Source organism: Peromyscus leucopus, chromosome 20, assembly GCF_004664715.2.
Source record: "Peromyscus leucopus breed LL Stock chromosome 20, UCI_PerLeu_2.1, whole genome shotgun sequence".
In the NCBI taxonomy this organism is placed as follows: domain Eukaryota; kingdom Metazoa; phylum Chordata; class Mammalia; order Rodentia; family Cricetidae; genus Peromyscus; species Peromyscus leucopus.
Window position 1 is genome coordinate 25,449,721 of NC_051080.1, and position 288,358 is coordinate 25,738,078.

Genomic DNA, 288,358 nt, shown 5'->3' on the forward strand with positions numbered 1-288,358 from the left:
TCTCAAATAACATAAAAAGAGTTGGTTTTAAGTGAATAGCCTCAAGAAGGCATCCTAGCTAGAATGAACTATGAACCCAATACTGACAGGCTCACAGGACAGGCATTGGTCTTAGTGCTCAGAGTGACATGGTATCTGAGAGGAGAAAGGCACCAGCATGGGGACCCTAGATCTGGTTCCATGAACCCTCCCACCAAGATCTGCACTATCCGTCCACCAATCAGACCCAGTGAAAGAGCGAAGGCATTATCCAGCTGGTGTGAGTTGATGCTGAGGCCCAGCCTGGATTTACGGTGACACACATTGATTTTGGCTCTTGGAGGGTGTCAGCTCACTGTAAATTAGAAGAGTTATCTGCAGGAGCTGCAGAGATAAGTGGCTTTTCACATAAATACCTTTCTTTTCTTTTTTTAAACAAAGAGTGCTAATGTGCTGAGAATATTCCCCGGGAGAGAATTTGGGGAACTCCTTGTGACCTACTCTGGACAGCATATAGGGACAGCCAAGTGTAGCCTGAATGTATCCAGCTCTGGGGCTTCCAGCTCTTGGAACTTTGCTCTCCTCCCTATTCCTTGCCTACTATAATCTAAGGAATGGTATATTAGTCCTATGTATGTTTCTTTGTTTTAAAGGAACCACTCATTAACTTATCATATCTGGACTGAAGGTCTGGGACTCTGATCTCAGGAATAAGGACTGTAGAAAGACAGAGGTGAACGCATGGAGCTCAATACCAGAGAACCTAGCCAAAATTAATGGTATGTCATCAGGGATAATCCATGCTCTGATGAAAGTAAACTGGCTGATGTGAAAGATACTGTCAGGCTCAAAGCTACTCAAACAAGGCAATCAGGGGAGACTTCTTGGACAGTAACAGCTAAGTAGAGTGCTACCTGAAGATGACAGTGACATACTGTCACAAGGAAGTGGGAAGAGGACATTCTAAGAATTCAGGGAAGAAGCTGAATCCATACAGAAACAGGAGTAAGACAAAGGTGGCTGATACGAAATGAGATAGGAAGAGAGAGTGGGGTTGGATCCCCTGTGTGGTGATATATCGTGTACCCTAATGAAATTTGCCTGAAGATCAGAAGACAGAACAAGCCACTAGATGCCAGGGAGTGGTGGCACACACCTTTAATTCTAGCACTCTGGAGGCAGAGATCCATCTGGATCTATGTGAGTTCAAAGCCACCCTGAACCACATGAGATTGACTCAGTCTAGGAGAAAAAAACAGAGCCAGGCAGTGGTGGCACACACCTTTAATCCCAATACTTGGAAGCACACACGTCTTTAATCCCAGGAAGTGATGGCTAGGGGGAGAAAGGTATTTAAGGCATGAGGAGACAGGAACCAAAGGCTATTCAGCAGAAGCGTCCCTTTCAATTAGAGGCTTTTCAGGCTGAGGAATCCTAGAGTTAAGAGGTAGCTGTGGCTTGTTCCTTTGTCTCTCTGATCTTTCAGCAATTACCCAATGTCAGGCAACTGTTTTTTTGTTTTTTTTTTTAATAAAAAATATCATTTAGGAATTTGAGTTACACCCCTGAGTCAGTGGAGAAGCTTAGATTTGGTCATAAGCTTTGGGGAAAGCCGTCAAGTGGTTTTAAGGAGAGAAGTAACTTCTCTAAAAATCACAGATGGCTCTGGTGCTCCTGGGCATTGGATTGGAAGGGCCCACAGCAGAAGAGGAAGAAGAATCTGGAGAGCTACCATAATCATCAAGGAAGAAGCAAGGGTAGCATGCTGAGAGGAAGTGGAGGTGGCAGGAAGTAGATATAAATTGAGCTTCAATCTGAAGGACTGTCAGTCCTAAGTGCTGAGATACCCAGGCAGCCATGCTTCCCCGGGCTACTTCTCAAGTCATCGACAGACACTTAGAAGGAATTCAGCAGCAGGCCACTCCACCACCTAGAGGCCTTGTCCTCAGACTTCTGGGCTCCTTGCCACTTCTGGGTGGAGTTTTCTGGAACCTGAGCTGCAGCAGCCCTGGAGCACCTTGGCTCAGGCACTGGATCTGCATTCACACAGAATCCAAAATGCTTCGTAGAAAAGACCAGCTCACAGTCCCATGTGTCAAATGAATGCCTTGTTTGAAATTCTTCCCCTCGGGGCCTTGTCCTTTTGTCTGGATATCTTCTTATTCTACCTCTTTTTTTTTTTTTTTTTTTTTTTTTTTTCGAAGACAGGGTTTCTCTGTGTAGCTTTGCGCCTTTCCTGGAGCTCACTTGGTAGCCCAGGCTGGCCTCGAACTCACAGAGATTCACCTGGCTCTGCCTCCCGAGTGCTGGGATTAAAGGCGTGCGCCGCCACCGCCCGGCTTATTCTACCTTCTTTTAAAATTTTGAAAGGAAAATGCTTCTTATGTTCTATGTGACATCCTTATTTAAAAGCTAACATGTTTTGGATCCATGTGGGTTTGCTATTACTCTCACTATTTGGCAAAATGATGTTAGACTTTAGACTGATTGGTCCCAACTGAACTGATTGGCTTGAACACTGGAAAGACTGCTATCGCTCTGAGCTGAGGATGGGCTGAATCATGGTTTGGATACAAAACGCTCCCCACAGGTTCATGTGCTTGAACAAGTTGGTCCCCAGATGGCAGTCCCATTTTTAGACATTGTGGAACCTTTAAGAGGTGCCTAGATAGAAGAAGGGTGCCAGGATACAGACATTACGAGATATAGCCAAATCTCTCATTCAGCCCAGTTTCTCTCTCTCTGTTTCTTAACCCCCCCGGATATGAGCAAGCAGTCTGAGCCTCCTATAGCTGTGGACCAAGCCAGTTCAGCAGTAATGCCTTCCAGTGTGAAATCATGAACCAACCGCCCCACCCCACCCCAAAAAACTACTTCCTCCCTCAAGTTTCTTTTTATTGGGCATTTCAGCACAGCAATGAGATAAGGAACTGACACAGATTCAGAGTAGAATATCATAGCCATCACACGTGGTCTTCAAATGCAGGCTCATTCCTACCTCATTTGTGCCCCCATTCCCTTCTCCCAGAAGTGACAATCCCATCACATCCTTTCTGATTAGTTCTACTGAGGACTCCCAAGCATATCTTGTACAACACTGTGGCAAACACTGTTGGTTATTTCCATGGTATCTGACTGGTTTGATTATTGGAGAAGGTTGTTCTCTCTTAGCTCCTGAGGTGAGTGATGATGGCCTTAAGCCTTACACAGCAACACATCCCCTTCACAGTGATTGGGTGAGCAAAGCCAACTAAAGAGGAACAGAAGTCATCCAAGGGTCTTCCGGAAAGATTTTCTTCATCCATAAAAAGAGATGTCAATTAGGAGGTACTCCCTTTTTTTCTCTATTGGATTTCTTGTCATGGGTGCCTGGATTAGGGTGTTCTTGCAAGATAATTGATCAAAACAAAGTGAGATATCAAGGACAAAATAAAGGAGCCAAATTAACTGACACTGGGCAATTGTAGGTCCATGCTTCTTTACTTATATGAAATAAGAATGTTCTCTTTCCTGTAGTAGATTTTGGACTCTGTCTTTTGTATCTCCACATCTCCCGACAGACCCTGTTCAGAGCTGCACCCACCAACAAACAGCCTATTCCCAAGCCAGACAGTCTCCACCATGCCAGGCCAAACAGGTCTGCTGCTACCAGGCAGGACCAGGAGAGTTAATTCAAAGTTGCCAAAGGAAACACACTTTGATGAAACCTGGGCAAGAGGGGATGATGATGGGGCTGGATGATGAGCACTGTAGATGGAATCAGGGAAGAAAGGAGTTCTACCTGAGTTGTGGAGCCTGTATGAAGGAGCCATGGGAGGAGAGGAGGGTGCGAACTCTATAAATCAGCATGGGGGTGGGGAAGGCATCCCCACCAGTGTTAGGCTAACAGGAAGATACAAATGGAATTATCAACAAAGAGAATTGTAGGGCATGGAGAAATCCCCAAGAAAGTGTGATAGATGGAGACTGGCAACAGGATGGATAGTTACTACTCTAAAACCTAACAAAGTACAAGGAAGGGTTGGCTGATGGCATTGGGAGTCTTTTAGTCTGGGAAGACATAAAGAAGTAGCAATTCATACCAAATGAGAGGGCATCCACAGACCAAGAGAGGATTCCACCCAAGTCCAGCCTGCTGAACCAATGAGTTTTGGGGGATTACCTATGGCAGCAGGAGTGACCAAAAGGCAGCTATATCACAAGGATTCCCTTGGGTAAACTCATCACATGCCACCACATGCTATGCGTTGCCATGTGGCATCATGAGTTCACGATGCTGCCATACCCTGCAGGGAACATTCTGGGGTTGTAGGTTTCTGGGTTCAGCATAAACTCTTATTCACTCTGGGGAAGCCAAGCCTCTACTTATCAGGAATCACATGGGCCAGAACTACGTTGTCTATCATTTATCATTTCATATGTTTTCCATCAAGCCTGTCATCCAATTACATGTCACAGTCACCCATCAGGCCATATCCCTTTGTCCAACTTCAGATAAGGAAATATGATCCCAAACTAACTATGGTAAGTCACTTGAAGCTTTCATTCTGTGCCAGGCCCTTACCATGCACACTGAACTTCATGTTCACTACTGCCTTACAGTTTCCTGAGTGCTTCCAGGTAAGGCCATGAGCGACAGATCTATCAGTTCACGATGGTCAGGACTGTGTGCCTGCAAGGAGGGACATTTTAGAGACCTTCAATGGATGGATGAGTGGAGGGCTACACTTGAGCCCAGGATAGCCAGCTACAGAACACATGTTCTGGTTCCACTATAGCGACAGCATCAGGGACTCACACCCGTGTTCTCAGACCCTAGGAAATGTGTCTACTCTCCCTGCAGCCCGGATAAAGAACCTGACCAAAGTAATTCATCCTGTAGAGGAGGAAGCAAAAGGGAAGCTCTTCTCTCTGGTCAGCAGTAATGGAAGGATGTCAGAGAGTAAGGTTAGAGGCAGGCAGAGGTCAAAATAGAGTCCTCTCCTTTCTCATCCCCATGCATGTCATGGTTCCTGAAGGGGAATGGTGAAAATCTAGAGAGGCATGGGAAACGCTCAGAACAATGAGGTAAGTGGTCACCTCTCCAAAAGAAGCTCAGAGCCATGAAGCTCATGGCAAACTTCATCAGAATGGGACAGGAATCCACGATCAGCACTCTATATAGATTCCCCAACTGCCTTGTCATCATAGGCCCAAAAGACATTATACACTGGAAGCTGGCCCAGGAAAGGAGAGGCTAGAATGGGAGGAGATTGAGTCTCACACATGTTACACTAGACGGGGCAGAATAAATAATGAAGAAATGTATTTAAACCATAAAGCAAGATACTCTGTTAACTGACAACTCAGAAGTCTGATGCCTTGTACCTCATAGGGTGTGGGCTAGAGAGGAGGAGGTTAGAAGTAGTCACAGAGGGCATGTTCCCTTACATATCTAATTCTAGTCTCATTTGTCTGCTTGTGATGCTATCTCAGCAGCTAAGTGCTCTCCATGATTATACTACAAAAGCCACAAAGTGGGAAAGAGTGCTGAGGTCAGGTGGGGTCTAAGACATGGTTCCCTTCAAGTGCAGGATCTGCCGCTGAAGAAGGAAGACCCCTGTTCAGAAGGTAAGCATCAGTAGGAGGGAAGGGCTGGATCCACCTAGACCTTATGAATAAGGCGGGGTTTTGAAGAGAAAATAGAGTTCTAAGTGGAGAGAACCTGGAGGCCAGGAAAGCTGGACAGCCTTGGTGACCAGAGTGTCCATCTCTTGGAAAGGTGGTATCAGCATATTGAAGACAGAGGGAGAGCAGGTATGTATGAGACCCAACCTCAAATTGGAAATTTTCAGTTTCTGGTCTTCCGTCAACAGGGACATCCCTGCATTCATGAGAACTTTCTATAATGTTCATCTGTAGAAGAGACTGTTGCTTCCATTTTGGTTGATTTGGTTGAGGATGGGGGCTGTCTGAGAAACAAAAACAGAAACAAAACCAATCTGTTTTTCTCTTCCTGTTCTGTTTTACCAACAGCACCGCACATCAAGAAATCAGAGTTGTGGATGTAATTCTTGGCACAGAGGCAGTGAGATTAAAGGCTACGTTTCAAGCTCTGGAAAACTTTAATGCCAGACAGCTCGAGGTACAGGGACCGGCAAGAGGCAGGCAGACATTAGCCAAGGGGCAAAGCTTGTCTTCAGGCATTGAGAACAGCTGGAAGGAAGATGCATGGCGCAGAAATGATGACGAGGTGGGAAGGAGCCATTCTATCCCATCGGAGTGCAGGGCAGCTGAGAACCCAGTACAGACAGGGCCTGTCTTATCCCTGGAGATGATTAAGAGGAAATGCAAGTCATCTTGGTGCCACTCCCGTCTTCAGCCAAATGCAGCTTTTATTATCACAGTGCAAAGAAGAGTCAGGAGCTGAATGGTGCTGAACTCAATGGCTGGGCTCCATGTGTGCTTTGCAGCCATCCATTAATATTCATGTTGTGACTAAATGACCCGAGTTCAGCATCCTCCCACACTCCCTGCTTCCAGCACCTGGTCCCTACTGTGACCTCTTGGAAGGCTGCCAGTCTGTCCTTCTCTCTGCCTGGAACCAGAAGTGCCTGCCTACCTCGTCATGCAGCGCCTGACAGGCTCCGACACCCGGCATCAAGCCTTTCCTTCCATCCATCCATCCAAAATCAAATGAGCTACAATGTGGCAATTTATCCTCCCTCCCATTGTCCTCCCGGGGCTGGTCCTGCCTCAGGGGAGGAGGGACGGCTGGAGCCATCCCCTGGGATACAGAGAGATTGGCTCCTGCCCTGCCTAGAGCAGCCTTGTCATCTCTGTAAGATAGCTTTCAGTGGAGTCCAGGTGCTGTGATGTGCAGGGTGTGCCGTAAGAACAATGGGTACATGTGTGTCGTTCCCATCCTCCAACCCCTATTCTTAGGACAGTTTGTCCCACTAAACTCTGGGCAGACTTCCCACCCCTTGGGTGAAAAGAGGTACAGCACATATACCCTGTCTCTGTTGCATTCTTCTCGAATGGCAACTGGCACACTGGCACTCTGGCACTCTGGCATGGTGGTGGCCATGGGGTCCCCATGGGACAGAGTATAGAGACCTGATCTCTGACCCCACTGTCCAGTGGATAAGATGACTCGGCCTAAGGGAAGCCTGTCTTGTCCACACTCCTTTCATGATAGGACTTAAAAACTCAGAGCAGCATGCAACTTATAAAGCTCAGCCCCCAAGGTGGTGAGATGGGTGTGCTACAGAAGATCTCATGAAAAGGTCAGGGAATACAGTGGGCAGCACATTTCAGACCAGGTCTCGTAAATTATTTTAATGCCTTCATCTTTTCTCTATTTACCTACATTGGGAAATGTAGGTTACACGCGTACACACACACACACACACACACACACACACACACACACACACACACATCAAGCTAGGTGCTGTGCTAGCTTTAGTAGTGAGCAAAACAGAGCCCTCTTGGTCTATACAGTCTATTCATGTGACAATTAGACTACAGAGGGGCAGGGGAAAAGGCAAGGGCAGGCAGAGGTCAAGGTTGATGGAAACAGAGGCAGCAAAAGGTGGTCAGCATTGTTATTCTGCTACAGAGTGATCAGAGATAACCTGTGGTCAAAGAGTGTCTCCAGGAGCAAGACAGCTTCAGGATTCTGTGCTCCTCAGGAAGAGGGGAACCATGGGACAATGTTGGATGGAGAAGCCATCTGACCTGGTTGGACGTTCACAGGCCCCTTTGACTGCTGCATTGAGATGACTGGCAAAGGACGAGGCAAAAACAGAGAAGCCTAACAGCTAAGGGAATAGAGCTAAGGGATAGGGCTAAGGGAATAGCAAGGTGATGTTAGCAGCTGTGAAGATGTAGTGATACCTCTGCAGGATTTGCAAAGGACTGAGTGGTGGAGACGACAGACTGTCTCTCTGGACAGAACCACACTCTTCTATATTATGGACGAATAGTACTATATTATGGAAGAACAGTACTCCAGCTCACCACCTGTGGCTCACTCCCACTGAAGAAGTAAGGGGGGCAAGCCCTTGGTCCTAGTGAAGGTGACAAACTTGGGCATGGGTGAGATGTCATTTCATTCTTCCTGGAGGAGAATGTGAAGAAGACAAGGATATTAAACCTTCCTATCCTGGCAGCAGTCAGCCATCCCTGGAGGATGACACTCTAGGAGGTCTCACCTTGACCCTGTGAGTGGAACTGCCAGACTTGCTCCACAGACCAGGCATATGGACAAGTTAGAAAACTCCAGTGGGCAGGCGCCCCAGCTCCAGAGTCCTGGCAGTAGTGAAGGCACACCTATACCAGGACTGTTGGACTCCTAACCACTTCCTTTCCCACCAAGACATTTCTAAGTTTCCCTTTCTTGGCCTTGTGTAGAAGGGCCTGTCCACCACCAGTCAGCAGCCTCAGCTTTCCCAGGGGAATGGACAGTCCCCTCTGCTCTTCCTTCCTGGCTTCTTCTTCCCTCAGGTTTGAGTCTTGAGCAGGAATGACTGAATGAAAAGTCATATTGATAAGTAAACCCATTTATAAACTGTTTGTACTTAATACATTGAAAATAAACCCACCCAACTTACAAAAGATAGAATTCTCAAGAACTTTGTGTGTCCTTTTTTATTCTTTACTTTCTGAGTTGCCTACAACTGCCAGGACAAAGGATCTGTCCTTAAGCTGCATGGTGATGAGTTCAGATGGACCACAGATTCACATGCCAGGACAGCGAACAGAGTGAACAACAGCTCTCCCACCAAGCTGTACTACTCCCAAGAGTCACAGGGAACAGAACATTCATGAGGGATAATTAAAACATAATCCAGCGTTGCGAGGAGAATTAAAATGTGTTCCAATCTTCAAAGTGTGCAGATCTCAGGCTTCTGCATTTGGAACGTTTCAAAGCATCCTGGAATCTATCTTCATTTGGTGCCCAAGCTCTGGAGAAAGATGATAAACAGGCCTGCAGCGAGACAGCCAATTAACAAGCCAGGGTTTGTAGAAAAACAGGCAGTCTTCTGCCTCTCTCATGTGTATGTGTCAAACTATGTGGGTGTATGGTGTGCATTTGGTATATGATGTGATGTGTGTATACATTTTGTGTGATGTGTGATGGTCTATGTGCATGGTGTGTCATGTGTTCTGGGAGAGGAGTGCATGGGTGTTGTGTACATAGTGTGCGTTTAACTGTGATATTCAGGCCTGACATGGAACCCACCCTCTTGAAATCAGAGCGAGTACGATTGCTTGAATGAGGTTGTAACAAGATTGTGCCCATGACGATTCTGTCTGGATGGGCAGGGGAAGTGTCATGAGGTGCCATGGGCTGCACAGGAGGCACACATGGCTCCTCTTCTCCTCAAGGATATAGACAGTCCAGAGTCAGTGGAGGAAGAGAGACTGTCAAGTGCTGCAGCTCCCCACACGCCTCCCCATTGCTTCTGTAACCCAGTAAACCCACGGAGTCACGGTGTTAGACTTGGCTGGAACTGTTCCTTTGTTCCAGCCTCACTGCCTCATTCGGGGTGAATAGAAATTTAAGTCTCCCTAGGAAAAACCACACAGCCTGACGTGACGTGGCTTTGTGCGGTGTGGGCATATCTGTGGGGTGTATGACATCAGTGGACATAACTAGATTATAATGTTTTGTATTTTTGATGTATGGAGCATGGTGTTTGTGATGAGGTGTGTGTTTTCTGGGTAGCGTGCATAGTGGGCAGGGCAGGTCATATAGAAGGGGATGAGGTATTTTATATGTGAAGTGCATATGGGTGTTTTATATGTGTGGTACACAGCATGTGTACAAGTGCTGTGTGTAGTGTTTGTGAGGATGGAGTAAAGTTGTGGGGGTGCACTGTGACGTTTATTTTTGTGTATGTGAATGCGGACTATACTCATTATTTAATTGGATGTGTGTTCAGTGTGGGGATAGGTCATGGTGCGGTATATATGGTGTGAAGATAGAGTGTGTATGTGCAGTATTGGTGTAGTATGACTGTGGTATGGAATCCTGACCACTCTGAGAGCTCTCCTTCCCAGTTGCTTTCCTCTCTTTCTATTTTTCTGCTCCAGAGCACTCATCATCCAACATGTTTTTTTTTTTCCATTGCTTGCTTGCAGCTCCAGTGTGTGAGCTCTATGAGGCTTATGAATGGTCTTATGCACAGCTGACTGGGAATATTTCTCGTACCAGTGGGTCCTCCATAATTACTTATGAATTGATTGGATGAATGATGAACACCAAGCCATACTCAGCAGATGGCTCTTGAGAATGGGATAGGGCTGTCCTGGAAGGTAGCCCAGGGAACCCAGAGCTTATCTACATGGTTTTGGTGCTCACCATGTGAGGTCTTTGTGAACGGCTTGTGAAGTTATACATCAACAAGCATTTAGAGAGAAACCATCACAGTTCATCGGGATGGGCTCCATGTGGTTGTGCTGTGGAACTCATGACAATCAAATTGAGGTGGTGGAGAATGTGAGATGGGGGAAGAACAGTAAGATTGTTTCCAGCAGAGGGAATAACACAATTAGAGGCCATGTCAAAGTTAAACCCCTAAGAGCCTCACAAAGGGACCCAGGGACCACTAAGCTAGAAGTCAGGCTATGTGGAACCCTCTCACATGCTTCATGGCAGTGATATCCAGACAACCAGTCTATGCAGACCTAAGGAACTCGTGACAAAAGCACACTCACACTTTCCTATTTCCTTCATCAGGGAACTCAGATCATGAAACAAACCCCACTGTGCCCAGAGAGAAAGGCAGTGCTTACATTCTAGCCTAGAACAAGTTCCTCTCACTATGAGGAAACTGTTTTATTCTCCAGGACAAGGAACCTTGCTCAGCTCCTCTCCAAGTCCACTTTAAGGCATGGGGCAAGGAAGAAGAGGTCTGTGAAGGATGGTGTCTAGTGGTGAAGGGAGGGAAGAGACAGACTTGGACTTTCTGCATGTAGGGCCAGTACAGTACTTCTTGACATGCCAGGAGACACCAGGTCCTAAATTTCCTAGGCATTCTACTCTCCCCTTCTCTCCCATCTCCTTCCTCCTTCCTTCTTTTCCCCTTGGGCATGGGGTGGTTCTTTTCTTATGTTCTTCTACACTGCACCCTTGCTGACCTCAGGTCTCTGTGCATGTCATGTCCTTCATCTAGCTCAATCATCGAATGCCACTTCAAGGGGGTACCTTTGGACTACTCAGCATTCTGAGAATGTTTCAACTCACTTTCCAGGACAAGTTGGGCTCCTTGTTTGCATCCCTATAGCCCTTGATACCTTGTATGTAGCACTTGGCTTTGCCATTTCCCAGCAATCCATCTGCCCTGAAAATCTAGTTAGGTGGAGGCTTATCTCCTGTGCATGCTGAAGCTTTTGGAGAGAAGGGGTTCTTGGTAAATCTGCAAGGGGCTGTATATGCTTGTCTGGATAGGAGGGTATGCCACCCACAGACTCAGAGAGCAGGCAGAGCCTTCTCTTTGGAAAACCACTACTGCACAGCTAGGAGAAGACAAGGTCAGGGTCCTTTGTGCTGAGTTTGTGGTGCCAGAGAGAGGAAAGAGATAGCCCCAGCAGACCAGAGTCAGGGAAGGTTTCCAGGAGAAAGGCTTTGGAGTGGTGCAGGACACCTGATGTGGGAACACACCCGTGGTTAGAGTTGAATCTGAAGCCTGAGTCATGATTCATCCTCCACTCCAATGGGACCAGAGGTTGAATGGATCTATTGGTGAGCATCAGACATGGGCTCAGGGCAGCAACACAGGGACTGGAATTTAGCATATTTCTCCACTTTCTTCAAGAGGGACAGCTGAGCCAAACAGAGCCCCCATCCCCGGCTGGGGCTGAAAGAATTAATTGCATTTTGAATGCTCAAGGAAGATCATCCAACTTAATTAAGATTGGCCCATCAAGGGAACATCCATCAGCAACTGGTGAAGCAGGGAGGGAGGGAAGCTTAGCAGGGAGAGAGGAAGGAAACAGTGGGGAGAAGCAGCCGTATGGAGGAAGAATCCTCCATGGCAGGGTGTCCTAGAGGGGCACGGACCCTGAAATCTGTGATCACGAGAAGCAGGGAACAGGGGTGCCTCTTCATCCACAGACAGTGCCTCCACCTCACCTTGTTTCAATCACTCAGTCCTTCTCATGTTCCAGCACTTTAATTAAAAGATATTCCCCTTTCAATGCTGTCTTATTTTTCTCAGAGCATCATTAAAGGAATTAGAAGCCACTAAAGCAGATATGACCAACTCTTCCAACAAAAAGGAGTCATCAGGGTGACTGTCTACCCTGCTTTCCTGTACCTCAAGCAGGAAATGGAGACCTAAGGGGGAACCCTCAGGGGTCTAGGCAGCTCCAGATTACAGGGCTTCCCTCCCCTCCATCAAGCGGGAAGGGCTGTCATCTTCAACCAATGGCACCAGTGTGTTCCACTCGAAAACAACACGTGTGCGAAAACCGGGTTAGGTTTTGACAGTAAACGTGCTTGGTTGTTGGAAATAACAATGAAACATAAATATAACCCTGTAGACCCAAGTGCCTAGGAACAGGGTCAGTCAACTATGGTCTGTGGGTCAAAACTGAGCCATCTCATATTTTTATGAATAAAGTTTTATTGGAATGCAATTGCACTTACTCCTGCATTCGGCCATTTTCACAATGGAATTGCACAGGGGAGGAGTTGCAGCAAAGACTGTGTTGCTTACAGAATTTAACATTCATCTGGCTCCTTACAGAAAAGCATTTGTTGACCTCTATAGGTTTCCAGTAACTGATGACTCCACCAGGATTCCTGCCAGGTCTAGAAGACCCAAAATACTATCTTAGAGCAGACCAGATGAACACACCAACTAGCAAGCATACATGGATATATAGCAATAGTATGTATACTAGTTGGTAAGTTTTATAATACTGCTATACTTTATCATTGCCTTGGCCCAACAGAATGAGAAAAATCATCATTTGCGAGCAAGCTAACTAAGGTCTATGCGGTAAAGTAACACACCTCAGGCTACAAAGTTGTGACCCGTGAAGAGGATCCTCACTCTGCCTCAGCCTCCATGCCAGCCATGCTCTCTGACCCAAACTGTTGCCTTTCTCTAGACACAATCCAAAGCAAATGTCTTCCTGCAGTGTTGAAAGCTATGTGCAGAGACCCTGTGGTACCACTTCTTACTGGGCAGGGAAACTGAGGCCCAACGAGATGAGACTTTCAGGATCACTTAGAGACCACGGAATAGTTGGAGTAAAGATTCAAGCCTTCTGGCTTGAATTCTTTTCTTTTCTTTTCTTTTTCTTTTTTTTTGGTTTTTCGAGACAGGGTTTCTCTGTGTAGCTTTGCGCCTTTCCTGGAGCTCACTTGTAGCCAGGCTGCCTCGAACTCAGAGATCCACCTGGCTCTGCCTCCCGAGTGCTGGATGGATTAAAGGCGTGCGCCACCAACGCCCGGCTCTGGCTTGAATTCTTAGTCCATCCCAGTAGGGTGGCTTCAGTATTCACAGTGGGATTCATTAAGCATGCTCTCTGAGTCATATGAGGCCATAGAAAGAGGTGGGATCTTATCTCCATCTATATGACAGCCACAGATGCCCGAGTGCTTCCATTTTCCAGAGGAAGACACTGAAGCCTAGCAATCCAAAGGCACGTGTCCCAGGGCACACTGCCAGGGAAGCTAAGGCAGGAATGAAAGACATCTTGGATCGCAAGTGGCTTTCTTCCACACCAGGCTGCAGGGTAAAATGGAGTTGCCATGGAGGCAAAGAAGGGCCCCATCTCCCTCACTCTGCAGCACACTCCAGAGGTCCTCCACACTAGCTGCCTGCAGACACCAGCTTGGGGTCAGCTTGGACCAAACAGGGGGATCCTAACTCCCCCTAGTGGTGGTTCATTGCCTCAGCTGATAGCATGCCTCCTTTTTCATTCTATCTCCCTCCGACAACATTCCCCTTCAGATTGCACCTGCAGATAGATGCCAGAGGAGTGTGGAAGGGGAGCTGGAACTGGACACACAAGTGTGAAAATCATCGCTTGGTTCTACACTGCCACAGCTCATGCATTCTGCAACTGGGAAGCCATGACTAGGAGGTAACATATGCAGACTCGACAAATATTCTCACTGTCAGCCTTATGGTATGGGAAGAAAACTGAGGCACAGACAACTTAAAACTTGCCTAAAGCTATACAGCTTTAGATCAAAGATCCTTAACTTAGGGACCATGATGATGCCCTGCAAGTACAGTACCATTTGTGTGTATGCACTTTCCTGGCAGCAGGTCTGTGCCTTTCATCAGGACTCCCAAAGCACTGGCTCACCGCTCAGGTGTGTGAGGGGACTTCTTGGCAGAGGTGCCAGCACACTGGCTTCCACAAGTGGGCAGTTCTTCCCTTCCTTCAGCCTGTAACACCCCTCATGGATAAAGTAGCATGATGGTGGATACAAATTTTACCTTCTGCTCATCCAGAATCCTTTCCTCTGGAGAGCAGCTTAAGACATTGTCTAGGTGAACTGAATGTGGATAGCAGAGTACACACTGTGTTCTGATCATCTTTCTGGCCAGCCTCCCATAGATAAGGTCCCTGCTAAGTGGGCTGGGTGCAAGTACAAGACACTTAACTCTCTTCCCACCCAAGGGTTTCTGATTCACAGCCTCCTACTCACACAAGTTCACCTACCTGAAATTACTTTCACTAAATATGTACAGTTCGAGAGTGTAGAAACAGTCACTGAGGGAGCCAGATTATTTGGAGTGTTCCCTTCTGTAGACAGCAGTCCCTCTGGGTAACACATGATCAGCTCCTATGAGAAGGTAAGTCTGGCACTGGAGAATATAAAAGCATGGAGGGAACAAGAGCCTTAGGTTTGCAAATATTCCAATAAAACTGTTGCTCACTGCAAAGAAACAAGGCACTTTAGGGTTAGTAGTGACATCTTGGAGGGTCAGGAACAGACATCCAGATCAACAGTGTCGACGGCTCTGGATGTTTTCCTTCTGGAGGCTCCTGATACCCAATGCATACCAAAGAAAGAACAGCTGTACCTCTGTGGAGCCCCACAGTGGGAAGGGCTGATTCTCGCAGTGGGGCTTGGGGGTGGCTTTCTAAAGCCCTCCTCCAGGTCTCCCTTGTCCTGTTCTGACAAAAGGTGGTAAGGTCAGCAGCAGCAAGAACTAACGGCAGCATGAGAATGAAATGGCCAGGGCAAGGCTTCCCCAGACCCTCAGTGGGATGCACAGCTCCTCAGTGGGTCCAAAGAGGGGACATCTGCATGCTCGCTGCTCTTGTGTCTGCCGTCCTCTGAGCCTGCTTGCACACATAGAACACTGATAGCCCCAACACTCCGCACATGGATATGGTATGTTCATTCACATTCCCTTCACATGGTCTCTCCTCTCTATATATGGGGGGTGGGGGGTGGGGGTCGGGGGAAGATGTGACGTGATGAACTTTCCATGTACTCTCATCTCTGGAACTGGTTTGGTAGTGAAATAACTCACTGCTGTGATTGAATTCCAGTTTGAAATCCTGACTCTTAAAGTGATGCTATTAGGAAGTGGTGATGAGGCCATAAAGCCTGTGCCCACATGGACAGCGAGGGTCAGTGCTCTCTAGAAAAGACGTGAAAGGAGCCTATTCATCCTCCTGCCATGAAGGACACAATTTTAAGGCACTTCCTATGAAAATGCGGCTTTATGTTATCAAATGAGTTAGCTTTCTGTCACTATAGCACAATACTTGAGATAAGAATTCGGACAGTTTATTTGGCTCCCAGCTTTGTGTGTGTGTGTGTGGGGGGGGGGTGTTCCAGCACCTGATGAATTGGCCCATGGCTTTGTGCCTGTGGTGAGACAGTACATCATGGTAAGAGCACAGAGCACAGGAAAATTGCATATGTCATGGCTGGGGAGAAAAACAAAGCAAAGAGTGGGTTGGGTAGTTTCCTCACTAGGGGCCCCTTGAGAGGTGGCTCACCCTTACCAGCCCCCTTAGGGCAGGGCTACTGTCCAAGTGTCTGTGCCTCTCAGATATGACTGGAAACACTTAGGAGGTGTGGGCACAAGAATCAAGACCAAGAGCTGTGTGACAAGCACTACTGTCCTGGACCCAGTTCCCCCAGGCAACTCTGGCCTGTCACAGCCTCCTCTGTCCCCATAGACCTTACTTTTCTCTTTTGTCTGTTTTGTGGTAGTTTAATATACCAAGCTGTCGTTGCCTTCTTAGCCCGCAGGAAGTGTAACAACTGTTATCTACTACTACAAGTCACCGAAGCTTTAAATTAGGGCCGGAATGGTGAAAGTGATAGACGAGAATTTTTTAAATCAAACCCAAACATGTCCTTTTCATGGCTAAGAAGGGGGCTGGGTTTACTCCAAAACAATTTACTTAGAAAATTTTGTGGTACATGGTAAGTTAAGTTCCCTCAGAAGAGCCCCCTCCTTTTTTTCTTTTCCAGCAAAGTATTAGTTGATTGATTCCCAAAGGCATCCCTGTAGGACTTAAAATTATTACCATTTGGGAAAGATTGATGTAGCACTAGGGTGCTTCCAGGGACAGCATAGACAATTCACTGGGAACCTTTCAAAGGGACACGGCAGGAAGAGGGCTTAGCACCACATGGTCTTTTTGCTCCAGCCTTTTTTGAAAGACAGATCCGAATAGCAAGGAGAAAGTCGTCAGCCACAAAAGCTAATGAATTTTAAATAGCTGGTACAAGAGAAATTAATTTGCTAAATTAGTCTTGTAGATACAGGTTAAAAAATGAGTCACTGTCACCTCCAAGCATGAAATGCAGATCAATGCAGCTCAGGGTCCTCAGCCAGGTGGGAGACCATGTCCACAACTAAGCAGGGTTGCCCTCTGCCCAACGCTTGCTGAGCTCATCAAGCATTACTCAGTGGGTTTCCTCGGCTCTTTTTCTTAAAAATTATTTTTTGAAATTAAAATATAATAATTATGTCATTTTCCCCTTTCCCTTCCTCTCTCCAACCTTTCCCAGGTATGCCCCATTTGTTCTCTCTGAAATTCATGGTCCCTGTTTCCTTAATTGTGTCCATGTTGTTACTGTGTTTCTAAATATACACATGTACCCGGCTCAGTTCATATAATGCTGCTTGTATGTATATGATTTTAGGGCTGACCACTCATTAACAGAGAAGCAATTTGGAAGCTCTTCCCTGGAGACTATTCCCCATACTCTCATTCTATGAACATCTTTGTACGCACACCATGTAAGGAAGCACACTCACCCTTCCCAGTGCCATTGAGAGGACTGACCTCAGGATGGTGAGCATCTCACAGGCTGGCATGCAACAGGAGCTGTGTGTACCTCAGGACACTCTCTAGTTCATCACCCCCAAGCACCAGTGAGGGAGTGAAAGCGCTCGCCCAACCAAAGTCATATGCCTGTAGAGAAGGGAAATTGGGCTGTTCCCGTCTGGCCAAATGCCAGCTTAGGTGAGCCTGGCGAACAAGTCCTAGCTGCAGAGTGACAGGCATCGTAGATGACATCAGAAGAGTTTCAGGGGCATTGGAGAACAGAGCTAGTAGCTTCCAGGCTTGCTCTACACTACACTGTTCCTGTAGCCCAGTCCCAGGTACCACAGATACTCTTGACTGATTTATCTGTGTCTGGTCTCAGACTGGTCATGGGCTTCTCTCTTCTTCCACTGGCTCTTGTTCAAACTCATTATTAGCACCATGTAGCAGATTCAGACTCAAGTGATTTCTCGGTTCTAGCATTCCCCATCACGAAAATTCTACTGCTGGCCCCAATTCCCTGGGCTGCTGCTGAGACAAAGCCCAGCTGTGCCACTGGCACTGGTGAGCACCATGGAAGCACCTGTGGTCTGACCTTACAGAGTCACAGGAAGTGGGCAGACAAAATGCCGTAACACATCAAGATCTGGTCAAGCACACACCTAACAAAAAAAGAAGCCTGAAGGCAGGGTCCAGTCAGCCTTCCAAAGTTATTTATTTTTATTTAATATCCATTGGTGTTTTGCCTACATGTATGTGTGTGTGAGGGTGTCAGACGCCCTGGAACAAGTTACATACAGGTGTGAGTTGCCATGTGGGTGCTGGGGAATTGAAACCAGGTCCTCTAGAAGAGCAGTCTGTGTGCTTAACTGTTAAGCCATCTCTCCAGCCCCCATAGTTGTATCTTAAACAGACATAAAATACAAGTTGGCCCAAAAAACTATCTAACACAGCCATGGTGGTGAGGAGGTCCAAAGAGAGAGGTAGGAAAAAGCTGTATTTTATTACCACTGCCATGTTCCACCTGTCTTACAAAATCAGTCCAGGAAGGAAGTTGTGAGGCATCCACCCTTCTGCCCATCCTGGATGTCCACAAAGATATAGACAGCCAGGAACCACCACGCCCTCAGCTTCCTCCTACAGCGTGGAATGCCCCAGAGCCTCCTGTTACATCCACATATCTCTCTCTCTCTCTCTCTCTCTCTCTCTCTCTCTCTCTCTCTCTCTCTCTCTCTCTCTCTCTCTCTCTCATCAAACCCTTCTCAGGGAAGAGCTGAAGGATGTCTGATATTCCTCCTATCCCTAGGAATATAAGCAAGGGATGCTTCCTGTGTGAGCCAAGGTCTCTGCCTTGGTCAAAGCCTCTCAAGGTTCAGCACCCACTTGAGTCTGTCCATAAGCAATCATCCTCATTCAGAGGTAACTGAACCTGGAGGAGAACTCTAGCAACTTGCTGAGGACACTTGGGTGAGGGTGAGGATGGCAGGACCAGACTGGGGACAGATTCTCTGCCTCCACTTTGGTCGCTGGCCATATCTAGAGACATTTGTTTGGACAGGTGGCTCCTCAAACACTGGCTGACCCTCCCACCTCAGTCTATCAAATGGCTACCCCCAGTCAGGAGCCCTCCCCCCCTTTGTGGAGCTGGTTTATGGATAATCTTTCCCACCTTCCCTTTGCAGCTACCCCCACTCTGGATCAAAGTGGAAATTTTCTTTGTCCACTGTCCAGTGTAAGCGGGTGACAGGGGCCAGCCCAGCTGCTCTCCCACCATAAGCCCACAGCAAGGCCTACGGCCCTTTCATAGGCTACTGCTTCTAACTAACGCATGCAACAGAGGGTCCTTTGTTCCTCTGAGGCCAGGCCAACCTACTCTCTCATCTCCCCGTGACAAGACATTGCTTGACCTCCTGCTGAAGTGCTAGAGGGTCCTGCGGGGTGAGGTGAGGGGTACCAGGATGCCAGCAGAAAGTGCCACTGTCTGTTCACCTGTCTCTGCACCCCTGTACACAGCTCCACTGGGAAGAGGGGACTTGGGTAGAGGGAGTGTAAACCACCCCCTAAGGAGGATGAGGAATAGGCACAAAATGCTTTTATTTCCCCCACCTCCCTGAATGAGAGGTGAAGAGAGAAAATGCATTTATTTTAAAAGCATACAGAATTCCAAGCTGGGCCCTTGTGATAGAGGAGTGGGGGGTCAGTCATTTGTTCCCAGCGCTCCTGCACTGAGAGAGGGGTGGGGCTCAGTGGAGAGCACTTGGATGGTCCTACCCACCCTACCCAGTGGTTAACTTCAAATACGTAAGGCCACTTGCTGTGTGGTGTCTGTCTCTCTTTCACAGACAGCACAGAGGGCCCAGAGGAGGAGGAGCAGCACCTGGGGTGAGGCTGGGGAGCAAAGGGCTGGGGCTGTAACCAAAGAAGATGCTGATGGGGATGGGAGTCTCTGGATCCTGAAGCAAGGGAGGGCCAGGGCAGGACAGTTGATGTAAAAGTCTTCCGGAAACAGAGGATGCTGGGACAGGGGTGTGATTTGTGCTGAGGATTGGGGTTCTGTATTGCTGGTGATGCACTGGCCTTGCTCACACAAGGACAGTGTAGAGAACACCATCTGGGCCAGTAGGCAAGGTTAGGTGGTCCCCAGTGCCCACAAAGCCAAGGCTGCTGAAGGAGACGAGGGTCCTCTAGAGTTCTGGGGCCGGCTGCTCCCCAACCTGCTCCTCCATGGGCTGAACAGCCTCTTGTACATACACGATGAACTCTGAGGCCTCCCCGCCTTGTGTGTACACGGTCACTGTCTCAATGCCCTCCACGTCATCAGAGGACACCACCAGATGGTGTTGCTCGGCTAACTCCACGGAGGCCTGCTGCAGAGTCTCCTGGATCATGACAGTGTGGTTGGAACTGGGCTCCTCATCGGTGACCTAGGAGGGAAAGAGAAAGGTGACACAGGTCCAACAGTAATGTCAGGATCACGAAGGTGGCATTGGAAGCTGCACACAATCCTCTCATCAATGCAGCATTGACTTGGGCCCTTTCCATGGAAGAGGAGAATGAGACTCCGTGACAGGTAGTGACATGGTCAGGGTCTTTTCCATGCTGCAAATGGGAGAATCCACACCCCAAATCCAAACTCCCACCCTGATGTCAAGCTGCCTCCTCTGACCTCCACAAGGTGTGGAGCCACTAAAGCATGGTGGTTAGAAGGCACCGTGGGGTTCCTGAGTGCACAAACACTCAATATAGGGTAAAAGGCTCCTAAAAATATATAGCTGGCTCATTGATATTGACAAAGTGGCTAGGTTCTTCCTGGACTCTCCATTTTTACCACTCTGGGAATCCTACTTTGACTGCTACAGTTCCAGGGGCTGTCTATCAGTGTGGATGCCTGCCCATTCTTTGGAGGCCTGTCAATAGATACATGCTGCTACAGAGCTGAGCAAGGGTGGCCAGGGAGCACGGACAGAGGCGAGAACCAGCTGACTCTGACAGCCAGGACTTTCTTGGTAGCTCTAAGACGGCATAGTCCAGGTAAGGCCAAGTTCTTACCAATGCTAAGGTAACATGTCCCTGACTATCATCTCTGGGCTATTTGAAATTTAATACTAACCATCTTTAACCTAAGAAGAGGAATAGGAGACAAATTTAGGAAGAATTGAGAGCCTGGATTGTAACTAAGGGAAGGACTGCAAAATAGGCCAGGGGCTGGTGGGTACACCCACTGGCCCATGGGGGATGGTGGAGTAGCTATCCTTTCTGGGGTCTGAGTGGCAAGGGGGTGTGCCCTGCACTGCACTGAGCAGGTGTGACTGTCAGCTCCAGGACTTCTGGGAAGCTCGGGCAAGACCCTCTACAACCCTTGGCCTACCTTTCAGTGAAAGAGGAACCAGCATGCCCACCTCAGGACACCATCGAGGGAATCATATGCGGTAGAAAATTATAACTATGTAAAGATGTGTTACATTTGTTTATGCTGAGAAATATTACTTTAACTGTGTAAAGGTATGCTACTTTTGTCTATACTGCATTTGTTTAATGATGTAAGGATGTGATTAATTATGTGAAGATGTGTTGCATCTGTATCACCTTGCCTGCCTAAGCCACCTGATTGACCTAATAAAAAGCTGAATGGCTAATAGCAGGGCAGAGAAAGGCTAGGCAGGGCTGGCAGGCAGAGAGAATAAGTAGGAGGGGAAATGTAAGCCCGAGAGGAAGGAAAGAAGAATGAGAGGAGAATGAGTGGCACACCCCAGGGCAAGAGGCCAGGCAGCCACTAGCGAGCCAGCAGATGCCAGAAGCCATGAAGGAAAAATATAAAGAAGAGATGGGAATGGGGGACAGGCTGAGGGGAAGGGGAGGGGACGGGAGGGGGGAGAACAAGGGAATCCATGGCTAATATGTAGAATTGAATTGTATTGTAAAATAAAATAAAAATAAATTCAACAATAAAAAAAATACACAGAAGAAAGAAAAGCAAAAAGCCCCACGGCAAAAGGTAGATAAAGAGAAACAGGTTCATTTCAGTTAAAAGAGCTAGGCCAAGCACTCAAAACTAATAAGTCTCTGTGTTATGATTCAGGAGCTGGTTGGTGGCTCAATAGAAAAGGCTTAGTACATTTTTGCATTCCATTGTGGGGCCCACATTTCCACATAGGACCTGAGAAAGCTGAGGGGGAAAAAAGGAAAAGAAAAGAAAAAACAAAAAATGGATAGGGCTCCTTTCAGAGTCTCTGCCATACAGCAAGCCCTTGGGCAGCCAGGACACTAAGTAGAAACAAAAGGCTAAGTAAAAAAGCCAACTTCTTAGAGCTGGTGTGGTTGAATGCAGTTCCTGGTTAGACACACCTTGGGACTGGGCCAGGAGCTTAAGGCTCAGCTCTCACGGACCCAAGGAGGCGGCAGAACCAGCTGCCAAAGCCACAACAGTTTAAGATTTCGCTCATGCAGACAGGAAATGCAACTGTTTACAAAGCAGGCACTACCTAGCACCACTGTCTTCTGAATAATTCATTTCTTCATCCATTTAAGAAAACAGTTTCTTAAATACCTTCTGATGGCCTGTACTGACGTCATTTGACAAAACTGCTACTTTTCCTGATAGACATAAACCATGGGAGGGTAGGGACAGTGTCTGTCTTGTCACAGTGATTTCCCAAGATCCAAGGTCAATGCACGGCACAGAGCAAGTGTCCAATATTTGTTAGAGGATGGTCTACTGGATCCCAGGTGCTGTGATGTGTGGTAAGATAGCACCACAAGGAGATGATGATGGATGGGGGCGGCACAAAACAAGTCATGACCACATCACAGATGACTTTGGGTCCCATGCAGGTGTGGGGTGGGTTTCCAGGAGGGTGGGGGAAGGGAAAAGGACACCCAGGAGATGAGGAAAACTTGCTAAGGCAGTCACACAAGCTCCCACTCATAACACCTCAGACTCTTCTCCTGGCTTGTGACTGACAGCACGATAGTGGCCTCCTGCCCATTCATGACTCTCCAGCTTGGAGGGTCTCAGTTCAGCCGCTTAATTACTGAAGCTGCCTGAGCAGGAACAAGTAGGGCAGGTTCAGTTCCTAGAGACTCAGGGGAAAAGAAATCTGTGCGGGGAGTCTGGGCATTCTGATCACAGATATTAAAAGGAGACTGGGAGAATTCAGAAGCTGCAAAGCTATTCTGAGGGAAAACTATCTAGCCCGTTTTTCAAATAAACCAAAACACTTATTCCCTTTCTTTAACTGTTTATATCCATTTTGTTTATCTTGGAAGATGCAGCAGGAACCAAGACTGTAATGGTAAATACAGACTTCTGTCACTTTGAAAGACAATACCTGACAGGAGATTGGGAAGGGGGAAGGATCATGCTACACATCTCTTCCCTTACCTGTAGGTTAAACTACAGAGGAAAGAAGGGACGGGTGATGAACACTAAGGTCCTCAGGACTGCACTTATGTAAAAAAGAGAGCATGCTCCAGGTAAGTGTGACAGGATCATATATCACGACATGGTGAGATCACGTGATACACAGGGCTGTGCACAGGACGGCAGTGTGAAACCTGGGGAAAAGGGCAGCTGAGGTCTAAAGCAATGTTTGCAATGAGCTCTTAAGACCTAAGAGCCTTAGCCATCAACACATAGATGGAGCCTCTATTTCACAGGGCAAGGCAGAGGTTTCTGAGAAGGCCAGGCCTCACCCCATCTAAACTTCCCCTCTTACCACCTTGTTGAACATTTACATCTATTTATCTGCCACCTTTTGTAAGTGTTAAAGTCTTCTTAAGAGCTCTCTCTCTCTCCATCTGTTTATCTTCTTCAGTTTCCAGCCCCAGGTTGGTTATGTCCAGCAAAACCAGTACTATATCTCATGCACGGTATATCACATTTGGTTGGATTAAGTCACCAGACAAGGTGGTGGATGATGCTGACTGTGCATTTCCCTGAAGTCCTAGCACAGACATGTGTTTGGTTAGCACAGGTCAAGCTAACTTGGGGCTCCCTGAGTTCACCTGCTGTCTGTTGGTGTACCTGCCCCACACACTCAGCTCCATAATGAGCCAGGGGAAATGAAATGCTTATAAAAGGGGCTCGTGAGCCTTTCTTGGCATGTGCTCCTCAAGCATTCTAAGAGTCACCTGATCTATAGGCTTTTCTGCCATTGCTGTAAGCCATGCACTTCCTGCCCTGCTCCCGGAGAAGTTAACAGCTGCCAGTGTCTGCAGTTTACTGCATATTTCCCAAGCCTCACCCCAATGCTCATACATACTATCTGTTCCCTCTTCACAAATGGGATCATGAAGCTCCTGGGGGTCCAGTGACCCATCTAAGGTTGAGCAGTTCACAAGTAGCAAAAGCTGGACCTGGTCTGTATGAATGAGTCTAGAGCTCTTCCTCGGCTGGTACAGCGTGGCAGTGACTAATGGTATCACATGTCACAGATTGATAGGATAGAATTATTGCTCCTTAGCCATCCGAGGCAGACAAAGGTTGGCTGTACAGCTCTAACCATTCTCTTTGTTCAAAATGATCACTCTAGCAGCTTAATCTATTAGCAGAGGCTTAAAATTGTGCTCTGCAGCAGAAATAATATAGGTTTTACAATGTCATTACCCCCTGAGATGGATACTCCATTTTCCTCAAATGCTGTATCTAACATGTCTTTCAGCTAAATTATTAGCAGCACAGATAGCTTAATAGAAAACCATAACCCACAGGACTATACAGATTATTCACTAAATCAGGTCCTGCGTTCTGTCTCAAGTGTTCTAGGATCAGGACTGAAGCCTGCTAATGTCCCACAGTTGGCAGCTCTATTGATGCTGGAGAGCAGCTTCCTGTGGGGATCCTGTCTGTTCACCTTCATCTCATGGTCCACTCTGCAGCATGGATGGGAATTCTGCAGGATGTCATGTCATCCAGGGCCTTCTAATCACCTCATGGTCTATTTCCATATTCCTTACCTGTCTTTCCTTCTCCCCCTTCTTCAGCTCCTTTCTATATTTTCTTTTTTCTTTTTTTGGTTTTTCGAGACAGGTGTAGCTTTGCACCTTTCCTGGAACACACCCAGGCTGGCCTCGAACTCACATAAATCTACCTGGCTCTGCCTCCCGAGTGCTGGGATAAAGGGGTGTACCACCACTGTCTGGCTCTTTCTATATTTTCAATCCATTCCCACAAGTTTAAATATTCTCCTTCCCAACTTCCAAGAAAGTCCTAGAAATCCCTCCTCCTCACAGATCCTCAAGGAAGAAGCACCGCGTCACTCCCTCAGGGCCCCATGGACCTGAATGGGTTTTGTGTTACAATCCACCTCCAAGTTCTCCTTGTAGACCTGTAGCATCTGGTGAGAACAGCAATACTTGCTGTGCAGATGCTAGCTTAAATAGCAATGTTTGTCCTGATGATCTAGCAGTCACTCCTGCAGCACCCAAAGGAACTTAGCACCAAGCCTCAGAGGGTGTGGGGATCAGGGAAGATGAAAATCAGGGCCCTACCTACCACAGCCATGGATGGTCTAGTGCATGATAAGGCTACATCCAGGTCCCTGGGCTTCTGGTACTTAAAATAACACAGGATTGAGCCAAGTGGGCAACAGAGTGTTGGGACCACTGCACAGCCTCTTCCTGAGTCTCCTATCAGTTTCTTGGGCTGGACTGAAGCACAATCTCATTACTGTCTCTTAATAAGAATACACTGAGAGGTTCCTCTGCCAGAGTGTTTCATGCTCAAGGTCATAAACGGAGCAGAACCATCCTTCAGAGCATGGTCCTATGGACTGGGCACACTCCACCTTGCATCCTCAGCACCCAACACTGGCCAGGAGAAAAATGTAAGGAGGCACCTTGTCCAACAAAATACCACAGAAAAGCGGCAGTCCACAGGAAGCCTGCAGAGTACTTCCTCCTCAAGGCAGCTCTTGACCTTCAGCTCACAGCCCCTGACACTTTCTGAGTCTCAACCTGAGCACATGTCCTTCTGTTTGAGACTGCAGCAACCACAACCTCCTGGGACATCAAAACAACCCAGAGACTCAGCCAAGGTCACGGAAATATGATAAACAAAGATAATTAAGGGAAGACAAAGCTGTAGCTCATGGCTGAATCTCGCAGAGGCGGCAATGAGGAAAGGAGGAAATGTTCTTACTAGCTGCCACTGAAAGGAGTACTCTCTAAAGCTACCAGGGAACAGAATGAAAAGGACACAGCTGCAGCACACCTTCACCCAGAGATCTCCAAATCGTCTGCAAACAACTCCCTGGCACCAGATGCCCACACACCTGTGCCGGGGCTCCTGGCCACATCCTCCTCAACCATCTACTAAAACAAGTTTGAGCTCAGTTCCAATGGGCATTGGAACTGCCAGTTTTCGGACATGGAAAGCTGGATCCAGCGTGGTACATAAATAAATGATGGTTAAAGGAAGATGAACATCGTTCAGTTGCCCACAATGAAAAGAGACCAGAAGGACAGAGTGGGAAGGCCTTAAGTGTGTGACAATCGCCTTGTCACGTATTTTGTTTACCACTGAATGAACACAACCAGCAGCACCCTACCATTACATGCTGCCCATGTGCCCAACCCCTGGGCCCTTGCAGGCTTGCAAGCAGACAAGTGGTTTCACTTTAAGGGTCATCATTGGAGGGTCTTGTCAGGATAGGGACTCTCATGTATGCCTTTCAAGAGACATAAAGTCAAGTCCACCATCATGTCTGCCATTGTTGCTACCATTACCAGGAAATCACAACTTCAGGCATCCTTCACACTGCAAATCCATTTTAAATAACCTGAGCCAGGTTCCTTTTTGTTAAACCATGCCTTGGAGAACAGTTCTCTCTAGATATCATTAGTGTCCATGATAAGGAAGGCACCTCGGGCTGCAGCTCATCAAATGAACAAAGCCACTACTTACTCTCTCCTCTCTAGCACTCCTGGTGCTCAGGACTGGTGCTCAAAACCTGCTGGGAACTCTGTGATAGGGAGACGGTCACAGGGCTTAGAATGTCGGCAGGAGGACTAACCATGCTCAAGACAATTCACAGAGCATCATGAATGACACCAGGCACAAATGACACAAGAATCCAAGAGTCAAACGCTCGTGTGTGGGGTGGTGGTGGGGTGACTCTATGTGAGAAAATATGGGAAGATGGATTTGCACACATGTACATGCATATATATATATATATATATATATATATATATATATATACACACACACATATGGAATTGTGTATATGTCTGTCTGTGCTAGCTCATTTTATGTCAGCCTGACACAAACTATAGTCATCTGAGAGGGGGAAACCTCAATTAAGAAAATGCCTTCAGATTTGGCTGTAAGCAGACAAGCCTGATGGGCGTTTCCTTAATTAGGGATTGATGGCAAAGGGCCCAGCCCATTGTGGGCATGGCCACCCCAGGCTGGTGGTCCTGGATTCTATAAGAAAGCAGGCTGAAGCAAGCATGGAGGAACAAGTCAGTAAGCAGCATTCTTCCATGGCCTCTGCATCAGCTCCTGTTTCGAGATTCCTGCCCTGCTTGAGTTCTTATCCTGCTGTCCTTCAATGAGTCCCCTCACACTTTGTGGACAGGGGTGGCTCACCTGAGCTGATGAGGTCCTCAGATAGATAGAGGTCATCCATCATTTAAAGCCAAGAACTGAACCTCCAGTGCCATGGTCACTCTAGTGAATATTCTTTACTAGTCACAGCAACCACATCACAGAGCCTAGGTTCCCCTTTGGAACTGGCAAGGTCCTTTCTGTCCTGGCCCTTTCCCCTCCCCTGCCTCCACACTCATCTCTGGTACACACACACACACACACACACACACACACACACACACACACACAACACACACACAATTGCCTCCGAATGTCCACCTATACTGTTCTTCCAGCCTCCCTTACCCTTTCTCCAAAGATTCTATTTTGACCTTGGGAGCTCCAATCTGTGTCCTCTCTTCTAAGAAGTCTCCAGGCTTCTTGAATTTATGTTTCCATATAATCTTGTATGGGGTCACAGCACTGACTGAACTATCTCTGAGAAACACAGCATATGTTGCTACCCCTGTCTGCCAGAGCCCAGGCTCACCTAGCAAATGGTGAACAGCAACTCAGTTTCTTGAACGGGTCATGGAACATGCTGCCTAGGGAATGTGCTCAGAGCACCAAGTAAGGCCCAGTTTATTATCAGAGATAAAGGAAGGGGCCTTGGCCAAGAGAGCATCTCTGCACTGAGATCTCAGAGGAATCAAAGAGCAGTACTTTAGACAGTCCATGTACCAAGCTCCTCAGTTGGAGATGGGATTTCTAGGGACGACTATGGCTCTCATTTCCACAGCACAGAATGCTGTTAATAGAACCTAAGCGTTTTCTTGGCTACTCTCCTAGCAACATCAACAGATGGGCAAGCTGTCAAGTCTGCCGAGTTCTGAAGTGACCAAGGAGCCAGAGAGCAAGAAAAGCTTCCAAGTCAGAGCCGTGTCTAGAGGGACAAGCTAGCACTGGGCTGCTGGGGGGGGGGGTCACTCTCTGAACCTGGGCCCGTAACATACTAACAATTGTTTGTAAGACAAATAAAGAATGACCTTGGTGCTGACCTACCTGTAAATGGTGAAGCAGATAATGAATGCACCGTTTATGACAAGCCATCTATTTTCCACATTTCTCCCGGGTGGAATTCCCATATGCCACAGATGGCTTATAGGCCTCTTTCTGTTGGAGTATTAGCACACGCCAACTACTCTCCTGACAGAGCCGCAAGTCCAGACTAGTCCCTGCTGGTACTAGACTTGTCCTACATCAGGACACTGGGAGGTTCGATCTTGGATGGTCAGGGTGGAGTAAAGCAGAAGAGAAGCAGCGTGTGGTCAGGAATCCCGGAAATGATGACCCTGGTCTGGAGTACTAGGGAGGGCAGGGGTCTGAAGAACGGTGAGAAGTACAGAGTGGTGGGAAAATAAGCAGGCAGGGGAACACAGCCCCCTGGCAGGCCTGTCACAATCCCACGTAGTTCAGTACAAACGGAGCGGAGTGCCAGGGAAAGAAATGGACAAAGGGGGAAATGACCAGATGGCACAGCAGGACACCAGAGCATTAAGAAGACCCTTACAGGGATCTTCACCGTATTAAAATCAATGGGTGCCTCTCTCCGACAGACAGAAGAGACACTTGATCAGATTAGGATCTACCCCTGCTATGTTCAGAGTGTGATGAAGAACAGGAGACAGGAAAAGGCTAGAGGCTAGCGACAGGCTAGAATTCATGGGAGGCAAGTGGGGCCGCAATGCACAAATGGGTGGAGAGGAGGAGAGGAGAGGAGGAAGGAGGCCACAGTGGATGTTTCTCCATTGTCCAACTCCATTTCTGTCCCACCCACTCCAGGCAGGCTCCCATGGCCTGCCCGGGACCTCCACCCTGTTCCCCTCAGTCTGCATCCTATCCAGATGCTGGCAGAACCAGGCCTCCCTGGTCTCTTGTCTCTGACCCCTTCCTCACTAGGTCCTCTATTGGCTCTCATTTCCTTCTACCAATGTCCCTCTCGGTCTTTACTGTTCCTTTCTCGCCCTCTGGAAATGGTGGTGTGGTGCCCAGCACCCAGCTTGTGAATGGGCTCTGTCCCCATCTATCCTATATCTCTCTGGTCTCATGACTTCAGATACTGTCTTCAGGCTCAGGAACCTCCCCTGTATACGTCTAATCCAGACCCCTCTCACATGAAATCCAAATATGATGGCTTATTCCTTACTATGGATATCAACTAGTCACTTGGAAGCTAACAGAGTAGAAACTGTCCTATGCACTTCCCAAATATAGGGGCTTTTCCTCTCATTAGCACAGTGCTCAGGGTGTGTACATTGGCCCCAGACCTCACCTTTTCCCAGTCTTGCTGGTAGCTGGTGTACCCATGGTGGACTCTGCTCCAATGGCAAGAGAGCAACTTAAAACAACTCAAATCCATCATCCCTCTACGCTGGAGCTCAGAGGTCTGGAGTTGGTCTCAGTGAGCTGACAACCACATATCAATACTTCCTTGGGTTCTCAAGGCCATCTAGCCTGTTTGGCTCGAAGTTTCAGATTTAGGATTGTGGGGGAGGGGGTGTCTTTCTCATGATATCATTCATCTCTCAGGCTCTGGCCTCATTCTCCATCCCTCTTACACAGGTTAAGGACAAGATAGCCAGCTGCCCATCTTAAATTTAGTCACGTTAGCATTGTTTTTAAGTAGAAACACACACATACAGGTTCTGTATCTATGGGGAAATTATCATTCTGTTGACTTCTGTATCTCAGTTATGGCTGAGAACTTCTCACTGTTTTATGATAAATGAGTCAATTTACTTTGCCTTGGTATAGTTAGAACACTAGACTGTTTTTGTTTCTTTTTGTCATGTATGTATGGGTATCTGGGGTAGTAAAATCGATGTGTCAAAGCATCTACTATTCAATGAGAGTTCTAGGTCCATGGGCTAGTGAGCCTGTGAGCTGTCAATCACCTGCCCTCTTAGCAGCCAGCTAGATCTGCTAGTCACTAGGTAGCTCTGCTTGTCACCAGGAGAACAAACAGCCTGGGGCTGATGTCCTCAGAGCCACTCTCTTATCATCACCTCACTCCTGCCTGACTTGTGTCCTGGTACCTAGTTGTTCCTATATACTCTTCAAGACAGAAGGAAAAGATGGGATGAATGATTTCATCCAAAGAGCTAGCAAGCATCTTCTAAGGTCCTTCATCTCCAAAATGCCCTGACTACCCGGACAGTCAGAACTATTTCCCAGACAGAACCCAACAGAACCAAATGGCAAGAGTGAGAAAGAAGCCTGCAGTTACCCTTGTATGTGGTATACCCATGCACATTTCAGCTGTAGAAAGGAGCACACTCCTCCAGCAGCTAGGTTTTTCCCACTGCTTGTATTATCACCATGCCATTTCTTCCCCTGTACTCTCAGAAGAGAGGCAGATCTGTTTCCAGGGAGTCACAGCAGGCACATTCCCAGTCACAACCTGGCTTAGGAGTGAAGTCCCATGCATTGGAAACAGAGAAATTATAAATGCAATCCCAAATTTATTGAGGTAAGAGAAAGGATAAATGCATGGGCTCTGTGGAAAAATATCATAAATTTCTAACTCTAGAACTATATATTTATATACAAGAACTAAATGGGGTGATGCTATCTGCAAGAAACTTGTAGAAATACCAAAAATATTCACAGGCAGGAAGAAGTCATACCAGACGTCACTGAAGATTGAAAGCCTTTTAAAAGGGAAAGAATGCAAGGATCGGGGAAGGTCATGACTCACCCTACACCAGGCAACCATCTTTCATGGGGGAGATGGCACATCACCTCCACTGCTTGCCATTTTTCTCTTGATTGTATGCAGGCAGCTGATAGCTCTCTTTTCTGAGAACACATAGCTCAGCTCTAGTCCCAAGGCAAGTTGGCGCAGCCGCTCACTAACATCTGTTCCCAGTCCCTATAGCAATCTCCAGGGTCTGAGATGCTGGACCTCATGGTGAGTATCTAACCACAATTGTATCCTGTCTGTGAAGCACAGGGCTGGCAGCTCTGATGCAGAGGATGTCATTTCTTACACAAGTTTGTCAACTCAGGTTTCCTGACCCAATCTGAATGGGAAGGGCCAATTGTCTTTTGAGAAAGAGTTTGCTGAAAGGAAGAGGAAAATGGTAGGCAGGCTTCTTGGCCTCTGAGTCATAAGGTAAAGACCAATGGTTTCCATATGAACAGACCAACTTACTGCATAGTGAACAGAAGTTTCATTAACTGGACATCTCACCCTTCTCTATGCCTTGGGACTCTAAGTCCCATTTAGTCTGCCCTGAACAATCATTTGCTTGAGAGGGAAAAAAAGGAGACCCATGTTTTGTAAACTATAAGCAATAGGGAGAGCAGCATGGTGTCTCAGAGAGAGTTAAGTGAAGAACAGGACTCACAGTTGAGTGCCATTCCTTTAGGAGAAAGAGCACACATCTGGTCCCATCCCCAAAAGTTAGGCTTCCAACCCATGACTCAACCATGTACACCTGGCACATGCCTCTCTACAGGATGAGTACATGGTACCTGCTTCACAGTGGGTGCCCAATAAATACTGAAATGTGCTAGCACAGTGCACCCGGCGATACTTAAAGGCCCCACTGAAACAGATGATAGAGTGGTCACAGTCAGCGGGAGAGGCTTGTGGTTTTTTGCTAACTGACCATCTTTTCATACGTAGACAACCTTATCAAACCTGTCATGTTGCTCTCCTTTCTGCTCAGTACATTCAAGAGTGCACATGACAGCCAGGCTCCTCCCATAGGGCCTCTCCAAGTTAAAGATTCCATACATACAGTCCAGGAAGTCTCTGTCTGTAATAGCAACCTTTAGCAATGGTTTCATACATCTCTGCACATTCCTCAAGAGAAAAGATCTCTACCCTACCCACCTAAACTTCCAGGTCTTCCGAACTCTGTCCTTTCTCATTGCCCACCATTTTCTCAACCTAGTGGCTAGGGGCTGGAAGAAAGTCTTGGCCAAGACTGTCCCTAACTTTTGTTTGACATCCTGAGGATGCTGCTCTATCAGCAGGTGTATCAGTTACTTTTCTGTTGTTGTGATAATACACCATGGTGAAGAGCCACTCAAGGAAGAGTTTCTTTTGGCTCCCATTCACCAAATGCACAGTCTCACCTCTCGGCTATTTCTACTAGAGAAGAGTGCTCTAGCTCTTAGATCAATGTGCCCTCTTGCTCACATTCCCCTACCCACTTCTTTTTACTTTGGTTTATGCCACTCAGCATTGGTCACATCAAATCATCCTCCTCTTATCTTGGGCTGCCCTAAAAAAACATATTAGACCAAGTGGCTTATGAACAGTAGGAATATAGTTTTCTCAGTTCTAAGAAATCTGATTATTATCAAAGTCCCAATATGGCTGGGGTCTAGGGAGGACTCTGTTTACTACACAGCGCTGACTTCATGTAATCTTATGGGTGAAGGAGTGTGAACTAGTTTTGGGGCCTCATTGAATGACATTTGTCTCATTCGTGAGTATTCCATCTCTATGAACCGGTCTCTTCCCAAAGCCCAACTTTCTAATGTCATGATCACATTTGGGGCAAAAATGTAACATATGCATTCTGAGAGATACAAATATTCATTCTATAATGGCCTCTCTCAGGGAGGGCTGACTTTGTGGAAATAACTCAAATTGACTCAGCATGAGATTGTACAGGGGCCCACAGGCATGTGTTAATTTAGGTAATGTAATTGTTTATCTTCCAGAATGAGCCACACAACAAGCTCTCCTAAGAAAAAGGGGACTTGAGAGGTAGCTCTGGGATAGCACACTTGCCTAGCCTGGGCTAGGCTCTCAGATCAACACCTAACACAACAAAAGATAAAAAGGAAAAAGTGTCCCTTTTACCATTTTACCTTTCTGGAATCCCAGTATGAAGCCTGGATAATGCTTGCTGCCTGCTGAACAGAATCATCTAAAGAGAAGCATTCACTGTTGAACTCCACACGAATCGTAAGGAGTTAAGGAGCTATGCTGTGTCTGTAGTGCCAAGAGCGAAGATACTGCAGTCTTAACATACACTAGCACAGGGCCAACTGTTTCATTTACATAATATATTCAATGGCCCCACTGGGGAGATTCTATTATTTTAACATATTACAGAGAAGGAAACTGAACTTCAATGAGAAGTACTTTGTCCAAGGTCATGGGCTATGAAGTGACAGATCTGAGGTTCAAATCAGGCAGTTTAGACCTCCCATCTAGGCTGCACTGATGGTTATGCTGAGGGAGACCTATCCACTGTGCCACCCCCTAGGTTGACACCCATGTCATGGACTTTGTGGGAGGCATGCCTTTGTACTTTGCATAGAGCAAGGCACCACTGCCTGCCTGGAGATAAGGTTGCTCAGTGACGGCACTCCAGCCCGGTTAGCTCAGTACCCTTGGGTCTGAGCTCACATTCATGACTACAAATACTTCGATGTCTGGGAAACATACTAGGCCCTGAGTCGCCTGCTTGACAACCCAGGGACACCTAGGAGACCAAACCTCCACCTACCCTCATAAATCTTCAGTGTGGTAAGAACTAGCAGGCACACAACCATACTAGGTTATGGTGTGGACAAAGTCTCTAAGAACTGGGTAGGGGAGAGGATCCTGCTGCCTTCCTACACTTCACTACTGCCCAGAAAGGGAGGATGGCTCTTGCAGGGTGGGTCTTCTTGTAGGGAGACTGCCACTCTCCTTCTCTCTTGTTAATTATGGGACAGGGACAGAGAAAAAAACAAAGGCTCTTCTATCCTGAAGCTCTTCCCTGGAGAAGAAGGAAGTCCACAAGCACCTGCAGACTATTCTCTGACCTAACCCTATATGGCAGAGTACTGCAGAGGTCTGATGTTAGCATGGGGTATTTGGTTCTCATTTGACTATTCAGTGACTGTATCCATCATCCATATTGCCTAAGAAATTAACAGAAAGGTGGTAACTTAAAACAATCCCAGCCCCTCTGATTTAAATTGTACAGATGACTGTCACTAAGTGGAGATGTTCTGTGCTTTATGGATCATGGATCTGATTAGGCCTCATGGACCGAACTTCCTTCTTTAGAATCTACAATGTCACCTAATAAAAAGAAGTAGGATCACTCACATTCTCAGGCTCTAGAGGACAGCACCTTGTGGATCAGGAGGCCTACTAAGGGCTTACTGAAAGCTCACTGCCAAGAGGAGGCCAGGATATGCCTATACCCAGGGGCCATGCCTACATCTGATGCACAAGCCTCAAGGTGGGAATCAGTTCTACAGAAGAGGAAGAGAAGACACCCAAATAGGATGGTGCACACTAAGCAAGGAATGGGGGATGGGGACATGAGGGCGGTGGCCATGGGGTCAGCAGGAACACACTGAGGGTCCGCTCTAAGTTGATGGGCAATCCTAGGTTATTACAAGAGTTATAAGAGTTGGAGAGGTGCCGAGTCTAACTCAGGAGGTCTGTGGCAAGACCAGTGACTACAAATCTAATAATGCCAATGCTACTAGCCCTGGAGAGCACATTTTGAAGAGTGAGGACAGATAAAGACAGCAGCTATAGACAAGGAGTTTTTAAGGTGTCTTGTACAGGTGGAACTTGAGGAACATGCTGGTAGGTGACATACAGAGAGTAAGAGAAGCAAGGTGGTTCCCAGGCTCCAAAACAAAAGCCCGAGAGACATGTTTACTGGCTAGAGAAATAGAGAAGAGAAGGAAGGGGTAAGAAGTGGATGGTTTCCACTGAGGAGAATTCCTATGGCCAGGAGGGAAGCTACCGACTCAGTGGGAATGTGGAGCAAGGGCTAACTCAAAGTTGTACCATGCGGGGACAAATCCAAGGAAGGCCACACCACATCTTATCTCCTGTTTCCTCCTTTCAGGGTAGAACAGCTCTGGCCTTAGTCCTACACCTGAAATAGACTGAGCGACTTCAACCACCCACTTACTTTCCCAGAGTGAAGTTGCAGAGAGGAAAGTTGGAACTGAACAAAACTCATCAGCAGGACTGAGGATGAGGAGCAGGAATAGTATCACACAAACTGGAATGAATGGCAGTATCAAAACTTGAGGGGGACTCTGTAGCTTGTAGGGGACAACAGTAGGAAAATTGGGGCTGAGATAAAGGAAGAAAGAGGCGATTCTCAGTGGACGGGCATCCTCAGCTCTAAAGGTAGGATATGTGGGGGACTGGCACCATAATGAAAAAAAACTGAAGCCTTTATTTGATTTCTGCAGACCGTGTCTCATATGTCCAGAAATGTATCACAGGACTTATTTTTACTTCTAAGATTCACAAAGAAATGGACTTTTCAGCATCAACCAAGGCATGAGAGAGCTCAGCAAGCAATAAAAGAGCTTTGAGAGGAAGTCATTTGGAATATCAGCCATCCGACATTATGCCAGGGGCAGAACGCTCTGAAAGAAATTTCATTTAAAGAAAAAGTTGAAAAGGCTGGGGGAGAGCTAAGGAGGGTCTGCAGAGGACAGAGGCGGTACTAAGTGACAAGGGCGGGTAAGATGCAGAGTGCTCTTCTGTCCCTCCATCTCCATGCTGAAGGCCACGGGTCAGCAACAGGAGAACAAATGCTCTGTAAAGAAGGTGCAGCAGGAGTGTGCCCTGGGAGGCCACCTGCTGGAACACTAGGAACGGGACAGAATCGAAGTTGGCAGGGGCTTGCGATCAAGTCCATTTTATGGCAAAGTTTCTGAGGCAGGGTCCAAAGCCGATCAACCAACACAAACCAAAACCTGAGGTGAGAAGTCTGTCACAGAGAGGGCTATGAGGGCCTGAGGTGAGAAGTCTGTCACAGAGAGAAACGCCCCCCCCACATACACACACACAAATAAGAAATATGCATGTTTCCTTAACCTACTATGAAGAATCCCTTAGACGAACCACAGCAATGACAGAAGCCATGATGGACTGAAAGTCACACAACTGAGACATCATGGTTCTGGTAGCTGTGGTACACACGGCAGACCAACATGAAGTCAACCCAGCCTAGGAAGGGGGAAAGGAAAAGACAGCAGGGGCCAGGCCTGCTGGGACCTTATCTTCCATCTCTAGGTCTTGAACCTCAGAGGACACTGTTTCCAATATACATCAAAAAGTGACCCGCACAAACAAAACCATGAAATTATTTCATGGTATTTTCACTTAAAGGGACAACAGACAAAAGGAAAGTGGGTGGGCCTTGCTTAGCTTGTTCTCAGGTCAAGAGGAGAGGCCTCACCTTGAGCCACCTTAAGGCACTTCAGTTGGCAGATAGCCTCTATACTGTGTAGGGTTCTCGGGTCAGGCTGCAGGACACGTAATTATAATAAAATAGAAGAGAATGCTTTCTTTAAAATGGTCATGGGAATAGGCTTTGAAGCTTCATCTAAATCCTTTCCCATATGCCTCACGCCTCATTTGGCTACAGTCTCAGGTCATGCTCAGCTTGATGAGCCAGGGCAGAAGCCAGGCTGGCTCTCTTTGCAAGAGCCTTCCGGAGCACCAGGCTCTCAGGCCAGGGGCTGCACTTGGAAGGGCCTCTTCAGGGCAGCTTCTCGTAGCACACACAGGCCAGACAGATGGTGACAGCAGGCTCAGCAAGCTTGGAAAGTGGGGATTCATCACTTTTAATTATCGCTATTCTGTGGAAGGTCTCCAAAGGCTCATGCCGTGAAGACTTGGTTCACGGAAGAGGCACTGGTGGAAGACAGGGGAACCTTTAGGAAGTGAGATCATGCAGGCAGGTCCTGAAATGGACTATGTGGATCCCCAGTCCCTCCCTCTCTCATGTTGTGTCTCAAGTGCCACGAGGTGAGCAGCTTTGCTTCATCATGCACTTTTGGCCCAAGTGGTGTGTCTAAAACTGCACAGTCGAACCTTTGAAACCATGAGCCACAATAAATATCACCTTATAAGTACCACATAGAAAGCGGGAAATGGCGGGGCATGCTTGGAATCCCAATGCTGGGGGGTGGATACAAGAGGATCCCAGGGCCTGGCTGTCAACAAGTTAAGCCAATCACAGAATTTAGAATTGGTGAGAGACCTAGTCTCAAAAAGTTGGAGAGTGATGGAGGAGGACATTCAGTATCTACCTCTAGCCTCCATAGGTACACACATGGGCACACCCACCCACACAAACACACATGCATGGACATACATATACCATACACACATATAAAAAATGAATCCATAAAAAAAACTAGAATCCACTTGGGCCCCATATAATATGCACATAAAACATGACAATTCTGTTTTAACATGCAGCCAATCAATATTCTTCATAAAAAGAATATATAGATGATAATAAGCTACAACTTCTGAATTCTCCAACATTTACATGTATGAACTAAGCAAAGTCCTCCCAATACTGCCCTAGTTAGACCCTGTACCAGTTAGTACCAGACCTTCTTCAAGATTCCACATATCAGAATACAAGTGAGGAGTTCCCGAAGATATACAGAAACAATCTGGAGTCTGCAACCTAGCAAACACCAAGTAAAAAGCTGGAATGTATATTTTCAATCAGGACAATGCAGACATAAGCATCTATCTTTCTGGTATCCGACTTCTGTCTAAGACCTGGAGGGAAACTTCACTGTGGAGTAAGAGTTTCAGGACACACACTCCACTACACGGCACGTCTTGACGATGGATCAAGAAATCTGTGTTAAACCAGAAGTTCCTATTGCCCCAGAGAGTTCCATGGCATGAAATTTCCATGCTTTGTATCATATACTTGAGTACCCACTGAGTACAGTCATAGAGACAAGAGTGAGATCTCCACTCTTAACTTCAAAGGCGGGTAGCCTGGACACATGACTCAGTAGAGTATACATGAGAGCCATTCCAAGAACTGTCTTGGTTAGTGCAAAGAAAACTTACTTTTCCCCCTTGAAGTCACAAGGCTCATGGTTTGCTCTTATTTTCAGTACTAACTTCACAATAATGTTTGGGTATCACTAGTAGCCCACACCTCTTCCAAGTTTCTCCACAAATTTCAGAGACATCTTCCCCCAACAACCCTTCGTCACCACAGCCTTCAGCCCATGATGTCAACGTTGGCTCTGTGTTCATTCACCATTTTCTTCATGGCATACCACTTTATTCCTGTTTGATTCCTTTCTACAGACAATAGCCACCCTTGAGGGCAGGCATTGGTTCCTTCCTGGAACTCCAGCACCACAAAACTGACTGACAACAGCAAGTGCTCACTAAATACCCAGTGACTCATAAAAGAGCACATAGCCATGCCAACTTCTATTATCTATATTTAAACTGCCTTCATGAACTTGAAGTAGATAGTTTTCTGGTTCTGGTGTGCTTACTGGCTTTGTTTTCTGCCTTTAAAAGTAGCTGTGTAAACTAGTTCCAGTCTTTCAAACCCTGAAGCAGGTACTAAAGAGGCAGGTATGAGTAAACAGATGAAACTCTGATGATCACATGTGTTATACTCTAACAGACTGGCGAAGTCTCTACTGAGGACAGGGGAGGAAGGGAGTCAAGCACCATGAACTTGGTAGAAAAACCTTTCTTTCCAAACTCATCATTTTCTTCCTTTCCTGTATGGGTTTAAAGCGATGATGTTTCTTTTAAAAGGACAGTCCATGAAGAAATGCTCCTGGGCATCTCTGGCTATTCCCACACTTCTTCCTAGTTTACTTCCTGCTAGGTTCTCATTATGTTTATTTGCATTCTATGATTCTCTGAAAGGAAATTAAGAGTCTCCTGGGTGTTTCTAAAATATCCTAACCTTTCTCCAACACATCTGCACAAACAGCCACTGAAGATACAATCCCTTAATAATCCAAGGAGACAAGACCAATTTCATTTCAAATTCTACCCTAGGCAAGCTAAAGTTCTGAAAACAAAAGGGGGAAGATGGGCAATGGTTTGAAGAGAGAAATACTTCTGAGCAGAGGGACCTCACCTGTTTCACAACAGTTACTGTTCCAGGAGCCATAGCAACCACTGAGGCCACAGCAGTGGTGGCATCGTGGGTCTCTGAACCCAACTCAATGATCTGCTGTAGGATGTTCACAGCTGTGGGGTCAAGTCGATCACCTACAGGAAAGGAGCGAAAGAACACCATTAAGCTCTGCACTGAATGGCACCTAATGTCAACTGGCCCCTAGATGGAAAGACTATGGGGTGATACCTATTCCAGATAGTTCATGGGTTGGGTTCTCAGAAATCACTTATTCAGGCAGAGAAATAACTTGTTTGGTACTTTATAGTTTACTAAACATTTCCTACAAGAAGTTTTCAAGGCCTGACTGGAACCATAAGGGATGGCATGATGATATGATCCCCATTTTTTTTTTTGGATGTGTCAGTCACTTGGGTACAAAAAGCAGGGATTTGCCTCAGGTCACTGGGGCGATGGCATCCCAAACATTTAACTAAAACCCAGATGAACTGAATCTTGATGTTATACAAACTGCCCTCCAGTGTCACAACTGAGGATTACCAGATGACATGTTCAAATGCAGAACTGGTTCCTCCTGAGGGTAGAGGGGCGGGAAAAGCATGCCAAGTGGCAGGCAGAACACCCAAGAATGTCTTACTTATCTAGCCAGTGGGCTTGTGAACTACAAACCAATTTAAGCCTGCTTTCGTTTTAATCTTGTCAAAAGACAGGGGCCCACACCATCAGGGCAGCAGCTTGGCATACCCTTCTTGCTCTCTCTCACCATCTGCTGCCCATCTGTAATCCTCCTGAGCACACCCTTACCCAGATCACTAATTCACTACAATGGAAATTACTGTTTGGTCTCTGTGCTTCATCATGTCATGAAGTCTTTGCCAATGTTTACACCCTCACAGGCAAGCTTTTTGCAGGCCTCGAGCCAACATGAATCAACCAGTAAGAGACTGGAGAAAGAGACTTTGACATAATTAGTGTAGTAGGTAGAGCATGGCCTAAGACGGAGGGGGTGACCTATATATATATACTCACAATATACCAACAGCATTCCCCGTTTCCCACAATACACCTGTACCTGGGAGATGACTCAGATGTGCCTTGCTGCTAACCACTCTAAATTCCAAAAACTAAAATGTTTACTTTGGTGAGTCACTGAGGTTAGATTTTAATTCCTCCTCCACTCCCTCCCTGATCATTACCCAGTCCAACCATTAGTCAGCCAGGAGCTATGGGAATACCAATGAAATATAACCCCACCCCCAGTCCTTCCTGGGCTGACAGGCTGCTGAGACTCACGTGTAAGCAAATCATCATAACACATGGTATTGGAGGGCAGTTAGGAGACAGTATAGGAAAGTCTAGTGGGATCCCAGTAGATGGCATGCAATCTAAGTGCTGAAGGTGGGGGTAAGCTGGGCAGAGAGGTTCCATGATGGGGGCCGCACCATATCTCTGGGCATACTGGAGTATACAGATGAGAAACACAACCTATGCTGATACCTGCAGAATCTGGCCTGGACAACACAGCCTAGAGGCAAGAAGCAAGAAAAGTGGGCAGCCAGGAAGGAAAGTAGAAGGTCTGGTCTGCTGAGCTATAAAGGTGAAACAGTATCTGAAGTTCCATGGGAAGACACTGATGGGCACATGGGCTTGTGCTTGTGGACTCTCTAAGGAGAGAGACACTAGTGGAAAATGGGCATACCCTCATGGATTCTCCAAGGAAAGACACTGGTAGGCAAGCAGGCATGTGCGCATGGATGCTCCGTGGGAAGACACTGGTAGGCACATGGACATATGCTCATGGGAGACGAAGACGTCACTGACCACTGAGACAGAAACCCAAATTCAAATAAGGACTCAGCTGGGAGTCTTGCCTCACAGCTTGGCCTTGACTCTGCAGAAGTGGAGGTGCTGTGGCCTCCAGTTCTCTCTAGCCTGGCAGGAAGCAGTAGTTAACTGCTTGGAAATGGATGCCCACAGGAGTTGGAGCTTTCTTAAGACTGGAAATTAAGGATTTCACGTCAGGAGAGGAGCGGTTCCCTCCGCTTATCCCTCAGTACCATTTGTTCTCACCTAATGCTTCCCCATTAATCCTGCTTACTTGTTTCAGTGTCCGATAATGCATGTGCTCCGGCATTTCCAGAGCTGTGGGAAAATGGCTTCCAAGTACAGTGCCCAGTTTGTAAACTGACCAGAAATACAAGATCGTCACATTTGATTTAAAAATACGATCTGGCTTTCTGGAAGCAATGGAGACAGATGAGTGAGCCTGAGCACACAGATATATATATCTATGTATCTTGGGGTGACCTACCAGTATATCACATCCTAGTCACCGTTATCACCTACCTGGACACTCTGGACCCGGGAATAAGCCCTATAAAATAGATGGCCATGAGGAAGTATGAGGAAGTGGTAGGGACGGCCCGAGGAAAGACAGGAGAACCAGACTCCAACTCTGCTACCTAAGTGGAGGACTCTCACCAGCTACGTGCAGTGGACAGCCACCTTCACATCAGTTAAGAGAGAATGTCAAGGCTACCCCCGAAGAAAGCTGCTCTGCAACTAAGTGTGATCCACGTAGGCCCCACTCTGGCTGGGTTCATTCTGAAGCATTTGTGGAGACAGACATCCTGATTTGTTCGTTACGTAAAGAGCAGCAGCGCTGAAGTGAGAAAGGAAGCCAGGTGAGCCCTCACCATTGTCGGAGGTGTATCTCAGGTCCTGAAGGGCAGCCACCGCGGCTTGTGTCCCCTGAACATCTTCTTCGGCTTCGGTGATGTAGAGGTACTGGGTGAGGGCTCCTCTGGAGTCTCTGTTGCCGGCTAAAGAAAAATATCATGTCTCAGCATCCTTCCAAGAGATTAACAGCAACCTCTGAATTCCAGAATGAGATAAACACATACAGAAGAATAGAACTTTACAACCCACTGGCAGAGCTCTCCTGAAAAGCCATCAGCTCCAATGCATGCATTTCCAAAGAGAACATTTTCTCTGGAGGGTCAAGACTTTTTATCAAGCCGCTCTGAGTGGAAGCCTGCTGCTCCTCATGCTCTCGGGACAAAGTGAAGCATACTGTTCAGAATGAACACATTTGAGCGTGTACTTCTACAGGCTTCTGTCTCCTCCCACTGCTACCAACACTGTCGTTAACCTGCCCCTGACATGGAGACCTCTGGCCATGCTGCTAACAGAGGCAAAGGAACAGCCACGGGAGAAAGTAGAAAACACTGCATTGTTACTTAGCATGTAAAGCACGCACAGGTCCTAACACAGAGTAAAAGCCCACTGAACCATAGCTATCAACACCCATCAAATTATTACACAGACAATGGAAGGACATTCTGCAATATCAGGTGATGGTTGAAGGTAGAAGCGGCTGAAGTGATCTTCAAAGGTATCTCCTACCTCAAGGGGAGAAGCAGAGAGAGCACATAGTCACAGGATGAGTGTTAATAAAGATCTCTTTCTGAGAAGGAACACAACCAATACTGTAAGGTGTGGGCCATGAATCTCATCAATAAAGAACAAAAGGAAGACTTTGGCCAAAGTTTATAGGAGTCAACGTTATGCTCTATCAACATCCATCAGTCACTGACAGTTTCAGAGGAGCATGTACTTGTCCTTTCACAGACAACTAGCCAAACTCAGTTAGGTTATGCCTGCCTGACATAAAGGAGACACCTAATAAATATCCAATGAATGCAAAAATTAATAATAAAAAAAGACCATTTCTCCTTTAGAGTAGAGTAGTATAGTTAAGCAGTGTACCAGCCAACTATGGATCCATGTGCCTTAACTTGTGAGAGAGCTGCTCTTCTGGGGGACCTAGGCATTAGTGACATTTAGTAATGTTTCTTCTGTGCATTCCTAGGAGATAAGTGACAACTCGAACTGCCAGGAAGCCAGTGTGCTTTTCTCCTGGTGGCCACCCTGTGCCCAGCTCCCTCGCTGCTTAACTGCCTAACACAGAGAAGAAGGGCCTATTTTTTTGTGTACTATTTCAAGAGGTTCACAGCTCTGCTAATAGTTCTAGAATCTGCTGGAGGTAACTGACTGAGATGGATGGTTTTCCATTATGAACATTATGAATTAGTATTGCAATGACTGTTTCTTTTTCTTTGTTTCTTTTTTTTTTGTTTGTTTTTGTTTTTCGAGACAGGGTTTCTCTGTAGCTTTGGAGCCTGTCCTGGATCTTGCTCTGTAGACCAGGCTGGCCTCAAATTCACAGAGATCCACCTGCCTCTGCCTCCTGAGTGCTGGGATTACAGGCGTGCGCCACCAGCACCCGGCCAATGACTGTTTCTTTAGACAGCAAATTCTCTAGTGCAAACTTGACAGTTCAGGAGAATAATCATGTCACCATCTATGGTGATGAAACACTGAGGCTGCCATTACCACCACCACCGCAAAGGGCTTCTCTGTCACACACAAACTCCAGCATTTTAACAGTATTCTTCCTCTCAGCTTTCCAATCTACCAGCCTACTGTGTGGCTGAAAACACTAAGGCTACAGTGAGTCAATAGTAGCTCAAGGTCTAACAGCTTATAGAAGCAGAGCCAAGTTCAAAACCTGTCACTCCAAACCTCACTCTTTTTCCAGTCTTAATTTATAAAACGTTTCAAATACATACATAAGTAAAGAGAGAAGTATTATAAAGTCCCACATACTTGTCACTCAACTGCTCAATTTAAACAATTTTCAACTCATGATCAGTTGTTTCACATATGGCCCCACATCCTCCACAACTTGCTCTTGGATGTGTGTGTGTGTGTGTGTGTGTGTGTGTGTGTGTGTGTGTGTGTGTGCATGCCATAGTGCACCTTTTGAGGTCAGAGGACAATTTTGCAAAGTTAGTTCTTTCCTTCCCCTTTATATGGGTTCCAGGGATCAAACTACAGAAAATGAATTACACGTTGTGCCATCTTGCTGTGACTCTAACCCTGACGGCCTTGAAGCAAGTCAGAACCATTGTTTTCTCCACAAGTATTACAAACGATGTCAGCTGTGGACTTTTCCATGTGTAGGTAGTACACTGATATTCAAAAGCTTTTGGAATTGCCAGTATTGTGGATTCTGAATTTTTTGTTTTAATTAGGGATTTTCATCATATAGATGATAATGATAATGCTGCTGCTGCTGCTGCTGCTGCTGAAGATGATGATAACAACAGCAAACCACAGAAATTCCTAGTGATTTTTGACTCCAAGTTGGCACTAAGGCTCCATCTAGCTTTGGCCTCTACTTACTGTAACATCTTCTTCCAACAGTAAAAGCACAGTTCCCTCTATAAACACTTGCTCAATTATAATACACACAGGAAATAGTTTCAGAGCTTAAGCACAGTACTGTGACAAGCACTTTGACCAGACTACAGCACTCATCAGCTCTTTGTCTTTGGCCTTAAAATATCCAGCAACATACTGTTTCCATAGTTACTTGTTTCTGAGTTTAGTTGAAACCCTCTAGTATTTCCAAATGAAACTAGACACTGGCTTATGGCCAAGATACATACATTTTTGTCATCTTAAGGAGCACCCACTAAACTCTCCTAAAGGTGTATAATAGGTGAGCAATGCTTCCTGTCAAAAGCCTTTTTGCATCCATGACAATGATTCCATTCTCCCCCTAGTTCATGGTGAGCTATATAAGGATATGTTCTAATATGGAGTCATGATTTCCTTACATTCCAAAGTAGTTTCCACACTGCCATGGTGTTTCATTGTTTTTATTTGCTATGAATTGTTTCAAAGACCTTATTCCTGCCCGATTATAAGGAGGTAGCTTGTGAGTCCACATGTCAGCTGGAGGTGACTGTGACTGCCGGAGAGTGATGAACCTGGGCAGTATCTAGAAACAGCTGACTGTCTCAGTGAGGTGCAGAGAGGCGGAGTGATGCTACTGCTTGGCACCTGGTAGGAAAATGCCAGAAATGTAGCTAAACTTCCTATAAGGTCCAGGATAGCCCTCCACAACAAAGAATTATGCAGATCAAAACATCAACAGTGCTGAGCTTTCGAAGCTCTGCTTTGAGTGACTGCAATCTGTCCATGATAGTGGCATCTGGTATTTGAAAGGATGGGTGGCTGTTGGCTCTCGTAATGGTGACAGATTCAAATTTCTAAGGGAAGCAGACAGTGGGTAGGAGCAGGGGCATTTGGTAGAGGAAAAGAAGGACCAGGAGCCATGATATGGGGCCTTTCCAGTTCTCTCAGTGATGACAGCAACAGGCTATTTGCCTTCCACTGTGTGGGGTACAACATCTAAAAAAAGGGGTTTGTGAGCTGCAAAAGCCAAGACAACGTTCACAGAAAAGCCCAAATTCAACCCGGAATAAGCTTCACATAGGTGGCTCACTCAGAGGGACCCAGAGCCATGATCTGAAGTGGTTGCAGATTTCCATGGAACACATCCAGTGCTCTCCAGGGCAGACTGTGCCCAGCACCTGGGCTCACCTGACTTGTCACCTGTGTTTCAATGTGTCGAGATCATACCACACTTAAAGTGTTACCTCCAATTTGGGGTCTCCATCAATCTCCACTACCTTCAAGCCATGCTTGTTCTTCAAGTGCCTGTTGTACTCCCATTTGGTGCCGTAGACAAAGCTGCAAACAGGACACTTCAGGCCACCTGCAAGCACAGAACAGACAGGTAAAAAGAAGTGTTTAGAGCAAGTAAGCATAAAGGGTCTCCTTCTGTCCAAATGTGTGGGATCTGCAAAGTGCCTCATTTTGTCTCCAGCACATACAGTCACTCACGCTTACCACAGCACTGAAATAAAACAGCAACGGTAAAGCAGCTTTTAGGGTAGAGATTCGGGAACTTAATATACTCTTCTTATTTATTGAATAGGCTTTGCAGAGAGTTTAATACCTGCTTGATATTTTAAATGCCAGGGAGAAACGAGGAACATAATCCCCTTGACCAACTGGATTGTGGCTAAAATCAATCTTTCATGTTGTTATCTGTAAATAACATTTTTTAAAGTCACTGAAGAGCAGTGGTTGATTTGTCAATCTCCTTCACCTCCAAATGCTTCAAATCAGATGCTCAGTTCTCAAGCGCCTTCCCAGAGAAGCTAAGTCACGAGTATAAATTCTCCTGTGGGTTTCCCAGGAGAGAATAAATTAAAAGGCTGGTCACATCCTGAAGTGTCACTGTTTACTGAACCAATTACATTTTGCACATGTTCCAGGAAGGGTTTAGATGCCTTAATTGGGATAATGTAAAACTCAAGGTAGAGAAAAACAAAACACTAAGGTCACAGAAGAGACTCTTTCTAAAATTCTATCAGAAGCAGCACTACATTGGAGACTGGACACTAATCTCTTAGCAAAAGATGCCAGCTCTAGCCAGAGGAGGCCGAAAGCAGTCCTGTGTTAGGTGACCAGCTCTCCAGGCCAGAGTTGGGCCTCCACATAGGGCTGGGCCCAGACAGTGGGTGTCTTCACCAAAGTTCCCCTGCTTGAGTTTTTGTAGCCTGCTGACTGTGCAGTTCCAGCAGCTCATGCCCCAGTGAGGAGCTGCTGGATCTCACTTTCTCTTGCTCCAAGTTTTCCCTCTGGATGGCCTTTCCTCCCTAATATCATCTATAGACTGTATCCTGAGAGCAATGAAACTCAACATTAACTTCACAAGGAAGGCTTGCTCCTCCCCTCCTCTTTAATTAGTTCCGTGTCAAACAGAATGCAGAGAGAACTAGTTAAAGAGTTTGAAAGTCACAGTGTTCACTTAATACTATCTTCCTTGCTCTTTGAATCCTGCCTCCTGCCGTGGCAAGCTGCTCCCCTGCCCAGTGCCATGGCTACCACAGCACTGTCCAAATCAGTCACTAAGCAAAAGAACACTGTCTGTTTTCCTCCTATAACAATACCAATAGCCAAAATAGTCACATATATCTACTCTCTGAGTGTACATGTCAAATACCACAGGCATAAGCTACGCTCACTCCTCAACAATACTGGCATGATTTCCTCATTTTAAACAGAGGCTTTGGACTATAAAGTAGTATTTGCCTTAAGCAAATACTATAACCAGCTTGAGTTCGGTGCAACAATAGTGATCACAATTTCAATCAAATTCTTCCTGGGCAGTATGATGCACTCACTTTCAAGATCTCTCTGACTCAAACACCCGGGCCAGTTCCTTACCTTTTTTCTCAATCCTGAAGCCTCACAAACAATCATTTTCACATCCCTGACATGAACATCAAGTGATACCCAAAGCAGCCCATTTCTCCAGTGCCTCTGTGAGCTGAGCGAATCACAGGGATACTTATGTTTAGGCAGCCAGAAGCTGAACTGAAGAGTATGTTTTAGGCTATTATCTTCATTTATTTATTGCTCATTCTGAGGAATTCTGTCCAGATGTTGAATTTGACTGAAAAACTTTTGTTAGAGCCAGGCAATCTCAGGGACGTGCACTACTCAATTCCATCCTCGTTTCACATGCAGCTCCAATGCATGCCCTCTCCTGAACCAACTCCATGTCAGTGGACTCTGCACAGAACATTGCCTACAGCTGGAGTTTCTTGTCTACTGCAGAACTGGAAGCTAATAGTACTTCCCTTCCCACCTTCCACTCATTGCTCCTCAGTCTCCTGATCCTGGGTATGTTTAAGAGCATACAGCAGAAGCAAGATGGAGGAGAGACAAAGCCAGGTGACACTAGTCACCATCAGAAAGACCAGAAAGAAATGGACATTAAATTCTTAAGTTATAAAACATCCTACAAAAGAAAAAAGGCAAAGTGAATGGTTATTTTCGGAATCTCAAAGACACTATTCTTTTTATAGACAAGATCAAATGCATTGTTCTTTCTTAGTCAGGAACATAAGTAAACTTCCTTTTAACCTCCCATGGTGGTTTGATTGAGAAATGTTCCCATAAACTTGGGTATTGGAATACCTCATCCTCCAGATGGTGGTGCTGTTTGGGGAGGTTACAGAACTTTTAGGATGTGAAGCCTTGCTGGAGGAAGCACATCATTGGAGGCAAGCCTTGCAATTGTACGGCCCTGTCCCACTTCCACTTCTCAGCTTCCTGCCTGTAGTTGAAGATGTGATTTCTTAGTTTCCTGCTCCAGCCACCTGCTGCCATGCCTCTCCCACCATTATGGATGCTCCCTCTAAAACTGTAAGCCAAAATAAACTCTTTCTTCTGTAAGTTGCTCTTGGTTGTGGTGTCTTATCACAGCAACAGAAAGGGAACTAATATACATTCCTCTTATCATGTACTAGTCATTTACCCTGCTGTCTTTCCTCATGAGCATCTTTGCAAAACCTCTCTTAGTCATGTCTTCCACCTTTGCTCATGGCTAGACCAATCCTGCTTCTCCATGAAAGAGTTAAACACAGAAACAACCAACAGCAAACTTCCTGAGGTCAAATGGAGGCTTCACAGTGAAACTAGAATACTGTTTTAGGGAAACTAATTCAGGGAGAAAAAACAACCTCATATTATGTTCAAATTGTACTTAATATGATAATGCCTGGCATTAATTAAAACTTCAATCTTTGCCATAGCAACTTTAATTAAAGAACAACAAATAGAAATATGTAATCTCACCTGAATGTGTAACTATGCCATTTAATTGACATCAGAGCAGAGAGAAATAATTTCTCCTTCAATTAATTAATTTCTTAGTGTGCACAGTAAAGGTCAACAGAAGGCCTGGTGAGCTACTCACAACCCTGGCATTAAGTGCTCGGTAAAGTTGCAAATGGCCAGCCACAATTTCCTCACGTGGACTACTTAACCAAAAGAAAGTTCAAGAACAACTTTAAAAGCTCACCATGGCAGCCTTGCTCTTTACAGACCTTAACCTATTGGAAACCTAGAGTATTTCCAGGCATTAAAACATCTGCCCTTCTTTGTGGTGCCTGATGTTATAGAAGACTCCATTTCATGTTCAATAACATCAGTCTGGGAACAGCACAGAACACGAGGCAGATAGGCAGTCGGGCAGGTAGATAGATCATACTTGTGTGAGTCTGGTGAACATCCTTACACTCTTAAGTCTGAGCTTTCTCTTCTACTAAGGTAAAGACAGCAGTCCTCATATCCTCATAGTAGCTACAGCATAAGCTACAGCAGAATATAGGGTCTCCCAGATGGATATACTAACCCTCGGAACACGTGAACACATAGCTTGCATGGGAAAGGGACTTGGTAGATGTGATTCAGCTAAGAACTCTGTGATGAAGATCATTTCGGAACATGGAATGTATGTAATATAATCAAAGGGAAGACTGTCATCATAATGGCATAATAGGAGAAAAACTCCTCTGACCATTTTTGCCTTCAATGGTAGAAGAAGGGTCCACAAGCCAAGGCATGGGGTAGCTTCTAGAAGCTGGACAAGGTCAGAAAGTAGATATTTCCCTCACATCTGTAGATTTGTTAACATCCCTATTTTAGCTTAGCGTCAGTGTAAGGTAACAGATCTGCATAGGTTTAAGTCATTTGCTATAGTGGCTTTGGGAAACTAGTACAGGCACTCAGGGACTGGAGCAGAAGCATTAAGGAACTTGGATACTGAATAGTTTAAATTCACAAGATGAGTAGGTGAAATGTGAACACCAGTTCTTGTGGATATTCTCATTTCCTGTTGAGTAAGAAAGTGTTACCCCTAGTGACCTAAAGTGCTGTTGGATCACACCTGGCCATAGGGCTCAGGGATATCTGAATCCTGTGTCAAACCCTAGCCTCTCTTCCCATAGGATCCTTGAGAATAACAGCATAGGAGAACTACAGCAGAGGAAAACAAGCCTATTTTATCATTAGCCGGCTGATATCCTGGACTCTAATGAGGAGTCCCTGGTATACACATCTCAAGTAAGGTCTTCTTCACTTCTCTCTGGGCCCTGAGACCATTGGGAAGAACTGACTGAGCAAAAGAAACAGGTCACATAGTCAACCTTGAGCCAAATTAGTGACTAGCCTTAGGAATGAAGATAAGAGGGAAAAAAAAGAGCACCTCCCATGAGACTTTGAAAGTGCAACCTAATCAATATCCCAGTGTGACGCCACGCCCGCTCCTCGCCCTCATCCCCCTCTTCTGCTTCACCAAATACCGAATCGAATCAGGAGACTGGATTAGCCTGGTCATATCGTCATTGCGCTCTGTCAGCTTCTAATTTGAAAACAGGTGAATAAGGATACCAACCTTTAGGACTATATCATAGGAAAAAATAACCCATTCAATAATAATCAATAATAAGGCATACCATCACACCACTAGAAGCCTCTACCAACAACTCAATGAATCTTGATTTTAGATGTTTTAAACATGTCCATAAATTAAATTGATAACTTATGAGCGACTTCACAGTTTCTGGATTTTCTGCTACGCTATTTCCTGAGATTAGCATGAATAATACGATATGCATGTGCTCCCATGGATACAGATTTACATTTTTCTAATTCAGTAGTTCAAAATAACAAAGACTTCAGCAGAAGCCAAAAATGAAGCCTTCGTGACATACCTCCTGTCATTTCTCCTCTGGTCGTGACTATCTATTGTCACTTCAGTGACTCTCAAACAGGGCCTCCACAGAGGGCTCAGCCACTGTGGAAGCAGCTGATGGTACTCCCAGGCAGGACCTCCTCTCATGTGGAAGGGAAGAATCCTTTAGCCGCACCATCAGAACATGAGGTCCTGAAAGGAGCTGCCTAGTCCCAGTGCTACTGAACAAAAGAGACAAGCAGGTTCCAACTCAGGAAGGAATGCCAATGAGTGCCACCATAAAGCCACCTAGTTTAGTACTGAGTTTCAGTGGCTAGCACTGGGCTGGCTGCACAGAAGAGGCTGAAAAGACATGTGCATGAGGAAACATGGAGACAAACGTAATAGCTTAGGGTTTTCATCAAGCATTTACTTCATGTCAGGAAATAGCTGCAAGTATTAGAGAACAAGATCTAATTTTGGCAACTACTGTTGAGGGCAGGTATTAGCTTCCCCTGTGATGATTCTGAATGCAAGATCAAGTCCAGGGAAGATAAGTACCTGGTCCAAAGGCCACGCTGTGCAGAGACCCCAGTTAGGTCTGTGTAGCTCCCAACCCTGTGCGTGTTCCAGAGAATCTAGAGAAATCTGACAGGGTACTTTGTGGTACTGGGAAACTGACCTTTGCTAAGACCCATCTTCATCATATCACACACCACTTAGAAAGGAGTTATGACTTCTTGAAGCCTGGCACCAAAGCACCTTACACACCTCAGTGCCTATGACTGCTAACCTAACTCTCGAGCAAGCTTTAATCAGGCTTTGGTGAAGGGGCAGGAGTTGGGGGAGGGGGACTGTCAAGTATGTCTTCCTTAAACAGCACAATATATACATTTATATAGGAGAATGCTTCAAATCCGTATTGATGATCAAGTGATGACTTAGAGAATCTACCCTCAGAATATGAGATGCACATACATTACAAGCCAGGAATAAACTGCTTCATGTAATGCTTAGAAGTCTAATGTCTAAATAGTACCAGAGTGGTGAAGACACATTTAGGTATCTGCTTCTTCAACAAGCCCCTAAAATGGGACTGGGAGATGGGGATGGAGACACATGAAAGAAAATGATCAAGCACCGATCTTCAAAGCTTAAATATGAAACCCAGGTCCTGTTAGAAAATGCCAATTGATTGGAAAGCCTTAGAAAGTGAACAGAAAACTTGGGGCATAAAACAGTTCAAGTTCAGCACAGTTTTGGCAAGGCAGTGATGAAAGTCTAAAAGCAGTGATAGTGTCATCAATCAGATCCATGGGCCTGTCCCACCAGCCACACTGAACATCTATTTTCTGCCAATCAAATCCAAGAGTGTGAAGGATGTGAAAACTAAGCCCTAGCTTCCCACTCATTATTTACGGCAACTCTAACTCAAATCCATTCTCCCGAATGATTCCTGGACATGACGACTGTCGTAAAAAAAAATAATAATAATGCAACGGTGGCTAGTGGTGCAACTCAATGGGAAGGCGCTTGCCTAGCATGTGCAGGGCCTTGAGTTCCATCCTTAGCACAGAAAAGGAAGACTCTAAGCAATGGTCCCCAAAGTTTTAAATATTTTCAGAAAAAAAAAAAAAGCAAATCTAGGAATGAAATGGTCTTTTGTGCCAGATGCCCCTGAACAGCATCTTCTCTACCCTCATGGAAGATGGTGCTCTGTAGTCAAGGAGTCCAACAAGGACAGGCTAGGTGACTGCCTAAGACAGTGCAACTCAAGGAGAGGAAACCCAGATCTGAGCCAAGATCCGCCCCTCTGCTGCACCATCCTGCTCCTAGCATCATAAAACTTCTCCTGAAGAAAACGAAAGGCCCGTTTTCTCTCTTGCACTCTGACAAATTTCTGATGGATAGCTCGAAAAGGATCCTGAGAGTCTTAGCTGCTCATCTATTCCTGTTCTGCTCTGTCACTGAATGCTGCTGGATATAGACAATCCATTTGTGTTACATGGAGATGCATCTCTAGGCAACTCAGCAAGGGATGCTTTGTGCTGAATCGGAAAAATAAGTATCCCTGGCTGTGACACAGCTCTCAGTCCTCCATCTGGTAGCCAGACAGGTTTGTAAAACCTCCCTCAGCTCCACAGAGTCACCAGCTAATAAGAAGCGGTGACTAAAGCTATTCACTGCAGTCAGTCCTAGCTGAATTATTGGAATGGAGACATAAAGACAGCCATATTTCTCTGTGTGGTGACAGCACGTGTGTTATGCCCTCTTCGGTGGTAATGTGTGGTTATTTATTTTCAATAAAACCTCAAAAAGAAAAACTATGAAATTTTTCAATATTTACAGGGGTTTTCATTAATTCTCAATAAATGTTCAAAATATTTTTCAGGATAGCTAAAGTACCTGTGTACTCAAAATGTGTTTTTCTATAAATCCCCCCTGCAAAGTTCAACTACTAAATATATCTTAGTAGCACTGGTTACAATTTTATTTTTAAATCTAATTAAAATATAATTACATCATTTTCCCTTCCCACTCTTTCCCTCCTACCTGCCCCATGTCTAGCCCCCTCTCTGGAGTTGATGGGGTCTTCTTTAACATCAAGGAAGGGATGGCATAAAGACTGTAAGAGCCAAAGGACCATCAAATGTTCTGTGAGATCATACCTTCTAGCTATGCTACAGAAGCTACACCCATGAAATCTCAACAACATGGCTTCCGACCCAAGACCTAAACAATTCCACCACCAGCTGACATCCCAAGATAGATGGGGGGAAATCTCACAGGGCCCAACACATGGATGAAGAGCTAAAAGCAATTAACAAGTCCTGAGAGAGGGAAAATTAGACTTCCATGGAGAAGATCCCCCTAATTGATTATCCAATACCAAGTAGTCAAACCTAGAAACATACCCTAGAAACAATACCAAGTAGTCAACCCTAATAACACTGAATGACTTTGCAGGTTATATTTATGCTTATTCTTTTATATGTATATGTACCAGTAATAGTTAAAAAGAGAAAAAAACCTTAGAAACTATATTTTTCAGCCACAGAAGTTTTCATCTCTTACATGCAATGCTGTATTACCAACAGTCCTCAGGAGTTATAATTACGAAGTCAAAGACTGTAGCAAAGGACAACAAAAAAATGTTCTTGTCAATAACACTGAATGAAGAAAATAAGGCCTAAAATTTCTACCCTGCAAACAGTATGTGCAAACCAAGAGCAGACAACAGTATTGGTAAATATTGTGGCGAGTATCAGAGACTGAAACTTTTGCCACTACCCTTTTAGATTACGACATTACAGTCGCAATTCTGACTCGTGCCTTCTGGCGAATAATGAGGGTGGCGATGACATACCAACAGAGGGGAAGAACTAACGTGATGCCAAGTCCATGGGTTAGACCTGAGCTCTTGGCGTCTAGCAGTGCTTCTCAGCAGGCCTGGGCCCCTCACCTACCTTGCTGGATGAGTGCTTCAGCTGCAAGCTCCCCGCTGCCCACGTTGGCGTACTCCTCGTTGGGATGCTTCCTGTTGTAATGTCGCTTCAGAGATCCAGAGATGTTACATGAGTAATGACAATGGGCACAGCGGAAAGGCTAGGGGGACAAGGAACAGAAATGGTGAGCCTCTGCCAGCTTCCCCAAGTGTGCCTCCGGGGAGAGTATGACACCAGCATATCTACAAATGAGCGGGCCCAGTAGACCCTGTCACCGGGGAATGGCTCGTCCCAGTTAGGGTTCCTAGTGCTGTGATAAACTACCATGACCAAAAGCAACTCAGGGAGGAAAGGACTTATTGTAGCTCACATGCCCTGGTCACAGTACATCTGGAAGGAAAGTCAGGCAGGAACTCAAAGTAGGAACCTGGAGGCAGGAGCTGAAGCAGAGGCCATACAGGAGTGCTGCTTACTAGTTTATTCCCTATGGCTTGCTCAGCCTGCTTTCTTATACTATTCACGACCATCACCCAGGATGACACTGCCTCCTGTGGGATGAGTTCACCTACATCAGTCATTAATCAAGAAAATGTACCATAAGCTTGCCCACAGGCCAATCTGGCGCAGGCATTTTCTCAATTGAGGTTCCCTCTTCCCACATGACTCTAGCTTACGTCAAGCTGACATCAAAACCAACCAACACATCCTGCTTCCATGCAGCCCCAAGTGGCCAGGGTAAGGTAGGTCCCAGGGATGCCACTAAACAAAACTGCAGTCTGTATTTCATGATTGCTCTTCTTGTCGAGCCCTGGCACCAAAGAAGATAAATAAAACAGTAATATGCCAACCAATCACTATTTTAAATGGATGGCATTAAAAGCAGTTTCTGTTACAATCTAATCCTGGATACTCTTGTTCCTTCCTCCAAACAACTTCCTTAGCGACAGTTCCCTGTCAGAATCTGTAACAACGCACAGTGCCAGGCTGTGGGGACATGTAGCTGGCAAAAGCCAGTGCAGCCTGACCTAGGCCAAAGGAAGCACTTACAGAATAAAGTCACAAATGGATCCACAGCCCTGTCTGACCCCCTCGCATACTGCCTCTGGGAACTCAATGCAAGGAAGGGAAGGAGTACCCATCAGGTACCCTTAGGAAGACCTTGGCTTCAGCCTCAAAAAAGATATGTACCTGAATCACTGCCATATGCTAGGCTCTTTCTCATACCAAAGTGTCCTCCTGTGTCACGGTGCCATGTAGCTCAGACAGAGTGGCAGGAATCCTGTTTGGCATTTGGGCCCATCTATCAACACCAGCTTTCTGTCAAGGCAGTAAGAAGCAGCTCATGGGCTGTGGTGTTGTGTTCCCCAAAATATTGTGCACCCTAATAAACATATCTGGTTTCAGAGAACAGAACAGTCACTAGATATAGAGGCCAGAAAATGGTGGCACACACGCCTTTAATCCTAGTGGTAACAAGAACCTTTAATCCCAGGGAGTAATGGGAGAAAGCAGAAAGGTACATAAGGTGTGAAAACCAGGACCTAGAGCTGGTTAAGCTTTTAGGCTTTTAGCAGCAGTTCAGCTGAGATTCATTCTGGATGAAGACTCGGAGACTTCCAGTCTGAGGAAACAGGATCAGCTGAGGAATTGGCAAGGTGAGGTAGCTGTGGCTTGTTCTGCTTCTCTGATCTTCCAGCATTTACCCCACTACCTGGCCCCAGATTTGTTTTATTAATAAGTCCTTCTAAGATTCGTGCTACAATGGGCCCCTAAGATGGCTTCAGTACTCTGGATGCTGCAGGAGGTGCTCAGATGAAGCATGTTTAACCTCACAGGTGGAAATCACCTTGCAGTGGAACCTCAGACAAGTAGCAAAACGTCTCCGAGCTCTTTCTTCATCTGAAACCTAAGGATAATAGCTACCTTCTTAGGCCATGCTCTGGATGAAAGGGTGGAACACAACCAACAGCTGAGACACCGTGCTGAGAGCTCCCCATGGTGTCCATCAGCAATTTTACAACAACTCTTGCACTCACAGAGGCTGACGCGTCACTGTGTCTATTATGTCCACCTAGACTCCGCGACTGACAAATGCATCCATCTTTTCACCATTACTATGCACAGGCACTAAAGCAGTAACAGCAATGACTGGCTGTGGAGAGAACCAACCAGCAGGGGGGATGCCCTCCCTGACCCGAAGCGTCCACGGCCTCCAGCAATGGCTTCTAGTCTTCCCACAGAGAGGCAGTGAGGAGAGACGGATGGGTAAACACAAGGAAGCCCTTTGCCTAAGTCTTCTCTCTCCTTACTGTATACCCAACACTCCTTCGAAGCAGCTTCTGCCCATGCCTTCCACTCCTCCCCTTCCCACTTAGCGCTCTGTCATCTCCCGGGAAAACAGTTCCCAAAGGTTTGGCCAACACCGTCTTGTCAGACCCCATGTCCCACATCTGTCAGATGGTGCCACCTCCCAGTATAAAAGGACATGGCAGCACTGCTATTGCCAGCTTCTGCTGATGGCCTCGGCACTGCCTGACAAGATCGGCTTTTCAGCCCTGATTTTCAGGCTTGACTCTCTCTAAAGCACTGCCTTGAGGCCTGTTATGTCTGTCTGCTCCAGTTTCCATTGTCATTTTTACACCACTGACGGCTGGATGTGAATGTTCGGTATGACCCCTCCTCTCTTCCATAGGTAGGACTATCTAACTGTCTTCTAGTTTTCTCCACAGGGAAATGCTGCAAGCATAACTCCAAGCAACTTCAGATTCATATCGTGCTACATAATCTGCTGATCATTCAGACAAAAAAGCTGGCGCTTACCACAGCCACTTTTACACTCAATCACTTCTGTTGCCTAGAATCCACCCCTGCCCCTCTCCGCATGTCACGCCAGTGGAGAGAAGGATGCCATTTCAACTGTATTGATTTTAGCACTAGAGATTGACACCTAGGTTTAACTGCACTGTTGCCTTGCACTGTTAGGTAAGCACTCTGTCACTGGACAATATCTCCAGCCCAAATCCTCTTAAGAGAAAGGTTGGGAGCTGGAGAGATGGCTCAGAGGTTAAGAGCACTGGTTGTTCTTTCAGAGGTCCTGAGTTCAATTCCCAGCAACCACATGGTGGTTCACAACCCTCTATAACTGAGATCTTGCGCCCTCTTCTGGCCTGCAGGCATACATGCAGGCAGATCACTGTATACATAATAAATAAATAAATCTTAAAAAAAAAAAGAAAGAAATGTCATACCTCAGGAAGGCCCAGGAATTTATTATTTTTCTACAAAAGAAAGACAAAGAAGCTGCAGGAGGTCCCCAGAGAATATCTACATCAAAAGCATCCTGGGACACAAAATATTTAATGCTGTCCTATGCAGAGCTATATTTTGCCATCAGTTCCTTTGCGGAACCCTTGTGGTTTGGACCACAGGCCTGGAACAAAGGCAAAACTTGTAGGGGTTTCTCATCTACCAACCACACAGGGCCAAAAGGACTACACTTCCAATAAAGGACTATTACAAAGTTAAAAGCCACGCACAGTCTAGTGCTTTCCTCTCTAAATAAGCAAACATTATGAATTTATTGTTTTTGGAACTCTAGCATTTACACAGACATCAAAAAAAGAAACTGAGAATGTTATACTGCCCACTTGGGGTGGTCAGCAAGTAACAGCCGAGAAGGAGAGGGGCGATCAAAGTAAGAAATGGTCCTACGAGCCAAATTCAGACGGTGGAGCCAAGTCCATCCTTCATGTGGCAAAGCAGATAAATTGCCACATGAGGGTTTCAAGGCCTTTTAGTTCCCATGCAGACTCCTAGGAGAATTTCTAATGAGAAGAAAACATGGCAAACAGGTATGCCACGAGGAAAGAGAAGGTGCAGATGAGGCCAAACGAGAGCTCGGTCCCCAAGCGACAGATTTTTAGCCACATGTCAGTTCTTGCCACTGGAAGGCTCGGGGCAGCACTCTGACACACCCTCCCATGTAGACTGCAGTATCAGGCCAATGGATACGGTAAGCTCAGCACTAGCCTGAGCAGATGTCTTTCTGGTGAACTGTTCTGGGGCTTGAAAGATAATGACTCCTTTCCCTGGGCTCAACTCTGTTCCCTAAACCTTTTCCATCATTCCATGAAATCTCCTGCTGGGGTCCTCTGTCCTAAACTACATTCACTGAGCCACACCTGGACCTTTCTGGCAAACCAAGTTTGAAGTTGAGAAGCCTTGGTAGTGTCAATCGGAGAACTCTCCAGCAGCTACGGCAAGTGAGAAGGCAGGCAAACCCTAGCTAACCCACTCTGGTTGTGTTACTGATTCAGATCTTAAAATTCATATCTGAGGCATCGATTTGCTGACCTCCTACTGTGAGTGAGACACTGTTCTCTGACCTGGAGATCCCATGATGAATGAAGGCAGGCTTGCAATTCCCTGAATATATATGAGTTTCCAAAGATTAAATGCTACCTAGGCAAACTAAATCATAAAACTTAGTTCATACACGAGATACTCTCAAATAGCAAATGGCACCGGACCTCATAAGGGAAGTTATTTATTCTGAAACTTCAGAACAGAATCCAGCCAAGAGTTAGGGAGACATAACTCATGGCATCCACATAGTTCACTTGGAAGAAAGCCTAAAGTTCTTACTGAGGCTCAAGAGAAAGGGACCAGAAAAAAGACAGGGAGCTGTCAGCCATAGCTTCTGTTCAGGTGCACTGGGGTTATCTAACCAGCTTTCTGAGCTCTACCACCATAACTAAGCTGTTTCATCTAATATTTCCTGACCTACCGTCTGTTGGGTAGCCATGCTCTTCATGGACTCATTCTTCTAAGTCTCACCATTTTATATGGGTACAATTATTGTTCCCATTTTACTGATAAGAAAATGGAGGCACAGAGTGATTTAGGAAGTTGTCCAAAGCCTCATAGTCTCCTAGTCTGCACTGTTTTGGAGCCCCAGGCAGAGCTTTTTTCACTGGTCATCTGGGCATCTATCTTCCTCACAGCTCTTCTCAGGGGGATTACAGGCTGGCCTTGTAAGATATCATAGATATGAGCCAGCCCAGAGATAACCATTAACTAATAACAACCATCAACTAACAGCCATGGTAGACTTGGAAAGACTAAGGTCACTGCTGGTTTTCACTGTGGTGCACAAGTATGAGCATGTGCCTGCACGCACACATACTCACACACCAACTGATAATGTGTGCTCTGTGGAAACACTAATGTTAAGTTTTAGGAGCGAACATTAGGTGTCAAGCAAGGGAGTGACAGCCCTATGTGGGCAGTAAAGCATATCAGTGTCTTTTTTGATGTCTGTGCAAATGCTAGCATTCCAAAAATAATAACTTCATATTTGCTTAGAGAGGAAAGCACTAGAGTATGATGTGGTTTTTAATTCCATCAAACTCCTGTATTTGAACTGTAGACATCTTGTTCACATTTTATTGCTCTGGAAACTAAAAAGAGGATGGACTGAAAGAAACAAGAGTGAGGCACAAACCAATCATCCTTTGCTTCAGTGGTACAGGCAACAGGCACTGGGGGCCACAGTGAGTCAGGGGAACAAACACCCATGCAAGAATGTGAGCAGCTAGAGAGAAGAAGAAGGGACGTCAGATGGACCCAATTGTTGAGATGATGTGTGGGAAGAAAGAGGCTAAAAGCCTCAAGTAAAGGGGTCATCTAGATCACAAAAGAGAAAGAAATGATACCAGTCTTATGGGTGTAAAAGTAGAAGTCTAGACCACCAGCCCCCCCAGACCAGAGAATGAGTAGAGACATAAATCTTAAACACAAAAAAACTCCTGTGGTATAGATGTCTTCTGGGCAGGAACTTGGAAGATGCTCTATGACTGAATGTGGCTGTAGCAAGAGACCTGGCAGTTCTGTATTACACTGGTGGCCCAGAGTGGTGGACGGGAAGGAGGGCTGCAGAGAGCGTACTCAGGCAGAGGAATCAGAAGCTTCTGGAGTTGTGAGGTCCAAGGCCGCTGTCCACAGAGTGCGAGAGATGGTAGAGTCAAATACACCAAGAATCCCAATTAGAAATGGCCTTACCAGTGTCCACAGGACAGACACAGAGAGAACAGCTCTGGTGAGCTCACTGAAGAGTTCACTAACAGGGTGAAAACAAAAAGCTGAGTTCAGCAAGCTGCTGGGGTGACATGAGGCAGGAGTGAGTTCTGGGTCATGGGCCAATTCTCAGAAGGTATCTACTCTTGACTCAGTGCAGGCTGAAAAAAAGGTGCAATTGAATTTGTAAGGCAGTGGCTCCCTAAGTTCATGGATTTTTATCAGAAAAAGTCTCATCAGTGCAAACAAGTGCTTCATTCCAGTTTCGGGTGTGTCACCAATGGCTCAGAGACCAAAATGTGAACCTCCCCTATGAGATGGACCTTTCCATGCAGAGGATGACAGTATCACATGACTCTAGTGTGGGAAATCTGGGGATGTGGAGCACAATTTTATAAGCCTAAGTTTGACATCCTGGGTAGATAGACCTAGAAAATTAAAACAGAAGATAAACCACTTACTTGATTGACATTCTGGTAAATGCAGGAAAAGAAAATGTTGCTGTAGCAACCTGTACCAAGTGGACTAGTTGGTGCAAGATATGTATTAGATGCAGCATTATTAGACCACAAGTACCTTCACACTCTAGTGGGCCCAGAATGATGACATGATTACTGTTACATCAAGCAAGATTAAGTAAATGCAGTAAAACCATGAATAAACCAGAAACTAAGAGGTGGGCTCAGATATGGGATCCATCACTAGTCAACCATGACAATTCCGGTTGTTTTTTGGGGGAGGGGAGTGCATGTGCCCACTCTCAAGTGTGTTCATATTCATTTGTACGGTGTGCGGGTGGAGGTCAGAGGTCAACCTCAGGTGTTGCTCCTCAGGAGCCACCATCTTGTTTTGTTTCTCATTGGCCTGGAGGTCACCACTTGGGCTAGAGATCCACAGATTTCCACCTCCCCACTACTGGGATTACAAACTCACACCTCCACACCCTGCCTATCTTTACTCTCCTCCCCAACACTTTCAATTCCCTAATAAACCTCTGCTCACCTGCCAAGGTTGCAAAGAGGTCACAAAACAGAACAGGACTGTAATTTGAGAAGTACAAAATGCAACAGGTCTCAGGACATTTGTGCTTAATCAGTTGCACAACACTGTCAGGCCTTTGTAGTCACAAGTTCCATTTCTGGGGATTCAATCAAGGATCCAAAGTTCTTTTAAATTCTCAAAATTCTTTTAGGTTCTCAAAATGTGTCTGTTTTGGGCATGCCCAGATGTCTATAACAACTATTTAAATTGTAACATTGCTTTAGATATGGAAAGTTAATCTGGAGACAAAGTATTTGTAATGTGCCTCAGTCATGTGCATATCCTGGGCCATCTTAGAGAAAGGACTTGAGCAAATGCTGGTGTCTGTGGGGAATTGTGGAAGCAAGCTCCTCACATGCTGAGGCTGAACTATGCCTACATTTACCAACTTGGTCATCTGAGACTTGAAAAACCTCCCCGTAGAAAGCCCTACCAACTTTCCATGAGAACATCCCTTTCCTTTCCACCCTAGAGAAGACCTCCTCTTCCTATAGCAGAGAGGCCTGTCGGCAGCCTGAGGTGTGCAAAGCAAGGTCCACCCCCTCACCAAGCACCATGATCCTCCCACCATCCACAAAGGCTTCAAAGTATCCCTCCCACATCACCACAACGCACCATCTCTGTACACACCAACGATGACTCATGCCTGTGACACAATCCTATAAACAGGAGTAAAAAGAGTTTGCTATTTCCCTGGTGCTGAGGGTCGAACCAATGAGGTACACCGCAAGCCACTGAAGACACTTCCTTAGTGCTGCCCTTTAAGTGAGTTAGCAGAGTGAGCGGCAGTCAGAGAACAGCTGGTATGCTTCTTTTTGATGGTGCGATAATCAGACCACAGAAGTTGTTTTCAAAGGTCACAGCACCTTCACAGTCTATTTAGCCATCAACTAAGTTCGGCTTTGTCATGTAGACACCCAATTAAACATCCATTCATCTTTTGTCTACAATCATACTTTTACGTTGATGAAAATATGCCTAGTATTAAATGATGCCAGAGAAGAGAGGGCCTGGCTCTTACAGGCTCCAGATTATTCTCAAGCTGACCAGGAGAAGCCACTCTGCCAGGCCCTCTGCACAGTGCCCAGAGAGGAATCTCAGAGCTCAGATTTACATACAGCCAGTCACTAGGTAGTCTCCATCTCCCCCACAGCCAGCGGAGGCAAGAGAACAGTAGGAAGTAGGAAGAAAATAGGGAGATGCGAAGGGAAAAGAATGGATAAATTACTTTAGTGTGTGTGGGAGAGAGAGAGAATGGTAATATATCAGGCTCAGGGCAGATCCGCTGTAAAATATATAACCAACTGAGGCAAAATATCCTTTCTAATAAAATGCTTATATATGTGCATAAACAAGCTATCACTTGCCAAGTGTTATGTTAGGAGGCAGAGGTAAGATTACAGCAGAGTTAGATCCATCAGGTCATCGCCACACCTACAGAGGGCTTTTGCTCCCATACCTAGTTCTCTCAGTGTCTGAGCTACCTCTCCCACAGACTCTAGAATTGGATTTATGAGATGTTTTGTCACTGTGGTGACCTCAGGAGGTAATCCCTACTGCTACAGCAACATGCTCCTTGAGTAAGCTTGAAGACCTGCACACATAAAGGACCACTCATACACAGACACCGTGTACACAATCCACGGTAAGAGATACTTTCCATGTACTTGGTTGGCCTCACAACAATCTTATAAACTGGAAATGCTTCCTCCCTTCCTCCCTTCCTTCCTTCTATCCTTCCTTCCTTCTTCCCTCCCTCCCTCCCTCCATTGCTTTCTTTTCATTTAGATAGTTAACTGAATTTAACGGTGATTATGTGACCTGCCTAAAGTCACACAGGAGGAAACATATGCAAGAGCAAATGCTGACATAGACACATGTTGAGTTAACTCCAAAACCTTTGACCAAGTTCAAGTACAGCAATGAATTCAACTAAACATGCCCAAGGAATTTAGAGCACATATTCCTTTATACAGCCAAAACTACCTACAGGCAACAAAAAAGAATGATGCTAGATTAATGTAAGAATTTAAAAGATACTAAGAACAAAAAGACATTTGAAGCCAGGTATGATGGGGTATAGCTTTAATACCAGCAATCAGGAAGCTGAGGCATAAGCATCATGATTTTGGGGCAAAACTGGGCTACACAGCAAGTCTCTTAAAACAACAATAACACACACACACACACACACACACACACACACACACACGAGAGAGAGAGAGAGAGAGAGAGAGAGAGAGAGAGAGAGAGAGAGAGAGATCTGTATCTCTTAGAGATACAGAGACCTAAGAAAAGCCTCTGAAGCCAATGCAGGCCCAAGTCTAAGCTGGACCATTTCATCACCAGGGAAAGCCTCTTGACCTTTTTTATGCCTCTCTTTTCTCATCTATCAAATGGATATAACATTGGCTCCTGTAGGGATGGAGTAAGATACTATAAATACAGCATATGACACATGGTAAGTACTTCCTGTGTGAGCTGTCACCACCGTTATTTTCGAAGTCAACATGTTATAGAAGAAAATGACAGAAAAGAAATAGGAAATTAACAGCCGCAATAAGAGAACAGTTTCACAGCAGTTACACAGATAGAACGGAGCCTCGTTTTTGTTGCATCAGGAAACACTGAAATGTCAAGAAGACAGCCACATTTCCACCTATTCTAGCAAGATTGTGCACAGCAAAATTCATGACATCCTACTGATTTCTTTCAACTGCCTGCACCCAATCAGAAATGACAAGCCCACAGCTACCAGGAAAGAAGCCCTGCAGAAATAGCGATGGGAGCAGAGAATGTAGCAGAAGGCACAGAGCAGAAGAGGAAAGAAGCTAGGATGGAGATGAATATACTGCTCAAGGATCTCAAACTCCCTGCTAAAGACCCAACAAGGCCTTGGCCAAGGTGGACTCCCCACCAACACTGAGCAAGTAGTTATGGTAAACAAGAGCTGGTGGTAGGACCATGGAGTACCTGACCTTCTGTGTCTTCCTGCCTCCTTAGAGCAATGGATCAGGAGATGGTTCCCACCATCTCCTGAGCCATAGAACTTGGGCATTTTCCTCTAACCCCTGATGTGTTAGTTTCCTCCTCTGAAATCTGGAGGTTAAAAAATACTGTCAGACTGACTGAAGTGCCAGGACCCAGAGGCTGGATAGCCCAAAGACCTAAGATAGAGCCAAACACAAGAGAAAAAAAAATGTCAATGTAATGATGCCTACCGATACTCTGCTATACTCATAGATTAGTGCCTACCCCAATTGTCATCAGAGAAGCTTCATCCAACAACTGATAGAAACAGACGCAGACCCACAGCCAAACATTAGGCCAGGTCCAGGGAATCCTACTGAAGAGAGGGAAGAAGGATTGTACGAGCAGAGGGGTCAAGGAAATCAGAAGAAAACCCTCAGAATCAACTAACCTGGGCTGATAGGAACTCAAGAGTCTGAATTGACAACCAAGGAGCCTGCGTGGGATAGGACAGACCTGGGCCTTCTACATGTATGTGACAGTTGTGTAGCTTGGTTTACTTGTGGGATTCCTGACAGTGGGAGCAGGGGATGTCTCTGACTCTCTTGCTGACGTTTGGGGCCCTAGTCCTCATACTGGGCTGCCTTGCCCAGCCTTAATACAAGGGGAGTACTTAGTCTTATCGTATTTTGATATGTCATGCTTTGTTGATATCCATGGGAGGCCTGCCCCTTTCTGAATAGAAATGGAGGAGTGGATTGGAGAGGGTGGGCAGAAAGGAGGTAGGAGAGGGATGGGAGGAGAGGAGGGAGGAGCAACTATGGTCAAGATGTAAAATAAATAAATTTAATTAATTAAAAAAACTTAATGAAAAAAGAACAAAAAACTGTCAAAACACAGTTACTGTAAGAGGCCAGGGAGTTTATTTGCCTGACAGTGCTGCTAAGTACTCCAGGACCCCCTCCATCACCACTGCCAGGCTGAGATGGCAGTGTACTCTAGGACCCCCTCCATCACCACTGCCAGGCTGAGATGGCAGTGTGCTCTAGGACCCCCTCCATCACCACTGCCAGGCTGAGATGGCAGTGTGCTCTAGGACCCCCTCCATCACCACTGCCAGGCTGAGATGGCAGTGTGCTCTAGGACCCCTCTCCATCACCACTGCCAGGCTGAGATGGCAGTGTACTCTAGGACCCCTCTCCATCACCACTGCCAGGCTGAGATGGCTGTGTGCTCCAGGACCCCTCTCCATCACCACTGCCAGGCTGAGATGGCAGTGTACTCTAGGGCCCCTCTCCATCACCACTGCCAGCCTGAGATGGCAGTGGACTCTAGGACCCCCTCCATCACCAATGCCAGGCTGAGATGGCAGTGTGCTCTAGGACCCCCTCCATCACCACTGCCGGGCTGAGATGGCAGTGTGCTCCAGGATTCTTCTCAATCACCAATGTCAGGCTGAGATGGCAGTGTACTCTAGGACCCCCTCCATCACCACTGCCAGGCTGAGATGGCAGTGTACTCCAGGACCCCTCTCCATCACCACTGCCAGGCTGAGATGGCAGTGTGCTCCAGGACACCCTCCATCACCACTGCCAGGCTGAGATGACAGTGTTCAAATCCATGACTGTTTATGCTCTTGTCCCATCCCAAGTTTTGATGGCAAGTGATGACTGCAGAAACTGGCATGTCCTCCCTGGACCCCAGCTCTCCCAGACACACTTCTTTTAGAGTCTTGCTCCATGAGCTCAGCGATCATCCCCTCCTACCTCCCAACTGCTTTACTGAAATGTTCCCTGCCGTGGCTTTCACCATCCTGTACTATGACACACACTTTGCCTCTTACTCTCCCCATGAGAACACGCACTCCAAGGAGCTGAGTTCCTTTTGGCTGTTTTCCAGTGTACCGACCTGACAGCCCCGAGCACAGCACCCAAGGAAAGGAGGGAAGGCGCTGACTGTACCTGTGACACATGAGCGCTCCCTCCAGCCCACGTCTGCACTCTGAAGATACGTTAGTCACCCAGGATTCTTGTAGGCATACAAGAAAAAAATGGAATATAATATACCAAAAGATTAAGTAAGCACAACTCGGGTTATATTTACTTTAATTATTTCTTCTTACATTGCCACGTTTCCCTGCTTTCTACAACTGAATGCATTGTCAAGTAATCAGAAATATGTAGACATTATGTTAAATAGATTAACCAATCAAGATGGAAAACAGCCCCAGACCCAGAGCTGAACTTCTGTAGCAGAGTGTCCAGAAGGGAGGAGGAGTTTAGACAGTCAGTGAGGGCCAGGTAAGAAATCTGACCCTCACCTGCATGTACAGCACAAACCACCCTATTGCCCAGACTCCTTGCTCCTTCTGCATTGGACCTCCTGAGAATAATCTTTTCACACATGAAAGAAGACCATATATACCTCTGCTCAAGCTGTGGCTTCCTCTGCCCTCTGGGGGGGTGGGGAATGTGCTTTCTTTGCAGGCCTGTCTGTTCCATGTCTGTCCACAGCTCTGCCTGTACTACTCTCCATGGTCACCCCGGTCCCTGGGGTGGTTCAGTCACACCCCATCCTTCCTTACTGCTGTCACTTTGACCTGATTCTCATGTACCATGTCCTGGGCTACACCCCTAACTGCTTCTCACCCATCATTCTCTTTACAAGTTCCCCACTTCCTCCTGCTCAGAGGCTCCTGAGTCTGAGGAAGCCTACAGAGAGGTGGGCAGGCTCTCCTCAGAGTCTCCTGTGATAAAGCAGTCACTGCATCTGGTGGGAAAGGCATGTATAAAGCCCCACGTGACCTTGAGGCATGTGCTGTGAGAGCCGGGTGTATAAGAGACAGGTGCACAATAGCTCGCTCCATGCATTATCACCCTGAAGCTCCACTCACATCTTTGAGCTGTTCCTTCTTTTCTAAAGACACTCCACCTCACCCTGCTCTACCTTGTTAAACTCTAGGACAACTTAATGGGCCTGGGCAGATAGAACTGTCCCTCTGAGGGTACCTCATGATCTATTTTGTAAGTATCTCTGTCATTCTGACCTTGCTCCTTTCTGCTTGAGCTGTCTAAGCCATATTGTGTCTTTTTTCTTAATATCCTCATTAATCAATTGATCCTAACACCACGTGACATGGAAGAAAAGAAAGGGATGTGATATCTTATATGCTATGTCTCTATGACAAAAAGCTGAAGCCATGTGAATAAAGAAGCCCAAAATGAATTCAGTGCTGAACCACTCACTACAGGCAAAGCATCAAACATCATCCACAAAGCATGGTTCATAGGATCACGTTCTCTAAAGGCATTTCCCATCCCTACCGAAGTGAATGATTTCACTTATGCTGTGAAGGATTATGCTGTCACACTTCACAGATGTAAGCCAAAAATGATTGTTCCAGTATTTTTTCATCCGTAAGTTACTAATAGTACACATGCTATCTTGTGCCTGATATTGGACAGATTCATCACATATATTCACACTCACTCCTTGAGCATGTTAACTCACCATACGACATGTCAAGAAACCTCCCAACTTTTCTCAGAAGAACCAGTTTCCTTCTCACTAGGAACCCTTGCAATCAGCATGTCCACCTGCCCCTACCCTAGGCCTCCAACTCTCTGCTAGCAGAGTCCACATCAGGACACCTATGTTTCTCTGCCACCAGGGTTGGAGGGACTCAGCAGCCAGGCACCTGTCACAGCCTATTAATGATTCATGTGATGCCCCGCCAACCAGCCTAAAATCAGTACCCTAAAACCTAAGAACCCATTTTAAATGTCTTCTTGCAAGTCATTAAAGACCTGTAAAGACATTGTAAAGTGGAAGTCATAGAATGAGAGACTGAATTTACAACATATAGCCAAAAACTGACGCACGGTTTTAAAATAAACAAGACAAATGAAGAAACAGTTGAGCTGTTATTTACTAGGGAAGATGTAAGGAAGGCAGGGAGGGAGAGGAGGAAGAAAACTCATGGCCATGACAGCCATGGAAATGAAAATGTACAGAGATCACAGCATGCCTAGCAGGGCAATGAAAAACTCTTCACACCAAACTATGGGCTGACATGGGCATCTATGCGTTGCTGCTGCTGCTGCTGCTGCTGCTGCTGCTGCTGCTGCCGCTGCACACTTCTGCAACCACTCTGGAGTGCAACCAGGGATCACCTAATGAAGCTTGCAGATCCCACAGCCAGCACACCCTGTGCATGTGCCACCCAGAGAAGCTGGAGGACACAGGCATCAGAGCACATGTGCTGACAGCTCATAAGAGCAGAGCTCATTACAGTCACAAAGAGAGGAACCTGATCACTTCTGGGATACCCAACCAATAGAAACACACACCCTGGGTTCACATACCAGAGTATAATGACATACAAGGAATGTTCGGCTAGGCTTCAGAAACCTTTCCAACTTTCTAGAAAGAGCAAGTTCTCCTTCTCACTGGGGTCTGGCACCTGGGAAAGCGGGAACAAACCCTGCATAGCTGTAGAGCAACTTCGATCAACATGTCCACCTTCACCCCCCGACCCCCAGGCCTGCAACCCTTCCCCAGAGTCCACATCAGAGCTTAATCATTTAGGCTTCTGTAGTGGCCAGGGCTGAACTCGGCAGCCAAAGGACTTGGAAACTGCAAAGAAATGAGAGGATTAGAACCAGGAGCAAGAACCCTGCTCTGTCTCATCAATACGCAGCTGAATAAAGAAGCGAAGCTCAGAACAGACATTCCAAACGTGATGGATATTTATGTGGCATAAAAGCTGAACTGAAACTGTCTAGGGTGACGGAGGAGAATAACGGGGGGGGGGGGATAAGATAAAGGAGGCAGGGTGTGGAGGGAATAGGCTCCATGTACAATGTATACCTCTGTGAAATTTTTGAAAAAATGAGTTATGCAACTGACTCTCACTGATGGCCCAGATGATGATCTTTGGTGCAAAAGGCCTCATCTAAAGCAAAAGAACACATGGCATTCCTTTTACCTGAAAACCTGCACTTAGAATTTGAGGACCTCCCTGTTTATATTTAAGTGACAGAAGAAGAGATGAAGAGGACTCAAATCCACTGATGGTAACAAAGTCCCTGTTGCCTGCCTGCCACCTAGGGTGAAAAAAATAATATGCACATTTTACAGATGAGGAAAGTAGAGGCTGCTGCAGAGGGTTCTCAGACAGTCAGTCACCATCAAACCAGGCTTTGACCTAGGGCCAGAGTCCAAACCCGAGGTACCCCCCTCTCCTGTTTCCTCTCCCCCCGGGCAACTGATACACAGATCAATCAAGGCTACTGCAAATAACTGTGACTTCAGCAACAATCTCTCCTGCTGCTGCATCAGCTGGGTGACTTCGGCAACCTTCCCACTCTAGTAGTGTGCTTCATTTTACAGATGATTCTGGGTTTCAAAGGACAGCATCAATGTGATATCATTCTACAATGGCATTTCTAACACCTGACATGCTGGTGGCACAATCAGTCATTTCTTCTTTCCCTTTCCTTCCCATTCCCACCTTGGTGACCTGGCTCTGTACAGCCCCTGTCTGGACTGCCTGTTAACCACCAGCATGCTCCCACTGACTCCAGACTGCAGATCAGACAGGACTAATACTGCTGCAAAACTGAAGACTGACAAGGAACTACATTTTCCTTGATTTCCAAAGAATACACCAGAATGGATTAGACATGTGCCTTCCACGGGAATCTCCTTTAATATTCCTTAATGCAATACAATGATGAAACAAGGCTTACAGGGCCCAACCAAAGGAAACAACTTTACAGACATCTATTCCCTCTCTGCTGAAAAGCAGGTCCTTGTCACATGCTACACTCCCTCTCTGGGCCTTGGCACTAACCAGGGCCTGACTCACTGAAGCTAGGATTAAGGCAAGTGCACAGCATCTCCCCTCCAGAGCACTCCCATAGGATTCGTCCACTTTTAATCTTGCAGGTCTCACTACTGTGAGAAGGACAAACTTAGGACTCAAGGTTACACAGGAAATGAGAATGAACCCAGCAATGCCCCACATAGAAGGTGCGTGGGATCCTGGCCCTTTGTGGTTCTGAGCTCTTAAAGCAGCTCAAAATCCCACACTCCAACTAGAAGCCTGCCAGGAAGAATCTATCAGCCTACAGACCTGTAGACTAGGGTTAGGAATGTAGCTTATCTGGTAGAGTGCTTGCCTACCATGCACAGAACCCTGGCTTCCATGCCGAGCACCACATAAAGTGGGCATGATGCCCAGTACCTGTAATTCCATTACTCAGATGGTAGATGCAGGAGGATTAGGAGTTCAAGGTCATCCTCATCTACATAACAAGTTTGAGACCAGCCAGGCCTAGGTGAGACCCTATGTAAATAATAATAATAAAAATAATAATAATAATAATAATATTAAAAGATGGGCAGACAGTATACCCATCATTCCCTATAAAGTGCTGCCTGAGTGTAGCAAGCAGAACAAAAAGTAAACCCAACACCTCACAGAACTTATGTCTTAGCATCAAAAGAAGTGACCATAGTATTTACCAGATGTCATTAAACCTACAGAAACACAGCATGAAGGTTGAGGCCTGAAGGAGATGAGACCAATGTGGCCATCTGGAAGTAGAGTAGAGCAAGCGTGAGGCGCAGGGACAAACAAGTGAGCATGGGGGTGGGGACAGGTCATGTGGCTGCCCTGGGTCTGCCTAGAGCAGTGGAGGCTGAGGTTGAGGGGCTGGTAGCTGGTTGGCTGGTATTTGCAGGCATGGGGGGGATCCACGTTTCCCTGTGAATACTGCCAAAAGTGAGGCTTGACTGTGCCAACCACACACCACACGTATACAGCTGTAGCACACAGGGCTTCAGAGCAGACAGACAAGAAAAGAGCAGAAGCGGGGCAGAAGCAGACAGACAGAGAGACATGCACATTACAGCGAGAAGCACGGGAAGGCCACAGGCTTCCCGGGACTCTTGTTCCTGGTGACTAGCCTTCAGAGATATTTGTCCAAAGATGTCTAAGTAGCCCTGAGGCTCACAGGATACAGGCATGAATGAAAATGCCACTCACAGCTTACAATGCAGGTAGCTTTGGCATGGCAGTTTTGTTGTTGTTGTTTTGTTTTCTGTCCCAGCCATTCTGAAAGTTGGGAGTCTCAAAGACAAGTTTACCAAGCCAGGGATGAAAAGTTTTTCTAATTCTCCTGTCTCTTTTAAGAATGTCATCATTCCAAGGTGGGACTCAGCTCTACCTAGGGTCAATCGTGGCAGGAACGAAACCAGAGTAAAGATCCAAAGAGCAAGAGTCAGATCTTCATATCAATTAAAAAGCACAGAGCTAGCTCAGTTTTCAAATAAGGCCAGAGACAAATTACACAATTTAAAAGAATAAATATTTTAAGGCCATGGGTACCACAAGTTCAAAGACAGCTTATCTTGAGGCAATTAACTCATCACGATAAGTAACAGTAAATCAATTCACACTAATTGCATTTGGTGCAAGAGCTTAGAAGAATCTTTAGCGTTGGCTGGTTATTGATTTGGCTCTATTATTATTACTGTTATTATTTTGGTAATCACTTGTGAGGTCAAAAATGCAATGTTTCCAGAGAATGTACCACATACTCATAGATGGATAGGACTTTAACCTAAGACTATCCAGTTTCCATTTTTCCAGAGATGCTTTAAAGATCTAAAGCACAACAGAACTGAAGATGACACAGATGGTCTTTAGCACAGGCTCTGTAGCTGGAAGCCAGTTAACAAGGGGCCCATGTGCCACCCAGGTCCACACCTTCCTTCTTCCTCCCACACCCTTCTCAAACTCATAAGAAATAAAGAAACGAATGCAGTACCAGAGTCCTGACTGTCCTTCAAATTCAGAACAGAAATGCAAAATAGAAACTGCCACACAACCCCACATTAGTCCTACCTGATGCCGATGAGTTCTGTGGTTTCCACTTTGGTAAGAGTTCTGGCTGCTAACTTGTACTCAGTCAGCATTCTGTGCTTGAGCCTTGATAACTAAACACACACCTGTGGGTGTACATCATCAAGGCAGCGAGTGGGAAAAGGACAAAGGGGTAAAAAGTCACCGAGATCTGAAGGCATAGGCTAACGGATGGAGTCATTATGTCACAAAGACATTGATCAAAAGCCATGTACCATCCCTTAAAAACTGCAGTCCTCCTAACTCATGCCCTTTTACTCAATTATGGGCCTTAGTCTTCTGATGTATAACATGGAGATATTAATATTTGCCTAGAAGGGTTATCAGGGCAGAGTAAAGTATGCATATAAAACACTTTACATAGCAATGCCCAACAACTGGCATTGTGAGATCACTTGGGGGTACTAGTAACTGGAATTGCTTACAAATGTTTGTCTTCCATTCTAGTGACTGGAGATTATCTTCAATTCCAATCCCTTTTTCACAGGGGTTAGAAGGAAAGAGAGGAATAAACTATTTACACAGCAACCTCCATGGCTGACTTCATCCTAAATACTATCTCTGCCCAATTTTGAGTATCTGTTCTCCTGTGTTCTGTGTGCTCACACGCCCTTTACCTTCTCCATGCATACCTCACTGCAGCTTGCTGTGATCATATTACAAAGGCCTTTGGCATTTACTTCACTATCAGAATACAAGAAGAGATTATGATACAGGTGCTTAGCAACTGCTTTTGATAAAGGGAGTTAGTTGGCTCTGCAACTTGGACCTACAAGTAATTGTTTGTAAATGCAGGATGAAAGCCTGACATTTCTGCCTTTGTTGTTCCTGTCTGTCTCCTTTACTTTGGATGAAGACAGGTAAGTCATTATCCTTAAACTTTCTTCTTGAGTCATCTTAGATTCCTAAATGAGGAACTTCATAGGGCAGACCCTTTCCCAGTAAGGGCAACTGTCCATGAGGGTGAGGTCACACCACAGAGCCAAGTAACCCTCTCCTGAGAGGCAGCTGACCTCTCAAGCAATAAGGGCTTCTTTGACCATCTTGTCTTTCAGTACATCCAGAACACCCAGAGACAAGGATTAGCAGGACCACATCTTGACCAAGATTGCTTAATTATGCAAATTACATATGCCCCAATTCTCCCCACATATAAACATATAATTTACATCACTATACCACTGATGGGCTTGTGGACACTGAACCCTTTTTGTTCCTCTACTGAGTACTGCTCAAATTCCCTCTGACTTGTGGTTACCATCATGCTCCAGGTTTCTAAAAATATGAATTTTAATCAAATAGGATAATATAATCTTAACTCAGCTGAAATAAAACTTTAAAAAATGCAGCTGGAATAATTGTTGTGCTGGTCTTCTGAGTTCCCATCACTCCTAGGCATAACTTTTCCCTAATATTCCATACAATGGCTATTATTTTTAATGCATATTTGGCTCTGCGGGGACCTATGGAACTGGCAGACAGAGGCCTGACTTCAGCCTAGAAGCCTGTGCACCCTGCACAGTGCCTGACAGAGAAGTGCTTGGTACCCAGATCATCTCACATACTTTGCATCAAAAGATCCAATAAAAACTGAATTCTTTAGCTGTTCCTACTTTGTCTCTGAAAATTCTGGTTGTTGAGCTGTGGCATGATATACTCCATATGGAAGAATTGGAAAATGCTTGTCAATGACAATGAGTTTAGAGATCAAGGTCTCCTTTACCTCTATTCAGTTTTGCGACAATGCTGTGTGGCCAGGCAAATTTCAACTGCAATAACGCAAAAGACTCATGGCACTGGCTGTCAAGGATTCAACCTCATTTAACACATATCAAATATAAATTTGACAGTGTGTTGTCGAGGTGATGGGTCAATTCCCAACCTCAGCTATATCTAAGAGCTCTCTAGCCACAAAAAGGGAAGGGCCAATGGCCAAGGTCACACGCTGTATCAGAAACAAAGGAAGCTAAATAAAGATGGCTCAGCATTCAGCCACCCTGAACAGTTTCCAAAAGGTACATATTTCAAAACTGCTGATTTCAGACTGAATTTTTCTTTGCAAACTTGCACAACTCACACACCACCTTTTTTTTTTTAAACTTATGCTCCAGAGGCCAGGAGATTCTTGATGTCCTTGAAGCTCTATAGAGGATGGAGCTAATGTGCAAAGTCTCTCCGGTGCTGAGCTCTTGTGACATGTATCAGTGTGATGAAAGGCACTCATGGGCAGAGAATGGTAGCCAAATACAGGGCATGATGATCCTTGCCAGGAAGCAGATTTGGAAAGCATGCCCAGTGGGTCTAGCAGGAAGGGGTGGGGCTGATGAGAAGGGCATGACTAGATGTTCACAAGAATGCCATATGGAAGACCCACCTGGTAAAAGATTCTCTCTGCCAAGTGGTATATTTATACATTTATGTTAGAGGACACCATTAGGGAAACTCACATCTGTGGAACATGTGACTATAACTCTAAGAACAGACAGAGCCCGCCTCAGATACTGAGAACCATGATAGGAGAGAGTGTGCACAGTCAAGGTAAATTCACTGTGACAAGGATGATGGCAGAGAAAGGATGGAAACCAACATCTGAGAACCACGTGGTAAGTCCTTGACACTTATTTTCTTACTAGTGTCAATGGGTACCAAGGTAGCCAAGGTACTGCTTCTATTCCTAAGCAACAGGTAACTTAGAAAGGTTAAGGGACTTGCCCAAGATCACCCAGCAGTGACAGGCCTGGATTCTAAGACAGTTTAAAGCACATGAGGGCAGGCCTTGCTGTAAGACACAGGGCTTTCCTCCAACTGCACACTAGTGCTTCTTCCATGGGTGCATGTGAGGGGATATGACTCTAGGTCCTCCCTGCCCTACCTGTGGGTAATGCTGTGTAGACAAAATCTTTTCCAAAAAAAGCCACTAGAGCACTCTGTGGGTGACCTTGCATCTGTCACTTCTGCCTGCAGCTGGCATTGTCTCAATCGCCCTCCTTTCAGGGGAAATTACTGTGTGTCTAGCATGAGTGGGGGAGGGCCAACATGAACATGCGGAGGGCAGCCACTCTGTGGAGACCTGTCAAGCTGACAGCCTCATGCTCAGAGATCCAGCAGCTCAGTGATGTCCAGGAGTGTTGGTGCTCAAGAGTTTTGCCTTACTGGAAGCAAAGTCCTGACTGTGCTCCCAGAACATGTGAAGATGCTGATCTTAGCATTCCAGCATGTTGGCAGTTGCACTAACTATAAAGGACTGGGCACTCTAGTTAAGACATAGTGATTGTCCGACTGGTTACACACAGACTCCCATGGCTAGCACACATGCCACGCAGGTGGACGCACACAGAAACAAATGTAGTGTAGGAGGTCTACAGGAAAGTGCTCCAAATGGAATGGCTTTTCCTCCTAAAGCTCCAAACCCACTGCAGTGGCTTCGGAGCCCTGCAAGCTTCTACATCGCAACCATGTGGGAAAGCGTCGAGGTCAAGGTTAATGGCTGGGCTCTGGTTCACTGAGAGCACCCCTAGGGCTAGAAATTCACTCTCTCCACATTGCCAAGATCCAATAATGATTACAGTGCTGACTGACAGAGAAGCCAAATTGGTGTGGAAAGTGGGAATGGGCCTTAGAGAGAGCTCCTGGTGCCTCTTGTGGGGAGAGAAAGCTGGTGCTCTCCCCAGCCATAGGCACAGCTATGGTCAGAGTGGACCACTATGCAGAGTCATTCCATCCTATTTCCTCACAGCAGTCTCTGAAATAATCACATCATTGCTAAAAGTTTTCAAAGAGGGAATCAGTGGCTCACATAAACAAAGGAACCCCACAAGTGTCCACTAGACGGCAAGTAGTGGCACCAATGGAGTGGCCCTCATCTGCTCAATGCTGATGACAATTCACACAACAAAGAAAAGAGCATCAGTGTCTAGAAATAAATAAAAAAAAATATGAGAATATTAAAGTAAGTGCTTTATAAAAAGAATTAAAGCCAAACAAAAAGAATATGGGCATCATCAGCTGTTTTACACCCCTTCCTTTGGTTCTATTGTGAAACTGGACTCATTTTCAAGAGATACAGGAGGAAAAATAGAGCCAGCATCCTTTGATCGCCCACCAAGTGCCATGTACCTGACGCACTGCTCATAAAATTATACTACTTTTAATATCTCCAACACCAGGAGACATATCACCATCAGCATTTTACAGGTAATAAGATTAACATAAAGAAGTTAAACGACACAACCTACAAATGGCATTGCTGGGAACTAACTCAACCTCTACCTGGTTCTAAAGCCTGCAATTTCTAGGCTACCTTATTGTTCTGGGGTTTTCAAATACCAAAGGCGGTTCACCACCATGCATGCAGGACAGCACCAAAGACTGGAGACATAGACTTACTCTGCTTTGACATTAGTTTCGAAGCCATCTTTTTTCTTCTTATAGTCTTGTGGTTTTTGCTTACATATATCAAAGAGGTGACCCTTTTAACTCACATGGCTCAAAAATCAAGCATAGGCTGGGGAAATGGCTCCATGGACAAAGAGCTCCCCAGGCAGGTGTGAGGTCCAGAGCTCATATCCTCAGAACCCATGCAAAAGCCAGGTGGGCATGTCCAATGATCTGCAATCTAAGTGCACAGGAGGCAGAGACAAGGATTCTTAGAGCAAGCTAGCCAGCCAAAACAGTAAGCTCCGGGTTCAGCAAAAGATCCTGCTTCAATATATAAGGGAGAGAGTATTTGAAGAAGACACTCAATGTCGACTTTTGGTCTCTACTGATGTACTGTATGCCTGCACATGCACACATATATGAAACCTGCACATATGTGCCCCTCACATGCAAACATGCCTATGTGTACACTCACCACACATGTCATTATAACCCTGTCTTTCCATGTACTCAGTTTGTATTCTCGCCCTCCCCAGTAGATAATGTGCCTGTATATTTTGTGCATATTTTTACAGAAGCTTGAAAGTAAACATAAGAAATACAGTTTTATCATTTTAATCTTCCTTTTGCAGTTTCTTATACAGATTAAACATCTTTCTACAGAAATGAGCAGAGATATTTTTAACTCTTTTGAAGCTACCGATTATTCTGCTGTTGTTTGCTGATTTTTTACTTAACCCTTACCATATACATGGATATATTACCTATTTCTATTAGATAATCCTACAGTTACATTTCATATATCTGGAAGGATCTATGCACTAGAAGAATTCTGACAAGTGACTATTTTACATCATCTGTCACATACTTGCAGTGGTAACAGATTTTGCTGTATTCATCTCCTTGGGGCACACACCATTTTCACTCCCGTCAACAGCATATGAACAGGGTTATTCCCTTGTGGCCTGCAGTGGGATGTGTACTTGAACTTTGATGTGAGTGAAAAATGACCTCAGCATGGTTTTGCTGATTTTTTTTTAAATCGATGAAATTGAACATTTATCATGTACCCAAGTTATTCCTTTGTTTGCGGCTAATTCTTTTTACATACTTGCCTATGAGAAAAGTCTTCATAACAATGAGATAAATTTTAAAAAATTGTATGAAAATAATTCTAGCTGCTTAGCATTTTCCTTGAATTTTAAAGTAATCTTAAAATTCCACTCTAAGGCTTTGATACCTGAAAGCATGCTAAGAGAAATCTCTGTTTCCTTGAATGAGTACACTAATCTATCAAACTAGGAAATAATTCAAGGAAAGGCAGAGAAAGCCTCAACTCAGCTACAACAGTAGATCTGAGCCACCATTTGTATATGGGGCTGTAATTCAAGCCTAACTAGACTTTCCTATGACACCCATCTAGTCATCTCTTTTGGTTTCCAGTTTCCCCTCAATCTCTCTTCCCCTCCTCATCTCCTGCACAGCGGCAGCACCCTCCACATCCCCCACATCTCTCATAAGAAAAAATACAGCACAGCCACATTTTCGGAACTAGAAATTAGACCCAACATTACAGGTTGCAGGATTCAAGGGAATCCAGCATCTAATTCTCAAACTTGGTATGTAATGATAGATATGATACCACCAAAACGAAGCATCTTCTTTAGATAAAAAGACAAGACTCCGTTTAAAAAAAAAGAGAGTGTATTCGAGCTACAATAAAAGCCTGCCTGGAAACACATACTCACTGGTCTAACACTCGCACAGATGTCGTGGAACTAACCAACTATTACAGATTATATTTAAGCCAGGCATTGTGCAGCCAGACACAAAGACTAGCCCATTATTTAAACCCTCCAGCTCCGTGGCTGCCCATCACTTCCTAATGTCTTCTCTAGCACTCCTCTAAGGTCAACAGTGTTGACTGTTGTGGGAAGTAGAGGAAGCCCTTAGCAAATATGCAAGAAGTGGTTAAGTCCTGAGTGAAGGGGTACTGTTGACATGAACACAACCATGTCAAGGACCCCAGTGCCTCAGATCCATAGGAATAGCAAAGCCTTCCCCAGTTCAGGCTCAGGGAAATGGTAAAGCCTTCCCCTGGTCCATGTGTGGATGTTGACAGTATGTGAAGACAATATAATTGTAACTTCCTCTTCCTAAGTGTTTACAGCCTGAGACTGCTCCCCTATGGAGACCACCCCCCTGCAAAGATTAGCTAAACCTGCCTCCTTGTTCAGTTTAGCTGTATATAAATACACCCATCTCCTCGATTCAGATTTAGAAAATAATAACACTATGTTTCTGAACTGCTGGTGTTTTCCCATATCAATTCAGCTTTTCTGTATGGGTGCCTGTTGTTTCTTCATTCCCTCTTGGCCCATTTAGGTCAATCCCTGAACCCTGCAAGACTGAGGCAGACTGTGCCCCTGGGAATGCATTTTGATTGCATATACTGTCTGTGATTTCTCAGTGTGATGAGCTGGGCTCTGAACTTCATCACCCATTAGATTTTAGGAGACATGAAAATGCTTCTTCCTGCATGAAGATGTCCGCTGTGCAGTTATTTATGGCCCAAACTGGGAGCAAGCAAAGGACTCGATTGTGAGGGGCAAGATCAAATAAAGCATGGAACTCAATACTTCTGTTGCAGTCACAAGGAGTTTGCAAGTCTATTTTCATAAAGTGTGAAATGACTGAAAATACTGGGGGGGGGGGGGAGGCAATGCTTTTCTAACTGCATAGAGGGTCTTTGGCCCTGCCTTCAGCTAGGAGGCTCCTCTACCCGGCCTTCAGCTAGGAGGCTCCTCTACCCGGCCTTCAGCTAGGAGGCTCCTCTGCCCTGCCTTCAGCTAGGAGGCTCCTCTGCCCGGCCTTCAGCTCTGACTCACACGTGGAGCATTTTCAGCAAACCACCAAGCCACTCAGCTATGTCATGGGAACCCAACAAAGCTTTGTCAGTGCTAAAGCTGATGCAGTGATTTCCATTTAAAAAAATCTCATTTACTGTTGGACTGCAAGCTCATCTTTAAAAAAAAAAAAAAATGCATCGAAAGCATTCTCAATTCTATGAAGAAAGAAATTTACAAGCATTCTCAAATCTTATTTAGTGAACACTAAATAAATACATAAATCGAAAATATGCCATTTTAAAATACAATCCAGGAATCTGTCTTATTTCAGTGTTTCCTGCCACAAGTCATACACAGTAAATTATTAAATCTACCTAAGGAAAAGCAAATTGTTTTCATTTTGCAAACCGGCTGCACAAGTTCAGTGGTATCTGCCTGAGGATCCCAGGCCAAACAGAACACTAGTGAAGATGAGAAACCTGAATGTTTAGCAGCATTGGTAGGTGACATTTCCCTGCATACTGTGCATTTTCTGGCCTCCATAGAAAAGCACCTCCACAGGCAGAGGTGAAAGGAAAAAATGTGGGGGGATATGATTGGCAGAACAATGTCCCTCCCAAGACACCCATGTCCTAATCCATGAAACTGTTGAAAAGGAATTAAGACTGCAGGACTGGACTAGGGATTAGCTTTCCTAGCATGCATGAGGCCTGGGTCCATCCCTGTCACTGAAGAAAACACAGTAGTAACAACCAAAGACTAAAGAATAGGAATGAAGACAAAGATCACTAATCAATCACTTGACCATAGGCTAAGGACTTTACCTGGGTTATATGATTATCATCACTGGGGCCTTTAAATATTTTATTATTTGAAACAGGGGTCATATATTCCAAGATGGTCTTGAACTTGCTACACAGCCAAAGTTGACCTTGAACTCTGAACCTCTTGTGTCCAACTCCTGAGTGTTGGGATCACAGACATGTGCCACCATTTCAAATTTACATGGGGGGGACTGAAATAAGAGAGTATGCTAGGCAAGCATTGTATCACCTGAGCCACATCCCCAGCGCACAGAAGGCGCTCTCTCTCTCTCTCGCTCTCTCTCTCTCTCTCTCTCTCTCTCTCTCTCTCTCTCTCTGTGTGTGTGTGTGTGTGTGTGTGTGTGTACATGTGGTGTGTGTATACATGCTTGTATACCCCTGCACATGTGGCCATGAGGGCACGTGAAGAGCAGAGGCTACTGCCAGGCAGGTAATCTTCAATCTCCACCTTAAGCTCTGAGAAAGGATTTCTCACTGAACCCAGAACTCGCTCTCTGACCCAGCTAGGCTAGCAGGCATCCACATCCAGTGATATGCCTGTCTCCATCCCCACAGTGCTGCGTTTCCAGACATGCATCACTGTATCCAGCTTTTCATGTGACTGCTGGGGAGTAAACTCAGGTGTTCATGGTTGTTCAACAGCCATCTCTCCAACATCACCCCCTCCCGAGCCCCAAAAGGAAAGTCAGAGAAGATATAAAGGGACACGCCCTGTTGGTGGCCTTGAAATAGAGGAAGGGCTATAGGCCAGGGACTACAAGGGACTCCAGCAGTGGAGAAAGACAAGGACGTGGCCTTCAACACTGGCCCTGCCAACATTGTCTTTTGATCTTAGTGGAGGCCATGCTAGACTTCTGAGTTATAAAATATGTATGTTGTTTTGACACAACATGGTGGCAATCCATTTTAGCAAGAGGAAACCAACCCGGGGTGAGAGGGGAGAAGACAGGAGAGGAATTGCTACTGTCTGGATGAGAGTGGCTGGTGGGGAACAATTCCATACTGCTTTATGAGCTAACTGAGAAATCTCACTTAGACAGACTGGCACAGCAAAGTTGCGGGTCAGATAGGGAGGCTGGCTGTGGTGTTCCTCAACCTGTGTGAGCTTCATTCTCGGCTGTGGCACTACTTGATAAAGAGGATCCAGAATCTACTGGGAGCCTGAGGGGGACCAGCCATGGCTCAGGGGCCAGCTCAGGGCAACAACACCAGACCCTGCACTGGGTGCCAAGGGCAGCACAGAGGAAATAGGTGGTAACCACCGGTGGTGTGGATGTTTAGCAGGAGGAATCCCACATTCATCCCCCACGCATCTACACCACGGTCCAGTCTTAGAAAAACGAGGATTTAGTTCAGGGCTAAAGACTGCTTCAGCTGTTCCTGGTTAAGACAAGCTGAAAACCAAGGGTGAATGCAAAGCCCCCTGAGACTGCAGCAGCTAGAAGAACTACCCGCACGGGGCCTAATTTCTCACCTACAAAGATAGATGCTGGCTGCTTTGATGCACTGTGTGCTCTAGCGTGGTGAATGCATGACTACAAGCGTCGAATGCTGATGAAACACCTTTGTGCACTGTGAGATGAGAAATGAAGTCCCCCGTTTCAATTATATAAAACACAGGCATAAAATGGAAGACCTAACAGATGCAGTCATGTGATGCTCCAGGTGATACATGGGTTCCACCTTAGCAACTCATGTTCACTGCAGACCCAGGATCAGCTCCCTGAAAACAGTTTGCACAACAGTAGCTTTTCCAACTCTCCCTTCTCCCCAAAGTCACTGAGAAAGACATAGCATGAACGGCATGGAACAAACCGGGAGGATGTGGTTTAAGTGCCGGCTCCTTCGGTTTCTGGATGCTCAGCATATGTCCACCTTCAATCACATGAAGAGAAATCCTAGGAACCCTCACAAGCTGTTCTGAGCACAGGATGAGGTTGCTGCTTGGGAAGGTTCTTCTCAACTCACAAATGATAGACACAGTCAATGTGATTACAGCAGCTGCCATCACACTGTATGTCCGAAAAGACTAGAGCTGATCAGCTACACTGTGAGGACCAGGTTCTTCATGCAATAAACAGGAGCATCATATGTACTGTGGGAGGTCCAAGATGATAGGCGTGCACCTTGTTACACAAAGCCAGTACTTGAGACGTTCAGTCAGTGGGAGCTGTAAGTGTGGTGACCAACAGTGTTTCCATATTAGATAATTCTATGAAATTTTACAGCAGGCATTTTCAAAGAACATTTTAGAGCAACATAGTCAGAAATCTTAAAGATTCCATTACCCTGTGTGTACATACCAACAGAAATAGCATTGTCAAGAGTCAAGCTGCTTGAAGTGATACACAGAGTTTTGACTGAAAAGCATAATGGGTCACCTTTCTTCCTTTCCATAATTACACGAGAGACTGGCTAAGTACATACCACCACACACATTAAAGAAACATTATGTACAAGTATTAGGAAAAGATAGAGAGACACCATCCTCCAAGCCCTACCACATGCTAGGCACTACAGAGGGTACACCAGAGCACTCTCCCACTCACATAAAAAGCCTGCTGGGTAGGCTTCATCACACCCGTTTGACCAGGCAATGCACCTGCAGTAACCCAAGATCTGAAGGCATGGATACACGCCCCTAAACCTGGACTTTTCCTCCCAGTTCACCCCAGTTCTGAGTGGGAAATGCATGCCTTGTCTTCTGTCTGCATCCTTTGACACTGTTCCTTGAACTGGTCTCTAAAGCATAAAGAAAGACTATGCTTCTGGAAAGAAGGAGCACAAAATCGACTCCACCCATGCCAGCTAAAGGTCTGGAAAGGAAAGGCAATGCCGAAAGTGGCGTGTGTGCAGCTGGAATTCCCACGGCCACCTCCCGGGCCCCTTACCTTGAAGGAGGCATGCTGCTCCATGTGCCGCAGCAGCTGTGGCTTCTGGGCTGCTGTGTAGTCGCACACTGTGCACTTGAACTGTTTCCCTGGAAAGAAGCGGAGGACAAGGTGAGCGAGGCCAGGCTGGCAGCTCCCGCACATCACGGGGCCAGTACACAGAGGAAGAGCAGATTCTCAGGAGATCAAGAGCCAGGATGATCAGTTGTCAGCAAGTAGGAGCAGGAAGGAGCCCACCACTGAAGGAAGAGAGGGGCCAGCTTCACCCAGGGAAGCTCTGAGCGGTAACTAACATTGGAGCACACTTCTACAGGAAGAGAAAAGGTATGGCCAGCCACCTAGAGAGAGAAGGGCACTGAGAAAACAAACAGAGGTGTTCAAGAGAGACAGAGATAGAGACAGAGACAGAGAGACACTGATCAGCAAAATGGGCCACAGCATGGTCAGAAACATGAAACAGCAGCATCTTCCTTCTGGAACCAGAAGTATGCAGTCTACAGGAAGTTCAGAGCTAACCTGGAAAGAGGGAAGCCAGAACATTGAGGATCCAGAGCATCTCAATGAAGATGAGGTCCTGAGCATCAGATCAGTCTACAGAAAGATGCTCTACACGGAGAAAGATCACTGTGCAAACCCCCCATGCTGTGGGAAAGCCAACAGCATGCCTTCAGCAGTGCCACAGACAATCTCAGAGAAAATCATTGTCTTAGCAATGTATAAATATTCAACAATCGGGTGAATGGTGTACGTGTCAAAACAAGGAAATGGATATGAGGAACACATTACACGTCTCCGGATGAGAGTAAACAAAATCTCCATTTGCCATCACACAAATATGTAACCAAACAGAAGTATGACCTCCTATCTGCAGTGGTAAATGGTCCTAATAGTGCCAGCATTATGGGAACATAGCTACTGCCCCTGCCGCGTGGATCCCAAGCAATCCTTGCTCCTCTGGAAAGCGCCACACTGCTACTTCAGACCAGACAGGTAAGACTCTCTGCAGCTGCATCCCTATATTCCCCTGCTCTGCAATCCTGAAGTCAAAGCAAACCAGGGAAAGGCACACGTGGCCTTGACTCCTGTTCTTACAAAGGTAACCACTAGGTCGGGCCAATGACAGATGCTGCTCCTGGTTTTACTATCTGAGATTCTGTTGACATTCTATGACCTGAAAACCTTATTCTTTGGTACGACATCACCACCACCTTCGTGTGTGTCTCTGACTAGTCACTGAGTATCTTGGTGACAGTACCCATGTCCATCATTCTCTATAAACTGATGCCCCATAGCCCACATTCTGATGCATCATTGCACATGACTGTTCTCCACAGTTCTGGCACACATGTGATGCCCAAATATATACCTCTGACTCAGTCCTCTTCCCTCAACCCAGCGTTTAAGAAGTCACCTATTATCTTAGTCACTGTTCTATTGCTGTAAAGAGACACCATGACAAGGCAACTCCTATAACGGAAAACATTTAATTGGATGTGGCTTACAGTTTCAGAGCTTTAGTCCATTATCATCATGGTGGGGAGCACGGTGGTATGCAGTCAGACATGGTGCTGGAGAAGTAGCTGAGAGTTCTGTATCTAGATCCATAGGCAGCAGGAAGAGAGAGCAACAGACCTGGCATGGGCTTTTGAAACCTTAAAGCCCAGTCCTAGTGACACACTCCAACTAGGCCACACCTAATTCTCTTCAAATAGTACCCTTCCCTGAGGACTATGCATTCAAATATATAAATACTTATTCAAATCACCACATTCCATTCCCTGGACACCATAGGCTTGTAGCCATACCATAATACAAAAATGCATTCACAACAACTTCAAAAGTCCCCATAGTCTTTCACAGTCTCAATACACCTTCAAAGTCCAAAGTCCCTTCTTTGTTCATGGAAATCTAACTATAATCCCCTGTAAAATCAAAATAAAAAGGAAGATCACATACTTCCAATATAAAATGCCACATGATATATATTACTATTCCAAGAAGGAGGTAAAGGAGCACAGTAAAGAAATACTATAATACCAAAGCAAGAACAAAAACCACCAGGACAATCTACAAACTCTGCATCTCCATATCCAATGTCACAACACTCTTCAGATCTCCAACTATTGCCAGCTTTGTTGACTGCAACCCACTTCTCTCTCTTGGGCTGGTTCCATTCCCTGTTAGCAGCTGTCTTTGGCAGGTACCCCACACCTCTGACATCTCCAACATCTTGGGGTCTCCAACACAATCCAGGATTCACTCTCACAGCTTCACATAATGGCCTCTCTGGACTTCCATGCAAGAACACTGCTGACACAAAGCTGGCCTCAGGAGCTTTCCTTAGCCATGGTAGGGGGTGGGGGTAAGATTCAACAACCCTTTTCTTGTGTGTCCTTGACTCTAAAGACAGAACTACATGGCCAAAGCTGCCAAGTTCTGCTGCTTGCTAGGAATGGATCTTGGTCCCCTCATTCAAATACATTTTTATCAGCTTTCTGTTTTGATGGTTTCCTTCACTGCTTAAGCTTTTCCGTAATTCTTTTTAACTTGTTGGAAGCTTAGCTGGATAGGGTCTTGCCCTGAGTTCACTGCCCCCTTTATTCCATCAGCATTAGGCTTCTCTTTCAATTTTCTACTTCCTTGAGCCCTGGACTTGGCTCCAACATTACATTTCCTGCTACTCCTTTTCTCCTTAAACTAAATATTTTGTATTTTCCCTTGCTCAGCTTCCTTGTTTTCATTATATATCTGCATAAGTGTTATCACTAATGACTACACAACACAGTCAATATAAGTCTGACTTGAAATCTCTATCAATGCCATTCATCAAAAACTCGTCAATTTAGCCTCAGGCAGACTTTTGAACAAGGGCAGAAAGCACCACATTCTTCACGAAAAAAATATCACAAGAACAGTCTCTAGGCCACTGGCTAATCTTCTTCCCCTCTGAAACCTCTTGAGCTGAGCCATCATAATTTACACTGCTCTCAGCATGACTGTCTTCCATGTTCCTACTAGGATGACCCATTATGCCCTACTTAAAGTGTTCAACTGCTTTGTTAATCCAAAGTTCCAAAGTCCACATTCTACCAACAAACAGCATGGTCAGGCCTAGTATAGCAATACCCCAGTCCCTGGCACCAACTTCTGTCTTAGGTGCTGTTCTATTGCTGTGAAGAGACACCATAACTCTTATAAAAGAAAGCATTTAATTGGGCTTTTCTTACAGTTTCAGAAGTTTAGTTCACTATTCTTATTACAGAGAGCATGGTAGCATGAAGGGATACATAATGCTAGAGAAGTAGCTGAGAGTTCTACATCTGGATCTGCAAGAGAGAGTGACACTGGGCCTGACACGGGCTTTTGATACCTCAAAGCTGACCCCCATTGACACACTTCCTACAACAAAGCCACACCTCTTAATTCCTTTCAAATAGCACCACTCCCTGATGACTAGACATTCAAATACATGAGCCTTTGGGAGCCATTCTTATTGAAACTACCATAACCATCTATTGGACTGACCACTTACCTGCCCCAGTGTCCTAAGCTGGACTAATTATCATCCTCAGCCAGTAGGTTCCATGTCTAGACATCCCAGCATTACCCATGTCACCCAAGTCTAATGCCTGGTAGTTTCTTCAGATCTATGAACTTATATGTTATGGTTTGGATGTGAAGTGCCCCTACAGACATACATGTTTAAACATTTAACCCCCTACTGGTGGTGCAGTTTTAGAAGGTTACAGAACATTAGCCATACAAAGTGGGGTCATACATGGAGGTTTGCACCTGGACTCTACTTCCTGTCTAGACTTTTGTTTCCAGATCAACCCAGATGTGAACAGACTTCTACCACAGCTACAGCCATTCCCACCACCACATCACTCCTTCCACCCATGCCTCACAAAACATCATTCCACTGCAGTTTGCCTCCCCCCTGCTCACTGTAACTGCCTGCTCACAGGCTGGGCTGCTATCACCTGCCATGTCCCTTTCATCTCAGCAACCCAGTGTCTGAGTGTATGCATACTTGAACGTTTTTTGTGAACCTTATTAAGTGGAAATAGGCAAGAAACAAATAAGAAAGCTTTTATATTTTACACAGGCAACACCTTGATGAGAGCAGCAAAAAGAAACAAATGGTTCAAGAATATTAATGCTAGGTTATACATCTCTTTATATGTATGGACTCTAAATTCTAGATCCCCCCCCCTGTGTGTGTGTGTGTGTGTGTGTGTGTGTGTGTGTGTGTGTGTGTATGTGAATTTCACACAAGCTAGAGTCATCAGAGGAAGGAGCCTCAGTTGAGGAAATGCCTCAGTGAGATCCAGCTCTAAGGCATTTCCCCATTTAGTGATAAATGGGGGAGGGCTCAGCCCATGGTGGGTGGTGCTATCCCTGCGCTGCTGGCTCTGGGTTCTATAAGAAGGTGGGCTGAGCAAGCCAGTAAGCAGCTCCCCTCCATGGCCTCTGGGATCCTGCTCTGTTTGAGTTCCTGTCCTGACTTCCTTCAGTGATGAACAGCAATGCTGAAGTGTAAACCTAATAACCCATCTCCTCCCCAACTTGCTTTTTGGTCATGGTGTTTTGTTGCAGCAATAAAAACCCTAACTAAGACAGTATGTATATATATACACATATACACATAGGCTTATATGTATTGTGTGTAATTTTAGGCTTTGCTGTTGTTCTTGCTAGCCTCCCAGAGTGTCTTAATTATTTTTCTATTGCTGTGATAAAACACCATGACTGAAAGCATTTATTTTGCCTTATGATTTCAGAGGTTTAGAATCCACAATAGTGGAACAAAGGAATAGCTGAGACCTTATATCTTGCCCCACAAACCATGAGACAAAAAGAGAGAATACTAGGAATTGTTTGAGTCTTTTGAAACCTCAAACCATACCTTCAGTGACACATCTCCTCCAAAGTCACACCTCTCAATCCTTCCCAAACAGCTCCACCAACTAGGGACCAACTATTTCAATATATGAGCCTAATGAGGGTCATTTTCATTCAAGCCATGACACAGAGGTTGAAGGCAAGTCTTTATTGCTGAAGACACTATGCACTCTAGACAAAAGAACTGGAGGACCCTAGATGGATCAGATTTGAAGACCTTTACCCTAAGGACTAGCTTGCATAATATTGGAAAGTGCTATGCAAGTTTCCAAGAGATAGAAGCAACTACTACTCCTAAGTAGCTATGAACAACAAGGATAATTATCATGCTGAGTAACATTTAAGGTGCAGCAGTGGCACCCACAGCTTGGAGGTAACCAACAGCTCTCCAATTGGACTGATGGCCCACTCAGCATAAGGAAATCATATCTGATATTGAAAACCTAGTCAACTACCCACTAGTGAGGCCATGGATCTTACAGGAAGACTATATTGCCACTTTATTAAAGCCAACATAATTCTTAACTACATTTTAAATACTGAGTATTATACCCACAGATAAAGTTTAGCTCGAGTTACTGATCAAAGAAACTTCAGTTTGCAACAGAAACCATTAAAGAAGTCTACAACAGATCAAAATGTAGAGAATAAGTAATTGTGGGGTTTCCAACTCCAATTGACACGTCTACAACACAGTTCTTGCACCTAGGGTTCAGGGAACATTGAGGGAGAGTGCCTGGGCCAGGAAAGCTGCTATGAGAATATGTCTCCTAGAAATGATAGAGAAGTTTTACCCATGATACCTCAACAATATGGGCACCTAAACAAGACCTGAATGAATACAATACCACCAGACATGCTTACATTGAAAAGGGAAATCTAATGAGGCCGTAGCCATAAACAAAAAAAAACTCCAGGCAACTGAGGACTGCTGAGAGAGGGAAAATTAGCCTTGCCCAGAGATGAGCCATCTAGTTGGTTATCCAATACCAAACAGCCATCTCTGAAAGAGTATACATATGGGCAATACTAAACAAACTGAGCAGGTTGTATTTATATATTTAGGGATGTGCATGTGTGTACAAAGTAGGAGGATGGGGGCACTTCATGGGAATGACTGGAGAGAAGAAAAAGAGGGAGAAAAGTGATGTAACTATATTTTCATTTAAAAGACAAAAAATACTATTAAAAGGAAAGAAAAAGAAGCTTTGAAAGAAAGAAATGGAATGACCTCCTAGCACCCAAGGCTCTGAATCATATAAAAAAAAAAGTGAGTGGTTCAAAAAGACCATCCCTACCCAGGCAACCCAGCCAGGCAATAGAAACAGCCCAATCCAACAGGCATGAGAGAGCACTTAACACAATTTTTTGTTGCCTAATTAAAACTATTGAATGCAGATTTACGACTAGTCATAAAGAAGCAATTTCCAGACTTATCAGGCCACTTCCGGCAAGAGATTCCTAAGAATAACAAGGAAAGTGGACAGTAGCCTAGTGTTTCTTGGGGTTAAAATGACCTCACAGGGCTGGCCGATGACCATCACACAGCTGTATGTGCATACAAACCACACTACAGTGCAGACAGCCTCACTCAGAACCCAAGCTTTGCATTGTCTTAGAGAATTCCAGGGAAGTGGGCAGCAGGTGGGCAGCTGGGTCACCACCAAGTAGCATGGTGGCCCCTGTGGAGAAGAGTCTCCCACTGGGTCCGCTGCGTGTACTAGTCTCATCTCTCAGGGGCTTACTTTCAGGTGCTTATTAGTCCTGTGCCTCAGCCATCCTTGTAGGGGACAGGAGTTAGTGTCTCATGTTTTCTATTGGGGCCTCTGATTAGCAGGGAAGAATGATCCCAGGACGACAGAGCGTGAACTGGTCACTTCTCCTGCCACCTTTTTCTTAGGTGGTCCTTTCTAATAGACAACCACTCTGGGATATAGGCCACATTCATGTGTGAGAGGTACTGACCACCATGATGTCACCTCTTTTGGCCCTCACTAGATGAAATGATTGTCTGTGCTTGGAGACAGAATGCACCAGGGTCCGAGACAGGGCATTTCTTGCTCCAGTTCGTGACCTAGAAAGCTACTTCGGTTGTGACTGGTTTGTCATTCATAAACTGATAATACTTCCTGCACCCCTGGTTTGAGTGCCCAGTGGGACCATACACACCCAGTCGTAGGGCTGCTAAAAGATGCCTAGGAATTCAGTGAATAGAACTAGAAGGAAAAGTGGACGAAAAGGAAAAAAATCAACCTTCCTTGGCTGAAAAAAGTGGCCAACTAGTCTGCACCAGGAGGGGGCAGAGGAGGAGGGACTAAGGGAGAAAACAACAGAGAGACAGAGGGAGAGACAGAGACAGAGACAGAGGGAGAAACAGAGGAAGAGGGAGAGGGAGAGGGGAGAATCAGAAGGAAATGAAGGAAGCCAAGAGGGGCGAGGTGGATAATGCAGGTAGCAATGTGGCAGCTATGTTCAGTCACTCATCAAGCTTCATGAAACAGTCACTGTGTGCCAGAGACAAGAGGGAGTAAGGCAATGGCGCTGGTACCTTCTGGGGCACATCACATAAATGAACTAGCAGGGAGGCCAATAAATCACTGTAACATGTGACCAAGAACTATGACTGCCATAGAGTGCTAAGCATGGAAGGGGGTGGTTAGGAGGGGGTGAGGCCCTGGAGCTGCTTTATCAGGAAGGCCCCAGTGGTGATGTGATGTAGTTGATAGGGATGTATGAATGACTAAGGAGGAAGAAACAGCTTTGAGGAGAGAAATAGCCACTGTCTCTGTAGACCCAAAGAACTTTCACAATAAACCACTGTCTGTCTGGCTTCTCAAAAAAGTCTGTCCAAAGGCCAAAAGTTCTAGTACAGGCAGCCACTGAGCCAGTGAGGGAACACATGAATGCAAACCAACAAGACTCCAGCAAGAGAGCGAACAAGAGAACATGACTGCAGACCTTCTCAAGAGAGAATGACGTCAGATTTAGCCCACCAATAGATAATCCTTACAAAAGCAAAACCAAATCTCTTTAACAGGTGCTACGTAAGCTTTATGAAGTGTAGGTCATTTGCTCTGTATAGTACTTGCTCAATTTTATGAGTTGTCAGATAAATACAAATTATAACACAGAAGACTTGATATCTATTGTTAATCACTTTTCATAACACATAGTGCTAAAAATGAAAGATTTAAGATATTAGACTCCCAAGTCTCTGGTAAAAGTATTTAAAGAGTAAAACAGTGGTTAATGCTCAGGCACACAACAACACAGCTGCTCTGGTGGCTGCGAGTGTCCTAAGAAGGGGTCGAATAAAGGAAAGAAATGCATGGAAAAGAAAGGCCCATACACAAAGGTTACAACAAGAGAAGGAAGGAAAACAAAGAATTAATAGACTGTCCAAAGTTAAGGAGACGGTTCAGCGAGTCACCACATTACTACAACTGCTAAACTAGTTACCTATGGGCTGTACCACTACCAAGAGTGATCACAATATCAAAGTGTCATCGTAACTATATAATAAAATCCATATGATCCATTTGCCTATGACAAAGGCAGATAGTGACTAGAAGTCCCTCCAGGGGGCAGAACTGTGGGACGACACTAAGGAGGTGGTTTCTGTGATTTAAGCTGTCCGTGTTCTAACAGGAAAGAATCCTGGCACTTCAGCATCCTCCTAGGTAGGTTATAATGACCTCCCCACCACACAAGGTACAAAGGCAGGTCTGACACTGAGAAACAAAAAATGGTGCCAATGGCTCCTGAAGCTGAAGATTCAGAGAAGTTCCTATTTCTCTGAACTCCAGACTGGCTGCTTCCTGATTTGGCAATTTTGTCTGGGAGTGACAGTTTGAATGAAAATGAATACTCTACAGGCTTATAGCTAGCGACACTATTGGGAGGTGTGGCCTTATTGGAGTAGGTGTGGTTTTGTTGTAGGAAGTGTGACACTGGGCTTTGAGGTTTCAGATGCTCAAGCCAGGCCCAGTGTGGTTCACTGTCTCTTCCTGCTCCCTGTGGATACAGATGTAGAATTCTCAGCTACCTCTCCAGCACCATGTCTGCCTGCATGCCACCATGACTATAATGGACTAAACCTCTGAAACTGTAAGCCGGCCCCAGTTAAATGTTTTTCTTTATAAGAGTTGCCATGGCCATGGTGTCTTTTTACAGCAATAAAACCCTAAGACATCTGGTTAGGTGTCTTAGATCCCTAATTCCCCAGAAAGAGACAGGAGCTCAATTTATGTTTAGTCTCAGTTATTGTCCTCTGAAGCGAGATTTAATTTTTATAAACAGTCAGAAATCTTCTGAGCATGTCTTTCCTAGAAGAAGGATGACAGAAAGCTAAGACAACCCTTGTTTGGAGGAGCGCAGCACAGAAAGTCCTCGGGTTCTGCAGTACTGGACCCTTGAAGGATTGTGGCAACAAAGCCTTCCTAACTACAAACTGCAGGATTTACAGTCTTATTACTTAGGAAATTTTCCTTCATTGACTTCATGGCCCAAATGTTAAAATGTCAAAACCATGACAACCTGGATGAATCTCACAAAGGACTAAGCCCCTCCAAAACATACACTGTATAAATCCAATGATAGAAAACTCAAAGACAGGTAAATGTCAAAGAAAGTGGGAGAAGTCAGAGGCAGTTGCCTTAAGACAGGGGGACTTTGAGAAGGCTGCTAAATTCCGTTCCTTGTCCTTGACTGTGGTGACCTCTTCTATTTCCTCATCTAATAGGAGCTCCTGGCTCAACCTTTGAATAATGGGTGGATGACTACTCAAGGCTTCTGACTCAAGCCTGGGAACCAGACACTGTCTAAATTCAAGTGTTGCCAGACAGTGGGAGAAATAGAGTCCAGTGATCCTCAGCTCCACCCTTGCTCAGGCCTTAACTGGAGACAATTAGTTGACCCAATGGTGATGGAATAGGGAGAGATTTACAGTAGGGGAAGATGAACTGGGGCCACCGATTGCCCTGCCCCAGCTTATATAAAAAGGTCCCGTGGACCTCAAGGAGTCACTGCCCATGGACTGTCTGTTGTAGAAAACACAGCAAGTATACAGGTAGTTGTGGGGAGCCAGCAGAGCATCCACCTCCAGGCTGTAGCAGGAAGTTATATGGAAGTAGAAGCTGAAGCACAGAAACAGGGTGGTCCACAGGGGAGGGGAACTCGGAGCCCCAAGTCCTGCTCTTATAGCTACTCAAGGTCACCATGAAGAACACCTGTTGCTGTCTTTGTTCTTTACCACCCCCACAGCAGTTCCATCAGTTTCTCTGGGGCTAGTTACAGCTACTCAGCTACTTTAAATAGGGTTCTATATACAAATAATACAATGGCCAAAGAACCTTCAGCCATCTCATTTGGATTCCGGCATTTGGACTCAATCTGGACACAAAGCCACAGCAATGGGAGATTCCTTTGGATTGAAAGCAATGTGTTTGCAATGTCTGTTAAGTAAACATCATTGCCAGACCAAACTTCACATACACCTTAGACTTGAAGGGATACTGATGTGCTTAGAGAAGGAATTTCCATAAACCTAAACTGTTATTAGCAAAACATACCTACAGGCATAATGTAGAAATGTCTCATGACTGTTTATTGAGTCTTACTGAAAAAGGTGATTTTTGCATAAGTAAAGTTTTATCAGTTTTTGGACAAGTTACTTCATACTTTTTTCAGAAAAGTAGTGTTCGCCATTTTCCTACAGTGACCCTGATATCCTCTATGGCACCGTGCCCTATGGTCAAGAGACAGTGGATTTGGTTGTCCCTTGGTGATGTACACTCAACTATAAGAACTCACTCTTGCCGGGTACAGTTAAGGGGTACTGTGATTTTCAGAATGCTGGCATGTAGAGGAACAGGGACAAGGCCCACATACTTGGTATAAGCCCACTACCCCAAGGCAGCAGGCCAACAATGCCCCACACCCACCACAAAGGCAGCCAGTTCCCAATACCCAGAACCCACACATGATTTTATACTGAGAGAAAAGGAGTCTGCAGATGTGGCTAGGTAAAGCATCTCAAGTTGGAGTCAGTCCTGGATTATGTAGAGTCTAAGGGCATCTGAAGAAGCAGGCGTGAGGATTAGAGGCAGAAAACAGATGTGAGGAAGCAGGAACAGACTGAAGGACACTGGACTGCTGGCTCTCAAGACAGAGGGGCTCCTAAAACAAAGGGTACAAAGTCTGTGAACTACAAAGGAAGCAACAGACTTCTGTCCCCCCAAGAGTTTGACGAAGGAGTACATCTGTGCTGATACCAGGATCACAGACTGTGGGGTTCCAGAGGCATGATGTCATCAGCCCACCACAGCTCTATGCCACAAAATCGTTAGCCATTTGTTAGAGCAGCAGAGGAAATACAACTCTCAGAATGTGCTAAAACACATCTGCTCCAGGCTGCAGAGCAGGAAGCGTGGGGGACCTTTTCTCTGAGTGCATTTCTGGTTAACCTAAGACAAAAGGGAGAGAGAGAGAGAGAGAGAGAGAGAGAGAGAGAGAGAGAGAGAGAGAGAGGAGAGAGAGAGAGAGAGAGAGAGAGAGAGAGAGAGAGAGAGAGAGAGAGAGAGAATACCTAGTGAATCAGTGAGTTTAACTAGGGCAGGCAGTTACTTACATGAATCTGGGCAATTATGGACAGATACACCCCAGAAGCTCTCCCTGAAATGGCTAACCATTTAATCATCCTCAGGGAGGGGCAGGGCTGAATACACTTTGTAAAACTCATGTGTTCTTACCCCATTTACCATAGAATGTCAGTGGGCCCAGTCTTGTAAGAGCTTCCTGCAGGTAATCACGGCTACTGCTTCAAAACACTAATAGTTATGTCGTGCCAGAAGGATAGAGTGCTCCACGACCTTTCACCTGTTCTTCCTTCTTGCTTCCAGGAGGCCAGCCACATAAAGGATGCCACCTACAGCAAGGAGAGCATCCTGCAGGGAACATCACTGGCACTTTGCTGCTGGAGTCTTGCAGAGCCATAGCTCATGGTTGAGCATCTGCAGTAATTTGTGCAATGGCAAACCAGAACAGAAATAGCTACAGCAACCAAAATATGGTGTGAGACGTCTCTGGCTTTAGAAGCTGAACTTCAAGCAACTGCAGACTTAGTCTGCTGATGACTCTGTAATTAGTGCATCAGTTTTTATGCAAGGAGGAACAGTTTTTAATGCAGGGAGGAACAGATCAGCAGGGGGCAATGGTACAGAACCAAATAAAGGGACAGGAAAGAGCAGGGCACCGGGACTGTACTGGAGTGGCAAACCCTGTGCCAAGCATCAATCTACACAAAAACCCTACCTCACTTAATTTGAGACCTCAATCTGCATATCGGGCTGTCAAGTAAGCTCATGGGCACATACTGTGCAGTAGCCTCAATTATTCTTCAGAGCTGTGGGTCAGATAAGTCTGACAGAAAGAGCTTCATATGGACCCAAACAGAGTGCACATATGAAATGATACTCTTGGGCTGCGGCATGAGTCCCTTTGCCCCCCACCATGGAGGCACCAGCCCACAAAGACACATGGGTCTTCGGTATCTATTGCCTGCCCCAGTCCCACCTTTCCTCTTAGCCTTCTTTCTAATGTAGAAGAGGAAGGACGGATGAGATCAGGATACAGTCCCACTGACACTGACCGCTTGCTTGGGTGCCATGTTCTTGTGCCCTGCTTCTTGAATTTGACAGTTCTGAGAGCTCAGAGCCATTGATGGACTTGACTCCAGAGTGATTCTACCATTCTGCTTTCTCTTAGAGGACAAAAAAGAAAGGGAAGGGAAGGCAAAAAAAAAAAAAAAGAAAAAGAAAAAGAAAATCCTGGCATCATCTGGAACATTCCAACCAATCAGCAGCTATGAGAGCTCTTATTATGAAGTGAAAAGGGAAGAAAAGTTACTTTCTGAACTCAGCTGATTCCCAAATTCAACTCGACTTGTCTAATTATTACACAGGGGCTTGAAGCCTGAAAAATGCCTCGATAAATCTTACCAGAAAAGTTCTTCCTGAGTGGGTAAGGCATGGTTGAATTAAAGGAAGTAAAGACTCTAAGGAATCAACCCACATCTTAACGAACCATGTGTTTCATGATGAAAGGACTCTTGTTTGATTATGTAATAGAAAAGCACCATGGGATCCATCCTCCTGCATCAGCTGTGGGTGAACAAAATTAAGGGAGACCCTCCAGACTCTACATCATGTGTATCGTTGTAAAAGGCCGAAGTGTATGTGTGGTCCAAGAGTTTCCCCCTAAATTCTTGTATCCTGTGGACTGATGAGGCCACTAACAGATCAATTTCTGACTTTGTACACACTGGCAGGCAAACCTTTAGAAGGAAAACCTTCACCCAGACTGGCCTATCCATTCTTTGTCACAGTAATAAGCTCCTGTGGGAAAGGGAAATGCAATAAACAGGGATATATCACTTTAAATAAGCCAATAAATGTGAAAAATTAGATTCACACGCAGGTGGAAGAAAGGGTGATGACTCACTATCTTTTTTACTTCATTAAAAGATGCCCAAGAAGATTCATTTAATAGTGAGTTCCTCGACCATGTTTTAAAATACCTAGCTCACAATCACCTGATTTAACACAATTATCTAGGATGAAATGGTGAGGACATAACTGGCATTTCTTGAGCAGGGCTGTAGCATACCCTCTATGCAAGGCCCTTCACATTTTGTTGTGCACTTATTCGCACTACAAAAAGGGAAGACCAAAATCTCTACTGCGGGGAGGGAGCACTCCAGTATGGGGAGGGCAGAATGTACTTAATAGGCCTAACGATAAGAAGACCTACCTGTGTGTCTGGGAGACAGGAGTCAGAGAGGGCAAGAAGAGATGAGGGAGAGAAAAGATGGGTGAGCCCCAAGGGCCATACAGGCCCCACAAAGAACGGACTCAGAATGTGCACACCTGTATCGGAGGCAGGACTCTGGACCCCTGGGTACAGATGTGGCCTCTGTTTCAATAGGGTTACCGGCTGCTGGATGGAAAACAGACCCCAGGCCAAAGGGCAGAAATGCATGAGCCTCGAAGAGGCCACTGCATGCCCTGAAAAATGAGGATGGCGAGGACAATTCTTCTCCCCTGGGCTCACGCCGACAATTAAATGAACTATGGTCTCTCATCGGCTCTGAGATACATATTTTTCATATCTTACCTGTGAAACTGAAATGTGTCTAAATCCAAGAATGATTTACAACAGCTTTTAACCATCGAGAGAGTCCACACTGCACATGCTATACACATGGCCTACTGCTCATGTCATGGCTTCAGTTAGGTAACATGAGCTTTTGGTATGTGCATGCAGTTTGATGAGCAAAATGTCTTCAAAATACTCCGCTTGAGGGGGGAGGAACGCAGCTCAGTAGCGGAACGCTTCTTCATTCCCCAGCACCACCAAAAACCTTTTATTTGGATTATCATACACAGTCTTGGGTTTTAGTGTGGTATTTTCAAACAAAGTATGGGTTTATTTTAATGGTTAATCTGAAGAAAAGTCATCAAAACTATTTCAAATCAATGTTTACTTTGTAATGGATGGTTTTTGTGCCCCACCATAATTAAAGACAGAACTGTGGGGCATAAACACGACAGAAGCACATTTATACCTCTGAGGGAGGACCACGATGCTGTGTCTTCCTGCAAAGTAACAAGCTGCATAGAGCAGCATGCAGCAGACAGAGCTGAGTCACCACAGGCCACTGGCCCATAAACAAAAGAGTGGACCACCACAACCCGAATGCTTCAGCTGAAAGCGGAACTCCCAAAGCCCACAGATAAAAATGTCAGCACGTCCAGGTGATGAGGCCAATAAACAAACACCTTTCCAGAGGCCCAGAGAGTGTCAGGAACTAAACTAGCAGATTACATGTGGCAGCTTTGGAGAACTTTCTGGAGATGGGGTTGGTTATCATCAGTGCACCTGAAGGTATGGGCAATGACCTGGGTGAACAGCAGCCTGGGATGCTATCTGCTTGGTCAGACTCAAGCAGAGGAGCTGGGTTCAAACAGGAGCACATTTTAGGAAAATCACCAAATCTGTGCTCTATTTTCTTTTTACATTTGCCTGAAAAAGTCCAATAAAACAAATATGATGTATTAAAAAAAAAAAGAATGGAGGCAAGACAAGACAGTGCTGTAGACAAAAAAAAGGCGCTGTGAGCTGTGGAGTAATAGGTGAATTCTGGATCACATGGGGAAGAACATGACAACTTGCTAATGGGTCTTTTCTGAGTGAGAGAACAAGACTATCCAAAATGACCTGGTTTCTCACCAGAGCAGCTGAAAATGGGCAGCCACTCACTAATGCTGGGTATAGCAGAGGTCAGCAGCCTAAGGCCCATAGCAACTCCACACTGCTTCCTGCTTTTACATATCTGGGTGTTAAGAACAGAGGTTTTGTTGTTATTGTTGATGTTTTGTGTTGTTTTTTAATGTTTTCAATTAGGTTTGTAAAAACAAAAACAAAAGATGAAAATGTGGCACAAACTGTATGTGATACTAAAAACCAAAAATATTTACTATCTTGTTACACTGTCTGGCTACCCCTGGCTCATAGAAAACAGTGTATGTGGAGGAAGAGCCGGAAATGGTATTGAACAATGGAATGTGGGGGACATCTAAGGGTCATCTAGACATCTACAAGCAGACATGCAGTGGGCAAGTAAGCAGGGCCCACTTTCTATGGAAAGCATAGAAGGACCTTCCTGCATGGAAAGCCTTCACATAAGGAGCATTCAGAGCTTGCAGGAAGAAGCATGTAAACATAAAGCACAGTGGCCTTACCGAAGCATGAGAAGCACTGCACAGCAGAGTATAGGGAGCCCCAGTTTAATAATACAGAAACATAGAAGTCACCTGCTCTAGTCACCCTGCAAGGAATGGGCAAACAATATTCAAAGCTAGGCTCTTAGCTCTACCTACTTGGCGTGGTTTCTCAAGCAAAGAACTTAATTCTCCCTCATCAGATAATATGCTGTAGACTAAATAAATGGCCACTGCAGACTTTCAAGTAGTGTTGACTGCTAGATATAATAAAGTCCCTATATGGTTAAAAACTGACAGTTTTATCTGGACACTCAGAATACCAGTAAGGACCACAGGTACTGGCCAGGTCAGAACTCACTACACTCTGGTCAAATGGCTCATGGGATGAGCCAGGGACGGAAGCAAGGATGGTTTCATGACTAACATATCATGATCAAGAGATAATAATCTAATGAAATACCCCAGAAATCTCTTACAAAACCAAAATAGAATAGAATCGTATGTGGTAAAATTAGATGAATTAAAACAGTATCTTTTAAAGCCATGACCTAAAACAAAACCCATCAAAGACAAACCAAAATCTCAGAATGAAACACAGCATCTTGGGGAATTCTGGCACAGCAAAATTAGATGGAAAAGATTGATTTCTCTATAAATACGCTGAGTCAGTAGGCAGCTGTGTGAAAATGAAGATTCCTAACATACCGCATATACCAAAACAAATTTTAAGAAACTGAAATTTCATAAATGTTATGAAATCATAAATAAAACTTAAGGCAAAGGAATTTGTTCTGAAATGAGAGGTTTCTTTTATCATAGAGAATTCACAGAGGGTAAATGCATAAAGGAAAATATTGATAAATTTAAATGAGCAAAGCTCTTTAACTGCTCTCTATAAAAAGAGATCGTAAGGTATAAAAGCAAATGATAACCTAGGGGGATATTTATAGATCCCCGCAAAGCACTGAGGTCCACAGAGCTCTATGAAAGCAAAAAGATACAAATATCAGGTAGGGACATGAACCCTTTCAGTCTCTACCTTACACATGGTATCAGAGTGAGACATTTAAAGCTTTTTAAATAAATTAAAAAGGGAAGTAAGAGCATATAGTCTGAAGAGCGCTAAAGCAGGCAGACAGGCAGTGGAGCCGAGACAGCTAGCCCAAGCTCAGTTCTGCTTAGCAGCTGGCCCTCTCGGACAGGAGTCCACAGCAAGTGTCAAATGGGGACACAGATGACAGGCACAGCAGCCCAGGGAGAAAGAGCCAGCTCAGGCATGCCACATGCCACATATAGCTGATCCTCCTTGTTCTTGCTGCCTAGACTCACAGCACACTAAAACTAAGAGACCCAGGAAATGTTAAGGCCTCCTCTCTTCATTTTTCAGTATAACAAAGTTCTCAAAAATGTTAGGAAAAAATGAATGAGTAAAAAAATGTAAGTTTCTACAACTTTGCTGGGAGAGACTCCATGTTATTTGCCAGGCTATTCCCTTGTAGGGAGGCCATATTGCTGTTTTGACCAGACTGCTCCTACTGGTCCCCTCTTTCTATGTACAAAGCAGTTGCCCGGGGTCTATATGAGTAGATGGCTTTCCGTGGCCTCCACCCACATTTCAGAGTCCAACTTAGGACCACTGTGCCCTTTCTGAGCATCCATGAATGCCCTCCTAATGCTGTTACCACAACCCAGGGGGCATTGTGGCTCTGGGGATCGATGGCTTTCATGAATGTGGGCTTTAGAGAGAAACAGACTACCACATGCAGGAACACGGCTCCTGCAAAAAGACTCGGGTAATGCAAGATCAGCAAGGCATTGTTTGAGAAGGTGAAAAATTCGTAAGTAGCTACCTGACACTAATATTTTCATTGTCCCTGTGTGATGGCCTATATCACTGAGTTTATCTCTTTGTTTGTTTGCAAAGCTGAAGCCTGAACTTAGAGTCTCATCCACGGTAGACAAGCACTCTACCATCAAGTACACCCAACCCTGTATATTTTTCATTTTGATTATGACTTTTTTTTTTAAAGAAAGTACTGTTCAGCAGTCATGGCTGCGCCATTGGTTCAGCATCCTACAAGGCCCTGATTCTAATTCTAATGAATTGTATCAAAGCATTCAGCCTTTTCCACTAAGCCCCTGAAGCTCAGTCTGATACTTGCCAAGGAACCAGCTAGAGCACCCAGCAGGACTCACACCCAGGATATATACACTGTGGAAACAGACACATCATCTCCTAAGCTCCAGAATTTAAAAGCACCATGGAACTTACTTTGATTTGTACAGTAAACCCTAATTTTTATATCTAATTATGCTGAAATAACAATTTATCAGGAAATTTTATTAGTCGTGTTACATGAAGCATCCACAAGTCCCTCCCACAACTGAAGTTTCCAATTCAATCCAAACTTTGTAAGATATTGTATGGTTTGGTGGCCTGTTGCTCAATATCTTTCTCTCTGTGAAGCCCATACCAGAAGGTTTTATGGATGCTGTGTACCTACTACCCATCAGAAATTTGACCCTTGACTCACAGGCTTCTGAGCTCTCCACATCTGGGCACATACCTTCAAATGCATACCTGCTCTTGTGTTATCCCATCTAGATGATAGCCTCTTGAAACAGGAACTGATCCTTACAGTTTTGTTGCCCCTGGAACCCATTTTCATGGCTCACACACTTAGCAACTCATATTATTTATATTTTGGGCTAAGCCCTATTTTGAACTGAATAGTAGGAACCCTGAGGTAGCTCTGATGTAAATGCTTCAACTCAAACAATCAGGTCAGGCACCACCACAGTCGTCTTTCCAATCAGGCTCCAGGTGAGAAGGAAGGCTAAAGAGGATAGAAACTTCCAGAACCAAGCATTAACAGTTTACTTTCGCCAGCAGCCTCCCTCTTCTGGCCTCAACAACGCACACTCACATATCCCAAAAAGGTTTCTGCAGAACATATTGTAAGTGAAGCAGTAGTGGTCACAGGTTGGAGAGCCAAAGGATAAGACCTTGTGACCTTTCAGAATGTGCATCCTACAAAACATAGTGCTTTCCAGATACAAGGGTATGGACAGCCTATGTTGGTCTTGGCATAGCAGTTTCCAGACACGCATTCACAGGTCACTGGGGCTCAGGAACTCACCGTCAGATGTGTGAAGGAGCTTATGACTTTTCAGTGTCCCTTTGGATTTGAATTTCTTGCCACACATGTCACAGAGGTGGGTCTTCTCAGTGCTGTGGCGATTCATATGAGCCTTGAGGTTGCTCTTGCTACGAGTTGCATATTCACATAAAGAACATTTGAAGGGCTTCACACCTACCAAGGAGAAATGTATAAATGTACATTTACATGTGTTTGTGCACATATATATAGGGATCCAGATGAATAGTTCACACCATATAAAACATCCATTTGAATAAAGCAGTGTCTTTGCTTATCCCCAACAGGTTCCACACTTCCCATGATTGGCTCATCTTACCTTGTTCCACCCTATAGAGACACTTCAGGGTCAGCCAAGGTTCCCTTCCTGTGATTTCTGAACTTTCTAGTTGCCCATCAACATTCCATAATCCTGCAGCTCTCTCCTGCTGAAATGCTCTTACATATTACAGTGAGTTGATCATTTCTGCTCTCTCTACAGTCTGGTAACTCCCTAAAGACAAACACCCTGCTCAACTTACAAAGCGGTCATTAAATCCAACTGAACTGAGTTGAACTAAATAAATCAGAGTCCCCATCAGTCTTTGCAAATATCAATGTGATCAGGCACTCAGGGTCAAGTGCTGAGGATATTCCTGTTCATAAAATAAACAGAGTCATACAACACTGGGTGTTGTTGTGTGTCAATGACTCACACTGAACTGTTCCCACGATATTGTGCCTGGCTTTTACCCACCAAGAACCAGTATTAGAACAGCTCTTGTGCTTCATCCAAACCATTTCTTAACCACTACGGAACTGTTATATCCTCTAAGCAACACAAGCCTGGTGGGTGACTAAAGTTCCACATGCGTGGTCAATGTCGAGGACTGTGGACAGTACCCAGGACTTATTTATCTTTTTTTTTCACTTCTTGTTAGTCTTCATGATTTTCTCTTGGATTTGCCTATTGTTTTTCTTATCCCATGTCTTATTTTGGGACTGAGCTAGGAGAAAGAATACTTACAGTGCAATGCAATGATTAACTCCAAAGAATCCCAGCTACTGAAATGTGGGGAAGTAGGCTTTAAAAAAAAAATCTTTATAATTCCATCATTATAGAAAAATTCATACACAAGTGAAAAAAGAGAACACCATGACAATCCAGCATAAAACAGCAGCCTTTAATTTTCTGAACCTTTATCAAAATTCTGAAGTTTTTAAAAAGAGTGGATTTCTCCCAAATACTCAATATAGAATATTAACATTCTATCCCCTGTGAATGTAATAGCGTTGGCTGCACATTAATCCTAGACACACACTGAGCCTTCTTCTGAAGAATTTAGGAAATGATTCCACAACAAAACTCAAGGTACTTTATAGTTTTGTTTCACAGTAAGTGAACTGAAGGTCAGGAAGATGGAAGGTTTGCTTCATCCTGCATCTCATACGTGGTGAGGAAGACTACAGCATGCCCTCCCATTCCAGCCCTATGGCTGCCACACAAGCATTAGCACCCAGGAGAACAGACTTATGATCCGCAGGCTCCTATCTCCCTGCATTTCCATTGGTGTCAGGTCCTTGGTTCTGTGTCTAGCCACTCCCAGATGCTTCCCATGAGCACCATTCTGAACCAGTCTCCATGCAGACAGAGGCTTCTGCCTCCTTCTCTGCGGGAAAACCCTATCAATGAACTCCTTCAATGCCCTCAGAAAATGACGTGTGTACACCTCACCACCACTGCCAACTCCTCCATTGCTGCCTCCACACAGGAAGCATCACTTTCTCCCAAGGCCAGTCAGTGGAGACGTGAAGAACAGAGCTTTAGAATCATTCCACATGGATCCACATCCCAGTTCCATTCCTGGCTGGCTGGCAGGATAAATATTTCACTTTGTGAGCCTTGTGTGTCCTCACTGGTAACACAATACTTGGCTCTCTGGTCCCGGAACACACTGACCAGGGTATCCTGGGCAAAGCGCTAAGCACACTGCCTGGGGCCCACAGTGTCCAGTAAGTGCTGGTGAACAAGAAAGCGCCCTGCAGCCTCAGCACTGGGCCTCAGTCCCATGCCTTCTCTCTTCACTGAAGTGGGAGTCGCCTCTTCCCAGCAGCAACTCCCCTGGGGCCTGCACCTGATAGCATATTATGGGAAATACTTGGGGCTCCTGACCAGCGGGAGGGAACTAATACACAGGACTAGCAGGGTACTCCTGATACCTGCACTTTCCTCATGCTCAGGAGGGCAACATCCTCCTCTAGGGGCAAAGAATGAGGCTGACGACAGGAGACTCCTGACTTCCAACCTGCCAGACTCCCAGCAAATGACTCTCTAACACTTCCACACCTGCTCAAGCACCCCTGAGCACAGCCCCTATGCCTCTCTGGACTACCTCATTTCCACTCAAACCTTCCACCTTCCAGTCCTCTCTACAGTATAAAACAATGATGCTCCACACTGTCAAAACTGCAAGGTTCCCACTGCCCTCTTTTCTTCTAGTCATTCATAGTTCCATTATTCTTCAAGGCTGGTCACAAACAGTATGTAATAGTGGGCACTGGAACTGCCCAGAGTAACTCATGGGCTTGCCTGTTCTCAAGATAATGGTTTCCCTGTAAGCAAAGTATGGTGGTGATCTATTTCACTACAGTTATTGCCACAGCTAGGAAGAGGGAAACACAAATGCAACTAAAGTCATGGTTTCAATCTCTGATCTCCACTGGCTGGCAGACACCACTCTATGTGCTAAAGAAATCCTAACAACAGGACAAGTGAAGATAAACTTCCTCCTTATGTAGTCCCCAAATAAAGCACACAGCACAAAATTAAACAGATGTTCCAGATGGAAAGACGACTCACCCTCATGAGCCCAGATGTGCCGCTGAAGGTCTGAGCCATTCTTCATGAAATAGAAATCACAATATGGACACTTCATGGCTCGCTTTCCAATTAGCCCTTTGAGCTGGACCCTTCTCCCAAGAACCTCAGAAATGGTGTTCATGGAGACCTCTGACAAAAAAAAAAAAAAAAAAAAGCAGGGTGGCAATCAGAGAGGACAAGGCACTTTGTTCTTCAGGTTAGAGGTAAATAAACTTCAATGGCACCTGCATACGTAAGAATTCGCCAGGAAGTGCCTCGGTATCACGAAACAGCCTTTTTACTGAAAAAGCTGAACCTGAGTCTGATCAAGGTATAGATCTAAGTACCTGTTAATTACAATGTGAATAATGGAGAAACACTACAAAGCATTGAGCTCACAGGGACAGAGCATGGGCTTTCTATAGGAAAAGTAACTCAGCTTCTCCCATAAATGACTGGTGCAGAAACCAGTCAGGAGACTAGGGGCTCTACAGAATACAAGGAGTGTAAGTGAAACAATCACTAAAATACTGCAGCTCGATTCAACCTGTACACACACACAAAAAAAAAAAAAAAAAAAAAAAAAAAATCTTAGCTCATCTGGTGAAATGGAAGTGGCCATACACAATACCCTAGGATACAGTAAGAGTCATTGTTAGCACTGTTTTTTTACAGGCCACACTGAGGTTATGCTAAGCAAAACCATCATCCATTAGAGATAATCCATAAAATCTTTCATAGGAAAACTGAATGGGATAAACTTGGGAATATTCTAGAGAGAAAAAGTCATGGGAAGTGTAGAAGCATGTGGAAGCTGAGGTGTGGACACACAGGTTCCTTGTATAATTTTGTATTTATGAACAAAGGTCAGTGCTTTGACATGCTGTCTGCAGCTCACACTGGACCACCAGTCACCTAGGACAAAGGTTAACCCTGGAAGAGTGAACAACATAACCCATGGGTTCCCACACTGACGAAGGTTCCCAGGTCTGTGTGTCCCCAGCTAAAACCCAATTGTCAGAGCCTTTTACTTTGAACAGAGAAGTCAATTCTCGTCTTCCAAGGGCGGTACAAATGTTTAAACAAGAGGAGGCAGGGATGAAGAAGAAGGTGGATTTTGCTGATACTCATCTGTGTAACCCAGGTCTGCTCTGTCTGCTCTACTTAATATGACAATGGGGTCTGACATTAAGGTAAGGTCCACCTCAGAGATCCCATGGCAGTAAAAATGACAGTGTCTGGAGTACAAGTAGTCAGCATGCCTCCGTACAGGGTGAAGCAAGGCAGATACAAGGCTTCCCCAAGGGAAGAGCATTTTAAATACTGAATTCATTCACATCCTCCCTCTTCATTCCTAGCTGGTACAGCTTACATACACTATTATGTTTCAAAATAAACAGAAGTATTTAAAAAGCAATCATCAATTCTAAAATTCATAACCTTACCGGGATGATTGGTCTTGATATGTGACTTTATCAATCGGTCTTCTGAAAAAGATTTTTCACATACAGGACAAGAATAACTCCTTTTGTCCTTAACAGAAAAAGAAAAAAAAAAAAAAAGCAATTAACTATCTGAAGTGTAGGTTCTGTAGAAAGATAACCACTACCCTCACCATCATCATCACCAAACACCATCATCATCATCACCATCACTACAAACACACACCATTACCACTGCCATTAAACACCATCACCACCACTACCATCATCACCACTCCCATCGACACTGTTACCTCCACTATCAACATTGTCACCATCCCCATCATCGTCACCATCACCACCATCATCAATACCATTACCACGACAACACCCAGCAGCAAAACCCTCATCAAAACTGGACCTACAGTGCATCCTCCGAAGCACTTAACAGACAGCCATCCCTCTACACAGCCTTGGGAAGACCCAGGTGTGAGAGCTCTAGGAAGGCAGAAAGGGCAGCCAAGAGGCTCTATCACACATTCCGGGGCTACTCAATAACCCAACATCATGGGAGGTCCTCAGCACTCAAAACACTGCTTGCACTAAGCTTTCACATGTGATTGAGATCCACAAGCATTTGCCAATAAAAGGCATTCATGTTTACATTATAGATTAAGAAAAGAAAGGCCGGGGAGAAGGGAGATGAACACACGATCAAGGCAGTCAACATTCTGGCAAAGGGTACATGCATGTGTGTTGGGGGGGGACGGACGACGGAGATGAACTCACGAGCCCCCACCTCACTTGAGGAGCCATTTAAAGTCAATTGATTCTAAAGGGGAGGGGGCAGTGGTGGGGGGGAAGAGGAAGAGCTCTTTAAGGATGTAGGCTCTGGTAGGCTGACCATGCTCTAGTGGAAGAACTCATACACATGAGTATACAAACAGGACAAATTGGTTGTTATTTAAAAAGAAAGAGGATATGAAGTTAGGAGGATGGGTAAATTTGGAAGGGCTAAAGGAGAAGAGTCTGGAGTGAATATGATCAAAATACATAAAAAAAGAAAGCTTTCTACAAACACACACACACACACACACACACACACACACACACACACACACACAAGACCTTGCCATGAGCTTTCTGGCTAACCAATGCCATTGACTTCGGGGTTTCTCCACATGCTCCCATTACTCCTTCCACTGTCCTTGACACTTGGCTCACAGCGCCATGTTAGAGTCTCAAGGACCCTCTGGCATCCTGGTGGCGCCCTCCCACCTTGTCCCAGCCGCCCTTGTCATCACAGCTGATGGAGGCATTCAGAAGAGCTTTGAAGGAGTTTACACTGATCTCCCCTGAGTCCTTGCTGTTTGATTTTTCTTCTTTTAATCCCTGATAGTCTGAAAGCAATTTATCTTAGAGCTTATCAGGGGCCCATTTCTTGATGTCTTTGAAGATTGTCAGGACACAGACAGTGGGAGAGGGGGCTGGGAGAAGGGTAGACTCTTAGGATTCATTTACTTCTTTTTCAAAAACTCATTGCCTTGCTACAGATGAAACCTAAATACCAAACATTCAGCAAACTTGAAAAGGACTGTGGCTAAAAGAGCCCCTGGCAAAGGCAGGGAACACAAGAAAGCTAGCCATAGGGTGGCTAAGAGCCCAGCCTTTGGAGTCTGTTTGCTCCAACAGAGATGCCTTCAAAGCCATTTGTGCCCAGAAAGAAGTGGGTGTCAGCAGGAGACTAGCAGGAGATGGAGAAAGAGCCCTTGCCTGAGGCTAGGGCCTAGTTTATCACTCAGGTGACCTCATCTGGCCTGTGCCTCACTGGCTGGTATACTGGCCTCCAAAGAAGTGGAGAGTTCTGAGGCCCACACTGGCTGGAGAACATCAAGTTGAATCCCCCCACTAACTATAAATATGACACATGAATCCCCTATAAAATACTGACATCAAGCTCCAAAAGAAAGTTGGCACTCACTCTAAACAGTGTCTGAACAATTTCTCAGGATTAGGTCATAGTCACAATATCCGTCATGTGCCAGAAACTGTTCTGGGGACAAAGGCAGCTGATTTTTGAGCTCTTTCAAGTTATCTAAAGATGTGCCACCCAGAAAGCCCACCATCAATGTGGGGCTTTCAGAAGCTACAGCAAGCACTAGGAAGGTGACACTTGTGTCATGACAGATTGGAATACAATACTGGATGTGCTGGATTTAGGGCTGCAGAGAGAAGGCTTTCCTTCTGCTAAAGACAGTTCTATTTCCCCAGGCCACGAGGAACCTGTTCTCCACACAGGAAGCTCTAGGAGCCTGAAGGCTGCTGCACAGAAGGTAAAACACCCAAACTGGATGACTCAGAATCAAACGTGTTTTGTGATTATATGTGACCACATTTTTATAGCCCTTGGTAAGGAAAAATGCTTTTCAGTCACCTACACTACATTTTCCTCTGGTCACATGAACACACGCTGATCAGGTAGATCCATTTATTTCTGAAAAGATATGCAAAGCAGGTTCCTTTACTTTCTCGGTGCTTTTAGGCAACTTATTATTTTAGTTTATCTAAAAAGTACATATTATTCAGCAAGCATCAAACAAAAGAAATCTGTGTGCTTTTCAAAGATCAAGGCCAAGTATTCTAAACACTTACCAAGAGGCCAGCAGACACTGGATGAATACACCACCCCTGTCACTGCTAGTGACCTCATCCTCCAGCTAAAGGCACAGGGAGGAGGAGGGGATGGAGGTGAAGAGTAGCAACAGCATCTATCATGGTGGCCCTATGTGCATAAGACCATGCTTAGTCCTTAGCAGCATCACCACAGTATGTTCCCAGGGCAGTCCTGGAGGTGGATACCACTGACCTCATTTCCAGGTCATGGGCCTGAACAGCTTGAAGGGCAAACTAAGCCCTTTCACAATCTTAAAACTAACTCCCTCAGGCTTGGACTGCAGCTTCTGTGCGGGCACCTCTGAGGTCTCTTGAGGGAACACAAACAGAAGCAGGGAACCCTTCTTTGAGGAACAGATTCCCAGTGCCCATTTCCAGTTAAGATGACAGCAGGAGGCCATGGGTCTCATTCCTAACAAATGCTACTGTGACACTGGGGTTCAGGGAGGTCACCAATTAAATCACTTAGGTAACAGTTTACACACTTATTTAATAGGAACCCAGGAATCCAGCCACCTAACCGCATCCCCCAGCAATACTAATACACACTGGAACATTGTTCAGCATTGGAACACTTAATGCTGAAAGGAAACCTCAGAAAGCAATACCTGCCCTGAGTGTGGGTGAACTCTACTGACAGGCTCTGGTTTGCTCTACTTAATTTCACTATTAAAAGAGCCAGGCATGACTCACTCAAATGTCTGCACAATCCTCTAATGGATCATGATCTATGGATGCTGCCATTCACTGACCTAATTTAATCCCCATAACCTTAAGGGATGAGGGAAATGCTTTATCTCCAATTTACAAGCAAGATAACTGAGGCTCAAAGAGCCTAAGCAATTTGCCCAAAATCACAAAGACCGATGGATGTGGGACCGGAAATGAGCACAGCAGAACCCAAAGCTCCCTTGCATTTGACTAAAATCATGTTTTCCCAAGTCTCCTCTTCATGAAGTTTTAATAATTTTAAAGTTGCTTTTGTTAGTGTTCTATCCCAGCAACAGGAAGGGAACCAAGGCATACATCACTTTACATAAAGATTTTGAACATCCTCAGAATGCACTATGAAGGAAGTTCTGGGGCTGATTCCCATGGAGGGATGATTGCATTCCTTCACCACACATTGATGCCATGGGCTTAGTAATGAATAGGAACAGGCAGTGGGAAGAAACTCCACTAGCCATCACTCGTTTATGTATTCTTAGATGTGAAAAATAGCGTCAGGGTCACAAAAACTGACAATTTGCCAGATTTTCTCTAAATCCTAATACAACCAGACTATGTCGGCATATGTAGGCTCATATGGAGGTATAGGATGGTATCTTAACTTTGGTTGCGCATGGGAATCTGTGTTCAAAGAAGGAATGGTAAAAACAAGAGTGAAACCTCAGCCAGCATTATAACATACCCAAGGCCCTCTTGAAGTGCAAGGGTAAGGAAAGCAAGCCCAGAAGAGACCAGGACTCATGCTGGTTCTCATGATTTCCTAGTGAGAACAGTGTCACCCCCTGTCCCAGCCAGATGTTGATATGACCTAGGTCCTCAGCTGGACCACAGTAACATGATGAGATGCTTTTACATCTTAAGCAAGTTCATGCAATCTTCCTGGTTCTCAGCAGCAGGTGGAGAAAGGCTGCCCGCTGTACTCTCTGAAAGACAAGCAGTCAGAATGAGGTAGAGCACTGGACTCTGTCCTTGGTGCCACATCCCCAGTGCTTTCTCTTCCTTGGCCGTGATGATGGGAGTATGTTACACTAGTGAAGGCAAGCGGCTGGCAAGGACAACACACTAAACACGGATGGGAGGTTCAGCAATGGAGAATATCGGCAGCTTCTCCTCAGATGCTTTACAGTTTTACAAACTTTTTGAAGGAAAGATTAACATTTAAACTCCAAACGTTAACATGCATGAGTTACTGAACTGATTTCACCAAGAATTAGCTCAAATCCTATGAATGTAAGGCAGTGTAGCTGGAAGCTATATCCTGAGGTGATCACCGCTACAAATGCACTCCAAATGCTCATCGATTCAAGGAGAGTGAGCAAACTCCATACAAAGGAGTATTGCCCAACTCGAAAAAGGAGCCAAGCATGAAGCCTGCTATCACATAGATGAAAAAAAAAAGATATTAGTCACCAAAAAACTTAATTTATAGCACACACATTTTATGTTCTTTTTATATAAAATGTTCAGGAGGGGCAAAACTCTGGACACACAGTGTCCAGGGACAAGGAAGTGAGTGATGACCGCAAACAGGAATGCCTTCGTATGGGATAACAGAAATGCTCTAAATTTGCCAACAGCTGCATAACTCTATATATGCACTAAATTCCACTGAACCTCACATCTTAAAAGAACAAATTATACCATATGCACATCACAAATCAATAGAGAGCTTAAAAAACAACGACCTTTCTTGCAGATGTGGAATATTTTAGAGCTAACACCTTCATTATCAGGTCAACAGCATCTACATGAAGGGAATGGGACGTGTCCCTGTGTGGTCTCCTCAGCTGCATGACAGAAATAAGTTACAGCAAGCTCAAATGACAAATGTCACCCAGATTCAAAAGCTGGGAGTTTCCACAGAAGTGCTCCTCACCTCAATGGCATACAGTCCTTCACTTCAGGAACAAGTGTCCAGTGGATCAACTTCGAGGCATGAAATCAAAGTCAAGGTTCGGCTGACCATTCCCTCCCTCCTCACCCTCTTTCTTAATCCAAATATCCTCAACCTTAGAATGATACTCCACATCCCCTCAGAGCATATGGGGAGGCAGTTTGAGGACCCGATAGGCTTCTCCTCCCATTGTTATTTATTCATCCCACACAAAGCAGAGTGCACCTTGCAGACAAGAACAGCCTTACTTGTATCTGAAGTGTCTGGTATAAAAGCTTCCTACTTTAGAAACAGCAACAAATTAGGTACCTTTAAGAGTATCTCAACTGGCCTGGCGGTGGTGGCGCACGCCTTTAATCCCAGCACTTGGGAGGCAGAGGCAGGTGGATCTCTGTGAGTTCGAGGCCAGCCTGGGCTACCAAGTGAGCTCCAAGAAAGGCGCAAAGCTACACAGAGAAACCCTGTCTCAAAAAACCAAAAAAAAAAAAAGAGTATCTCAACTGAGCTGAGCTGGGCAAGGTAGCTTCAACCTGTAATCCCAGAATCTGGGAAGCTAAGGCAAGAGGAGTATTATGAGTCTGAGGCCAACCTGGCCTATAGACTGAGACCCAGTTTTTATATATATATATATATATATATATATATATATATATATATATATATATATATATATATATATCTTAGTAGGAAGGTGGGAAGATGTATAAATACCAACAAAGGCAAAGGTAGAACTGAAACATTAAAAACTTCTAAGAAAATGTGAGTACGATGAGAAGCAGGACAGTATCTCTTGTGAGGTTAACTGAGCCACACTCCTTGAATCAGAATACCGTACTTCTCTAGCAGCAATGTGCAGACATTAACTTTTGCAGCTTTAGGAATGGCTGCCACTTAGCAACACAGGAATATCTACCACATAGTCTCTGCCTACCTGGGCCAAAGTCCACCTCTGCCACATTCCTTCAGAAGATGTAAAAGTGTCCAAGAGACTCACCAAGAAAAGCATATCGAAGACTAATGACCTGCTACCACCAAATGAATAGCATAGGACAGTGATAAGGCCATGGAATGAATTCTGTCATCCCTCATTTGTGGCATAACCACAGACCAAGTTATTGCATGATAGAGACAGAGACACCAGACTCTGTGTGGTAGAGGAAATGATTCCTAACTCCTAGGGGTGACATGGGAATTAAGTTAAAAACTCAAGAAGTGGATACAAGATCAAACCAGCAGCTTTCTGCCCCAAGGTTGACCTCCCTAGAGCTTCTACATGTTGCTGAAGGTGAGATGAGTACTCATACTCATCACCCCAAAAGTAGAAGGGTGAAATGCCAGTGCTGTGTGCACATTCCCTGGGGAGAGGCAATCAAATGCTTACCCACTCCTTACAGGGCTCCAATAGCAAACCAAAGTGTGCTTCCATCAAAGGCTAACCTGAGGAACCAATGAGTTTATTGAGCTTATTTATAGAACACAGATCAGAAGTTACTTACTGGAGTCTGGGTAACTCCAAAGACACACACACACACACACACACACACACACACACACACACACACACACACACACACACACAAAGTCTCACCCCAGAACTAATGACAACTACTAAGCAGATGGAGTTCCAAGCATTTCAGTGAACACTCCCACAATCTACACACTCTAGCATCCCAGAGATCCCAAAGCCACATGCAATTAGGGTAAATTATACAGAGCTAGCTGTGGGGTACAAGAAAGAGTGATTGGGATCAGGTGAGCGTCCAGTGACCCTCTCCATTCCCCTTTCTATGACAGACCATCAACAGTCAATGACACTGATCCTGGTGGTCCATTGCTGTTCTCAGGAAAGTCTTGACGGTTTTGCTCAAAGGAAGGCGTCTACAATAACCGTTTATATATAAGAACTGAAGTACACAAAGTCAATACCAAAGACATCAGAGGCATATTCCTGATGCTCCCAATGACCCCAGCACTCAGGATGTGGTCAAGAGACTGAGAATCAGCATTTGAGGAAGAAGATAACCGGGCTAGACCAGTAGCCCCAGGACATTCACAAGCAACAGACAAATTCTGAACGTAGAACAAGAGGCAGTCTAGGCTGCCCAGTCAATGTTTCCATGAACACTGGCTTAGTTCCTGTCATCCATCTCAACTGGGTTTGAAAACTCAGTCCAGAGCAGCTAGCTTCAAAACGGTAAGATCAATGGCATTAATAATAGTCCACACCAGGCAGGCTCTGCTCTGGACACTCACATGTACTCCTTCACCTCCTCTTCACCTGCACAAGTACACTGAGCCATGCAGTAGTTCCACTACTCATGCCAAACATGGCAAACAGGGGAGCAAGGGTTCAGTCCAGACTTCTGCTTTCCTAGGCTCCAGCACTACACTCCAAGGCTACTCCTAACAAGAGCCTATTCGAACACTGAGCTCATTCCCAAAGCCTCAGTGCCAACCGGACAGTAAGGACAGAAAAGCTGACCAATCACATGCCTCCGTGCCCCACTGGAGAAAGAGAGGGAGGGAGGGAAGAAGGGAGGGGGGCAGGGAGGGAAGAGGGAGAAAATGGGGAAGGAGGAGAAGGGAAGAGCAAGATCAAGAACAAAAGCAAGCCTGCAACATGAGTAAGAGAGAGAGAAGAGAACAAGAAAGAAAATATGACAGGAAGCCAGTACAGCCGGCACTTACGCTCAACTACTTACCAGGCTCAGTTTCGGGGCCATTATATTTTAACATTGCAATAACAACAGAATAGAAACACACAAAATATACACAGGTGTGTGTGTGTGTGTGTGTGTGTGTGTGTGTGTGTGTGTGTGCGCGTGCAGGTATGTCTATGTACATATGTATGCATACATGCTTATACATATCACTGTACATGAGTATGCATATATGTATATATACATAATGGACTTTGTGGTAGTTTGAATAAGAATGGCCCCTATAGGCTCATAGATTTGACTGCTGGGACACCAGTGAGTGGCACTATTTGAAAGGATTAGGAGGTGTGGCCTTGTTGGAGGAAGTACATCACTGGGGGCAGGCTGTGAGGTTTTAGAAGCCCATGCCAAGCTCAGAGTCCTTCTCTCTGCCTACAGATCAGAATGTAGTTCTCAGCTGCTGCTCCAGTGTCTGCCTATATGCCCTCATGCTCCCTGCCATGATGATAATGAATTAAGCCTGTGAAACTGTAAGCAAGCCCTCAATGAAATGCTTTCTCTTCTAAGAGTTGCAGTGGTCCTGGTTTCCTTCACAGCAATAGAACAGTGACCAAGACAAACTTTTAAGAGTATATTTTATATAAAAGTTGTCAGGTTTCAGAAATGACAAGTAAATTTTCTGAGGCCCCAGAGCCTGTGGGAGTGTGGGAGCTGGTGCTGGAGTCTACGCCAACATGCTCTGATCTCACACCTCCAAAGCACCCCGACTGCACCTTCGTGATTCTTAGACCAGAAAAGTAGAGCAACACATCCAATTTCTGAAGTCTCCTTTTATGTTCAATCTCCTTTTGTGCTGTCTTTAGCACAAACAGAGCCCCATGGGCCCCAGGTGTGGCTTCTTTTTTATATTAAGAAGTCTTAAATCATTCTCAGGAGTGTCAGCCTCTTCCTATCAGACTAGACCTTGCAAAAACAAACATTCGCTCATTGCATCACTGTGTGATCAACCACCACCGAACCAGACATGCCCATCGTGCACGTTAATGGCACCTTGGATTAACATGTCACTTCTTAAATCAAAATGCTTCCTAGATGCCGTTGATGTTTACAACAAATGCTCGGCTAATGTGACAACAGTGGTCATTAACATTCACTACACTCACACTGCCTACCAAACACTGTTCCTGGTATAATTACCTAATCCAATCCAATCATCCAACTTAATCCCCCAACAACACTTATAGGCAGCTATTATTATTCCCGTTATTAATAATTCCTTAAAATGCCATTTACGAAACCTCCGCTTCATTTCCGCTCTGCAGATCTTTCTTCTGTAAACTTTCTCAAATGCTAAAAGATTTGCAGAGAATGCAATCTGTTCAGTCTAGTCAGAGACTCACTGTGAAAGGGGCTGAGGGTGAAAGCTCTGTGAGGCACCAAGAGGCAGGAGAAGGGCCCCTCTGCGCTTGGAGGGGGCAGGGTGTTCACACACCTGCAGCAGGGATACCTCTCTCTCTGCATAAATGGGAAAGAGCACTGGGCACCCGCACCCGGGGAAGAGGTGGGGGCTGCCGTTTGGGCTTGCTACTTACCAGCTCTGTGTGAACTTTAAGATGGGCCTGTAGCTTATATTTATCTGGAGTCGAGTAGTCACAGCCGTCAGTGGGGCACTTCAGCAAGATGTTGCTGTGTTTCTGAATGACATGGCGTTTAAGGCAGTTTTTGGTGATGGAGGAATAGTGACACTGAGAGCAATAATACAGGTGTTCCCGGGTGTGGGTGCGGACATGCATGTCAAAATGCACTTGGTACCAAAAAAGTTTGCCTAAAAAAATATTGTCACATGAGAACAAGGAAGTTTCTTTTAGACTGAATTTGATTTCTTTTTTAAATTATCATCATTTTTTAACTGCCATATTTATCTCCTTTATCTCATATGCCCTTCACACTTTCCACCACACTTCTGTTGGGAAATTACTTTCCAAAAATGGCAGTTTTCAAGTATTAAGATACCACTACCTTGCACATGGTGTTAGGGCTAGGAAAAGAGAAAGGAGATGCTTATTGCGAGCCAATTATGTCACACATCACCCTGCCAATGCACCAATCCAAGAGCCTCCGAGTCCTCCTGACACTCTGGGCTATGAGACAGGCTCTAGACTACCCACTTCCTGGACTGCGTGCTGTCTGGGAGCTCCTAGAGCCAAGCTTTCAACACCAGCTAGAAGGGAGCTGCTCGGGCCTCCCTCCACAGAGCTGCAGCCAGGCTCCTACCCTCTCTAGCCAATTGGAGCCCCAACTAAAAACCAGAAGAATGATTCTTCCTGGTCAGGAGATGGGGGAGGTTGTGAGCAACCCTCAACATGACCCCCAACATGGTCAGCAATGCTAAGGAGGCTCCAAGTGTGACTTAGGACATGGGCTCACTGCTCCTGTCTATCCCAGAGGAGGGTGGCTCATTTAGGAGGTGTTCTTTGCAAACAGACATTAGTTCACATGGTACCCAAGGTGATGACAGCATGACAGGAATGGTCAGGGCTGCTGGGAAGGAAAGCTCCACTCCAAGGCACATGTGACCACCACAGCCTTCCTTACCACAGTATTCACACTCCAGTTCTCCATAGACCTTCCGGATCCTCTCGCATAGACTGATGTTCATCTGCTTCTTTTGGAGACTGTCTAGGACCTTCATGAACGCTGTGCTGCCAGGGTGGTGCTCAGAGGAGGGTTTGCAAGAGTCAGGCTGGCACATTCCAAGGTCCCCTCCATCAGCCGCTGTAGGAAGGAGGTCTGGGCCTCCACTGGGTTTGACCTGAGACACCCGCTGGAGTCAGATTCACTGGCTGGCAGAGTGACCGAATTCTGCCCTCCCCCTGGAGGGCCCTGGTCACTCTGGGTCTCTGGGTCTGGTTCGGCACTTTTGGCCTTGGCCAGCAGCAGTGTGACTTCTTCACCCTGAGTCTGGGCTGAGCCTCCATGCTGTACATCCAAGGTTGTCTCGGCAGCATGAGCCTCAGCAGAGGAGGTATCATTTTTCAGTAAAAAATCATCGGAAACCACTCCAAGAGGGTTGAGGTCAGAGCAGACCACAGTGGTTCCTAGTTTGCTGGGGGATAGGGAAGGACTTTCAGTCTTGGAGGTGGTCAAGGGCACAGCCGGGGCAGTTGCTTCTCCAGGGGCCTCCAGCTCCCTTGCGCCTGCCTCAGGCTGAGCTTCCCCAGGACAAGTCTCCTCCTTGTGCCCATCTATTTCCGGGCACACAAATTCCTCAGCTGCCAGCTGCAGCTGGTCCCCCAGGGCTTCTTGCTGGATGTCCCCACCAGGCTCCAGGAGGCAGAAGCTCTGGTTGATGGAGCTGGTGAAGACCAGGGTCTCCTGGGCTGTCCCATGCACCTCTCGGATATGGGAGCGCAGCCTGATGGAGCTGACAAACTTCTTGAGACATATAGCACAGACATAAACAAAGGGGTGCTTTCTGACATGCAGCTCCAAGGCCTGATACTTAGTGGCCCCATGGCCACAGAGCTCACAAGCAAAGGGCCACTTGTCGCCATGGACCAGCATGTGGCGGTCCCGGTCTAGCTCGTTCTTGAACTTGCGCTCACAGATGTGGCAGTCGTAGAGCAGCTGCCGCTTGCCCTCCCTCGTCATCAGGCGGAGCTCATCCAAGGCCTCCTTGACCTTCTTGTCCTGAGGGTCATGCATGTCCCGGATGTGCTTGATGAGGTTCTTGACGTCCGAGTACTTTTTCTTGCAGAAGCGGCAGTGCTGTTTGATCTTCTTGTGCACGCGCTCAATGTGCACCTTGAGGTGGCCCTTGCTGAGGCAGGTGAAGGAGCAGTAGTCGCAGGCGAACTTCTCGCCCGTGTGCTTTCGCAGGTGCACGTTGAGGTTGGCCTTGATGGCGCTGGCATAGCTGCACTGGGAGCACTTGTATGGCTTCTCGTTCGTGTGGATCCTCAGGTGCGCCTGCAGTGAGTGCTTGAACTTAAAGACCTTGTTGCAGTACTCACATGTGAAGATCTTCAGCTGGGTGGGACCTAACCTAGAGAGGGGTAATAAAGAGCACCATTAACTTCTGGCGACCTTGAAACTTTCCAACGAACCAGCTACAGGGGAGTGGGCAAAGGTGGAACAATTATTTGTTCAACAAATAAGACTTAGGGGGAAGAACATGGACAATGACGGAAGAGGGTGCTGGTCTTCAGGGAGCACCAACTCTAGCAGGAGAGAAGGGAGTCCTGCAGCATCCCACAGCAGCACGGTAGTCATCGAAAGAAGTGTGTGAAGAGCAGAGAAAGACACCTTTAACTGAACAAAGGCTGCTGGGGAACACCAGCTATGGTAACATCTGGGTCAAAGCTTCATCAACAGAAAAGGTGGTGGCAAGAGAAGGAAACAGGAACAGGGGGTGTGATTGACACAAGCATGGTCACCACGCATGCTCCGAAGCTTGTTTGTTCTGGGACGCCTGAACAGAAGCAAATTCAGTCTCCATGAGACTAGACCTGGTGAGCTTATTCGTAATTATTAATAATAATTTATATTATTATCCACACCTGCCTATTCATTCCACTAACTGCCAGGGCGGCTCTTGTCCTCTTTGCAAGCCTGCAGGGTGCTCCGGAGAGAAAGACTGACCCTTGTCTTTACCCATGCCTCCACTTCTTCCCAGAAAGGGAGAACACAGACGGATGGTAATGAGTTTGGAACAAGATCTGCAGTTTGCTAGACAGCAGGGCGTGCCTGCCTGTGGTGAGCAAGAGCTAGCTAGAGCGGCATCTTCAAGTCCAGCCAGTGGTGATCCGGGTCTCAGATAGGAGAGGCAGGTTTCTGGGCAAGTTCACAGCTGATATGAACCACACTCCTCTCTCCTGAAGCTCTTATACACAGCCGAGGACTACCTACCAACTGTCTGCCTCCACTATCAGTGGTTAGAGCTCGGATCGGGAAAACAGTTCTACTATCTTCGTTAACTTCACACGCCATTGCATAAACAGTTTCCATTGATTAAACCAGGCAGCATGTCAGCGGCATGTGTCAGATTTTGCACATATGGTGGGGAATAAAAAAGCATGATCTGCCTCCTGGAGCCTCTTCCAATGGGACAAGGCTGCACTGAATGAAATAGCAGCAGTTCTGACTAGTAATCAGGCGGTCCTTACAACCAACCGTGCACTGACTATTTGATCCCCACTCTCGTCAACCCATTTCACACATAAGAAAACTAAGCATCTGCCCAACATAAACAATTGCTTAGTGACTTGAGCCCAGGAGCCCATGGCCTCTGGAGCATGCTCACCCTTCCTCAGCCTCTTTGCTGAATGAAACCCCTGTTGCACAGCAGCCCCTCCCAGCTCGACTGTACACTTGGAGAAGGCTCTTAGAGAGGGGCTTCCTCTGCTACCAAAGTGGCAGGCCCTGAAGCTCGAGACCACACAGCAGGAACAGGAACAGTGAGGGAGATCAAGGAAGCAGGAGAGAATGCACTTCTGGAAAGTATAGCTAGGCAAGCCAAGAAGGATTTATGGCGTGCTAATAACCATGCCATTATTAGCACCGTTGAACTGTGCCTACCACAGATACAAGGTCTGTGTTGATGAGACAGTTCATACAACTGTCTCTTTCAATTGAAAGCACGTAAGTGAACTGCAGTCCATAAATACTAGAGAGTACAACTCACATGTGAAATTAAAATATTCAGATGGGAATGCTACTAGTACGCCTGCATGCTAAGCCCACGGCTTCTTTAAGGGAAGCCATTTGGATCTTTCCCAAATGACAAAGACATCCAGAAGGTGATACATTTTATAAAGAGGAAAGAAGCCCTGGATTCATAACATTAACTAAATAAGCAAATCTCAGCATTTCCTCCTCTCTTGAGAGACCTAAATGGTCTTAGAATCTTTTGTTCTTTGTTTTTATATTATCATCAGACAAACATCTAGCAGAGTTCTGAGTGGCCTGCTTTTGGAGAAGATTCTAAGTCTGGTGCTGATGCTGAGCAGGCTCCATTTGACTTTAAGCTTGAGCCACAAATGATGACTGTGACCTAGTGCACAGAGCTGTGATGGGCACAGAATGCTTTCTGAAGCATCGTACTGCCAGTGTTTGCTCTTTGGTGAGGGAGGTACGGCTGAAGAATATCCAGAGGTCAGACACCCGACTGCAGTGAGTCTACCTCTGGGAAGCTACCTCAAAGAAACCAGGGGACAGTCGGCTGAAGGAAGGAACACCTTCAATGCCTGTGTTTTCACGACAGTTAAGGGCAGCAATCTCCTTGAAGGGTCTCACATAGACAAATACTTGGTGTTCAGACCCCGCTTATATGTTTGTCCATTAACTTCAACAGGGCCATATCCAGCTAACACACATCTAGAAAGCAATGACTACGCCAAGCCCTGGGAGGAGGGCCAGTTTTGGACGCCCATTAGAGTTCTAAGTACTCAGTCCATGATGCAGCAATTTCACTTGGGACAATTTATATTTCAGGAAGTCCTTAAGCCTGGGAAGGTGGATATCCCAGAGTGTGAATCACTGCACTGCTATCACAGCAAGAATATGCTGATTTGACTTGGCTGTGGTAGCACATGCCTGTAATCCTCACACACAGAAGGCCGAGACAAGAAAACTGTGGGTTTAAGACCAGCCTAGGCTACATAAGTAGTTTCTTTTTTAAAAAAGCTGTTTAAATTACAACAGAAACACATAAGAAGACAAATTATTTTTAATATGTACTAATATTGAAAGATTTTTCAATGTGCAGTAAATTTTTTAAATGTAAAAAAATAGTACATTTAGTATTTTGTATTTGAAAAAACCAAAAACATATACATATATATTAGTATACCATGAAAAAATAACAAGCATACACAGTGAACTAGCCGTGGAAGTAAAATCTAATGCAGTAGCTCTCACCATAAGGGTTGTTTCAGTTTTTGCAATGTGCCTTTGTCCCTACTGAAAGGGAGACTATCACAGGCTGGGCAAACCAGGCCCTGTTTGCACCTCTTTTAATAGTTTAATGATACATTTGACTAGATAACATGTTATGTGCCCTGTGAAGACAAGTGAATGCTCAGTTCCTAGGGCACACTGGTCTGCCTTGGTCTCAGGAAAAACTAACTATACTAGGGCATAATGGAGGAGTGGACTCTTCAGCTAAGCTAATGAGTTAAGACCCTTTACAGATGTGGCCATGAACAGAATCCAGAGCAGCAAATGTACAGATCTTTCCTGCTCCTTGTGAATATTACTGCAGCCCACCTCTGGTTTAAGCCCATGGGACAACTCACCTGCTTGACTTCATGGGCTGCTCATACGGGGTCTGCTGAATGGCATATTCTTGGTACCCTCTCCGTGGCACCAGGTCTGCTGCAGTGGTCTCGGGAGGGGCTGCTCCTGTTTCAGGGGGCCCAGCCTCCACTGGAATAATCTTGGTAGCACCTGAGGTTGATACACAGTACACTACTTACTAAGAGGTGCTAGCAATAGCCCTGACCCTGTCCAGCAGAGTCAGCAGGTCCTGGGGACACTTTACTACAGGACTTCCATGCAACACACTGGTTTTCTTATTCAGATAACACATTTAATTTTTTTTGTTTGTGTGTGTGTGTGTGTGTGTGTGTGTGTGTGTGTGTGTGTGTGTAGATGCAGTTTTTCTAGTAGTGTGCCCAAATGTCTTCTTGAAGTTTTACTTGATCGAATTATGAAACAGGCAAATAGACACCTATCACTTGCAAAAATTTCTACAAAGCCACAGCTGTTAAACTTAAAGCAAGTAGAAAGCTGCATCAAGGAAGCACGAGGTGGCAGAGCAGTCAACAAAAAAGGGAATGTGAGCACCCCAATGTCTCTGATTCTCTTCCTATGAACAGAAATTGAGGTTCAAAGAGAAGAACCCCAGGGTCACCTTTGCTTTATTCTCTGTCATAAACTGACCCAACACCATACAGAGCAGGTACACTTTGTGGGGGGGAATGTCTAGGTGCATATGTGTAGGTATATGAACATGTAGGTTTCGGTATGTGTGTGGACATGAGTGTATGTGTATGTGTGTGTGAATATGAGTTTATGTGTGTGAAAGTGATTGTGTGTGAGTGTGTATGTGTGTTTGTGCATGAGTCTGTGTGAGTAGGTCATAAGTGTGTGAGGGGGCATGCATATGTGTGAGGATGAATAGGTGTGAGAGTTGGAGGGAGTGTGTGGGAGTGTGTATTAGTGTGTGTGTGTGTGTGTGTGTGTGTGTGTGTGTGTGCATGGGAGCATATGAGTATGAATGCATGAATGTGAATGTATATGTGTAAGTTTGAATTGTGTCACTGTGTAAGTGGAGTGGGGGTCAAGGGCAAGTGTGTAAAAGATTCCTCTTTAACCACTTGTGTTTCTAGAACCCCAAAGGAAAATGATTATGCTTTTACCCTCTTAGAATCTCAAAATACTACCACAATTTTTTTAAGAAAGATTGTGGAAATTCTCTCTAGCAACCACTGAGAACAGGAAACTGTTCTCTGAGATTTTCCATATCCACAATAATATTTCTGTAAAGTTGAGTAGGGCAGGTGGAGTGACTTTCCAGAAAGTTCAAGTAGCCTAATTTTATATGGCCTTTTCTCTCCTGAACACCTTACTTTGTAGTCAAGTATAAAGGAGAAAAGATACTCAGAGTTTTGAATTTGAGTGGCTCCTATCGGCCCTAAAATAGCTGCTTAAAGGGAGCAGCTCTTCTGAAAACCATGACACCGTCCTCACTGTATCGAAGCTAATACCCCCAATGCATAAAAAATTTAAAACATCCTGATAGCCTGGAATCTATCACAAACTGTTTGTGCTGGCTAGTTTTTATGTCAATTTTTATGATAGTTTGAAATCTATCACAAACTGTTTGTGCTGCCTAGTTTTTATGTCAACTTTTATGATAGTGTGAAATCTATCACAAACTGCTTATTTTACATCAACTTGACATAAGCTAGAGTCATCTGGGAAGAGGAAACCTCAGATGAGAAAATGCCTCCATCACAATGGCCTGTAAGCAAGCTCTGGAGAACTTTCTTGACCAGGGATTGAAGTGGGACAGCCTGATTCACTGTGAACAATGCCAACAATGGGCAGATTTGTGTAAGAAAGCAGACTGAGCCAGACATGGTAGCATATGCCTTTCATTCCAGCACTCAAGAGGCAGAGGCAGGTGAATCTCTTGAGTTCCAGGATAGCCTGGTCCTCAGAGTGAGTTCCAGGACAACCAAGGCTACATAGAGAAAGACTGTCTCAAAAACAAAAACAAAAAACAAAACAAAACAAAAATTAAAAAAAAAAAAAAGAAAGTAATTAAGTAAGCAGACTGAGCAAGCCATGAGTGAGCAAGCCAGTAAGCTGCACTGCTCCATGGCTTCTGCTTCAGTTCCTGACTCCAGGTGTCTGCCTAGAGCTCCTGCCCTGACTTCCCTCTGGAATGGAGTGCCACCTGAGAGCGGCAAGCTGAAATAAATCCTTTCTTTCCCAAGCGCTTTTGTCCATGTTATTTTATCACAGAAATAGAAACTCCAAGGCACTGTTTTTGTCTAAAATAGTCTTTCCTACAAGTGACCTTTTAAAAAAGAAAATATAGCATATCTACCAGCTATGTTCATGGAAAAGGAAAAATAAATAGAAACGTCTCGTACTGAAAAATCCTTAGTGAATACCATCCAAATGTGAAGAAGCTAGGCAGTGTCTGCCTGGGCCTGCAGAGCAGCTGCTGCACTTGTGTGGACTGAGTAGGCAGCTCCACTGCAATATGACAGGGACACCACCAGCTGAGGGGCTGGGGAGAGGCACAGACAGAGTCGGCTGAGGAGACAGGCGTGTCAGCCCCTGGGGTCTGGGATCACTCTGCATGTATAGGTGACTAAATGGCACTCCACTAGGACACCTAACACATAGGCTCTGACCCAGCCCTCCTTCCTCAGGCTGCTCCAAGGGCAGCTGAGCTCCAGGCTCTCACTGTATCATTTGCAGCCTGTCATCAGTCACCTGGAATGGCTTCATGAGCAGTTAAGACCACGCTGATGATGGGCTTCTTGGCTCCAGAAAGCTGCCCTGCCTCCTTTCCTGAGATCTTCTGGACTTTCTCTGTTTTCTGAGCCCGTGGTCTTTTTGCAGCCTTTTCTCGATCATCTTCTTTGTACTTCTTTTCTAGCTCAAGGTCTGACTCGTTACCTAGGGAGCAAATATCAAGATGGATAAGCTATCCCTTCATGCCAGCTGTGGAAGAAATATGACTCTTACTGGAGGTGATGGCAAAGGAGATGCCTCCCCTACATCCTCAGGCCCACCTCCATTCCGTCACTCTCTTCCTGGCCTACAGTGACTGCCAGGACATTATGCTAGCTCTTGCACCATTGCTGGCTCTTTACAAACTCAATGCAAAGCATGTTCACTGTATCCAGGACACAACCAGGTACCAGGAATGCACTGCTGGACAAAGCAGCATAGACCCTGGGCTCATTTTCATGAAGCATCACTGATATCAGCACTGCAGATAAAATGACCTGCGATTCACAGTCCAAGAAAGGTCTTCTCCTGATCAGCTTACACTTGCCAGGCACTTTCCCTGTGCCAGGCATGATGGGCACAGGACAAGAACACACCATGCCCTCGAGGGCCCTCTACTCCAGAACGCACAGAGTCAACAGGAGTGATCAAGAGCGGTCTCTGCTCTGTGTCCCATGAAACAAGAGTAAAGAACAGGATGGCAGAATCTACCTGAGAGGTCAGAAAGGCTTTATGGAGACGTTAGCTATGGCTGAGTGAAAAGGCGAGGGTTAATGAACCATTGGATGGGAAAGATAGAGAACCAGTCACGAGGAAGGAGCTATGTGGTCTAGGACTGTGTGTGATTAAAAATGGAAGTGTTCCTGTCTAACAAAGGATGACAAAGACGGGATAAATACTTGACTGAGCATTACAGTGTCCACAGCTTCGTGAGAAAGGAGAGGGTGACCAAAACCAGTTTCAAGAGTAAGAGGTAAGTCCCAGCAGTCCATGAACACCATAGAAACTTCCACTCTCCTTAGGTAAGGACATGGAGCCCAGTCAACATGCATTAGATAAAATGTAGACTGTGCCTGGCCTGGCCCTGCTAGGCGTTCCTGGGAGGTAGGGTGACTGTCACATCTTCTGATGGCTCAAAGGAAGATGGTAGGTCAAAGTTTTTATAGGAGCTGTTGTTTTTCAAAGCTGGTTGCTATCTGGCCTTTCTTAGGACAATGCGGAAGCCAAGCAAAACATTTAGGGCATCATAGGACCTATTGTCTCCCATGTACATCTCTGGAAGGCAAGGGTGAGCCACTGAAGCCGTCTAATCCAAGGAAAAGCTGGGTTTGCATAACGCTTTACATGTATGCCATGCTGTGGAGAATGGAATAAATGGGCTCACAAACCACTCAAATGCTTGCAGAACAAATGCATCAGTCACAGACATACAACAGCAGCCATGACAGGTCGAACCTTGGCATTAGCCTAAGGAGAAAAACAGCCTCCACATATCAGTGAAGAACAAAGGAATTAACAACTAGACAGCAGCCCCCAGTGAGATGAAACTCAGGGAAGAAGGGGAGGGAGAGCTTTATTAGAATCACCATGTCTGAAATGCCCACCTGAGGACAGGGTCTTCAGAATGTCTGGAGAGAACACTGGGAGAGATTTCCCACATGAGTGCAAGGGATGTTGTGCAGGTGAACAGACAGGAAGGTGTGAGGGTGTGTTTTGGAAAGTGCAGAAATAAAAGGGGTTGTCAGGGAGGTGAGACTGAAACCCAGAAACAATGAGGCAGAGGCAGTGGTGGGGAGGGGAACACACAGGGAGACGGGCAGAAACCAACCTTCAGTGCCTCCTACATCTAAGTCAGCTCCAGCCAGCCCAACACAAGGCACCAGTAAATGTACAACAGATAACCTAGAGAGTGAATTCTTAGCAAGCCATGCTGGCTGGAGTGAAGCTAACAAAACACAATGATCAAACCAAGCATTCACATTGTGTCCCATAAACCAACACAGTTCCTGGATCATCTCCAGATCTGAAGGAAACAGCCTTGGGTTACTCTTTAATAGATTAATATTAGTATTAAATATATTAACATGAAACAAAAGAGAAAGATGATAGGAGGCATCATGAATCAGAATTGCATGCTGCCCTCCAAGGTCCTAAGGCAAGGGCCAACACTAATTACCACACTAATATTGTCAGACCCCGAAAGCTAAAGGATGGGAACAGCACCTGGTCTCCAAGGTTGCTGGAAGAGCCTACATAGTATGAAGTCTACTGTGCATGACACCTCACAGCAATTTTTGCCTTGTTTTATTTTTTAGTGGCCATAACAAAAAACATTTCGTAAGGCCTACAAACTGTCTGAGTCACAGAAGTCTTTTTGTCACCTAGATATTAGTGATATGCACACATAAATACTACAGCAAGGTATTTCAGATGCTATAAAAAAAAAGGTAGAACAACATTTAATGGATTTGTTTTTTGCTTGTAAAATGATGTCTCGCTCTATAACAGAGTTCGCCATGGGATACAATCCAATATGTGGGTGATATGCCAAGAATAAATATGTTGACATTAACAAAAAAGAGGACCTGAGAATCTGAGTTCACCATAAGCTTATCCTGGTTAACAATATAAATCCATAATAAAACAAGGGCACACTGTCAGCCAGGGTAAGAGACGAGGAGGTCCCACGTGCTGCAGAGGATGAATGACAGCAAGCTCTGCAGTAGGCACCAAGTGTATACACTGCAGAAATGAGCGCCAGCAGTGGGTGGCCGGCAGTGGGTAAAGGTTTGGAAGCCACATCCGAGTAAGAAAGAACGGAGGGACCTGAGTTGACCTAGGCAGAGAAGACACAATGAAGCCACCTCTACTACAGCCACTCCGACTCTCTTCTTCTGGCTGCTCTGTAGTCGAGCCGTCGGTATGCAATTGGGTTGGTTGTTCTCCCCCTCATTGTGGCAAAAGCCCTGACAGGCAGCTAAGGTGGGGAGATGTTTGCTTTGGCTAATAGTTCAGAAGGAACATTCCACCACAACAGGCAAAGTATGGTGACAGGGCTAGCTCTTGTACATGGCAATGGGCATGTGAAATGGCTGGTCATATGACTGTGGTGTCGTGGTATTGTGTTCCCCAAAATATTGTGTACCTTAATAAACTTATCTGGGGTCAGAGAACAGAAAAGCCACTAGTTAGGCAGTGATAGCACATGCCTTTAATCCTAGCATTTCAGAGGCAGAAATCCATCTGGGATTTCTGAGTTCAAGGCCACATTGGAAACAGCCAGGCATGGTGGCTCACGCCTTTAATCCCAGGAAGCAAGCCTTTAATCCTAGGGAGTGATGGTAGAAAGCAGAAAGGTATATAAGGCGTGAGGACCAGAAACTAGAAGCATTTGGCTGGTTAAGCATTTTGGCTGGTTAAGCATTTGGCTGGTTAAGCTTCAGGCTTTCGAGCAGCAGTTCAGCTGAGAGCCATTGGGGATGAGGACTCAGAGGCTTCCAGTCTGAGGAAACAGGACCAGCTGAGGAACTGGTGAGGTGAGATAGCTGTGGCTTGTTCTGTCTCTCTGACCTTCCAGTATTTACCCCAATAACTGGCCTCGGGTTTGATAAGAACTTTTAAGATTCCTGCTAAACTGTGGCAATCAGGAAGCAGAGGTCTGACCAAGAGCCATAACCATCAAAGATCACCACCAACCAGTATCTCACCTCTGCCAGCCATGCTTCCACTCCAAGGGTCCCACAGCTAAATACCCTCAACTCCACCCTCCGTAGGAATACACCTTCCTCTGTAGGAACTGAGAATACACTGAAGTCAGAGCTGGTATGAAGAAGATAATGGCCATTATGCTCTGAGAATGATGTTCTATAACATTTGTCCTGGTAGGTCCCACTAGCCCAGCTCCAACTCCTGCTTCCTAGGATCACATCCAGATCAACTGCTGCAGCAACAGCTACTTCCGAAGGAATACAAGTTAAGAGACCTCCCCCAGAACTATCTCAAATGAGCACCCCTGAGTATCCTGTCTCCAGTTCTATATAGCCTCAGAGGAAGCAGATCAATAGTCAGGAGTAGTCACACTCTGCCTAAGAGCCTCCAGAACCTTAACACTAGGCTTTCCCATAGTTTGGGACATGATGGGCCAGGCAGTACCCTAAGCATCATGGGACATGGCTCTTGGAGATGATCACTGTATATCCCTTGAGGGCACTAAAATTAATAAGGCCCTGCAGAGAACTGTCAGCACACTTGCTTCAAGGCAAGTGCCTGGGGCACTTAGATAGTGAAGAATTCAGGGAAAGACAAAAGCAAGACATGGGGGCTGGCATGGAGAGCTGGGTGTTACCGGACACACAGCCCCAAGTGTATAGGAATGCCCAGCTCTCTACCACATGCCCTGTGTATCTGTTCCTTTTAGCCCTGCACCTAGCTCAGCTGCGTGGATACCTACTTACACTCCCCCCACTTAGTATTTCTTTGTGGAAAGCCAACAGGGAGAAGAAAGAGAAGACATTTTGATAGCGGGGTTTTTTTGTTTGTTTGTTTGTTTGTTTGTTTGTTTGTTTGTTTTGGTAGCTTTCTGCTTTCTCCGTTTGGACAACATAATCCTTTTTCCATTTGTCATAGCTGGAATATAAGATGTGTTAGAACAATTGGTCTCCAGCAAGTGGCGCTATTTGGGGAGGCTGTGAAAGCTTCAGGACAGTGTCCTAACTAGCAGAAGTAGATCTCTGTGGGCAGGCCCTAAAGGTGACATGGGCTTTTGACTCCAGCTTGAGCTCTCTGCTTCTACCCTGAAAGTGACATGGACTTCTGACTCCAGCCTGAGCTCTCTGTTTCCTGATTCTCACATGTCCAGCACTCCTGAGAGAACACCATGCCTTTCCTGCCATGATATACTGTATGCTCTGAAATACTGAGCCAAAACAAACCTCTCTTCCTTAGCTGCTTCTATCAGCAGTGAGAAAAATAACCAATACATATTCTGACCTGGCTGTTCACGAATTTCCCAATCGTCACTTCACTCATCTCTGTGGTTCTCAGAGTTGCCTCTTCCCACTGAAACACCTCCTGGACCTAAGCTGGCAGTCATGCTGCAGGTGCTTCTTCAAGAGCCCAGCATTTCCCACCTCCAGCTTATAGGCTTCATGGCCTTTCATTGGAGTGTTTTCAATCGTCTCCTGCTTCCTCTGAATTACTGACTTCGGAAACTTTTCTACGATCTCCCCCAGCCAATGCCTATATTCGCTGTAGCTTCCTTTTCTTTGGAAAATTCAGTAGCTCTGTAATGGATCTGGTTCTTTGGTTCTCCCTCTCACACATAGTTGTTGGATTTAGTCCTACCGTGTGCGCACTGCCAATGGGCTGGCATGCATAGCCAATGGTCTGTTAATAGTGGAGGAAAGTCAGCAGGCAAATACCACACTGTGTCTCCAGTCAGGATCATCCACAGCAGAGGGAGATTGACAATGGATGTGAGCACAAGAAATAAGTCAGTCACCCAGAGAAGGTCATCCACCAGAGGCAGTTAAGTGCAGGCCTTGGCAGGCAGTGGAGGTGAGCATTTCTAAGTGTGGGCTGTGCTCTGGGTTCTGAGGTAGCCAACACATCTCACACCAACATCCCTACTAGTAGTAGGTCAGGAAAGCTGCTGAGACTAAGCCTGTCATTGGTTTACTTCTTTCTCATCTGTCTCCCTAGCCAACAGAAGCTCAGTGAGGTGGGGAGAGTTCAGCTCATTCCACAGGGCAACTTCCACAGTGCCCAATACTCAGCAAAGTAAAAAGAGATACTCGACAAAGTGGAGAGAGATAGAAAAGGCTGCAAATCTCAGATGAGGAAAGTCATCCATTCCTTAAGCAAATAACAAGGTGGTTTCTCCAGGTGTCCAGTGCTACCCAGGGTACTAGGGACCCAGAAAAGGGCCAGATCTGTCACCTATCCTCCGGCAGCTCAGAATCAACCATGGGGGACTCCAGTCTTGCAGCACACTGGACCCGCCATGTGTCTGTCCCCTCTGCCCTCAAGGATGACTGCCAATGCCCTAGAGAGATCAGGAAACCACAGTGCAGCAGAGGACGAAGTGACATAGCTGAGACTCTCCCGATACAACAGACCAGCACCATGTGTAAGTCTGTCCGACTGCAAAGCAAGACTGTCCACTGTCCTCTCCTGCCTCTGAAATATGCGAAGGGGACAGACAGTTAGAAGAAGCGCATGGGAAGGAGTCAACTGCACGGGCAGTTCCAGGGTGGACCACGACCGTGGTCAAACAGCAAAGCCTATATAATAAAGACCTAACAGAATGCATCCCAGAGACAACAGAGGGGTCTAGTGGATGCGCCGGAACAGTGGTTCTCGACCTTCCTAGTGTTGCAACTCTTTAATACAGTTCCTCATGCTGTGCTGACCTCCAACCAGATTATTTTGTTGCTACTTCATAACTGTAATTTTACTGCTGTTATGAATTGTAATGTAAGTATTTGATGTGTGACCCCCCCCCAAGGGGGTCACGACCTGCTGGTTGAGAATCACTGCACTGGGAGGCGATTGCCACAACCATCACGGCTGTGTGTAGAAAGCTGGCCAGCATACGGGCAGGTCATATACTGCAGCTGCTGAGCAGCCCCCTCCCCAGCCTAGTTCACTCAGACAGGCCCAGGCCATCTGTGCCTAAGGCTAATTTGGCCCGAAGAAAGACTGGCATTTGCTCTCTGTGCCTTCAGCCGAGTCTCCACAAGCAGCAAGAGGCTATTTGTTCCTAATCACTTTATGCAGATGAGCAGCCCCACTCAAGCCTGGGCAAAAGCCTGCCATGTACTCAACGGCACAGCTGGCTCCGAGAGCGACAGATGCAGTGCCAGGGCCAGGCATTTGCAATACCGTGAAGGCTGTCTAGGGTGTGCCCAATTCTTCTGGCTGGGCAGCCATGTTCCTTGCTATGAAGAGGCAATTCTCTGTTCAGCAGACACGTGTTTGTTTCCCCAGCACAGAGGAAGACTGAACACTTAGTACTAAAGACACTGCTAAAGGTGCCCCCCTCACTGAGATGGTGAGACACGGGGCAGAGTGAGGGACTCCCCAGCTGAAATCCAGGCTCCCTAGCTAGTGCCAACAAGAAATTTGGGACAATTACTCTTGTTCAAGAGAATGGCTGACTGACACCCTTCTCCCTCAGTATACGATAAGTGCCTGATGAGGAATGGCTGAAGAGATGGCAAGCTGGTGTTTGTTTATTTGTTTGTTTGTTTGTATGGGTATGGGTGTTTTTTTTCTTGCATGTATGTCTGTGAACCACGAGCATGCAATGCCTGCAGAAGGCAGAAGGCAGTGGATGTCCCAATACAAGAGTTACAGATGGCTGTGAGGCCGCCATGTGGGTGCTGGGAAAAGGACCTAGGTCCTCTGGAAGAACAGCCACTGCTCTTAATGGCTAAGCCATCACTCCAGCCCCAAGATGATGACCTTTAAGAAACACAACCAAGTTCTAGAAGTAAATACAGCATGGGTAGATGGGGTGTGGGGTGCAGATCAAACTCCAGGTCTTCCCGATGCTCTGCGGCAGATGCGTGTGTAGTTACACAATGCTGTTTGAAGCTGCAGTGCTTCTAAAGGTCAATAAATACCTGAAAAGCTTAGTCTCCAGCCTGTGGCACAGCGAAGGACAGGGACCTCTGAGAGGAGGGAGAGGTCTAGTGAAAAGTGGGGTCAGCGGGATGAGACCCAGCCCATTCTGAGTCCCTTTGCTTGCCAACACCACGAGTTAAGTAGTTTGCTCTACCAAATTCCCCTCCCCCAGCCACATGGGGCACTGTCTCATGATAGGCCCAAAAAGAGCAGAGTCAAATGACCAGGTTAAAACTCCTGAGACTATGACAAAATAAACTTTTCCTCTTTATAATCAGTTAGCACAAGTGACAGAAAGTCAGTTATCATAGTGACAGGAAAAAATCCACATTGCATATACAATTAATCCTAAGGGAGGATCATTTTCAAACTATTAAATGTTTAAAACTACTTTTCAAACAAGTTCTAGAAAAGATTCCCATCAATAGCTGAAATATATCTGAGATCCTTAAGATTTAGGACCAACTTGGGGATGTCAACCCCCTACAACCTTTTCTTGGTCCCTACTGATGAGCTGTGGCATCAGGAAGGGGCAGAAGGCAGTATCAACCTCATTGGCAGCTGTGGGGTTCACAAAAAAAAAAAAAAAAAAAAAAATACCTGGCGATGGTCTCTGCCATTTGGTCCTTTTCCTGTACTCGGTGTCACAGGAGAGAGAAAGTCACACTGCTGTGCTGATGCCTTGGTCTCTGCAGGCAGAGCACTGTCAAGAGCTGTGACCAGAACTCAACTTTATACCTATACACATGCATGCACCTTTCTAAGCCAATCATTTCATATATCTTCTCCCCCAAGGCTTTTATAAATCCATGCTTTCAAAGAACAAGGTCCTTTGCCAAAGTCCCCTTGTCCATCAAATCCTCTATCATATTTTCAGCGTTGTGTGACTCCAGCTGTGTCTGTCAGCACACTGGGATGGTGACTTTTCAAACACTTTTTAGTAGTAGGACCTTTTAAAGTGACCTCTTCAGGCAATTTCGGGGCCATCAATCAATTCAGACATGCCAACTAAAATAGATGAAGTGGGTGGGGTTCCAACATCACCCTCTCACTGCCTCGAACATCTGTCCTTGGTCTCTGAAACTCCATCCTCTGAGCACTGCTGAAGGGCCCTGATAATAGTGTCAAAACTGCTGGTATAGGCTGTGCCGGGTACTTGGCGAAATGTCACTGGATGTAAAAGTCAGCTTTGAGAAGGCATGGCAGAGATCACCAGATACAATGTCAAGGGCATCACAGCTGAGATCCTGTTCTGCCTTTCCGCTGGAGACATTCAGAACTCTCTAAAGCTATGAGCAGCATCTGCGGAATGAGTCACAGGGAGACTCACTAGAGAACGTTCACAGTGCCCTCTCACAGGGAAACAAACACACAGGGGAGGTTCTCAGGAAGTGTCTGCCACACTGCAAGTCCAGCTCAAGTCTGTGGTGAAACTCAGTCATCCCCCCACCTTGTCTAGTTCCAGTTATACATGGTCAAACACAGCCTGAAAATTATAGAAATAAAGAATTCAGAAGTTTAAGCCACTTTTATTACAATATTATCATGATCAGTTTATTAGTAGTGATTGTTATTAATCTTCCTGTGTCAGATTTTAGTTAGTTAGTTAGTTAGTTAGTTAGTTTACATACCGACCTCAGCCTCCTCTCCCTCCCTGCTCCTCCCCTTCACCCACCCCCAATCCACCCCTCCTCCTTACTCAGAAGGGGCAGGCCTCCCATGGGCTTCAGCAAAGCACAGCATATCAAACTGCCATAAGACCATAGGTCATAAACTGCCATAAGTACAGCTCCCCTTGTACTCAGGCTGAGCAAGGCCATCCAGCATGAGGAATAGGTTCCCAAGAGCCAGTCAAAGCACCACGGACAGCCCTGCCCCCATGCTAGGAGTCCCACATAGAGACCAAGCTACACAACTGTCATATACATGCAGAGAGCCTAAGTTGGCCCATGCAGGCTCCCTGGTTGTTGGTTCCTATGAGCCAGGCTAGTGGTTTCTGTGGGGTTTCCTGCCATGTTCCTGACCCCCCTGTTTCCTACAATCCCTCTTCCCTCTCCTCAGTAGGCCTCCCCAAGTGCAGTCCAATGTTTGGCCATGGGTCTCCTATGTCAGATTTCTAAATCAACCCTTATCATAGCCATCTATGTTAAGGGAAAAAAAAATCATCATAACTGTGATCAGTACAGAACAACAGCATGTGCAGAGCTCAGCACCATGCAAGATAAGTTTCAGGCATCCTCTGAGGGCCTTGCAAGGTATCCCATTTGGGTAATCACTGAGTCACATCATGCCTTAATTTGCCTTGTGTTAGTGAAAGCTGTGGCCCCTATGGGTCAGCTCTGGGAGTGGGAATTGGGTAGAGATTGGGTAGTACCTGTCTCACCCTGCTACCTAGTCTCCTGTATTCTCAAGATTCTGTCAACAGTAACATTTAATTTCTTGACATCTGCAAAGTCGCTCTTCAACCCTAGCAAATTAACATAATTCTCTCTATTTCATTTCCTTTGGAGACGAAAGCATTTTCAAAAGTGATGACACTGCATAGGAGAGAGCAGACCTTGGAAAGGGAAGCAGATGTTCATGGGTGGCGTGCACACTGTGCTCCAGCCTCCCCTGCACCAGGGCTGAACACCCCTGCATGCCGTGATGTGTTCTGGCGGAATACTACAGGCAGCCTTTGCAAAGAAGCAAAGCCTGACATGTCCTTTAAGGGTAGATATGAAGAAAAGGACCCACGTACCCTGGGGTCTGCAGCAGTCCCACTGGCCTCTCTGGGCCACCCTCCACTCTTCTTTACCCAATTCCCATCCCCAGGGCTGACCCACAGAGGTCACACAACAGACACCAGAGCCGTCTGGTTTCAAACTGGGTCTGGCCACTGGAGGCACCAACAGGATATAAAAGGCAAAAAAAGAGAGTAGGGTGAATATTTATTCCTCCACTCCCTTGCTGCCAACTGATCACTGAGTAACTTCATCTCTGACCCCAACTTTAACAGGATCCTAGACTTTAGCACAACTGACTCCATGATGGAAGTACCATTGAGGCCAAAAAACTCAGCATGCCAACACCACCACCTGCCAAAATGATGACAAAGGCCTAATCCATCAAAGTCCATAGTTCTGAGAAAGTCTCTAAATGTACTAACCTTGCTTTTTTGCTTCTGTAGTTCTGTTTCTGGCTAACTGTTCTTGTTAACTTAAGTATGTCAACCCAGAGCATGGTTTCTGTGCTTAAAAGCTCACGCTAAGAAAGGTTCAGGGCTACACTGGGATCTGGGACACTCATAGTAGTTGCTGGCCAGGCTAATAAAGACTTTCTATTGGTTTAAACCTGTGTCTAAGTAGTCTCCTCTGGTGGATACTCCATCACATAATCCCATGGAGTCCTGAGATCTCTCAACCCTAGCCCTTTACCTATTTGAGTAACATGACCCAGTGGCTCCTCTAGCCCAGCCTCATCTGGAGCTTCACTACACACCCATCCACTTCTCCACAAAGGCAAGCTTTTCTACTACATGCCTCTAGTGATCTCAGGTCCTCAGGACCTGGACCATCTTTTCACATCCTGAGCTGCTAAGGACACTGATGTTGAAGCCCTAAACCAGCATGCTGGCTCCATGCTCTGACAGAAAGTATCCTCTTACATATTTTTAGTCTATCAAACTTGATCTTCAACCAAAATTAACTCATCCTTTCTATCAAACCTGTTTATCATCCCTAACATCGGAGACTGGCAAGGACGATGCCCCTGTCAACTCAAGCTCCCAGGCTAAGAACAACACAGTCTCCCATCTCCTTCCCTCAGCATCTCTAAAACAGGTCCGTTCTATCAATTCTTACTGCTGAATCAGACACCTCAGGATCCCACACCAGATCCTTGTGCCTACGGAGTGTTTGCTAGCTCCTTTGTAACCAAATTTCCACCACGTCCCTCTCCCATGCTCCCCACACCTCTTCACGCTCCAAGTATCTCCACACTTCAGAACCAGATCCTCAGCTGCAGGGCAACTCCACACCATCCTTCCAGACCTCCTGCCATACCCTACCCACCATGTTAGTACAATATCTATCCAATTCTCTGAGAACTTTATGGCAAGGGCCTCTCTTTAGTGAACAGCATGTAGTCATCACACAGGAAACCAATCCACCACCACCTCCACCACCACCACCACCACCACCACCACCACCACCACCACCACCACCTCTCCCTCATGCGTGCGTGCGTGCGTGCGTGCGTGCGTGCGTGCGTGTGTGTGTGTGTGTGTGTGTGTGTGTGTGTATGGTGTATGTTTCCAAAGAGGATTAATTAAGGAAGTAGGCCCACCCTGAATGTGAGCCCTTCTGTCTCACTGGCTTGGGACTTGCACTGAATAAAAAGGGGGAAAAGAGAAAAAGAGAGCTGAGCATCATCCCTGATCACTCAGCAACCTGATGTACCCAGATGTGAGCTGGCAATTCATCAGGACACCATGACAGACCATACCCTTTCAAACTGAAGGTGAAATCAATCTTCCCCACCTTGAGCTGTTCTCCATAAGATGCTCTGTTACAGCAATGAGGTAACCAATACAGAAGGATGCTAGCTGCAACACTTCTTACGTGTGTTCCTCTTGCACAGATGTCTTCCAGCTCTTTGCTCGCCACCCCTCCACTGCCACTGTGCTCCTTGTTCCCAGCTCTCCACACACAGAGGGAAGGATTTGCACCCACACTTTCTATCCTTGAACTCCCACAGCAAGTCACTGAGTGCTCTGCGTGTCACATGTCTTCCAGACCAGTGCATCACAGTTTGTAGACATTAGTTTATGTGAATTCTTATATAGTTAGCATTGCACTAGTATTCTAAAGTACCTATTCTAAATTGCCCCAGAACTAATTAAATCTCAGAATGCCCCAGAGAGTCAAATATTATCAGCCATATTAACGAAAGGCCCAGAACAGTTGTCAGAACAGCCGACTGATAAGGGATTATATTCTGGGACTCTGCCACCAATTTGTTCCACCCTGCTAATACAGCAGTTTAGGAAGCTTTGCAGCCTCACAATCATTCTTGCTAACCTGCTGAATATGCATCATTCTTTCCCTCTTCCCTCGGGCTTTCTCACACCTCCCTGTCTCTCTGTGATGAGGGAAGGACAGGTGAGTCCTGCTTCCACAGAGAGATTTCTTCAATAAAAATGAGCTGAGGGAGGGCAGGGGCCTCCGTGTAGCATGCTCCTTCCCCACATCACATACTCACTGAGTGGACCTCCCAAACTTCCCCTCAGGGTGTCCACGTCCTGCTTCACCTCTGGGTTCAGCACACACCATCAAGCAGCAAATGCCTATCGGTCACTTTCACTTTCTCCCTTCATGCCACAGCATCCTGGAGACGGCAGGAACTCACAGCCCACAAACTCCTCCTCCAGGAAACCTCCAAGATGTCATCCTCGTCCGCATCAGCGGTATGGTCCTGCTCTCCACCCGTGCTTCACCCCTCCATTGTAGCATACGTGTCTATGTCCCTGTTCTGCTCTCCAGACGCTCAGCTCCTCCAAGGGTTGGGTTTGTCTAACTCAAGTTTGGTCCCCAGAGTCTGCCTGGGCACCCAGCAGCGTGAGCTCAGGGTAAACCGAGGTGAGAATGTGTGTGCCGGGGGAGCTCACTGAGTGAACGACAGCAGACTTCCTCAACATCTTGGAAGAACCAGGCCCAGGCATTTGCTAAAGAGCTGTCAGCCCTGGGCCCTCCATTTCAGGACCACTCAGCCCTGAGAGATTGCCACAGGGACACAGAGCAGTCCTTTAGACCAGGCTTACAATGCACAGCAGTTGCTTGAGTCAGCTCCAAAGGAAACTCCACTCCCCCAAATTCGACCTTCCCTCACCAAAGCACTCATCATCTTCAGAAGACAAATGCTATTGGTACTAATACAAGCTGCTGCTCACTGGGTATCACAACTACCTGTGGTTCTCCTCAGCCTTCCTCACCCCACCCCACCCTAAACTTCTCTAGCTCACTGGCTTCTCTTCCCCAGTTCCTCATTTCTACACAAGCCTGACATTTAGGCCATGTGCACTCTCTCTCATCTTCTTCTCTTGGTCTGCTCTCTCACGCCCTTCTCTCTTGGTAATCTCCTTCTCTTCCTCTCTTGCTCTCCTGTCCTCTCTCTTCTCATGGCCTAGTCCAGTCTGCTGGCCATGTTCAGTTTTCCACTTTCTCCCTCTGCTCTGGACTCTTCCAGAGGCCTCTGGCTGCACTCTTCTTCATACCTACAATAAAAAGCTTCCCCTGCCCCATACTTTGGAGTGCCCATGTCCTCAGTCTATAATCTAGTGCTGAAACACAGTCTATACACTTGCATCTCTGCTCAATAAAGCCAAATGACAGGAGCGGCAATACACCCACCCTAGTCCTGGCCTGTCCACATTGGGAGAGAGCAGGCAGTCCCCTGAAATCCAGACAGCAACCTGGTGACTGAGCTGCTCCTGCTGCCATGATCCAGCAGGCCTCCACTACTCAGAGCCCTCAGCCTGTGGCCGGTTCTGAGATACTGACAAAGCCTTCCTTTCAAAAGTATTAGTACAGTCTTCTGGGACAAGGTTCAGTGAGTGTCCCAGACCCCTGAAAAGGTGCCCAAGTATCATCTGCTCCCTAAAGAGCCACAAGACACCAGCAACAGACCAGGAAGGTGGGATGCAATGTCAGCCCTGCTTCTCACTAGCCGGCACATCTATTGCCAGGCTAAAATATCAACAGGACTACAGACAGGTTTGAACTTGTGGGACCCTGGGACTGGCAGGGAGGAGAATGAAGGTCAGCAATGCAGGATGCTGCCTCCCAGAGGCTGTGATCCTCATAGCAAGAGATGGATCCTGGGAGTCTCAGAAACCTAGACTCAAGTCTTCCTTTCTCATGCATTCTTCCTTCAGCCGGCCTCAGCAAAGTTCTCTAGCCTGGCAGACCCTCCATTTCTTAACCTGAGGGAGGAGAAGGCCCTTGCCTGGCATCCAGGGGCAGAAGGAAGCAGACACACAGTACCTAGCACAGCAGCTGGCCTAGGTGAGCATTTGAAGAAGGCAGCAGTACTGTAGAACCAGCTGCTACACTTCCTGACCCACCCCCACCCCCGACCTAGGTCTCTGGAATTGCACTCAAGTGTGGGAAGCTCAGGCCTCCATCACCTCTGGAACGTCCAGAAGTATGTAAATGGAAGCCTTCCCAGTCCGATCTTCCAGGCCCGTGTCTAACCCCCTAAAGCTTCCCACGTGCTCACAGCTCTAGGTGTCCGATTCCCTCTTTCTCCGAGCAACACCGAGGATGAATGTGAACTTTGTGCAAAGCATCCCAAGTCTCTGAATACTAAGCACACACTGCGTACCCACTGACCCTCACCCTCACCAGCACTGCCTATGCTGTAGGCACCCTACCCCTCAGGAAGACAAGAAAAGGACAAAATAGCTGGCTAAGGGCGCTGAGAGAACTCTAACTCTGCAGGAGGCAAACACTGGAATAATCTGGGGATAACTATTAGCAAGAAAGGCAAAGAGGAAGTGAGTGACCTGGGACAAACAGCCCAGTCTCAGAACATGGTGAGACCGCCAGGCTAAGCAATGGTGGGACATGGGAGAAACTTCAGCAAGAAGCACAGGTCCTCTGTGTTCTGCACCATCTAGGAAGGACAGGTTCTTAGATCCAGAAGAAGAACCACAAACACAGTGATTGGTCCAAAGTCAATGTGAACTCTACATGGAGATGACAAAAGATGGGGGGGGAGGGGTGTCAAAGGTCAAGACTCCAGAACTTGCTGGAAGATCCGGTCAGCAGAACCAGGAGACTGGAAGATGTGGAAGTGAGTGAAAAGAAGAGGCTATATGGTGAGTCTGGAGTTTCTACCAGTGAGGAGTGGTAATCCTGGAAGCATAGGCTAATAGCTGACCCATGAGACATGAAAAACTGTGGTGAAGAATGAAAGAATGTACCATCTGTAGAGCCAACGGAAGCAGCTGTGGAGCACCAGATGTCTGCATCAGGAACCTGGCCTTGCACAAGGTCCAAGCAACAGAGAGAAGGATGCACGAGAGTGGAGAGAAGGCAGGGGCTTCTGGGCAGCCCAGACTGACCACAGGAAAGAGGAGGCTGGGGCTGAGTGCAGAAGAACCAGCACGGCCCCGTGATTTAGAGATGACCAGGAGCTGGCTGGTACGGGAAAGGGCAGATGTCCTAAAGAGAAGGCCTCAATCCTGTGTCTGTGCCCCACTGGTGTGGGGGCTGCTGGAGTTCCAGGACAACGAAAGGATGAGTGGCTATTCAGAGGGGAGGGGAAAGGAGCCCCTCACACGGGAGAACAGATGGTAGCTACGGAACACTCTGAGTATCCCGAACAGCAGCAGCTTCAGCCTTAGGAGGATTGGTACATCCAAAAGAGAAACACTGTGTACTGACGCATGACATGGCCACCAAGCAAGCAAGCTGCCGGGTCTGCTTATGTCAAAGCCATCAGAATACTGAAGAAGAAAAAGGAAGAGGAAAATCTTTTGATTTAGTCCCTGGGGAAGCAGGCCCCAGCAGAAGAGAATTCCACCTACCACGCCATAGGCGTATGGTAAACAAGCTCAGAAACTGAGGGAACACAGAGAAGAGTGTGCACAGAGGAGAGAGCCCAGAAGCTTCGGGAGGCCTAGGTGGAGCACAGGAAAGGGACACTAAGGCTGAGCCTTGTGACTTAGAAATGAGCAGGAGGTGGCTGGTATGGAAGAAGGCAGGTGTCCCAAGAAAAGGCCCTAATGTTATGTCAGTGTCCCCATTGGTTTGGAGGTTGCCAAGGGGGTAAAGCAGAGGGAGGAGAAGTGTAGCAGCCAGCCTTAACTAACCAGGCAGGTAGTACAGAGTGAACAGTCGTGGGTGTGCTGCGGGGGCTACCTTCAAGGTAGGGACTAGGTTGCTCCATGTTCTGGAAAGACACGGTTCATTCAGGGGCAGCAACAACATCAATAGAGGAGAGAGACACACTTGAACAACCCAACTCAAACTCTGGAAGAAAAGGGAACTCCGCTTCACCCTCTGACCTTTCTACATTTTTTTGTCTATTTTACAATGCCTATAACAGGCTACAGTAGTATACGCATCTGAGCCAAAGCGCTTGACTAATCACCTCGTCGAATGAGATAGGCTGTTTGCCTAAGTTTTCTCCCTGTGAAATAGAAACAGAAACAGTAAACACCCCAAGAGCGTCTATGAAAAAGAAATGAACTGGTATTTGTAGAGCACTAAGTATAATAGCTGGGCCATAGTAGGGACTCTGTAAATGCTTATTAACTTTAAAATTACAACCTATCGGTAAATAAGCTGTAATTTACCATAATATATCCTCAACATTTCTGCCAGCCACTGGTGTGCACAGAGCATGGAGGGACTGGGAGGCCAGACCTGAGCTCTTACCAGAGGCTGTGGAGATAATGACGGGACCCAATCCACAAGCACAACAGAGAATGGAGCATTCCGCAGGAACAGTCAGCCTCCCATGGATAGCGACAAGATGTGGCGGCTGCGGAAGGCTTGAGACATCAGGATGGTGGGGAGAGGTACCAAGATAGATGCAGAGAGAAGCTCCCCAAGAAGTTAGATGAGAGATTCTCACTACACACTGCAGAGCCCTGGTTGCCTGGACAACAGCCAAACTGAAGCAGGGCCCAGCAGGATATTCATAGGACATTGCCTCACAGATAAAAATGAACTGTGGACATGAGTAGAAGCCCTGTGTGTGGTTTTAGTAATGGTTACCAAGCAAGCATTTCCTGTTCTCTTCCATACTGGGATCATGGCTGGACTACAGGCAATTTAAGATCAGTTAAGGCCATGTAATCCCTCTTGGCTGATAAACTATGTGGGAAGAAATGATACTCCTAGACCATGAAAAAAAAAAACAAAAAACCTCCCATGGCTCTCTCTTCCCCTCTAGTTCAATGTCAAATTCAAGATGGTGGCTACTCACTCTGGCTGGATCCACCAACCAGAAAGCAGTTGGTGACATCAGGGCTCCTGCCATCTGGGAAGCGCTGCTCAAGAGGTGTGGCCTGATCCACACCTATGGAGAGAATTAGGCACAGTTCTGTGATGGGCAGACGAGGAAGCGATTGGAGGAGACTGTGTAGGAACCTGGGGCAGGCAGCAGAGCTGAAGAAGCTGGATCACAGGGAACTTGAACTGTGTTGGGCCATAGTTACCATGTCACTTTTGCTCTCAGACTGAAACATTCCATCCTCCAGGGAAGCTCCTTAAGTCAGAAAATACACAACTCAAAACAGCTTCAGGAAGTCCCTGAAATTGAGCAGATTCAATAGCACCCCCGCTTCCACGAGGAAACAATAAAGACTGCTGGGAGTCACTCTTGGACAAACCAAGGTACAAAGAAGACTCTCAGCAAGCCCATTTGCCAGTGGTTCTCAACCTTCCTGATGCTGCGACCCTTTAATATAGTTCCTCATGTTGCGGTAACCCCCCAACCATTTTCATTGCTACTTCATAACTGTAATGTTGCTACTGTTCTGAATTTCAATGTACATAGCTGTGTTTTCCGATGGTCTCAGGGGTCCCCTGTGAAAGTATCACTCGACCTCAAAGAGGTCGAGACCCATAGGTTGAGAAACAGCCTGGAAGAGGTTTAGACCAACTGAGCCACCTGGAAAGGACACTCTTCAACCTGTTGAGCTGCCTGCAGGCTGTGAAGTGAGCTCCAAATTCCCTACTTTTATGAGTTGAGCTTTGGTGATACAGCTGTCTTTGAGTCATTTCTGCTCCTGTGAATAATCCCAATAAAACTCAATGGTTCACCAAGTGGACTTTGTTGGTATCTGTCACTATGGTCTGCCATGGGCTCCCCATCTAGGGTGAGTAGATGTACGTGTGTCCCTAGGAACGTCTGTCACACAACACACATCGTCACTCCAAGTGTACGTAAGGCTGAGCTCAGCTCGATGCCTAACAGTGTCTGTTCCCTGAGTAGTGAAGAGAAAACAAAAATCACAAATAGGCTGCAAAAAGAAACAGCCAGCAGCAACAGGCATCTTCCCAAGGAGAGAGGTGTGGCCCTCAGCAGGCTGCTGCACACATACATACCCTCTCCATTTGCAAACTCTCAACTGCAGCTCACAATCCTCTTCATCAGGTCACCAGCAGCTGTCACAATCACAGCAGAAGGCACAGAGTTGAGGTACAGCTCAGAACTCCAAGGAGAACACATGGGGTCTTTGGGATGACCTAGAAACCACAATGTGTTCTTACATGGGAGACAGCTAACGTGAGCAATGGGGGATTTTGCAATTCTCTTTGCAGGGAATGACCTCAGAAATAACCAACTTCGGAGGCTCAGAAGCCACTTTCACAAACTTGACATATTGATTTCTGTAGGCTGAAAAATGTTTTTCAAAAACACCAGCTGTTTCTCATAACAACAGGGGGAAACAATTTCTTTTCCCAGTTCCTCTTACTATTGAAATGCAGAATAAAATAAATAAATGTTGAATACATATCCAAAATGTTATTTTAACTTGCCAGGGTTCAGAGGAGAAGGGGGGAAAAAAGGGCCCACTTACTTTGTTTTTTTCTAATTGTTTTAACAAGCTGTGGAGTCAAGGTCAATTTCTGAAATGTCACAGAAGTGCTCTTTACAGTGAATGTACTGGAAGAATTATGTGACTGTTTTCCGATTGCGATGCTGTGCTTGGCAGACGGGGGAGCACAGTACAGCGGGAGGAGCTCAGCCCCAGGCAGCCGGGCATAAGGACACTTCTACATATCTGAGAGGCATCCACGGAGACCAGAGAGGGAGAAAACCAACCAGGCCTCTACCTTCCCATGAGGTATCTGTGAAATTAAAGTCCTTTGAGGTCACCTGGATCAATGAAGGATGAAGCTATTTTCCACACGGCTTATTACTGTGTACACTGATAATCCTGTTAGGAGGACCGTGCCTGCCTGCCTTGCTGCAGTCACTGTCTAATTATCACAGAGTGGACTGCAAACAGCAGGAAGCATGCAGAGGGACTTTCATTTCTCCCCAAGGTGGATGGAACTCTCCCTGCCAGAGGCACACGGAAGGAATGTGCGCTGCATCCCTGAGGCAAAGATAACACTGATTTGTAAGGAAGGAGTGTGGGAGCACAAGGCACAGCCAGGAAGAAAAGATCTTGCTCCTCACCTCTCCCCAAAAGAATGGGGGACTCTGGATAAACACCATGGCAAGGCTTAAATTCCTCAGTGACTAAATTAGGAACGGAATTTAAACACAAGGTTGATTTGTTTTGGTTTTTTGTTTTTTCTTTTTTTTTTTTTTCATTCTTACAGGATCACATACTGTGTTGTTCAATTTACACAGCATTCTCAAAATGACAAAATCACAGACTTGGAGACCAGATCAGTGGACGCCTGTTGGGAGTACAGTGTAAAGGGGCAGCAACAGGTGAGCTCTGAGGGAACAGCGCAATTCTGCCACCTACTGGCAGAATGGCTGATAAATCTATATGGGCGATAAGTGACCTGAACCACACCAGCACACTCAGAATCTGAATACTAGTTTTGTGTGAGGGTTTGGGGACAATGGGGCCATTGTGCACTGTCTTTGTAACTCCAAAGCACAATGTTTATTTGTATGGGTTTTTCAGACTTTGAACTGCAAGACCCTTGTCTTCTCTGCAGGTCTTATATTTTAATCTATTTTATTAACTAACATTTATTAAGAATTCCTTGACATGAATATATTGATCATGTGTGTATGTGTGTGCCTTACTTCCCAAGCTATGCAGAAATATAATTTCCAAATTATAATAATTTCCAAATATATGGATTGAATGAAAGCACATGATTAACTGTTTTTGAGGGCATGATGACAGCTTTCTAAGTTAACAATAAAAAAGGGCAAGGAATTTAAAACAACAAAGAAATGCAAGAGACTTCAAAGGGTAAATGACAGTCTGTAGGGACTATTTTAAGCACACAGGACAGTCCAGAGGCACAGTGAGTTAACGATCTGAATGATGACTACCCCAACCATATACAAACACAAATAGCCAGTTACCTAACCATATACAGAAAGAACCCATTAGTGATGAAAGAGCTGCAAATTAAAGGTGTTAGAGCATGCTTTGCATGAGAGATCAAAGGGATAACAATTTACACAATGGAGGACAAAGAGGGCAAAGGAGACTGCAGCCGGAGCTGGAGAGGAGCTGGGACCTGCACTCACAGCTCAGGCTGACCATACCTGAATGTGCTGAAATGCAAAATATTCCCTCTCTACCCAAAATTGTGTGACGAGGCATTTACCTAAGTCAATAATGGCATGAAAAGACTAGTGATAAAACTGCATGTTGAAGACTGTTTTGAAAGCCAGGCTGTGGTGGCTCACACCTTTAATCCCAGCACTTGGGAGGCAGAGCCAGGCGGATCTCTGTGAGTTGGAGGTTAGCCAGGGCTACAGAGTTGAGTTCTAGGACAGGCTCCAAAACTACACAGACGAACCCTGTCTCGAAAAAACAAATTATAAACAAACAAACAAACAAACAAACAAATAAAAGGACTATTTTGAAATGATCCTAACACCGACACCTACGAAGAGATGTTGTATGGTATTTAAAAATGACAACAGTTGGCATTTGTTCATTGTTTGGGGTTAGAACACCTAGCAAAACAGACCAAGAACCAGTCAGGCTGTGAATCAATCTTTTTCAAGCTGGGAGTGGTGGCATATTCCTTTTATTCCAGCACTACAGAGGCTGAGGCAGGTAGATCTCTTGGAGTTCAAGGGCAGCCTTGTCTACATATCAAGCTCCAGGCCAGTCAGGGCTATCATCAAGGTCATCAATCATCTCTTAAGGCAAAAGAACAACGCCTTCCTCTGGAGGTTTAGAACTAAATGAGGCATTCTCTATGAAACTCTGAGAACATCCTCTGCAACCTGAGAGGTATTAGAAAACAGTTTGTATAATAATTTTTAAAAAAATACAGTCTTAAAAAGTATACCTGGAAACATAGTTTTTTATAAGCTCACTTAACATACACACACATACACATTTTAATAGAATTATGCCACACAAGGTGATAATGCTCCCCTAGGAGCCGTAGGGCACCTAACAAATACCCCAGAGCCAGACAAGGGAAACCTCACTTCATGTTGTCGGTTAGGGGTCCAAGAGATCCTCTCCAAACAATAGAGGGTGCCTGCCATTGCCTTTGGTTGCCTCTCAGAACTTGAAGGTAAGTCCCTATAGATGAAGATATCACATACTTCAGACACTGGACTTGGAGGAACGGAGCCAGATCTGACCTGGAATCCTCCCTCCTGAGGACTGGTTCTCATATTATCAGAAGGAGCTACACAAGTTGCCGAGAAGAAAAAAAAAAATCAACAGTTCTACCCAGATGTTAAGCCTATGCACAACAATGGCTGGTCTAACAAATGTTCCAATAGTGCAATAGAGACACCTGGATCTTGGTAATAACCCACAGCTGTCTAATTGGACTTAGCGCCATTCAATAAGAGGAAATGCTTGATACTGTATACCTGTCCCATTATCCCTGGCTGGAGAGGTCGCAGACTCTAGAGGAGAAACAACTACCACTTCCCTAAATCAATATGGCTTCTAACTATATTCTAAACACTAATCTTTATACCATAGACAAGTGTGGCTATCACCCCTCATCAAAGAAGCCTCATTTTGCAGCAGTTGGAGGCTACCATTGAGATAGAGAACTGATCAAAATGCAGAGTAAGTAAATGTAGAGTAGTATAAGGTGCTTACCCTCAGAGTTGATATTTACAGTACAAATGTAGGAGGAAAATACTGTAAGAGTCAAAGGGCCAGGATGCCTGCTGCAAGATAGTATCTTCTAGACATGATAGGGATGCTGCACCATGAAATCTCGAAAATATGGCTGCCTAAAAAGACATGCATAACATCCATACTAGTTGATGTGCCAAGGCCTCACTCCTAGATGAAGAACTACAGGCAGTCAAGGGCTACTAAAAGAGAGAGGATCAACTTTCTCCAGGGACCTTCTCCCAATAGGTTATCCAATCTCAGGTGATCTGCCCTACACCCATGAATATATCAGTAACAATAAATGAACTTGATAAGTAACACACACACACACACACACACACACACACACGCACGCACGCACGCACGCACGCACGCACACGCGCGCGTGTGCGTGTGTGTGTGTGTGTGTGTGTATGTGTGTATGTAAGAATAATATTAATACAAGATGAGGCACGAGCCTCAAGATTGGAGTGAGTGAAGAGGTCGAAAGGAGAGAAGAAAGTGTAGAAATGATGTAAATATAGTATACTCATGTATGAAATTCTCCCCAAAAAATTTTAAGATATGGTTCAGTGGTTAAGTGAACACATTGCTCTTCCAGGACATGCCTTCAGTTCCCAGCACCCATGTAAGACAGATCACAGCTACCTGTAACTCCAGCTCCAGAAGACCCCATGCCCTCGTCTGTCTCCCATTGGCACCCATGTACATGTGGCAAACACTCATACACAGAGAGAGAGGGAGAGAGAGGGGGGGAGAGGAAGAGGGAGAGGGAGAGGGAGAGGGAGAGGGAGAGGGAGAGGGAGAGGGAGAGAGGAGAGAGGAGAGAGAGAGAGAGAGAGAGAGGGAGAGAGGAGGAATAAAATTTCTAAAAACAGTGTATCTGCTAGCCTGGAAGATGCAAAGAGATCCCAGAAGAGTCCTGGAAAGATGTATGGGGGCCAAGAATGGAGTAAAGTATTCCCTCATGGGCAATGTAATAGGCACTTCACTATACTCTAAGATTCTGAGTTATGTTTGCCTTCTTCTTCTTAGAATCCCCTGTATTATGAAAGCAAACAATGGGGTGAGGGAAATGTCTGTCAATGAAGTGTTTACCTTGCAAGCACATGGATCTAAGTTTAGGCCAGACTCCACCTTAAGAATTCTTTAGTCTTTCCTCAGGACAATGAGGTTCCTCTTTGGATTCCTGAGCACTGAACGCGCCCTGTGGCTGCTGCTGAAGCCCAACATGACAGAGACCTAATGGGTCTTCATGAAAAAATCTACCCTTCTGATGCCAATGGAGATTGAGGGCCCAATATCTCCAGCTTTGGCAAGCATTAATATAAGCCTAGGAACTGTAGCCATGAGATTGGATTCTCCAGAAGAGATGCCAGCTAAACTCGTGCTGGGATCAAGAAAAATGGGCCTTGGTGGTTCGTGTTACTGGAGTTGTATCCATGCCAGTGGATGTCCACACGCTCGAGAAGAGAATTTGACATTGCTGCTGCCACTGTTGCTGTTATAGCAATGGCGGCCACTGCTGCTACTGTTTCTGGGATTACCATTTCATAATTGCTTACTACAGCTAGCACAGTGGAGACCCTGGCAACAAAAATAGCTACCACAGTTAGTTAATCTTCCATTCTATTGGGCATGATAAATTTAATTCAGTAGTTATATACATCTCAATTGGCTTTGAAAATTATAAATTTATAAACTCAAGTTCCAGTTGCTTTTGGGATACTATCTTACAAGGACTCCAATGAACAGTATGGCTCGTTAAGGAAGGGACTGGCTCAGTTGCCTTTAGTCTACTGGCTATGGGTGAGATAGGACCTCTGTGGGTCTTTTCTGTGTTGAACACACAGATTGCAAGCCCAGTGCCACTTTGAGATCTTTGGCAGCAATTAACCATGCAGCTCACACATGATTGAGCCTTATGATAATGAGTATTCAGAGATGGGTAATGCCTGGGGGGCACTCACCAACCTAAGACAGAGCACCTGTGTGACCTGGGCAGGCGTCTCCATGATGGGTAAGGTGACCTGCTGACGTCCCATGCAACCCAAGTCAGAAGCTCATTTTTTAATAAAAGGGGGACCTGTAGGTCCCTGGCCCCTGTTTTGGGTAACTGTTGCCTTGCTTTCGGACCTTGACCTTGATATCCTCCCTATGCTAATTCCCTGTCAGGTTCCACCCTCCTGAATGCTTAAGGGAAGTTCCTTGTCTGTGTATCCTGAATAATGGGCGTTAACAGCTTAGATGCAAGATTGTAAAACATCAGTAGCGAACTTCTGCCCTCCCGGGTTCTCCCATTGTGCTATAAGCCTGTATTTAAGACCTCCTCCCTCCTTCAATAAATGACATTCGGCATTTAAAATTATATATATATATTATATATATATAATATATATATTACATATATACATACTGCGAATGTAATCTATAAATACCACAAATGTGATTAATATAATGAGTGTAACTAATGAATATCATGAGTGTAATTTAAAAAAAAAAAGAATTTTTTTAAACCACAGGCATGGTAGCACATTCTTGCAATCTCAGCACTAGAAGACCAAGACAAGCAGATACCTGGGGCTTACTGGCCAGGCAGCTCAAAAGCCACTGAGAGACCCTGTCAAGTACACAGGAACCAAGGAACAATAACTGAGGATACCTTTGGCCTGTGCATGCCATCCTCACACACATAACATATGCACACAAAAAGACAACAGAACTTATAACATCCAATGGTGCTCCCAGACAGTTTGGGACCATAAGGTGGTAGGAGCTATCTGTGGAGAAATGTAGTAGCACATACTTTCTGACTGACTAGGCAGATCTGTGGCCAGGAATTTAACCACATGCACAGATAAATACTTGTGATTTTACTAAGTCCTTGTTTATAATTACACACAAGAAAAAATAATAACACAGATTGTCACCAACTGTGCCATGACTGACCTCAACACTGGAACATGGACACCATGGAAGATAATGCCACAATGCCACATAACAAGGTCATCTGGAGTGGAAAAAGATGAAGAACTAACATGAAGAGATAGATTTTATGCCAGCTTGATGAGAATACACTACTTTGCCTCAAAATTAAACCTAGATCTGGGAGGCAGGAAGGAAAATTCAGTACCACAAAAGAGTTGAAATCCCTAACACCAGGCATCTTCAGAAAGGTCAGAGGCATCTCAGCCATGACAGGAGAAGGCTGTGGAGAAACAGCAACCAGAACCCAATGGCAGAGAACCAGTCTGTAGAGGGACCAGGCAGAAATCAGAAAGGCTGTCTTAGTGGCCAGAGCTGCTGAAGAGGCAACAAGTATTAAGAAGGATGCCAGAGGAGAGGAAGGGTAGGTGTGTGTGCATGTGTCTGTACATACCTGCATGTGGGTGTAAAAGAGACAGTGAGACAGAAAAGCAGAGACACAGAGAACAGTAATGCCCATAACCCACATCAATGAATTACAGAGCCAGGGCTGTCTGGGTTTCAGGGTCAGAGACAGTATGGCCTGATCCTAAGCAACTGCTCTCTAAAACTGATCTTCAATTTTCCAAAATGACTTTTGTTTCCAAGGTGAGATACAGACCCCCACTGAAATCTCACACCTCTCACATTGTGGGACAGCTGCCAGCCCACTGCCATGTCAGGATTCTGTTAGCACACAAAGTAGCAAGGGTCACATGATCACCTTTACAGCTCTTTAGGAGATTGGAAGCATGTCTTAATCAGCTGCCACAGATGCTGGCAGTGAGCCTCGGCCACCCACCTGGACGCTTGTTAAGTATAAATTGATGAATTACTTAATAATTCATCCAATCTGTGCTGGGATTTTGCATACCAACCATCCTGCTTCATCACTGGGAGACATTTACAGTAAATAAATTAAGAACAGCCATTCAGAGGATGGCCTGGGGTCAAAGGCCAGGTGCTCTTGTTACCTAACAGACACCAGGCACATGTCTTCCCTTTTCAGTGTCCAAGTGTGCTGTCCTTAGAACAGCTAGGGTGGCCCAAGTGGATACACCAGCTAACGGAGCAGTTAGTGAAGACCGGATCTTCCGATACAGCAAGCGCTATGCCAAGCTCTGTGGAAGCCCTGTCTCCTGTAACACTCAAGGCCCTCACATAAAATAGCAGTTTTCATTCCTGTGTTACGGGTGAAGAAACTGAAGCTAAAGCCGGCTAGCAAGGCTGGAACCGATTCAAACCCTGACCACAGGCTGGGCTCCCACGGGGCACACTTTGCACAGCCCTGCCCACCAAGAACTCCCTGACTCGGGTGAGTCTTGAAGAAAGAAAGGAAGGCAAGGCCCGGGCACCCTTGGTGTAGTACTGCATCTCCTTCCAGAAGGTCATCTATGGATCTGCGATGCTGCAGCCACTTCGCGTCATGCTTATGGTCACCCTCAGGCCCACTCAAAGTGCTTCAGTGTTGCACTCTAGCCAGGAACACAGCCAGAGGAAGTACATGATGTTTCTTCTTCAAGAACGCCCACCGCAGTCTAGGCACCAGTCACCAGTGACCAACGAGCCTGCCACCCTTGACTCCATCCGTCCACTTCAGTGTCCCCCGACCCACACTCAAGCATTATCTCACATTGGAATGGCTGCTCTGGATGACTGCCCTTCAACATTTTGCTTCCAACACATGAACTCACCAAGGTGGAGATAGAGCTCGACCACTGATGCAGTCAGTCCCCACAGCTCCTCTCCCATCAAGCACCTCGGACCAGTGGGTCTCACCTGTTGCATGACATCTTCACCTCAAGGGCTGTTCTCAGGAACAGTAAACAGCCCTCTTGAACCAGGTGGAGAGACCTGCGCAGGCACACATTACTTCCAAGCAACAAGCCTGAAAGCAGGTATTGGCTGGTACTGCTCTTGATAAGAACTTGGCATGTAGCACTAACCTGCATCTGCTTCCTCCTCACCCAGATTCAGCACAATGATGCAGATGTGCTTGCGCAGCTGGCGTGTGTTGGAGAACTTCCGACAGCATTTGCTACACTCCAAGCTGCTGGGCGCCAGGTCACTCCCTTCCTCCGGAGCCAGGGGACCGTCCTCACTGGGGCTCACGAGGCTTTCGACTATCTCCTCTTCAGGGCTGGGCTTCTTCGTGGAACCCTTAGGCCTGCCTCGCTTCCTCTTCATAACCAAAAACTCTGTAAAAGAAACAACAGGGCAGGAGGCAGTCATGTGAGGAGGCAGAGCAGGACAGTTACTCGACTTCTTTGTCTAAGTGTGGTCACGTTCTGTGTTTTATTAAAAATGAAAAGTCTGAGGTGGTTCCCCAAATTACCAGCTGCAAATATCTTTAATGCTAATGCTACTGCATCTACTACTAATGGTAATTGATTTTGCAATATCCTGTGTCATGACTACCAACTGGTCAGAACCTTTGCACACACTCCTTCAATAAAGCTGGAAGGGGGCACGAGTTCATGCTGTGGCGATGGCTGGCAGTACACAAATCCTGCCCCTTATTAATCCTCACTTCCACTTAAATCCATTGCTCAGAAAGTGCTCCAGGACTCCTTTGCAAATGGTTTTCAGGAACTGCTGAGAGTATCACATTCCTAATGGGTTACACAACTATTCTGATTGTGTCAAAGACTCAAACTGTCTGGGTAAAAAGGAGGGGGAAAGCTCTTACAATGTAAAGCCACAAATCAGAGGGCGAACAAGAATAGTTGCATTTTTCAAGTTGCCTGGTGACCTAGGGATTTTTAAACAGCATGATCAGAACTGTTTCCGAGTGAGTTCCAAACCACATTACAACAGCATTCTCATCCATTGGTGCTCATCATGAAAATACCTCCAGAATGAAGGTGGGATTGAGCAGTGGGCAGAACTGCACATACAGTCATGTGAACTGGGACTGATGTAGCTGTATGGATTGTGATATGCCCTGGGAGGGACCCTAAGACGGTCTAAGCAGGGGTATGGCCCCAGCTTGGCAACACCCCAATGCCAGAGCTGGCATTGGACAACCCCTCAGGGTTGAGAGGAGGTATCCAAAGGCTTGGCCCCATCTTAAGTGAAGGCTTGGCTGTAGAATGAGCAAGACTCTTCCTGCTCTTTAAAGAGGTGAGGCTCACATAGCAAACACCAGCCACTCTATTCAGGGCTAGCACTGTGGGACCCTTTAATTATGAGGTCCCCCAAGGCACACAAGGCAGGGAGATGAGAACACAGTCTGCAGGGCAGAGCAGCAGGACTGGGGTTTTCTGGCCAACACAACCCACCTCAATGCAGGCTCCTCAAGCATTCAGAGACGGGGAGGGGGGGGCAGAACAGGACAGGAAAGTTCCTGGGAAGGGAGCACCCTACGGGATGGAACCTCTGCAGAGCTATAATGCCAAGCACAGGTCATCACTGCCTGGGGATCTAGGCCACAGCCTTCTCTGGCCTGGGTAGGCGGCACTATTTCAGACTTTGCTCCATCTCACTAGGGCATCTCGGGTGGGTAAAAATGGAAAGAAATGGTGCTTACAGACACGAAAACACACTAAGGGACCAGACAAAGTGCCCTTTGGTCCCTTTGCCAGGATCAGATACCACCAAGGACAGAGGCTGGAACCCTCCAGGAGGCACTGAAGTCGCTGGGCACTGAAGGTTCAAGGAAGGAATCCAGGAATGGAATAAGAACAAAGAAAGCCTTTACGTCTAAGTCTTGAAAACTTCCTAGTACTATTCTTTACAGCAACAAATGCAACCTGAAGAACCGTGACTAATATCCAAGAAGCAGCCTCGGCAGAATCTACGGAACACCCACTTCACCGCCCTCAGCTGAACTGCACAACCCAACACACGGCAGCTGACTGAAGTCTGCGGCCCAGCTCTAAGCCCGTGGGGAGCGGTGCCCTGCCTGTGCGGACAGAAGCTGCTCTCTGGATGCTCTGAGCGTGAAGCTGTGTAGTCAAGATGAATTTAACCTACAGAGAGGTCTGGTCCTTGCCCTGGGGAACCTTCAGGACCTGATAGGTGCGTCTGTGTCTGCCTGAAGGCTTTGGCCTAGGTGACATGTGATGGGAACTTTGCAACGTGACATAGCACCTCTGACCTCCGGAGGGACCAAAGGGGAAGGGATTGGAAGCCCCAGGAGGGTGGAGATCACACATGGGCAGTATGTCTTCCAGAAGCCGGCAACAGCTGTGTGCAGTGAAAGCTAGAGAGACTCCCTGGGTCTAGCTTGATCTCATCATACACGAAGGATGGGAGGAAGTGTTGACATCCAGTACCGTGTGGGAAACACAAAGCTCCACAGAAAGCCATCCTAGTCCCAGCTACAGTCATACTTGTAGGACTTTGCTGAGTTCTGGAAGTTCCTCTAGCAAATTACTGAACCTGAGGAAGACCACAACAATCCTCCAAATTGCAGCTAGCCATTCAAAGAGGATGATCCTTGTGGCTAGCGTCTTGTGGAGAACTGTGCCCTTGCCTGAAGTCCTGGGAAACTCAGTGTAAAGGGTGCCCTCTGCTTTGTCCAGAGCTGTACTGTGCTGATCTGGGCTGGGCTGATGACACACAGTAGTAGCCCAGCACAGTGAGCAGCAGGGCAAACTGTCCGTGAGTCTCTGCCAATAAACTGGGGGCTCTCTGCAGCAAGAGTTCTCCCGATTATGCTTTATATCCCTTAGCACCTAACCCAGTGGCCTGACCCCACAAAGCCAGACGAAGTAAACTAATGAGCAGTGTGGAATCTGGTGGTTAAGGAAGAAATAAAATCAGCCCCGAAAGCTTCCAACACAACAGCGACAAAACTAATCTTCCATCCCCTACATCCATAATTCAGATCCTCGAAACCAATTAGTTAGCAAAAAATGAAATATTCATAAATGAGCTTGGAATAATTTAAGTTCTGAAAACAAGTTGCTGCTGTCAACTACCCACATTTCACGAAGAGCTGAGAATTCTGGGGCTGGGAGGAAAACTAGGCAGCCTCAAGTCAAAGCATCAGGACAGGCAGGGCTAGGCTTCCTCCTCTGCTCCTCCCTGAATCCCTTACCTCAGTCTGTCACTTAGCTCTGGCCATTTGTCAAGTCTGTCTAGCAAGCACTCTTTCCGGTCTCAGACAACTCTGTCCACTCCTGTCTATACAAGCCTTCTCTTCTAGGGTTTTTCTGCCACTAGCCCTTATCTCTTCATCATTTCCTGGCTCTGGAATGGATAAATCTGCCCCACAATCCTCAGGCAAGGTATTGGGGAACACTGTGCACCAGGCCTGATGTATCTTTTGTCTTCTCAGAAGTGAAGCAGCTCTGATGGGTCACACTATCCAAACCCTCCTAAGATTGGGGCTGTCACCATCCCTCACAAAAGGAGGGCTGGTAAGGGCCATCAACCCTGTCTTAAGATTCTGGCCTCCCATCCTACACCAGCCTCCCAATGCACACGTCTCAGGAGGTACTAAAGTCCGAGGAAGGCAGCAGGTCAGGGGAAGGGTAGGCTACGTCTATGCAACTGTAAGGAGGTTGTCACCCATGCAATGGGGCACTTTTTGGTGAAGCAACTGTTTTTACGTCATACATGCTCCTATAAGTAATCCTTCCTTTGAGCTCCTGTAAGTGAGCCCAATAAACTCACTGGGTCACCAAGACAGACCTGGATGAAATCAATTCTCTGGTCTGTCATGATTGCTCAATTTGGGAGAAACAGACATTGTTCATGTCTCCCTTGGAAAAGTAACACAACCCCAGGCTTTCTCTAAGCCCTTTAGCACATGGTCCAAACACACACACACACACACACACACACACATACACACAGAGAGAGAGAGAGAGAGAGAGAGAGAGAGAGAGAGAGAGAGAGAGAGAGAGAACAAAGCTCCACTCTCCTCTGCTTCCCCTTACACTGTCCAGTACAGTTGCTCAGTTTACTGAACATGCACATACATCTTGCCTTCTTCCCCTCACCTATGTTCACTTCCTTCCCTGCAGGTCAGACCCGAATGCATATCCTAGAATATGGTCCAGTCCAAATCTTAGCACCACCTCCTTGATGCTGCCAACAGCTACTGAGGCAGGACCAGCCATGTCCTCACTTGACTTGCGTCCCACCCATACACACACTCACACACACACACACACACACACACACACACACACACACACACAGAATGTGCACTCAACCACCACTTTGTACATCTTTTTCCTCTCCTAATATAAACCCTGATGCTTGAGCTACCTTTTAATTCCTGGGTCTCACTGGATCTTAAACAGAACTGGAGAGAAGTAAGCAGGTAAGGAAAAAAATGATCACTGTATGATGTTAGAAGAAGAGGCTTTTGGAGAATGAGCTGTGTCTTCTGTTCTAAGTTGCCAACAAAAAAAGGGGGCAGAGAGAGCCCTTGAAGTCAACTCTCCTTGTCATAAAATCACCCTTGGAGATTCAAAGCCAAAACCCTGTCAAAGAACAGAATGAATCAAGTGGAGGTTTTTACATTCAACCAAAAAAAAAAAAAAAAAAAAAAAGCCCAACAAAATAAAAAATTTAATAATGTAAACCTTTTCTTTGTACATCACTCATTTGTGAGGCTCTTTCCCAGTTATTATCTCATCTTATTGTTATAAAAACTTTGTGAGATGTGTACACCAAACATAATTCACTCTGTAGGAAACAAACAAAAGACCCAGAGGTTCCCAAGGCTTGGCACTTTTTCCAGAGCCATTTGCTGAGCATGCGGGGCTGGAATGTGGGTGTCCTTATTCTCTACCACAGACCTTCCTGCTGAAGCCCCTCAGCGCTGGCTAATGATGCTCAGCTGTAAACATCTGGATGGAGCCAGTGCGCAGAGCAGAGAAAAATGTCTTTGAGTTGGATGGCCCTGGAGTCAATCCTCTCTCCCGCTCAAGTTTCTAAGCACAGAACAGTCTCTACTTTCCGGGGCCCCTGTTATAAATGTGGCCACTGTCACAGCGGGCAGTGTACTCAAGAATGACTGACAGGAAGGCAACTGTTTGTTATTCCACCATAGCCTTACCATTCTGAGGTGCCATAGCCCAGTGAAGAAATTACTACCTTCCCACGCAGGCCATCATTCGGTCACGTGACTCCTAAATGTGCATGCATTCCTGTTCACTCTGACTCAGTGTATGCTCTTCCTTGATTTTGATGTTTTAAAATAGCTCACACACCAAGAAACCAACGTAGAATTAAGGTCACACTGATTTTATTGTGGCTGCACCACAGATAACCAGCTTCCCAGCGCTCTTTCACGGCAGCTTGGTCTCCAGTTACAACAGCTCCAGATCTTGGAAAATCTGGAAAGACTAACATTGTAGGACCCTGACAGTCAATCTTCCTGACATTTATTTCCAAAGCCCAGGAAGCAATAGAGGAGACAATGAATTATTTATCAGAACCCAGGCAGTGTAAGCCTTTTAGGTGTCTGAACAATGCCATAGCCCTCTGTGGGGAAAGACTGCATCCTGTTCTACAGCACAGCTGAGGCCCAGAGGCCAAAGGCCAAAGCTGTTCTCTCCCTGCAGTTTTATCCGCTGTGCTGTGGAAATGACAGCTATAGTTAATGATGCTGATGCGCGTACACCACGGGCACCACGCCGAGCACTTCACAGGCACACTCCTTCATCCAATCCCCAGCTCTTCATCAGCACTATCCCAATTCCAGCCAAGAGCGCCCAGACAGGGTGCAGAGAACCCAAGTCTGTTCCCTAGCACCCCCCACATCAGGTGGCTCACAACAACTTATAACTCTAGTTCCATGGAATCTGATGGCTTTTTCCGGCTTCTGCTGGTACCAGCACACATGTGGTGTACAGATATACATACAAGCAATCTCGCACACATTAGTGACAAAACAGATAACATTCATGGGTTTAAAAAAAAAAAAAAAAACGAACATGGACACTTGTTAACAACATGTTAACTTGTTAACAATAATTGGTTAATATGACCCAAGGTCACAGAACTAGTCAGTGGCAAAGGTAAGATTTGAACAGAACTGTCTTAGTGAATTTCACAACCATGTTAGAGCAAAACACTTGTACATCATTCAAAATGGCCTTATCTGTTTAAAACGTCCAGAGGAGACGACAAAGTAGGTCTAAAGTTTTTGACATCAACTTCCCTAGAAAGCCTCCTTTTACCCTCAAGCCAGAGCACAGAACACCCCCCCCCCAGCGGACCAGGCTTAGCACCCCAAAAGCTTTCAGCCACTGCATTCACAGTACCTCTCCTCATCCACCAGCGAGGCACAGCTGACAGACACGGCACCTGGGAGCCCTCAGCACCAATCAGAGCCTCCAGGCACAAAGCAGACCCACGGCCAACGGGGAGTGGATGCAGAAGTAGAGAGGAAGGAAAAGATGAAAAGGAAAAGGAACGAGAGCCTACTGAGGGTCTCCAAAGGAGGAGAAAAGGAAACAGCCTAAACAGGGCTCTTGGAAGACCTGTAAATTCTTCATCATTAAATGAGCACAATGACCCAGCTCTCTCTCCATGCACACAAGCACCAACACACATGTGTGTGCACACACACAACAAACGATATATCACAGTCATGCTCACACGCATGCGCACACACACACACACACACACACACACACACACACACACACACACGCACACGTAGAATGAACTTGATCCACTTGGCAATTTTGTTTTCTGGATCACAGATCACAGCCAGAGACTTGATTTGCAGGAGGGAGAAAGTGAAAGGTCATTCTGCAGACCACATCCTCTGTGAGCAAAGAAGATTAAAGGGCTATCAAATAAACCAAAGGATTTAGGAACCTTCATGTTATAAAGGGAGAGAAAAACCATAAATCAATTACTACTCAGTTAAAATTTTAATTAAACTAGTTCAAGTATCTCTCAAGTTAAAATGAATTGTGAAGGTTAAACCTGAGTGGAAGACATTAGAGAGAAACTAAGGCTGGACAAGCTTCAGACTTTTCGGACCTTCACAAAGAGAAACAGAACACGGGGCCCCTAATGAAAGACTGGAAGACATTTTCTCATTGTAAGATCCTGGTTTTAATTAAAGCCTTAGAAAATACTTTTTAAAATTAAACTATACAAGCACTTAATCTTCTACTAGATATAAAAGAAAAGGACAAAATGTAGCAGAGAGTAATTTAAGTCAAAAGTAAATTTTATATATATATATATATATATATATGCATATACATACATGAAATGAGACAGAAAAGCAGCTCAGTGGTAAGACTCTTCGCCTGTGCTGCTGACCTTCCTCAACACAACAAAGTTTCACTTTTCATGATCACCATTATCCATGAACAACTCTGCTCCAAATATACCAAATGAGCAACTCCAGAACCAAACAAATCCATAGCCTAATGAAATCTCGAGACATCATCACGCCCTCCAGCATATACATACTGTACATACTACCTACCTGTTAGTCATTCCGTGGCCATCTTGGTCATGAGAGTAACCACCTAGGAATCACAGTGCTTATGTTTAAGTAATCTTTGTTTTACTTAATAATGGCCCCAAGTATAATATTAGCCATGTTGGCAATTCTACTAGAGACTGTCGTCTTAATTGTTCTGTATTATTTATTGTTGCTAACCTCTTACCATGCTACATATGTAATAAAAGGTGGAGACGGGTGGATCCTTAGTTTGCTGGCAGCCAGCCTAACCAAAATGTTGGGCTCACAATGAGAGGCCTGCCTCAAAATAATAAAACAGCAGAGTGAGAGAGGAACAAATACCATCCTGCTGTGACCTCCACATGCACACAGAGAGACATACACACACACACACACACACACACACACACACACACACACACACACACAGACTCAAAAAGTTTAATCACAGAATTACATAACCCAGCCATTCCATTCCTAGGTATATACTCAAAAGAAATGAAAACATGTATTTATGTGCAAATCTGTGTATTAATGTTCATAGAAGCATTATTCACAGTAGCCAAAACGTGGAAACAAGCTGGATGTTCATTAACAATGAATGAACTAACAAAGTATAATATATCCATGCTCTGAAATGCCATTCATTCATGAAAAAGAGTGAACTAGTACATGCTACCACATGGATAAATCATGAAGAAAGCACATTAAGTGAAAGGAGCCGGACACAGAAGGCCATGCTTTATGACTCCTGTTTATATGAAACATACAGAGCAAAGGTCAGTCAGTGAGCTCCAGGGCATAAGAGGAAAGGAAAGTATGGTTGCTTAGTGGGTACAAGTGTTGGTTTAGTTTTGCTTTACTGTGATAAGAATGTTCTAGAATTAGATAACTGTAATAGTGTACACATTTTGACCATGCTTAAAACTATAGAAATTTATGCTCCACAATTATTAATATGGTGAAATTTTATGTCAGCTTTATCTCAAAAAAAAGGTAGGTAAAAATAGAATCAGTGGATTGAAAAATAGGTCATAAAAAACTTGAAATGCATAGAAAGGGACCAAAGGATAGGAAACACTAAAATGGATAGAAAGGCACAGAGAAAAGCTCACGCATGCTCAGCTTTGTAAACTTCAAGCATACACTAACATATTATTAGCATTTCTCTGGGGTCTTTTTATGTCTGTGTGGTATTTCTTTCTACTGAAAATATACAATTCACTTAACTTTTCTGGACAGCCCATCTCTTCTCTCCAGGTTAAAACAATGCACCATGAACACTATACTGTGTATTCATGCAGGCTCTACTTGGACAGACAGAGGGTGTGCTCACTTAGAATTGTAAAGGGTTCTATCAGAATGCTCTCTGAAACAGATTGGTCTAGAAGCTTCTATTTTTCCACACTCACATCAACCAAGATTACTATTATATGCTTAAGAGCTTTCACCAATTTGATAATAAAAAATTTCAATTATGTGTCATTTTAACTTATATTCTGTTGGTCACTAGTGATGTTTCCTGAGAAGTGAAAGATGGAATGGAACAGGTCCTCTAAGAGACAAAAAAAAAGGCAGCAAAGCCAACATCAAGAAAACAGAAGACAACCATGTCAAATGGGAACACATTCATCTGACACTTGAGTAGGAGGATTTACAGTGGACGAGACCCTGTGCTGGGGCTCTGACCCCAAGAGAGGAATGACTCAAACCATCCTTGGGATAAGTGAGAGAAAGCACCATAAGACGCAGAGAACACAGAGCCAGGGCAGGCTGATTTGAGATTCAGAGTGGGTTTCTAGAGCCCAGAGGGAGGTGCTCTGACCTGACACATGGTTAGTGCCAACTTCCTCCAGGTCAACCCAAGCTGATTAAGGCCAAGGAATATGTAGAAGTGAGCAGGACAAAGCCATCTTTGAGGAGCTAGCTCCCAGACAAAAGGGGACCTCAGGTGATAAAGGGGAGAGACAGGCATGAGGGAGCTGTTGTGGGGGTCCAGGGTCAAAGACAGGTCATATCAGGGAGGGGAGAAGCTCCTGAGTGGATAATGACATCTTTTCGGTAAGGAGGGGAAGGAAGGGCAGAAGTCAGAATATACATCTCACAAAACACCCACCCACAGAACTCCCTGTAAGCACACATGGGCTTTACTACCATCTTTCCAGTTCTTGTTTATAAAAGAAACAGAAATGTACAATTGTTCTCTGTCTGACTCATGCTCCATTTCACACTGATGAAAAAGAACTACACTTTGCAAAAGCTACCCTCACATGCTGGCCATGTTAACCCACTGACTGCTACCAGGCAGGTGAGTTTGCTAAGGAAACCACCCATTTTCCTGAGTTCAAAGCACAGAGTCAAGGTGTTCCTTAACTGAAGCCTCTCCTGGGAAGCCTCACTCAGCAGGCTCAGCTGGGAAGTGCTCCTGAAGATGGTCTCTTTCCTACTGGCTCCTCCCCAGAGTCAGGACTCCTCACCTGGCAGGGAAAAGGTGGGAACTGAGGTTCCCTGTGCTAGGGAGAAACTGACCCCAGAGCCCAGGAAAGCTTTTCCCTTTCTTTAGAGTACCAACCTGAGATACCTCTCAGGTTGAGAGGTGACTATGGATGACTTCCCACTCATGTCCTTTTCTGAGGGGGGGGAGAGGACAGTTTGTCCTAGAGCCCTCGGGGTGGAGGCAGGTGCTGCACAGGCACACACCAGCTGCAATGGTGATGCTGACGCGAGAGAATTCCTTCTCCTCCTCTGCCATGTCAGGTGCTGTATTTTCTTAGTTTCTCATCATGCCATGAAAACAGGAACTAGCAAAACTTTCTAGCTTCTCAACAACTTAATCATCTGTCAGACATGTTTCTCCAGCACCCTAGGCCTTGGCCAGAGGGACTTATTAACCAAACGGTTTTTGTCTGGAGTCTCCTTGTTAAAAACGTCCGACAGATGATCAATGAGCCAGACTGTTTTGAATGCCAGTCTGAATGTTCCCAGGAAGGAACAACTGTATGAGCAGAGCGGTTAATGAAGCCCTCGATGGGACATTTACCACCCAGCCTGGGCTTCTACTCAGGAGACTGGCTGCTGTCCCTCACCACATATAAAGGGTTTGGTGGGGAATTTCTCTAAGCCTTGTCTGCAGCCATTCCTCCTGTACTATATCTTCTCCTTATCGTCTGCAGGGACCTAATTACAGTGCCTGGATGACTCCTCTAATCCATGGCACCTGCTGCAGCTGATCTCATTCAGGAACAGAGGTACAGCAGCTGCAGACAGATGGATCTCACTTTCCCACTGACTGTGAACCTGAAGGATGCTGTGTGACGCCAAGATTCACGAGCTGAACCTTCCTCTAGGTTTATAATATGGCTTTGGAGGCACTGTTTCCAAGATTACAGATAGTAATTTATTGATAGTGTATAACACCCCCTCCCTTCCTCCTCACCTGTGCAGAACCTAGGTACAGGAGGTACCTTCTCTGACTCGATACGAATATCTGTCTCCATTTCTCAGAGAAATAAAGTGAGCATTAGAAAAGAAACTTCATTTGCTTTAAATATGTCAGCTGGTGGGTGCCAAAGCTGAACTCACCCCACACTTGTCTGGGGTCAGTTTCCTGTTTTTATTCCATCGGAGTCTAACTTATACATACATACATACATACATATACACACACACACACACACACACACACACACACACACACATCACTAACCAGGTATTAGAGGGACACCTATAGAGCTACTAAGTAGGAAATTCAAAGATCTGATCTTCCACAAGATCTACATTCAGACAATTACGTGGCTCCAGGTGGATTTTCTAAGTGTCTGCTGTATCCATGAACCAGAGAGCTGGCCTCACAGTAATCTAGGGTGCTCCTGTATCACAAGTCCCTGCCCAGCACGCCTGCTGTCCTTACCATCTCCGGTCTTGTTTGGGTTGGGGGTTTCAGGAGTATTCAGAGGCCTGAGAGGAATGATGACATCATCCACATTGACCCCTTCTTCACCATGCTTCTCAGAAACATGGGTCAGGAGTTCTGACTGATTTGGTGAGAAAAGATTACAGCATTTACACATGAAGATGGCTGTATTTTCTGTAAGGAAAAAAAAAACATAAAATATTGTTATTTCTCTGTCCCATCAACAATGATTACTCCAAAGAGCCAAAAAAACAAACCAAACAAACAAACAAGAAAACCAGAGAGAGAAACCATGTGTTCACTGTCATCAGCCCCCTGCAGAATACGTTCACCTTTGCCTCGGGGCCACGAGGAGAAGAAAATGGTTTTTTTCAGTATTTCAAGTCTTTCTCTGGAAGAGAGTAGCATGGACCTCCCTGTGACCCAAAGTGACCCAAATCCACGCAGCAGCCCAGACTTCAGGACAGCACAGTCAATGGAAAGAGAGCCCTGGCCTAGAAGTTAACCCTGGCCCGTCTCTGCTGAAGGCAGCAGCACACTGGGGGTGGCTCAGCACTCCAGCCAAATTCTCTCTGACCAGATGCAAGCAAAGGTCGGCCAGGGCAATACTTGCCAAGAGCTGAGACCCTTGCCATGACTGAGCACCTGGCTCCAACGCTGATGAGACACAAAAGCTAGGAATGTGTTGCTTCAAGCCATTTAATTCCTACCTCAAACATGATCACTTTTCACAGCAAAACTAATAATCCCTCTTGTTCCTAACATTACATTAGGTAAGAAGACAGAACGAGGCAAAAGAACTCATTTTTCATTGATAAAATAATTACAAATATATATCAAATATCATATTTAGGATCCAAAAGCCATTAAGAGGCAGATTTTGTTGTTGTTGTTGACATTTTACATGTTTACTGAAGTGGACTGGTATGATATAAAAGACCATGGTTTGCAACCAAGCAGACCCAGGTTAAACTTCCAACTCCCATCCCTAAACACTATAAAGCAGTGTGATCTTGGAGAAGTTCAAGTACTCTCCGGGTGATTGAAGTCAGTGGGCAGAGGAGGTCAACAGCCTCCTTGGCAACAGTCACCAGGTTATCCCACCATGTTCCAAGGCCTCGTCTCACAGTTTAAGGGGCTCACAGTTCACCATGGAGGAAAACACGGGGTGGCAGGAGCTTGAGGTCACACTGCCAATCAGGAAGCTGAGAGAGATGAATATTAGTTCACTTTCTCCTTTTCATTCAGTCTGGACCCCAGCTCATGGAATGGTTATCTCTTACAGTTAGAAGAGGTCTTCCCACTTAAATTAACAGAATCTAGATTATCCATCAGAGGCATGATCAGGTGATCCAAGACCTGTCAAATGGAGAGTATTAATCACCACAGCCTGATACCTGGTTTTGACATGGGTATGTGTGGCTAGAAACTGTGAGCAGAGCTCCACCAAGTTACAGCAAAAATACTCAGGATACCTACAGGACTAAAGCCATTCCTGTCTGAAACAAATTTAAATACACAATGCTGAACTAACATATCACCTGCAGGCCATGGACAAGCCCTGATCTGATTTGGGCAGACAAAGATGAATCTAGACCCAGACCTGCCAAGAGGTCTTGATACCACCATGACACAGACAACACAGAACCACTGTTTCTTACAGTTTGCAATGGTGTAACTTCCCAACCGGCCTCTATCAGTCTACTATCCTAACAATTATTTCCCAGATGTTCTCAGGGGACTGAGAACTTTGTGACATTTAGCAGGGGAGAAAGTCTAGGGGCCGCAGAATTATTATAAGGCCTCTCTTAGTTCAGAGGCACAGTAAACATGTGGAGATTAAATAAATTTGATGACATTTTGTATGACAGCACCAGAGAGGGCCCTGGTACCCCAGGGTGACACCTACCTCAGCCATCTGCTATTAATTAGCATGAGCTTCCCAGGTACTCACTGCATGTTTAGCTGTTGGGCAGAGTGGACTGTGCTTGCGAATCTGAGTGAGGACAAAAATAAGCCCTGGTTTGTGACCCAGGGCCACTCACATAAATGTGGGCTCAGCCAAGCAGTGTGGTCATGAGACAGGGTTCAGTGACGAAAACTGGACCAGAGAAGGCTGACAGGGACAGAGGCAGATTCTCAGCATGGACTGCTGGGAGTCAGAGCTGTGGGAGAGCAAGAGGCAGATCCCAGAAGACACCAAATAGGAAGAAGAGAACTCCCAGAAATTGAGGAGTTGAAGAGGAGAGCCAGGACAGGAACTAATATGGCTGAAAGGTCCAGCAGTGATGGCTTCGCTCTCAGATGTGGCCCTAGTCCCTCACTGCCAAGCGGCACCTGCTCCCTGAAGTGCTGCCCACCACCTGGCCCACCACCCCAGTCCTCTGAGGGGGGCTTTGTCCACCTACTGTACCAGAAAATAGCAACAGCCTGAGTTGCATGAGGAGACAGAGAAATTGGGAGGAGGGGTGCTGGTATGATAGAGGAGGCCACTAGAGGGGTCTGTCAGGAACAGAGAAGCGATATGAGGGCCTGAGATGCAGGGCTGCAGAGAAGAAACACACGCCAGGCACGGCATTGCTGCTGACTGGAAATGAGCAACAGAGGGCAGGCAGGTGAGGGCCTCTGCTCTGCTACTAACAACATAATTGTGTCTTCAATAACTGCCTGCCCCAGACACCCAGGACAAAGCACAGGGCAGGCCCTCTTGAACACAGGCCTCCAACACAGTGACAGGGCACTTCCTGGAGGTGTTTTGAACGCCATGCATGAACAGCCAAATGTCAAAGCACATAAAAGGGGGTGTTGTACCATGCTGTACCCACCACGTGTTAAGGATTATTAATACACCAAAATAATAACAGGAGGGCCACTTTTATTTCTATAGTGGCCAAATATGAAAAAGTATATCTTATATCCTGACATATAGTCGTAATTATGTTGTCAGCTAGCTCTGATGAAGATGTGATAATGTGGGTGCATCTTGGGGTCCAATTACTATGCTCTCTTCCTTAACAAAAGAACTCAGAGAAAATGACATGCTCAGCACAAGGAGACCCACAGCAGTCTGGGTTATGAGCATGCAATTCCCCGGAATTATCTGCTGGCTGGAGGCAGCTCCCCTGCACTGGGGCAGAGGAAACCCTTAAGATGCTGGCAAAAATAGTTCCTTGTTTCTAAACTCTAAGCTAAGGAGCAGCCAAGTCCTCTGTGGACCTCTGGCCTACCTGCCCTGGGGACCCTACGATAAACAGGGGCTCTGCCCCAGCCCCCAGCCCCAGAAGGTGACCATGAACTAGACCATGAGTCTGGGGTCCCAGGGAATGATGGAGCATTAGTGGAGCTGTGGGCTGAAGTAGCAGGTTGTAGTCAATGGGAAGAATATTCTGGCACCTAGCACACCATCTAACACTTTGTGCTGTTGCTCCTTGTAAGTCTGTTCAGCATGACTAGAAAAAAACAAGGTTCTGGCATCTGTGGTCTCGGCCCTTACCGATCCTGCAGAGGTCATTTACTGCTGAAGTAACAATATGAGTTGCTGCTCATTGTGAAACAGTCACAAACAGAATTAGAACCGATAGAAGCACTGTGTGCCTGGCCCATCTCCTTTAGATCTACTGAGTATCAGAGACAGAGTCAGGCAGAGACCAGGGGAGGGTCCACCTCAGATCAGTAAGAGCCTTTCCCATCCTTTCAGGGGCCCCATGCTCACTCCAACTCCAGACACAGCATGGGGAAAGGCAGAAGAGACACTGGCTTTCATTGACATGAACAGTGGGGGTCAGGAACTCTGGTTAAAATCGCACAAACAGTCTTCCTTACAGAAACAGCCTTAGAGAGACTGTGACAGTCTAAGGCAGTGGTTGTCAACCTGAGTGTGTCATGACCCCTATGCAGCACAGGGCGCACATATCAGGTATTTTTAAATTATGATTCATAACACTAGCAGAATTACACTTACCAAGTAGCAACAAAATCATTTTATGGCTGGGGGTCAGCACGACGTGAGTAACTGTAGTAAAGGGCCACAGCTTAGGAAGGTTAAGAACCACTGCTCTAAGCTATTTTGGGACATTGCTCAGGACTGGGTGGCAGGATTCCTGGGTACCCTCTGACCTTCTCTGCATCTCCGGGCAGAACCTAAATCTTTCTAACTCAACACATGAAAGGCTGAAGGCAGGTGGCCCAGAACACCCAAGTCTGTTTCACCTAGCCAGAATGTGCAGCCTAAGTAGACCAGGAGTCAGGATTCTCAGGAGGCAGACATACACATGTGCCTGGGGCAACACACAGTACATGGCCAATTTCTAAATCCTACACTCTCCTGCAGGGCACTACAAGGCCAACATGCTCCTCAGCTAGAGCCTAACAGCCTAATGAGGCCAGACTCTGACAACCCAGACCATGAGGAGAGGGTGACGGCTGCTGGCACCTTCTCAACACCCTGGACTCCGAACCCTCCTAAAATTGATTTTATCCACATGAAAGTGACTGAAAGCCAGCTGGGGGCAAGACAGGACATGGCAGGTGAGGGGCCAGGTACACTGAGGAGATGCAGAGCCTGGGGTCAGAATATGGGGAGGGCCAGGCCAGGCATCCTACATAGACATACACCCTTGTCCAGAGGCAGCCCAGTGCATTCCTGACGTTCCAAATGGCCCCAGACAGGTGGGGTAGATGAACTTTTTCTTCTCACTAAGACCAGATAAAAGCTCAGGGCACTTCAGATGAGACAAACACAGGGAAACTCAAACTCGAAACGGGCCAGCTCATAACCACGGGACCTGGGAAGCAGCACAGCAGTGACATGCTTGGGTTCCATCCTGCCTCCTGCAACTAGCCTGGAGCCGAAGAAGTCACAGAACTGGAAACTACAGCCAAAGCCTGTTTTCCACCCAAAGGACAAGTGAGGGCTCCCAAGCCAGACAGGCACCCTCTATCCCACCACAACCAAATGCCTCGGCAAACACTGGCCTGAGCCCCGTGCCACATTCAAAGGCTGAGAGGGAACCAGGACTCTCACAAGCATCCAGCCATAATGCACATGCCAGCTCTCCACTACAGTGCCCCTAGAGGAGAAGCACTGAGATCCATCAGCCATTCTAGCCCTGGCAGGCCTTGAAGCAGCAACAGAGGTACTACACAGCCTAGACTCCACTGTCCTACCCAGTGTTATCAGAGCCAGTATGGGTCTAGAGTCTACCAATTCACCCCAGAGTCAATGGGGATAATGTAGAGCCTGGACTCCATCACCTAGTCTAGTGGGAGTCTAGACTCCACCGCCCAGCCACACTGGGAGCCTGGACTCCATCACACAGCCCAGTGGGGAGCCTGGACTCCAACACCCAGCACACTAGGAGCATGAACTCCAGCACCCAGCACACTGGGAGCCTGAGCTCCAGCACCCAGCCCAGTGGGAGCCTGGACTCCAATATTCAGCACACTGGGAGCCTGGACTCCAACACCCAGCACACTGGGAGCCTGGACTCTAACATCCAGTCCAGTGTCAAAAGAAGCAGCAGGAAAGATGAATTGAAGCCTATTGGAAGTAAGAGGATATCACTCTCAACCACAGCAGAGTCAAAGGAGCCAGCCAAGGCAGAAGAGCTAAATAAGACCCAGGATTTCACAGCTCAAACAGCCATGACTCAGTCACCATTCACTCCCCATGACTCTTCAAGAAGCAGGAAAATGGCATGTGGAAGGAAAGAAGGCCATGAACAGACATCAGCAAGATGACATGACAGCAGGATGATTTGATGAGGACAAAAGCAACCACCACAAAAAAAAAGTCTTCAAAAGCAAATCCAAGTAACACAGGAGATGGGAACTGGAGTTCCTCATCTAGGAGATAGGCAGGGTAACGGAATACCTACTGGAAAGTTTAGAACAGAAAACTAAAGCAACTGCCGCCAAAAAAGGAACAGACAAAAGCCTTGAATGACAGGCTCAAAACAAGATGAAAGGAACAGGAAGGTTGGTGATACCGAGGACAGAGTAGCAAGACACATCAGAGGCCCAGCAATGACACTGAGCAGAGTGCAGGGACCCAGGGGCCACAGCAAAAGAACTAAAACTGTGTCGTCAGAGCCCACAGATAAGAAGAAGATGTTGAAAGTGGGGGGAAAAAATGTGGTAAGAAATGACAACTGAAAGCTCCTAAATTTTTAGAAAAATAAACCAATGTATTCAAGAAGCTGAGCAAATCGCAAACAGGATAAACTCCAATAAACTTATTCCAAGAAATATAATCAAGCATTTGAGAACTAAAAATAAATACGTAAGAATAGCAATGGAGGAACAAAACTATTTCCTATCAGCAAATTCATTCAGAAGACAGCAGATTTCTCCCCAGACAATGGAGGCCAGGAGGAAGTGGCACAAGACATCTAATTCCAAGCACAGTGCTGGGACTTGCAGGTAGGGAGGAACACAGCTTACAGAGGTATTGTTTGCTCTTTTACTGTTTTGGCTCTTTACTCTTTGGGGACCCACCACCCAGCTCCCAAATAAATCATGCATGGAGGCTTATTCTTAATTATAAATACCCGGCCTTAGCTTGGCTTGTTTCTTGCCAGCTTTTCTTAACTTAAATTATCCCACTACCTTTTGCCTCTGGGCTTTTTCCTTTTCTTTCTTCTGTATATCTTACTTTATTTTTTTTTTTTTACTGTATATTCTCACTCTGTAGCTGGTCCCTGATGGCCTCCACCTTGATCCCTCTTGTTCTTCTCTTCTCCTCCCAGATTTCTCTTTCTATTTATTTTCTCTGCCTGCCAGCCCCACCTATCTTTTCTCCTGCCTCTCTATCAGCTGTTCAGCTCTTTATTAGACCATCAGGTGTTTTAGACAAGCAAAGTAACACAGCTTCACAGAGTTAAACAAATGCAACATAAAAGAATGCAACACATCTTTGCATTATTAAAGAAATGTTCCACAGCATAAGCAAATGAAACACATCTTAAAATAATATTCTACAACCCAGAGGCACAACCAAGGTACAGTCCATGCTAAACCCCCATCTCTGGGAAATGGTGTAGAAACTCAGATTCTGAACTCCTAGCTGCCTATCCCATAGCTCCCAGTACATTTCATGCTGCCTTCACTCGTGAGCTGTAACCACAGCCTCAATGGCCCAGCATCTTCCTCTTAGTAATAATACCAATGGAGATCCATTAAGACCCCATCAGTTAGATGAATAAACGGTAGCAAAATGCTTAAGCATTAATCAATAAACACAAGAAGACAAAATGCTACACTGCTAAGTTATTAAATCACTCCATATAAAGACTGTACTTTAAAAAATCTCTCACTTCTGCTCCTTGATGAGCATAAATCACCCTCTCTACTCTCCAACTAGCTTCTATTTGGATGTATTAACTGCCAGAGAGTTCAGCAGCCAGAGCCAAGTCCCTATTGAACTGTTTGTCTTCTGAGACGAGACAGCAAGAACACTCTTATACTTTTTGTTTTCCTGTTTTTCACTTGTCTTTAAGTTATTAAATTCATAGAGGCTAGGAGCTCCCAAATAGGAGTGGAAATATTTTAACAACATAGAGCCAGACTTCTGTCACAGCCAACATAATGAATGAGGTCTCGGATTGTGCAGCCTTGTGCACTATCACAGCCCCTCCCACCTACTGTCCTGGTGCAGCAGGCAGTGTGGCAGTCTCAGGAAGTACCACCTTCCTTTACTCTTTTTTATGTGTAGAAGTGTTTTGCCTATATGTACACATGTATGTATACCACCTGCATACAGTGCCCTTGTAGGACAGAAGAGGGCCTCAGGTCCCCTGGAACTGGAATTACAGATGGTTTTGAGCCACCACACAGGTCCTGGGAACAGAACATTGGCCCTCTGAAAGAGCATCAAGCACTGTAAACTCTGGGCTGTCTCCAGTCCTTACCCTTCCTTTATCTTTATGGGAAGAAAATCAGGTTAGGACATTCTCCTTCGCTCCATTTCCTCTGAAGAGCCTTGAACTACCTGTGGGTACGTCCCATGCTATCATTATCATCACCACTATCACCAATGTCACTATCATCACAAACATCATCACCATGGCCACTATGGCCGTCGTCGTCGTCATGGCTACCATGACCACCATCATCACCACCATCATCACCATTGCAGTTAACAGCACTATCAGGAATACCACCTTCACCACTTCCCTCACCACCGCTGTCACCATTATCACCACCTCCATCATTACCATTTGTGGTGGTTTGGAAGAAAACGGCCCCCACAGGGAATGACACTAGTAGGAGGTGTGGCTTTGTGAGAGTGGGTGTGGCCTTGATGGAGGAAGGGTGTCACTGTGGGGGTGGGCTTTGAGATCTCCTATGCTCGAGCTACACTCGGTGTGGCACACAGTTCCTTCACCCCTGCAGGTTGAGATGCAGAACTCTCAGCTCCTTCTCCAGCACCGTACCTGCCTGCACGCTGACATGAAGATAACAGACTGAACCTCTGAAGCCGTAAGCCAGCCCCAATTAAATGGTTTCCTTTATAAGAGTTGCCGTGGTCATGGTGTCTCTGCACAGCGATAGAAACGCTAAGACACCATCACACGTATTAAAACTTGCTGGAACTAGGATTTTAAAGGATGAAGTAGACAAGAGGGAGGCTCAAATTCACCAAGCTCTCACCATCGACAAGTACCATACAAGGCTCACACTAAGTGCACTTAATCTTCAAAGCAATCCTCTGAAAGGGGTTTTATTACTGTATTTCTCCACTGTAGGACAGCATCTATTTCAAGAAGTACTAACACCTTACATGTCACTAAAAAGACAAAAACACAGATAAATAGACTAGGATATGCTGGCTTCTCATCACACCATTGAAAGATATTTCTTGGTGTTCGAGCTGCCTGCATCAATAACCAACTGTAATGTTTTCACAATTCAATGGGAGCAACGTAGGCCCAGCACAGAGTAAGTACTGGGCAGCCTGGCTGTGAACTCAGGAAAGCTTGACTCCTGCTCTTTCTTCACCCTGTACAACCTCACGCCCCATTCTGCACACACCAGGCTGCAAGCCACTCCTTCAAGACAAGAATGGAGACAGCTGAATAAAACAGCAGGAATTTGTCACACTACCTTGCCAAGATGCTGCCAGCCCAAAACACACCTCTTCCTTCCCTTAAGACACTATCACCTCATCAGAAAGTCACAAGAGACATTGTAACAAGTCACATTCCCTACCATGTGTAGGACTTTCATAATACAAAATGAACCTATTGTGTGAAATGAGCTGTCTTCCTTAAACACAGCACCATCATTGCCATCATCATCATCACTGCCTTCCTGACAATCACCCTCATCATCATCATCATCATCATCATCATCATCATCATTATACCATCACTACTATCACCTTCATCCACATTATCTCCCTCATGACCATCAGTACATCAATATTAGCACCAGCATCAGCAACATCACCATCATCACTGTCACCCCCAGGACCATAAACATCAGCAGCATCACCATCATCACTGTCACCCTCAGGACCATAAACATCAGCATCATCACTGTCACCCTCAGGACCATAAACACCACCATCACCATCATCACTGTCACCCCCAGGACCATAAACATCACCATCATCACTGTCACCCTCAGGACCATTAACATCACCATCATCAATCACTGTCACCCTAAGGCCATAAACACCAGCACTACCATCATCACACTGTCACCATAATCATCACCACCAACATTACCCCTATTTACAAAAGAGAAGCCTGGGGCTGATAGACATTAATGAGCAGCCAAGGAGCTCCCATGCAGATAAGTAATAATAACAGCAAAGCTTCACCAAGACCTTCCAAGTTGACTGCCACATAGGCGACCTGCAGTGCCGGTGTGCTGTTTGATGAAATACTCAAGGTGTTTGCTGTGAGGAATGCTAGTCTTGTGTCCCTAACTTATAATCAAAATGAAAAATTACAACTAGAAGAGACAGTAGATTAGAAAAGGAACTTTTTTCCTTGTGTGTTATTACTTATTACTGCAATTTATTTATTTAAGTAGCAATAAGATGGAAAACAGGAAAAAATCTTGTTGTGAATTCACCCAGACCATATATACTTACTAATCTCACCCACTGCACAGCTTGAGAACAGACCCCAAACCAGGCAACAGTGAACCGCCATTCCAGGTGGACACCCTTATAAGCAAATAAATGTGCTAACATCGCCCTCTGGTGGCCATCTATGGCAGTACAGCAAAATCAAAACAAAGCTACCACTGACTTTGCTAGACACTATTCTGCCTATCACCCTACTTAATTAACCTTCACATTCACCTCCCCAACGAGAGGCTTTTGTGTCCATTTGATAATGAGAAGTAGGCTGTGGAAGGGATTACTGGGTCGAACAGCAGGAGGGCACACAGCAGGAACAATCTGAAGTCACCATTTGATCAGGCTGTTTTTCCCCAGCCCTAATGGACTTGTCCTGGCAACCGAGGTGCACCTAGTCAAACTTGGCTGGTGAGTCAGGCCAGACTTAACTCTAACAGACTGTCCTCATAGCCAGCCACTGCCTGGCCCATTCTTAATCTTCCTAAAAGTCACTTTCAAATCTCGGGGCTTTCTCATTACTAAGAAACACAACTCCGTGCAGCAGCAATGATGCTAAGAGGAGACTCAGCAGAGGCGCATGCGTGCACTGATTGGAGGAACAGTGTGGTGGTTTGAATACGAATGGCCTCCATAGGTTCATACATTTGAATGTTTAGTCAGTAGGCATGGCACTATTTGAAAGGTCTAGAAGGTTTATGAAGAAATGTGGTCTTGTTGGAGGAAGTGTGTCACTTGGGCTGAGCTTTGAGGTATCAAAAGCCCATGCCAGGCCCAGGCTCTCTCTCTCTGCCTTCTGGATGTAGCTCTTGACTATGCCCCAGAGCCTCCCTGCATGCCACCATGATGATAATAAACTAAACCTCTGAAATGCAAGCAAGGCCCCAGGTAAACACTTTCTTTCCTAAGAGTTGCCTTGGTCAGGGTGTCTCTTCACAGCACTAGAACACTGACCAAGACAGCCAGTGACTGAGGAGTGCACTGTGTAAAACAGAGCAGACTTCCCCAATGTGACTGGGGCCTCCTGGGGGAGGAGTAGATTTCCATCTCCTGATCTGCTACACGTCACTCAGCACGTGATGTGACATCCATTCAGCTGCTCACTACTGTATATCCTGAGTGGGAACAGGTTCACACGTGTACCATGAGTGGTTATAGGTTCACGCAGATCTGTGTGAAGACATACAGAGGCACCTCAAGGATGAACTTTTAGCCTTTTCAGCTGCAGGGTGGATTCCTCTAGGGACTGAACTGCCCGCACAGGGCAAAGGACTCTTTTATCGTTTTTTTACAAATCACACCTTTAGGGAGTCAATTCCTACACCAAAAGTCTTTGATCTAAGCCCCCAAAAGGGATAAATAATGCCAAATGCAAATTCTCAGTACAAATACCAGTTTTCTGGGTTGTTTATACTAAGTTTGCATAGGCTTTGATCCCCTGGGAAAACTCTGAGATAAGACTTTAAACAGGAGGTACAAAGATAGGGGGCAACAATTACAAAAGGCAGATTGTGGCCAGGTTTAACACTCCAGTGTCAAATCGGCCGGGGACAGCTTGTGGGAATTCTTCCTTCAGCTCACCTGTGTGACCTATGCTCTACCAACAAGGTATGCTTTAGTCTCAGAAGACTTAGACAGCCAACGTTAAAGGAAAGGATGCAGGAATAAATGGACATTCTGATTCAAAACAGCATAGATCTGACCCCAGCTTTGATCCACATAGCTGTTGTGACCCAGGGCATGTGTATGTAGTCTCTGTGAACTTGTTTCTCCCTCTGTCCAGAGCTGTGGAGGACAGCAGGATGCTGAGAATACAATGGACCGACCTCAGTGCCTGTAGCCAAGAGACACTACCCTACACCATACAGGAGAAAGGGCATCACTTAGGCTGGAGTCAGAGCCTCTCAGCTCACAGATGGCCCTGGTTTCTCCAGTGGCACATAAAACAGAAGTCTCGAAATCTCTTCAGGTCTCATTTTTCTCATCTGAATGACAAACAGGGCAAGCTGTTGTTTGGAAATGTTTGGAAGTGGAAGCTGGTCTTAGGCTGGCCATATCCAAAGCCTGAGAAAACAAAGCCAAAGCAAAGGGAGGGGACAGAGAAGACCCCAGCCTCCCCAGCCACAGAGAATCCCCACGGCACCTGCCAGCTCTGTCCTACTGATGTCTCAACGAATGCACACCTTTAATGTGTAGAATTACCAGGCATCTCCTAAGATGCTGATGTGCACGCCAACCTCTATAGCTCACAAAGTTAACATGTTTATTAAATGCTACGGAGAAATCTCAGAGGGGCTTCTCTGCTGAAGCTGAATTAACAAAATAAAATGAGGAATGTTCAATTTCCGCTATAATTATGGCTGGGACAACAGTTGCATTATAATTTTATGCGTACACATTTCTTCCACGTTAAAACTTGGCATGAAATTTTTAAAGTTATTTTTCGGCTCTCTCAAAGTGAGAGTCCTGGGCAATGAAGTATGTTTACACTGAACAGGGTAATCATACTTGTGGAAAACGTGGCTCTTTCCACAGGAAACCACCAAAAACACCAAGAGAGACAGGAACAGTCCCTGACCCCAGCAACACAGGACCATGAGCTCCTAACACAGAAACTAATAGCACAATCCATCAGAAAATGGTTGAGGCCACCACCCGTAACTCACCTGATGCCCCTGAGCAACCAAGTCTCTGCCACTATTCCCATGCTGAACGTAAAAGCAGCCAAACCTCCACCTTGCTGGTTTCTGAGAGAGAAAGAGTCATGCCCACAGATGACAGCAACATGTTTCCAAGTGCCTAGCTTTTATTTTCTGGTTTTGCTCATCTTTCTTCTGAATGGGCTGCTTTCAAGCCATTGGCAACTGTGTCCCAAAGACGCCACAGACCCCACTTCATCAGCCAGCAACATACCTGGAGCCACCTCCCCTTTCTGAATATGCAGACTCAGCCTGGATACAGGAACTACAACTGCCCTCACTGACCCAGCAGGGATGGCAGGGAGGGTGATGGGGAGCCATCATATGGGTGATGGGGAGCCATCATCATATGGGTGATGGGGGGCCATCATATGGGTGATGGGGAGCCATCATATGGGTGATGGGGAGCCATCATATAAGTGATGGGGGAGCCATCATCATATGGGTGATGGGGAGCCATCATCATATGGGTGATGGGGAGCCATCATCATATGGGTGATGGGGAGCCATCATCATATGATGATCATATGGGTGATGGGGAGCCATCATCATATGGGTGATGGGGAGCCATCATATGGGTGATGGGGAGCCATCATCATATGGGTGATGGGGGAGCCATCATATAAGTGATGGGGGAGCCATCATCATATGGGTGATGGGGAGCCATCATATGGGTGATGGGGAGCCATCATCATATGGGTGATGGGGAGCCATCATTTGGGTGATGGGGGAGCCATCACATGGGTGATGAGGAGCCATTATATGGGTGATGGGGGAGCCATCACATGGGTGATGGGGGAGCCATCATCATATGGGTGATGGGGAGCCATCATATGGGTGATGGGGGGCCATCATCATATGGGTGATGGGGAGCCATCATATAAGTGATGGGGAGCCATCATATGGGTGATGGGGGGCCATCATCATATGGGTGATGGGGAGCCATCATATGGGTGATGGGGAGCCATCATCATATGGGTGATGGGGAGCCATCATATGGGTGATGGGGGAGCCATCATCATATGGGTGATGGGGAGCCATCATTATATGGGTGATGGGGGAGCCATCATATAAGTGATGGGGGAGCCATCATATATGGGTTTTGGGGAGCCATCATATGGGTGATGGGGGAGCCACCATATGGGTGATGGGGGCATGGCAGGTCAACAAAGTACTGATGCTGAAGTGAGCAGGCAGCATTTTAGATCCTAAAGTCTAGCTTGCTAGCTAATACTTCTCCGCTTGCATGCTCAGTCCTCTGAGACACACATGCACACATGTAAAGCACAAATGTGTGTGTACATGCATATCCATGCACACATACATACAAGCAAAAATGCATGCAGAGACACATGGGCAAACAACACACACACACACACACACACACACACACACACACACACACTCACTCACTTTAGGAAAACGAAGGGCACAGGCAATTCAGAAACTAGTAAAACAAAATAGCGTCATGGTGAGACCAAGTAGAAATGGAGGCTATGACTCTCGAGGAACTGAGAAGAAGCAGGGAGAAGGGAAGAAAAGAGGTCAGGAAATGAAGGGGAGCAGAACAAGATGGCAGGTACTAGGACGACTTGTCAGAAGCCAGGGTACAGGTAAGGGGAGGAAAGTGGACCCAGCTCTGGAAGGTGAACCCAGCCTCTCCACATAGGTCCAAGTTCTGCTCACATAATCTTCGCCCTGCGCCCTCAGCCCAGCAGGACAAGGAAGAAGAGTTACAGAAGGCCAACAAAGCATGGAGGAAGGACAGGACCGAAGGAGGGGCAGCCAGCCCACACAGTCTCACTGTCCTGTTTGGCTGCTGTTCTCTCATCTGGTTTAACGCTCAAGACTGAAGCAGTTTGCTTCCAAGAGGCACAGGCACTCTGGTTGCCACAGGACAGTGCTCTTGTCCCCTCCCCATGGATGCAGTCTGTAGACACACTGCTGCTTGGGAGAGGGATCCAACCAAGCAAAGCCAAGCCCTGGGGAATTCGGGCCTGACTCAACCCACTTCAATGTAGGCAACATCTCCAACCAACGAACCTGAACTTTGCATGAGTTGTGGGTAAGCTGAGTAGGAGCTGTGTAGCTTGCAAGTTAAAGAACCCACTGAGTAAACTCAGACTTGTAAGTGACCACCAGCCAGGCAGGGTGGACTCCATAGGTCCTCCGTTCCTCTAGTGTCCTGGGAAGTGTCTCTGAAGATGGTCCTGCCTGCAGGACACTGGCAGGGGGGGAGTCAGAAGTGCCCTCGCAGATAGATGAGGAGCCACACCCATTCCAGCACAGGCACCAGTAAAAGGCCCAGGGCTTGTCTATCCAAGTGCTGCTAAATGAAATAGGAGTAGCCACAGACGGGATTTGAAACTTCTAGAAACCACATTAAAATAAAATGAAGCACCCAGGATGACTTTTCACAGCACTGTTTATTCAACCGAGCAGACCTACAACAGCATCTACCCTGTAGTCAGTCCATTTCCCAGAGCTCCATGAGAAACTCCATCCTTTCTGTACTACCTCTTCACACTCGAGAATCTTTTCACTTCTAGCACATCCTGGTCTGGGCTGTAATACACCCAGGACCCACTGACATTGTTTCCAGAATACCTGGAATGTCTGTGACTGTACATCAGAGTCATAGCAGACATGCTCCCCTCCTTTACCCCCAGGAGGCTGGGATACAGCCTCTACTCCTCAAAAACCTTTGCAATTCAGTAAATCTAGAAAGTGGGGACACAGAGTTATTAGCAAGGTAGAAATGCATGGAATGACTACAGTGCTGGTCACACTCTGCAGGGAAAAGCAAGAGACAGAGGGACATGTTCATTTACTACTGTCACAGGTTTAAATGCCGACTGTGTGCTCAGGGCTCCAGAGGTCACAATCAAAACAGATAATAGCCTGGTAGAAGCTAGAGACAGATGTGGAAAACATGCTAACTCAAATTCAAATTGTAAATGTCTGCTTGACTTATTATAAAAGCCTGAGATCAGTCTGTCTTATTGAGAGTCCAGGGTCTCACAATTAATTCCAAGAATAAGAACTTCCCTTTAATATTCAGACATCACTGGGGTCTTTTGCAACTCCAGAGGAGAACAATAATTTAAGGAAAACAAGTAGAGAAAGAAGTTTCCAAGCCACCACCCACCCACCTACCTTCAGCTCACCCAAACCATCCAGCTCCTTTTCCCGAAGACAAAATATGAAATAAGTCGTAGAGCTAGTCTCTAAATAACTGTGCTCTGTGGCTACCTTATACAGTGGCTTCATATTTCAGTAGTTAATGAATGCCCAGTATGTGTCACATCCTCTGCCAGGCACAATTAGAAATAAGGAAGATACAGGCCTCCCTCCAGGAACACAAATGGGCCACTCCATTTGGCACGCCAGGGTTGCTCTCTGGGGCTGGACTTTGTGGACACTTGCCACTGGTGGGAGAGAAGTGCTCAACTCATCCACAGGCCAGAGTCTTGCAGGGTCAGACAGCCCTGCCTGCCCCCATTTTCCCTCCACACACCCCAGCGTCACTCTGCAGGGCAGCTGCCACCTATGTTTACACCAGCGGGAACCTCAGAGAGTCAGGCCAGCTGCCCTCGCCCCAAGGGCTCCTGGGAGTCCTGCCCCAGGAAGACACTGGCAGCCCAGCCCTCTCCCAGGCCAGGGCTGTGAGGACACAAGCGGGCAAATGAGAACTTGGCAGGGGCAGCTAACTCCAGCTCAGGCACCTCCACAGAGGGGGACATGGCAGCACCTGCTCCTTGTCTCTCCAGCTTGTTCAGGAATTCAGGATCTGTTCTTGAAGTCTCAGAGCCAGCTTTGTTCTCACAGAGAGGCTTCTGTAAGCATTTTCATCTGGGTGTCCAGAGTCCCCTTACACACTGCCTTGGAGTATGACCACAACTTATAACAGCAGATTTAGTGGTGGGCTTATCTGATTTCCCTAATATAGTATAAGCTCTTAAAACACAAAGAGCATGCAATTAAAAAAAAAAAATAAAGTCCTGAAAATAGAAATGCTAAACATTACCAAAAACATTCCCTCTGCTCGGAGCAAGCTGCACTTCATTTTTGGTGAGGCCAGGACACTTCCAGTCCTCACCTGAGGATCCTGAGACTGTGAACCAAGGTTTTCCTAACTCCCACTTCCTAGCAAAACAAGCAGGACCCTGAACTGAGTAAGAAGTTGAGACTCGGGGTGGGACAGCCACCCCTAGTCCCAGCAGTGAAAACAGTGACAGCCGGCCCCATCCATAATAGGAATATATGCAGTGTCTAAATGGTGGATTAAAGGGATTCATAGGAGGTGGAGGCCAAGTGCCTGGAGAGGAGATGCTCGCTGAATGAAGGCCAGCAGAGCCTAGGCAGCACAGCCCAGCTCAAACATACAGCCTTAGCTCAATTCCAATGCCATCCAGGGCGTCTATGGCTTTCCTAGAGACACACCCCATCCCTAACTCTCTGCAGGTCTCCATGTTTACAACTCACACATAGAAGAGGAAAAAGTAAAAAAAAAAAAAAAAAAAAAAAAAAAAAAAAAAAAAAAAAAAAAAATTCTGCTCTCTCGCTGAAATACAAGAAATATACTGCTCTAGAAATTCATATATTCAATACAAATAAATAAAATAAACAAGTGTAGGGACCCTAAAGTGAAATCGAGGAGATGCAGTCAACTGTTCACATTTTAAAGAAATGTGTGTAATTGCACTGAACAAAAGGAGAGGCAAGATGGTCACGAGAGACTTTGGAGGGTGAAATCTCTTTGGAGGAAGGAGCTCTGGTCAGCAGACATCTTTCACAGAGATACCAGTTTGGGATTCAGAAAGTACTTAGCATATTCTAGGAAAGAGCAAGCAGCCAGGCATGCTGTGGGTTCAGAAAGGCTTTCTTTCTACCAGGAAAGGAACGTATGAATGTGCCGAGTAGGGAAGAGAAAACAAGCCCTGTGGTGTTAAATTGGAGTTGGGAAGTTCTATATAAAACCAACAGCCTTGCAGATAAAAACATAGATGGGAGCGTGGATGAGCATAGATGCATTATATACCATATACATAAAGAGACACCCATTGCCTAGCTGTGTTTACAGAGAGGGTTGAGACACAAAAGCCCACCAGTGACATCCCCAGTCTTCAGGTCTCCTGGAAAAAGCATCAGGTCCCAGACCTGGAAGAAGGAAGAAACAGAATAAACCCAGAACATCTTGGACCAGAAAGCAATGAGGTGTTCAAGAAAAAGCAGGCATATCAGGACACAAGGCTTTAGGAGCTTCAAACAGCTTGAACAGTTAATGTGAGCATCAGAAGAAACAATGAGAAAGGAGTATAAATCCCTGGCTAAAATAAAGAGTCCTTGAGTCTCCAGTAACATAAATCAATCAAGAAAAAGAAGACTTTCTTGCCTGTGGAGACTGAAAGTCAACTACTGTGGTGATCCCTCGATAACACATGCTACATGCAAACACCATGTGTGCAGGGTACAGGTACATAGGAATAAGACAGGAATATAGGAATAAGATGGGAATAAGATAGAAACATAGGATATAGAAACAAGCTTAAGGGACAGAAACTGACATTCATCAGCTTGGCCAGCAAAAATGGATTACCCTTTAACTGGGCCCTTCCGTGTTTTACGATGGGCAGCTCTGTCAACAACCCAAATGTTAGTTTTCTTTTACTAAAGATTGCCCTTTGTAGCCATGGGGTTAGCTATTCTTGAATAACCCCCTACCACTCACTACCGAAACCAAAGTTAACTTTGAATGAGATCTGCCTGACAACCTGCCTTGTGTTGTTTTGTTGTTACTCCCCCCCTCCCCCCATGAGAACACAGCTATGTCAGAAGTTTCAGATTTGGGCAAATATCAATTAACTGAGTCAGAGAGGGTTGTGCGTATATACACACACACACACACACACACACACACACACACACAAAAATATCATTTAGCTCAACCCCCTCCAAAACCTTGTTAATGGGAAATTTAAAAACCTAAAATCAATTTGTCTCTAAAAGCTTAACTTCAAAACTGTAACAGTTCCTTTGTCCATGCCTAGAGGTTCCCCTTTCTATAAAAAGGAGCTCATAATCCCCCTCCAGCTGCCATAGCCTCAGAATCCCAAATACTGGCTGTGGTCTCAGCTAGCTGATAAGCTTTTGTGCCCCACGGTGATATTTCCTTTTTTTCTCTTTGGTTTTTGGAATAAAGTCTGCTTCTGGTTTAATGGGCTTTGGTGGTCTGTCCCTCATTATTGAGTCACTGGAAACCCAACATGTGCTAACCCTAAATTCACACAGTGTTTTTTGTTTTTTGTTTGTTTGTTTTTTGTTTCATGAGACAGGGTTTCTCTGTGTAGCTTTGCACCTTTCCTGGAACTCACTCTGTAGACCAGGCTGGCCTCGAACTCAGAGATCCACCTGCCTCTGCCTCCCGAGTACTGGGATTAAAGGTGTACGCCACCACTGCCCAGCTCACACATTGTTTATACTTTGGTGTAGTTCATACTACAGTTGGGGAGGGGGCGCTCTGTAAGAGCAAAAGAAAACATTGAGCAGGCATGGTAATGGCAGAGTTTGGCAACAATCATCCATGGAAACAGGGCAGAGAAAGGCGGTTTGAGGAGAAGATGTAGCATGACAAACAAAATCTCAAAGTATTTGCCCCTGGGCATTTAATGACAAAGGGAAAATCAGTAGCCTCAAGACAATGAACCTGACCCCCTCAAACATGTAGCATCAGTGGCAAGGAGATGACTAGAGATCATGGGCCCAATGCAAGCGATGCTGAGAACTCCACATCCTTCCTGTGGTAATGCCAAAAAGTGCACAACCAGGACCCGATGGTAAGGAAGCACGGTAAGGAGTAAAGGAAGGATGACCTGCCTAACAAATGGCCACACACCTCAACTACCAATGCCATAACACAGAGGCAGAGGAGAAGCTCCAGCCCAGAGAGCAAAGAGACCAGATGCTGGAATGCTGTACATACACACTATTTCCCTTTGTTATACAGGCCGTTATGGGGACGGTTGATGAAATGTGAATCGTAACTGCACTGATGGGATTCTCACATTGTGACTACAACAATGCTGTTAATGCAGGAAGGTATTTCTGTTTATAGGAAATTAAACACTGACTAGAGTTAGGAGGAAGTAAAGGGGTGTTCTGTCCACAGCTTTATCTCAAAGGGTGCAGAGACACAGACAAGTGGGAAAGACAAAGAACGTAATAAAATGCTAACAATGTCCAGGCTTGGAAGAGAGGGTATATGGGGGGTTTGATGCTCTTGGTTTCTCTGCAAGAGAATTGTATGCAAAAATAAAAGACTAAGACGGAACATATTCCACAGGCCCAACATTTCCCTCTGAGCATCTCAAGGGGTCAGCACAAAACAGTCCCCCACCCCTGGCCTCTCTGGCTCTTCCCCTCTCCACTGTCCACTGCTCTTTCCATCCTCCCCAGGCCACCAGATTATCTTTTACAAGCTCTCACAGCTACAGCAATCCTCACACACTTGAATTCTCACATCCAATTGGTAAAGAACAAAAGCATCAGATAGCACCAAACAGGATAAAGTAAAAGTCTATTACTCTAGGTCTTCCTGTCCTGAAATTTGTATAAATGCTTCCATGTTCTGTATCTCAGGTTCCAAACAGTTTGAAAGTTAGTTCTCAGGAACTCTCTTTAGTATTGAAAACAAGCAAGAATGAAGTTGCCCGAGGAAAGGAAACTTGTGCCAACAAAAGCTCCCTACAGAAAACACCACAGGCAGAGAGGCTGTAATCTAACCCGTCAGGTATCAGGGGAGGAACCTGGGTGGGAAGCCCAGGGAGGTAGTGCTGGTTGAGAAGAATGGACTTGACATAGCCCAAGGCATTCTTGTAGAAGCTGCCCCAAGGCTAGCGGGTAAAGGAGGCATTCTCACCGCTGGCAGTACCAAAGGTGGGCCACCAGGGGATACGGCACCAGGTACCTCATAGTGAGTGCATCTGCTCTTAGCTTGTCTGTAGGAGGCCTCCCACTGACATGCTGGGTACCCGGGACACCTGCTTCTTCCTTCAGTCAGTCCCTGCTGCCATGGGCTCTGACTCTGAAAAAGCCCTCAACTGGTTGTTCGAAGCGGCTGCAGACTCTGCAGATACTCTTGCAGCAGCCCCTGCTCTGTAGATGGTGGGGGTGACGAGTGGCAGAGCTATCCCTAGAGTAGGTAAGAAAGCCCTCCTGCAGTAGGAGGAAGGTTAATGCAGATGCCTTAGCAGCATCTAAGAAACCAACCAGCAAGTCCCAGAGAGATCGAGTGGAAAACCCACCGGTCTGAAGGGACACTGTTTCCTAAAATGGACTTGTAAATTTAAAGGAGGGGAGGGTGTTGGGGGGGGGGGGAGTCCTAAACCGATACACCAAGCTCTTCTACAGAGAACAGAACAGAAAGATGGCGGGTGCCAGCACCCTTCCACCGTGCACGAGTATACTGCTTCTCCACCGACATTTCCCTGGTGCTGCTCCTGAAACATGGAGGCTTGATTCTACAATCTGAATAGGTCACAGGATGTGGTTTGGGGTCGACAAGTAATATGCAAATCCTGGCTTGGTCAATGGCACTGGTACCAGCCTGTGACCTAAACTCTGTCTGTCCTTCAGGCTGTCAATCAAAGACAATATCCTATTAACAGAATTGCAGTTACAGTGGAGAAAGCAATAGCTGCAGGGGTTACTCACGCATGCACGTGCGTGCACACACACTCACACACACACATCACACACACACACACACACACACACACACACACACATACACACGCACATAGTTTAAAATGTAAAAAATAAAACCTCTTTGCTGTTGACAAGCATGGGTGCTGCAGCCTTGAGGCAGGGGGAGGGCCTTGGACCTGCCTCTACTGAATGTACCAGGCTCTACTGACTCCCCATGGGAGGCCTTAGCTTCTTGTAGGAGGGAATGGGGGGTGGGTTTGGGTGGGGAAGGCTGGATGGGCAGGAGGAGGGAAAGGGGGGGGAGGATCTGTGATTGGTATGTAAAATGAATGTTAAAAAATCTTAATAAAAAAAGAAAAGAAAAGAAAAAATTCACACCAAGGGGGGGAAAAAAGAACATGGGTGCTGGAAGGTTCATTCTTGATAGGGTGCAGAGGCCAGAGCAGGAACAACACCAGGAAAGGCTGGTGCCCCACTGTGAGAGCCCAGCAGCCTATGGGCTGCTCTGGGCCCTCATGGCTGAACACAATAGAGCAAACACAACAGTGGACTCTGGCATGTGTAGGGAGTAACATTCCAGGGCAGATCAAGCACCCACAGGCTGGCTGGAGGAAGTCTCAGGCACAAGAACTTTCAAGGCCGCAGCAAAATACTTCCATGTGCAGCGGCCACTAAGCGGCCTCTAAGCACCAACAGGCACTTCACCTGATTGCATCCCTAAGGGAACAGAGTTCTCAGAGAACGCTGCCAGCTCCAAATTTACAGCAGCGCAAAGTGGGGCTCAAAAGAGTTCCCTGTCACCCAGAGAGGCTGGGTCACAAAGCTAGGTCTCCTGGCCTGTAAGACACTGCTCTCTCCTAAGGTCTAGATCCCTCAATACTCAACCCAGAAAGAAGCAAAACTCATGAGACAGCCAGAAGCTGCCTGAGTAGATGGGGGCCAAGACTAAACAGAGCTCAGGCCATCTTGACAGGCTAAAGGCTGCCCAGTAACTCTGCCAACAGATGGCGGCTGGAGCCAGGGTAGGGACGGGCAGTGCACACTTACTCACCAGGACTGAGGTGGTACAAAGACAACACACGGAGGCTAAGGTTCAACTCTTGACTGTCACTGTTCCACCCCCAGAGAAGCACTGGTCAAGCAGGTGGACATGCAGAGGCCACCCCATGCCCTTCCCCTGCTAGGTCCTTCTAGATTGGTTTTTCGGCTCAAACATCACCTAGAGGCTTTCCTGAGCCCCTCTCCAGCCCAGTAGGCAGTGATCACCTTCTATTGTCTCCGCCTTACCCTATGTACTTCCAGCACACCTGTGGACCACTGCACTATTCACTGAACTTCAACCCAGGACAGGAAAGTGAAACTATCGGGACCAGTCAAGACGCTGACCACTTCCATCGCCCTACCCAGTCCCTTCTCCTGCCAGCTTCTGCCAGAGTCTGATATCTTGAACTCACTCATGATCTTCTGGGCTATAAAGGGCTTGGGCAAGACCTACCTCTCCAGCTCTGTCATCTTCAGTAAGCAAATCCCAGCAAAGCAACCACAGATTTTTGTTTTCATTTTCTTTTTAATGTGCATTGTATAATACACATAACATAAACCTTAGCATTTTAAACACTTTTAACTCTCCAGGTCAGGGCACTAGGTACATTCATCCTGGTGTGCAGCCATCACCACCAGACATCTCCAGAAATGTTTCTTCTTCCCAAAGAGAACCTCTGTTCCCATCAGACACCATTTCTCCTGCTCCCTCCTCCCAATCCTAACAGCTACCACTAACCATTCACCAATCAGAAATCAAAAGTCTTTTGGTGGGAAAAAAAAAAAAAAGTATCTGTTTTAAACATGCATAGACTTTTTTTCATGTTATTAGTCCCCAAATAAACACTGAATGATTGATCTAGTTTGCTTCAATGTCACTGAATAAAACACTGACCAAAGCAAGTTGGGGGAGGAAAAGGTTTCTTTGGCTTACAGGATACAGTCTATCCATCATCAGAGGACCCAAGACAGAAACCTGTAACAAGAACTGAGGTATGGATCATGGAAGAGGCTGCTTACTGGCTTGCTTCCACAATTTGCTCATCTGTTGTTATACAACCCAGGATCACCTGCCCAGGGATTGAACTGCTCACAGTGGCCTGGGTTCTCCTACATCAATCACTAATCAAGAAAATGCCCCCATAGAGAGGCCAATCGGATGGAAGCAGTTCCTCAATTAAGGTTCCTTCTTCCTAGGTGACTCTAGTCTGTGTCAAGTTGACAAAGACTAACCAGTGTGCTGTGGATATTGCTCTGTATGCTGTGAATGTTTTGCTCTGATTTGGCTGATAAATAAAATGCTGATTGGCCAGTAGCCAGGCAGGAAGTATATATAGGCGGGATAAGCAGAGAGGAGAATTCTGGGAACAGGAAGGCTGAGTCAAAAGACGCTGCCAGCCACTGCCATGAGAAGCAAGATGTAAAGATACTGGTAAGCCACGAGCCACATGGCAAGGTATAAATTTATAGAAATGGGTTAATTTAAGATGTAAGATCTAGCTAGCAAAAAGCCTGAGTCATTAAGCCATACAGTTCATAATTACTCTGTGTGTTTACTTGGGTCTGAGCAGCTGTGGGCCTGGGCGGGACTGGAGAAAACTTCAGCTACACCAGTGCACTACTTAATAGCATTAACACTGTGTTGATTGGTATTAAACAATACAAACAATCTACACATGATACAAAGCTTACATAAGAATGTTTCTACAGTACATGCAAGTATTGTACCATTTTATATCTGGGACTCTAGCATCCACAGATCTTGGTATCACTGGAGGGTCTGGGAACCAATCTTGTTCACTGATACCAAAGGACAACTTTGTTTTCATAATCTTCCTATTTAGAAAATTTTTGTCTTCCATTTAGAAAATGTTTGTCTATGTTCTATATATTGTGAGTCCCTTGAATACAGGCCCCTTGGCCACATGCACTCATACACAGCTCCAGGGAGAATCATCCCCACAGAGTACTATGGAAGTAAAACTATGGATTACCCTGAAGGTCAGGCCTTGGGTGCACTTACAGTAGTCACTGGATACTGGTGTGACAATTTGGCAGGCTCCATGGACAGCCTTTAGTAGACTGGGCAGCCTTCATGCAATTGTTCCTTCCTGCTCAAGCCTCTCCAGGTCACCAGGCCTAAAGAACTAAAGCCAAGCCTGATCTGGCCCAGGCCCAGATTCTGGAACTTGACAAGATTTCAGGAGAATATCTAAGATGAGCCTCTTAAGGGGGTTAATGACCTGACATGGATCTCACCCTTCTGGGTACCCTGTTCTGAAGCCCACCCTGGAACCAGCCTAATGGCTCTAACTCCGGCTTCTGCTTCATCTGCAGGGCAGAGACAATAAACCCACTCTTCTGAGCTTTTGTGAAAAGATGTGAAACACCTGGCTGAGCAGGTCTACAGAATAGGGGTTATTACCAGGTCCCATTTCACTTGCCACAACGGCATGATTTAATAAAGGGCCAGGCCACTGTACCATGCACAGTGATTTACAATTTCAAACCACTTTCATGACACATCAAATTTCCAAGGATACTGTCAAAATCCACAAGATGAGGAAAGGAAGGGAAGCAAAAGACAAAGATGGCAGAGAACAAAGGGAACACACTGAGCGCCTGATTCTTCTATGCCACACGGCCCAGTGCTCTGCCCGGACAGTTTTCACATGCTCTTGTGACAGGACTTTAATATGAAATGTCCCCATAGGCTCGTGTGTTTGAACAGTTGGTCCCCAGCTGGTGGCGCTGTTCAGAGAGGTTGTGGAACCTTTTGGATACAGGGACCAGATGACAGATATAAGGCCACAGGGCCAGGGGTTATGGTTGATAATGGAGGCCCGTTTAGGCAAGGTGTGTTTGCTTCCGGACCCACTGAGATGTAACAGGTAATACGCAAGCTCCTTGTAACCATGGACAGAAGCCCGCTGCCATGCCTCTGCCAGAAACCATGAACTAAAACAAATCCTTCCCTGCGTTGCTTCTGTCAGTTAATTAGTCACAGCAGCCGCAGCAACAACAACAAAGTCACAGAAATGAGGGGGATGATGCTCAGCAGGACTTCTCCCCTACTGGCCCCCACCCTGGCTTTTCTCCTGCGCATTACCTGAGCCTGGCTCACCACTGAGTCCAAGAACCGCTGAAAGCTCTTAACCAAGGAGCCACGGGTCCAAAATCATTAAACATGGCTTTCTGGCCCAGCGTGTAGGAATACTAAATGTAGTTTTATTCACAGTAATCAAAAACTGGACATGGGCTCTGGTGTCAGAGAGTCCCACGCACTCCATGTCCCCAAACACGTTCCATGTTGGCATCTTAAAGCAAGAGCATACACAGTGCTACCTCATTTAACCTGCACGCATGAGCAGCAATGCTGAACACATGCTTACATCTGTTGTCTCCAGACAGAAGTCTCTTCCGGTTTTTTCCTGTCCTAAAGACTTGCATAGCTGTCTAGCAGTTGTCTCTTCTAGCTATACATTCTGATCATGTGAACAGGCATGACTGGCTATGTCAGGCTTCCACCCCATTAAAGGAGCTGCCTCTTTAATGTGATAATATGACAGGCAGGACCATTGGCAAGGAACCTGTGTCTTTAAAAGCCAAACATGTCTGTAGCTGACTATGATGGTTTGAAAAGGTTAGGGCCCCCATAGACTCATGTGTTTGAATGCTTGGCCCATAGGAAGTGGCACTATTAGGAAATGTGGCCTTGTTGGAGTAAGTGCAGCCTTATTGGAAGAAATGTGCCACTGTGAAGGCAGACTGTGAGATTTCATACATACTCAAGCTATGCCCAGTACACAGTTTTTCCTTCTGTTGCTTGTGGATCAAGATGTAGCCCCTTCTCTAGTACCACATCGGCCTGCACAGCCCGACCACAATGACAATAATGGACCAAACCTCTGAAACTGTAAGCCAGTCCAATTAAATGTTTTCCTTTATAAGAGTTAACATGGTCATGGTGTCTCTTCACAGCAATAAAAACCCTAACTAAGACACCAACAAACTAGCAACTCCACAATCACCAGGTACTTACTGCCCAGGAGAAATGGAGATAAACATCCACAAAAAGCTTACAAGACCATTCAATGCAGCTTTGTTCACAGAAATAAAAAAAACGGAAACATGCACTTGGCTGCACGCTTTAATCCCCGCACTTAAGAGGGCAGAGGCAGAGAGATCCCTGAGTTCAAGGCCAGCCAAACCTACATAGCAAGACCCTACTCAAAAAACAAAAACCAGCAGACAAAAGAACCCAAGACGGGAAACATGAGAACAGCTCAGGTATTTATTAAGAAAGAAACATACAAACAAACTGTGGTGGTTTCCAGGCACTGGAATAACATTAAGCAATAAAAACAAACAAATAAAAAAACAAAAACTGGATTTCTGAAACTTCATGCTGAGTTAAAAAAAAAAAAAAGGCTAGCACAAAAGAATTATGTGACATTTTACAAAAAGCAAATGTAACTTATGAAGACAGCAAAACTAGGGGTTGTTTGGGCTGACAGATAACAACTAGATGGAAAAGAGAATTTGTCTGGGGTAATTTAAAAAAATCCTATATATCATTAGAGCTGAGGCTTACCTGGGTACTGGCTATACAAAAGATCTGTGTGTTTCTGTGTATTAAATCACAACTACAAAATGCCTCCTGCAAGGCAAAGAGCTCTTTCCCAAGGGCAGGTCAGCAGGCACTGTTCTCCCGGTTCTTAATGTTTTTGTGCCAAACTCCCAACAGTTCCCACTCCTCAGTCTCAGTGTACAGGCCTTCAGCCCTAATGCCCCTGCCCCCAGCACAATGCACAGGGCACATCTGCTGTGATGTGAACAAAAACTTCTCAAAAGAAGTTGCATCTGGCTATTAATTAAAACTCACAAAAGATATGTTGTCTGCAGAGACTGGCTAATTAGAATTTCAGCACTGCGGACAGATTGGAATGTTGCAGGTCCAGAAACTAATTACTTTATCTTGGGCTAAGTTCTGGCCCTCCCCTCTGGAACAGCCATTCATTGGCCCCCTACATACGCAAGCACACATGTACACACACACCACACACACCTGTGTCAGAACTTACATCTGTGACAACTGATTAAAAACCATTTACAATCTATTGACTTAGCAGGCAACTAGATTCTAGCAATCCAAAAACTCAGGACATCATCAGATAGCTTCTCGAGCCTATAGCAAAGCTTCCCCTTCCTGATATTCCCACCTCTCTCATGTGCCCCCCACCCATGTATTCTAAACTTGCTTTGACTTATGACTTTCTCTGTTCTGCAAAACTATAAAAATTTCCTGAAACTGCTTCCACATTGGAACATGGAATTTGGAGTGACCTAAATCTGTGCTCCCAGGCCAGGGTCACTCAAAATAACTCCAGAATAAACCATCTCTAATTCCTTTGAAGATGAGAGCTTTGGTTGTTGGGTCACACCTGTCCTAGCATCCACCTTTCCATTTTTGGTGGGTGGCTGATCACTCTGCAAGACCCAACTCCAGTATCCCATCCTTCAAGAAGTCTCCCAGAGTCCCTACATGGAGCCAACTGACATCTTCAATATTTAGGGCTCACATCTATCATGGCTCCTTACACCAACTGGCTTTCCACTGCTAGGTCTATGTGACACCCTCAGGAGGAAAGGGCCCAGTCCAGAGGTTGGCAAACATCTGTGTGCTGGCGATCTCGCTGCTAAAGAGTACGAACAGCCTTAAAGTCATGAGAAACAGTGGCAGCTCATGACGGGCCATCAGCAGCAATGAAGCAACAAGAACACCAAGAATCTGACCAGCTGGAGACCGCAGGAAACTGGGGCCTGAGTTGTGCCAGACACCCCAAGTTCCTTATGTTCCTTGGCTCCAGGTCCCTCACCTCATAGTGGGATGATGTCACCTTCCAACCCAGAGGGCTGGCAGCTCCTTCCACCATCCTCTGACGCCAAGACCCCACCTACCCATCTTGGCCTCTGTCCAGACAGGTTGGAACACAAAGGCACCAGATTCCAGAGGCCAGTGTGTTGCAGGGCCAGTTGTCACAGAGATAAAGGAATGAGAATAGTCTAAAGCAATGAGCAAAGAGACATCTGCACTGCCATGTTTGTCAAAAAAAAAAAAAGTAAAGAGAGCCAAAGTAGAGTCAACAGGGTGTCTGTCAGCAGGTGAATGAAGACAATGCATAATGTAAGCAGATACAATGGACTATGACTCCACCTTCAAAAGGGGGAAATGCCTTTGCAATTAGACAAGGGAAACAACGGATCTGGAAGATGTATAGAGAACAGAGTGGGGTTCCCAGAAGCTGCAGGGAGATATGGGAGGTAGGATTCGGCCACCACTCCAGCTGCATGACCACACATGCACAGTTCAACAGCTAAGCAAGGGGTCTTAGGTCTTATGTCATCCGTGTGCTGCATGATTGTGCAAATCCTCTCTCCTCCCCCCACTATCTCTATCTCTCTCTGCTCTCTGCCTGTGCTTCTTCCCCAGGCCTGGTTCTTTTGTCGTCATCCCCCCACTTCCTCCTAATAAAACTCTGATACTGGGTTTTGTCGTGGTTCGTGCCTCATGATGTTTCTGCACTGTAACCAGCGTCGTAACCAGCGTCGATTATCATTTTTAAAACAACTTTGGTGCTGTGACTCAACAGGCTCTCTCTGCAATCTACGTCTGGGGCTGTGTCCGGGACCCTGTACAGAGGTTTATTGGACCTACAACTGCCTGCTCCGCTTTTTTCATTTACCCAGCCGCCAGGACCACTACGTACAACACATCGGCCGCCAAGATTGGTGAGTTTTTCCCTTTTCCATCCTCTGCCATTTCCCACGACTGTAGCCTGAGATATATTTCTCATGCCAGACCCCCGGGGGTATGACGACACATTCTCTCTTGACAAGTACTGAATGCTATCTGGACTCCCAGGGAGTCCTCCGGTAGTACGCCGCCGCGCCCCCCCCCTCCCAGCCCTTACCCTTCTCGTGATGATGATTGGGGTAACTTGTGCTGTTAATTTATGCTGGTCCACAGACTACCTATCCTCAGGGACACTTGAGATGGGGGTCTGGGATCCCTTTTGTTATTTTAATTTTTTTTTTTTCTCTCGACTGCAGTCATGGGACATGGAGGCATCCTCTCCTTGGTTCCACTCCTCCTTTGAAAAATGCCTTAAATATCACCAGATACCAGTAAATTTGGCCGTGCAACGGCTGCTTGAATCCCAATATTTCATGAGAATTATCTAACTTCTGCCAGCAAACAGGCAAAAGAAAAGAGTTACCTTATCCCCGTGCTTTTAACTAAGCTCTGAACCCTCACATTCCCAAACGTAAGGAATCTCTCACTCCAAAGAACCTTATCTGTTCTCTGCTCTGTTCTCTGGTACCAGGCAGGCTGCTAAGCATGGACAGGTCTGGAAGCAGGCTAGGATGCATGCAAATAAGTTTACGATCAGGACCCACATTGGGATCAAAATAATCCAGATGGCTCTCTAGCCAGAGATTGGTTTACAGCCTGCCTCCTGGTGGGTCTTCCTAAAGCTGTCCTCAAATCACTAAACTATCAAAAAAAAAAAAAAAAAAAATTCAAGACATGGAATAAAATCCATCTCTTGTCTCCCTGACATTAGGGCTAAAAACTTAAGCATCTGGAGAGCAAGGCTCCTGACCCCACAGGTGGAAGTTTCAGCTGTGGCACTTAAGGTGCCATGGGAGAGATGAGAAAGCCCGTGAACAGATTTGCCAGGTGCTGGCACACGCCATCTAAGCAGCTGCATAAGGGCTTCCAGGTCCCTGTTTTAAATATGTGCTACAAAAGGCCATGTAGACTAGTGCATGTCCTGCCAGGCCATCAACTGAGCCTTGTTCAAAGTGCCACCTAAAGAGATAACTGGTCAGCTGACTGCCCCTGTGCACCCAGGGGCAAGGGGACATCAAACTAAGACCGCTAGTAGACCTCCTAGGCTTGGCCATGGCTCACAGGGAACCCAGGATGCAGCATGGGGCAATCCATTTCCTTCCTGTTGTACACGGAGCCACTTAATCAGTCCAGAGGAAGTTTTGTCGGGTTAGGGGGGACAGCCTTACCCACCTCACCAGACTTAATTGTACTTTAAGGGTTATTTGATGGGAAGAGATTTTCCAGGTAAGATAGGAGCTTTCATTTCATTTGCTCCCTCCATGTGGCTCACTCCAGACCGGTCAGCAGAGCTTCTCCTGCACAGGGACACAGACAGGGCCATGCTCTCTCTCTCTCAAGTTTCAGAGGACACCAGGATCCACTGCCTTGTCACCAATTCCAGAAGAATGAGGTCTCACCCCACAAGCTTTTCTCTTCCTGGTTCCCTCTTCTAATTAACTATTCAGCTAATTATTACAGGATCACCATAGAGCTGGAGTCCAAAGACCATCAGATATACCCAGGTGGTACGGAACAGTAACAATTAAAAGGTGTTTACACCCCAGACCAAAAAGGGTCTGGGCTCTGCAAAAAACAGACCTTAATATAACAACTTATTACTGTTAGATGCTCTCAACAATTGATCACCTGTGTATCCTCGATGCTAAACTAATAAAAGAAACAGGGGCCTTAAAATAATCTGTCTCTAATAAGGCTTATCTCAGGTAAAAATTAAAAACATATCCTAAATCAATCAATCTATCTCTCATCTCTCTCTCTCTCTCTCTCTCTCTCTCTCTCTCTCTCTCTCTCTCTCTCACTCACTCACTCACTAACATTAACCAGCAGAGTACTAAACACTACAATGGTCACTAGCCCAAGACTTTAATTTTCTCATGGCTGCTTCTTAATATGTTCGAAATTTTTCTGAGCTCCAGAAAATCCACCTGGACAGGTCAGCGAGCTCCGGAACCGGCTTGAATTCACCTAGACAGCACCTTGTCAGATGATTTCCAAGGCAGCAGATGACCCCAGGACGCTTGTCTACCTCAGAAGCCCCCTTCTCCCCCCCCCCCACAAGAGTCAACCAACAGCCACCAAGTCAGCTGGAAGCAGTTTTTTCCAGGAGAAACGATGTCCCTATTCCTATTCACCCACTTTTTATAACAAACAAACATATTGGAATGTTAGGATTCTGCCACCAATCCAGGGGCATGACCGTACATGTGCAGTTCAGCAGCTAAGTAAAGGGTCTTAAGTCTTACATCATCTGTGAGCTGCATGACTGCGCAAATGTGCGCATGTGCAGCTCGGTCACGCAATCACCGCATCTGTGGTGTAGCTCTGTAAGCCTACCTGCGCATGTGCATGGGAATCGTTAAAAAGCCTGACACAGACTCCTCCCCTCTCTCTTCTCTCCTCCCCCCACTATCTCTCTCCTCTCCTCTCCTCCCCTCCCCTTCCCCCCCCCTCTCTTCCCTGCACATGCTTCTTCCCCAGGCCTGGTTCTTTCCCCGCTCCCTCCTAATAAAGCTGATACTGGGTTTTGTCATGGCTCAAGCCTCATGACCTTTCTGCACCGTACCCAGCACCTTTTAAAACAGTAACTATGCTCTCACTTTGTGTGTGATATGCTGCATATCATAGTGACAGGGATAAGTAATATATTTCTCACTTCAAAATCACTAAAAGAATACATTTCAAATGTTCTCATCTCAAGAAATGTTCGACACTTGGGGTGATAGACTGGAATAAGTATGCACCGCTATAATTTTCAGCTTATGCTTTTTAAAACTTCAAAAAGAACAAAGACAATTCTACTCAACGTTAAGGCCCTATTGTACATTAACACATTAGATATGCTAAGCATTATCTTCTCATAAGCAAATTCACTTTTCTATATATTTTACATTCTTTTTGTAGAAGACAACTTTGAATCTACAATAGATGTCTAACATGTTCACTTTTCTTCACTCAAAAATTACTTTTTTCCCTTCTTTAGGAAAAAAATCATAATCGTGCTGGGTGTGGTGGCACATGCCTTTTGGAAAACTTTGTCTCCAAAAAAAAAAAAAAAAAAAAAAAAAAAAAATCAAATTCTACCCTACCTTTCCATCCACAAACACTTCCCAAAACACGTGGACAGTGACAGTGTGTGGTAGTAAACACCATGTGGAGTGCCACCAACATGCACAACGTAGGGGCACACCATGTGGCACTCAGCAAGGACAAGGGCTGGGACCCCTGACCTCAGGAATCCCAGGAGCACATCCCCCCAGCAAAGCCTGTGCTCTTATGCCTGGTGACAGCCCCTGACGGAAATACCTGCTCTTGCAAAGCTTCACACTCTGAAAGCTGAACAGCCAAAGAGGTAGCAAGGGACAAACGTTACTCTAGGCTAAATCCTCCTCAATTAAATTGGCCCATCCTGATACAGAGCTTTTCAGGGGCAGCATTCATGAACCATCTATAAAAGGAAATGCAATTAGGGGAATCTGTTTAATACACCGAAGTTTGACTGGGCCTGGCCAGGGCAGCCACTAAATTCTACTTAGGAACTGTGATAGCTGAAAGGCTGTTACATAAATTACAAGGTGGGGGGGGAGGGGGCAAAAAACTTTGCACCAGAAGAGGCAAATGAGATACCATGAAAAGGAGAACAAGACAGAACAGAGCTCTAACTGGGCCAACGACCACCCCAGTTTGTTTAACCACCCAAGGCTGCCCTTCCATCTCCTTTCTATGGCTCTGCCTCTCCTAAGTTAAGGACACCGAAACGGGAAATTTCCCAGAAGTTAAGCTGCCCGTGAGTTGACAGAAGTACATTTTGTTCAAACTGTGACCCTTCTTGGTCTGTCATGGCTGCACACGGGGAGATAGCACATGCTCGGGGCTTTGCTTTTGCGTCTCTTTGACCTACATCCATTCTGCAGCAGCACCAACAGACACACTGATTCTAGATACTTCCACAGATAAAAGTGACAGGTTCTGAAGATAAGGGCTGAAGAGAGGCAGTGGTGGAGGGTAAGCCCCAGGGACAAGATGTTTCTGTTCCCTATGGGCACGGGCTCCAGCACTGAACAGCGCCTCCACTCCGCTGTTCAGTATACAGTGGCCCCTACTAAGAGCCTGTTGGAGTTCACAATCTATCCCAAGCTGGAAGACGTCTAATTTCTTTAAGCCTCAGCTCGTAGGAATCTGACCTCTCTCAACTTTTCTGTTCTTCAGTAAATGACCAGCAATTAAGAGCAATCGGGAGGACTGAGCAGCGACCTTGAAGAGTCTAAGTCAAAATTGGTGTCAGTCATAGCCAGGGGCCCCCAAGCTTAACGCTGGATAGGGGCATCGGGGTTAAGTGGGAAGTCCACCCTTCCAATCAGTCCAGCCAAAAGAGCTGCTTCCAGCTAGAGAGCCAGAAGGACTGCCTGGAGGAGGTGGCCCTGGAGCCATTTCATGTAAGAGCATGCGAGCAATGGCCTACAGAGCTGGACTAAAGACAGAAGGTAAATTATTAGTTGCATGGGGCAGGGTCATCCAATCTCTCTCGTTTATGGCTCCCTCCCAGGGTCACTAGGAAACTTCTCCTCAGAAGGCTAAACCTTCAAAACGTCCTGGCCAAGAACACGGAGCTGATAACTGGGAGGAGGGCAGACGTCTACTTTACAAAGCCTCAAACGAAGCTCACCCAGCCAAGCAGCTGGAGACGACGGGATTCGAACCCCTGCTCCAACTAGACCTGCACGGCTGGCCACTGGCTGGCGCCCTAGCACCGCCCCCTGCCCTGGAAAGGACTGGCACACGCACGCACGGCACTCCCCTCGCTTGCCCTCCGCTGGTTCCCTTTTTTTTTCCTCTCTCTCTCTCTCTGCGGCAGGATAAAGCCGGCTACTGAACGTGGACCGCAGGACACCGCGACGTCCGCGCTCCGCCCGCCCGCCGGCCCGCGGATCCCTCCGCCGCCCCGAGCCTGCGCGCGCGGCCTCCCTCCTCCGCCCCCCCCCCCCAGCACACCACGAGCGGTTTCCCGCGCCGCGCCGCGCCCCACCCCCACCCCGTCGCGCCCCAACCCCCACCCCAGCTCACCTGCCGCCTGCGTCTCCATGGCAACGCCCCCTCGGCGGAGGGGGGGGTGAAAAAAAAAAGCCTCGGGCTCTTCCTGGGCTCCCTCCCGCGCCAAGCGAGAAGGCCAGGCACCCTGAGGAAACTTGGCTCTTGATTTTTTTATTTTTTTAGGGAAAGAGCCCGAGAGGTTATGGCGAATCTGCGGCATCCAACATGGCGGATGGAGTCTTCGACCTCCTCCCCACGGGGGATCCGACGTCTGCGTAGCGACGTCCGCCGCGGGGATCCGCCCCCGGCTCCCAAGACACACTGCGCATGCTCGAGGCTAGCTCGCCCCCCCCCTCCCCGCCCCACTTGGTCCCGGCATGCCGCGCGCTGTTTTGAGCCACGCCCGGGAAGGGACGCCCAGGTCCCGGAACGTGGGTGCGGGGATTCGGAGCGTCCTGAGTCCGTTCTCCGCTGGGGGGACGGCTGCACGGGACGAGCTGGCAGGCTGGTTAGTGCACTCTTTTGCGCACTAACTTTCCCTGGGCTCAGGTTCCTAAACTTGCCCATCGGGCTGCTTGGCAGCAGCGTGTAGCGGCGATGCCGTCCCCGGGACGCCCTGCCGAGGTGTGGTTGGCACCGGTTGTCGGGGCGTGCAGCCCCACGTGAGGATGCGGCGCCCCTCCAGTTCTCCCAGCAGAGCCCGGTTGGGTGTGAGCGTGCCCTGCACATCTTTTCCCTGGAAGCGCAGTGAACCAAACCACCTTTCGGTTTTTCCTATTGGGAGGTTAGAGCCCCCTCGGCACCCTGTAGAAGTGTCTGTCCCAAGTAACTTTAGTAGAATCGGTTCCTGCTAACGTTCAAGTCGCTCGTCTCTATCTGTCTTGGTCACCCTGTTAGCATTCGAAACTGGGAATGAGTTTAAATGGGCGAATAAACATGTATATAATAGTAACAATCGCACTTGTACTAATAAAGCTGGCTTTTTAAAATAGAATTTCTTTTTAATTAACCATTGTAAAGAAAACGCCACACATGCAGAAACAAAACAAAAATATTAATTAAAAAAAAAAAAGCAGAACGGAAATGACCGGAGTCTGGGAAACACTGATTTGTTTTTACAGCGCCCCTGAAATACTGTTTTTCGGGAATAACCCTTGCGTTCTGTTGAACCTGAAATATTCATCAGACAGCCCTAGACTCCTGCCTCTAACCACAGAGGTCAGGGTCATGTGTTCCTTACTCCCTCCCCACATCCAGGTTCATCTACCTGTTTGCACAGCCCTTGCTGCCATGGACTGAGTTTGCTGAGCAGAGAGAAGTCATGTAGCAAAGGCCCCTGGGTCTTTCAAATCTTTATCTTCCCACCGCAGGTTGCATAGTGATACTACTGAATGGACTCATTCATTTTGGTCATCACTTTTTTTTTTCTTTTTTTAACCATTGAAGTGCCTTTGGGCAGTGAGCCTTTAGCATGATGACTGGTTGAATGCTCTCTTCTTTCTTCAATTAAGCACTGTTCCAAAACATCCCTCTCCTTTATTTCAAAGGACAGGTGAGAGAAGGACAGGTGTTGAGGAGGGTTGTATAGCTTTCTGAGATCACACAGCCAGCCTGTGGTGTGTGTGGACCCACCTCTCCATGCCCCTTGCCTTTCCCGCTTGACCACATGGCCTTCCAGACTGTGCCCAATAGGTGCATTGTGAGGAGGACCATGAAGTTGTTGCCTCACGCCCCACCCTCCACCACCACTAAATTCTGCATCTCAGGTGGCTGGGAGGTGGGGGGCACGACAATGACATCTTTGATTTGAAAATGAACTGTCCAGAGGCTGCATTGGTGTGCTTTCCTTCTTAGAGCTACAAATATTTATAATCACTTCTGTCGGGAATCAATTTCTGTCAGGAAATGAGAGTTGTTCTGGTTGCTGACGATATTGGTTTTCTGCTGGGCTGCCTTTCTTAAAGCAGCATGGAAATGTTATTTATTGATTAACAGGTGGTTCGATTGCTCCTGAATGTTGTGACCAAAACAAGTTTGGAAATGAAGCAATTTAAAATATATCTCAAAACTCAGTTGCTTCAGAAGATTAAAGCCAAATTTAAAAAGGAAACTGGACTGTAGATGGTAGTCTTGGGGTTTGTGGGGATAGCTATGACTTTCTCCATTATTCCTTCCTTAAATCTATTCATCATTCAGAAAAGACTTACTGGACATCTGTTCCTCAGAACTGGGTTGGCCCCAGGCAGCTAGAAATTAATAAGGGAAGGTAGAGAACCCAGTTTTGTGAGTGGAGACGTGAGTCCACATCTGGCTTCTAGCCTTCCTGAGTGATTTACACACTTCATGTGGGGTGGGGGGTCCATAAGTGTATACACTGAAGCCAGAGGCTGGCTTTAGGTCTCTTCCTCTATTACTGACTACCTCATTTTTTGAGAGTCTTGATGAACCTAAAGCTCGTTTGGCCAGACTGGCTGACCAGTGAACCCCTAGGATCCCCCTGACTCTCTCTACACTAAGATTACAAGCCCATCACACCTAGCTTTATATGTAGGTGCTGAGGACCCACACTCAGGGCCTCATGCTTACGCAGCAAGCCACTGAGCCTTCTCCTCAGCCCTGACTGACATTTCAGTCTTTGCATTTACAGATGCCTTCAGTTAATAGAGAAACATCAGTGGAATTAAATGTTAATCACTGAGAATTTCATAATGAATAGTGTCCTGCTCCAATGGTTCCTAGAGGAGATAGTCCCAGCCTGCCCACTGGTGGCATTCTACCTTACAGGGTAGCTCAGGAAGGAATTTGTGTCACAGCTATGGACATGAGATGGTCTTTAGCTACGTGAGAAATGGAGTTGACTTGCATAATTAAATATATTTGTGTCAGTTTAATAACCATGTCAGTAGCTGGCAAATGCATTTGAATGAAAACATAGTTTAGGCACTTAATTTTATGAGGTGCTGATTGAAAGTTTTGATGAAGGATACATAGGACCTTAACATATGGGTTTTGAGACACACAACTATTAAAAGCCAAGGAAAGAAAGAACAGTTTTAGTTAACATGTTAAAAACCTAAATAAGGGTGTTGTCGAAATGCATTTAAAATTATATAAAAGGGACTGAGGCTTAGCTTGAGGTGTGCAAGGCTCTGGGTTGGTTCCCCAGTACCACCGAGACAGTCACACCAGAACAGGATTAGCCATTAGTATCAACATGATTGTGACCTTAGAAAGCAGTAAGGGCCATGGAGTGCCATTTCCTCATATCTCCACGTCTCATCCACCTGTGTGTGCCGAGTACCTAAATGTTAGTGTAATTTTCTTTATAGGCCATAGTCAGAGCCCAGTCAAAGAAGCTGATTCCAATATGGGCAAGAAAGGAAAGTCAGGATGGCCTGGAAGTTCTGTCATCCTCCAAAACCAGGATGCTGTGAAAATTCTGGGCCTGCAGCAAAGACAAAGGAGCCAGCTGAAAAAGAAATAGGACCCTCTTTGAGGTGCTGATTTGCATGTTACAAGTACAACTGCAATCAGTAGTTGTTGGTCCTTTTTTTTTTTTTTTTTTCTTTTTTTCAAGACAGGGTTTCTCTGTGTAGCTTTGTGCCTTTTCTGGGACTCACTTGGTAGCCCAGGCTGGCCTCGAACTCACAGAGATCCGCCTGGATCTGCCACCCGAGTACTGGGATTAAAGGCATGCACCACCACCACTGCCCGGCAGTTGTTGGTCTTTTAAGTACAAGATGTCTCTGGAAAGCCATGAGTTCTTGAAAATTGGGGGGGGGGGGGGGGGGGGCACGTGTGCCCACATGTGTACATGTGAAGGCTAGAGGTTGATGTGGAGTGTCTTCCCCTATCACTCACTCTCCACCGTATTTTTTGAGACAGGGTCTCACTGAACCTGAAGCTTGCCCTTGAAGCTATACCAGCTGGGCAGTGAGCCTCAATGTTCCTTCTGTCATCCACCTCATTCCACCTCTCAGGGCTGACTGTCAACACGGGCTGTTGAGCCTAACTTTTCAGTTAGGGCTGGGGAATCTTAACTCGGGTCCTCCAGCTTGTACATCCGGTTGTTTACTCAGTGAGCCATCTTGATGATAGGGCTGATGGTGTAGGTGCCCTGGTAGATTACATGCTTACCATGAATAACATCCTAGAGTTGATCCCCAGCGCGTGCACACATGTACACACACACACACACACACACACACACACACAAGTCCTATAGACAGAAACTGCACTTGCTACTTTAATTACTAAGCTAACCATATGTAACAGATAGAAATTAGATGTTGTAGCCAAGAGGTAAGTTTGGTATATGTAAGGTTTAATGCTTGAAGTTCTGTGTGTCCCTCTACAAAATGGTACATGTAGTTATGATTATTATTAAGAGATTTCCAGAAAATCTTGGAACTGGGAAAACAAAGAATGCAGGTTGGGGCCATACATAACCAAGTGGGAAAGGTTTGGAAATTTGTGTTACGGGTTTGGAAATTTGTGTTACAAGTGAATGGGTTAGAAGAATAGCTGAGAGATCAAATCATATGCCCCAAATGTAATGTGCATAAATGTGGGTGGTGCAGGAGATTTGAGTGTTGTAGTACCTTTGTGCATGTCCTAGGAACCTAAAATGCTGGGCACTCACAGACATCAAAGACTGACCTTGGACAGTGACTCCAAGTTCGTTGCTAAGGAAGATTAATGATGCTGACTCTTGTGGGAGTCTGGAAAGTAGAATGAGCAATTAAGGAAAGGGAGAGACCCTCCAAGAATGGGAAGGGTGTTCAATATTGGGGGAAAAAAAAGCTGTTGGATTTACTTTGTCTAGGGTTATTTGTGTTTTTGTTTTAACATTCATTTACTTGGAGGAGGGCTGGACTGAGCCTGTATGTGGAGGATAGTAAACCACTTGAGGAAGTTTTCTCCTACGATGTGGGTTCTGGGACTCAAATGTCAGATCATTAGGTTCAGCAGCAAGCACCTTCAACCACTGAGGCATCCCACCAGCCTTGGCTAGGTGTTTTATAGCACAATAGCAAAATCTGCACAAAGACTGAGGAATTCTCAGAGTGGTTAATTCTCCAAGCTATAATGGACTACACCAACGGAGGTCCCATATGCTCTGTATATGTCCCCTTGACCCAACCAGACAGTTGATCACACACTGCTCACCAGTTAGGAGTGGTTGGAGCCCTTCTCTGTCGGTCTCTGATTCCATCTTTGACCTTGACTGGCTGCTAGCTGTTAGTCACTAGCCAGTGTTACTGCCCTCCAACTTTGCAGGTGTTTCAAGTACTGTTAGTTATACTGATCTCTCTTTTCTTACATATGAGCGGTCAGTTTGTAGCTTCTCCATGGCAGGGAGTTAGCTCTATCCCAGCTACCAGATGCATGTGCAATCTTTCTGGCTACCTCATATTTAGCTCCTTGTGTATCTATAGGGTGGTCTGCAGTCGCTCCTGAAGGTGGTACAGACTTGCTAGTAGATATCATCATTCGGTCTGTTTGAATTAGCTGTATTAGAAACAAGGACATGTGGAAAGACAACAGTGCCTTCCATGTGTTCCTCAAGGGTTTGGAGTGGCCTGCTATCACTGGCCCTGAGCCCTATTCCTCTTCTTATCTAGCTTGGTTACCTCTTACCCAGTTACAAGCCCTCTTACCTTCAGTGCTCCAAACTGTCATTTTAACCCTTAATCTTCCTTTCTCCCCAGCCTGTTCACACTGAAACATGTATGAGCAACATGGGATCATCACAGTGGACCCTTTTCCCTCAGTACCTACCGAGAGCAACTCCTACCTCAAGAGCATTGGGAGAACTTGTCCTGAATCATATTGACATAGTGATTGAACTTGGTTTGAAGTAGAACCAATCAGCAAGTGGAAGCTTCCCTTTACGTCACCTTGGAGCTGGGTGGAGTAGTACAAGCCTATAATCCCAACTACTCAGGAGGCTGAAGCAATGGTATCAAAAGGGCAATGTAGCAAAACATGGTCTCAAAAGAAAGAGGGACGGGGGAGAGTAGCTGGGACTGTAGTCCAGTGGTCCAGCATTGTCCTGGTAAGTACAAGGTCCCGGATTCAATCCCCTGTTCAAGAGAGCAGGAGTCACCTTGAAGGACTCTGTTCTAGGAATCTATCAGCCAGTGGCCCAGAGGCTATGAATTTAACTCACCTGGGAAGAAGATAATCCTCTTTGGGGTCTAATAAGTGCACTTCTGGAAAAGTACAAAAATGAGTTTTGCAGAGATAAAGAAATTGGACAGATCAACAGCAGTGCTTCTTACAAATTTAGGTATACACAGGGGAAAAACTTGTGCTCTTAACATGCCCAAAGCATGTAGGAGCAGTTACATTAGACTTGGTTGAAACTGGATTATTTGACTGTTAATGTTTAAGACATTCTGATTTAAAAGGCTTTAAGTTTTGTCTCATCAGTTGTGTTTAATTAAAGGAATATGACAACACCTGTAGTTGTTAAATTTATTTCAGGAGCAAGCGAACCATGGAAAGAAAGCGGGGGAATGGTCCTGGATCCCAGCTACAAGGAAGGAAATAGGAGACCTCCCAGGGCCTGGATGGATGCCAGGCCCATAACCAGGACCCAGTAAACACTTGCTGAAGAAAGGGATAGGTAAGGTTTATTTCAAGAGTGAAGCCAGTAAGAGAAGGAAAGGGGAAAGCAACATGATTAGACATTTATTTTGTAATGTGTAAACAGCACTGTTTTAGGTGTCAGACTAGAGAACAGATGGGGAGGGGCTTCATCGTGTGGTATCTAGTCACATTTAATGAGCAATTTGCCACCCCCCCATGGAAATAGCCATGCAGCTATTGGAAAGATTTAGATGACCCGTGTGGAGATGAGTTGTCCATCCACCTCTCTGGGGCATGGGCAGGGTTAAGCACTGTTCACAATCACTGTCAGAGTGAATGGTGAGCTCCTTACATTCTTATTCTAAGCCCCATTCATGTTCATTCATATTTATGTAAATGAGCAAGAGTGACAAGCGATGGAGCAGTTTGACGCCCTGATTGGCATGTGTTTGCCTCGCCTGCGTTGCCCTACCTCCCTTAAGCAACAAGACTGTCAGTCATATGGCCAGCTAAGTCTACCCTTCGGCCCACACCAGCCACCCCGAGTATCTAGGAACCTCTTTAAGAAAGCTCCAGGAAGATTGCAGTTGATGGCTCTGCCTTCTGAGAACGCGGCCTCAGCCAGGGCCGGTGAAGCAGTGTGTGCCGCAGCATTTACCTGTCTGAGGCTTCAGTGAACTCCTAATTATTCCGCAGCCGTTTCTACCTGGCCAGAGCAGGAGCACTTACCCAAAGGCCTACTGTGACGGGTGCTAGAGGCCAGGGCTGTGACAAGCCCGTTGTCCAAGCTCTTTTGAGGTGTCCACTGGGAGACACTCCTGGGCTGCCTTCCCTGGTGTTGCGATAAAAGCTGTACTCTCTCAGGCGGTCATTTTTCCCCCACCATCTTTCAGTAGTACAGCCAAGCTGGTGACATGAAATAAGGGGGGGGGGGCGGCAGATTGGTAATAAGAGCAACAGCTGAGCAGTAGGCAAGCCAAACTGCAGGCATGGCAAGCCATTTGATACACTGGCAGGCAGAGAAGCAGCTGAAAAGGTCAAGGGGCGAGGGCCGGGGAGAAGTGCCTGTTAAAGGAGGCAGCAGAGAAGATGGAGAGCTGAGAGCAAAGCGGGACAAACGCTCTAATGAGCCAGAGGAGAGAAATCACAAACCATAGTCAACCAGGAGGGCACCAGATTGCTGAGAGATCTTCAGAACCAGTGGTCTTCTCAGCCCCATCCAAGAGCTATAAAACTGACCAGTTGTAAGGGCTGAGAAGAAGTACTGGCCTCCTGGGCCTGGACAATAGATAGAACACTGGCTGATGTGAAAGGCTCAGGAGTCCTAGCTTCCAAGGCCCACACAAGAGCTGTAATACTTGTGCAACCAACAGCCCTGATACCCAGAGGTCTGTCACACTAGAGAGCGAGTACCTTCTAGAGCTGCTCAGACCTGCCTCTTGCTGCAAACCATGGAAGGAAACCAAGTCTGTGCATGAGCTCCTTGCCTACCCACCATTCCTATTTCAGTAAAGCAAAAGAAACACAACCAGTAAGTTGTTAACAGATGTAGGGCATGTGTCAGGCTCCATGAGTGAACGGAAAATCAGGGTGCAAGTAATTGTGTGAAACACCCTTCTAGTGGCGAACTATGTTTACAGGAATTTCATGAATGTGGGTTCTAGGTGCACAAGGAACCTGGAAATTTAGGGACAGTTGAGGTCTTCTAGAAGACTCTGTTCCACTTAATTCATTTGTGCAACTCATACCACATAGAGCATGTGGAGCACTGGAAACCACTGGGGTGTGAGGGAGCCTTGTTACTGCCAAAGTGGGGAGAAATGACATGGGATAAAATAACCAACCAAGGTCATGTCAGCCAAGCTCCTGGGGTTTTCTCTACTGTTTGGTATCTAACAACCTTCACACTACTATGAGGTAAGGACATACAGACCAAAGAGTTGACCTGACGGTCACAGGTTACAGTAAAGTCATCTCTAGCAGAATGCAAGCCTCGAGAAAATAATCCCTATGCATTTTTCCATCCCCTGTATCACCTGATTGTCTGGAGAATGACCTCAAAGAAAGCTTGGTGGTGAGGGGGCATTCTCTGGTCACATGCCAAATGACCATCCTTCCCAGATTCTACAGATGTAAGGTGGGGGAGAAGACTTTCTATCATAAAAATTTTCATACATTCCTTTCTAGCCAAGGAGCTCACAGCATAGTGGGAAATGCAGACAGAGGTAAGAAGACATGAATGTTCAACTCCACTCAGTTGTTACAGGACATACACACCCAGGCTTCATCCCAAGCCAGACAAGTTGTAGTCACCTGACAGCTCACCATCTCTCAAAGATACCAGACTGTGGGGGCCCACAGGGGCTCCCCAGTAAGACCTTACTCAAGGACAGAGAATCTGAGCTTGCTTTACTCAGCAGGGCTGCATAATTGGATGATTTGGCCACCGCTACAGTTACCAGGTGTTTTGAAGGGTCTACACTTGGCTGTATGTTGTGCTTTGATCTTGAAAGAGGAAGGGCTTTTGCCTTGCCCCTTAACATTGGATGAAAAGCCCTTTGGAATAAATCTCAAGGCAACTGGGTATTGACCCAGGACCCTCCCGAAGCTATCCTGTGTCTCTGTCTTTCTTAACATCTCCATCTATATTTCTATCTAATTCTTCCTCATTCCTCTCTCCTCCTCCCAAGAACCCTTCGATAGGTCTGAGCTGGACTCCACCACTTTTCTGATTGATGGACTCCTTCACCATCCTTTAAAACCCCAGACCAAGTGACCCCCCACTCTGAAGTCTGACCTCCCAGGCAGTCTAATGACTCTCACAACCCTTTTTATTATTTTTACATCTGTGCCATACCTGTTAATATACCTCTCTCTTCCTGCTTAACAGGAGGCTTCTGTGGGCCCGCAACAGAACCACCCTACTTCTCTATGACCTCTCCCCAGATGATCAGAATCTGATGCTCAAGAACATGCTAGTCAACTGCTACCTTGGTGTAAGGAAGAAAAACAACCATTGTTCTGAAAACTGAATAATTCTGGGGAGCAATTCATTATGAAGAGGGAGCCAACTTGCTCAATCATTCCTTCAGCATTTATGGAAGGTCGACCATGGATCAAAACCATTCTAAATATAGAGGGCACAGGTGTAGCTAGAGTTTTCCTGCCTTGCCCACAGTCAGGACAAATCTTTGTCACCGGCCAGTTCCACAGCCTCTCAGACCCAACCAAGTAAACACAGAGACTTATATTGCTTACAAACTGTATGGCCATGGCAGGCTTCTTGCTAACTGTTCTTATAGCTTAAAATAATCCATTTCCATAAATCTATACCTTGCCACGTGGCTGGTGGCTTACCGGCATCTTCACATACTGCTGGTCATGGCGGCAGCTGGAAGTGTCTCCCTGCCTCAGCCTTCTGCTTCCCACAATTCTCCTCTCTCCTTGTCCCACCTACTTCCTGCCTGGCCACTGGCCAATCAGTGTTTTATTTATTGACCAATCAGAGCAATTTGACATACAGACTGTCCCACAGCACACAGGATCTGTATTTTTTTAACCTATGTGCTCAAAAGAAAATGAGGCCTAAAATGATGAGTGTGGGACAATGTACCATGCATGAGAGAGAGAAGCAGGAAAGACACACCTGTCCTGAAGAGTCAGGAGGACAGCTGGAGGCTAACTCAAGGGGGCTGGTGGTCCTACAGAGACAGGACACATTGGTCCAAGATCCAGAAGCAGGACAGAGAAAACCAGGCTCAGGTTTGTTTAGTCATCAGAGGAGGCAGAAATAAAAGGATCACCCTAGCATTGAAAGGAGCATTCAAAGGTTGCTTTCCTTGGCCAACAGCATTTAAGTGGCTCTTTGGTATCATTCCCAGAGTCCAGACCTACAACAAATGAAGCCTAATTGAATAAGACTTGTCTTTCTAGAACAAAGTTTAGGACACAGACATGAAAAAAGGCCATGGGAGGACACAAGAGATGAGATGGCCATTTACAATCTAAAACAAGGCCTCAGAGTAAAACCAAGCCTGCAGACGCCCTGGGCTTTGGCTTCTAGACTAGGACTTCTTGAACTGTGGAGTAATGGAGGCCTGCTAGTTAGGACAGCCATTCTGATATATGCTATGTTGCCCTTAGCCAACTGATAGATAAGCTTTGAGAAACAGACATGAATGCTACTTGTTAGAATGTAGAATAATGTGGATTCTGATAAGCTAAGTGGTCAACCCTCCGTGGGTCACATTTCATCTCCATTCCTCCAAAGAACACCTTGAATATTCCTTGTATCATGTTGCTAAATGGTGTGGCTCCTTGGCAGGTAGACCTCTGGCAGGAAGCAGATGGCACCTCAAACTAGGCAATCTAAGCAGAATAAAGAGACTAAGCAAAGATGTATTTAGGTTTCAAGAAGCAGAAAAGAGCTAATGTAATACCTACCAGCTTTCCCCCTCACTCTAGGCCTGCAGGGAAGGAACTATGTCCTGTGACGTGGAGCCTGGAAAGCAACATGCTACCAGCCCTTATACTTAGCCAAGGACACTGGGGAACAAATGTCCAGATATTGCAGTCTTTCCAAATCCTTGGCCTCCTTCCCTAGCCTCCCTTTGAGCTGAGGCCAATCTATATACAAGCCTTGGCTGCCCTGCATTGCACTGGGAGGGCCATGGGCCATGGAGCCGCCTCTTGGGATCAACTGTCTCCTATGTTTCACACATAAGGGACAATCCCAACAAAAACATATCTCAACCTGGGAGAGTAGACAGTCAAGGCCTGTCATCAGAAGCACCTACACATTCAGGTTCTACAGGATCTAGCTCAGAGAGAAATACCGTAGCGGCCGAAAGAACGTGTGTGAGAAACCTTGAGAGAGAAGTGTTCATGGAAATTGCATTCATCACCAAGTGTTTAAAAAAAAAACAGTTTGGCAGAGAAGAAGGACCTGCTTTGTCTTTTCACCATCTCCTCTCAATGTCCAAGTAGATTGAAGGGCTTTCGCCATTTGCTCCTTTGATTTCATTTATTTACTTCCTGGGAGTTGTAGAATTGCTTTTGGTATATCTTGGTTGGTACAGAATCTTCTGCAAGTTGGCCTAAGTAATCTCACGTCACCATTCGCAATACAAGAGTTCAGGAGAGTGACTGGGGTAACTTTAGTGTGTTCAACTCTCTGCAGCTGCCACACCTCCCACCTGTCCCTAGAAAGCGATGGCAGCCCTCCTGCTAATTCTTGGGTAGCCACCTGGAGGCAGGAGATGGAGTGAGCTCCAAACCAATTTTGTTAGTCATTTTTCCCAGTACTGTTGCAGAACACATAACAAAAGCAGCCAAGGAAGAACTGACTTTGGCTCCTGGACAGAGCACTTCTAGCCAGTCACAGTAGAGACAGTGTGATGGCAGGTGGTTCCTTGACAACAGGAGTGTGGGGCTGGGTGTCCTCGACACATATCTCCGTGGAGCAGGAAGCAGTGACTGGAATACCAGCACAGCTTTCCTCCTTTCTAGGCTTACTTAGGGCATATCTTCAGCTCGCAGGATGCTGCCACTCATATTCATAATTGTGGATCTTTCTAGAAATGCCCTCCCAAGCATACCCAGATTGTATCTGCCAGTGATTCTAAATTCAGTCACACTGATAAGATGATTACATCCAATCTCCAGTCTAAGACAACAAAAGGACACTGAGAACGGTAACCAAGGGGCCTTTTGTTCATAAGTGCAGCACAGACGCTGACTGAGCAGAATCCTCTGTTGGATCAAGCAAGACCCTGGGCCAGTGGCTGGGCTGGAAAGGGGCTGTCCGTGTCACTGGGATCTCATCCTGGCTTAACCTCGACTCGCTGGTATTTGTCATCTCCTTTGAAAGGATTAAGACACAGAGAATGTAGTGTAGAATATAGAAAGAATTTATTAGAGTAAAATGTGGCAACCTCAAGAAGTAAGAGTAGACAATGGCCAGGGAGACCATAATGCAGGGCACACTCTTTAGAAGTGAGAATGGACAATGGCAAAGGGAGTCCTTGTGCCAAGTTATATTTTAAAGCAGCCTTTGTACTCCTTTTTGATTTTTTTTTGGGGGGGGGGCAGGCCCATTGGATTGACTCTTCAGAGAGAGGAAAATGGTATGTCTTTGTGTTTTTTTTTTTTTTTTTTTTTTTTTTTTTTTTTTTTTTTTTTTTTTTTTTTTTTTCCAGAAAGCCCCTGGCTAGATAGTGATCTTATGATCTTTGGGGCAGTTTAGAATGTTACTTCTCTACCCAGGACCAGAGTAGGACCCAGAGCCCACTCTTCTGACCAGTTGTCAAAGTCCTGCAGATTTAGTTTCTGATATCATAAGCTGCTGGTTATGAGGGAGGGGGTTTCATCCTCTCTGACTTTCCTACTAATAGCTGACTAACTCCCTGTGGTGCTTTGAATAGTTATGGCCCCCAGAAACTCATGTGTTTATTCATAGGGAATAGCACTATTAGGAAGTATGGCCTTGTTGGAATAGGTTTGGCCTTGCTGGAGGAAGTGTGTCATTGTGGGGGTGGACTTTGAAATCTCCTATGCTCAGGCTACACTTAGTATGGTTCACAGTTCACTTCCTGTTGTCTGTAGAATAAGATTTAGAACTCTCAGCTCCTTCTCCAGCACCATGTCTGCCTGCATGCTGCCATGCTTCTCACCATGACGATAACAGACTAAACTTCTGAAACTGTAAGCCAGCCCCGATTAAATATTTTCCTTTATAAGTGTTGGTGTAGTCATGGTGTCTCTTCACAGCAACAGAAACCCAAACTACCTCAGAACACAGGGAAGGGACTGTGGCAGCCATTGTTATTAAAGCAGTAAATATGTAAATATCTTGCTATGGTAGTTAATACTGTGATCATACCTGTGTCTACAGATTGACTGGCAGCTTTCTTGTCATGGTAACTACTTTGGTCCCATATAGTTTGGGACATTGTTTTTGGTCTGGGTTTTAGTGCTGCCTATCCCAGGTTCCAAGATTCTTATTAGTACTACCCACAATATTATTGCAGTAGCTGTGTTATCTATAGGTGAGGTCACCCAGCAGGGGCTGGAGGCCTTCACAGGTAGAGGCAAAGAAGTCCTCTGAGCTCCTCAGATAAAATTCTGCTCTCCTGGTAACTCATACCTACAAGCTTCTCAGTATCCTGGCTCACTCTCTTCATGGCACTCTCCTACTCAGCTCCAATCAGATCTGTGCATGTTCATTAAAAGGTTACCATACTCTCTACTGGAGAAAAGTCTTCCATTTTTTACTACATGCTCACCTTTGTCTGTTTTTTGTTTTTTGTTTTTTGAGACAGGATTTCTCTGTGTAGTTTTGTCCTGGAACTCATTTTGTAGACCAGGCTAGCCTCGAACTCACAGAGAACTGCCTGGCTTCTGCCTCCCGAGTGCTGGGATTAAAGGCATGTGCCACCACCGCCTGGCTTGTCTGGTTATTTTTAATCTCATCGTCCATGCCTGTGTATGGTGTTCACCTATTCAGAGAAGATTTTCTGACCTAAGCAGGTGGATAAAGGCTAATGTCCTGCATCTTTCCTGGGCATGCATTGCTGAATATCCTAAATACTTCCTGGGCATGCATTGCTGAATATCCTAAATACTGTTATCATCTGCCTAATGATTTTCTCCCTAGATCTGTAAATGTCCTCAGGGCACAAGTTCCACTGACTGACAGAGAATGGGCATCCCACCGATTTTAAAGGAATCAAATAGCTAGACAGAAGTCACCGGATATAGGTAAGCTTGGCCCTTCTGATGTGCTAAGAAAACTACATATCACCTCCAGCTTGGTATTTGTCCCTCCATCCTGTATGAAGAGAAAAGCCCTAATTTGAGTTTTCCACTGTGAGGCAAGGCCTAGTGCTGAGACAAGCAGAAGTCTAAAACTCAGTAATTACCATGTGGCTGCTAATTATGCATTTATCCATTCCTTTATTTAATGAATGGAATTACTTAATTAATTAATTTTATTCATTCCATTAGCCAATCATTCCATTAATACCCTGTTTTCCTTTGAGACCGATGATGTGCCTGGACGAGTCCAGCCACTGGGGATACATACCATGAAGAATGAGATGGACAAGGGCCCCGCTTCTCGTGGGGTCTGGGATGACATTCACTAACCAAGCACAGAGAACTTCATCTCAGGATCAAGTGGCACACTGGCAAAAAAAAAAAATAATAATAAAATAAAATAAAATAAGGATAGTGTTTCTAGAGTGCTTGTGGAGGATGAAGGGAAATGAGTCTTTGGAATGAGTGGTCTGGAAAAATCTCTGCATGGAGGTGATAACCAAAGCTGAAGCCTGAGTGATGAAAAAAATACAGTAAGTTGGAAATTTCCACACAGAGGAAATGGCTGGCACAGAAGTCCTGAGGCCAGAAGAAAGCTCCTGTGCTTGAGGAGCCGAAGGCAGGGTGCTCTGCAAGAAGTGGAAGAATGAGCCCTGCTGATGTCTTCATTCCTCTCCGCTCTGTGTCGGTGTTATCAGAGACATTTGCTCCTCTTCTTTTATGGAAATACCCTCTTTTGGACTCTATACCCCTTGAAATATATAACCCAAATTTCCAAAAACTACAAAGGAAACTTTTCTTTTAATGTTCTACTTATTTAGAAACATGAGCCAACTTTGTAACTACAAACTGAACATATCTAATGATCTCAAAGGTGAGCCTCTATTTTTTTCTATGAAAAGCCAGATAGTGTAAATATTTTTCATTTTGCAGACCATAAGATACCTGCTGAGAGTACTCCACTCTTCCTTGTGGAAGTGGTCAAAGGTAACTTGTGAATGAATGGATTATGGCTGTGTCCCAATAAAACTTTATTTACAAAAACAGACAGCAAGTAGGATTTGGCCCCTAGACTGGAGTTGGTCACTCATAATCAATTTCTAATGATAATTATTATTTTAAAAGATTTCAGTTTTGCCAATTTAGTACTTACCAGGGCCAAGAGAAACAAGGCCTTTGGGGAGTATTCCTGTGATCTGGAATTGGGCAGATGCACTGAACCAGGCATTTCCATGAGGGCGCCCCTGAATGGAACTTCAGTGACTATTTGTGATACTATTCTATTGAGATGTTTTTCAGACTGCAATATCATTATTGTTCTGTTTGTTATTTTAAGACAGAGTCTCAAGATGTATTCTGCTCTGGCCTGGAACTCACTGTGTAGCCCATCTGGCTTCAAACTTGCAGCCTTTTTCCTGTCTCTGCCTCCCAAGTTCTGTGGACCACCACAACCAGCTCAGTTATTTAAATTATCACATGTTTTTTTTCTACTGCCAAGCCAAAGCCATTTTTTTTTTACCCTTTGCAGTGGACTGGTAGCCATCTACCGTCATAAGTAGCCATATCACGTACCATGAAAGGGAGAGCAAACCTCAGATGGAATTATGCAAAACATGTAAACGCCAGCAAGTGTAGGCATGGGCATGCAAGCTTTTCCTGAAAGTCTGCAAGATCCTGCTTTTAACTCCTGTGAAGGTCAGTCTTGATTGTCAGTTTGATTGACTCTGTAAACACCTAGGGAACTGCTGGAGAGGTGGCTTGGCAGCTAAAAGCACTGGCTGTTCTTCCAGAGGACCCAACTCTAAGCCGAAAAATATGGTAGCTCACAACTGTCTATAACTCCAGTTCCAAGGGATCTGGCGCCCTCTTCTGGCCTCCATGATCACTGCACACAGGTTGTGTATAGACATATACAGACAAAATATCCATACCTGTAACATAACATAAACTTTTCAAAAAAAATTCAAAAGAAGCATCTAGGAAAATAGTTAAACATGTTGGGGGTGTTACCTGTGAAGCATTCTCAAAGAGAACTAACTAGGGGAGGCATAGCTGCCCTGAATGGGAATGCTACCATGCCATAGGTGGGGAGCCTGGAATCAAAGGAAGAGGAGAAATCCAGTGAGGATGGGCATTCTGTGTGTCTGTTCCTGGCTGACAAATATTGACTGCTCTGCTTTACCATGTCTCATACCATAATAGGTTGAAACCACAAGCCCAAATAAATCTCCTAAGTTGTTCATTTAGGTATTTTCCACAAGTTGATGTCTAAGTCACTTAGACTAGACAGCAGCTCAAGAAAAGTTCCTTTGAAGCAGATTCCCAGTGATCCCACAGTAGGGCTTGGCTTTTTCTGTCCGGAGTAGCAGCCAAGCCCTGCACTGAGCCCAGGGCACCATGATGAAAGGGGTAAGGATTCATGCTCACTGACTTCCTGCGTCCACCACACAGGGCAAGTAGGTCTGCATAAAATGCATGCCCATTCCAAGGTTCTCAAATGCCTTCTACTAGTGAAAATATAAGGCCATGACTTAATAAAAAGTTTCATAGCATATAGCAGCATTCCTGAAGTTTGCATTCCTGAACAGAGCTTTTGCATGTTGACATTATAGTGCTGTGCTAAAAGCAACCTACATGTATACATTAGAGTGTGTATTGAGATATTTTAAATTACACAAAGTACAATGCACTTCTCTTTTGTAATTAAATGCATTTTTTTTTCAGTTTCTTGTTCTGGACCTCTTAAGTTGAGAGTACAGAGTAAATTTTATGACTTTATTTTTAATTTGGATATTATGTCAATATATTATAATTAATTATTCTATTCCAAAGTCTAAAACAATCCTTAACTGTTCTTCTTCTTACAACTGTATTATTAAAAAAAAAAAAAAAACCTTTACCTTAGTAAGTAGTTCCACCAAACTAATCCTATATGACAGGTGATGGTCTGTAACACAGGCATGCCCAAGCCAAACACAGGAGATGCACTGACCTCATAAAATCTTTCAAGCATGAAAATTTGGGACATGGCTTTCATCCAAATGTAGGACATGTGAAAATTAAAAATAAAAAAAAAATAACTTCCTGTTTCAAACTTAGCAGGTGAAGGTGCTTGCTGCCAAGGCTGATGATCTGAGTTCAATCCTTGGGACCCACATGGTTAAAGGAGACAGCTGACTCCTGTAAGTAATCCCTGGCCCTCCACACAGAGTGTACATGACACACACACACACACACACACACACACACACACACACACACATCAATATGTAATGAGACAACCTAAAAAAACCAGCCAAGATACGAATGTTAATTTATTGAACTGGACAGATTCTAAAAGTACTCAGCAAAAGAGACATAAAGTTAGCTCTGCTGCGTATAAACTGCCAACACTGTCTTTCAACAACCGTTCGATTATAATAGCTCCATGGGGGTTGGCTGTGAGTCAGCTGATCTGGGTTGGGTTCAGCCAAGCTTGCCTCCAGTGCAGGTTGAATGGAGACTCTGTTACAGGCTGAGCTCAGCTGGGCTGTTTTTGCTGTGGCAACTCTGCTCCATGTAGCTTTCATCTTCCTGCTTGGGGGGAGGGAGAGTTAGACTTGGTTTGCCTTTCTTTTCAGGATGGCAGGCACAAAAGGGAGCAAAAGGAAGTCCCCAGTGCTCCCCAAGTCTCTCCTAATACATTGGCCAAAGCAGCAATAATTGGCCACCTCAGAATCAAGGGGCTGGGAAATGTGTGTGTTCAGCTTTTGACAGGGAGAAGCTACAAAGTGATAGACCTATAGGGTAGTGAAAACGTGGGATCATCAGTGCCTTGTACTGTGTTTACCATCATTTGTCTTCCACTCAGCTGCTGGTGTCATATTTGTCTGGAAAGACATGAGCGAACCTTGCACTGGTTCAGCAGAAAGAAGAGTCCAAGGAATCACAGGCTCTGTGGTAAGCGAGATGTGAGTCCACATTTGATTCCCACTCCCCATATCGGCAGTTTGGGAGACTTGGATGCCCTCCAGAGTGAATGCCCATTCTTCTCTCCTACTTAGCATCCTTTGCCCCTCCTGATGACAGCAAACTGCTGTAAGGGAATCTCCCCTCCCTCACGGAATGATTATCCATATCCCTATTGGTAGCACTGCCGATAAGTCCCATGGCCTTGGGACCACCCCATCCCCGGTCTCTAAAATCAGGGGATGGCTAGATTTGTTCCCACTACATTTCACCCGGCTCACTATTCTAGCACAGACAGACAACTGGCCCCTGCCCAATTCTGACCTGTAGTCGACAGTCTGCTGGACACATGAAGCTTTCTGGTATCACACCTACAGTGGCATCATGCATCCAGGCGGGGACTCTGCGGTTTGGAGGCCTGAGTAGGAAGCACGGCTCCAACCTCGCCAGTCTCAAACTTCCCAGCAGTAGAATAAGGATGATAGTATCCACTGTATGGAGCAAGTGTATGGCTGACATTAATCAACACTTAAGAGCTGTGCTTTCTTTGAAGATATTCAAAGTTTTATTCCTCTGTGAAATTGAATAGCTTACAGGCCTAGTCGTTCCTTTTTCTGTATCCACCCCACTTTTGCATTTTGGCACAGTCTGGGTCAGTTAAGCAAGACCTGTCTCTGTCCAGCTCAGACATCAGAGGAGCACCTATCACCTGGACTTGGTGACCTGTCTCCTGGTCATACACACTGCTCACACTTGTGCCAGAGGAAAGCCAAAGGTGAAGTCTATCCTGGGAATTACTTTTTTATAAATGCGGTGTATCCTGAAAATGTTCAGGGTAAAGCTGGCACTCGCCTGTCATCAAAGGGAGCAACGCGGCAGGCCAGAGCCCCGATGACAGGACAAAAGCTAAGCCCACTCCTCCCTTCCCCTAGCTGGCCACTCAGCCTGCGGCCTCCTGTGATGTTCATTGGCCTCGACATTTCCCATAACTCTTGCCCTTTTAAGATGCATTTGGCACAGTTACAGCTTCCCATGGATGCCACAGCATCCCCCAGGCACACAGTCCACTTCCTCTCCTGCTTCCTGCCAGCACAGTGTTTCTCATAAGAGAGACCTCCAGCAGGCTGGTCGTCTTGAGCTAAGGGCTGCTCCAGGAACATCCTGGTCACACAGGAACTGTTGATGAAGGAGCGTGTCTCTTCTCCACTGTCGGTGGACAGCAAAGAGAGTGATAGGAATACTTGAGGGATGCAGCCGTCCCCTGTTTAGAGATATATGAGGAATGTCTAAGAGTTCCCTATGCTAACATTTACGCAGAATGATGGGATTTAAGTGACCCTAAGGTTCCTGGCACTGAAACTTCTCACTTCACACAGAGGGGCCTGAAGTCCAGAAATGCTGCCTATGTTCGTGTGCCTGCCAGGATGACAAAGATGTGTGAGTCCATGTAACTAAGCAGTGTTGAAGAAGCTGGGACTACTTAGGGTTCCTTGCCTAGGGATGAAGGTGTCAAGTCTCAAAATAAGCACTAAGTTTTAAATATCTGAAGGGTTACTGTATTTAAAAAAAAAAAAAAGAGCTTTCTAAGAGATTAGCAAGATCCAGGATGAAACGGTTGCCTCTAGAAGCTTGAACGCCGTCTCTGGAATATCCAGTCACAACCAGATACAAAGAGGAAGCAGAAACATGAAGGCAGAGGAAACGACTAGAATAATAAACACTGGAAATGGCAAGTATTAAAGAACAGGAGCAACTGGAAGTGTCGCTGACCCCTGCTGGGAGCGGGACAGTAGAGCCAGCATGGAGATGGGCAGTTACAGTAGGGTTAGCCTAGGTCTTCCCTGTCTTCAAGCAATTCTATTCCTAGGATCAGACACAGAATTGCATACGCAGGCTTTGTCAAGGACATTCATGAGTTATTCCTGCTGACTATTCCTAGCAGCCCAAAGGGGAGACCCAGGGCCCAAGAGCAGAATGGATAAAGAAAGGCAAGTATATTCACACAGTGGCTTACTACTCAGGATTCAAGGTTTTCTTTGTGAAGACCACATAGCATTTGCAGCCTCACATACCATATGTCTCCACTTGAGCTGCTCAGTTCTGTCAGTGTTGGGCAAGAGCAGCTATATACAGAAATACATGGGCACAGATCTTTCAGGAAAACTTTTCAAAACAGATGGCATACATGGTGTGTTCCCCTTTTTTGAAAAGTCTTTAAGGTGCAGGGTTATGATGTATGTGTATATGCAAAGATTTACAGTTGTTTAAAGCAGATCTTTAAAGCTGAGCATGGTGGTGTACAGCTACAGTCTGAGCCTTAGGGAAGCTCAGGTAAGAAGACTGTGAGTTTGAGGCCAGCCTCGGCTACACACTGAACTCCAGACTAGTCTAGTTCATAGCTATTCTAGGCTGTAGGGCAAGCCCTGCCTCAAAGAATTCAAACAAGCCAAAAATAGTTCATAACAAGTTTTTAAATAAATAAGGACTGAGAATTGGCCTGAGAGATTACTATGGTTTAATGACTAGTCTCAAAGATAACATCATACTGGAGCTGAGCCTCCTTCTGGTAAGAAAATTCGTAACTAGTGAGCAGTTCCTGTGTTCAAGGCACTCCCAATACCTGCTCCTCATAAGAACCAAGAGAAGTAATTGTTATATGCATTTTTATAGATTAGAAGTGGAGGCCAAGAGAAGTAAACTTAGCCAGGATCACTAGTCAGCAGAAACAGTGGTACTGTTTGAGCCCAGATGAGTCTGATATTGACCCGATTCTCAAGCTGCCTCCGCAGGCTTTAAATGCAAACATGGGATCTTCTATCAGCGGTATAAAAATAAACCATAAGCTCCACCCCAAGAAATACTATCCATCTATCACTGGGTTCTCCTGCTAGCAGCCAAATCTGCCTAGGCTGTGCCTACTGTCTGTTGTAAACACTGGCACAGCTCGGACACAGGCTAGCCACTGACTTTACTCTTCAAAGCAAGCATAGAGCAGAAGAGAACAGGATCCTGAGGAGTGCCATGTCCACAGTTGGTCAGAGCAGAAAGGCAGGTATGCTGGAGTGGAGGAACCTGTCATATGAGGCCAGTCCAGAAGGGGCCCCCAAACACATCCCTTTGGGAGTCACCTGCCATTCAGTAACATTACCTCTTGGACTCACTCCCTCACTTTCTCTTCTTGCTCCCAACACCTCTATTCTTATAAGATAGAGGTACCTTCCTCATTGAAGGGGACCCCCAAACAGTGGGGCTTCCTCCTGGACCCTGGATGAAAAACAAACCACACCCAAACACCTCTTTTCACAGAGAGATTCTTTGTTAAGTGGGAAAGAAAAGTTAAAGTGACTGCTTTCTGACTCAGGCAGAAAGCAGCCAAAATGACATTGCAGGTGTAATGTTTAAGAAGAGGAGAAGGGGAGGTTAGAATGGGCTAGGATGCGGTGGTAAAGGAGATAGGGGAAAGGGGGACAAAAGAAAGGGGGAGAGGGTATTTGTCCCAGAGGAACAAAGGACTGCCTCTGGACAGAGGGGAGGCAGACATGGCAGGCACATAGGCAAATGGAGGTTTATAAAGGTAACGAGGGAAACCTGTGTTACGACGAGATTTTTTTATTTCAATTGGGGATGTTAGTTAGGTAAACTTTGCTGGACTTTGGCAGTCAGTCTCAGAAGGAGGTAGTGGCCAAATAAGGGAATAGACCTTGGTGGCTAGCTTTAGGAATGTAATATGTTTTATGTGTGTGTGTGTGTTTTTTTTTAAGTGTTCTGCTTGCATGTATGCCTGCGGGCCAGAAGAGGGCACCAGATCTCATTACAGATGGTTGTGAGCCACCATGTGGTTGCTGGGAATTGAACTCAGGACCTCTGGAAGAGGAGCCAGTGCTCTTAACCTCTGAGCCATCTCTCCAGCTGTAATCCAATAGTTTTTAGCAAGGGAGAGGGAATGGGGGAGAAGGGCAAGGCCTACCAAAGCCACATGCTTGAGTGGGCTAGTGTCCCTTTGCCCATGTAATTCAGAGAACTGCATAGGTTGAAGGTCTACCTTGTTGGGTTTGGGGACTGTTATGTGACAAAATTTTTTCTGGGGAGACACCTCACACACACACACACACCTGCTCACCGCAGATAGAGAACCCATGACAGATACTACCAAAGTCCAACTTGGTGAACCAATGAGTTTTACTGGGGTCACTTAGAGGAGTATGGGTGAGGGATTACTTACAGGAGCAGAAGTGGCTCAGGCATCTGCATCAACAAAGCCTGCCCCAGCTTTAGTGACAGCTCACAAAACTAGAAACCTGGAGCACACTGCACAGCTTGCAGGCAGCTCAGTAGGTTGGAGAGTGTCCTTTCCAAGTGAGTATTCAGCTTGGCTGCTGCTCTCTGCTAATTCCAGGCAGCTGTTTTGGTTTCAGACTCTTTTTCACAGCTTAGCTTGGCTTGATTACTCTGGGAAGGAGGGGCCTGGTGAATCTGGTCAGTTTCAGGGACTTCCTGAAGCTATTTTGAGTAGTTTGCCTTCCCTGCAGGAGGAAATGTTTCAAGCTTGGAAGAAACTGCTACACAACAGAGCAAATTTCAGTGAGTTATCAGTGGTTTAAAACCAGAAGATTTGTTCATCATAAAATGGTGCATGCCTTTAACCCCAACACTAGGGAGACAGAGGCAGGAGAATCTCTGAGTTCTAGGTCAGCCTGGTCTGCAGAACAAGTTCCAGAACAGCAGGGGCTACACAGAGAAACCCTGTCTCAACCCCTCTCCCCTGAAACAGGAGCTTTACATTAATACATGTATACTACTAAGTGAAAAAAGCTAGTCTGAAAGACTACATGTTATGTGGCTCAAACTACACCTGATTTTCTTAATCCTATGGTGGTACAAAGTGGTAGATATTCAGTAAATCTCTATTTCTAATTCTGATCTTTTCCTAGACTGGTAAGATTTGGTTTAACGCTTCTGATACTTGGCAGTAGCAGCAAGCCATGGTGGTTGTGTGATTCTGAGGGTGAACAACCTATACTCAGTGTTGGGGAGATGGCCCTACTGGTAAAGTCTTCGCTGTGTAACGTGAGGACATGAGTTCCACTCCCCCAAGCCCCTTGTTAAAAGCTGGGCACATGTGTAATCCAAGAATTAGGAGACAGGAGGATCCCTCAAACTTATCCAGTTAGAAGATAAGCTCTAGATTCAATGAGAGATCCTGTCTCAGAAAAAAAGACAGAGTCAACATTGACCTGAGACCTCTGTATGTGCGACTGTATACACAGTCACACACCCACATACACACACACACAAACAGCTACAGGCACCACACACACATGGGGGAGAATGGAAAATATTAATGCTAAGCTAGGGAATATGGAAGCTTGGATTATTAAATAAACTTTCTAATTACAATGCTTTTAACTCATGACAGATTTGCTGCAGATAACACTGTGGAGAGGAAAAAATATACAACAGGCAAGATATCAGGGCAGTCAAGTATTTGTGGCTGGTAGAGGCTACAGAGAGAATAGGTAGAGTCCAATGCAGTGAAACCTTCTATAGGATATTGTTATAGGTATATGTTCTCCCACATTTGTAAAAGTATTCTAAAATACAATCCAAAGAGTAAAACCAAATGTGAACCATGGACTTCCACTAGTACCACACTAACTTTTCAATAACAGGAAACTCTGGGGCAGAGAAGGAATATCTAAGAACTTCCTTATTTATTTTTTAATTTTTCTGGAATCCTAAAGCTTTCTTTAAAGTAGTCATATCTGTATATATGTATATACATATACACACTAATTATATATATGTATAAATATATAATTTGAATTCACCAAAAACAAACAAACAAAAACTTGATCTCTGGCTTCATTGGAAAAAACTATGAATTTGGGTTCATGTTCCTAGACTATCTGGAATTCAACAGACTCACTTTACCCCTCTAGAAGTCTATCTTCTCCTATGGGGGCTCCCTCCAGTAGAACAATCCTGTTTTGTCATTGCCCACATGACCGAGTGTTACTCTCTAGTGTCTCCATCTAGCCTTTGGAGTTTGGGATCCTGGGGTAAAGTATGTAATTCACTGTGGTGCTCCTCAAGGGATCTAGCAGCTCTCAATGTTCCTTAGTGACCTCCCTGCTCCTGGGGTATCACCTGGGCCTGAACATGGGCAGAGCTGTGGGACCCTGCAGGTCACATCTGGACTTCCTGGATATGATTTATTTCAGTAATGTGGTTTGTGGGTGACATACCTGTACAAATTAGTCTAATGCCTTCCTGTAACAGAGATGGAAAACTGAGGCTCAGAAAGCAACCAAAGGAGGTTGCTATGAGGTGGAGCTTGTGCTGTTTCTTACCCTTCTGAAGTTCTACCAGACACCTGGCATTCCTTTATTTCTAGTTCTTAGTCCAGAGAATTCCCCTGTCCAATGCAATGACAGTGTGAAAGAGGGTCCTGTTATGGAACACCCTTTTCTTATTTTATTTTTTTTTAATTTAATGTGCATTGTTTTAACTGCATGTATATCTGTGTGAGGGTGTTGGATCCCCTGGAACTGGAGTTACAGACAGTTGTGAGCTGCCACGTGGTTGCTGGGAACTGAACCCAGGTCCTCTGAAGAGCAGCCAGTTCTCTTAATCACTGAGCCATCTCTCCAGTCCCAGAACACCCCTTTTCATCTGCTCAGGACTACTTGTCCTTCTACCTGCTTCTCCAAGAGGCCACTGATTCTCAGTCAAGGCCACAAAAGAGTTCTAATTAAAAGGAAGGGCAAGTGTGAGGCATGAGTAACATTAGTACATGGATGCCATTGCATAAAATTCCACTTTCAGCGTGCTCAGCCTTGCCGTGGATGTAAGGCGCTCCTTCCTGTTCTGAAATGCCATCGAGAGCTCTTGCCACAGGGTCACTTTCAGTGCTTAGCCTGTGGTGCAGAGCATTCAGTCTGTCAGAGATGTCACCCCCTCTAAGCTCTCCAGGTACTTCTGCTCCCAACTCACCAGCAGCCATCTCCTCTTCAGTTTCTCCTGTCACATCAGTTTCGTCCCCTAGGGCGAGGTGCTTGCTCCTCCCACTCCCAGCTGCTCCTAAACTCTGACTAGGGTGTTTTCTATCATCTCAGTCCCTTTACTTTTCAATTGGTTATTTTTTGAGAATTTCATGCATGCGTACCATATTTACATCATTTCTTCTCTTCCTCTCCTCCCTCTAACTCCTCCCATGTCCCCTCCACCACTTCTCAATTCATGGACTCATGTAGGTATGTGCATACATATATACATGTGTATGCATGTATTGCATGCATGCATGTATTTGGAGCTGACTGAATGGGATTCAATAACCTATCAGATAGCTCACCCCAGAGAAGACTGGTTCTCTCTCTCCCAACAGCCATTAATTACCTTCTTCAGGAGACTTCTCCCACCCACAGTGGCATGTCAACTGAGAAGGTCATTATTCATGTCTGGTTCAGGTATCCGTATGGTTGCAGTTTCATGGTGTAGCTTTCCTGTCCATTTCTAGGAGACATTCTTACAGCACACAAGGGACTATACTCCCGGAACCTTAGGTGAAGGACTTACGTTGCAGATGGACAATTGGGGCTGGGCACTCCCCAGCCAGTTCTCTGTATTCTGACCAGGTGTGGCTTTCTGGAACGGTTTCCATCTGCTGCAAAAAGAAGCTTCCTTGACGAGGGGTGAGAGCTGTACTCTTGTGATGGGTATAAGGCTATGCATATAGAGTGCAGTTAGGGATTCTTCTGGTTTAGGAAAGTGGCAGTGCTTGGTTCTCCTCTAAGCTGAACTGTGCCACAGAGCCCTCTCAGCATCCCACAAAGGTTTATAATCAGTCCTATCCAAACGCTGCAGGGAGCTGGCCTTCATCTTGGTAGGGGAAAAAAAATGCTAAGACAGGCAGGCATAGTGCCAGGCCACACAGGAGGGAGCAGCAAAAGCTACCCCAGAATTAGGTTGGCAATTCAAAGGAGCTATCACTTGACCCCAGTCTTGCATATCAACTACCTCCTTGATGGGAGGGGCATGTTCTCCATGGAGGGCACAGCATGGCACAGGCAGAGTCCGACCCAACACTGTGTGTTCGAGGGAAGACTGCCGGCTTAAGGGTGCTGGTGTGCAGCTAGGCCCTGGACAGAGAGACATTTTCTAACTGAGAAAGAACAAGCTCATGCAGCTGCTCAGTGGCAGGCATCGGGAAAGGGGGAGGGCAGCCTAGTAACCCAATCCTCTTAGCAGATCAGCCAGCTCTGTGCCACCTCCACTTCTCTGTCCCCAAGTCAGTAGCAACTCAGCAGTCAGGTCATGTGAAACACACCTGCCATTTGTCCTGTGCTCAGCTCATGCTGGCAGACATGAGATCACATGGGTACAAGTCTCTGTTTGTCACCTGCTCCTACTGTTGCTTGATTTGGATGGGCTGTCTGACTTCTGAGCCTTATATACAATCCCGTGTGGCTTGGGCTCTTGTGATCATTCTGAGTTAGAGGCAGGTTTGGAAAAACTTTAGAGCAGGCTTTGGGGTGTTGTTTATTTCTGTTTTATTTTTAACCAAGGCCCATGGCCTGAGGAATATGTGAGCATCTCAAAAACTACGTAAAACTCTTGCTTCTATGGGTGTTTTCTGAGGAAAAGGCTCCCTAGCTTTCCTCCAATCCTCCAAAGTACATGTAACCCTTTAAATTAGAGACATTGCCAAACAGTTCTCTCCCACAAAGAGATACAGTATCTTTTGCCAAAGAGCACCATGCAGTGGGAAGCTGTCAACCTGTGTCAGCAGGCCAAGACTCACTTAGAAACAGACAAGACCTACTGTGGGCTACAGTGTAAGATGGAACCAAGCTTTGATCCTTGGACAGAACAGAAATATTTAGTTTAGCCATTGTGATAAGGAATCTAACGGGCTTTTTTTTCTCAAGCATTCTCTCTCTCTCTCTCTCTCTCTCTCTCTCTCTCTCTCTCTCTCTCTGTCTGTGTGTGTGTGTGTGTGTGTGTGTGTGTGTGTGTGTGTGTGTGTTGATTGTATTACCCCTTTTATTTACCAGTGGTTTTTCTCTAGTCCTAGAGTCTGGAAATGAAATACTAAGAAACTAGGGTAACCTGAGGAGTTGTTATAAAGTGAAATCAATAAATCACTCACGGTGCCTCTGGTGGAGATTAGATGCATATTGTGCCATTCCTATCAAAGTAAAGCTAACCCCAGGATCTCAAGAAGGAAGAACATGTTTTTCACAGAAGCCATGATTATGCCAAATAAAGCACAGATTGGGATCTTTAAAAGTAAACTAAAACTATGCCTAACATCACTGAATAGGCTACATGTAAGTCCCTCAATGATAAATACACTTTATGACCATTTCAGACATTCATTTATTCTAAAGAGGCCAGATCAGGCAAGATCAGGACCCGGCCACCCATCTTAGAAGGAAACTGGAGTCCCAGGCAACCTTAACACAAGGCAGAGGAGAAGAGACTGAGGTCCAGCAGTTCCCAAATGTGGAAACTGAAGTCCACGGAAAAGGCTGTCATGTGATTGGAATGTTGGGAAGAAGAGGGTCTCATGAGGCTCTCTTGAGGGCCTTATAGTCCCATGAGCTCCCCTGATACATTCACACAAAGGAATGCTACTCTAGCCAAGCTTGGATAGGTCTCCTACTGGTCATCATACCCACTCTGCTTCAAGAAAACAAGTAGTCAGGTCTCACCTGAAGGGAATTGTTGATCTGATCAACAGTTTCATCCTTAGATGGATATATAATTTGATGACATTATTGTGTGTGATGTTGACTAAGTTAGGAAGGAAGTGGATCAGTACAGGACTGCTTTTGAAGGGTCCCCAGCCCTTCTTTCTGTCTCTGTGCTTCTGGGTTGTGTAAGGTAAGCAGGCTTGCTCCACCACATGCGCCCAGCCATGACAGTTTAGTTTTGCTTCAGATCCACAGGAATGGAGCCAGCCAGCCATGGACTGAGATGTGAACCCAAAGAAATCCTCCTTCCCTTGTTTTCTCAGGTACTTTGTCACAGTGACAGAAAATTGACCAAGAGGAAACATAAATCCTTGAGGAACACATGCCAGCTATACGGAGCATGAGATAATAAGGAAGCACTGGGCCTCATGGGATCATAGATGGAGGCAAACTGTAGCAGATGCTCTACCTCCAGACTCCCAGTTCATCCAGCTGCAGACAACTCACGTCCTTGCCTGCAGTTTGCTCTACCAATAGAGCCAACTCTGCCTTGAAGGCTGGGAAAGAAGAGGAGTGTATGTCCTCCTAAATGGCTGTCAACCGTGGGTGGAGGGATACATCAACACCAAGATTCTCCATGCTTTGGGTAGGGAATTCTGAGCTGAGTGGCCACCTTCTTTCTCAGAATCCTCCTTGCCTGTCTTCCAGATACCCACATGATGAGGTGCTCAGTCACACTTCTTGACTAAGCTCTGCTCCTTGATCTATCTGCTAGTCCCTCACCAGCACTTCCTCAGATGATTTGCTAATGAGCTCAGGAATCAAGATCATTCCTTGTCTTACAGAAACATTGGACAATCACAGGTTCCTAATCCCTCCAAGGGTAGTGGATGAGAAAGAATCTCTGGTGAGAGTGAAACATGGACGGAGCTTGAGGAAGCCTGTGGGGTTTTATGCTAGACACCTGGTAGGAGGCAACATAAGCATCATCACTACAAGGAGGATAACACTGTGACTCAGATTATGGCCCTGAAACCAGTGCAAGTCACTCAACAGTATCCAAGAATGTTAGTGTCAATCTTCATGTTCAAAATTAAACACAGACAAAGCTGTAGTAAAGATGACTAGCACTCCTGACAAACACCTAGTTCTTAACTGACTGCTTCCTGTTTGTTGTATCCAAAAGCTGAATAAACTTTTGCATTGTCTCCAGCCTTTTCCAGGACAAGTCAGCTCGGCCAAAGTACCAGGGCCCCACATGTAGAATCCAACTTCAGGCCTATAGAATTGCAATGTTCTAGCCTCTGGAAGATCCCTTCTCTCAGTTATCCAAGGCCTCAAGATTCAGATATTGGGAGCTACATCAAAAACTCCTCACTGCCTTCAGTATAGTCAACAGCAAGCTCAGGGGAGCTAATTAGTTAAACAGCATCAGATGAAAGGGCTAGGGTACATCATCTACCAGATCTGATTTAACACAGCTCTGCATACATTTCTAAGAGTACACTGGATAGTCATTAAACTTGATGTACAACTTGTCTTCCCTTCTCCCTCCTTCCGTTATGAGAACCAGCTTAGTCCGCATCTTACAAATGGTCAGTGCATCAGAAGGTTGTTTTTTTTTAATGACTAAATGAAAAAGACAGGACTTGGTATGTAACCCCCTTGATAGGGTGCTTACTTAGCACGCACAAATCCATGGGTTCAACCCGCAACACTGTATAAGTAGGGTGTGGTTGCAAAGGTCTCCACTCCCAGCCAGCAAGAGGTGGAAGCAGTGGGATCAGAAGTTCAAGGTCATCCTTGGCTACATCGCAAGTTTGAGGCAATCCTAGGATATATGATAACCTATTCAGAGAGGGGAGGGGAGGGAGGGGCAGAGGGCACTATTAGGTGGTGTGTCCATGTTCAGCCCCGATCTTCTCCACTGTTGGCTGTTCTTCATACCAAGCTCCTTTGGAAACACTGTTAACAGACACAGCCTAAAGTGAACTGCTAATTTTCTAGGTATCCTTTAACCCAGTCAAGTGGAAAACCAAAATTAACCATCCATTTGTCCTATTCAGTCCAGCCTTTCTTCCTAGCTCTGGATAATAAACCATACCTACTGGTCTATTCCACCAGCAGCTCCAAAATGAATAGCCCAAATAATAATGAAGTATCTTCTCCAGCCTTGCTTTTCATGCTCTGGCTCCAAAGCCAGTGGATAGAAGCACAACGAACCAGATACTCAAGAAATAAATAAGAGTAGTATATTTTGTCTCTCTCTGCTTCATCAACCCCCTCTTCTCACGCAGTCATTCGACATAAGCAATTCATTGGGATAAGAAGCCAAATTCTGCCCCCATGGTTTGATGCCTCATAGGTCTTAGATTCAAGGTCTCATGGAATGAATTGAGTTCCTTAATGGTAACCTGTCAGAAAATGGTCCAAATATGGAATCAAATGAGGACATTTCTGAGTACTTGTGCTAAAACTCCAGGAAACCAAGATGAGAGTCTTGTGACCTCACTTTTTTCAAAACCATGGAATTGTCCTTGGATCATGCTTTTGTGCCCCTCCCAGGTATAGTAGATTGGAGTGAGTTTACTTCAGATTATTGATTACAATTGGCTATTGTTATTTGTTTATATGCCTATATGGCAAACACATTTCTGCCACGTGCAGCTTGTCTGCCAACGTGAGGGGCACCCTTGTGATTGTACACCATTTTACTCATGTGACTATTCTTAACCTTCAGCGTATAACCTCACTGATGCTTTGAACAAAGTTGACTATTGATGAGACTTTAGGCCAGCTCATTTGTGGGCTCCATTCTTTCAGGCCCTCATGTCTCTGGGGCAGTAAACAGTTACCAATAACAGCTTTACTTCATTTGTCACAAAAATGTCCTGTGAGGCTAAGGGTGCAGTTCAGTTGGTAGATTGTTGGCTAGAATGCAAGATATTGTGGATCCAATCCCCAGCATTACATGAAATAGGCATGATGGTATAGGCCTCCCATCTCAGAATTTGGAAGATGGAGACAAGAGGATCAAAAGTTCAAGCTCATCATTAGCTATTTGTTGAATTTGAGGATAGCCTGCATTATATAAAACCATATCTCAAACAAACAAACTACCACCAACAGCGAAAAGGCCTTTGAGGTGCATATATTACCATTATTTTTCCTACTTTACACATAAGGTAACTAAAACTCAGAGATGTTACATAACTCATAACTTCCCCAAGTCATAGACCTATGTATGTAGTGCTGGAAAGTACACTGAAGGATTTGGCTGCAGGACTGGCTGCCTTCAAGTCCTCTGCTGGATTCCATTTGTGATGATCCACCATTTCCTTACCCCAACCCCTTTGCATGCAATCTTCCTTCTCTTTGAAAGTCTTTTGCCTGCTATTTTAAGTGGAAGACTATTCCAGATTTCACTGACTTTGATAGAAATTTCTTAATTTGAAATTCATCACTCTGAATTTCATCTTAATTCTGCTTCTTTTGAAAAAACAGAAGTGATCTGCCAGCCTGTCAATGAAAAAAACCTTCTTCTGGTATCCATTCAAATATACAACAACAACTCTCTTATTCTAAAAGTGTCTTTCTTTCTTTTTTTAAGATTGAGTTTATTCTGTAACTAAATATGAGCAACCATAGCTCAGCCCAGGAATACAGGTTCAGGCTATCTCAAATATCATATTACAATGTGTTACAGCTTTATGAAGTTGTTATAGTAGCAGAACTTAGAAAGTCCTGAATCAAAAGGCCTTAAAAATATATTGGAAAATCAGATAGGCTCATAGAGTAGATCACAGACATCTCAGATACTACCTGATGGCATTCTTAGCCTTTGAATTAGAAGCTATGGGTCTGTTTGTACATTCCTAAAGGATTTATCTAATAATCAAAGGGATGTTAGTTAGGTCATGTCTGTAAAGAGACATCATGACCATAGCAACTCTTCTTTTTCCCATCTATTTATTTTACATCCCAGCAGCAGCCTCCCCATTCTTCCCTACTACCCCCTAATCCCCTTCTCGTCCATCTCCATCCAGGAAAGGGCAGGTCTTCTGTGAGTATCAATAAAACATGGCATATCATTGCAGTAAGACCAAGCACCTCCCATGTATTAAGGGCAGGAAAGGTGACCCAGTATCAGAAGTAGGGTCCCAAAAGCCAGTAAAATAATCAGAGACAGCCCCTGTTCCCTCTGATGGGAGTCCCATGAGAGAACCAAGCTATATATGCAGAGTGCCTAGGTCAGTCTCATGCAGGCTTCCTGGTTGTTGATTCAGTCTCTGCAAGCCCCCATGAGCCCAGGTTAGTTGATTATGTGAGTCTTCCCATGGTGTTCTTGATCCCTTTGGCTCCTACACTCCCTTTTCTTCCTCCACAGATTTCCAAACTCTGCCTAATATTTGGCTGTGGGTCCCTGTATCTGCCTCCATCAGTTGCTGGATGACGCCTCTCTGATGACAATTGGGCCAGGTACTAATCTGATCACAGGAGATGGCCAGATCAGGCTACTTATCCACTATTGCTAGGAGTCTAAGCTGGGGTCCTCTCCATAGATTCCTGGGAGATTCCCCTGCACCAAGCTTCCACCCAACTCCAAAATGCAACATCCCAGCAGTCCCCCTCAGCACTCTCCCCGTCTGGGCCCCCCAAACCTTATCACTCATATTCCCATACTCACCTACCTTTAATCCACTCACTAAATCTCTTCTACATCCCCTTCCCAGGGAGATCTGGATGTCCCCCACTGAACTCTCCTTGTTACCTAGTCTCTTTGGGTCTGTGGACTGTAGCATAATTATCCATTATTTTACGGCTAATATCTACTTATGAGTGAGTACATACCATGCTTTTCTTTCTCAGTCTGGATTACCTCACCCAGGATGATTTTTTTCTAGTTCCATCCATTTCATAGCAACTCTTATAAAGGAAAACATTTAATTGAGGTGGTGGCTTACAGTTTCAGAGGTTCAGTTCATTATCATCATGGTGGGACATGGCAGCATGCAGGCAGACATGTGCTGGAGAAGGAGTTGAGAGTTCTACATCTTGCAGGCAACAGGAGTTGAACTGAGACACTGGGTGTGTCTTGAGCATATATGAGACCTCAAAGCCTACCCCCACAGAGATACACTTCCTCCAACAAGGCCACACCCACTCCAACAAAACCATACCTCCTAGTAGTGCCTTTGTCTTTTTTCTTTCTCTTACAATTCTAATTGGTGCTGTCCATATACTCATGGGTATGAGACCATGCACTGAACCTACCAGCAGCCGCACTCTTAAAGAAAACTGATTCTCCCTCACTCCAAATCCACCACTTACCTATGGTTCCTCAGGTAGTGGAGGAGGCTCACAAGCCCCTGCCTCTTCCATGCTAGGATGTTGATTGGCTTGATTTTATGCAGGTCTTATACAGGCAGACACAGCTATTGTGAGTTCATTCATGCAATGGGCCTGTCTTCCATGACCACTACTAGCTCTTACAATCTATCTAGCCCTTCTTACGTGATAGTCACAGAGCCTTATGGGTGGGGCAAGGTAATATAGAAGTTTGGGGCTAAGCACTCCCAAGACACTCATTCTCTGTCCTTTGATCAGTTGTTTCTGTGTTGAACGCCATTCACTGCATAAAGAAACTTCTCAGATGAGATCTGAGAGTTGTTCTAATCTATAGATACAGTGATACAAATTTAGAGGGCAGTTTCATCCTATGTCCATTTAGCAGAATTGTTGGAGTAGTTTCACCCCAGGGACCCATGAGCTCTCCAGCTATGAGTTCTTGACCAGATCTGCAATCCTAGGCATGTGTTTCTTTCTGTGGACCCTAAGTCCCACCAGAAAGTGACTGGTCCCCCCATAACATTCATGCCACCATTGCACTCATGGTATATTTTATCACTGTGGTTAGTGTTGTAGTTCACAGGTGGATAAGACTATTAATGACTTCCCCACCCAGTAGCCCATATAGGACTTTCCAATATGAAAAGTAGTCTCCATAAAGGAAGCTTCCTGTTCAGTACCAACCTGATTTCTCTATGTCCTCTGACCAAAGTGCATGGTATCTTTAGCAATAGATCATATAGTTCTGGGAGAAAAAAGTGCTGTGACAAGAGCCTGTGTTATTTTCAGGAGGGTCTCCAGAACACCCCTGCCTGTGGTCTGTCTTTAACTCCTTTATCGGTAAAATACCCGAATTGAGGAGGGTTCTACCATCTTTTAACAGGTACAGAATACTGAAAGACCAACACTTACTTGATATGAACACTAGGTTTATGGTAGGCACCCTAAAAATCCTATTAGTTTTTAAAGGGCTATATCACACTACTGTTTCATATTCATGTTGGAATTAGCTAAATTATAGGTCTTTCACAACTGCATTAATGCCAGGGTGAGCTTTACAATATTGTTTAACTTCTTTTAGTTCATTATTCATTCTATTTAGACATTTTTAATCTAGAAATATTATTATTTTTAAAATATTGTGTACTCTAATAAATTTATTGTTCAGAAAAAAAAAAAAAAAAAATCAAATCTAATCTACATTCAAATAAAATTCTGATTTGTAGAACAATGAAATACAAGTGTTTTAATCCAGAGTGTTAGAAAGCAAAAGATATATACTAGAAGAAATAGAAGCTCTGTTAAGATTGCCTTTAAGCTAGATGAGCAGTATTCAGAACCATCGATGAATATCAGTCTAAAACAAAGCTGGATTTGTGTCCTGTTTCTGATTCCCTTTCTGATTTATTATCCTGCAACAAAGTCAGAGTCTGTGATGCAATATATCAGCTGTTTGTCCAGTTTTTTCTTTATCCACATATCAATCAATGCTTATAATGCACAAGCTAAAGATTGGAGATTTTTTTTTTTTAGTTTGATTTACCAAGTTCAATAACCTAAGAGTTTTTAAAAAATCATTAAGCCCTTAACTGCACTAGTATCTAGACTTTACAAAAAATAGGATATGACACCTATAGCATTTTCTGTATTTATTAAACTCAACAATTCTCTTTAAATGGAAATGAAATTAATGATAATCTGTTCCTAGAAAAGCCACTCTGATTCTAACTCATTATGAATGATCACAACCATCTGCTACAAATCATTGTCTACTATTTTGAGAGGGGTTGAAGCATGTATATTTTATGTTACTATAACAAGATTCCTGAGACTGGATATTTTATAAAAAAAAAAAAAAAAAAAGGTTTATTAGCTCAAGTTCTTGATGTAGCTCAGGAAAACAAAGGGCTATTACCAGCAAAGATTTTTGTAAGGGCCTCATGATAAGGAGGGATTAAGGGAGGGAAGAAGAGAGGAAGGGATATAGGTAGGTGGGCAAGTAGGCAGAGAGAGAGAGAGAGAGAGAGAGAGAGAGATAGATAGAGATAGATAGATAGATAGATAGATAGATAGATAGATAGATAGATAGATAGATAGATAGATAGATAGATCACCCCCATAGACTCATATTTGGATGCTTAGGGAGTAGCATTAAGAGGTATGGCTTTGTTGGAGTAGGTATGGTCTTGTTGGAGGAAGTGTGTCACTGGGGTGGGATTTGGGGTTTCAAATGTCCAAGTCAGGCCCAGTCGCTCTACATTTTCCTTCTATATTGCTGCCTCAGGGACCAGCCTCTAAGGCAGCACTCAGGGTTCAAAGAGAAATCCACAGCATTAGTGCCTACTGGATCTTTTCAATCTGAGAGGGTGAGGAAAAAGATACTCACACATTCTCTTGATCATTTCCTTCTCTATTCATCAGCTTCTTCTGATGGACTGACTGGGCTGGACTCAGCTGGCTTGGGTTTGACTGGCATGGGGGAACAGCCGTAAAGGCTTATTTTACAGATTGTTAACATAAAGTATTTCCTCATACCAAGGTTCCTAACCTTAATTTAATGTCTTACTGAAGGGGAGCATCACATGCTTCCATGACTCTAGTCCTTCATTATGCATTGTGTGTAATACACAATAATACAAGAGCCCCAGGTATGTCTGAAGTGTCTTGTGACCAAGGTCATGGGATGGCCGCAAGGCCCCCTCAGCAAAACAATCATTGTTTTTCCACAAGGATTCTTTAAGGTCAATGTACTTCTAAAAAAGATCTGTTTATTCTAATCTCTAAAGTGATTTTGCTAAATTCCTACAGAGTACAAGTAACATGTTTTTCCATCTCCCTTACATGATTAGAAACAAAGCCATCTCAATATCCCATATACATTTATGTCTAAGTAACTTTTTGCAGATCAACAGAATGTAAGCAGACAGAAAGCATCTTTTCGCAGACAACTCCCTTGCTGGCAGGGCATATACCAGGGTACCAAGAAAGAATTCAGTCTATATTGAAAGTTAATCTTACAAGGAATCACAAACCTAAACTTTTGTACATAAAAGACAATCAGTCAATTGTGCTCATTATCCTCAGGGTGTATACCCATCTATCACTAGTTTCTTATATCAGGGGATTGACAGCAGGAATGGGTACAAGGAGTTAATCACCACCTTTGATCAACAACCAACCTTAACAATTGGGCTGCCTTTGTAACCTCAGCTATATATCCTTATGGACATTAGGTTGTTCTCTGTAGTTTTTTCATCTTAAAGTTATTGTCAAAACATCTGATCTAACCTGAACTTATTACAAAGCTTGTTTCAGCCAAATGATGCATACGAAGATCTGCAACTGTATCTTTCTAGCATTAAGAGAGCTAAGGCCAGTCTGGCTTCTAGAGAATTCAATTGTTTTGTGATCACTAAGCTGAGATGTTATCTAAAGCAGCTTCTAAGGTGGAACTGAAAGGTCTTGGTGAGGTAAACACGTTACCTTACAGCCAGTGGGGAATTTCCCCATACCCAATTCAACCATGCCTGATATCAGAGATAGACAACAATGGCAAGCACTCAAAGACACAGCAGGAGCAAAAGACATTCCTGCCCCGCCCCCTGCCTGACTGGGGTGGGGGTTGTCCTTGCTTACCTGAGAACCATCCACCAAGGGGTTGCTTCCTGGTGGGCCAACACTCTGAACCTCTATTGTCTCCTGCTGCTGCCCCCCCCCAGCACCATGTCTGCCTACCATGCTTCCAACTTCAATGACAATAGATTAAGGCTCTGAACTGTAATCCAGCCCCAGGGAAACGTTTTCCTTTATAGAAGTTATCATGGTCATGGGTGTCTCTTCACAGCAATAGAAACTCCAACCAAGACAAGACAGACTGACAGACAGACAAGAGAGAGAGAGAATAAGAACACTAGTTAAGAGAAAAAAGGAACTGAGGACCTGAACTTCTTTAACAATAACCTACTCTTGAAATAACCAACCCCATAACAAGGACAAAACACATTTCTAAAAGATGGACATCAATCCTTTCCAAGGATGGTTCCCCCAGTGACCTAATCAGTTTCCATTCCTAAATGATCCTACCACATAGAGATATCATTATAATGGGACCAAGACTGCAGCACACGAGCCTTGGGGGAAAACCATATTTATGACACAGCATGCTATATAATTTCCTCCTGAAATGTACAGTATCTTCTTTCTAGAGATCTTTGGGATGATGGGAAGCCTTGTTGAGATATCTATCTGTCTGTCTATGTATCTATCTATCTATCTATCGATCTATCGATCTATCGATATATTTGCATTTATAGTTTTTCCAAGAGTGTGTGTTTCTAGGGTGGCATCATAGGAAAGTGGTGTAATCTTTAATATTTAGAACACTGTAGGAGGTCCTCATGTCACTCAGGGTATTCTCTTGAAGCAAAGAGTTGGACTGTGCTGGCTAGTTTTATGTCAACTTGACACAAGCTAGAGTCATTTGGGAAGAGGGGACCTCAATTATGAAAATAATCCCACCAGATTGGCCTGTTAGCAATCCTGTGGATCATTTTCTTTCTTTTTTTTTCCTTTTATTTTATTTTACAATACCATTCAGTTCTACATATCAGCCACGAATTCCCTTGTTCTGGATCATTTTCTTAATTAGTAACTAATATGGAAGGGCCCAGGCCACTGTGGGTTATGCCACTCCTAGGCAGTTGATCCCAGGATGTATAAGAAAGCAGGCTGAGCAAGCCTTGGGAAGCAAGCCAGTAACCAGCACTCCTCCATATCCTCTTCTTCACTCCTTACCTCCAGGTTCCTGCTTTGACTTCCCATCTTGACTACCCTGTGATAGAGTATGACTAACACGGAAATCATGGGCCATTTTTTTTCTGTTTCTCTCTTTGCTACCTAGCCAACCAGTTATGGTTTGTGACTTCCAAAACTGTGAATTAAAAGAAAGCTTTTCTCATTGTAAGTTACTTATCTTCAGTATTTTGGTACAGCAATGGGCCCAGGGATGGTGAGATGGATGGATGAAGAACCTTGCTATCAAGCCTGACAATCTGAGTTCAATCCCTAGAACTCACATGATAAAAGGAGAGAACCCATGCCTGAAAGTTGTCCTCTGAACTACACACACACACACACACACACACACACACACACACAAAGCATGTGTGCATATACACATAGAATATGATAAAAATAAAGCATACCTTTTTAAATATCCTGAGTGGTTATATATACATATCTTAATAGATTTTAAAACACAATACTATTCTATTAATTCAAAACAAGTAATCCACAAGGTCCTAAGGATGTTTTGAACCACTATTAATTGTAACTTACATGCTGTCTTAGTGTTTCTGTTGCTTTGATTATACACCATTACCAAAAGCAACATGGGAATGAAAGGATTTATTTCAGTTTACAACTCTCATCATACACCATCAATGAAGGAAACCAGGAGGGAACTCAAAGCAGGAACAAGAGGCAGGAACTGTTATAGAAGTCATTGTCTTAGTGAGGGTTTCTATTGCTGTGAAGAGACACCTTGACCATAGCAACTCTTATAAAGGAAAACATTTAACTGAGGTGGTGTCTCGCTTACGGTTCAGAGGTTTAGTCCACTGTCATCATGGTGGGGAGCACGACAGTGTGCAGGCAGACACCTTGCTGGCTACATCTTGATCAGAAGGCAACAGGAAGTGAACGCTCAGTGTCACACTGAGTGAAGCTTGAGCAAAGGAGACCTCAAAGTCTGCCCCACAGTGACACACTTCCTCCAACAAGGCCACACCTCCTAATAGTGCCACTCCCTTTGGGTGTCATTTTCAAACCACCACAATCGTGGGAAAGTGTTGCTTTTTATACTCTACTCCTGGTACCAATTTCTGTCTTAGAGTTTCTACTGCTGTGATAAAGCATCATGACCAAAAGCAATAAACTTGTGAAGGAACGGGTTTATTTTTGCTTACAGTTCCACAGCACAGTCCATCATTGAAGGACAGCAGGGCAGCAACTCAAGGCATGAATCTGAAAGCAGGGACTGAAGCAGAAGCCTTGTTTCTCATGGCTTGCTCAGCCTTCTTTCTTATACAATTCAGGACCATATACCTAGGGGTGGCATCATCCACAATGGACCAAGCCCTCCCACATCAATAATTAATTGAGAAAATGTACAACAGGCTTATCTATAGGGCAGTCTGGTGGGTACATTTTCTCAACTGAGGTTCCCTTCTCCATAGCTTGAGTCAAGCTGACATAAAACTAGCCAGCACACACACTTTCAGATTTATTTGTTTTAAGCGTATGAGTGTTTTGCCTGCATGTACTTATGTATAATATGTATATTCATACCCGGTGTCCTCAGAGGCTTGAAAAAGGCATCAGATCCCCTGGGACTGAGTTACAAATAGTTTTCAGCCACCATGTGGGTGCTGGGAACCAAATCCAGGTCCTCTGAAAGAGCAGCAAGTGCTCTTAACTGGTGAGCCATTTCTCTATCCCCTGAACACATACTTTCAAAATATACCCAGATACATCAATCTTTGAAAGACAGGAATGAAGGTTAAAATTATGAAGAACAAATTTGGGTAGATTATGAATTGTCAACTTCCATTATGGAATCTAGGCCACTTGATTTTCATAAGTTTCCCTCAACTTTTTTGAGGTGCTGTAATTTTGTTTTGGATCCATTCTTTTTTATAATGAAGCATTGTCATTATATTGAGGTCTAGGTAGACCACTGGAGATGTGAATTTATTCTATTTTCAGATGCTGGCTGATGGCCACCTAGGCTTTGGTATGATGAAGTTCAGAGCTAATGACATGTGAATAACAAGAGTTATTTCAATATAACAAAAGCTTATTTCTTATTATAAATATCCAAATCTGTTCAGCAGGATCTCTCTCTTCCATCATCAATATATCCACTTTGTCTCAGAAATGCCTGGGGTTTGCGTAGTTTTTTTTTTTTTTATGTTTTAAATTAAAAAATCTGTTATGCAGATAAATGCATAGAATGTGTCTTTCCAGTTTGATGTGTGGTTATTAAGTTAATATGCATGCTATCTAGAGAAGTCCCCTCTTACCCTCACCTATAACACCCACTGCCCCCAGAAGTGACCAGTGTCATTTTATGGTAATAATTTCCTTGCTTTGCATTGTACACTTATTTTCTGTAGATGAATTCCTAAACCACACATATCAGTTTTAACCTGCTTCTGGATTATTGAAATGGGACTATGCTGTACTACATTTATGATGCATTTCTTCTTGACATTGTAAAATTCATCACATTGCTGCACGGAACTGAATATTTATTTCCTTGCTGTATAGTGATGCATATAAAAAATGTTGCTGCGGGCATTATTGTTCATTGTCTTAATCTATGTAAAAAAAGTATATCTCAAAGATCAATGGAATGTCCACCTAAATTCAGTAATACGACAGCAATGACTTTGTTGTCTCACATTCTTATCATCAAGCATTTATATCTATCCATGGCCTGTCCCATATGTGACAGTGCTTGGTGTTTTGATTTTTGCCAAACATTTGAGAATATTCTTGTATCTAATTCTGATTCTGATTTAATTTCTCTAATTGACTAAGAGGCTGAGCACTTTTCATATGTCCATTAGTCCTCTGGACATCACTTTCTGTGGGGAATATTCATTTTTTTTCTATCATGATGTATTTGAAAGAACGATCAAGTGGTGTACCAGGAGGGGGTACTTAGAAGGTAGTGTGACCTGAAACTTGGATCCCTAGAAGAGACTTAGGCATGATTTGAAGCTCAGAAGGAGAGACACTGAGTGTGGCTCTATCAGAGTACCTATGTCTTCCCAGAAAAAAAGTTGCATTCTTCCTAAGTGCAGTGCTAGACAATATTATGGCCCACAGAGATCCATGCTGAAGTCTGGAGTTGGCCAGTTTTCTAACATATCCAATTATGCATCACCTCATCTCTCACCTCCTCTTATTTACATAACTTCATCCTATACCTTCAGTACATAGTTTAAGAAATACATTGAGCATCTGCCACTGTATCATCCACAGTGGCTACAAAGCTACCCTTAGAATACCTCTCTTTCTTCAGTGAAGTCCCCTCTCTCCCTTTGTAGACAATCGTTTGCCAGAATAGCACAGCTTTATCTATGTCTGGAGCTGGTCCAGCTTCTGCAAATCTCATGTACAGTGTCAGAAAAGCTGTACTAAGCTTTGAGTGAACTTCTTCTATCCAAAGTCACTCCACTGAAGATGCCTTTTTTTCTCTTCTGTCCAAAAGGAGGATTTGAGGAGGGTTTGGGGAGAAGATGGGAAAATATCTTAAATGGCCCCTGCCATACTTTGTCAAAAATGACAGTGAAATGCAGAAAGATGATTAGACACCTGGTCTCCATGGTGAATCGGTGCCTCCTTTGGTTCTCATTTACATTGGCTTCTGTGTCTTTGGAAGTGGTGCACTATGCCATACAATCCCACGCAAGTAAGAAGCACTCAGCTACTACAGAGAATTCAGAATTAGGCTCCCAACTTCAAATTGTAGTTCCAACTTCTAACACATGTGTTACTGTGGGCTTCTCCAGAGTCCAAGCGCCCTGCCATCCACTTTGGTAAAGACTAATGTAATGGCACAAACAAAGAATGGTTTGTCCATTTCCTACAGGATCTTCTCTCTTCCCCTTTAACTTCTTCACAAAAATCTTGACTAGATAGAGATGGTGACATGGGGACTGTGTGGTGTGGTCAGGATACTTAACTAAATAACTGACAAGCGGCCAGGCGTAGTGGTGTGTGACTCTAATCCCCACACAGAGGAACATTGAAAAGTCAAAGCTGCCCTTGGCAAGACCTTGTCTAAAAACAAGAAGAGCAAGAATGGAGAAACCAATTTGACCTTCATCCTTGCCAAGACATTGCTTATTGGAAGACAGTTTTTTTTTCATACTTTCAAAATTAATTAAGCTAGCTATAGTGTTGGTTGGTTTGTTTTTTGTGGTGCTGGGGATGGAGCCCAGGGCCTTGTGTATGGTACATAATGAATCTATCACTGAGGTATGCCCTATGGTGGTATTTTATAAGAGAAATTACTGTTTATTGTTATAATATACTAATATAAAGTACTTAAATGAGAACAATGTTACTGTTGATATAATCATTTGACAGCAATTAAGCTATCAGATTGTGTATACAGAGTTACAGATGGTAGGCCTGCCCCATGGGAGTCTCTGTTCTGATAAACAAATTGGCAAACAGTGCCAGATAACACTGCTATGCCTTGAGGCAGACATCTGAGGCAGCCCTGGCAGATGGATGGATGCCCTATGCCTAAGCCTTGGTCTACCAGTTAGCAGCACTTTGACCTCAGTGAGCTCTGAGCATCACCTCCTCTGCAGCACAGGGAAGTGACTGTAGTTAATTTGAAAATATCCATCTTGCTTAATAGACTATGAACACCAAACCAGTTCCTTGCACATTAGCAAATCTATCCCTGCTGCTTTACAGTGTGCTTGGTTCACAGGGAGTGCACTGTTGAAGGATCTGAAGTGCTGTGGACATTTCTTTACATTCTCTGATCATTTGCTTATACTCTAAAGCCCTCCCTTAACTTCATCATTCTTCATGCCTATGCCTTGCATTCTTGCATTCCATTGACATGCACTTTGGTAAGTCTCCTAGCTGGGATTCCTACTTCCAGCCCCCACATTCCTGTCAGAGTTATCTCTAGAATGTGAATTTGATTGCATTCCTCCCCCACTCCCTGAAGCTTTCCAACCAGGAGCCTCAGTAGGCTAAAGGCCAAGCCCATGAACTTGGCATAGAAGGCCTTTAACTCTTGGGCCTCCAGAGTCCTCTTATCAATCCAGTGACTTCCTTCACACTGCACCAATCATTTTCAGGTCATCTTGAGTTCTCCAAATGTGTCAGTAGATGTTTATTATTTTAGCTAATGGGCATATTTCCAAGGCTGTCATAAAAAGTAAAATACAGCCAGGCAGTAGTGGTGCATGCCTTTAATCCCAGCACTTGGGAGGCAGAGGCAGGCAGACCTCTGTGAGTTTGAGGCCAGTCTAGTCTACAAAGTAGGTTCCAAGAAAGGCTTCAAAGCTACATTGAGAAACCCTGTCTTGAAAAAAACCAAAAAAAAAAGAGAGAGAGAGAGAATTTCTTAACCTATACATAATTGATCAGTCACTGTTACCATTATTATGAACATCTTGTTGTGCCCAGATCGTGACCCCCAGAGAGACCACCAAAGAAGAGCATGCCAGAATGCAAAAGCAAGGTTTAATTCTGGATATCCAAAAGCAATACAAGCCTAGGCAGGGACTTCGTCCAATACATCCAACGCAGTGGAGGCTGGAGGAAGCGCCCACCTGTCTGCAAGCTCAGTTTTTAAAGAGAAAAGTCACAAGGTTACATCATTTAGGGGTGCTAGTACGGGTACAATTCTGATTGGCTCGCTTCTAGGGACTTCTAGAAATTACTTCTAAGGGAGTGATTGCCCGCCACCATTTCTCATTGGCTGCCCTCAGGTGGGGGCATTTCTGTGATCAGTTACCCTGGAAACCAGGGAGAGGACATTCCATAGTCTGGCAGGCATTACCTTGTGACTATCTTGTGACTCTGTACTTCTACACTTCCTGGTTTCTGGAATCTGAACTGACTGGTTTCAGTAACTAATGGCCTATTCCTAAAAGGAGAAATCTTAGGCCTTAGTTTTAGGGTGAAAGCATTTTGGTCTTATTTCTAAGATGGCTCATTTTGGTCTCACAATCTGAGCAGTTGCCAGAGTAACCCACAAAAAATTTTTAAAAAAGTAAAAATACAGTGAAAAATACAGAAACATAATAAATTATAAATCAGTCTATTCGCTATTCAATTATCTATTTATATTATAAATGTTCGGTCCTGCTTGTATAATTAGTTTGAGTTGCCCTAACAATGTCATAGACTGAGTAGCTTAAAAACAATGACTCAGTGCCAGCCCTACATCATTACTTAAGGCCACTGTGACATCTCACTAGCAGCCAATGCAGCACATTTTCACTATGGCAGTGGTCAGTTGTGTGTATGCTCCGTACTCCCTATAAAGTCTGAGCCATCACAGTCCTCTCACTCTCTCTTATCCCCCACTCAGAGGTGGCCTTTGGTGTCCTCATCCCCAATAAACCTCTTGCTGTGGGGTCTGTTTCATGGTGTGATCTTTTCAGCATTCCTTGGCCCAGCAATCACTGCAAAAACACACTCCCCCCAAGGTGGGTTCAAGAGGTCAGTGTTGGACATGGGGAAGAAAAGGTTTTTATAGTTTGGGGTAGGGGGTTTCCAAATGTGGGATTTGGCTGACAGATTGGCAGAATTTAACAAAGTGGTTATAACAACAGGTGGTCATAACAACTTTCTGAAAGAAAAGCTGGGTTGCAAGATGGTCATAACAACTTTTTGTTTGTTTGTTTTGTTTTTTGTTTTTCGAGACAGGGTTTCTCTTTGTAGCTTTGTGCCTTTCCTGGAACTCACTCTATAGCCCAGGCTAGCCTCGAACTCACAAAAATCTGCCTGTCTCTGCTTCCCAAGTGCTGGGATTAAAGGCGTGTGCCACCACCGTCCATAACAACTTTTTGAAACAAAGACTTGATTGCTGTTTCCTGGAACAGGCAGTACAGAACCTGTTAAGGTTACAGGTGGGGCATAGCTCAATCTTTTAAGAAACAGAGATTTAATCACAAACAAGAATGAACCCAGTTTGCCTTTAGTATAAGACAGCTTTCAAGCCAAAGATGGAGGCAGGCTGGTTATCACCTCCTGTGGTCCTGTCTCTAAAAGTCATCTGTACATTGGGCTAGGGGACATAATATAATTCATAGCACTCAGTAGGGGTTGTCAACAGTTTTGTGACTTGTAATGGTGTATCCAACATCCTGCTTAGTACAGCAGGATAACAGGAATTTCATGTTCAAGGAAGGCATTCTACATTTAGAAAAAAAAAAACCATTTAATTAGAGTAGAAATCAAAAAAGTAGAAAGTTGAAAAGTGATGAGAAATTAGAAAGAAAAGACAGTCAAAAGTTTATTTTGGGGGTGGCTCTGTATTTGCCAATGAAAATAAGAATTTTATCTCACAAATGATGAAGATGGTATGGGAACTGATATTCACCCATAGGTTTGGCCATTAGTTTTAGGAGCTACTAAGATATTCATTTTACTGATCTTATGTATGAGAATTCATGTTAAGAGAATGATCCAAAAGTCAAGAGAGGTAAGTGTATACAGATATGGTTTATATTATGATAATCATAATATCTGTACATTATTTATAATCAATATTATTGACTATATTTAGTATGTTGTTTAATATAATTATAATACTATTTATGATAAACCTGGAAGTAATTCACAGAGGAATAATCAAATAGATGTTAAGTAAGGTTTGTTAGATGGACCAACACTTATTTTTATAATTTAAAGCAATTAAAAGTAATAGGAAAGAGCTGGAAAGATGGCTCAGTAGTTAAGAGCATGTACTAGTCTGGCAGAAGATCCAAGTTCAGTTCCCAGTGCCCCTGTTAAGTGGCTCACATGTAACTACAGCTGCAGAGGTTTTGTTATCCTCTTTTGGACTCCATGGGCCCCTGCACTTATGTATGTATACAAACTCACACACACACATACACAAATAATTTTAAAAAATAGTAAAAAATAAGTCTTAAGTATATGGTGATGATAACTGAAAAATCTTTGAATAAACAAAACGTAAAGCTACAGTCTGCTACACACAGCCTTGTAATCATATAAACACAATGCCAAAGTTACACAGAACTAGAGGACAGTAAGAATTAAAGAGATTACAGACTATTTGTCAGGTAATGAAATGATATGTCACCAGCATATTATATTTAAAAGACACTGGCAGTTTCAAAATAAAAAACCGGCCAATCAAAGGTGATCTAGCTGCAGCTACGGCTTCACAACACAGCCTTTGTCTGGTGTTGGCCTGAATAAACACTTGGTTTTCAGTGACACAAGTAAAGTGACAAAATATTTGGGTCAATATAGTGGAAGGACGTGTTTGTTTCATAATCAAGTGGAGAACAATGGTGGCTAGGAGAAGCACTCTGAAGGAGGAAGCAGACCTGAGCTGTTAACTGAACTAAATGCTCCAGTCAAAGGTACCCATTCTAGTGTGAGGCAGCGAAGCCGTAGGAAAGACCAAGCTGAAGGGACCCTCAGCAGGGAGGACAGCATTCATACCCAGCTTCTTCTCACTTGTAGCACATGCAGAAAAGCATGAGAACTAGATGTTGACAAGTTTTGACATTACTGGAATTCACTCAGATACATTTTGTTTAGCAGTGAGTTTGTGGAAGGCTCGGGGGAGAAGAGATGACAGAGGTTAAAAGGTGTCAGTTTCCAGGTCAAGGACATGCACTCACCATCTGACATAATGAAGTCCCAGTCTTGAGAGTCAAGCAGACCCACTATCAAACACAGACAAAACTCTGCATCTTGGTTGTGCAGAGTTTGTGTCCTGAGTAAATCACTCAGTCTTGCTCTGTACCAGATTTCTCCTATCCAAAGTGTGTGCTAGGGCTCAAATGAGTTAGTTGCCTGTGGTGGTTGCTGCCCAGTGTCTGTCCCTTTACCATCCCTCTTCACAGCAGCCTCAGAATGCTGTATCTGTCTAACCCTCAGACCACACTCCAGGACATGAGCCTTTCTTCAGAGAAGAAAGCTGCAACGGAACCTCCATTATGGTCGACACAGGTAGACTGAGAGCAAGGCCAGAGCCATGGGAAGGAGAGAATGGAGAACTGAGGTCTTAAGAGACATCCAAGGAGGCCAGAGAATGAAGAACTGAGGTCTTCAGAGACATTCAGGAAGGCCAAGAATCAGACAACATCTATTGATGGTCAGCCAATCAATCAAAACTGTTGATTACTATTAAAAACATCACACTATTATGAACACCAAATATGGGTTCCCTGTTGGATTTTCTATTTAAAAGGAATTAGATAAATGTAGCATTTATTAGATAATAGGTGCACAGCTTGAAGGGGGTACACTCACTCAGTGAAGCCCTGCCCTCCACAGGCAATCAGTCAGATGTAACTGGTGAACATCTTCATGTCCAAATACTCCTTTTAAAAAAGGGTATGTTGTTTCACATGCATTTAAATGACATGCCACTGCTCTCTAAACCTGACTCTGCTTTTACCTTGCTTTTCACTCTGCTTCCCAATCCACGGTCCAGGTTGCATGCTATCAGCTTTTCCAGTGCTGCATGGCCTGGCAGGGCCCAAACTCACTTTACTTGTCCATCACTGACGCTTTAGCACGGGAGATGTGGAACTCCGTGTGCACTGCCCATTGGAAGACAGACTGGCAAAGCCAACCTGGAGAAGAATCAGAACACTTGATCACATTCCAGGCTCACATTCTGTGGTATGTGTTTGTATCATGTGTTTAGGAAATCCAAGACCTGGAGATAGGCAGGCAGTCTGTGGGAACTAGATATAAAACTTCAGGGAGCCAACATCCATTTTCATGTATTTCTCAAGAAGGATTATACATACTCCATTTAAAATATCAAATTATATGAACTTAAATAACTGCTAGCTTCCCACTACTATGACAAAATACCTGAGATAAACAATTTCAAAAGAGGAAATGTTTAATGTGACTCACCGCATCAGAGAGTTCAGCCCATAGTCACTTGGCTCTGTAGTTTCTTGGCCTATGTTGGGGCAAAGCAACATGGTGGAGAGAATGCATAGAACCTGGGGGGAGGGTACACCTGGACACTAACTACATTCTTCAAGGACCTGTCCTGAATAACCTACTTCCTCTATGAGGTGCTACCTCCCAAATTTCTACCCCCTCTTAATAGCTCATCAGGCTATGAATTCATCTATCAGTTAATCTGCTGATGATGTCAGAGCCCTCATGATCCAATCAACTGTCTGAACACCGCTGTGGTGAAAATGAAGCCTTGAGTACATGAGACTTAAGGAGTTGTTTTAGATCCAAACCATACCGATGTATACTAAGAACAAATGTAGTAATCATGATGCATTGCTTCCTAGATCCTAGTTCCTAGCTCTGACTATTGTCTCCTGGGCTGACTGAGGCCCAGTGCATCTCATAGGTAGAAATGTTATGACCCTGTCACTCATTGCTTCGCAGTTCTGTGCTCAGGGACATCCCACTGGTAGCCTGAAATAAACCACCAAGGGAAGGAACTATACTGTAGAAATTAGCACACCCTATAAATTTGGGTTTTCTTGCTATAAACATTTACCAGTTCACCAGAGACCAGCATTAACTCTGCTTTGCAAATGGAATAACAGAGCTCCAGCAGCTTAGACACCTGACAAAAATAAGACAATTTGAAACTAGAAGAAATTGGATTCAGCCTCAGGACTACCTCAGATCTTATGCTTTACTTGGATGAAAATGAGTTAGATTGTTAAAACTAAAAGTCTCCTGTCTTTATCACCACCATTGACTGTATTTAGTTTTTTGTTAAAAAAAAAAAAAATCTGTTGTCTGCTAGCACTCGAGTCCAGTGTGAGTTAAGGAATGGCACAGTTTTGAGAAACTTCTGATCACCTATTGAGCTTCATTAGTTCCTCATGAATGAGCTTTGTTCTGAGATGTGGGTGCTGTTGCTAACAGCATGTATGAGAAAAGAATAAGCACAGCTTTTAGCTGGGCACCACAAGGTTACACAGAGTAACTACTGTACATGACAGCCAAGGTATTTTAGGTATTGTTAAAGCAGAAAGACCTCTTAATACATGCGTCCATTTGCAGGCTGGAGGCTCTGTGTCTGTTTGTGCCACAACTCCCATGTTTGTTTAGACAGGAGTTATTCCCTATTTTTTACTTGAAATTTAGCCACAGTTTATACTAATTGTCAAATATCACCTCTTTTTTTACCCCTTCAGTCACCTATAAACATTTATAATGTGCCCATTTTAGAATCAATAATTTTGATAAGATTAGTTCTAATGTGACTTCTTTACTCAAATATTTTATGAATCAAATGCTTTCTAATATAGAAATATGAGCCAAACATAATATTATATTCTTACCAGTCCCCAGCCTCCTAGACTCCTAATGTGATAAAATACAAGGCTAGACTAAATGAGGGTAGACAGGTATGAAACTATCAGATTTCCTAGGCCGACATTTTTTTTAAAAGCTATTTCTAAAAAGAGAAGACTGAAATGTTTGTAAGGACTACTAAGCTCCTCCTCTCATGGCCTTGTGGCTCATCATGATTCATCATTTCTCCATCCTTAGTCCCAGGGAATTCCAATTATTTAACTTTTTATATACTAAACCCAGTTATGTTCATCTCCTCTATTCTTCAAAAACAAGCAGACATTTGGGTATTATATGGATGTTTGATGCTACTTGTCATGACTCATTTTATTAATTTAACCATACTATCTTCCAAAGACCCCAGGCTGTAGGCCACTACTAGTCCATAGAAGAACTAAGAAATGGAGGCTCCACCATGGCTGGGATTCCAACAGTTTATACTCAATGTCAAATATCACCTTTTTTTTTTTTTTTTTTTTTTAAAAAAAAAAAAAAAAACCCTTCAGTCACCTATAAACATTTATAATGTGCCCATTTTAGAATCAATAATTTTGATACTGGTTCCAAGTACTATGTTTCCTCCCAGGACACGATAGCTAGTACTCAGGAGCCATGTGCTCCATAGAACACTGGATAACTCCCTAGAGCTTCTGCCTTCCAACTCAACCAATAGGGGGCTTTCCTTCACTCACTCTTCCCTTGGTCCCATACTCCCAATGGTCATAGAATTTCGCTTCAGTGACATGTTCTACCATGAATATGATTTTGCAATGTTAGATTATTCTCCTCCTTTCTTTTCTTATTTCAACTACTCCCAGTGAAATTTTCACATGTCTGGGAACTGAGTTCTTCTTAGAGCACGTCATTAAAATAGTATATTAAAAAGTATCTCATCTCATATTGCTTTGTTTGGGCATTTTTGTCTTATTGGTCTTTTGCTTATATGTTGTGCTTTTTTATTTTGTTTTTGAGGGTTTTGTTTCTTGTTTTTATTTATTTTTTTTAGTGAATATATCTGAGAGTTTCTTGTTGTTTGGTTTTATTTTTTTTGCTTGCCTGTTTGTTTTCTAAAGAGAGGAAAAAAAGGGTATTGAGTTGGATGGGAAGGGAGGATCTGGGAAGAGTTGTGGGAGGGGGAAGTGTGATCATAATATAATGTATGATTTTTTTCAATGAAAAAATTAAAATAAATTTAAAAAGAGACAAAGTAAAAGTAAATAAATCTATTTAGTAATATTTTAAAAATACAAAGTTTCTAAACAAGACTATAATTTTCCAAAGAGCATTTGTACTTTTCAAATCCTATCCTAATAAAAACAGGTTCCTATACACTTTAGTTCCCTTTTTAATGCTAATAACCAAACACAGTCAGTCAGACAGGCATTGTTAACTAGACTGACAAAAGAAAAATTTAGACATAAAAATGTCCTATTTCCTGGGCTGCTCTGGACATAAGTGACAATAATGACTTAACCTATTGACCTCTAAGCCTGAATTTCTTTGTTGAAAAATTAAGATCTTCCTTTCTCTGGTAAGAGCCATGGAGTGGAAAGAAAATAACAACAAAACAAGCATACAAACACACCTCATTTCCCAAGCAAAGGCATCTTGTGGAATCCTGGGTGGAATGGCAAGTTAGTCAGTAAGAATCACATTAACATAGGTATAGAAAGAAAAACAGTTGGCAGGTGGCAGCAAGTCATACAGCAGTGACTGGCTGCAAATGTTCTGACAGTAGCCACATTTCATCGTGCTCTATTAGGGACTGACATCATTTTGAATCAATAATTCAGGAGCCTAATGGGCTATCTCCCTATGAGTCATTGGTCAAGGAGGCCCCAGAGGTACCCAAAACAAAGGCTTTTTGCCGTTTTTCTTCACCGCCCATCCTAACTACATATTAAACCCTATTGCTGAAGACACCACATACTTTAGATGGAAGACACAGAAAAATCAACCCCAACTGACCAGGCAACTCTCTCCCCTTCACGGCTAGCTTATCTAGTACCAGAAGGTGTTATACAGCCTGCTAGGGAAGAAAATATATCAATCTTCTCACCTGCACTGGAACCTGCATACTGACTTTCTGGAAAAGATCTGCCCATTGGTGCTGCAGTGGCATGATGGCTATGGGGGTAACCAACTTCTTTCTGACTGGATATGAGGCCTGATCCATAAGAGGGATTCCATGCATAGTACTGTCAGACTGTGGAGACCACAGGCTCTAAGGGAACTTCTGTTATTACAAATACCTTGTTAATACTCACAGATTTGTGTTACTCTCAACTTCAGTCCCATAACCTTTTTGCATGGAGTGGCAGTTAATGCACGGATTCTTATCTGGCCAAAGTGCCAAATGACAGTAACTGCTTAGCTGTGGATGAATCATTTGTATTAAATTCTGCCCATCCAAGGTTCTGGTAGCATTTTGGAAGAATGGGCAGAAAGAATACAAGAACTAACAGATGAGAAGGAGATATTTCAGGACGTGGTTGTTGCACACATCAATTCACAGGACCCGTGGCTACCTGTCCAAGATTTGCACATGATCAAGCCAGTAAAAATCTCAGCATAAATGAGGGAGGGGCCCTCAAGAACATACCCTCAGTAGAGAGCTATTAATGGTTCATAGTTGCTGAGGGAGGAAGAGCCACTCTCCATTGGGACCATGTCTGATGGTAAGTTGTCCATGCCTCCTGTGCGTGGGCCCATACACATGGAGTAATTGGACTCTAAGGGTTATTGACAACAAAAAGAGGACATAAAATTAGGCGGGTGACAGAGTGGGAGTTGGAGGGAAGTAAAGGTAGATGGATGTGATCAAAACATATTATGCAAATATATGAAGAATTTAAATAATAAAGTATTAATTTTAAAAAGAACTCAGGAGCCTAGTGAGCAGAGAGTCACACAAATTCTCACAAGTGTCCCCTCACCATTGACAAATGCATGCTTAAAGTTCTCTGTAGGCAGAAGCAGGAAGATTGAGAAGGTCTGTGATTGGTCCTTGCTCTGCATGGTTATATTTGCATATTACAATGATCACAGGCATCTTTATTTTAATCCTTTTTGTCCTTGTTTCTGCCAGGTGTGTTGTTACAGTGAGAACAAAACTACTATAGAAAATTATTAAAGGAATGGGGGGGGGGTCATGGCAATGACTAAACCTGACCATATAGTTTTTAGGCTTTTGGAATTGGTTTGTAGGAAGAATTTTGAAGAGTTTCAACAAGTAGGTTAAAGAACACCTAAAATCCTCCATGAAGAGATCAATAGATGATTCTACTAAAAACTAAGATAACCAGAAAGCTGACAAAAATGTGGACAGTAAATACTGTGCTCCTGAGGTTTCAGATGAAGTTCTAACAGGAATTGGGCTACAGGTCATTTATGTTACAATTTGACAAAGAATTTATCTACATTTTGTCCATGTTCTGAAGATTTATAGAAGGCTGAGTTTAAAGGTGACAAACTAATTAGTATAATTTGTCAGAGAAAATTTCATAATTCAAGGGGTAGCATAGTTACTCCTGGTTGCTATTAGCCAGATTTGTAGTAAGAATCTGGGGCAAAAAGCAGAATAGATTTTTTTTTAAACTTGTGGTATTTGGTGAAAAGGACTAAACTATAAGTTGTTGAGAAGGAGGGCATGACTATTAAAGAGATTAGTGCCATTACAAAGAAGCAAAGCACTTTGCTTTGAGATCATCTCAGGAATTGGGAAAATACTATTGAAGGATCTAGGGTGTAAAATTGTAAACTCATTTGGCAGATTTTTTTTTTCTAACTAAAAGAGAATGTTCAGGGAATCCTACTCACAGAGGACCACCTAAAAAAATGATTTCTCGGGTTTAGTCACCCAGGAGGCTGTGGCAAGCATGACCCAAGGAGGTCTGGCTATGACTCAAGCTAGTAAAAGACCTTGGCATCATCCATGTGGTGCTGGGTTTTCAAGCATATGAGATGTGTAGACGAATTTCTAAAGTCATATTAAATAAGAAACACAGAGCCAAATACAGAGTTAAAGCAAAAGAGATCAGAGCAAGAGCCACCTAGCTTTAGCTTACCACCAGAAGTAGCTTCCCCCAAGACAGAGACCTTCTAATGTCTGACGTGTTTTTATTGCTTTCCTGTTCTGCTTTCTCATTGGCTCTAGGCCCAGCCACATGACTTCCTTGTCACTGCCTGTCTATACAGACCTCCTGGTCTCTATGGTTGGTACTGGGATTAAAGGTTCGTGTCACCACACTTGGCTGTGTCCTTGACCACACAGAGACTCTGCCTGCCATGTGATCGGATTAAGGGTGCGGGCTACCACCGCCTGACTGCTGTCCCTGGCTCGCTATGACCTCTGATCTCCAGGCAAACTTTATTTAACATACAAATGAAATCACATTTCAGCACAATTAAAATATCACCACAGAGATGTAAGCAATACTGATTTGTTCTATAAAACTTTTGCTGAGATTTTAAAGAAAGGTCTAAAACGCAGGCAATGCATATCGTGTTTGGGTTCCCTACATGGACTCTTGAGAGGGCAACACATGAAGCTGTGGAGGTGAACCCTGAGATGCAGTAGAGACTTTGGATTACTGGGAATGCCAGGAATATAGAGCATATGCTGAGGTAAGCAATAGAGAATGAATGGGACTAGTCCAAGTAAGAGACAATGTGGGTGGCAAATGGCAAGGCAGGGATAATGACATCTTTGAAGTTTATCATGTCATTATGTTTCACAGACATAGTATTTTAAAGCAAGGTCCTGAAGGATGCACAGTGTGAACCAGCTTTGGAGCTGCTGTAAAGAATCCTGGGAAGGCAATGCATGAAGCTATGAGGGTTAAACCTAAGCTGCAGTGGAAGAATGCAGCAATCTGATTTAAAGACTGCCCTTGCTGAGTTTTGCTCCTGATTTGGTCTCATTCCCACCCCCTTTGCTACCATTTCACTTTCTGGTGGTAAAGCTGTCTAAACTGTGCCATTATATATTGGAAGTACCTAATTTAAAAATACTTAATCTTACAAAATCAGCTAAGAGTTGCATTCCTTCTCAGAGGAACCTTTGGACTTTTGAACAGTCAATATTATTGACTGTTCACTATTGGCAGTCGGAGTCTTTTTAATTGGGTTCATTTTGCACTATGAAATAGATACAAGGCTTTGGGTAGTGGGGGTAGAACATTGTGTGTTAAAGTGATGTACTTGGGTGTCAGGTTGAATTTGTGATGATTCACGTTCATTGTCAACTAGACAAGATTAAGTACCACTTAGAAAGATTGGTGAGGCAAACCCATCCCTGTGTCTGTGAGCATGCTTCCACAGATGATTAGCTAAGGGGAGACGACTCATACTAAGAATGGCACCATCACAGGAGCTATGATCCTGGATAGAATAAAAGGAAAAGGAGAAAGCAAGCCTAGTACAGGCATTTCTCTTTTTCTTGCTTTCGGTCAACGATGAAGTGAAGAATACCTCTATACAATCTTTCTGCCGCTATGTTAAGGCTAAGCATATGGGGCCAGACAACAGCAGACTAAATTGGCTGAAATCATGACCCAAAAGGAAATGCTTCCTCTCATAAACTCAGTGGGTCTTTTGTCTTAGGAAAAGTAAAGCAAACTGTGTAACCAATAAATAGTAGAGCCAAGATTTAAATGCATCTCTGAAGCCTTTGTGCAGTTCTACAGAGTGCAAACTCTTATTTGAACTATTTACCAATTCTTAAAAGTTGAATTGCTGCCATCTCCAGGTGCAAAGGGTCAGATGCAATATGTAATCAACATCCCATTTAGGTAATTGGGTGGCCTCTTCAAGGGATGAAGTCATACTAATGGCTAAGTATTGGTCTCTGCCACAGGCATTTTCTAGCCTTTGATAAAGGGAACCCAGGCACAGCTACCACTCTTGTTATCAGGGACACTATGCAACATCACCATGGTAGCTGAGGAAGAAGTTGGCTGCTATCTTAAATATCCATCCATTGGTTCTTGAGCATGTCTTTGGTATATACCTGTGTCAAACAATATTGGACACAGCAATTCTCTTACTTTGAATTTACTCCCATAGGGCCGTCTCTTGGGCTTTTTCCTAGACATTCTGATCTCTTTCAGTCTTGTCTTTTCTAGGTTCTGGACTGCTACATTGTTCACCACAGCATCAATGACCATATCCTAAGCCACATACTTCATACAGGAGGGACTGATCATACAATAGACAGCTGGGAGGGTTCTTCATAACCACTGTTTTTTATTTACAGAGAGCTATAGTGTGATAGCAGTATTTTCATAGGAAGCTAACATGTTTTCTTCTTATATTGCTTGGTTGCGGAGAGGTAGAAATAGAACTTAGAATAAACAGTCTCCAATGAAGGGCCTACATCAAGTTGGCAGGATCTTCATGCAGGTAAGACTTTTCTCTAGGAAGCAGGAGTCAACATCCCACGCATCAGGTTCTACTATTTCTTTATCTACATCCTGACCATGACAGTTCTTCTGGTTAACTGTTAGGTTCTCAGTTGGAAACCTGTGATGAGTTCCAGCAGCCTCTGTGTCAGAGGGTAGGCAGGAATCACTATTGTAACTGGGGGTGCTTTCAGTAGTCTTTGAGGTCAACAGTTGGCAAACCTCAGTCTGCCATTTTATTTCCTTCTTTAAAACTTCTAAAGATCATAAACCACAGCCAGATGCTTCTATATTCCTTAAAATTAACACTGACAGCACAGTGCAAGTGTTTCCAAGAGCACATAAGCCAGGGTCTTATTTTAGACCTTCTTCATTCAGTTCACCACCAGTGAAAAACTCATTAATTGTAATTCCCTTGTGAGTGGGAATTTCCACCACTCCACTTTTTAAATGCAATAAGGTCATCATCACTCTCTGATTAGTCCAATATGGACTCTTGATGAAAAATTCTGTTTGTTGCCTATTTGTAGCACTAGATGTCTCACTCAAAGAAGCATGACTGAGAAAGGAGTGTGCAAGCAATAATTTATTTTGGAATATAGTCCCAGCAAAAAATCATGATAATAGGTAAAAAGGGCAACCAAGACTCTGGATAACTGACTGAGCTGATCACTGCTGAGAGGGACTTCTACTGGAGGCCCTAGGGTTGTATCTATATTGCCAGAAAATTACTTGCATAGTTTGAAGCATGGTGTGATTTCTATTGCTACTGTTAGATACATTGGGTGACTTGCATAGTTTTAGATTTCCTTGGTCATTCATTTGACTTGAAATTTAGCTAAATAGATTTATTTAACTAGTTTATTTCTGGCTCCCCTTTGTTCTGAACATGTTAACCGTTGAGCCAAAGTAGGAATTTTCAAGGAGGGTAGAGACTTCCTATGATTTTTCCTTTGTCATCTGTCTTTTTAGCTCTAGCAAACAAGAAGTGACAGCTCTCTCTTTAGCTTGCAAGTGCCACCAACACAAAGAGGTGGTAAATGCTGGTCGTCTTGTTCAAATTTTGCACCTTTCCTCAGATCTTATATAGCATTTTCCATCTCATTCTTTTCTCTTTTTTTGGTTTAACCATTATTTAGAAGTTTTTAGTGTTTTTTTTTTTTTTAAATGGGATGCTTGATCTAAATGGAGTATTTCCGTACCCCAAAGAGAAAAATCTTGTGATTGTTTTCTAATGCCTATAAATGTGCAAAAATTATAGCTAGACTAAGGAACAATTCTTTACATTCATAAAGAAACTGTACATTAAACATGCATGTTCAATATTAAAGGCAACATAGACAGGTGAAAAAATCACTTATAGTGATTTTTAAATCACTATAAAATAGTCTGGAAGAAAGATGAAGGATGCTAGGTTTTAAGATTCAACTGTTTCTGCCATCTTCAGCACTTCTTGAAGTAGCAAAAGCTGTAACACTGAAAGCAGTATGCTTAAATTTATTTTCATGAGTAACAATGTTGATCAAATGTTTCACCAACCCTCCTTTGCTGCTGATAGTTCATGTTTCAGAAATCCTCACTCAGAATCAAGTTCCTCTGTCCACATGTCCTCTGTCTTGACTCACTGAAGAGGGTTATGTGATTCTATAGTGCTAGATTTGGATAAGAAAAACTTAAGAGATATAGACAGTCTGATCCCAGGTTCTGTAATCCAAATCAAATATTCTTCCTGTTCTGCCATTTAACCTGGTGAGTTTGGACAAATCATCTGAAAGTCATCCTTCTTCCCTTTGCTGTTTTCTTAAAGTTAAACGAGAAAATTTAAAAAAGTATATCTCTACAGTTCTCCTCCAGACTCTGGCATCTCTAGAAAACAAATGGGCTTAGGTAGCTGATGAACCTACAAACTTAGTAAGAGGTCTCAGTGAGGGCTGGCAGCCTCCAGCCCCATCAGTGTTGGGTTTCTAATCTGCTTTTCTATACTGTGCTGAAGACCACTGTCATATAATTTAGAATGAATAATGATGCTCTAACCACATTCTTATGTTCCCAGTGCTCATCTGTGGAATCATTCAAGATGTAGATTGATACCAGAGGATATGGTGAGGATTATGAACACCTAATAAATTTCATGCCTTAGAAAGAAGCTTTCCTCAAGAGAAAAAACAACAGCATATTGAAGAGTGAAATCCTCTTCCTTAGGGGGGAAAAAAAAGCACACAATCTCACTTGTGGATGCAATGGGAACATTATGTGAAATCAGCAATTCTAGATTTAGTTGAAAGCCATATGACTTTGGGTAAATCACTAACCTAACTAGATTTTAATTTTAGTCAAATGGAGATGAAATACAATGTTTCAAATTCTGTGAAGTCTGTAATGCAATTGATCCCAATGCAAATGATCATCTTTAACTGACATCAATCTGGGTACTGAATACATCAATGGAGGGGCCAGTGGGATGTTTAGTTTTGCTTACCTGCTCCAAAGGAGAATGAGTAAGGGAGCTACAGAGAAAATTAACATCTTAGAGTGCTTAAAGTTTCTCACAACATGGTCTTTGGAACACAGAACTATTTTAGAAAAAAATGGAGGCTTAAGTCACATGTACCTGCAATACTCCTTAGCTGTGCCACATGTTGTGTGGGTGGGAAGGTTGCTTAACCTCCCAAGACTATTTCTTCCTCTATAAAATGGTAATTATGAAGATTTCCAAAGGCACTTCATGAAAAAGTAAAGAATGGTGTTTTGGATATATTAGGTATTCAACAAATATAAGTTCCTTTTTCTTTCATGTATAGGAATTGCTAGTTTTGAATTTTGTACTCTTAACTTTTTGGGGGGAAGATTTACCAAGACTCATCAATAGAATTGCTTATAGAAAGGAAAACTTACAGATCCCTTCTTATGACACTGGTCTGTGATCAGATGAGTATCTGGGAACAATAACGTATCAACTAAGCTAAAAAGAAACTAAACATTGTCTAAGAGAGATTTTGAAAAGTGTGTTATGCAACAAATAACACATTAACTGGAACAGCTACCATTCACTGTATTCCTCTTAGTTGATCCCAACCATCATGCAGCACTCAAATGAACAGCACTCTCCTTCCAAGAGTATGGTGAGGTACTTAAAAGAAAAAGAGCAGACAACTATCACTGTGGGCTTTCACATCATCATCACTAGGTCCACAAACAGCCTAAAGGGCTACATCTTCCACCTGAAACCTTAGCACAAATGTTTCTAAAACTTCATAGCTGAGTTGTCATTTGCAAGCTCATAAAAATTAATTATTAAAGCCCTTTCCATTAGTGTTTTGTTTGGCCTTCATAAAACCATTTTTCTTTTGCAGCTTAACAAATAAAAAAACCACTGCATTAGCTCTAAATATATGGCACCAGATATGGAGGAAAGGTTATGACTCATGCTAGACCATTCCCTATGGCCAGCTCTGCATTCTGGGAAATATGCTGGGTCTACTCTTCACACATAGGCAAATTCAAAACCAGCTGGCCATATGAAAAGGACTTTCTTGTCAGGAACCAACTCTTGTCAGTTCTTCCTACTCACGTAGGTAAAGGTACCGTGTCATTCCTAGTCCTTCCTTCCTTCCTTCCTTCCTTCCTTCCTCCCTCCCTCCCTCCCTCCCTCCCTCATTCTCTCTCCTTCTCTCCCTCCCTTCCTTCATTACTAACCTCTTTACTAACGAATGCTTGACATTAAAGGTAGAATATAAACTAGAAATACACTCCAAACACAATTACAATGTGGGGGAGTCAGACAACAAATATATATATATATATATACACACACACACATATATGTATGTATGTATATATATACACACACATATATGTATATACATATTTCAGTGAACACAGAGGAATGAATGCACAGGAAACTCAGGCAAAGACAATGGAGCAGATCTTTAGAAGATGATTTTTATCAGGGACAATTAAATGCCATCAAATCAGTAACAGATCAGGGAGAACCGATTCCCCACCATTTCTCACCTAATGCAAACTCCATTAAAAACTTTCTTCTGTCAATGACCAGGTTCAAGTGCAGCCATATCTTTCTCTCCTAAACTTTTCTACTGCCCATTCTCAACCCCAGACATATTCAATATGTCTGAACTTGACAGGATTATGACCTCACTGATATGGTAGTAGGTGCGCGTATCTTTGTGAGCTGAGCAGTCAAACCCAACATGCAGAGCCAATGAGCCTATTACCATGCCAAAAGCAATTCTTGTGAAGAATAAAAGACAGGAGCTGCAGATACCCTGAGATCATGTGCAATGGCTCACTGTGAAAGTGGGAGCCTGCCCGTTGTCTCCATGACCTTTCCTCCTCATGGCTGCAAGGAACTACTCTTGGAATACCTTACCTGGGTATTGGCTCCCTAGTGCTCTGCATATGCCCCCAACTGGGTGTTACTACCTCTTCAAGAAGTGAAAGAATTCAAGGTTGAGTAGGTAACACTAGGAGCTGAGAGCCAGTAACCATGCAAGCTGCCAAGACTAAGAGAGGAAGGATGGTGGACATTCATTGTGGGAAAATAGCAAACTCGAAGACACTGGGTTACAGGTTGGATGCTTTGGAAGAACTATATATGGCAAGTTTGTTTCAGAGATAAGGATAACAGAAGATGGGCTCCTGCAGTGGTCACCTGTGTTTTTCAGATGCTGCTAGGGAGGGAGATCAAGAAAAGTAGTTAGTTGACATGTATATTTATGTGCCATATTTATTGGGGGTTGGCAAAATGGTGCTTTTGTGAATTATTAAATTTAAATTTTGTAGTAGGGATGAATGTAATGGCTTGCTGCCAAAATAAAGAGAGTTAACTTCTGTTTGTAGAAAAGCTGTAAAAAATAATTCCCTTCTTCCCTGTTTAGGTAGTATCTCCACATCTCTTCAATCTATAACTTAGTGGTTCTAGCCTCATTGTTTTCTTCCCCTTTTATTGAAAATATATTCTTTTCTTGTATAACCTTTTTGCAGTTTCCCCTCCTTCTACTCCTCCCAGTTCCTCCCCCCCCATCTGGATCCACCCCCTTTCTGTCTCTCATTAGAAAAGAAGAGGCTTCTAAGATATAATAAAATATAACAAAAACCATCACATTGTAATTAGACAAGATAAACAGAAAAGAGCCCAAGAGAAGGCACACGACTCAGAGACCCACTTGTTCACATATCCAGGAACCCCATAAAAAACACTAAACTGGAAGCCATAATATATGCACAGAGGACCTGGTATAGATCCATGTAAGGCCTGTGCATTCTGTTCCAGTATCTGCAAGTTCATGAGCTTTGATTATGTTGATTTAGAGGGTCTTGTTTCTTTGTTGTCCTCTGTTCCCTCTGGCTCTTATACTCTTTCTATCTCCTCTTTTGCAGGGTTCCCTGAACTCTGAAGGGAGAGATTTGATGGAGATATGCCATTTAGGGATGTGTGTTACAAGGCTTCTCACTCTCTGCATAGTGTTTGAATATGGGTCTCTATGTTTCCATCTGCAGAAAGTTGCTTCAGTGATAATGGCTGAGCAAGATACTGATCTATGAGTATAGTAGAATAGTTTAGTCATTTTATCACTACAGTTTGTTGTTTAGAACAATAGTATTTAGTTTTATTCTAGGTCCCTGGGATATCTAGTATCTGATTCTTGGTCACCCCATCCATCCACAATTATCTATTCTATTTTCCTTTCCTAATTAGATCGGTAGCTTCTAGTCCCTTACACTATACCTACTTCTTGTAGTTCTGTTATCCTTATTTTTTTCATTCCAAAGATCAACCTCTAAGTGTCCACAGGTTAAGTAACTAATCCTATCAACAGTAAAGTATTTCTGGTAGGAAGGTGTCTTCAATTAAGACAAGAATTTCACATGACTTTGGGCAAGTCACTTACCAAGGCCTGTTTTTAGCCTTAAAAAATAGTTTGAGCAGCTGAGAGTTTTATCACAATCATTATAACTTCTAAGTTGAATTAAGCATAATCCTAACTTCTAAGGTAAGTTGACTTAAATAAATATATTTAAATGCTAACCTTTTTGTTTCAAGGTCTAATCTTACTTCTTTCATGTTTGAATTTATTTTCAAATCTTTATGTTTGTGTGCATACATGGATGATGTGAGTGGGCATGAGTGCCATGGAGATCAGAAGACAACTCTGTGGAGTTGGTGTTCTCCTTCTACTTTTATGTGTTTGGAGGATGGGACTCAGGTTCTCATGCCGGTACACCAAGCAGTTTGCCTCACTTAGCCATCAGACCAGCCCTGACACTTCAGAGAAACTTTTCTATATTCCTTTTTCTTTGTTGCTGTGACAAACTACTTGAACAAAGCAATTTTAGGAAGTTTTTATCCTTGTGCACAGCTAGAAGGTACAGTCCATCACGGTAGGAGAGTCGTGGTGGCAGGAGCTTGAGGCAGCAGATTACATTGTACCCAGTCAGAAAGCTGAGTGAGCAGAAATGGGACGAGTTATTGTTGATTATTTTTTTGTTTTACTCTTTGCTCTGTGGGGGAGCAAATAATTACACAGAGACTTATTCTTTCTTATGAATGCCCTATCTTAGCTTGGCTTGTTTCTAGCCAGCTTTTCTTAAGTTAGCTCATCTACCTTTTCCCTCTGGGCTTCTACCTTTTTCTATTTTTCTTTTTCTATTTGTTTTCTACTTATATCTGTATATCTTTTCTTTACTTCTTACCCTGTGTCTAGTTGTGTGACTGGCCCTAGGCACCTCTTCTCCTTTTTATTTCTCCTCCCTTTCTCTTCACCTTCTATGTATTCTCTCTGCCTGGCAGTTCCACCTATCCCTCTCCTGCCTAGCTATTGGCCATTCAGCTCTTTATTAGACCAATCAGTTGACTTAGAAAGGCAAAGTAACACAGCCTCAGCCTCAGAGTCAAACAAATGTAACACATATTTGCATCATTGAACAAATATTCCACAGCATAAACAAATGTAACAAATCTTCAATATTCTACAACAGGCTATAAAATCTTTAGGCCACTCTTAGTGACCCACTTTTTCCAACATAGCTCTACCTCCTAACTGTTTCACAACCTTCTGAAACAAGCCACCAGCTGGGGACCAAGTGTTCAAACTTTTGCAAAGCCAGACGGCAGATATTTTGGATTTTCAGGCCACATATGATTTGTTGTTCATCAAATAGTTCAAGTAGTCCTATCAGCGTTCTCAGTATCGCTGTCTAGGTCACCAGCTCATTGAAGTTGGGCATATGGTAACACTGCCAGTTGCAGCTTATTACTGTAGAATATGATACCTTATACCAGCAAAGGGGACTATGACAAACCCAGAAAAGACCAGGTGCAATACTTAACATGTTTGTTCAGATAAATGTGTATAATTAATCATCCCAAAATGATGTAGGACATTACAGAACATGGTCAATCAGGAAGCTGTAGTTTGATGTTCCCCAAGTTTTAAAGTTCTCCTGGACTGTGTAACTCTACTCATGCTTGTGAGGTTACATCTTCCATGGCTTTGGCTTGGTCTATCCAGTTTCCTTGCATTATGCCATGCCCCATCTCTTGTGGTTAAACTCCCAAAGCACATCGGTAAGGCGCACAGCCCTTACATGCCCTGGGGTCAGTGTAGATTTCACTTCAAGGTGTCACTTCCCTTTCCTTCTTTGTAATTGGTTGTGTACTTATCTGACATCTGAACCTGGAGCTATAAGACTATGTGGTCAGATAATCTGTTCATTTAGTTGGCCACACCACCCTCCTGAACACCAGCACCATAGTGCTCACACCAGTGCCAGGCCCATCCCACCAAATACCCACTTACCTTGATGTTCTTCTCTTCTAGGAAATTTTCTAAGCTGCAAGACACAGACCAAACTGCTGAGAGTGACAACGTCTAGGAAGAGAATTGTTTCTTGGCCTTCACAGCAGCCAACAGACAGCCACATGAAGCGTTGTGGCAAATGAGACAAGGCAGGGAGTTTCTGAAGACTGCCTTTGTGACAGGAGCAGTAAGCTTTCTGGCTCCATATCTTTCTTAAAGATATAATGATAGTAACAACCAAAGTTAGCTTAGCAACTCTATGTAAGAGTTAAAAAAAAAAAACAAAAAACAACTGCCCTGTCCAAGCTACTGTTTGGGGATTCAATTGCTAATTGCTAATTGGCAAAACAGATCAAAATGAAAACACAAAACAAGGTCGGAAGAAAATGTTTATTTAGTAAAATGATATGGAGTCTGTAGGAATCATGCAGAGGATTTTTAAGAAGTTTTTTGAAAATACAGTCATTAAGAAATCATTTGAACAAAACTCCTGTAATAAATGTGTATATTACATAACCACAAATTTAAAAGCATGTAATGGTTGATTTTGATTCAGGAGTCATTGTTTCTCCACATCCACCTCTCAGAAAGAAAATTAAATCACAAGATTCTGATGGCTTCTAAGGTTTTCCATACGTTTCTCAGGTTTTCAGTGACTCAACTGCACAGGCATAAAGAGAGCACTGCTATCTTCTGTAATTATCTAAACTTAATTTTCAGATACGCCATTTGTGTACAATCAATGTCTGTTACTATTTTTTGCACCAAGAGCATGATGGGAGAAAAATGGTTTGGTGGCCAGTTAGTATTTTAGCTGTTTTCTAGGTATACACAAGGATACCAAATATTTTAAAGGCTACAATTGGGTGTATGTGGTAAAATAAGTTGACTTTTCTCAGGCTTTAATGCATTAAATGAAACAAGATCCACTCAAGAAGTATTTGAACATCTTCTATTCTTCAGACACAGTTAATATTATATGAACATTATCTCATGTGAATCATTCCTATCAAATAGGTATAAACCTTACTTTGTAGATCAAATAGGTAACATAGCTTGATTATAACATAGTTACAAAATAGCAATAGCAGACCATCCTATGAACCTATAACTTTTAATTCCAACACTGACATTTTTATGGTATCATTAATGCTGCTTTCATATGATTTTTGGATAAGAGCACTTTTTAATTCACACTGTATGTGGACTGTTTACTTAGCATTTTATTATTTTAATTTTTATTATTTGGAGAAAATGTATGATGAATGAAATGATAGTAAAATGATTCAAGAACATGATTTTTCTATTTTTTTAAAGGAAATTTCTGTTGTAACCTTTGTTCCAGGGTTACCTTTTATTAAGAAAGGGAACAGGGGGGCTGGAGAGATGGCTCAGTGTTTAAGAGTACTGGGTGCTCTTCCAGAAGATAAGGGTTCAATTCCCAGCACCCACATGTGACTCACAACCATCTGTAAGTCTTATTCCAGGGGATTAATTTGATACCTTCTCTTCAGGCCTTCCCTGAGAACCAGATACTAATGAGGTACACAGACATACATGCATGCAAAATACCCATGCATGCACATTGAAGGAAAGGAATGAAGGACAGAAAGAAGGGAGGGAGGGAGGGAGGCTCAATGCTGGCCATTATTATGCATATAGACATATTAACAACACCAAATTAGTATTGGCGAATATAGACACACGTGATACAAAGAAAAGGTCAACTTTACCGAGGAGGTCCAAATCAAGCTACTATTAAAACATAAGCTGAGTTTTGAATGCAGCCTTTCCTGGGTGCTTAATGGGGTTGTATGCTATGTAATTTAACTGGTTTACATAATCGAATAATCACTACATTTTAGAAGACAAGTAACTCTACAAATGAGCCCAGGCATTTAACCTAGAACTCACCCTGTTGAATGTGACAGATAAATACATATCAAGTAACTGGATGGAGTCACAGGAAAACAAACAAACAGAATACTTTCATTTACATACAAGGAACACAAGGTCAGATATATTTACATTTTGCAAAGGTCACTTAGTGAAGACAGAGTGTGGCGATATTTTCTTTGTGCACTCCAATAACGCTTATCTGAGGATCAGAGGGAAAAAAAGCCAGCCACTATATTAAACATAGAAGTGGGGCAAGGGTAGCAAACACCCTTAATCCTAGCATTCAGAGGCAGAGATTCATCTGGATCTCTGAGTTCAAGGCCACATTGGGAACAGAGCCAGGCATGGTGTCATATGCCTTTAAATTCCAAAACTAGCTAACCATAAAGGTATGGAGGTCTGTACAGACACACAGAAAGTGACAGAGCTGGGCAGAAAAAGGAAATGATGTAGCTGGGCAGAGAGAGGAAGTGAGATGGCAGGGACAGAAAGGATATAGGCATGAGTATATTAGGAAGTGGCTCTCTCTTGGGCCGAGGATTTCCTAGGATAAGAACTTATGGCTGTGGCTTGTTCTGTTCCTCTGATCTCTCAGCTTTCACTCCAATATCTGGCTCTGGGTTTTTTATTAATAAGACCGTTTAGCAATTCGTCTTACAAAAGAGATTTAATTTAATCTACTCCAGGCCCATCTGTTGAATGATTGCTTTGTCCTAAAAATGTTATTCTCTTGTTTTTAACTCTTTCAAACTCATTAGCACTAAATTAAAAGCTATTTTGAATCAAATACCAGTTTATAGTCATTGAATGATGGCAGCACAGAGATACACAATTTAACACGATTAGCTACTATTTAAAATATTTACTATAAATATGTGGTTTATAGACAGTGTTCTGGAAAAATTTAACTGGTAAAACAAGTTGGCCAACTTCTAGGAATACTGCTCCTTAAATACAACCTGTTAGACATAGAAATAAACACAAGAGATTAACTCAAATCCCAGGATATCCAACATGGCTTAGCAAAGACTTCTCTAACAAAATCAGCCTGGGTATCTCCAAAGTACATCTAACCTTCATACTTACTGTTCCAAAATCCCAGTATGGCCTGGTCCACATTGTGGTATCTAGGCATTCTAGGAAGTCTTTTCTAATGTCAGTCCTTGGGATTGTTCTGAGCTGCCTATGATATGTTTATAATCATACTTTACACATAACTAAACAGAATACACACCACTGATATTATTTGCCCAGTTTGAAGCTAAAGATGTGCATTTATCCCAAAACCTTTTTGACTTTCTTAGGATCATAACATTATTTAAAATTTAAAAACATACCTTAAAGTTCAGTTAGCACTTTTAGGTGCTGGCTAGGATACATGTTAATGTTTGGAGACAGATACTGAGGGAGTCCATGGGAGAAAAAGGCATTTACTGAGCACCTATGTTGCCAATACTGTATGGTTTCTTCACTTAGTGCTCTTATCTAATCTTTAGTCCTCATACCAACCAGATAGTTTCACTGTTTTCCTTTTGTTTGTACTGAGATAGAGGTTGAACAATTTGTTCAAGGTCACCCAGATGTCAGGCTATGGAACCCAGATTAGATCAGGGCTCTAATTCCCAAGAGCATGTTCATAACACTGAAATACTGGGCTGAAATACCTGTTGAAAACTCTTAAAAAATCTTCAGTACTGAGTGGCTGCTTATGCTAGCAAGATGACTGGTGCCCAGAGCTTCTATCTAGCTTCAGGATGGGCATAGTCACCAGAAAGTCTAAGGTACGATTAGAGACTTTCAGCTTATCCACCAACTTGCAAGATCACCAGTGGCCAATGATGTAGTCAATTAAGTCCTGTGTAAGGAAGTCTCCACAAACTCAGGACAGGGTTTGGATGAGTTCCCAACAGCTAAATATGTAAAGGCTCCTGGAGGGTGGCAAATTTGGTAGCTCTCTGTTCTTTACAATGTATCCTATGTATCTTTAGTACTTGGCTATTCATCTGTAGCTTTTGCAATCCTTTATAATGAGTAAAGGTGAGTAAAACTTTGCTGATTCCTCCAAAGCCATTTGGCTAAGTAATCACGTGAGGAGGGGTTGTAAGAATACTCATCCTTGCCGGGCGGTGGTGGCGCACGCCTTTAATCCCAGCACTCGGGAGGCAGAGCCAGGTGGATCTCTGTGAGTTCGAGGCCAGCCTGGGCTACCAAGTGAGTCCCAGGAATGTCGCAAAGCTACACAGAGAAACCCTGTCTCGAAAAGACAAAAAAAAAAAAAAAAAAAAAAGAATACTCATCCTCAGTTTACAGCTGGTTCATCAGAAGTACAGGTCACACACATGCTTACAATCACCATCTGATGTGGGTGCAGTTTTGTGGTACCTAACCATAACCTGTGGGATCTAAAATAGGTAGGTCTCAAAACTCAATGAAATTGGGAGAACACCCAGTTGGTATCCACTGTGGAATCTTCTTGTTAAGAATTTCTTTGACTATGGGTAGGAATAAACTGCCACATATTAAGTGTTGTAAGGAATGTAAAAGAAGGAAAAAGTACTTCTTTCCTTTTCCTAGATGGCTAGTAATATTCATTCCATTTCACTGAGCACCCTGCTCAAGAACCTGTGCTTTTAACATCTGTCAACTGATTAATTGTGGTGCAGATGGCATTTAAGACAAATGAAAAACATAGGAAAACATTTACAATTTGGTTTGGCAATACAAATGAACAGTAGGCAATCATTCTTGACAACTGTTTCTACTTTAAGTACAATTACTATGACACATGAAGATTCTTCATATCTCAATAAATACATAGGCACAAGTATATTTCACTTAATGTTACAGGTTACTCTAATATTAATTTCTATGTTCAATGTTTATTAATCTTATAATAGAGACTTCTGAGTATGTAATCATAAGACTATCATATTTGGCAATACAGATTGGTCATTTCTTAAAAACAGACATGGAGAAGGGTATCTTAAGATATTACATTTGGAACTCAAACTCTATCGTTCATTCACACTCATACTTGTAGCTGCAAATAACCCAGTATTTTGACCAATATTGACTATGATATAAACTATAAATAGGAGATTTGTACATTTGTGTATATATTACTGACTACACAGGAGGTAATTTTAAATAAGTGCTTGTTAAATATAAACTAAGATTCCTAAAACAAAAATCTTTAGATAATCTATAGCAGTGGTTCTCAACATTCCTAATGTTGCAACCCTTCAATATAGTTCCTCATGTTGTGGTGACCCCATCTTAGTTTGGGTTTTTATTACTGTGAAGAGACACCATGACACAGCAACTCTTATTAAAAAAAAACAAAAAAACAAAAAAACAAAAAAAAAAAAACATTTAATTGGGATGGCTCTCTTACAGTTCAGGGGTTCAGTCTATTATCATGATGACAGGGATCATGACGCATGCAGGCAGATGTGGTGCTGGAGTTGCTGAGAGCTCTACATCTTGCAGGCAACAGGAAGCCCACTGACAAGTCACACTGAGGAAGCTTGAGCAAAAGAGACCTCAAAGCCTGCCCCAACAGTGACACACTTCCTCCAATAAGGCCACACCTCCTAATAGTGCCACTTCCTTTGGGGGCCATTTTCTTTCAAGCCAGCACACTGCCAACCATAAAATTATTTTTGTTGCTACTTCATAACTGTAGCTTTGTTAGCTATGAATTGTAATGTAAATATCCGAAAAAAAGGGTTTCTGATATGCAACCCCCATGAAAGGGTCGTTTGACCCCCAGAGGGTTTGCAACCCACAAGCTGAGAGTCACTGATCTATAGGATGAGGAATGCTTCTAATGCTCAAATTACTGGGCTACATAAGGCAACTGTAAATGTTTGGGCATTTTACTTTTAGAAAACAAACAACCTCCCTCCGCAACAAGAATATCAAAAGTACCCTTACAAAAGAACTAGCTAACTTTCACCTAGAGGAATTACAAGTTCTTATGAAATCTGCATAAAGATCAAGTGACAATAGAACTTTCTCAAGCTACTTTAAAAAGCAAAACAGCCTAAATACTTTTTGGACAGGAAGGACAAATGCTGAACAGTCTTCAAAGAACCATTCTGAAGTAAGAACTCAAGGAAGAACTTTGCAACTAGTTATGACTGTACATGGACAATCTCCAGATAGATAAGCAGCTGAACAGGTTCTCCAGCTAAGATGCTGATTCACAGAATAGTTTTTTTTTGTTTTGTTTTTTGTTTGGTTTTTCGAGACAGGGTTTCTCTGTGTAGCTTTGCACCTTTCCTGGGACTCACTTGGTAGCCCAGGCTGGCCTCGAACTCACAGAGATCCACCTGGCTCTGCCTCCTGAGTGCTGGGATTAAAGGCGTGCACCCCCCCCCAGCCCACAGAATAGTTTTATACAGCCTCATAGATAAAATGTATAGATATATAGATAAATTACAAAAATACCTGAGACTTGTTCTTTTTCATAAAATTAAGGGATATTATGGATGAAATAAAAATAACTTGGTATCTAGACATAAAAAATCTTAAATAGGAAATTGCTCTTGGATTCATCATACACTGGCAGTTTTGTGAAGAATTAAAATTAAAAAAATAAAAACATCTTCCATTTTAATGTGAAACTTTGAAATAGTATTTCTATTCAAAACAAAGCTTTCAACATGAAGTTTTTAGCAATGAACAGAGGCCACACAGTTGCTTATTATAATTTTGCATACTATTTTACTGTATAAATGCTTTCAGATTTACCAGCTAAAATATCTATTTTAAAAACTGAAAATACAAATAAAAGGTAAACTGTTACACATCATAGATTACCTCACCATAAAAGACTATCACTGAAGACCACAGGAGATATTACTACCATAGATTTCTTCTATTGGGAATTGCAATGGGAAAGCCAAAACAAACAGGTGAGAAACTATACGTATAATGTGTGTGTCAATGTCCAGCAAATAACCATGAGAAATGATAACTAATCTTCCAACTTAATTGCAGGATATATCTGCAATATTCATCCCTAAGATAAGAAAGAAAAGTAGTTTCTATATACTAAAGTTCAAAGGCAAATTGATGGTAAATTCCTAAATATGCTTAATTTGATAAAGACACTTTATAAAGCTACTCTTAGATTACATCCTTTTGTGATCCTTTATAATTTTTGTTGAAGTATATGTAAATTATAACACACTGTAAGTATTCAACAAAGTTCAAATAAATATAAAAGTCTGAGGTTTCTTAATTCAAGTGCATAACCAGCTTCCTCTTAATAGAAAAGGAAATAAAGTATTTAGGTTTGTTCAACAACAAAAACTAGAAAAACAGGACTTACTTCCATCAACAAACCTTTATGTCATTTTTGTTTTGTTTTGGCTGTTGTTTGAGATAGGGTCTTACTATGCAGTCTTGGCAGGCCTGGAGCTTACTAAGTACACCAGGCTGGCTTGAACTCACAGAGATTTGTCTGCCTGCCTCTGCCTAGTAGTATTGAGACAAAGGGCCTCCACCACCATGCTTTACTTAACATCTTAATTTAATTACGAATTTCTCACTAAAGTGTAGACAGCATCCACAGAAGAAACATTAAATGTGAATAACTATGGACAGAGGTCCGGTAGGAGCTTGCATACACATGCTTAGCTGCTACAATATTCTTTATGTAGTTTTGTGGTTTTTGCTTTGGTTGCTTTTTACCTATAGAGAATGTGAATGTGTCACCAAATATTGAAAAGGCTTATTTCATAGAACTGAAAAACAAAACTATAAAAAGTAAGTATTTTAAAGAAAGGTACAAATATGGAAATAGAATTTAGACAATACACTGATCAGGTGTTAGCTTCTCCACCTTTATGGTGTTTAGAAACATGGCACAATTACATGTGAAAAAAAGTAAGGGATGGAGAAGTTTTAAAATAGTAACAATGATAACTATCCTATGTCAAGAACACTTAATGGACATTAACTTACTTCATCTCAACAATCCTGTCATATACTATGATAATGTAATTCAGCAGACTAAGGAAGGCATGGAGACCCAGGAAAATTAATACTTTCCTTAATTATCATAACTGGCAAGTGGCAGGAGAGTCAGAAGCTAGGCTTCAAGACTATTGAGCATTAAACTACAATGATATATAAGATTCAAACTCTTCTTTTAAGTCAAAATATTGGAATTATCTATAGTAAGGTAAGTATCTATTTGAAACAGTACAGGAAGTATTTATTTATTGAGTATCTGAATGTAAATAGCATTTATAATAAGTGGCCTTTAGTTGGGCATGGTGGTATACTCCTGTAATCCCAGTTAAGTTCTTTATGAATATATTAACTGGTGGATACTCCAAGACAGCTGACGTAAACATCCACATCCCAGCCAACTCATGTATGACAGCTGAGTGTAGGATGTTTACATGAACTGAAACTTGGCTTAGAGAGGGATTTGTGAACTCTTTACTATGTTTATATTTGGCTTTTTACTTGAGGCTCAGACAACTTTATAGAATCTGTTGAAAAAAGAATAGGCACAGTAATTCATATAATGAGGACAAAATCAACTTGAAAGATGTTTTCACATTAATCCAATGAATGAAGTTTTAACAAAAGAGAAATCCAAGTTAGAACATGCTGATGCAACAGGGGAGACGTTCTGGGTTAGAGGTCTATGGCCCTTTCTTAATCACACCAATACTATGGTTGTGCAGAGAAGTGGACTTGGGACCACAGAGAAAGCATTCAACCAAAAATGTATTTATTTCTACGAACATTTTCTAAACAGGATTTGTACAGTGTACTCAGACTTGATAGAACTTTCACAATTGTTTGCTGACAAAGCAATTCCTAAAGCATACACTGAGGGATAATATCATTTGCAGAATGGCTGAGAACTATTTTTACACTTAATACTAGGTGGACTAAAACCAACAAATACAGGAACAAACTTAAATAGTAAAATAATGTCTGAGCTTTCTAAATTCTGTCAAAATTTACATTTTCCCCAAAAATCCTAAATTAAAGGCTGAGAAAACAAACTGTTCTAAGTTAACTGGAAAACAAAGACAACCCAAGTTTTGTGGCTCAATCAACTGTCAACCTTGCAGGCCAATAAGAAATTTGTGGTTCTTTTAAGTTAAAACATAAATAAGTTATCTGCAAATGACTAAAAGGCTGTGCTTAAATACACAGAACCAAGGACATTGAGGATTCAAGCTGACACGGTCTCTGATTTTCCTTTATTAGGGCAGAATAACACATGACGAATGTTCCATAACAGACTGCCATTAACCCGGAAGCATCCAGGGATAACTAGACTTGGTAACCAGAGGATGGCAGCTTTCTGCAGAATGGTCACCCCTCTTTTAGCTTAGGTTTGACTTACCATTTTAAAAATCACTTCAAATTCAAATCATTTGCAAATAAGTAGACCATATAGTTTTTAATTCACTACCCACCCCCCTTGAATTTTAAAGCTATACATCAAGGTTTTACAGAAAATAACCATTGCCACCTGGTTATTCTATTAGAAATAGAATTAATAGAAAGTAATTCTATTACCAGAGGACACATACCACTCCACCCATCAGGAAACACTTTGTGGGCTCTTAGCAATATCTCTTACCAAAATGATGTTGCATACAGGTTAACCATTAAGCCTTTAAGTACAAGAGGAAAGACTATATATATCTGAAACAACTAAGCCCTTCTCCCAAATTAGTATTGTCCACTACCTTTCTAACACAGCAGTACTTAAACAGATATATAATAAAAGCTGGAGGTGTTCAGTGATAGGCCCTTCGCATAGCATGCTCAAGAACACTGGGTTCAATCTCCAGCACCAATAAACAAATAAATGGAAATAATATACTGTCGCAATAAAATAGAATGCTATATATCAATATAAATATATTGATGCATATGAACTTATAAAGACATAATATCCATGGCTCTAGAAAGGTTATAATCTAATCCAAGAGAAGCATGTAAGAAACTAGACTGTCAGGAACTGTACTTTTTGTTTTAAGTCTATACTGAACCTAATCCAGCTTAATTATGATGATAAAATATCAATATCTGCTGGGTGTAGTGGTGTGCACCTTTAATACCAGCACTAAGCAGGCAGAAGGTTGGTGGATCTCTAAGAGTTACAGGCCAACCAGGGCTAAGTAATGAGACCCTCTCTCAAACAAACAATTGCCTTGAGATAATTTTTCATAAAATTAGAAACTACCAGTAATCCAAAGAAAAATGTAAAAGAGAAAACATTTAAAATTAAAAAAAAAAAAAATCCCAACCAACCAACCAACTCAAAACCCTAACATGTTAAGAAACTACACATTGGTTCCCACTGATTATCATCTATGTTAGAAGGCCTAGATAATTTAGTAATGTGGGGAGAGACAAAAACGGAAACATAATACAACTACTTCCAAGGCAGCTGGGAGCCACACAATAACTTGAAACAATCACGGAAGCTTTACTTAATCCACAAAGACATATAGAACCATTAGCAAATGTTGCAAAGAGGTTTAGTCGTTTGAAATCTTGCAGATTTTGAGAACAACATTCTGATTAAGATTAGTAACACCGCTAAGGGTAAAGAGAGTAAGTAGGAGGAAGCAAAAGTTTACATATAAATCTCTTAAGTACAGGGAAAACTGAAATTCCTAGGTTGTAGACTGCTGGGTGGTAGAGATGAATAACCGCTGGAGAATTTATAGGGGAGAAAGTCAGTTTTCTGGACTGCTAAGAAGTTAAACTTCTGGAAAGGCTATCAAAAATACACTTTTACTGATAGGGCAAAAATAAGAATTAAAAAAGTGTTTTAAACAAATCCTCTAAGGCCCAGCAGAAGCATGTTCAGTCAGTCCCCTACATTGGAAGCTGCCAGCCTAAGTAAGCAGAAAAGGAACAGCCCTCAAGGTTCCTGATGTGCCCCATGCACTTCAGGGCCCCCTCGGCTCCAATCCTTAGTCCAGATTGTCCGCAAAGATGCATGGGAAGAGCCGGTAGCAGCAAACATCTGACTGAAAGCTTGGCTGTGGCTTACAGCTTCCAGTCGGGGATGTTTACAGACACAGGCTTTCTGACAGCAAGCTAGCAGAGGAACAGAGCAAATGGCAGTCACTGTTTCTGCTAATGACTTTCCCAACTGCAGAGCTGAATGACAACTGTGACATCTTGAGAAAAAAAGGACAAACAATCAACAACACTAATTAACAAGGGAAGAGAGTAATTTCTCTTGAATTAGCTAATCAGAAAAGATTCATTACAAGCTTATCTATTATTCCATATGAAGATACGTTTTTCTACTAGATTTAAAAATGGATTTTCTTCTCCATGAACACAGAATTTCAAAATTAATAGTAAATAACAATCTGAAGATTACAGTGACCATACATCTCAGTTTCCCTAAATAGTATTATTAAGTGGTAGTATTATTAAAAGTGACAACTCTCATGAACAAATCTGCCCTAATTTAGATAATAAATACAACAGTTCTATTGGCAGTAGATCTATGCTGAGAAAGAGTCTAACATTTTGCTCCCTATCCTCAGCTGAACTAGGTTAGGAATGTAGTCCATGGAAATGAACTAAGTGGGTAAGAAAAGGAACACCCACCTTGGCTTTGCTTACAAAACAACACTGAAACATTTTGTTTCTTCTATTTGCTGAAAGAGAAAAGAAAGATTATGTGAGAATAGTAAATTTGTATTTTACAGATTAACTTTACTCTGAGACACATACAATAACTTAAAAATATTAAAGCCCATTAAGGCAATTATGTTTACAAAAAATCACAGTGATTTCCAAGAAATGAATATACAGTCATACACAAGTATCCACAGCACACGGGATTAAACACTCAGTAAGCCAAGGTACTACAGAGTGCAAAATTCCAACCACTGAACTGCCCTGCAATAATACTGAATGTTCTCTGAAACTCTTCTTCATTCACAGATTACACATAATTCTATTTATTACAGAAAGAATGAGGAAGGTGCATTTGGTCTCTAAGGATACAAGCTGATCCTTATTTTTAAAGACAAATACTTACAACAAAATACTTTAAAGACAAATATTTACAACAAAGACTATTCAGAAAGTTATCCTACAATTCAAACTTTCCAGATTTAATTTAGGAATAAACAGTTATGCCTAGATAGACACATGCTATTTGGCTGGGAGCAATGGGCCACTATTACAATTCTCTTTAAACAATGTCTCCCACTATTCTCAGTTCAATTTTTTTTAATCAATTAAGAAAAACTTGTCAGACAATCTTTTCTTTAGAGTTATGAAGGAATCTTGCCACAGTTCTACCTTTGTAAAATGTAAAAAGTTTATCTGAACAAAGCTTACAGTAGCACTATTTTTTGGTGATGAACAACTATTTAAAAGACATTTTGATGTGTGTTTCATGTCCATTTAGCACAAAAGCAGTATCTTCCCCTGTGTGACCTTCCAAGCATGGTCTTTTAACCAGGTTTATGTAACATATATGAATTCCCTCCTGTGGAATAAGCATCAATCAAATCCAATCAGAAAGCAACTGGTTATTCCCATAACAGATTTGCAACTATTAAACAAGAAGGCTCATCTTGCCTGGTTGGTTGGTATTGCTGCACACAGGGTTCACATCTGAGTAAGAATGTTGATGACCATTCTTCCCCAGTGGCCTGTGCAGTACCTTTCAGCACCATGAAGGCTAGCAAGCAGGACGTTTCCAGCCAAGTTCCAGATTTATTTCTCTCTGTCCTATGACCAAAGCATGTGGTGTCTTCAGCAGCAATAGTGTCTTACCTATTTCTGGAAGGTAACCAACAGCAGTGGTGACTGCCTGCAATGTTTGGGGTCACCGGACTTCCCCGACTAACAGTGTATTACCCTTCTTGATGTCAGCATTAGCACTTTACTTTTCTGCTTACCAGTATTTTACAAAAATGGCGAAATGTACAGGCATGCATGCCCAAACAAAAATGTCCAGTTGAACAGGACTGCTGTGCAATTAACTGGAGGTTTTCATAAACTCAGCCTGTCAAAACACTCACATGGGTATATACTAAACATCTGCTATAATCTCCTTTGGATAATACTGAAAACAAGTTGGATAGCTCAATAGAACTAACATGACACTCCATAAAGAACATTCTCAAAAACATTGTCAAAAGGAACTGCTATGGTTTCAATATGCCCGCCCTCAAAGTTAATGTTTGAAAACTCCCCACAGCAGTAGAGTTGAGAGGCCCTTTAAGAGGTGACAGGTAACAACAGGGTCTTTCCTTAATGAATGGAATAATGCTGACATAGAGGAAGTGGGTGGATTAGGTGGGAAGTATTCTTTTTTTTTTTTTTTTTAAGATTTATTTATTTATTATGTATACATTGTTCTGTCTATACATATCCCCACAGGCCAGAAAAGGGCACCAGATCTCATTACAGATGGTTGTGAGCCACCATGTGGTTGCTGGGAATTGAACTCAGGACCTTTGGAAGAGCAAGCAGTGCTCTTAACCTCTGAGCCATCTCTCCAGCCCAGGAAGTATTCTTGATACAGTATCAATTTATCTCTTCTCGCCACTGTATACTGTCCACCACCCTTCTGCTTACAGCCTGCTGTACTTTTGCTCTGCCATCAGATGATGCACTGTGAACTTTTACCAGATGCTGGTCCTTTGACTCACAATTTTGCAACTTCTAGAACTATGAGAAGTAATGACATATTATAGAAAGGGCTGTGAGACACTATGGTAGGGGGATAATGCCACCTAACTACTAGAGGGAGGTAAAACATGGGGAAAGGAAAAAAAATTTAATCTGGTAAGGTCAGGATGGTATTTGAATGGGGGCAAAATATCTAAGTAATTACCAATTCACTGGTAGTTTCAAAAAAGACAATATTACAAGTTGCTACAGGATGGAAGGAATAAACAGCAACAGAATGAAGACTATCCTAAGTACATTTCAAACGAACCTCACAAACATGAAACCATTATGTTTGAAGATTGGGAACAAAATTGCAAACATGTCTCTCATGTAGGGAGCTGCAAAGGGCACTCACACAGAATCAATTCCATACACCACAAAAGTGTGAAAACTTGGAAGTCCACTGTATCAACTAGGATACTGCTGGGAAATCTGTGTCATTTCTAGCAAGGAAAATAGTACAAACTTCAATAACTAAAGTACCCTTATTCCAGTTAAAAAACAAAACAACAACAACAACCACAACAAAACTCCCAAGAACTCTCCTGCTGACAGAATGACAGGGCAGCAATGTTTTCAGAAAAGACAGGCCTGTGTTATAAGTCTCTTTTAGCTTCCTAAAATGACAACCAAAGCCACAGCCAGAGATTCTCAAAGTAGTGATGTGGACATGAACACACACATTGTAATAGTCTAGATCTTTTAATGGGGAGATCTTCTGAAAGTCTGCTCTTTAGAAGGCAGTATTCTATAGGTGGTAATTAAGAACCTGAGTTTTACAATCTGACAGAACTAGGCCAAACATTTAACTCTAGGACTTTGGGAAAATGACTTTTTCTGTGACTGACTCCTTTCCTATTTGTAAAGTCCCATTTAAAGTACCTATCTTACTGGGTTATTGCCAGAACTGACTAAGATAATGTTAAGCTCAGTGACAGGTAAATGGCTAATATGCAATAAATGGAAAGAAACATCATTCTTTACTTCATTCTAACTTTGTTCATGTGATTCTTACAATTTTGAATTGTTGGTATCTCACTTTTTAAAGTCTTTCAAAAAGATCTAGTTTAAATGCCAAATTCTCTATGAAAACTTCACTACAACAAGCAACCTGAAAGGTATCACAGGCATATACCCTTACATAAGGCTTACTAGCTTTGTATACATTAACTGACTCAATCCCCATGACAACACTGTGACATAGGAATTGTATCATTCTTTTTTTTTTTTTTTTTTTTTTTAAAAAAAAAGCAACCGGTCCAGAGATTGCACACAGTGCCTGGTTCCAGAGTCTGCTCTTGAACCACTGCTATGCTATCTATACTGTTAATTGAGAAGGATGATTAATTATTGCAGGGAGATGTTCAATGACCTAGCAGTTTCAAGTGTCGTGCAGCTGGAGATATCTTCAACAGACTCCAATCTTCCCTTTAGATACCTTACATGCCCTTTCATAGAAAGTACATCCACAGTTCTGTTCCTTGGTTTGCAGGAAGTAGAGGGAAATAGTCACACTCACAATTTGGGTCCAATATTCTCAGTTAAAATTCCAAAATTCTAGCTTTCTTCTTCATAAGACCCAGGAGAGAGACCAAGATGAATAGCTTTATCCTTACATGACCCCAGAGAAGGATAATGTCAGATCACCTGCCACATTAGACTGTCAAAAATGGCTGTCATCTAATATTTTGTGCAGATGTAATACAGTTGTCAGGAATCAACTAATATTCTCAACAATGTATGCCATATTTACAGATTTTGGTCTTACGGATACATAAATTCTGACAGTCTTTTGTAGATAAAAGATATTCTTTAAACAAAGGCAGGCTCTGGGGTATGGAAATGAGTTCTAAAAAAACAGAAATATGAACATTCTTTGTGTGGAAGACAAAAAGTATCTTTCCTTTCAATTCAGACTTTATAAAACAGAATTAAGAGCTAAAATAAAATACACCTGGCCATGAGATAATGTTTAGATTTCATAGAAAATTATAAGCCCTTGAAAGAGAAAGGCTTAAAAGGAAGCTATGGTTTCTCCCTAATTACATAAGTGTTCCTTTATCATTTGGTTTCTGAATGCATTTCTCGTGTCTTAAGATTCTGAATACAAACCAATAATGAACTTCATGTACTAGTGCCTTCAGGATCAGGCATGCCATAAAGTTAAACAGCACATATTAACAAGCAAAAAGATCATTGTTCCTCAGCTACCTTTTGAAGTTATTTAAAAAATGGAGAATTAGTTGGATCTGCTGGCATGTGCCTGTAATCATAACTACTTGGCAGGCTGAGTGTGTGTGTGTGGTGTGTGTGTGTGTGTGTGTGTGTGTGTGTGTGTTAGGGATGAAACCCATAGTCTTATGCATGCTATTCAAGTGCTCTACCACTTAGCTACACCTGCTGGCTTTTAACTGGATTTCTATTTTAAAAAAATACATGTTGCCATTACAGTGGCTGTCTAGACAAGTACTATTGGTTAGATACAGATTAACCCACCAGGTCTGACACATGGGCTTCAAACTAGGATGTTTAGCTATGGGACATTGCAGGGAGGCTAGACAACACAATTAAGTTCAAATAGCAAACGCAATGTAATATATCACTGAAGATAGTCTAAGCACATCCAAGTCTATGTGGAAACAGATGTTAAACTTAAAGCTATTGAACAGACATGCTTCTACAACAATCTAAGCTTGCCTTTATCACAGTATTTAACTTACACAGCAATCATTTACTTACATGTTTTGACACTAATTGTGTGACTCTATGACTTAACCTAGTGTCTTAAGTCCAAAGATAAGCATAAATAGTAGAGGTGTCAAACAGAAGACCAACTGCAGAATGCAGTAGATAAAGCAAATAGATGCTCCTGGCTCCATATTTTCCTCAAGAATCTCTTTACCTGACAGCTAAGAAGATACTCCAAACCAGGTCTGTGTTTTGGTTAAGGTTTATGTAATGTATACCACTCACTTTCTTTGGATCAAATTTCTTTTATCTATAAAAGAAAGACTAATTTTTTAAGGTCCATTCATCTCAGCAATCTCAAGATTCTACAATGAAATCATGCACTAATAACCAACATTTGTACATATTTACTGAAGACCACTGCATCCCCATGGTTAGTTACTATGCTCCTATGTGAAACCAAAGCTATACTCTTAATTATTCAGCTGGTTGACTGGCATGAGAACTTCAAAAAGAAAAGCCACGAATATTGTTTCAGAAATCATATGTAAGTACATAACAAGTCCTAGTAAATTTAAGAGAAGTAGTAAGTCTTTTCTCTAGATAGTCCACACTTGGATTTCCTGGAGTCTGTCTGGGCTTTCTGGATCAGGGGAAATCAGTCTTTTGCTCTAAAGCAGTGGTTCTCAACCTTTCTAATGCTGAGACCCTTTAATACAGTTCTTCATGTTGTGGTGACCCCCCAACCATAAAATTATTTTTGTTGCTACTTCATAACTGTAATTTTGTTAGTTATGAATCACAATCTAAATGTCTGATATGTGACCCCTGTGAAAGGGTTGTTCAAATGGGTCATGCATGATCCACAAGTTGAAAAGCACTACTCTAATGCTTCCTAGACTACTAGCAATTCACCCTACTGAATTCTCAGTTTGCTGATGTCTCACTGATAGGTTGCTGTTGCCATTTCCAAAAGTCCCTGGCAACACACAGCAACATCTATGATTATGACATTTCCATTTCCTCAGCATTAAGAATGCAATCCTATCTTCTCATTCTGGCTCAAGAAACTCCTGACTACTACAATTTATCTGTATCTTTGGGCTTTTTAAACATTCTCTTAGTTTGCCTAGTTTCCCTACTCTAGAAGCTGGTTTTACACAGCACTTGCCATGCAGGGCTCCTTCAAATACTGAGGTTTCTACTTTCATCTTATCTATTCTCTGCCCTAATGACACACACTCAAGTCAGCACCCACTCCAATGATTCTTTCCCACAGCTCTCTCTTTGATTCCGTACTTATCACAACCTAAAATGATGCAGCTTATTCCATTCCATATTTTATCCTAGTGTGGTATGACTCCGTCACAGCACACTAGGATAAAAGTTCGATGAAAGCAGGGTGCTTGCCTGATGTTTTTACTCCTCTAATCTCATAATCTAGGAAATAACAGGCACACAGTGTATATCATTTGTTGACTGAAACAACAAATAAAATGGGAACTATATCCGTATAACATCACTCACTATTCTAGGCTCCTTATAAAATTCCATTTCAGTCTGCTTTACTGTAGCTCCATAAAAAGGGTATTATTTTACTTCACAGATGAGAAACTAGCACTCAAGAAAATTATGTGACTTGATTAAAGGAAGAGAGAATAAAGGTGATATTTACAATATGAACTTAGGTTTTTTTTTTTTTTTTTTTTTTTCAAAATTTTCAATATTTTCTTTTTAGGTAACAGTAAATAATTCCACCAATTATCTAGGCTTTAGGTTCCAAATCACCTACATTGTAAATTTATAAAATATTTAAATATTATGGTAATCTTGTATTGAAAAAATAATACTCAAACAAGACTAGAATTCTTTTTTTTTTTTAAAGAATTATTTATTTATTTATTATCTATACAAGAGGGTGCCAGATCTCATTACAGATGGTTGTGAGCCACCATGTGGTTGCTGGGAATTGAACTCAGGACCTCTGGAAGAGCAGTCGGTGCTCTTAACCTCTGAGCCATCTCTCCAGCCCGAGACTAGGATTCTTAAAACAATGAGTTTGCCCCTTCTGTCAGACAGTTCCAATAAATAAGGAAAAAGACAGGTTAAATAACATCTAGACCTTTTTAAAAAGATGTCTTATTTTTTAAGGAAAGTATGCTAAAAAATAAAGAGGATAATCCTAATATAGGGTGAAGAATAGTAAAAAGAGCTAAGAGAAACTAAAGTACTCCCGTATAGAGTGCTTATACCAAGGTCATGAGTCAGAAGGCTCATTGTGTTTAAGATATTGATTATTATTATTATTATTATTCTCCTCCTCCTCCTCCTCTCCTCCTCCTCCTCCTTCTTCTTTTTGAGACACAGTTTCTCTGTGTAGCTTTGTGTCTTTCCTGGAACTCACTTGGTAGCCCAGGCTGGCCATGAACTTACAGAGATCTGCCTGGCTCTAAATATTGATTCTTTTCAAAGTGATCTACAGATCTGATGGAGCCCTACTCAAAATCTCTATTGGCCTTTTATTCTCCCTTAAGACAGTTTCACTTCAGAGTCTAGTCTAGAATTTGTTATGTAGCCCTGGCTAGCCTCAAACTACTGTTCCTGTACCTTAGGCCTCCCCAATGGTGGGATTAAAGGCATGAGTCTCCATGCCTCATTTCTCATTTAGAATGAAGACTCATTCTAAAATTCATTAAATAGAAAGAATCTAGACTAGCAAAAACAGTTTGGAAAAAGAATTAAAGTGAAGAACTAACACTGCATGACATCAACACTCATTATATTTAACACAAATTTTATATTTAGTCACCACGATCATGAAGTACAGGAATCAAAACCAACAAACACTTCAACTGGACAGAATAGACTCTGAAAACAGAAACACACACACACACACACACACACACACACACACACACACACAGAGAGGGAGGGAGGGAGGGAGGGAGGGAGGGAGAGAGGGAGGGAGGGAGGGAGGAGGGAGGGAGGACTGATTGTAAAGGCAATTCAATGTAAACAAGTCTGATTTCCAACAAATGACAATTGCCACTACAACAATACTTTTATTCCATTTTTTTCTATATATAAAATTTAGCCCAAAATGTACCACTGACCTACATATAAGCCTAAAACCTTTGTGACCTTGTATTAGGGGAAAAATGGATATAACACTAAAAGCATAGTCCACAGAATCATAAACTGGTAACTAGATTTACCAACATTAAAAACTGCTACTCTTCAAGAGACACTATCTGCTAAGAAATAATGGACTAGAGAAATGGCTCAGTGAGGAAGAGCAAGTACTGCTCTTTCAGACTACCGAGTTCAGTTCCCAGACCTCTGTCGGACAACTAACAACCTCCTATAACTCCAGCTCTAGGGAACCCAATGCCCACTTCTGTCCTCTGTAGTCACCTTGCATTTGTTTGTGTATGGGTATACACAAATAGTTATACACACACAGGGGTGGGGAGAATGAGTATGAAGACACAAATGACAGACTAACAAAAATATCTCTAAGTCAAATCTAATAAATGATTATTTAGAACATATGAAGAATCTTTAAAACCTAAGGGAACAATCCAATTTTTAAAAAATGGATAAATGATTCAAACAGATGCCTCATAAAAGATACAGAATGAAAAATAAACATGAAAAGATATCAAATATTCATGAGTTAAACTTATATTTATCAAATTTGAGTTAGCCATTCTACTCAAAATCATGAGTTCATATACATATAAAGACATATTCATGGGTGCTCACGTACTCTTTACTTTTGAAAGTCAACAATTAGAAAAACACACAAGTCTATCAGCAGTTGAATGGATATACAAATTATTGCCATACCCACAACAGAATATTACTTATCAATAAAGGAGCAACCATTGATATATGAAAAAATACAGCATGAATAAATCTCAAAATAATCATGATGCATAAAGAAGTTAGCACAAAAGAAGAGAGTGTAGTTTATGCTAAGACATATAAATAAATGCAAAGTGAAAGAAAACAAAGAGTGGTTGCCTAGGAACTAGGCAAGGATTTAAATGACTACCAGAAAACGTGGGGGTGGGATATACTCAGTACCTTGACTCTGATGGTGGTTTCAGGGGAATAAACATGTCAAAGCTTATCAAATCTTTTGCTTTTCAATTCATGCCGTTATTGTATGTTTAAATGCTAATAAAGTTGTTTAAAGAAAAACATACCTAAAAAATATATGTGGTGGTTCATGGCTAAGTAAATAGGACTGCTATGAATCTGACGTCAGCCTAGGGTATAGAATGAGTTCTAAAACAGCCTGGGCTATGGAGTGAGACCTTACCTCTCAAAACAAAATCAACAAACAATAGTACAAGAAAGAAAGACAGACAAGACAGACTTGCCATAAGTATTAAGAAAATCAAATTACTTAAAATATAATCGTAGCAAAAATACAAATAAAGGACAGGTTAGTTCTCTGGACATGTTTACCAGATGACTTACAGGACTGTTTCTCTCGAGTCAGTATTTTAAACATAAGAACAGTCTTTAAATGGGGGAGATAAATAAGAAAGGATGAAATAGAAAAAGGGAAAAACAAACAAACAAAAAACTGAAGCCCAAGACAGAAAGAAGACCATAAAAACGGAGTTCCTTTAGATCATATTTATAGATTGTATTGGTTACTTTTCTCTTGCTGTGATAAAACACTACAACCATGGCATCTTTTAGAAGACAGGGTTTATTTTGGGCTTCTAGTTCCAGAGGGTTATGAGTCCATCACCATAACAAAGAAGAATCATGGAAGCGAGAACCAGGCATGGCAGAAGAGCAAGAATGAACTGGGGACAGCAGGAGGCTTTTAAACTGTTAAGTCTGCCCCCAGTGACATATGCCCTTCAGGAAGGCTATATATAAACCTCCCCAACACCATTACCAACTGCAGACCAAGTATCTGTTTGCCCATATGGGGGAACATCTTATTCATACTACCAAGCAGATCAAGTAAAAAAATATTGTAAGGCACCAATGGCATGTACAGATTTGATCATTTGCAAGGAGTAAGAAAGAAGTGCTGAGAATTTCAGATTGAAATGAAACACAACAACTTGAGTAACTAGGAACTAGCTCCTTTTGGTATTCTATTTCCTCTGGTCATAGGTTTCCTAGTTTCTTTCCATTCCTGACTCCCGTCCTTAAACACAGGAGTTTTCCACATTCGTGTCTACATTTAGTCTCACTCTGTGTCAGGGCTACAGGTCTCGCAGGGGCTGATGATTCCTTTTGATAATGTGATGAATGTTTGAGGACAAGACAATGTATAGTCACATAAAACTTCATGTCATTGTTCTAAAGGCTTGAAATACTCTAACAAAAAGCCAGGCATAATAGTAATGGCACACATCTATAATCGCAGAATCCTAGCAATTATAGGAATCAGAGGCCGGTGTATCTCTATTAGGTTCAAGGTCAGTCTGGTCTATATAGCAAGTTCCAGGCCAGCCAAGATTACATAGTGAGACCTGTCTCAAACCAAACCACACCAAACCAAAAAACAACCTCTCCTGAAACCTAGCCAAGTGTTTTCTCCCTCACTTCTCAGGTTAAGGAAATAAATTCTTTATATAAATCCAACCTAGCTTGTCTTTAAAAGATCAAATGCAAAACAAGGTACACAGACAGCGACCACAATGGGAAATTTGAAAATCACGAGTAAACTGCATGGATTAGGACTTTAAAATTTCTAGACATACTGCATAAACAGTTCAACTGGATAGATTCCTACCTTATACAGTGAATTCTGACCTCAGGTTTATGAAGCAGGTGTTTAATAAGCATTTTGGATTAGTACATCCTGTTAAATAGTTGTTCTGATGGACTGGGTAGATGGCTCAGCAGTTAAGAGCACTTGCTGCTCTCCCAGATCAGGATTTGATTCTAATGCCCACATGGTATTTCACAACTGCCTGTGTAACTCTAATCCTAGGGTAACCTACACCCTCTCTTGTCTCTGCAAGCACTGCATACATGTGGTACATATACATACACACAGATAGGCAAAATACACACAAAAAAATAAATTCAAAAGACTAAAAAACAAACTTGTTCTTCAAAGGTGATTTGAATGAGGACACAGAAACATGTCTAATGATTTTTCAGGTTCTAAGAGGTTCTGACAGTGAGTTGCTGGTTTACACAAAATTAGTTGATGTCTTCAGACAGTCAAATTGGAGGAAGCTTGATAAAGATAAATCTGGGTAGACTTTTATAATAATAATATATGAAATATCCTGTACTTTCAAAGGATTAACTGGCAAGTAAAATAGAGAAAAATTAATTAAAACAGCTCACATGATGAAGAGGCAACATTTTAGTTGACCATAAGCTCAATATGATCAAAGGGTAATACTGCTGCCAAAAAATGTAATGCAAATTTCAAGCTGCATTCATACAAGAGCCAGATAATAGCTTCATTGTATTCTGTAATAAGTCATACCACATCTAAAGCAGTCAGTTCAGTTTTGGCCTCTGTATTTTAAGAGGTACAGTGACAAAAAGACTTTGTCATGAATTCAGAAGTGTGGATGGGATAAGGTCTGTAAACTATGCCATGTCCATGAAGCTTGAAAATTGGGGACTCCCCCCGCACCTTATTTTGAAAAAAAAAAAAAAAAAAAAGACTCAAGTAGGATGTAACATTCATTTTCAAATACATAATCCCTGTTTGCTAAGGACCAGTAAGTGAAAGTTAGAGGGGAATCAGTTCTCACTAAGATGCAACCACTACCATTCAGAAACCTAAAAGTAAGGAAGCACAGAACTGCTACTAAGGAGACGAAACCAGGTTGGATCCTACAAACCTAAGTCACTTCCCTATGCAACCAAACATTTGCGGCGCTGCAAGACTTCTAAACAGCATGGGTCTTTCCTCCTTAAAACTCAAACAAGAACAACAGCAGCACGAACAAGAACTGAGTTAAGAAGTGAACCACAAAGTTGTCTGGCCTTACAAGCATGCAGAGACATGCTGTTGAAGGTAAACGAAATTTTAAGGCTAGATAACATTAAACACAAACTCAGTGTCTTGGATTTTACGGAGGAAATGGGTAGTTTAGTCAAAATTATATTTATTCTAGAAGTGTTTTTCTCTTAGTATGATCTAACATATATCACTGACAGAAAAGGTTGAAAATGGCCACTGAGAAAAAATGCTGACATTAAAAATTTATTCAAACCACAAGACTATATTAATATAGTGATCAATTTGCATAAGCATTTAAAATTTCTTATGATAAACTATTACACAGCATGTCACTGTCATTAAAAAGCTATCACTTGCTGATGTTTTTGTCTTCTCATACTATTCAAATTCCATCATCTTCCAGTCTCATTCTCAGCTTGCAAATTCCTATATAGTTTCTATATATTCAAATCCATGGTTCAAGGTCATGAACAATGCATAAAGTCCTGGGGTATCTCGGCATCCCAGTTGCTTATTTTCAACACACTCAGCTAGCACAAAATGCTAAATATTGTTTTTAATTTGTATCCAAAATGTGAAGATTTATCAGAATATCACAGAATGCAGTCCTGACAAATTATTAAAGCCTTACCTGCTTCTTTTCACTTCAAGTACAAATCCTTTAAAAAAAAATTTTTTTTTTTCAAAACTCAGTAGCCTCACTTGTAAAACTGAAATGTGCCTGTATTTTTTTTTTCTGGAACAAATAAAACTCGGAGTCAAAACAAACAAAAATTTGAAAAGCTACTTATTTGCTCTCTACTACCTTATGCAAGTTTAGGACTTGTTTAGGAAAGTCAGGACTCACTCAAGCTTGTTTAAGTACTTGTCACTGCAAATACCAGCACTAAGGAAGGGAAGTGGACACTAATTCCCAAAATTATTTGTAACTGATACCAGCTAAGAAAGGGAAAGTCAGTTTTCTCCAATGGAGTGCCACTGGGTATATCAACCACACTCCAGGGAAGGGCTCATGCCCAGGAGTAGTGGACCAACACAACACAGAGTCCAGGGTTTTATTTTCAATTTATTTTTATTTTTTATTTTTTGGTTTTTGAAGGTAAGGTTCCTCTGTGTAACAGCCCTAGCTGTCCTGGAACTAGCTCTGTACACCAGGATGGCCCGGAACTCACTGAGATCCACTTGCCTCTGCCTCCTGAGTGCTGGGATTAAAGGCATGTGCCACCACCACCCGGCTGTTTTGTTATTCTCTTATAGATTTTCTTTTCTTTCAGTTTGTCTGTTTTGATTTCTGGTTTTTTTTTTTTTTTTTTTTTTGAGAATGAGAAAGAAAAAACACAAAGTTAGGTGGGAGGATCTGAGAGGAGTAGGGGGAGGGGAGAAAACAGAATCAAAATATATTGTATGAAAAAAAATTCTAATTAGCAAAACTACTTGCACTGGATACCTAAACTCACAACTTTTTTCCATCCTTTCTGTGGGTTCTACAAAGAACTACAGGGGTCAGGCTGCAGAAATCAGGGCAACATAGTTTCAAATCCTCTAGGCCAATCCATCTAACAGGAATAATCTATAGTCCACTCAAGAGGGGAGAAATGAGTCAGTGAAGAGCTTTGTTTTGGATATGCTAAAACAGGAGTTTTATTTTCAAGGAGTACGTTCCAAGACTCTGAGTGGATACTTACAAAAAATACTGCATCTTATATATACTATGTTGTCTTCTCTGCATACATGCCAATGATGTTTAATTTATAGATCAAGGACAGCACAGATTAATGGTAAAAACTAATAATATCATTTCAGCAATACTTGATAATACAATGTACATGAAGGCAGTCTCACAAAGTATCTTTTTGTGCTGTACTATTCTTTTTATCTTGTGATATGCAATCACAATGACTATATAACAATATGGAGTAAGTGATAGTGCCCAGCTAAGTACTGCAATAGTGGACAGGTGACTAGACAGCCACACTGTAGTAGGTAGCAGATAGAGCACAGATACATTGGCTGAATAAAAGGATAATTCACACCCTGCTTAGGACAGTGTAAGACTTTATTATGCTACAGAATAGCATATAACTTAAAACTTATGGATTGTCTATTTCTGGAATTTTCAATTTAATATTTTCAGACTGCAGCTAACTGGGAAACTAAAAGTAAAACCCTGAATGGGGAACTGCTACAAAATGTATATATGTAGTTAATTTGTATGGAGTATTTTTTTATGATACACTTAACTTGCAATAATTCATACATACTCTCCACAAATAAAGTTAACAGCCTTATCTTCATTTTACAATTGAGAAAAAGGAAGCATAGAATGATCAAATAACTTGCCCATATCACATAGCTAATGATAGGTAGGGGAAGACTTGAATTTAGATGGATTGCTTCAGGGCCCCTTTTTAACCTTTATGAGTGTGGATATTATATACCTTGACACTTGAATTCCCTTTTGAGCCTGTTAGCTTTAATCACATATGAAGAACTACTTCACAGGCAGCTAAAGCAGTATAGAATTATTAAAGTGCTTTCACAATCAAATTTTAAGATAAGATGACCGAATCTAGGACATCTCAGAAACCTCTAATACTTAATCTACTTTTCCAAATAATATATCTCTTGGCTTTATTATACTTTGTAAGTACAAGTAAGTGCCTTTTTTATGTTTAGCATAATGCCTGACACTTGATAACTCCTTTGCACAGCCTCAATGTTGGGATGTTTTATTCACATGAGTATACTTTAAAGCAATTCCACTGCCATCAAATTCTGAACATAATCATTCAATAGATATCTGAATACTGAACGAACACCAAGCAGTATGGAGACAAGGTATACAAATGGTCTGTGCTCTCGAGAGGTCATAGTTATAAAATAATGTAAGATTTTTCTAGAAATATATACGAAATTCCAAAGGATTAGAGAACTCTCTGGCTAACGGTGAATGGTGGCAATCTGGTGTGCAAAGGAATAGGTGCTTTTTTTCCCTTCAGAGAGCAGAAAACAATTTATGTAGGACTAGAATCCAGAGTTTACATGGAAAGGAAGCAAGAGCGACTAAGAGATGAAGAGTGATTTAAACAGGAGCTGGGTAAAGAAAAGTCTTATTAACAGTGAAAACAACAATAATAAATAAGATCACATTATAATGAGATGTAGCAGGAGAGTGGTTAGATCAAACTTAGGAACAACAGTGGTTATCACTTTTAAAAAGCAGAATCCAGGTCTCTAATGGAATCTCATACAAACTTCCACACTTAAAATTAATCAAAAATAAGCCAGGCAGTGGTGGCACACACCTTTAATCCCAGCACTTGGAGGCAGAGCCAGGCAGATCTCTGTGAGTTCGAGGCCAGCCTGGTCTACAGACTGACTTCCAGGAAAGGCGCCAAAGCTACAACAGAGAAACCCTGTCTCAAAAAACCAAAATAAATAAATAAATAAATAAATAAATAATAAATAAATAAATAAAAATATCAAGAATAGAAATGCACTGGCTGGACTAAAGAATACATTCTAAAGCACAGTGTAAAAAACAGTTTTAGAAGACAGAAACAAAACAAAAAGCAGAGCAAATATCTAGGTCTCTTTATTTCACACCTTTCATGAAGTCTAACTTCTTAGGTGTCAAGACTCATTCTGGTACTTTTTCATTAATTACAGAACTAGGTATATACAAAATATGCAATATTGTATCTTTAAGATTAACGACAAAATTTATAATATACAAAAGGAAAATAAAGATTAGTCTCAAACTTTTTATAAGTACTTTTCTTTTTCACTTGAGTGAACGTTACAATTTAAATGATGACAGTTTCTACCCTCAAAATGAGAGTTCATAGTTGGGGAAATACCAGTGTTTTTAAAGCCACAGAACTGGTACACTGCTGGAGCACAGAGAATCTGATAACAGTTATTAAGTTCTTTTCAAGATTAGTCAACTTGAGATTTTTAAACAACAATTTTATGTCTAAAGACCTACAGCTTAAGCATTTATTCTTCCTTATAAAATTTCCAATTCTAAATGTGATCAGTAAAAAACAACCACCAGTCAATGACATGAAA

General features: G+C 44.3%; 1 protein-coding gene across 1 annotated transcript; it reads right to left on the reverse strand.

Moving 5' to 3' along the window:
* Positions 1-18,975: 18,975 nt before the first annotated feature.
* Positions 18,976-197,584, reverse strand: Zfat (zinc finger and AT-hook domain containing). Its single transcript, XM_028876000.2, is given in 18 exon segments — positions 18,976-20,159; positions 39,193-39,326; positions 41,889-41,987; positions 41,990-42,014; positions 45,702-45,820; positions 54,103-54,241; positions 83,039-83,127; positions 101,865-102,038; positions 104,722-104,871; positions 106,167-106,254; positions 115,691-115,923; positions 116,694-116,891; positions 116,894-118,143; positions 121,394-121,544; positions 124,110-124,295; positions 151,467-151,718; positions 162,825-163,001; positions 197,341-197,584. Coding segments are annotated over 18 exon segments (3,891 nt in total). The 5' UTR covers positions 197,528-197,584; the 3' UTR covers positions 18,976-19,919.
* Between the last annotated feature and the right edge of the window lie 90,774 nt (positions 197,585-288,358).